Raw genomic sequence first — 209500 nt, forward strand, 5'->3', positions numbered from 1 at the left:
CGTTTGTTGGTAACAAATACGAAGGCGGACGGAAACAATATTTCCATCCCGTAGTGTCGATGTAATTGAAATGCGGGCGAAATGTTTCTTCCACCGAAGTCGCCCAGTGTTGCTGTGAACAGCATATAAAAGCATGCGGATTTGAATTATTCCCTAATCTTTCCATTCCATCCCTGTTCCCGTCACCGAAACTACCATTCATAGAAACTCAATTTCCAATTGTTGGAACCTTTCCAATTCGGGAATTTTTATTTCTTCCCGGGAAGCCGGTCTCGGGGCACAGGGAATCGCTCCCCCTGTGCCCTTCTCTCCGAAGCTGTTCGTGTTTTTCTTATTTTTAGCCGCTCCACTCTAAACGCACTGTGTCTCCCCCAATTAGAAGACATTACACCATGAGGCAGCCGTTCACGAGACAATAAAATCCACCACAGTGGAGGGATCCCGAAACCCGACGGTAGGGGGTGTTATTCTTGCTTGCAATCAACGAAATGGCGGCTGCGGCTTCTCCTATCGGGGCCCTCACCGGCTACTGTTCCAAGAGGGAAATTTAGAATAAACGCTTTTCCTGTGGGGAAGCGAGTCACGGGAAGGGTCCTGAAAAGGGTCCAGGCAGCACAGTACGAAGAATAATTGACGGACGACGATGAGACTTCTCCAAATATTTAACGGCTCTCCACGCTCAAACCGCCCGGCCGCCTGTCCTTTTGTTTGCTCAAAGACTTGGTCCTCATGTGAATGACTACAGCTTTGACATTTCAGTCACCAAATTGCAAACTATTGGAGGACTCTTGTTGTTAGCATGCTGTAATTCTATTTCTCAGGTCAGGCTTTCTTTCCAACCTGCACAGCCTTGCTTGCTTGTGAAGACTCAGAAATGTAAGTAATTCGTATGTTCAGCCCACGCGCTTGAAACTTTCCCTTACTCGATTAGATTTGAGAATCATCCCAGATCGGAATCCGCCTGTCTATTATGAAAAACGCCGACCTAAAATAGATATTATCTGCTGAAAAGCTTCATGTATACGGATTCGTGACCCCTACCAGGTGTCTGGCCTACATACAATAGACTATTGGACCCTGATATGATAAAACGCGTCCTCCGAATAAAGTTACAGGTCATCCTGCCAGAAATATTTTTTGTGGGGGAAGATACTCAGGGACCAAATGCAAGAAAACAGCTGGTCGGTTTTCGTGAGCATATTCGCATTGACAACTCATCGTTTGGGTGCTCAAATCACTTGATTGTTGCTGAACAGCTGACCTTACGTGAACTGCTTTCCCTACGCCCCAAGAACAAAAAAAAGAATCCCCATAGATATCTCGCCATCGAACAGGCGAGCGCGGTATACTTGGCAGATTCAGAAGCTTAAAATCATTTGAATATATTGTCTCACATTGTTTGAATTCGCAGTCACCTGTCAGGATATTTCATCGAATAGGACCGCCTGCCAAAGCTACTATGTGCGTCTGCGTATGCAGAACATCATGAACCAACGGCGAATTGCCGCCCCATACTCATGCCACGTTGCGTAGATTGTCCAAAGATAACTTCGGTCAAACTGGTAATCTAGTACAGTGGATGCAAGATTAAAAATAAGATCCGTGGCAGATCAGTTTCTAGCGTCTTGAGTATCATATGGTAGCGTAACAAGACAGTATCGGTATCTTCGTATGCTACATGATTGGAGACTCGAATTAACAAATAATTTCTATCAATTGTGTGCCCCCACGTCCTCGAAGCTCATCTTCAGCTCGATCTGGTCCTTCTCCGCTTCATACTCACTATTTGTGTAAAGCTGGTATCCGTCTCAACCCGCTTCATATATCCCGAGATATAACATTCACGGCAATGCAATGCTCCCCGCCGAGCCACGGCGGGACATTGTTGAACTCATCGATTCCGAATCCCGTTTCGACGTGTAACAAGCGGGGATGAGGGGTAACAATGAATCCTAGAAGGCAAAAGAAGTGGGAGGGGCAATACGCCGTTGAAGCCTTTGAACCCCTCGTGTGTGGATGCACATTTTGATTGGACACCGAATTGCAACATCGCGGTCCCTTCCCGTAACTCTTTAGCTATCCTCCTATTGTGTATAGTTGTGAACCCTTTGGGAGGTTTGAAACACCTCTAATAATTTTGCAGATGTAACCCCCATTGAAAACCGATCTTGAAGCAACGGTGCCACAGAAAAAAAGATGGACACGCGAATATCGGGATCTGGTATCTGCTACGATCCAACTTTTCTGTGCCTGTGAAACCAAGATCGCAAATCTTCCAGAGGCACTGAACAACAAGTTGTCAATACACATGACCAAGAGTGTTCAATTGGTGAGCTCAAAACATTCCCCCCGCAGTTTCAGAAGTTCCTGATGACTCAATTGAATGGTCCAATTACGGACCTCGTGGGGCTTCGGCTTTCTTCCACAACGTGCGCACGCGTGCACATAAAAAATTTCTTCCCCCGCGGCTCGTTTTATCCAGCTCCGGTTACAACAGTTCCGCATCGGCTGTGCTTTCACGCAATTTGGTAATGAGGATTTCGGACACTCTCCATTATTCGACCTTCCATAAGACTTTGCTTGTCGCAACAACGCGGTAAGTAAGCCCAGGTTTTGGGATTGAAAATTTTTTTCGTTACCAGGTGACTTGTCGAAATTTAGGGAAGGAGTAAAAAAACGTGACGGCTATAGGGCTTTAAGCATCGAGCTCACCCAATTCTGCGGGTTTAGAAGGAGTTCGTCTTTCCTAATTCTCTCCTGCTCCTTTGTGGAAGTCACGATGCTGGTCTTCCGAGACCTTTAGCAGGTCGTTGTTTGTCAAGCACCCGGAAGAGCTTGCGTTGAGGCGGGGCCGGAGTGGGGGCAAATCTGGACCAACCCCACAAGTCTCGATCTAGAAACTAGTCGAGAACAGTCCTATTGCCTCTAAATTGTGTTACGCCCTGAGGCTTGACTGGGAATATTATTTTTTTGACACCGTCGACGTGCCAGGTCGATCGAATGAATGCTGTTAAGCTTTTGAAACATAGAGCCTTTCGTCCGTAAGTACCGTATGTAAATACGTGCGTGTACAAAGGGCGATTGATTTTTTCATTTCTGAATGACCGGCTTTTCGCCAGCTTGCATTCAGGTGACCCTATTCTTGTGCCTTGGTCTTAGAGAAACATTATGCTGACACCAAGTTTCCAATTCCGATCCGTAAATGTTAAATCCAAGGCGGCAAGGAGCCTAGATCCTGATGTTAGCTTACGTACAGAACGTTTCCGTTGGTTCAAGAGTAAGGGGTTTACATATCCGGCAATTGATATGTTTGGTTATAGTTTCGTCAAACCGAAGTCGATATCGCATTATATTAGGCTTTGAGCTCGGAATTCTCCAGGTACGTACTGCAGGTTCGAATTCCCAAGGCCCCTCTACTCCAATGGCGACTCTATCATTCGATCTAGTTGATAGCATACCTTCCAGGTCGATCAATCCTCCGCTTGGCTAGCCGTCGCAGCACCAGCTACATTGAGGCTACCTCAAACAATCTAACGAAGCTTGACTCCAAAATGACTTGCTGCATTGGATTCAACGCAGCAGTATCTTGGCGATATCAAAACTGAAGTCCCGTGGGGTCATCCGTCTGCACGGAGCAGCCTCGATGGTTTAGGCTAAATAGCATCAAGGTCCAAGACCAGCTCAGCTCAGCCCTGCCAACTTTGGGCAGCTCCCAGGGTCCACGGCTAGTTAGAGCAGTGTCTCTAAAAATAAGAGCACATGATGATGGAAAAGGACGCAGAAAAGAGACATAGAAACCAGACCAGAGGTTTTTCGGAAAACAAGATGTCAGCCTGCGTTGGAAATCCGTCAACCACAACTTCCGGTTTCCGGTTGAAAGTCAGTCAGGATATTGTCGTACGTCGGCAGCTCGTGATTGGATAAATGTCGTGGTCTGAAAGAATTTTCCGTGGTCGCTTGCCCACTCTCCAGGGCATTAGCCGAACGAAGTCACAATGACATCTGACCTGCGAATAAAACACCGCAGCCGACACCCCGTGAGCAGAGCAGGCACTTTGGACGGTTGTCCTCGGTACGCCTCAGTCCGTGTCTTGTATTTCACAAGCTAAAACACTTATAAGATTCTAGGGGACCTAAACTAAGGTACTGGTGGATGGACCCTTAACCATTAAAGTTAGTAGATCTCTCACCAGGTATGATCATGAAGTAACTGTGTCTTTTCAGTGGATGGAAAAAATGTCTTAAGCCCGATTTAATGTTAAACTCATGATCGATTAGAATTTCCTTAGCTTTATTGTGGGGATCCGATGGGGAAATTCCTTGAAATTTGTAGTATCTTCCCCGGACCGAAGGCAAAGTAATTTCAGATGGGGAAAACTTTTTGGTATTGATATTGATATTGTGAAAATCCAGAGATGGCATCATGAGACGCTCCACATAGCCATCTGGGCGGCGGACAAATTTAGTATCTATTTGTATTCCAATTTGCTCCAGACTCGACGATGTGATTGCACTATCTACAAACAGGGCTATCTCCGTGCTACTGGATAAACTTCGGAGAGAACTTGGGTCCTCAGCCGGCCAGGGTCAAAACCGCGCAAGGCATATGGCCAAACAAACGTGTCGTAAATAACGGTTCTTCGGGTCGTAAGGCGTGACCTTCCAGAAGACATCGGAGAAATTTTCGTTTGCAATTTAGCCTCTGCATAGAATCACACGAAGAACGTTTTGTGGAAGTTTGCCACCGCCATTAACCGTTATAGCATCATGAGCGGAAAGACTGTGATTTAGGTCGTGGGGTCCAAGCTTCCTGATACGATACATGTAAGTGTAAGGCAAAAAACGAACTTAAAAATCCGACGTAGAGTTATAGAGGCATGATAACTGCATGGACACGCATGCTCCGCTTTTATCTATACGAGGACCTCGCAGCAGAATGCAGAAGGGGTGCAGCGCAGTGGATCAAGCGACCTTTCGAACCGAAGATGTTCCCTGCAATAGTATTACTGCGCAGTATGTTCTGTTGACTTTTTGCAACACAGAAAACTCAGAACTTCGAAATTTACATTTACCCTGGTTCGGATATCTACTTATATGCCTTGAGATTTTACCGAAATCGTGAGATTATTTTGGATATTAACCGAACAGCAAAAGGCGTGGCAGTGGGACCCGGAAGACCTGCCTCCATCACCATCTGGCTCTTTCACGCTGCCGTTATTGCCGTCCCATTTCCATTACACAGCAGGAATATCAGGACCTGGTTAATATCACACAACAGTTTTCGAGACGAATCAAAGGATTATATCTCACCTGAGGTATTATGCATAAACTTTCGACATAGACATGCTTCTCAGACTTTAGATTCTGATTATAAGTGTTTCATGGTGGCTTTCTCTAACACACCCTTCGATGGACACATCAACATACAGAGGGTCATGAGATAGATGTATGTATGGCGAGTCTGCAATCTGACGGTAGCACAACAGGTACGTATAATATAATAAGACTGCCTAACATTGCAGACTTTTCCTGCAGCTGGCTCTCTCGACAAGCATACAAGCAAGGTTCGCTGATGCAAGCTGAGCCTGCAGCAACATGGAAATACCAGATTCTCGGGTCCTTCTATCCCGTCTCTGTCTACAAACTCTCGTTTACCTAAACGACACCATGTGTATCAAATTTGCATCGAGTCAAATTACCGTCATCAAAGCAAAGCCTCTTATTTCTAAAACAATATTCCGGCATATCATGATGAATCTTCTATTATCCGAGGTTATGGCCCGGCGGATGAAAATACTCCAGGTCAAAGCTCCGGGCCAAAGGGAAAGCAATCAATTCGGTGTTGACCTCCCCTGGGCTGATACGACACGGCCGCAATAATGAACTGGATATCCATATTGAAACGAGGCACACCACTTCGGGTTTCCCCATGGGCCGAATTTTTACCGGGCGAACCAGAGATCACAACTGCTTCACGATCATGATGCCGGCTAAATCCCAGCGGAACCATTCCGGTATCAATTTTGCCTAGAACCATACTTGATGAAGCACTAGCGGGTCCCAAAAACGAGAAACGAGACTGTCTTATAGTGTTTGTGCAATAACCATGGGGAAAGAGGATTGCGATAGTATCCAATTTCTTTGCGGGTTGCTGACGATGAAGGGGCCGGCAGCCAGCGACCTGGGATTTTGTCAGAGCGCACATGTGTGGGTCCATTCTCGACGAATGAACTTTAAAGCCGGGAAATGGTAACCTTGGATTGGACCGGAGGGCTTCACTAGCTTCCCCGAAATGCCGTGGCGTTCAGGAGGGACCCGAAACCTCGGAACCGGATACACTTTTAGATCTTGGCATTTACTCAAGATTGCACTCTATATGCATGACCGCAACCAACCAAAGAACAAGCACCGGAAGCATGACACTAGCAGACGCTAGCCATGGGGGACCCTGAACCCTGGTCCGCCCCCACGACCCCAAAGTGCATGCGCCAAGCATAAGCAACCCTGTTGAACGTGACCAGTCAAGCGCCACAGACGAGATCTCACTGCGACTTCTCGACACAGAATGGCTCGATGTCAACCGTGTGTCAAGGAAGCGATCCGATAACCTGTTTTCTTTCGACGGCAAATGTCCACTAGTTTCTTGGCCCCTTATTGATGCAATTTCGAAAGATGCTATCTCGTTGACTAATATTACTTAATTTGGGAATTTCTGACGAGTTTAAGTGACAGTGGAGGCCTGATTTAATGTCTTGGCACATTAGTCGTCACATGAGGTATCGATAGACCCGACAAATTGGATTCTCAAATTACTGGTCAAAAGTGATGTGATTTCTCACCCCCGTCGCGGAACCGGGGACGAACACCGCTTCACCTTTTTCGACGGTCAGATCCACTTCAAGGTCCCACTCAATGTCTCATTCATGGTCTCCATGTCTCAATCTTCTAGACCTCATCGCAATCGTCAGGGACGGGACACCAACGGCGGGCCATCTCCAACTTTAGTATTTGGAACCAAACCCAGCGCAGTGGAGCGGGGCTCATTAGCTAAATCGATTCCGCTTTTCGCCACAAATTGAGACGCTATTCGCTTAAGCCAAGCCATATTATTATCGATATCGAAACCCGATATCAAAAGCTGCGACTGCTTGTAAATGAATCCAATATGAAGCACAAGCTGATCTGCAGGGTCAGGTGCGAAACCCCATTTTTGGGAGAGGCCTGCCTAGCAATCATGTGCTTAGTAACGAGCCCCGCGGTGGCTCGTTGGCATTCGCTTCAACTGGAACTATCTCAAGCGAATCTCCAAAATTGTCAAAGCCTCGTCTGCTTAACGATTCAGCCACGTGCATGGCCACAAATATGGAGGTTGTATCGCGAAATGAGATTGAAGATGGCCGCTGACGTAGGAGATGCATTGTTGTAGGTAATCCATCTCATCTGCAGCATCCAGCAGAAATTGGAATGGTACTCAAAGCCAAGCGGCAACAATGCTCGCCTCTAGCCGTGGCCTCTCGCCCCTTTGCGCGACATCAATTGTGTGATCAATCTTCCCCACGAAATTGTGCGGGTTTGGGAACTAATATTCCCACGCATGCAAACCCCCCCCCACGATATACAAAACGAGCAATCAAATGCTCTTATTTGGCGAAGGCATCTACTCATTACGGCTTCCTCAAAAACCAATTGGGGCCTTTAAAATGTGTGGGGGGTGTCTGTACCCCTCGCACATGACCAGTCTCCCCCCATGCATAAACCATCCTTTTTGTAGGTTTTAAAACTCCAATTTTAGGTCGCCGAATGAGGGTTCGGGTCCCTCCAAATAGGTAGCAGGTTCTGACGCCAAACATGAGAAACTATCAGTAACCCTTTTCATTTCTTGGTTTTTGGAAATTTGAAAACGATGGTGGAATCCTACCGGTATGCCTCGCACAAAGGGCTTCGTTATCAAAAATAGCGTCGACCTTCCCGTTGATAGGCGTTAAGCGAAACGTGGGAATTGGTTATTTCTCCAAAGATCAGGGTCCAAAGGGTAAACAAACGACCTGGACCCCCAATTTGTCAAATTTGGCCCTGAAAGCTTCCCAACCAACCAATTTCAAATCTCGAGCACGCCATCGATATAAAGCAAAAAGTAACCAGTTGCTTTGGTTTCCCTCCAACGCCGTTAACGTTTTTACCGTCAAAGTTACCAAATCTTGCACATGTGGGCATGTTCGTGATTTGAAACGTGACCCATGGGATCCATTACATTTGCAACTTCGGAGAGAATAGACAGAGCATTAGGAGCTTCCTATTTACTAATTGATTCATGACGATCCTGGGGCACAGGCGCTTTCCCCAGTATACGTACTCGGGCATGACCTATAGCTAGGGCATGTATTTTAAAGTATATCCAAGAGAGATATGCTCATTGGGCGTAGATAGACCTTTAAGCGCAAGCCCCAAAATATACTTTTTATATATGTTTATGCTTTAAGCAATTCGACACTACTGCACTTACGGAGACATATTCCGCAAACCAGCTTACTCGCTTTACCCAGTATCATATCCTATTTCGTCCAATGTTAAACCAATATAATGCGATCTTCATGGCACACATGGACACCAGACCGACCCGCGGAAACCCACCAGCTACACGGTTCGCATATCTGATCCCATCTCGAAAACATTACGAAAGTAACAGATCATCTGGCAAAAAGCCTCAATTCCAGGCGCCCCGCACCTCGTGCGATATGTAGGCAAACCCTAACAGAAAAATTCAATTTGTCAATGCAGCCGGAAAATTCTTTTCCCCCTCGACTAGGAGGGTACTCGAACGCCCCGCCTTCGATCCCGACGCCGTTCTACGACATCGGATTAAAGACGTGTCTGTAATAAGTGACTTGCCCCATAAATTGGTCTCGGAACGAGGCAAGGCAAACCTACTGTGTTATTATTTGGCGGTCCTCGTGATGCATATGAGGGGTTTACCAAAATGTGCTTTTTGCGGTTCTAGTTGCGTACCGCTTTCATGTGGTGAGATGCAAGATGACAAAAATTTTCATCTCATTAGGTCTCAGCTCTAAAGCTTATACTATACTGGCGACGGCGATATGTTCGGGGACAGTTTGGTCATTTCCAAGGTATCGGGTATGCTAGGTTAAGCATACCTGAAAATTTTTTTCTTTCTTTCCAAAATGCACTGACTCTACATGCTACACGCAGCACGCGCATGGAGCATGGTATTTACAGGCACGAGGTCTCGTACATAGACACCTTCTCTTTTCAGAAACCGTACAATATCACTAGCATCAAGATAAAAATCACAATGCCTGGTAAAAAAATTGCGAGGAACCTTCAAAAGGACATGGCCAAGTGCCACCTCGGCTCCCGGGGGAGATTGTAAATATCTAGTATGCTTCCTAGTATACCTTGTAAAATTTTCACCTTTCTCCACCCCGGCGGCCCCAAGTTCTGCCCACATGCTCTGTTTCCCCACGAACTACGTATGAATACTTATGTAGATGCCTAATGTAGCAAACTTCTAGATGGGTCTCACGTTCACCTACATGTTTAACGAGACAAAAAACACGCGGGCTAACTAGGCAACCAAAACGTGCTTGGTATACCGTTTGGCCACAGCCACGAGAAAGCGAGGGGAAAAAATACATAATATATTCTAGACAAGCTTCTAGTCCCAGGGACCAGGTTGGAAAACATAAAACAAGGTTTACCAAGGACTTAACATCTTTGGACCCAGATTCTAGGTACCCGATGGAACCTCCCGCCTTAGATCCACGCGCAAGAGATTTGATAAAATCTTAAGATGCAAGGTAACTATGCAGCTGCTACAACCCGGGGGAAAGAGGAAACGACTTTATTTTGGAAAAAACGGTTACACAATGTATTCGCCAGGTAGTATATACGTGACCGATAATTATCATAGTACTCGACCCCGTCTATAGCTTATACTTTGAAATACGAGGTCTTCGACAAATATTCGTAAGCTACCGGCACATGTATATATCTACCTGCTATCTACGAATTCAGAAATAAGAAATAGCAGACTCGTGAGCATAATGTGTAGTAGAATGTACAACGTAGCTTCGAAAATGCTTTCTTGTAATCGAAACTCCTAGATATCGATATTTCGGCCTGATATCCTTATCTTTGACATCACCCACGCAATTTCCACACACCCACTGACATGTAACGTATGCAAAGAGCCATCCGGCCGGATAGCCGCGCCCCGCTCTTCTCGCTATATTATATATCGATATCCCACCCGCCGCCCTCTTGAAAATTCTTTCATAACCGACATCCCGCCCCTCCACTACAAGAAAAAAAAAAATTAAAAAAATAAAGTTGCTGGTGGTAGTTAGCGAAAGCGGTCTTCGTGACCTTATGTTGCTCGCCGTCCTACAGGGTCTTACGGTCGGAATCTGTGGCAAGTTCCGATTCCGGCCTTCTACGAAACAGACATTCCGATGTTTACCGTCTGAAGAACTAGCTTGGTAAATCCACGAGAATTAAAGTATACAATTTTGCTTTTTTCTCTCATCAACTTTTTTTCTCTCGATCATTCAGGATTCTAACAAATAAGAAAATTATATCTATGAACGCCCCGAAGTTGGTGGTATGATGATCATGATAAATGCTGAATTTTCGAATGGGTAAAGGAAAAATCCGCATCCGCAGCTGATTGAGCATGGAGGATGGCGAAAAATAATAGGAGAACAGTGCACTGCATGCGCCCGGAAAAACCCACCCTAGCGCAAAAAAACGACAGGCCGGCGGCCTATCCGCACGTGAAACAGTCGTATCTGCATGCACTTCTATCACCAACGAACCCCCGCACTCTTTGTTGTTTAGAAATCGTCTTCGCCACTGCCCGACACGATGACATTGTTTATCTGATCGAGAATAGGGCACGTGTTAGCATCGCATTCGCATCGAACATCAAATGGTTATCCCGGGGTGAAACACTCGCTCGAGCCCATCTGCAGGGCCGCTTATTTTTCCCATCCAATACAAACTTTTCGACGGTGGAGCGAAACCGTTAGGCAAAGGTGGAGGTGGTGTATAGCATACCTTCAAGACCATACGACAGAGCTGGGTGGCAAGCATGAGCTGCTCCCGCTTGCCTATCAAAGGATCAATAACGAAGTGTTCTCTCATATCTGTACAGCCCGGAGGAAAAAGTCAGCAGAGTTCCCTGTTCGTATTTGTAAAATTCGTAATTCGAGGGTGGTGTGATGAATTTGCAAATATAAATTCGTTTAAAAACAGCCACTGGGCACCGAGAGGATTGAGTTGGCATCATGAAGCTGCAATAAGATGTCGAGCAGTATGGACAGCGGCTCGGATAAATTGGCGACCACGGTGGAAAAACCAACAGGCGAACAGCGAATGATGCATGCCAGCAGGGGACCCAGCAAGTTTGGAAATCAGGCACAAGGGAAATAGAAGGAGTTTGAAGCTCCAAGCTTTTGAGGCTTACCGTTACTGCCTGTTTGCATGCAATCAACACCAAGTCGGAAGCTCTTCTCCCGAACTTGTCGAGATTTGATATGGGCTAGGGTCTCGATGGGCGATAGACCAGAGTTCTCAGCAAGGGCCATCGGAATTGCATCAAGTGCATTGGCGAATGCTCGCATGGCATATTGCTCCAAACCGGGTCGCTAGAAAAGACGAGAGGTCATTTGATCAGCCATTCCAGATCTTTGGTATTCCCAGCATCAGAAACTGCAGGGTGAGGATGGTGAATGTGGCAATTCGTAATCCCTCTTGCAAATCCTACTTGGAAATGCAATCTATCAATATCTTACTTTGTCAGCTTCCTCAGCAACTCGAAGAGAGCATGCAATCTCAGCCGCTCCTCCACCATAGACGATGCGGTTATCCTTGACGAGATTCCGTACTACGCATAATGCGTCATGTAATGCTCGTTTAGCTTCGTCGATGATCTGTGTATCCAAATGGGAAATTAGTCAGTAACATAGACCAGTTTTTCGCTTCCAAGTGCTTCGGGGTAGTGTAACAAGGAATTAAGGTTGCACTGATATTGTCAAGTGACAGGTTTCCGTGCAAGGTACCAAAACGAAAATGCCACAAAGCATGGATATTCTCGCTCTAGAAGGCACACTTCTCTGTACTCGACTCTAGTTTCGTTATGCGATTCCCTGTGGGATGGAAGCGTGCTTACCATCTTGTTACCCCCTCGCACGAAAACAGTGACGGCCCGGGTATTGGCACACTCCTCGATGACTAGCATTCGGTCTCTGGTGGTTCCAAATGCAAGTTCTCTTACGATCCCGGCTCTCCCAAGCTTCTCAGCCGACAGGTCTTCGAACCTGGGTACGATCCTTCCGTTCGTGGCGATCGCAATGAGCTCGATCTCAGGTCCTCCTACCCACCTGACCGCGGGAAGTTCGTTCTGTAACAGAAGATGGTTGGCTTCGTCGTCGAACCCCCACTGGCAAATGACCAAGTTGGCACCGGTGTCCTTAATTTGTTTAACCATCTCCTCGAATTTGTTTTTCTCGTAGGCCTGGAGCTTCTTAAACTCGTCCACGCTAGTAATATCTAACTTATGTTTTGTCTTTGGCTTTGGAGGCTCGAATGCACATGTCAAGATGGCGAGCTTAGCGTCCTTCACCACTCGCGGCATCTGAGGATGCGACATGTCTTTGTCTATGATGACGCCCTTGACTAACACGGAATCTTCCAGGGCGCCCCCGACCTTGCCGTCGACCTTGATGAGTTCGAAGTCGACATCTTTTCGCTCCAAGTCTGCTACCGCTAGCACTGCATCGACGGCAATCTTGGTGAACTTATCGTGAGCTATCGATACGCTATAATATCGATTTTTGTTAGCTAATCCCCTCTAAACGGTCACCTGCCGGTTAGGCAACCACCTCCGAGCCCTCGAAACAGAAGTTACAGGCCCTTAAGTTACAGCCATTCGGTCGCACGAGATTCCAGGGCACATACATCTTACTCCCTAAGCTTGTCTTGGCTGATCTCAGCAAGTTTTCCGTGTTCTCGCGTGTGAAATCTACCACGTCTGAGATATTATCCAGATGTGCAACGGCAATTTCGCAGGCTTCGTCATAGCCGTCCGCGATACGTATCGGATGAATGCCTTTGTCTATCAGATCCGCAGCTTGTTCCAACAGTGCTCCGGCTAGTACGACGACACCTGTAGTACCATCGCCGATCTCGTCGTCTTGAGATTTTGATAGTTCGACGAGGAGCTTTGCGATATGATTTGTTATTTCCATCTGTAGGGTGGGATGGTGATGTTAGAATAATATTTTAGCAGAAGATTGCAACACTAGACTGCAATCCGATAGGAAACCCAAGAGGACGCCATGTTCGAACCTGGCTTAGGATGGTAGCTCCATCGTTTGTGACAGTGATATCTCCGTCTGGGGATATTAAAATCTTATCCAACCCTCTTGGTCCCTAATTCGCGTCCAAATTCAACCAGTCAACCCCGGTATATGCATGGTAATACGTGTGATCGTGGTATATGTACTGACTAGGGAAGTCTTGACGATATTGGCAACAGTCCGGGCAGCTAGAATGTGGGATTTGACAGCTTCGGTCCCGTGCTGTCTCTGTTTCCTTCCCTGACTGGATTTTGTATATTCGAATTAGTGCTTGTTCGACACCCACAAAAGCTTGTAGAAGTAGGGGTAGAGCTGATAGAAACAAGGGAGAGAACATACTCTCTAACAACGATGAAGGGTCTCCCCATTTCATCTTGCACAAAGGCAGCATTCGATAGATCGAGCTGATTCATCGTGGGCAGCTTCTCCAACGACCTTCGCGACGTGCTTTCGACGAAAAACGGTTTATAGTGGTATCAACGGAGCCGGATGCTGTAGCAGCTTCTGAAATGTGAGAATCTTACGTGTGAAGGGTATTCGCAAAGCGTCGGGTATTCGTTTCTGCCTGGTATGAGCTTTCGTGGTGGGGCCTAGTGCGAGGTTTTGAATGTGCAACGACAAATTTATCGTTGGGTAACCAATCAGTGGCGGTGCAGCTTTTATCGATATGGCATGCATGCGCCACGAGGAATGCAGGTGGGTTGGTGGTGGTGTGGCTGAGTCAGGCGCCACACTGCGTTGTTGGGTGAACGGGCTGCCGCCAATATCTTGCTTGCGCTTTGTTGTGCTGTGGATTGTGCGACAAGCTCCAATCACAACCCGGCTACCCCCATCGCATACCATCGGTTCTTAGCTTCATCCTCATCATCAATCGCACACGACTTCCCACGGAGCCTCATCGTAGGTCGCACTATCCTAGATTAGTGGAATCAGCCGCCTAGCTGCCTTGATATTGACGGCTCTATCTACAAACGCGTTTTCGACACCACAAGCTCCCAACGAACATCGCGATCGTCAACCATGCCGCTAATGGCAGGCGGCCGACGTTCTGCTTCCAATCAGGATGATTCCTCTGATGAAGAAATGAAGCAAGTCGAAGAAAGACCTGGTGATGAAGAGGAGGAAGAGGAGGAGGAAGAGGAGTTCGTTGTCGAAAAGATCTTGGATCACAAGTATGAAGATGGGGTGCGTATAAAAGGAATTGGCTATATTACTTTACGTGAAAGACCTATTTGCTAATTGGCATCCTTGCTGTAGGTCCTAAAGTATAAGGTCAAATGGAAAGACTACGAGAAGAAGTCTGACCAAACTTGGGAACCTGAAGATACTTTGGAGTGAGTTTACCCAAGACGCTCCTTTAGTATGAAATCTTGCTGACAATTTTCATAAAGAGAGGTTGTTGCTTTGGAAGAGTATCTCCAAAAGATTGGCGGCAGACCTTCGCAGACACCTGGAAAACGAAGTCGAAAATCTACCGGTGGTGCCTCTACACCAGCACCAAAGAAGAGCCGCGTCAAGCAGGAGGGCAAAGAAGATGATTGGGATCCCCCAGCTGGCAGCTGGGAAGACGACGTCAGAATGATTGAGACTTTGGACCGCAATGGTGGAGATCACATTTGCTACATCCAATGGGCCAATGGCCGACGAAGCCAGCATCCTTTGCACGTTGTTTACCAACGCTGCCCGCAAAAGATGCTCAAATTCTACGAATCTCACTTGTAAGTTTCGAATCCTTCGGATGAGATTATGTTGAAACGTGAACTAATGGTTATTCGTTTAGAGTTTTCCGGGATTCTGCTGGGACGATGTAAGATGAATCTTGCGATTGTATATTAAATCACAATACATTTACACGACGCTAATTGTGGTGATAGCAAAACAGCTCCGCAGTAGCTTGAAATCACACGACCAAGCCTGCCTCGCTCGCATAGCTCGTCTCCGTAAACTGAAGTATCCTTGCAAGCAGATGCTGAGACTGCCTCGAAAGGTTCTCATGACATACGTCCTTATCACACATTCCTCGTTTTCAACCCCTACATTGGTTCGATCCCGTCCATGGTCATGCAGTGCGTTGGTTTCTTGAAAGCTACGCCGTAATTATTGAACCAGTCCTAATTACTCCTCTAGTAACCATATACATTTCCTCCTTATCATTATCGAAGGCACCCATATGGCGAAATTTTCTTCTCGTTTGTCTATCTCTTTTTCAGAGTTCCGTATTTGCTATTTCTTGGACTTCCCCCCCCAGGTGTTCTTCCGTTACAGCGAGTTTGTTCCCTATATTATTTTTCAATCGAGACATACTTTAATTACCCGCACGGTCATCCTTAGAGGACGATACACCAGAGAATGCAATGATATCTTGATGTCTGTGTGACATCGTATTACGAATGTGTTTTTTAAGAGGGACACCGTTCGTGAAGAAAAATAAAGAAGTGAACCTTCGTAAATCTCATATATTAAAAAGGATGTCGGTGCATAACGGCTCTATTCTAGGTTCTAGAGTAAGATGCATCGATACCACGTATGCATTACAGGATCCCGAAACCAAGGGCGTGCAAAAAGAGCTCTAGAGAAACCCCCAATTAAGCACTTGCTTGCTGCTGTTGTAGTTGCAGATAATAATATCCACCGGCGGCGACGGCGGCAACAAGGACGGCGTAAACGATACCGGGGCTAAAAGAAGTTAGCGCTTTTGGACACAAGGATTCCGGAACACCGATAGCTAAATTGCGAAGTGTGATCTCGCTACTATTTGTGTTTCGTGGATTGGAATTGGGGAGAGGAATTGGGAGTAATTGACGTACAGGCCACCGGATGACGAATCGCCAGACGATGAAGCAGCGGCACGGGATATCGTGACTGGTTTCGGGTCGCTCTCCTATAAAGAAAGACAGACGTTAGACAACCCCAATGACAATAGCTTCACAGACCCGCAATGCGATCGCATACGCTTCTTTTTAGGTTTCCAATAAGATATTTGCTAAGGATTTCTCGAGCTTCGTCCGAATGTCCAACATCCTATAGTTGAGCAAGACAAAAGTAAAAAAGCCCGTCAGCAACTCCACTCCACTAATTCGTTCCCAGCAGCTCCGAAGAGCGAAATGCCCAAACGGTGGCGTGATAATCGTGTACCTCGAAAGCCTCTGTTCCGTCTTGACCAGCAACATCCAGCATAACCTCTTCACCTCCCCTGTCATGTGATTCAAACATACATTAGCTTCAGGGTCCAGTAATATAGCTCGGAAAGCGGCTTACGAGGCGTCAAAAGGATAGTACATACGGATGCTCATCAACGAATGCTGATACGTCGTAGACTTTCTCGTCAATGACGACGTAAATGCTCTCCTTGGTGTCATGCGCAGCTACATCAGCGTAGGTGTATTCCTTCGTTTCAGTCGCCATTGTTGCTTCGAGTTTGAATTCAATCTGATCTTGAAATTATAAAATGTAGTGTATTGAATCGCTCGGAAAGGTAATAAAGTGGTTCGCGTTTACGTAGTGGCTATTTGTCCTTTCGAGCGCAAGAAGAGAGTGCGGAGGTTGAAGGAGTATGGTCTTTTTGTGACTTGGTTTTGGGATGGTTGGAAAAGAACAGCAAATAATTCGTTGAGAAGGTTCCACAGGGCGCCAAGCAATCAAGCTATCAACCTTTCGTGTTCGGGAAACTGACAACCGATTCGCCGGGGAGCTTGGAAGCATGTGCAGAAGCTGCCCATCTTATATACCGTGTTATATACCTACTTCCTACTTACTGTAGCAGCTTTCTAGCAGCTGCCTACGGCTTATAAGAACGGAATACACTTTCCACGGCTTAAATTAATTTACGGAAGGGTGCACGATTTACGACGAATACGATTGGTCGTACAGGGAATACATGTATATGTAAGTACAGTACATGCAAGGTACGATGAATCGAAGTCGGACTCAACCAAATCTTCTCTGCGATCGAGGCTGGTCGACGGAGGCCATGTAATAAAAATAGTATATCTTGAGATAGCAGCTATGGTTTTAAAACCAGGTATCAATGCGAAGTTATCGAAAAACAAAAAGGAAAAAGAAAGCCGAATTAGCGGATAGCAGAGTCTACTAAGCAACATGCTCGCAAAAAATACAAGACAAGAAAGGTTTAAACCAGTACCGACCGGAGAGTATTGGAGTCGTAGAATGCCATGAAGCACCCGTAAAACAAAACAAAAAAAGTGAAAATGATATCCCAGAGTTTCTAGGATAATATCAATAAGAGAGGAGGACTGGGATTTAATTAAAAGGGAGCCCGGGAAGACAGGACCCGGGGTGGATCGAGGGTATAAAATGTAGGAGGTGTTCGGAGCCCGGAGTTTAATTGAAGTTCGTGTATGTCCTCTTGGTTTTCGATCAGTCGACCGAAAGGTATGGTGAAGTTTGGGCAGGCGATAGTAGATGGCGTAGAAAGACCAATAGTGTTATTGGATCTAAGGTCAGAGGTCTTCTGGCGGTTCAAAGTCTTTCAGTTCCTTCTGGAGATAGTCGACAAGAGTTTGTGCTGTCACTTTCAGAACTCCCATTGCTCCTCCACCACTGAGGCCTCCACTGCCAGCCGCCGACGTTGGCCCTCCGGCTCCGGGTCCCGGCCGAAGTGACGGTCCGACACCTCTGGATGGTCCAATCCCGGGGTCATGATCCGAACCTTCGTTCGAGTGCTGACTTGAACTCGACGACGGATGCCCGGTCCCCTGTCTTCCAATCATCCCTAGAAGCATCCTCGGCGAGACAAGCTGTATATGAAAATTGTATTCTGTTAATTCCACCGTGAGAGTCTTGACATGGTCCTGGCCTCCAGCAGACCCTGGCTTAGAATTAGAGCTTGAACCCGAACTCGTCGTCACGTTTGTTGGTACTGGTTCGGACGGTGTCGAAGGAGTCGGTACGCCATCTTGGGGTATGGAAGGTATCGCCTTTTTTAGAAGACCATCGGTGGCTACGCGTTCGTACGTGGACCATATATTCGCAGCCAGAGCAGCGTGTACTCTCGCCTTCTTGGCATCTGTAGAGTTCGGTGGGGCAGATGATGCTAATAGGTTGCCTGACGGTGTGAACAAGCTAGGTTATAGGGACAAATCTGTTAGTAATAGAAACCTGATAGGCCGACAGAACCATCCTGCTGGATTGTAGAAGGTGGAGAGGGGGGGGGGGGGGGGACGATCGAGGAAAGAGGATGGTGGAGTGGTGTTTGTGCAGATTGTCCCTGCCCACATCTTTTTGTATTTTTTTATTTTTCTTCTCAACTTACATTACCGAAGACACGTGCTCTGATAGCGACTGTGAGAGCAGCGCATTTAGCGGCTTTGTCTTGAGCATTTGGAGAAGTCCGATGAAAGGGAGATTATTAAATAGAAGTCGCTATTGGTAATGTAATGGGAGTAGTGTTTTTTTGAGTAAATGCAATGTCGTAAGAATTTAAGGAAGAATTAGAATTATTCAACCGAAAAGGTTTTTGGGCAGGCCGGCCTGGCCTGGGGGTTGGTGACAAGTTCGAGTCGAGTCAACTTAAGTTCCATAAAACAGCTGGCTGGATAACTAAGTAGTTAACTAGCTGGAATCGAATCGATGGATGATGTTTCTTCTATCGATTAGAAATTAATACTCCAGTACGTAAGTACTTCTTAATTAATTGGCAAGCAAAGGCCAAAAAAAAAAGAAGAAGAAGAAGAAGATAGGATCCCTGTTTAGCCGCAATGAAGCCTTGCAAGAGATGTTGGATTTCGACGCCTGCTAACTTATCGACTCGTCCCAGAGATTCGTTCGCAACTTATATTAGCATGAGCTATACATACAAGCGGATACTTTTCTGGCCCTCGCCTCTGGTGATGCCCTGGGTCCAAGTCCGTCGACCCTGAGTCCATGCAATCTTGCTACCTAGCCCCCAGAAAGCGAACTAGCTGGTCGTACACCCTTGAAAGATCGGATTTCCAACCAGAAAATGCAAGGAAGTGGGGACCTCGTGGGAAAAAAGAAAGAAAGAAGCAATGGCTTACTGCACTAGGTGGTGCTACAGAACACTCACAAGAGTGCTTTCCTAAGCAGTATATAATATCAGGTAATGAATTGGTGAAATTTGAAGTCGTTTGAAGTTTTGGAACCCCACGATACTTGGTCATATGCACAAATGCCCACGCTGATGAGTCTCACGATTCTTTTTATAGACTATTGCTAACGTCGTGCGATCTTTTTCTACCTAACTCGTTAACCCCATCTATGATCCCCCTTCGTAAGAAGGAATTCCTCGACAAGCCGGCAAGATGCAAAGCAGATACGCTGCCCTGCAGTCCACTGGGCTCCGGTGCACCGAACGAGAGAGCTCGAATCTATGGTTTGTTCATTAAAAGGCCGCGAGGCCTGAATACCGCTCCAGATGGAAATCTTGAATTTTTTACGAAAAAGAGCTGCGTGGGAGTACCACTAAAGAAAAACGGAAAAAGAAATATCCGGTTGCCTTGGTCTCGAAATATTAATATTCGGTTCTATTCAAACTGTATCATAATCATCAGATCGAGCTTGGGTGGATATAAGCAAGCCTATTTTCTCTTAATATCGCAGAACTTGATTCGTTGGGGTACTTCTCCGATTGGAAAACAACCCACGCCATTGGGTCTGGACCCATAAGCTTTCCCGCTAGCTCAAGGTGGTTTAGATGATTAATGGAGTATCAGAAACGGAGAGCAGGCTTCCTCCTTGTTGAGCCTCAAATTGACTGGGTTTGGATATGACCCGAATCGATTCTTTTCGAACTTCAGACAGAAAATGGTCTAGTGATATGACGCTGTATTTTCGTCACTCATGGAATGGAAAATGTATTTTAACAATGAGCGACCGGACCGGACCCTTGGGAAGTTAAGTTGAGCGATTTTTTATTTGCTTTTAATTAATATCGCGAAACATCGGTGAACTGGCATCGAGACCTTAGAGATTTCCAACATTTTCGCCGATGGATGTGAATTTAGACCCCTAACGAACTTACGTGCGCCTGAAGAACTCTTTTAACATGTTTCAAAACTCGTCAGCCCATTGAAGGGGTAATTTGGGTTATTTCGTGTACGGATTGCACACGATATGTCTCCATAAGCCCCAGTGGAACACTGCACCGCTAGCTGTGTGATTGCCGACGGTTCGCCCGGATCAAAGAAACGTGTTTGCTGGTTTCTGGATATATTGATATTAGAGAGGAGAAAAACTTCAGTCTAAAATTTTCGGTGTGAATGAACTTGCAGCCTTTTAATTTGGAATATGGGGCGTGTGCCTTAATATATCGATGTCTCATACCTCAGGTTTACCATAGTTCTTGGTAGCCTAACGGTATCTTCAACATTTAGTTCAGAAATACAGCGTCGACCTTCTGATCTGGGATTTTGGTTCCGAATTATCGGCATTGCTGAATTTACGAACGGGAAAATCCGTTCTTTACCAAAGAACTAGCTGTCAAAGTCATTCCAGTCATGCTGGTATTCCTAGCTTTAGTTCAGACAGGCCGATGAACAACTGACAATGAGTGCTTAAGTTCTATGCATTGCCTCTGACTACACTGGCCCGGCATTGAAAGACCCAGATATTCAGCAAATCAAAGACATAACTCGCCAACTTGTCGCCTAATTTTAAGTAGCTAGGCGAAAATTGAAAAATCCTAGTCCCGGAACCCTTCCCTCGTATAGCTAGCTGCCGGGTCGAATCCGCTACCCTAGCTTATCAAGCTCCGAACAGGAGAATTAGAAAAAAAAAGTTTTTGCATATGCATGCCCATAGTTCTCAGGTGTTCTAGAAGTCTTTGAAAGATTTTCTTCTTCTTTTCTACATAGCTCTAGATGAGGTGTATCCTTGCCCTATATGATGAGAGTTATATATGTGAAGCCTATAATTAGTTAGGTGGTAACCGAATGGCATGGATTTTATATAGATTTTGCAGTTTGAAAATTCGAAAATTCCGTCTGATATTTAGGACCTAACAGAAGTATAGCCACAAAACTAGGGAAAATTAGGACCAAATTAGTGTTATTAACTTTGCGGAGTCAATTAATGTCAGAGATTTTCATGAGGGCACACGCCTGACTAGGCGAGATCCGATTCCGGGGAAATTATTTCTTAGTACACTGCACTAAGTTACCCTATCACGGTGTTCATGTGCATTCTTAAGGGCGAATTGAGTAAAATTATATTAATTAACAAATTTGTATTCTAGTTCTAACAGTTCATGTGACGGTATCAACTTTGGAAGAAATTTGAATGATCGAAAGAAAGATTAGGGTCGAATTAAATATGAAGGCCCAACGGCCGATCGTTTAAATTCCAAAATCACATACAACTGAAGAAGCCCCTCAATATTCTAATTAGAGGCCATTCGTATATACAATCGAAACCATTGGTCATAAAGTCGTAGCTTTGCTTGAGAATTATGCCGAAGAAGTCCGTTTCTTTTTCTTGACTTTGGTATCGCTAGATGCAGTAGCTTTTGTAGTGGAACTCCTAGTAACCCGAACCGTACTGTCGGTATTGCCACTATCGATGACCTTCTTTGTATCCTTGGTTGACTTCTTGGTGACTCTCTCAAATTCCTCATTTTTAGATACATGTGGTCTGGTGCCATGTTTAGAGTTAATCCTTGATAGTCTTGCCCTGGCTCTGCCATCGTTGGCGTATTTAGCGGCCTTTGCGACAGCGGCGTAGTTTATTCCACCCTATATAAATTAAAGGATTTAGCACTAAGGTGTATGTGAAGGAGATTTTATATATTACTTACGTTAGAAATAGAATTAATACAACATGGTAAGAACTCTGGATCGCTGAGTGGTTGTTTAGGAGGAGATCTGGAGTTCACCATTGGGAGATTTCTAGGGAATTGGCTTGAATCGAGGTTTGAGAGGGCTTATGAAGCTGTATCTAAGGTATTTGGTGTATTGGTAAGTGTTGGAATCGCTGAGTTTCTTGGGTAAGTGGATGGATAGACCTAGGATGACGAGATGGGGTATTTAAATGCCAGTATTTTTCGAAGCTAAGGTATATAATAGATGTAGTATTTGGTTCTTTCCATGACTGTCATATGTATGTACGATACATGTACATGGAAAAACTGAAATTTAAATTTGACGAATGGTGACTTCGACTGGATTATGAAGCTTCATCTAACATTATAGCGTTAAATACTTCGACAAAAGAATATATCGATCCCCTCCATGTACCTCATAACCACTACCATGTGTTAATTCAGGATTTGAGAATCAAAATATCTGGAACCAAAAAACAAATTAAAGAAAAAAACAGTATGTTTTCGACTTCAAAGTCCCCTTCCTATCTGTCAACGTTCCAACTTTCTCTCGAAATTGCCTTATTAGAGCCAAACATATATGCCCAATAACCGCTGCATTCTTTGCCAATAATCATTCCCCATTTTCAATACCCCTCTCTTCTTCATTCTCAGTTTTTGAAGCAGTGTCTTCGATCTTTCTTTTCTTCCCACGTTTAGCCTTTGGCTTCTCATTTGTTTCTTTCGCTTTCTTGACTTCAGGCCCGGTGCCATCCTTGGCTTCCCCTTTGGCCTCTCGTTTTTCGTGAAGTTTCTTTCGTAAGTTGCGCATGCGGTTTTGAGCGACAGCGGGAGAGGCGTAGCCAAGGTCCTTTGCGACTTCGGCGAAGTTAATCTTGAGCTGTTGGTAGAATAGTGGGTGTTAATTTTGAGAAGCCTTTCATATATATGCATATCTTCTATTCGGATACATGTATGAGCTGATGGAATTTAATTAGAAGGACTTACCCCTCCATTCACGTGTTCGATACAACGGAGAAGGAACTCCTCGTCACTAACTGAACTGGAGTTTGCAACCATTTTGTAGGTATTATGGTATATCGGAGTGCTTAAGAAGAAGTTTGAAGATATTATATCACTTTGCACTTGGAGTGTGCGTGCGTGTCAATATGATCGATATCGTAGTTGACTATGTTGGAAGTTATATTAATGGAAATGGATGTTTATTAAGATGATTTCGATGTGCAAGAAAACACCAGGCTTCTATAATAAATAAAGATCTAAATCTATAAGAGAAATATGTGGTAGATTCTTTTGGGATACATGTAGAATGTTCAAGATTCGGGCATCTAACGGCGAACGGTCCTCGTCCATGAGTTTCTATAATACGGCCTGGTCAAAACGAGCCGCCAATTTTCACCCGACTCTAGTACCCGGGATCCTTGTAGGACGTCCGAATCGAAAGTGGAAGATATTTCGGTGTCACTCGAAGCAACTTGATATAAAAATTCGTCTATCCGATAATATAATTTTATATGCCAGGCCTTCCAGGAAGTCGCATTCCAGCACTCTAAAATACAACCTCCAACAACAAAACCAAGTCGTATTCATTTTCCAAGTTCGGCCGGCGTGCCCTATTAAGCCAGGGTCTCGAGAACCTGTTTGCTCATTGCTACAGTCATATAGCTGCAGCGCTGCTTAGCTAAGAATAAGAAAAGTTTAACAAAGATGTCACGCGCTCACCCAGCCCCTGACTCCGATACTATGAGAGAGCTGATCTTAATGCAGGCAATAATTAACGCATACAATGTAAGCCCATATCTCCCCGGTGCCGCGTTCCAAGCAACTTGCACATCTACATCTATCTATGTAACGTTTATAAATTTATTTACGATGGCAAATATGCATCATGCATATGCGCAGATATACGGCTCGGCCCCACATTCCGCTATTCTGATCATGTGTGGTCGACATGCATAAAGCAAGGGGGTGTCTAAACTGACCTTGCTATTCGAATAGGCACCTCCAAAATTTGATATCGCTGCGAAAGCCCTGGGGATTACTGTAAAGGCAGTTTCAGGACGCTACAACCGCCTCAAAAAGAAAGTTGAACAAGCCGGCGTTCTTCACTTTACGATGTTGGGGAAAATGGCCAACCTATCAAACGGGGAGGGGAAGACCTCCTAAGAGACTTAAGATGCCTGTCTTTGAAAAAGTGGTACCTACGGTATTGGTACCGGATTACGAGGGAGATGAAGACGACCGGGAAACCCCGGAGACGAGAGTGGTCAACCCCACGACTGGGACTTCTAAGGACGTCAAAAATGAGCTTAAGATTGTGAAGGTTGAGTATCCATCTTCAGATGACGAGGGTTCTTTGGATACCTAAATACTCTTAAACCTGTCAATGTTGGAAGCCCATGCGAAGAGATGAGGAAATCTGTATTTGGATTCCTTTCAATCGAACGAAACAAATGTCAAATGTTAATTTGGAAGGGGGACTAGTTAGTTAATGATCGATGTGCAATTGGGATTGTTTAGGATCTAGATATGAAGGAAATACGGATAGCATCTATCGTTTATTGACACTGGCGCTTTCGACGTGTCGACTCTGAATTCAATATCACGAGCGGGAATTTGGAAATTTCATATTTGTTTCAATGGTATGTGGGTAGTAATTATACACTCAAAAAACTGCATTCTGACTTACATGGCGAAGTTGCGAATTGAAAAGAATGATAACCTAAGTTATTTCCTCTGAAGGTGGATATCAAGATCGAGAAATATAAATCGTAGTGAATGTGTTGAGCTGTTGTGGATGGATTTGGTGATCTACAAACAGGGTTGCTGCTGTTCGGCAAGACCACCTCTCCCAAACTCCGCCGTACCTGGAGCACCCTCACTGAATAAGCCTCACCAACGAGCTGTCGACAGCTTCATCCCGTTCCAATTTCTCGAACACTGAATCCACAAGCCAGGCAAACCGGGCCATCGCCATATCCGGGAGTATCACTATCGTAAGCTCGGGTCTACTACCGTTATCGCCACCGAAGGGCATCCCCTACACCACACCGTACACATACACAAGATGTCCGCTCGTCGCGGGAACCCGTCAGCCGACAAAGCTGCGAAAAACCAAGCCGTCATAAAGGAACTGCTCAAATTACCGAAGAACAAGCATTGCGCCGATTGCAAGAGAAATGCGCATCCGAGATGGGCTAGCTGGAATCTGGGGATCTTTATCTGTATTAGGTCAGCTCAGGGACTTCGTATACCCCTAGACGGAATATCGACTGACGACTCGGGATTCTACAGATGCTCCGGTGTACACCGAGGAATGGGAACTCATATCAGTAGAGGTATGGGAGTTTAGGTCCGGGTTGCTTAAAGAGCTCATTCGCTGACGGTCGCAGTAAAATCGGTGGATCTCGACTCGTGGACAGACGAACAGCTCCAAAGTGTTCTACGATGGGGAAATTCGAGGGCTAATAAGTATGGGGAATCTCAACTATTGATATTAAGTACTAATTACTGACATTTTGTAGGTACTGGGAAGCCAAGCTTGCGCCTGGGCACGTGCCATCTGAATCGTAAGCTACAAGCTATTCTTCGAGATCTATGCTCGCATACTGACGAACAGATAGAAAGATAGAGAATTTCATTCGGACGAAGTATGAATCTAAGCGATGGGTCATGGACGGTGGGATGCCGGATCCATCTTCGCTAGATGACTCGGATGCTGAGGATACTGTAAGTGTCAAGGTCTGACACCGAACGAGATATTAAGCTGATTGGACAGCCACTGGGTGTCGTAAAGAAGAAGCAGGAGGCCCAGGCTGCATCTTCACCGCCACCAGCTAGGAGGCCACCACCAAATCTATTCGATGCAGACCCAATTGCGCCACCTACAACAACAACAAAATCTCCACCACCTATTGCACCTATTGCACCTATTGCACCAGCCCAGCAAGCTCAGAAGCCTGCGCCCAAACCAGCCGACTCACTCCTTGGCCTCGACTTTTTTGGACCAGCGCCAACTGGGTCTCCCCGTTCAGCATCTGCAGGATCGAACCCTGCTAGTGCATCCGGCGGTGGATCCACTAGACCAGATCTGAATCGATCAATCCTCTCACTGTACTCATCGGCACCCAAGCAAACGCAACGGACACACCAGCACACCAACTCTGGAAGCTTTGGAGGACTCGGATCGACAATGCAATCACCAACAAATAATACCGGTGTAAATGATTTGGCTGGTGCGTTCGGTGATCTGACTTTTGCAGCAGCCCCTGCTCCCCAGCCAGCTGCGGCCCCAGCTCCTCTTAAGCCTTCGCCATTTGCCAACCTCACAGCCGGAATGATGAAATCGACACCGACAACTTCATATAATGGAGGTAACAATGCTTTCTCAAACTTTGGCTCAGCAACTGTGACAAAACCTGCAGCTACTTCATCATCCATGGGAGATCTGTTTGATCTCGGTTCTACCCCATCCTATCAACAGAAGCCAGCCCAGCCTCAACCTTCAAGTAACCTTGGTTTAGGAAATGCATGGGCCTCATCCCCACCTTCTAACAATAACGGCGGATCCGCTGGTTTTAATTGGAGTACTCACTCAACTACAACTGCCTCCAGACCGCCACCAAAGCCTGCTGTTGCTGATGATGATGACTTTGGGGCCTTTTCATCTGGTGGATTTTCTAGCAACCCGCCGGCTAGCAAGCCAGCGGTTAAGTATGACGATGATATTTTCAAGAACGTCTGGGGTTAGATATTTGAGATTCGCATGGAAGCTTGGTATTCGAGACTGTGCTGTGTAGTCAGAGTTCATAGGCGAATGTGTACTGCATTGATTTTTCTATTTCTCATGTATTTGTTGCTCGGGGATCTTAGATATTAATTCATATCGTACGTTGATATTTCATCCTGGAGAAAGCCGGGCAGGCATGCACAATGCTTCGTGCCGTCTATTCGCTCGAAGAGATCTGTATTTCATATGCTAAAAATACAACATAGCAACAACGCGGACGTTTATATTCTGATACAGGAATAATAGCGAAGTTTACTCGGTCTCGTTGGTACCGGTTAATTATAGATCAAGCTCTCTAAATCTATCTAAATTCCGTTCGGATTCGACGGTGGATGAGCAGGGTCAATATAATATGGCGGCGTCAGCCCATTCGCCGCAGGGCTATACTGCATCTCCCATCCCGGACGAGCACTGGCACCATTCGTTAATCTCCAAGCCGTCGCATGGTTTCCCCATTGGAAAGCCCATGAGCCATCCGTATCAACAATTCCAGGACGATAACTGAATACCCCGCGTCTCGCTAACCCAGCCGTAATCTGTGTTAAATCGTAATCAAATTGTGTGTCTGCGATAACATCAGTGGCGAGCCACGACTCATTATCGGGACATGCAAATATTTGGGCACGAGCGTATCTTTCTTGCTCTGTTTCTGGACGACTGCGAGCTCCGAAGGTGTTTGGTCCGCCGTGGGTTTCTAGAGTATTAGTGTGGAAGACGTGGACGTAGTCTATGTAAGCGTCGGCGCCGAAGACGGCTCGGCTACCGCCTACGAAGCCGCGGATATGGTAATGGAATACCGCATATCTGTCTGTGAGATGCTCTTGAAGCTCAGAGATCATGCGGTCCGGTTCTCGTCCAAGGAGGTAGACAACTATATATATTATCAGTAACCTCTCGCCTTTTAAATTTTAGTTCTTGGGAAGATGTTCCGGGAAATACCTTCAACTATGGTCCCTGTGCCCTGACGATATCCAAAGAAACGGAATAACTCTTGTCTTAGCTGACCTTCGACAATCAGACGCAGGAGTCTTCCAACGGTTGGAGGATCTCCCCAATTAGCTATAACTCGATTTTCGTCGAAATATGTAGCATCAAGTTCGCCAACAAATGTTCTCTTCTTCACGGGCATCGGGGCGAGGGAAAGCCCAGACAAAATAATGCCTCCTTCCATACCAGAAACATCTCTTCGTAATTTCCTTGGCCCACCATGAACCTGGCATAGCTGAGTGGCAGTTCCTAACACACGGTTGATATATGAAAATGGACTTGTTAGGCAGAATAGTCTCTTGAGTTCTCGTACACGGTCACGACCAGGATAGGCTCTTAACCACCGCCCAAGAACATCGGTTGTGAGACCAGTTCGGAAAACTGCAAGGTCGTTCCATTGATCTCGAATTTGGCGTTGTAAGACGTCAAGTGCTCCAGATGCAGCCACAAACGCCAAAAGATATAAATATTCTTCATCCTTGCCACTAGAGGACAGTCGTTTGGAAAGGGATATAGGCGTAGAGTTATGAGTAGCACGAGTTTTCTTGAGAGATGCGAACTCAGGTATGTGGCTGATCTCTCGAGGATTTAGGATGGCATGTGGTGCCGGGCATTGATTCAGTCGTGAGTTTAAGAAGTCGTCTGCCCAGTCGCCGAATGCTATCGCTCGACGGTCGATTTGGCTTACACTTCTTCCTGGTGGATCACAGCAGAATGCCTTGCAGCCACTAGTTCCGAAGCAGTCCTTTTCCATATAACTGGCCGTAACGAGATACTTCCCCAATTCGCATGGTTGATTGCACTCGGGCTGCCAGGCACAGTTGGTAAAAGGTGGAGGCTGGTCACAGCAGAAGCTCTTCTCGCCGGATTGGCAGATCTGTTCTCCACCATCTCCGTCTCTAGAAGAGACAAGCTCTGTTCTGCCGGAGGATCCGCAGCCTCTCTTACAGAACGGCGAGGTGCTATCCCAATGGCATTTGCCGATAGCTTCGACGCTCTTCCTGGGTTCGCAACATAGTGCGCGGTGACCTATACTACAACCTGTGCCGTATATCAGACAATATTCCCCATAAAGTAATAGAGATCAGATAGTTAACCAACCTTCCGTACTTGTCCCGACTTCAACCCAACCTTTGCTACATCCACCACCACAGAGTCCAGTGTTTTCCGCGGCCCAGTTCCAACTACCCCAGTTCCATTCACAACGGGGAACATCATTACTGGGACAGCAGAATAATCTAGTCTGGCCAGGACACCGTCTGTCTCCATCAACTTGATTTCCCTTTGAATTTTGTGCCGGTGACATTCCATCAGGGCAGCTATATAACCAGTATAGATTAGCTTCCCAGGACACCTAAACCAAAGAAAATTCAGGTAAAACTTACCTCGCACCACACGCAGCCCACCTACAAGTACTGAGAGAATCAGTAACAGTAACCGATAAAGCAACATTATTATTAATCTCAATCCGTCCAGAACCGTTTGGTCCGGACAAAGCCTGCGCAGCTTCGCCATCTTTTGTATCAAGGGAAGTACTCCACACCATAGTACCACCAAGACAGTTACTATTCGCATAATCAACTTTAACCTTAATGGTTTGTGCATCATCCCACGATACCCATTGCTTCGCTCCATTTTGATTCCATGTCACCCATTTTACACCAGCGACGGGATCATAAGTGACAGGATTTCCGGCGGCAACCAAGCGAGTGATTTCACTGTAAGAAAGATATCCCGCGGCTGCAGTACAAGCTCCAGGAGGTGATGCGGCAGAGAACCGACAACCTGGAGTTGTACAAGCGGGATTTTCAAGCTGGAAGGCTCGGCCGTAAAATCCAATACCAAGGACAACATTGTCCGGGTTGATATTGTTCCGCCATAGAAGCTTCAGCATTTGGTCAATCTCCGTAAGATTGGTGTGTGCACCGATATATGGACCGGTCCAAACTAATTTAAGTTAGACCTGTAGATATGGTTTGAAAGTTCTCCTGAGGAAATATTTACCGTTCTCTTTGTCCCATTCACCTCTAAGATCATAACTCATAACATTAATCCAATCGACAACCTTCTCGATATTTACGATATCGAAGTGCTGCAGGTACCAGAATGATGCCGGGATTGTTATAGTAATACCATAATTTCTGCCCGCACGTTGGAATGCGGTTCTCATATTCCGAAGCATAGTCACAAAGTTTTCCTTATCGGCAGGCCTACCACTTCGTTCCGGGGCCACTGGATATTCCCAATCGATATCCACACCATCGAATCCATAAGTCGCCATAAACGAAATCAAGGAGTTAAAGAACTTGTTTTGATTCGTAACCGATCTCGCAACATCAGAGAACGTAGTAGCAGTCGGTTGATCAGGATCATTCATCGACCATCCTCCTATCGCAATATAGACCTTGAGTGCGGGATTCGCTTTTTTAAGACTGGTAAGTCTTTTGTAAAGACTTGGGTCATGGCCCATGGGTGATACTGCGAATGTGACGGGGTCAATAAATGCAAATGCGAAGTTTAGATGTGTATATGCCTTCGCATTGACATCTTCTGGCCAGATGGCGTCGCAGCCTCTGCCTACACCCCAACTCTCCCAGTAACCAATTGTGCGTTTGGCAGAGGTCTTTTTAGAAAGAGGGCATGAAGGGCTTGCGATTACGTTGCTACCGCAAAATTCAGGAGTGGTACCTGTGTTTCCAAGTTAATAGTTTGTCTTGTCTATTACGAAATATCAGGGCACTTACCACAGAACCCGAATGGACTGCAGCAGACATTCAGGGGACAGTTTTGACTTGCGGACCACTGCATTCCCCAGCCAGGGTCACAAGCGGATTTACGATCACAATCACTGATACAGTTCTCAGCGGAACAAGAGGTCGGACCGAAGCCGCACCAACCATCTTTGCTACAGCATCCCTCCTTGCACCGTTTTGTAGGCGAGCAAGTGAAGTCTTGTGCAAATGTGGCTGCGATCAGAAAAAAAAGAGCAAAAGTAATGATATTAAAATTTAAGAGTGGAGGATGCCACCGGGTAGGAAGGGTTGCCATTGTAGAAGCCATTTTGAAGATAGCTAACTTTATGTCGCTGACTTCTTGGTGCAGGAATTTGGGGAAGAAAATTGAACATCTTCAAGGGGGCATGGAGTTTATACGCCTATCCCGACGGGATTATATTCGACAAGCAGTTGGTCATACCTGCGATGTCGGCAGCAATTAATGACTTGCTATCATAAGCCAATTCACTAATGTTTCTGAATATTATCCGTAGAAATCAAACTTCATTACTTTTCGACAGAGCTCATCGTGAGCGACTTGCATGGCTCTATGTTCTGAGAATTTTGGGCTCATGAAGCTAAGACTTGTAAGATGATGACAGTGCATTTGTATATGAAAGATCATATTGCTCCGATGCCGAGATCTCTAGACGCCAACGGGAAGTGCGAACTACCAATTGTCAGAAAATGATCACTAAAATCCACACTTCATATGGACCCACTGTCTATCGACCGAGGATCTCCGAGTAGGTCGACATTTACCGTCTTGTCGGAAATGATCTTCAATGTCCCTGTATAGCCCTAAAATCATCCGACCCTTGCACCGCGAATGCTGACAAGCTGATATACACGTGTTTGAAGCTCGAAGGTGTAAGTGATTACTTCAGACTGTATTTCCATGGTTTGTTGTAATTTCCATAGGGCCTTCTGCGCGAATCTTGTACAATAAAACCTATGTTGCAGGGTGGTACGATGGCTGACAAGGGTTCGGACGATATCGACGGTAAAATAGATCGATCAATAGCCTGAAGGATTCGTCGTATCACAGGGAATTTCTCAGGTAAAGCTTCATATATACAGGTACCTACCAAGGCAATATGGCGCTGATACCAAGACCGATTTGCGACGCAGATGTTGCTTATTTTCTTGGCCCTGATGCTTGTTGTGGCATGAGCAAACGATAAAATGCTCGAGCGTCGACGAAATATGATAAGCTTGAAATGGAAACAGGGACGTTGCTCGCTTAGATGATTCAACCGGAGTGCCGCAAGCAGGGGGCGGGAGACGAACGCCTTCTAGATCAATATACGGGCCTGGCGTGCGGCCCACACCGCCATATGGCTCGTGCATAGTTTGAAGATCACTAATCTGGGTGTTGATATTGAATGCAGGGAAACGTTTTTAATGAAGAAGGTAGTCAATTTATCCAATAGGATGTTGTAGATGATACCGGTGCTGATGGACTAGAATTCAAAGAGCTCCCTTGGTTTTTAGGACTTCGATTCGCGCTGTTCGGAATACCTGCATGTAAGCTGCCAAGGCAAGTTTGCGACAGGGTATCTTTCGAATCCGCAGGTACCTGCAAGTTAGCACTCCAACCCAGGCGCCGACGAAATACAACAAGGACACTTGATATTCTGTCTCACGTAAATTAGATTATCGATACGCACCTTGAATTGACTGGGGAGCTCTGAACCGTGGAATGGCCGATTACCAGGGAATTTTCTGGGGCCGGTTTCGCAAAAAGAAGACATCAAATAGTGTAATCATTTATGAGTAGACTTACAATACAATCTTAAACGTCGAATCACAAGCTTAAGCAAGTGACGGCCATTTTAAAAGGATATATTGTCGAAGCATTCCATCTTTTGCTCCCAGAGGCTGAATCGGGGTTCGCAATTGCAAGTGTCTTTCGCTGTGATCTTTTGTCCTGCAGCCATGGCTATAATGGCTTCCTACAAACATAGCCTCTCTTCAGTGTCCCAATTATTATTTTCCACATGGCTCTATGCCGTTACTGTCTCCGCATCTTTCAAGTTTTTTGACGGACCGGCTGGCTTTGGCAGAACCTTCCATACACCATCTTCGGCGTGCGCAGCTGCATTGAATACCACTATCAACTGTGAAGAGTTTCTAGTCCTGAAGGCTCACAAGAATGATTACAACTGGGGTAATGAAACACTTCAAGACCAACTTTGTAATCCCAATTGTGGGGCTTCTTTGGCCTCCTACTCCACTGGTGTAGCTTCACAGTGTGGGACGACAAATCTCACTTGGGAAGGGCTACCGAATACATATTATGGGGATCGGCTAAAGGCATACTATGACTTGATCTGTCTGAAAGATGATGATGGAGACTACTGCGTCCGTAAGTTGAAGTCTCATATATACATATATATATATGTCACCAAAATTGCGAAAAAAAAAAAAAAACCTAATGTTACTGACTCGATTGAATTCTTAGAGCTTCTTAACGACGCTATTGTAGATTTGATGAGCGACGAAACAAACCTCGGGAAGAAACTTGTGGACTTACCCAATAGTTTCCTGTGTTCGGAATGCCATATAAAATATTTCCGCCAAATTCAATCTTCGATGTATTCGAACTACGATGAAAGGTTAGCGGCTAGTTGGAGAACTATTCAGACGAGTGAGTATTTTCCCTTTTCAGAAGCACCGATCAATGTTTAGAGCCATAGGAAAACTAAGTTGAACTCTCATAGAATGCAGTGTTACATATCCAAGCGATGTTCAAGAATGGACTCTCGACCCCCCGATCCCACCAGACCAGCAACTCCCTCCCGGATCTATCGCAAACCAAACCTGCGTCTCCGGGAATTTCCACACCGTTATTTCCTCAGATACCTGCATTTCGATTTCTAGCCAATATGATGTCAACACTTATGCTCTCCAAATCCTCAATGGTCTTTTCCTTGATTGTAGTAACTTAAAAGTTGGGGATCATCTTTGCCTCCCAGAGCCGTGTACAGTTGCCTATCAAGTTCAGGAAGATGACTACTGTGCCGACATCGAAGTATCTCATGGCCTGTCCTTAGGAGACTTGGTCAGCTATAATCCTGGACTCAACGTCGACTGTACTAATCTTTGGGAGGATTTTACTATCTGCCTCAATTCCAATGGTGGCGACTTTACCCCAACTACCATCGGCGGGACCGTCCCAACTCGTGTAGGAGAATATGCTACCGAGACTATTGCTCCTCCCGGCCCTACTCCAGACGGTAGTACACCTTATTGCGGCAAGTGGTATACTGTCAAAGAAGGAGACTTCTGCGAGCTTATTAGTATCGCCGAAGGAGTCACACTAGATTTATTTTACAGAATGAACCCTTTCCTCAACAACCAGACTTGTGAAAATCTCTGGGTTGACACGAGCTACTGTGTTTGGCCAATCGAGGGTTGGGATATTGTGGATAATGCGGAACCATTGCCCGAGATAACGTATACGGAAACAACCGTTACAGCTCCAGCCGCAACAATCTCCGGAACGACAACCCACTGTTACCAGTGGAATGAACGAGAGGAAGACCAGACCTGTGACGAGCTGCAAGCAACGTGGGGAGTTACCCTTGAAGAATTGCGCCTTTGGAACCCTAGTATCAACTCGGATTGCTCAAATCTACAGACTGGAAAGGCATACTGTGTTAGAGGACCGCTGGATGACCCTGTTCCTTCGATCACCGGTACCAGCGGGCCAACAGGAACTCGTTCCACGACTACAACAAGGACATCATCCCAGACTTCAACAACTACGTCTAGAACCACGACCGCTACAACAACGGCCACCACTAGTAGCGGGTTTCCAGCACCTCCGGCGCCTACCGGACCAGGTACAACAAACCAGTGTAAACTTTGGCACGAAACACAAGCTGGAGATTCTTGCTGGTCCATTTACACCGAATATGATATCACTTTTGCAAACCTTCGAACTTGGAATCCAGTCCTTGATGAGGATTGTACAAACTTGGAGCTTGGAATGGCGTACTGTGTTGATGGACCTGGTGGAAGATGTACGGAGAAATATACTGTTGGACCTGGAGATTATTGCTGGAAGATATGTGACGATCATGGTATTACGGAGGCTCAATTCAGGGCTTGGAATCCTGATATCAATGAGAGCTGTGATGTTTGGGAAGGGTTGGTGGTTTGTGTGGCGCATTCGTAGATATATTGAGAGTGTGATATTTGAGAATCAAAGATTGTTTCTGTATTGGTAAAATTCCCGATTCCATATGTGTGAAAGACATCTTGAATTAAAATCTGAGTAGTTTTCTTCTGGTCTCGAGACTATGTTCCCGATATGGCAATGTAATTAAAGCTAAATTGAAGCTTAGGTTTTGGGCTATCTTTGCACCATGTGGGTCGTGTGTTGGGATGCTAGGATGCAACAAATCTTCCAAAAAGGGCAAAGTGAACTGAAATGGAATGGAACGCGCCTTAGCAACGCGACTTCCATCCCGACCTTTGCATGCACATGCTCGCCCTCACATCATCGGGACCCTCGAGATGCGCTCTAACATCAGCGAGGCACCAGCGCAATAGAAACATCTCCGATTCTAAAAACACACTCCGCATCCACGATGTTATAACAATACCCTAAAATCGACCGGTTTCATCTTATCCTTTTTCCACTCTCAGCATGCCGAACCGTACAGAGGATCGTCAGACTTTCTTAGCAGACCCCCACCGATCGTTCAAAACCACCCGCTATGGAGATAAGCCGATTACATACAGGAGGTCTCCTAGCGCCTACGATCAAAGTACTCTGAGTCAGTTCGGATTTACACCCCGTCCTTCGTCTGCGAATTCCAAAAAACATAAGTGGACGTCAGTAGCGTCTAAGAATAGCGGAGCGAAAAGGAGGAATTTAAATTTCGACAATTTAAAACATGATAGTTCTGAGGGAGAGGAGGAGGAGGAGGAAGATGGAGTTCCGGTTGGGAAGAAGAGAAGGGTGGGACAAGGTCATCTTTCAAGCGACGACGAAGACAAGGAGGGAAATATCGAATTAAACGAGGAGGAGATGGGAGACGACAGCTTCGTGGTTAATGACCACTTCGGCGAAGATGACGAAGCAAGTTGGAGGCCTATCCGTGCACCGAAAAGACGAAGGTCGCTTCCAAAGCGAAGGCGATTTCTCGTTTCAAAAACTAGGGATTTGACATTGACGCAGATGTACCCTTTGACACGCATCCCGGTTGAGAGCGACTACGAGGAGGAAGAGGAGGAGAGCCAGGAGGAATATATTGAAGGGGAGGAATCTCAAGAAGAGGATATTCAGGTCAAGGACGAACCTGTCTCCCAAGCCGCATACGAATCTGAGGCCTGGGTCAAGAATGAACCTCAGTCTCAAGCTGAGATGCCTGAAGATCTAATGCCAAGTCAACGTTTCAAACAAGAGGATGAGGATACGGAACCATCAGGCCGGGTCGGAGAGGTTAAGCAAGAGAACATGAAGGACGAATTTATGGAGGAGCCTACCACAACAGTAGGCTCTGAAATATTGGGCTTGCCAAATAACCCAAAGACACCCAAACGTCCTATACCGTCCGTCGTTCCATCGTCGTACACACCACCAGTTACACCGCTGTCTCCTCTCCGACATCAACAGCTCTCGGCCATCCTTGCAAGCCCATCTATTCAGCGTCAATGGCGCATGAGCGGTAGAAAACTGCCAGGGTTTACTACGCCTAATTTAGGTCCTGTCACCGAACACCAAAAAAGGGTAGACGATAGCTCAACAGAGGAGAATACTCCTATTGAACCCGATGCCCTGGCGCAACCATTGAAGCGGCCCGATTTTACCAAAGACAGCGTTGGCGCTGATGCATTGACTGGGACATCCTCGGGAAGCGGTGTAAAGGAAACCGAGCCTGGGAAGCCCAAAGTCGTGCAAAGTACTCAGTGGTGGGAAAGGGAGGAGACTTTTACGTCAAATTCCGCTACTACCCTGGAACCTATCCAAGAAGTTGATAGCCAACCTGAAGTTCAAGTGACGAGTAATGGCGATGTCCAGAATAACGAAGCAGTGTCGACTACCCCTGCTGCTCCGCGGGTAGTGCAGCCAGGCGAAATTGATGTTGCCCGTGAGAGTCCAGTGCGAAGGAACCGCTCGAAGAATTGGTCGTTCAAACCATCCCTTTCCACTTCCATGTCACGAGAACCTTTGCTCCGTGACTCTAGTGGACTGCATACCATCAATACCTCGTTCTTTCGAAAGGAGAGCTCTACAATTGAGCCCCCTCCACAGGCCGCTGAAAATGAGTCTCAAAAATCCCAAGTTTCGATCGAATCGGTCGATAGACGGCTGATGAATGAATCCGACGGCAACGATAAAACGTCGGCGGATAGGGTCGAAGAAACACAGGTTGATGAATCGGACCCCGATGCAACAATTTCACAATCCCAGCCTGAAGAACTAGAAACGACTCCACGGGCGCCCGTCAGGAAACCCACACTCCCATCCCGTAAGGGTAGCAATCTTCTACTGCACCCCCCATCGTCCCCTCCTCAGACCTACAGATTTGTTGGCAATATCAATTCGACCCCGCCTAGCTCGAAGGATATCTTCTACAGCCCTTCAAGCAAAGGTTCATCTTCGCCTATTATGGAGTTCAAGAATATGCTTGAAACTTTCGAACCCCAAGAGCGGGATAGAGAAGACTTAAATGAAGGGACAGAAACCTCTGCATCATACCCCGGGAAAGGGTCAGTAGAAACCTTGACACAATGGAAAATGAGAATGTTCGGACCAAGCCAAGCGGTTCCAACTATCAGCCAGATTCTTGGCGCTAATTCTTTGGCTAATGACGCTGAAGACGATGACGAGGAAGAAGACGAGGAGTTATAAGCAACCAAATTGCTTTTCATACCGATACTTTTTTTTTTTTTAAGAATTTACCTATATAGGTGTTCTGGCGTTCCCGGATAGTGACTGATAACCACCACTTGTATTCTACAACGACCGTTATTTGCAAGATACCAATGCCCTCTTTTTAAAATTTGTACACTATCCCATCTTATGCATTTTCACAGGCGCAGACTAGGTGTATTTCTGTATTATCATCAATCAGCCAATCAATCCTTTTCACATCCTCCCTTTCATACCAAGCAATACAATGTCAGCCCAGACGTGTTGTGTTTGCCAGGTCCCGCTATCAAGAGGAGCGAGCTGGCAGCTCTCAGAAACCCCACCATCCTCCCTCTCGAGCTCTCCACGTCCTCCCCGAACCACCCATATCCTTCTATAATGAGCGCTAACGAGACGGCCGCGTCGTTCATCGAGAACGCTCCTCCGGGCGAGGTAAGAATAAAGCATCGTCATTATCATTACCTGCATTCCCAGTGTTCCAATCACGCAGCTAACACTACGGATATCACTGTAGCTAGCCGAAGTCATAAACGGTACACCTATATCACCCCGTCCCATTCCTTCGATGTCGATAAAAACCGTTCACTGCTCCTGTTTTCTCCAAAACAAACCGACCGCGAAAACCGACTAACGCATTACAATTTATCGTGGGAGGAAATTTAGACATCGGATCGTTATTGGACCTTGACAAACTTTCGATTCAACAGAAAGTTGCCCCCGCGGTTGAGAAGTACAATAAAGAGCAGTTCGTGACGACTAAATTGCCTGGTGGGAGTGATTTGGTGTGTTCCCTCCCTTTTTTCCTTTCTTTTGCCTGGTGCCTAGGCTTGGTTCGCTACCCGTTACAAACAAGAAGAAGAGGGAAAGGAAGCTGACCGGTTTCATTGGTGGGTGTGGGGGTTTTATAGGTTATTGTTAGCAGTTACAACGACCTCGGCGGCGGACGGTTCTTTGATAGCGAGAGCTCTAGTAGCTTTGCTTATGATCATTCGACGCAGGTACGAGGCGGACATAGTTATCATATACAAAAAAACACGGAATTCCGGAAGCTTACGAATGACCACAGAAAGCTTCGGAAGTACAATCGCACCCGATTGAAGGCGAACATGCTAGCACAATGTGTGTGACTTCTTTCACGTCCTCCCGAAAATATCAATTAGAATCTAACGTGCTTCGTCAAAATTTATTAGAAAATCCCTCCTCCGCGATGTCGGAAACCACGTTAAAGAACACTTCCCATCCCTGCCCGCTTATGGCGTTTATCCAACCGACGAGGGTATCGCAATCCTAATAGTTGGAAATAAATACAGCCCGTCGAATTACTGGTACGGTAAACCCAAATACCATATATTCAATATTTTTACCTAACCGCATAACCCCCCAAATCCATAGGAACGGCCGCTGGCGCTCAACTTACATCTACTCCCCCACCGCCTCAACCCTAACCGGCACGATAGCCGTCGATGTACACTACTACGAAGACGGAAACGTCAGACTCGTGACTGAGAAACACGTGAACGAAAACCTTCGCTCCAGTACTGCATCCGGAATCGCGACTGCTATTGGAAATGTAGAGAAGAAGTACCAGGAGGAGTTGAATAGAGCGTTCGGGGCGTTGAGCGAAGGTGCCTTCAAGAGTTTGAGAAGACAGTTGCCGGTGACGAGGCAGAAGATGGATTGGCAGAAGGCAAGTGCTTATAAGGTATGTTTCCTCTTTTCTAAGATACTCGTCTTTTTGTAAGGGCGGAATGCTGACTCGGGTGTATAGATCGGACAGGATATCGGTGGCGGTAGTAGGAGGTGATCGTGCGAATATATGTTTAGCTTAGCTGTAGGTAGTCTCTTCTTCGTTTTCTCTTTCAAACAGCGAGATGCAAGCGTTCGGTGGTAGCATAAACCAGATATATTCGGTGAAAATAAATACCAAAGTATTTTTTATCTACTCCCCCAAACAGAAAGCGCTAGTATGGTAAAGGAGCAGATGCTGTCGTGACGAAAAAAAAAAAGACTCTAGTATACAGTCTTATCAAAACCCAGAAGATACAAGTAACTAAACAGAACAATATACTACCGGCTTTGTAGGATTACGAATCGTATATCCATGCCCGACCAATTCGAATGATCCCATAAAAAAAAGAGAGAAAGCGAGAGACAAATGAAGAAAGAGGAAACGGAGATAACACGCCTGTAACTCCCCGAGCTGTACTCTGCTTATCACAGCGAACGCACCAACCTTTGTCCGGTCCATCCGAACGAACCCCATAACCCCCATCTTCCTCTAAACCCCAATAGCCCTTATACAAATCCCCATCGTCCTGCGTGCCATAAAACTCCCACAAGCTTTTCCACACCCCTGTGCCACCAAATCCCCTCCCCTTACCACCCATCAAGGATCAAAACAACCACCCCCAAATCATCCAAAGCACCACCACAACCCCGATAATAATCCCCGCTAATCGAAAAATTTGAATGTTCGATGTATTTTTCGCCATACGGGTTAACCTATTTGCGGTGTTTTTCACAGAGTTGGTCATGTTTGAGAAGGTGTCGTTCTATTTATACTATATTAATTTCCTAGGAATTTTCGGATTTGCGTGAAGGTAAAGAGGAGGAGGATGGGCGTACGTTATCGTCAATTAACCGCTGGTCGGACGCTTGGTTGTAGATGTTAACTGTGAAGTCTCGGATGGAGGAGACCTGGGTATTATGGTGTTAGCCACTTTCTCCCCCGCGAGAGGACTTGGGGTGACCGCAGACCTTGCCGGCAAGATCATCGAGACGGGCATTATTTTGCCTACGTGGGGAGTTCAACCGTCAGAGGTCTTTATCGTTTAAAACTTTGTGGAGTCCTGAAGGGTGTTTTGTAATCGTACCTCTCACGTTCCCAAGCTTCTGACATTGTCGCGGTGGTATTAGAGAGGTGTGTATTATACTGGCGGTTGGAAGAATATAGAAACGGTGGGTAACGGAAGAACTCGTGAACGTTAACGTGATCGTTGGAAGTTTTGTAGATTGTCGGAAGGATGAAGATATTGTAAAGCTTCAGGGGAAGAAAGTAAGGGCAAAGTGCGATAGGTTTTGAAGGTTGAGGGAAAGCCAAGCACGGGGTTTCGGGGTTTCGAGGTCAGGAGATGGCCGGCCATAGTTCGACCTGCGTCATGGAAACCAACACACCGAAGAATGCAAGTTATAACGTTACCATGGATCGGGTTTACACACTTCTTAATATATTTTCCGTGTAGTCTCGAAGGACGATTGTATATATTTGCATTGCATGGCGCAAAGCAGGTAATAGTATAGTATACAAAAACGGTAATATTCAAATGTTATAAAGCTAGTGAGCAAGCGTCAAAAAAAGAGAAACAACATTCCAAGCTTGTCTAAACCCTCGTCCCAACCAAATGGATCGGGCGCAGTAACAATGATATAAAAAAAAAAAGAACACCACCATGCGTGCAATTAGCAATTACAAGTCATAAACCCTTCTCGCTCCAACGTAACAGTATATTCGAACAATCGCTTCGCCGGTTATTGTATCCTTCTTTAATGCATGCACGCCCTCTTGTGAACTCCGTGGTAAGCATCCAACCCATCGACGGTAACCTCTCCGGTCTTTCCACCAACGCCCATAGACTTCTCCTTCTCCTCCAAGATCTCACTGAGTTCCTTACCCATCCATTTAGCATGGGTACCTTCCTTTCTCAACTTCTTAGTGATAGCGTCAACATCGACGTCCAAGTAGTTTCTCAAAAACTCTCCGATTTCGGTGTTCTCGTGGTTTCCCCGTAGCTTCTTTGCGGCCTCGGGTGGGTAGGCATAGATATTGACGTCGACAGCGCTGTGGCCGTGAGTAGACCATCCGATTTGAGCCCTTCGAGAGATCATATCGGCCCATACGTAGGCAGATGACAGACCGTCTGTCTTGGCCTTGACGAGTCTGGCAATTTCTTCATCGTCGGCATCGGTGATTTTTTGGAGGGGCAGGAGTTCATCTTTGATGTACTCGGCGATCTTCATCTTGCCGGGTTCGGGGAAGTCGGCGAGGAGTTTAGCCATATACTCAGAGGAGTGCGAAGCATTGGCAAGGACGCTTGGGTACCAGAGGTAGTCCGGGTAGGTTTCGTGGAGCTCTAGTCATTCTTGTTAGATATAGTTTTTACGGAGACTTAGGAGGGGGCGATAAACTCACGTCGGGCGGTGGAGAGACCACCGGTTTCGTGGTCACTGGTACTGATGACGATAGTCTCGGTTTCCATCTCATCAATCTTCTTTTTTACAACCTCGAAAGCCTTATCGTACGCACGAACTTCCCTAACCTGAGCAGCAGGATCATTACCATGACCGGCATGATCGATTCTGCTACCTTCGATCATCAAAAAGAAACCCTTATCGCTCCTCCTAGTTTCAATTTCAAGTGCAGTAATGGCAGTCTCAGCCATAGCAGCCAAGCTGGGATACTCAGTGTCCTTTCGGTCAATGTCATATGGAATATCCGCAGGCGCCCAGAGTCCCATGATGGGGAATTTGACGAATTTTCCCATCCTAAGATACTTGAAACCGTTCATGGTATAAGCGAACTGCCAACCAGCCTTCCTGGCTTCCTTGATAAGATCGCGGTCATCACCACGGCAAGATCCGATGCTGGTGTTTGGCGTAAAATGACAAAGACCGCCGCCGAACATAAGATCGGTGACACGGCCGAGTGGGTGGTCTCCAATTTGCTGTTCGGCGATACGGTCCTGCTCCCATCTCATATTGACGTGAGAGTTGAAACAAGCGGGAGTAGCACTATTTCATGCTGTTAGCACGTAGCTTACTAAAATGTTCACATTACAAAGGTCTTACTCAGTAATCGAGGTTGTAACCACAAGACCAGTCATATAACCGGCGGCCTTAGCAGCTTCCAAAACAGTACCACAGGGGTTGCCGTCCGGAAGGATCGAAATAGCACCATTGTAACTCTTCAATCCGCAGGAGAAAGCAGTGGCACCGGCAGCAGAGTCAGTGACAAGCGAGTTGGACGATCTAGTTCTTGAAGATCCGATGAAGTGTTTATCGAGAGTGAGGATATCGTCTATCGGGAGATTTTCGGTGAACTGACGGAAGCTCCTGGTCAAAGATAGAGAAGCAGGACCCATGCCTATATACCATTAATTAATCACTAGCCTTCAAATCAAGTCGCCCCTGTACAACGGTAACATACCATCGGAAACCATAAAGATAAGATTCCTCTTCTTGTGGTTTTTCGGCGCTTTTGGAGTATTCGGAGCACCTGGCGTCGGCTTATCGTCTTCCGGATGACTGCGGACGTATAGGACACCGAAAACCAAGATAACTATTTCAGAACATGTCAGAGGCTATCCACGGATCAAAGACGATATGGAAGGATCCCATACTGATGGTTGCGATCGCGGCCCAGGTAACTATAATGGGGTTCTTCCACCTTGCGAAGAAGCCTCGACCTCGACCGGTTTGCCCCTTACGGTCAACATGCTGTCCGGTGAGTAAGGCTTCTTCTTGTTCGTCTCCGATTTCACCGCTATGCCGTGCTGGCGATAACACGCGGTCCGTAGGCATGATGGCTGATTTTGTCGACCAGAGCCGACGAAAGGGGTACTTTCACGTCGCGAACAGCTTTAAAGCGTGGATTTCGAAAGCACCGTCTCAACCTTTCGACTTATAAAGAAAAGAAGAAAGAAAGAAGAAGAAAACCACAGTAAATGAAGGCCGGCCGACGACAACGATGATAGGTTAAGGATTCGGATCCGGCAGGGCGAGAATTAAACACAGTCTGCCAGCACAATTTACAGGACAGGAATGTGACGCAGGTCATCTGGATTGGGTGTAATTTCGGCTGTTGGTAGCGTGGTGAGCCAAGGCTAATCTTGGGGTTGGCTGGTCGCTGACTAAACCTGCAACAGTCGACCAGGATTCTTACTGGTCCTCAAATTTTTGTTCACTTCGTGTCGACTTTTCATTTTCTGCTCAGGCGACATCACCAGATTCCGGATCCGTAGCGGAGAGTTTTCGCAGGGATAGTAGATTCGACCGCACTCGAGTGTGTATGCTTACCCGATCAGCATACCGTGGGGGCCGATGCTTCACCCCGAATGCAATAACCTGCACTAGTAGAGCCTGGTCATCAGGCCTTGTTCAAGCCCGACCGATATCTTCGAGAGATGCGATAGCGTCTGTGCTCTCGCGGAATGTCACGAGTCACGCTGTTCACCCGGAAGGGACAAGAGCTGCCTCTGCTCTACCTCAGCTACTAAATTCGAAACGGTACCTTTCGACTTCACTCGTTCGAGCGAAACGTCAAGATAAAGAGGATGAAGTACCTTTCTTTGGCGAAGATGGCGACAAACAGATGGCAGAATTGTTCGGGCGTATGGGAGGAAATTCTCGACACATGCGAAAGATTCTAAGCGAAGTTGACCAGGAACTTGCAAAGAAGCAGGATGAGAACACTGTCGGTCCTTACGATGATGTTGACGAAGAGATCGATCCGTTCGAACAGGACCCAGACGAGGAGCCGGCGTACAAGACGGTGTACCTTCCGAATGACAAACTGGACGACATGATGAGGACAGGGTTCTTAAAACCTCTACATGAAATCGACCCGTTGGAACATCACGAGTTAGACGCTGAAGTAGCAGCCCTTCCACAAACCGAGAAAGACCTCCTCAAGAAGTTCTTCATGAGATTACAGATGGCAAAGGCACACCCTTGCGCTTTCACATACAAGCAATGCTGGAGATTATTCCGCATCATGTATATGAAGCCACATCTCGCAAAGTTGTTCAACGAACATGCATGGGCTAGGTTATGGGCGCTGGAGAAAGATCCTATTCCTTCGCCGAAGAAAATTTGGTTGGGAGACCTTATGTGCTACGTTGGTGCGGACTTGGCGGAGGAACAGTGGATCGCTTATATCGAAGCTCTATTCTGGCACGGACAGCGCGACAAGGCGTTCCAGATCTGGCAACTGGGCCTTGAGAACAAACCGTCGATGATATGGTATACCGTCGGAACCAGACTCCATGCGACAGAAAACCAACCGGAGGCATCGAAACGGATTATAGACCAAGTAATCTCCCGTTACGGGAAAGCGGTCCCTAAACTTTTCATTCCGACAATCGTCTGCTACCATACCCTCGCAGAGGCATCCGGGGCGCAAAATCTTAAAGGAAAGGAGAACCAATACAACCAAGAAGCCCTCAAGCTCTACAATTTGATGGTCAAATACTGTCCAAATATCCAACCGAAGGAGTACCTACGTGTGGCACTATCCTTCCTTGAAGCGGGATACTTTAGAGATGCTATGACTGTGTACGAGCACGCATTGACCGTTCATCCGAATCTCATCGATGACCAAGCAACTGCCATGTACTGGGATTATAAGTTCAAGGTCGCCGCCATAAACGCCCAGAACGATCCGACCGTCGACGAGGCAGAACTCAGATATCTCACGGTAACAGCTTTGAAGCTTATGCCGGAGAAGGAGAAAGCAAGGATTATCATGGGTAACTGGATGCGCAATCTCATTCGGAGAAACAGGATCGAACCTGCTCTCAGAGTCGCAAGAACAATGCAGACTTTGGGGCTACGTATGGATACGACGACCTACAACTTGTTCATTATGCTTCTCGACGAACATGGAAAAGTCGGTATGCTGGAGGTTCTAGCGGCTAGGATGATAAGACGACTTCTAGAGCCCATGTATCAACAGAATGCGACCTTCGAGCAGGTTCTCCACGAGCCTGAGTTTCAACCCAAGGAGCCCAAGGAGCTCGACCTTCGGGATGGGATCGGTGCGAGAATGAGACGGGTTATACCTCAAATGTCCGTCAAATTGCCCGACGGGATAGAAGAGATGCTGGCGAGATTCGAACAGCGTCCGAATACTCAGCTTCCAGTTGTGAATGAAATGCGGCCGAAACCACTTACCGAGCTTTCCGAGGCGATATTTGCAGACTTGATCAACGACTACGACTTAGTCCCACCAGCAGATCCGGCAACATTCGGTCTCCTATTAAGACGGAGCACAAAGAGCGGCAATGTTCTCAAGGCAACCTCGGCCCTTGACCTGTTCCACAAAGCTAAAATGATTCCCAACGCCGCACTTTCAAACCCCATGCTCATCATGCTTTCGAACCAAAAGGCCTACGAAAAGCTATTTAAAACACAGGCCTTGTTCGCAGATCCGGAAGGGTTCAACATGACACCAAACGCCGCGCAGTACAGGATCCTCTGGGTTTCCCTTCTCCGAGCATTAAAACACGAAGAAGACGTTTCAAAACTTCCAACCCCTCGAAAACTATTCCATGACATGGTCATGATTAGCAATTCTGTGGCACCGACTCAAGAGACTTATAACTACATCCTTCGATGTTTCTGGCAAGCCAATGATCCCGTCGGGGCGTACACGGCAATGCATGGAATGGCCATGGTTTGGGAAATGTACCCCCAAAAGTTAGCTATCGAAATTACGATTGCAGGGGTTGCCAGGGTGTCATCCCGTGGACAGTCTCGAGTGGCCAGACGGCATGCGTATTGGTATATGAAACAACTTGCGTCGATACATTACCCACAGTGGTCTTTGAGTACGGCTATCCGACGGACAAGGAGTTTGATGCATAAATGGTGGCGGAGGAACTTAAGGAAGCGGAATAAGATGAAGAGGGAGTTGACGGAGCAGATGTTGGAGGGCCATGATGTTACGGACAAGCTTGAAGTTTATGCTGAATTGAACAAAAAGCTTAGAATGCAGATGAAGGAGGTGAGGCGTCTTGAGGAGCAAATTAAGAAGTATTGGGAACAACCGCCCATTGGATTCAACTTGCCGAGGACGGATGAGGGGAGAGCCGCGGTCTCCGGAGCTATACCCATTGCTCTTGATAAGGGTGGTGATCAGAAGATGCCGCAGGAAGTTATAAACCAGTTGTCGGATTACATACGACAAAGATTCTACGATGGCCCGTGGCCGCAAGAATGGCTTGATGAGGTGACCTGGGCGAGAGTGGAGATGGGTATAGCGGACGAAGAAGCGATCCAGCAAAGGAAGCTGAGCGTCTTCGATGTTGATTAAGTCAGCATCCCCTGAAGCATTCGTATTCTTTGTATTCTATTTTATTTTCTGTAAATATTCTCCGGGGCGTCATTTGGAGTCTGTATATACAACCACTGCCTATTATAGTGTACATATGGTATCCCACTGCACTAAATACTCAAGACTTAAGGCAATCGGTGGCGGTACAATTGCACCTGTAGATACAATGTGCAACGTACAGCCTTCGGGCCAGCTGCATAAAAGTCCCCTTGGCGTATCCTAAACGGCGTCGTAGCACAGAAAACACCGACCGGGCCAAAGTCCATGCCCATTTGTTATTGGAGCAGCCGTCAGCTGATGTTCCTGCCGCAGCGCAGGCGATTACGCGTAGGCAGAGACACATCGAAACATCCAAACGGAAGCACCGGGGCGAATCGAATGCCAATTACATGGTTGGCCCGAAGGTTAAAACCATAACTGTGGCTGAGCCTATGTTAACTTACAGAAGTTAAATAAAAAGGCTCCGATTATATATCATACATTGTGGATATCAATGCAATGCTCCGGACCTTTTTAACTGTCCATATGGAATATTAAATCGCTCTCGGTCGTAACGTTGAAGTGGGACATACCCAGCTATTTTGGTTATCGCCAAAACCCAGCCTTGGTTAAGTCACTTGGGTGCATTGCAATTGGATCTGATTCTTTTACTCTCTTAAACCACCCACGAATAGCTTCAAAAACCAGCCTACCTAGTTAATTCCACCATCGCCGCTCCCCCCTCCGTCCCGTTCTACCAGAATACCGTCTACTCCGCCGTATCCGACGTCCAAGTACCTCTTATCCATCGTAAGCCGGACTCATGGGCATCAACAACCCACTCCCAGCTAGCTTGAACAGTACGTCACATGAAACCCCCTTCTGCCGCCGGAATTCGAAGGGTCCAGCGCCATAAAACCCCGCATTATCCTAGATGTCAAAGAACACAAAGGAAAATCTAACATGATATATCTTCACACTTCTAGGCGAATGTCGCAAAGCCAGTCGCGTTCTTGCAAGCTTTATCGATCCGCGACAGGCGTTCGGACCGGATAAGATTATCCCTCCGTCGGTGTTGCAGAGTGCAAAGGTGCGAAGAGCTTGGGTACTATCTTTACCCTCGGATGCCGGACAAGAGTGCTAAATGGATTTTTTCATGGGATTGATAGGGTCTTGCCGTTATCACGGTTCTAAAAGCCGGCTTCTTATTCTCCGGTAGAGTTGGTTCCGGTCTTGTTGTCGCTCGTTTGGCAGATGGGTCATGGTCTGCTCCTAGCGCCATCGCCACAGCTGGGTACGTTACATATCGAATTTCCGGATGGAATGGGATGGAATAACAAGTTTTTGAAGAAACGTCGCTAACGTGAGATTGTGACACTACCCTCCAGCGCCGGCTTTGGTGGCCAAATCGGTGCCGAATTGACCGACTTTGTAATGATCCTAAACGACAACGCCGCGATCAAGACCTTCTCCTCAGCCGGTAGCCTAACCCTCGGCGGCAACGTCTCGATAGCTGCCGGCCCGGTTGGAAGAAACGCCGAAGCAAGCGGAGCCGCCAGCCTTAAGGGCGTCGCCGGCATATTCTCTTACAGTAAGACGAAGGGTCTATTCGCCGGAGTATCCCTCGAAGGATCCGTCATCATCGAACGTCGGGATGCGAACAAGAAGTTCTACGGTGCAAATTGTAAAGCTTCGTCGCTGTTGACAGGGTCGGTACCTGCGCCTGCGGAAGCAGATGCGCTATACCGAGTTCTCAATTCCCGGGTGTTCCGCGGTGGGAGTGGGTCGGATGAGATGTATAACGACATCCCCGTTTACGATGATCACCACGATGATGCCGTCTGGGAGGGAAATCGCGGCCATGCGTATGGAGAGGAGCGTAACAGCCCCACGAACCGTCGTCCATCGCGGGCATCGACCTGGCAAGATGAAGTCTATGATCGTGGGATGTATAATGAGAATCCGAATAGAAGGGGGAGCGGTGCGAGGGATAGCGATTTGGATGAATTCAATTTGACGAGGGAACAGGCTTTCCAGAGACAGCATTTTAATTCGACGTATTCGGATACGCCGTCGACGCCGAGTTCGCAGACTGCACCGGGGAGACCGACGGCGCCTAAGCCGGATTTCAAGGGACCGTCGAGGGCGTCGACGTTGGGGGCTAACCAGGCGGTTGCACTTTATACTTTTGATGCTGGTATGTTTTTTCTTTACAATTGTTTCATTGGTCTGGATGGCGGCAGCGTGGGCTAACGATTGATAGATCAACCTGGGGACCTTGGTTTCAAGAAAGGTGAAATCATCACGATCATTAAGAGAACCGATTCCAAGAATGTAAGAAATTTCTTTAGTGTACTAAGTTTTTTTTCTAACAAGATGCTAACTTGAGGAAATTAGGACTGGTGGACCGGCAAGATTGGCAATCGAACAGGCATCTTCCCGAGCAATTACGTCGAGGCGGTCTAAGCCTTCCTTTCAAACGTATACACTCATTCGCTTCGATACCGAGTCCTCTAGGGACGAGACTACCAAGTTTTTTAAGAAAGAAAGAAAAGAAACCCCTCTCTAGAAGTCATGGGATAATCACCACCCTCTTGATTCAAACATCCTGTTCTCTCTCATTGTCTTATGATATCCTTTGCCCAACTTCCAATCCGTCTTTTGTTCATCTAGGGTGTTCCGCTAGTATAGGTTTTTTTTTTCTTCTCTCTCTCTTCTGAAGTAACTAGCGACCAGGGAGAGTTTCTTTTGTAGCATTCATGTTGTTTTTTCTATACGTGGTTTTTACATAGCTTGTGTTCGTCTTTTTCCTTTTCTTTTCTTGTGTACAATTCTATGGCTATGCCTGGGTGTAGCAGCCGTTTTTTTGTTTTTCGATACCGGTTTACACAAGGTGAATCTCTCAACATCGGGTATACACTGCCGGGGGCACGCCTACCCAGGTGCTTGCTCAAGTAGCCATCCAGACCCGCCTCTTACGAGCGCAAGGCGATTGAATTAAAATCATGACTTTCATTTCATTAAAGTGTGTTTCTTTTGTTATAAAGGAATGCAAAAGCAAACAAAAAGGTTAGAAAAGAACATAAAACCAGAGTCCAGAATACAACATTTCGTAACGGTAACAGTAGAAAACAACAGTAATAGTAGGTAGTAAACAGTAGTAAACATCCTTTTGTAATTCCGCCGATTTCAGAAAAACGCCTCGTCTCCATCTTTTCCCTCCCAGGTATAAAAGAAAAAAAGAAAAAAGAAATTAGGTAGTAATAGTAGTAGTAGTAGTAGTAGTAGTAGTAGTAGTAGTAGTAGTAGTAGTAGTAGTAGTAGTAGTAGAAGGAAGTCATCCAGAGGTATTGATCGATTATTTTTGGGTGAACCCCTTATAGCAAGAAAGAAAGAAGAGAAACTCCAACCGCAAATGCTTTAATAGCTTTTTAAAGAGACTTGTCCGTAGTGATAGGGACAGTAATAAAGGCCAGGTCAGGTCAGGCTAGAGCGTGCTAGGCTGTAGCAGGGACGGGCACACGAAACTTCCCTCCTTTCCGTTCCAAAATAAACAGAGAGGGGGGGAGAATGAAAAGAAATCTTTCCAAAATATCTACGGTCTCGTTCCACATCTACCAACAACAATATCCACCATCGATGAGCAAGTCCGACCCGGTCATGAACGAACTCGCCTCGCTGGCCAAGAAGACGGCTGTGTTATTCAGTTCGTCGACATTTCCAAGTCTCTCCTGTGGAGTCCTGCTCTTCCAGATCGTCTTCTGGGCATCTAAGGCTGGGACACGGTTTAACGCGGTGTCCATGTATCCTGGCGAGATACTGTTGCATCTGATGCCGTATTGGGCCCATTCCGCGGCCAAACTCTTCATCAGTTGGATGACAGCGGCCTTCGAGGCGTTGTAACAGGCCTGCTGTTGTGGGTAGTTGACAATGTGGCCGGACATGGAAGCAATAAAGATGATGCTTCCACCGTTACCCTTGCTGATCATGGCACGGGCAGCTGCCTGGGCGCAGATGAAAGAGCCGGTGAGGTTGATGTCAATCAAGCGTCGGAATTTATCGAGCGGGTATTCCTCAGCCCTTATGTTCGAGTCTGCAATACCGGCCGAGCAGAGCATGATATCAACAGATCCGAGGTGGATCTGAACGGAAGCGATGACGTCACGGACGGCTTCTTCGTCACGGACATCGATTTTATAAAATGCAGCTGCGACACCGTACTTCTGATGAAGAAGAGCGATGGCATCGTCGCCGTGTTCTTGGAGAATATCGAGGATCGCGATGCCCCTTACACCGCATTCGCAGAGAGCTGATGCCATGTTGAACCCTAATCCTCGAGCGCCACCGGTGACGACAGCGACTTTACCGTCTAGACGGAATTTTTGGAGAGTTGGGGTTAGACCTGTTGCTGCATCGAGGATATGTGGAACCGGCCCACAGACGACGCCGTGAGTGTTCTTGCGAGATGGTGCGACGATTTGAGGTCTCGCTGAGACCTCGGCGAGGTTAGCGGGCCGGTCTTGTTGAAGTTGTGGCTCGGCCGCGACAGAGGAAGTCGGCTGGATGATTTCGTCGGCCATTGGCATCTTGGATGAGGAGGATATCGTAAAGGGATAAACGGTGGTGGGTAGGTGGCTGGTGATGGGGAAGGTGATATTTGGGGTGGTAGGAGGTTATAAAAGTGGTCGAGGGAGAAAGAGTGGGAATTGGCCGACAAGCAGAGGTCAAGTGGAAACAACGGAGCCGGACGATCCGGCGAGTGTGCGATCAGAGAGAAGCAGTGAAGCCGATGATGGAGGAGAATTAGAAAAAGATGGTGATATCAATCAACTGGAGAGATGTCGAACACAGGTTTTGTTTTTTTATATGCTCTGAAAGCTATGATGGAGGAGATGTCCTGTGCCTGGATGTGTATTATAGTAAGAAGGGTGCCCGCCATCTTATATACTTTACTTTTCCCCCAACTTTGCCCGCCCTTCACACGCTCCCCTCCCGAAAAATAAAAATAAAATATTCACAGATGCATATGGCGGAGAGAGAGAGAGGAAGCGAGAGGAGGTAAGACAACTTTGCTTTGCTTCCTTCGAGCTCGCTAGATTTCTCGCAGTAGTGGCCGAACACCGAACAAACCCAAATCGAGAAAAAGGAATGCCACCCCGGTATTTGCCATGCATACCCTGGTTTCCGTCTGGTCCAGACTATTAACGAACGATCCCCCGTGGACATTTCGATCGAAATCCCACGCAGTGCTACCGACTCTTCTTGAGGGAGTGCAGCGAGGGAGACGAAGCCCAAAAGCGAACGGCTTGCCGATATGCACCTCGAGTATCATTTGCATATTCATGCTTCTCGCACAGACAATTGCCAATGGAAGCCTGGCGATGGCGAAACACTTTTCGCACGGTACTTCTGTCAAAGTACTCACCATATTGTCAATTGAAAACTCATCTACGATCCACGGCTCGAGGGCTCGGGTCCGCAAATGCTGGGTGGTGGTGAGAGCTACGTTAGGCTCTCGAGGGATAATCGTCGACGCCTCGGCCCTTTTCTGTTTTTTGCCAACCAGACTGATATCATATCACCGATGATATGACTCCGTATCACCCACAAGGCATCATTCGACGACAATTTATGCGATCGAATCGCGATCGCAGGCAGTTAAGTTAGATACTCGAATACAAGCCGAGAGGAGGGTTATGTGATGGAGGTGTCCCAATCGGGAAGAGGCTCAACAGGAACATCGTGAACCCAAAGCGACGGTCTGAACAAACCAATAAGGAAGCCGGGGTCGGGTAGCTTAAACGCACGACGATGTGTGTCAATTTTAACGTTATCTGTCACCCACCGCATCGTTATATTTTTCTTATTACATCGTGTGTGAGATTATGGCTCGGTCGATGCTACAATAATTGTGTTCGAGGCAACCGACGGAATACTTGACACTTTTCTATGCTTTGTTATTTCCTACTATTTTCTTTCTAAGCTTCAAGTTTTCTTTCCATTGGCAATTGGAATTATAATTTTTCTTTGAATCATAACATATTGTTCTTCACTTTCCCCCCACGGTACTATAAAATTGCGCCCAGTCCGGTTAAGCAATACCGATTTCTGTGACAATTCGAAAGTTCTCCAATCACCTGGAAGCCTTCAAATTAGATCTTCTCCCCGAGTTTCCCATCGGCTGGTCAGCGAAAGGAAGGTCATCTGACAGTCTTCCTGAGCCTAAATTCTCTCTCCAATCTACACCTCAAAAAACCATACTCCCCACTTCGAAAAGGAAAGAGAGTGAAGGAGAAGAAAAAGAAAAAACATCTTAAAAGTGGAGCCTATCGAATTCGCCGAATTCCTCTGTTTCGAGGTCCTTCTCTGTCAACTTTACTTTTTGAAGTCTTTTTTTTTGTTTCCTGTCTAATTGCAAGGTGGGTCCAGAAATAGATAAGCTTCTAGAGCTTCAATGGTTCCTTTTCGGGAGGAAGACGAGGGGCTGTCCATTCAGAGTCGATCAATTGATCTGAGACCGACCCCATTACTCGGTAGCAATTGCTTGTCTATAGAACATGAAGAAGCTTCTCTTGCATATTGCATATGCAGTCTAGCTAAGTACCTAGCTAGACAAGGGGGGCTGACGAGTTCGAGACTCGAGCTCTCCCAACTCTATGGGTCCGAGGTACCCATTCAGTTGAATTCCCCGGGGGTGAATTTACCAAACTCCATTATCAAGAAAAGAGCTGCTGACGGCCGTTGTAGATCTATTTCCCGATATCCCAGGCGCAAGAGCGCTCACGAGGACACGGGGCGGAAACGAGCGAGAGTTCCGGCCGACGGGCGTGCAAAATTGGCTGGCAGTACCAGCGAATAGCTGTGTATAGTCCGCCACGCCGAAAAGTTTTTCTCTCAAAGCAGCTAGGGGTTTTCGCTCTCCGTTGCATTCCCGCCCTTTGAATTGGAGCACAAGAGAGAAAAAGGGGGAGTAGTAGGGAACTCGCCGTCGCTTTCCAACCGCCTTATTCTTTTTTTTTTTCTTACCGCCTCGCTTTGCTTAATCCGTGGTGGGCGGTGGTGGTGGATAATGTCGGAAGAAAAGTCGGGATGCAACATCTCCGGACGAAAAGAATGGTCAGGCCATGGTGTTGAGGTTTCCGATTTCCCTATTTGACCAACCTGCAGAGACATCCTGCAAAAAAAAAAAAGTTAACGTTCTAGAATAAAATAAGTTCACGATGCTCTCCCGCTGGGCTTGCCCGCTTAAGCCGGTTAACTTAACCCTGTCCTGTCGTGCAGCTTAAGAAAAGACATGGGAAGCACACCCGGAATCCATGATCCGCCACACGCCACCACACTTGGACCCTTCCGTCGGCCGGAACGTAAAAGTTAAAAAAAAGGCTGTGAACTTAGCTTATAGAAAAGGTTTTTTTTTTTTTGTAAAATGTTTTACTCTTATTTTGTGTTCTTTGGTTGAAAATTTAATTTATTCTTAGGTGGTATGAGAATCAGAATGATTGCGCATGCGGGAGTTTGCCTCAAAGGCCTTTTTTCTGCCCGCCTCTCGCTATAGCTCATTGTTCTCGGGATTATAACCCGAAATCTAGCGCTATCTTGAAGAATAGCCATTTTTGGCCGGGACATAGCTGCACATGATTTGTCTACGTGGATGTTTCCAGATAACCCCGGAAGGTGGTATTTGGGGATTCTAGAATCTATATTTTTTTTTTTGTTCGTTCGGTTATGAGTTACGTAAGATATAAGAGGCTGGCACTTGATGCGCTGTACACACTAGAGCTGGGGTCGCTATTATCTCGTGACTACGGCCATACTTATTTTTTTTTCTTCGGGAATTCTTTAATGGCTATATTGGTCAATCGGTTAGTGGAAACCGGGGTACCGGGTTTTGTTTTGGGTCTGTCCGGACTCAGCTTCGAAAGCTGGATCTATAGCTACAGAGGAGCATTTGTCTCGGTCTTGCGCAATTGCAAGCTTATAATTATTGCACCGGGGTACTGGGAGCCATGAACTCGAATGCACGGCTAAGTTCTGGTTCCAATTTGGATATTTTACTCGAGCTAGGAAGTAACTTGGCTTCCTCTCAATTAGTTCCTTACCTTGCATGGCATTGCTAGAATTTCTTCGAGAGGATCATGATACGGAGCCTCGGTTGCCAATTCCTGTAGTTTATAACCAGACCACAACACACAATATCCAACAGCTAACGTCCCGAAACTGCTCCTCGACGCATTCTCATAATTAGACTTTTCTCGACGCCTCTTAACAAGACGACTAGCCTCGAGGCTACAAGGCCACCGTGATCCACTTCTTTCTCCCCACATCCCCTTTCTTTTTAAGAAAAAAAGAAAAGAAAAAAAGATTGGCAAAAGGCATGTGCGTTCTGAAATTGTAATGGAAGCCTTCTCCTTATGCAGCTTTATCGGTGAGAGCTTTATCAAAACCGTTTAAAATCCATCCCAGATCCGATTTTCCCTTAAACCGCCGACGCCAGCCTTGTGATTGTGGTTCCTCAAAACCGGCTGCAAGAAGGCGAATACGGCCGGAAACCTGCGAAGTGATGGCCAAGATGGCGACGGCACTCGTAAATATCTTGAAATTTAATCACGGTAATACAGAGAGCGAAATTAATGAAAATGCAATTGTATGGCCTCCCCGGGCGGAGTAGGTTTTGAAGTTAGATTAAAGATAATAAAATGCTTCCAGGAAGCGCGAATGTCGCGATCGAATGATGACTAATTCGAACTAATGAGTATATCCGCGACTCCGAGCGTAATCCACCGCACCATGATCGAAGGATTTGTCAATTTCTCGTTCATTCGAAAGTGATAATAAGCATTTTGCTATCCGTATGCATACCGTGTTCGTTCGTTTTCCTGGTACCCATGTGTGGATACGCGCATGGATGATTTCTCCTTTTGCGAATTAATTTCACAAGTTTAAAGAGTATTAGTTTCGCGGCAGGGATCCTAGGAAGATCGAGGGAACGGAAGACGGTACGAACTTCTGGGCACCGGTGAGATGGAAACTGAGCGGGGTGACCACGAATTGCCGAATTTTTTGTCTTCACCCGAAATAACGGATTTTTTGATTCGTTTTTGTTAATCCCTTAAGGCCGTGGATTGCAATTGGTGTGCGAGCAAAGTTTGAAGGCATGCTGTATATATAAATGATGAAAGTTGGATTTCTCCAATGTTGTAAGTGTTGCTTGTGGTTTTTTGGAGCGGAGCTTTCGATTTTGAAGAGGCTAGAGAATCGAAGGAATGCAGAAATATTGCGCACCGTGGCTTACTGCTATTTTATAATTTAGATATACCAGCTCGCCTAATATATAATAAAATCGTTTTGGGTATTATTGTGGAGTTGTTATCATATGTCGGACTCGGGGCGTTTTCTGTCAAATTTTATTGGTCCGGGGATCCGAATATGGAAATCGATTTCGATACCCGCGTGCGCAGCCGCACCCATCGACGGTAGATGCGATGACATTCCGATGGGCCAGCTGGGAAATGTTCGAGAATGCGACACCGAGGATCCTGTGATCGAGGCTACCATGTTGTGCGAGCGGTCATGTTGAAAATGCAAGGATTTAGATGCAGTTATGCAGTTCCGAAGGACAGCCCTGTCGGCCCTGCGAAGTCGAGTGTCAAACAAAGGTAATCTATCTTCGTGCTTTGGTTTGATTGCGATATCGATTGCCTTGATCAAGGGATTGAGAACATCGTAAACGGACATGTTTGCCATTTAATTGTAAGTACCGGCCTATTGTCATGATTCTATCCATAAACGTTGAATTAACTGTCGTAGCTGGCTTGATATCAGCGCTACGAGAAACACAAACCGTCGGAGGTTATTTGTGAGCACGGTAGCAGTTAATGCATGTAGGCAAATCGAGATATATATTAGTAATGCTGATATTCCGTCATAACCTCAATGACGACTTGGTAATAACGATTTATATCGGAACAAACAACCTCTTCAGACTGAACCGTCGCCTTTTTTATGTTATCGTCTGCGCTTTATCGATCTCAATCTGGCGATATCGCGATATCGACTTGATAGGTACGTTCCTATTCGAGTAGATATTCTTTATTCTTCGAAGCTTCGTGATCGAAATCCATCTATGACTTAAATATCTCGGTCGGTCGGATTGACTTGTTGGTTACGAATTACGTTGGTTAGTTCCGTATTATATTTCTATGACTTGCATGAACCCCACCATTGACTGCCCTTCCCTGCACTGGCCACTTTCTTTTATCACAATTCTCCATATCCCCAATCTCTCAACCTCAATCCCGACATCGACACCTCCTTCCACCCCATTCCCGAACAGTAACGAAGCCCTGATCAGGTTCCGTTGCCTGGAGATTGCTTAATTAATATTCCCAGCCTCCGTTTGACTTCTCACTCTCGTCTCGTCCCGTCCTGTCTTGTCCGTCCTAACTCTTTGGTTCCTTTTTTTTATTTTTAATTCTGTCCGGTGCCAGCTGGTTTGCATATTTTCTTGCCTTGTTTTCTTTGCCTTCTTTCCAACCCAACCGTTTAGGCCTCACCTCATCCTGACTCGGCTTCAATCCTCATCCTCCTCCTCCTCCTCCTGCCACTCCACCACTCTCCTAGATCCCAGACTGGTTCGCCCGAATCACCATCACCCCCAATCTATTTCTTACTTTGCTTTTTCTACTTTAATCTGTTAACCATATAGCCATCATATCACACACTCCACTTGTACCGGAAAAACAAACCACCCAAAAAAAAAGTGCTCTGTCGGTTCTGCTAGAGCAATACTGTCAGAGAGGGATCTTTAATTCTCATGCAGGGTCGCAGACAGACTAGGTCTACAGCTGGCAGACACTCGGCAGATTCCTCTCAGCCTCCAACCGTCTCCCCCGAAGACGCTCCCTCGACGTCCGCGGCTTCTCCCGGCCAACCATCGTCGCAGGCCAGTCCTAGAGCACGCCGGCACTCGAAACGCAAGTTGGTCTCGATCTCCCAGGACATAGACGTCATCCCCCAACCACCTCTCGACGAATCTACTCCCACCAAACGTCCACGAACCAGAGGACTGCCAGACCAGCCATCTCCAGCCGAATCATCTACATCGACACCCTCGAAGCCAGTCACGCGTTCCGCTAGGAAGCGATCTCGCCTGTCTGACGACTTCGAGATGGATGCTAGCAGGTATGTACTTATATAGTCCTCCCCCATATTTAAGGAAATTTTCACTCACACAAATTGTCGATTTATCAGCAAGGGCGAGGTACCAAGCACATCTTCACCGGTCGAAACTCCTGAGACACCTACGACTCGAAAATCAACTCGTTCTAAGAAGCAGGCGACCGGCACTCCCTCCAGTGCTGGACGTTCCCAGAGCTTGAAGCGCCAGGCAAGCGAGAAGAAACCCGAACCGCAAGTCCCCACCACCCCCACACCGCCCACGAGAAAATCGAAAAGGAAGGAAAATAATGAGAGCAAAGCTGCTGCCGTTGCTGCCGAAGTGAAGACGACTGATAACAAGGACGATAAGGATAATCATCCGGAAGAGGATGAAGACGAAGACATGGGCGACGAACTTCCGCCTGCAGAACCGCCTGCAGAGGAGGAAGAAGACGAGGGACGAAACAACGAGGACTACGATCGGGAAGTAGATGAAGACGACATGTACGAAGGATTCTCCCATAGGTCTCTCTCGCAGTCGATGAGGGCTCTGAGCGGCATGCTATCCGGAATTCCTTCCCGCCTTCGGGATATCTTGAACAACCTTAAGAACAAGGAAGACATCACGATTCAGATGTTAGCCCTGCAAGAACTATCAGAGATCCTGTTAATGGCGAACGAGGATAGCTTATCTGGAAACATCCCCACAGACCAATTTGTTAAGGAGCTTGTGTCCATCATGAGCGAGCCGGACATGTTCGGCGTAGAGAATCCGGAGCTGATGCTCTTGGCTTGTCGCTGCCTTGCTAATCTTATGGAAGCACTCCCATCCGCGACCTCTAATGTCGTCTACGGAGGAGCTGTGCCCGTCCTGTGCCAAAAACTTCTTGAGATTCAATATATCGACCTTGCTGAGCAAGCCCTAAGTGTTCGTTCTGAGCGCCTGACGCCTTTTTTTTCTGATTTCATTGAACTTAAACTGAACCAAGGACCCTATGATGCTAACCCGGTATATTTTTCTAACCTATAGACTTTGGAAAAGATATCCCATGAGTACCCAACGTCTATCATACGTGAAGGCGGCTTAGTCGCATGTTTAAACTTCCTGGACTTCTTTTCCACCAATGTTCAGAGAACCGCTGTGACCACTGCGGCAAACTGCTGCCGAAACATCCCCGAAGACTCCTTCCCCACGGTGCGAGATGTAATGCCTATTCTGCTTGGTGTTCTCAATAGTAGCGACCAAAAGGTTGTGGAGCAAGGATGCTTGTGTATCTCTAGGATTGTGGAGAGCTTCAAACATTTGCCAGAGAAACTAGAGGAGCTCGTGTCCGAAGACCTCCTTCGGGCTATTCTTCAGTTGCTCCTACCCGGGATTACGAATTTGGTCGGACCGCACATTTATACCCAGTTCCTACGTGTTCTTAGCATCCTCGCTAGAACGAGTCCTAGCTTGTCAGTGGCCATGTTTAAAATGAATGTTACGGAGACCCTCTACCAGATTATGACTGGTGTCTCCCCTCCTGCTGCAACCGTCGATTTTGCCCTCAAGGTCGACCGAGTGATGACCATGCAGGCTCTTATCCATCGACCGAAGGAGCAGGTCACCGAAACCCTCAACGTTATCAGCGAGCTACTCCCATGCCTTCCTCAGGGTAAGCCTCTTTCCGCGGCCGTTTTTGGGTACCATGCTGACAAAATAGATGAAATCTTCGGTGTTCCCGGTGTCCCCGAGTTCCAAAGCCATCGGCCTTCGCCAGATGATCCCCAGCTTAACGAAAAGCGAATTGCCCTTCTTAAGTCGTGTCAGGGAGAGCTACGATCCTTCGCTATTGTGCTCCTTCCGACTCTCACCGACACGTACCTCAGCACCGTTAATCTACAAGTCCGACAGAAGGTTCTGAGCTGTCAGCTAAAGATGATTGTCAATCTGGAAGTCGACTTGCTCAAAGATGCGCTTTCTAACGTCCAATACGCATCTTTCCTGGCTTCGATACTTTCCCAAAAGGATCACCCATCGGTTGTCGCTGGCGCCCTCCAGGTCTCAGAGCTCCTTCTTCGTCGTTTACCCGACATTTATCGATACCATTTCCACCGCGAGGGTGTTGTTTCCGAGATTAGAAAGTTGGCAGAACAGCCCTTTGAGATTCCAGAAAATAGCGATGAGGAGGAAGACGATGAAGAGGACGAGGATGCGATGAGGGATGATAAGGATTCTTCTGAACTTGCTCCTGAATCTGTTCCTGAACAGACTATGAAGGATGTCGATACCAATACGGATACCTCGAATAAGAGCGAGGGCGAGGATGAAAATGAGAACGAAGAAACTCGTGAGGATGAAGAATCCTCCGAAGCCTCCGAATCATCCTCCCTTCGCCGCCTCGCAGCTCCTGCCAGCTTGACCATCGACCAATGGATAATCGTCAGAGCACGAACCTTTATCGAAGAACATGACAAGGATATCGATGGCGCCGCTAAGAAAGAGGCCGAGAGGGTCTTGAAGACTATCCGTGACCTAGTCGGAGCATTGGAAGGGTCGAACAAGCCGAAGGATGTTTTCAAGGAGCTTGCGGGATACTTCCAGAATACAAACTCGCTTACATCAATTTCTAGCTTTGAGCTGTCACACTCGATGTTGGTAGAGGGTTTGTTGAATGTGTTGACTGGTGAGCCCGCAGGACGCAAGAGCGCGCTCCGCCGCGAATTCCTCGAGGTTTTTATGGGCCAAACCGATCCTAAAGATGGCAATTCTCCCTTCTCTGTTCTCGTTGCGAAGCTCCAGGAACTGCTCAGTCGAAGCGAACATTTCGAGGTCAACACCGTTCATCACAATGCATATGACGGTAACCGTAGTCCGGCATCGATGCTCGCTAAACAGCTACGTTTGAAGCTTGTCGCAGACGAGAACTCGGAGATACCAAAAGCGTATCGGAACATTATGGTCTCTATTCACGCCATCGCTACCTTTAAAGCACTGGATGACTATCTTCGCCCGAGAATTGCCCTTTCAGAACAGCCTAGGATATCGAGAGCCGAACGTGGCGGTCATCTCGCGAACGCTTTGGCTGCCTTTGCCGCCGCTGCCTCCAGTTCTGCAGCTGGCCCGAGTAACCCCGATGGATTATCTGCCTCAACTAGAACCAAGAAGTCAAGTCGATCCACACGAACGAAGAAGACCGAGGAAACCCCACAGGCCGAGAGCTCCGGAGACGCCCTCAAGACACCTACGAAGAAGGACAAGCTCCCCAAGGCTGTCCGAGAGGCACTGGCAGCCGAGGAACAACTTGAATGCCAAGACGAGCGCCAGATGAGCGAGCAGGAGGACATGGATGATATGAACGCTTTGTTGGAAGATCTCGACGAGGAAATGGCGGATTCACCGGGCTCGGAACCTGGTGCTGTTAATATGGAGCTCGCTGGCGGCAAGGTGACGGCACGCAAGGAGGATGGTACTAAGGTTGCCACCCCTGTGGGCACTCCCAGCCGCGATAGAGGCTCTGGCACTCCCGTCGGCGGTCTTTCTTCACATACAGCTCTTGCTAACGCTCGACCGATTTCGTACGCTGCCGCTGCTGGAACTCCAACAGATTGGCATATCGAATTCAGCATCGGTGATCGTGTTCTTTCTAACGATACCACTATCTACGGAGCTGTCCATCTGCCCAACAGACCGGAGGAAGGTGAGAGCCATCGCTCGGTTTGGTCATCTACATACACCATCAAATTCCGCCGCGCGAGTGGCCCAGCACCAGCTGAATCCTCACTCTCGCCTGTCGCCGAGTCTTCCCAGGCTGCATCCGGTATTCCCCTCTCCGTCGAGAAGAATAAAACCACTGCTTCGATTCTTCACCTCCTCAGCATCCTTCACTCGCTCAATTCCAACCTCGACGATGTCTTTTCCGGAGAACATGAAAGCTCCAGACCCCGTCACCTTCCTGCGCTCAGTCAATTCGTCAACACCAAGCTAACGGCCAAATTGAATCGTCAGTTGGAAGAACCTTTGATCGTGGCCAGCTCCTGCCTCCCATCCTGGAGTGAGGATCTTGCTCGTTACTATCCATTCCTCTTCCCATTCGAGACGAGGTTCTTGTTCCTGCAATCAACTTCGTTTGGATATTCTAGATCTATGAATAGATGGCAAAGCGCGACTGCAAATGAAGGAGGCCGTGATCGACGAGATGAGAATCGACCGTTCCTCGGCCGTCTCCAACGACAGAAGGTCAGAATCTCGAGAAACAGGATATTCGATTCTGCAGTTAAGGTTATGGAGCTCTATGGTGCCTCACCCAGCGTTCTTGAAGTTGAGTATTTCGAGGAAGTTGGTACCGGATTGGGACCTACCCTCGAGTTCTACTCCAGCGTTTCCCGTGAGTTCGCCAGGAAGACCCAGAACATGTGGCGTGAAGGAGACTCTTTCGCCGATACCGACAAAGAGTATACTTTTGGAGCCCAGGGCTTGTTTCCAGCTCCAATGGATGCCAAATATGCTGAGTCGGAGGCCGGAAAGAGGGTCCTCCAACGCTTTAAGATACTCGGGAAGTTTGTCGCCCGTGCCATGCTCGACTCCAGACTCATCGATATTTCTTTCAACTCCAACTTTTTCCGAGGTGGCGATGATGCCGAGGCCGTTGCTCCATCCTTTGGAGCTGTGAAGACAGTTGACAAGGGACTTGCGCAGTCTTTGAATCTCTTGAGGAAGTTTGCTGTTGCTAAGAGTGTCGTTGATGAGATGAAGGAACTTCCAGCCGCCGACAGAAATGTTCTTTTGTCTGAGATTCGTGTCGAAGGCGTCACTGTTGATGATTTGGCCTTAGACTTTACCCTCCCTGGATATCCAAATATCGAACTTATCAAGGGTGGGGCAGAAAAGGCGGTCACTATCAACAATGTTGGTGATTATGTTGACAAAGTAATTGATTTGACCTTGGGAACCGGTGTCCAGCGACAGGTCGATGCGTTTAGATCTGGGTTCTCGCAAGTCTTCCCCTACGCAGCCCTGAAGGCGTTTACACCAGACGAGTTGGTTATGATGTTCGGTCGTGTAGAGGAGGATTGGTCGCTTGAGAGTAAGTCACCTCAATCATTCATTGCAGGATCGGAAACTAATCGATTGGTACCCGTAGCATTGATGGATTCGATCAAAGCGGATCACGGGTTCAACATGGACAGCAAGTCTGTTCGCAATCTCTTGCAGGTTATGAGTGAATTCAACTTGCAGCAACGACGAGAATTCCTTCAATTTGTCACTGGTAGCCCGAAGCTCCCGATTGGAGGTACGTACAGTTCACATCTCATAGGGTTAGATTATAGGCTAACAGATCATGTACAGGCTTCAAAAACCTTACCCCCATGTTCACAGTTGTCTGCAAACCTAGCGAGCCCCCATTGGTGTCGGATGACTACCTGCCCAGTGTCATGACTTGCGTCAACTATCTCAAACTCCCTGACTACACTTGCATTGAAGTTCTCAGGCAGCGCCTCCACACCGCTGTCCATGAAGGATCCGGTGCTTTCCACCTTTCTTAAATCCTCCCCACTTGCCATGACTTTCTTTACGCTCCCGTCTCTCTTTCCCCCGGATTTGCTCTCTTTTGTTCTACGGTTTTCTGACGAATAGTGACTGTTAACTCCTCATGTCGGTTCCATTGCTCAGGCGTTTATTCTTTCTTTCCCCGCGGAACTGCTTCTCTGTCCCCAATGCTAAATACTTTCTCCCCCAAATACACATTACTTTATCCCCTACTAGCACAAGGGAGGGTCTTCCACTCAGATTCTTCTCTCTTCTTCTCTCGGTATATCTTCTCATTCGCTGGATGCACGGGTGGGTAGTGGTGTCTAACGGTTGCAATGGTGTTCTTTCCCCCCTTTCTTACGATCTATCAGATAACTGTAACTTCTTTTCCTTTTTATAATTTGCTTTACGGTTGTCCATGGTAGATAGATTTCCGTGTTCTTCACAAGAATGATAAGCTTAACTTTTAAGAAAGTTCGTCCGTAGACCGAGTGTATAGAAACCCTCCGTAGAGCCGCATTGATTGGCCAAGGCTTGGCGTAGACCCTCGTCGATTGCCGCTTTTCCTGCGACCTAAATTTTTTTTAGTTTCTGCGACGAACAAAAAAATTTCCTTTACTCAAACTACCACCACTGCAAAACTTCAACATCTCCATATTCTAGTTCAGTACGATATTTTATTGTTTCTTTTGGATTATCATAGGATTTAAAGATTATATCAGTACTTCTGGCTCCCATGCTTCGAACTCGCTGCCCACAATGCCTCAATCGAGCATACAACGCAGTCCTCTCCTCCCACGGTTACCCTAGCCCCACCATCACAATCTCCCAACTGATCGCCCGCCGTCAATACCACCATCCAGGGCGGGGTAGAGTCACCCGTCGCCCTACTACATCCTTTACAGCTCCTCCATCCACAGCGGTCGATAAACGTGGAAAACCACTTACCCGCGGTGGCCAAAAAACGCTTTCCGAACGACGTTTCGATGCCGGTCCTCGTTCCCGCGATGCAGTCGAAACCCGTCCTTCGTTTGGCGAAGGCGAAAAAGTAGGCGGCGGTCTCTTCGATGCCAAAGAGCTCAAGATAACCCGGGTCAAAGACAAAAAAATAGATGCCTCGAAGATCGCACAGACGGTGCTAAAAGCACTTAACGGCACAAACCAAGAACACGAAGAATCAATCGATATGCTTCGAGAACTTACCAGTCGGTATGGGCGTACCGATTTGGTAGTCGCATGGAACCACGTTATCGAATGGAAGTTAAAACGGGGGAACATCCAAGCTGCTATGAAGCATTATAACGAAATGAAGAAGAGAGGGGTAAAACCTGATTCGTATACTTATCTACGATTACTCAATGGGTTGGCGGATAACGCTGCTACTATGCCTAGTGCGTTGGGAAGGGCTTTGACGGTTTATTATTCACTTACTGCGCCTTCGAGTACGGTTAAAGCATCAACCATGCATACCAATGCTGCGTTGAAGGTTTGTGCGCAGGCGAAGGATGTTGATGCTATGTGGGATATTGCTGAGAGGATACCGGATAAAGGGAGGGGGCAGGCGGATACGTTGACGTACACGACGTTGTTGAATGGGATTAGGAATAGCATTGAACCCGGGTTGCTGGATAGGAGTATTATGGAGGGGAGGGAGTTATGGGAGAATATACTTTTGAAATGGCAGAATGGAGCATTGGAGATGGATGAAGGGCTTGGGTGTGCTATGGCGAGGTTGTTGTTGAAGAGTGTGAAGCCGGAGGATTGGGATGAGGTGCTTAGTTTGTGTCAGGATGTTTTTGGGGTGCCCAGGTTGATTCCGAAGATTGGGACGAAGGCGAGAAAGTTGTTGCCGATTAGGGATAAGGGGAAGAAAGAGGTGGAAGAGGACCTAGAGGAGGTTGAACAAGGGAGGAAGGCTATGACGGCGGATTTGAAGGGGAGGATTGGAGATGCTATTAAGGCTGTTGGGGCGAAGGGGCGTAGAGATGAAGTCGAGGAAGGGTTCGCAGAGGAGGTTGAAGTCGAGGAAGGGTTCGCGGAGGAAGTTGAAGTCGAAGAAGGGGAAAGGGATACGGATGAACCGATCTTGGGTATCAATACGGCTGGGGTGGATGGTACGGCTTCACTGATTACTTCTCAAATTCCGGCTGAGAAACCACCAATTCGGAACAACGGACTTTCGGTCATTCTCGAAGCTTGTCTATCACTAAGGGCGTACGACACTGCGGCGAACTACTGGGATCTTATTACGGAAAGCTACAATGTCCTCCCGGATCGCGATAACTACCATGGCCGCATGAGATGTTTATCCATGCAGGGTGACTCCGCGGGTTGTCTTGCTGTTGTGCAGGAAATGATCAAGAAGGGGGTCGAGCTGAACCAGAATCTATTCTTCATTGCGATGAATGGGTGTAGAAGGAATAAGAAAATTGCGGGCTTCAACGATGCGTTCAGAATACTGGATCTCATGCAACGGGAGGCTATCGATGTGACATCTAAGGTTCTGATAGCGTTCATTCGAACGGCTACAGTGACCGAAGATGTTAGAGCTATGAGACAAGCTTGGATGAAGATTGGACCGGGGCTGTTCAATATTCACAAGCTTATCGAACCTACGAATAAATCGATCGAGAAGATTGCAAAGGATTTGGAATGTTGTCAAGAGATGGTTTCGCTTTCGGATGCCATCCTGAGTAGGATGTATAAGCATAAACTCGGCAAGGCGGATAAGGAATTTGCGGATTGGGTTGAAGGTTCGCGGCAGAAGATTCACAAGTACATCAACGAGTACTTCAACAGCCGAAAGGGAGATCCAAAACAAGCGACATTGATCGAAAAGATTAGGGGGCTTGAAATGAAGACTAAAGTCGAGAAGGAGAAGCCGCAGGAGAAGAAGTTGACATTGGGCGGTGGGAGGATTGGACGGTGGGAGAAGTTTGGAACCGAGGAGATGCAGAGACGGCCAAGGAAGCTCGATAGGGAACATCTAGGGGAAGGGGAGGTTAGTCTCGAAGGAATGAGCTTTAGGCCGAAGAGGAATACGTTGACGAATATAGTCGGAGTGAGGGGGGAGGCACCCAGGGCGAAGAATTTCATGAGGAATAAGGATACGGATTATACGGCGCATTATAGGCCGAATAAAGAGAGGAAGAAGATGGAGAGGGCGAGTCGGTTCGAGTGAATCCTCTCCTTCTATTTGACTTGCGATCACCAGTATCTTTACAAGTCGGTCTCGAGAACAGGCCAGGGGTGTGTATATAATAATATATGAGGGGAACTGTATATATGTGGGGATATCAACATCATATTAGAGGCATCATGTGTACGATAGTTGAAATGCATGATTACGAACACTTGCCATAAATCTAATTATATCCTAATACAGTCTTTGCTATTATCATGGCTTCTGTATTATATAACTGAGGTCGAATATTAATGGGGTTAGAAGCAGTTGACAGGAATGTAATAACTTGCAAAGTGGCGTGGCTGCGTTTGCGGGCATTTGGCGACCCCGCCAATCGCCTGTCCAACTTAACCCGCACGCTAGCCAGCCAACCACCCAAACCTCGTCCTTCCCTTCTTCCTCTCTTTCTTTCTTCCCATCTGCACACTCATAATCCATCGACTACCTCATCCACGTTCTTCGAATGGAAGCACGCATATCCATACCATAGCCTTCGTACCATAGCGGATAGACTTCAGCTTCATCGGTTCTTTTTCATCTCGAGCTCCTTGGTTCTACGCTGTTGTTTGCTATCACCGGAAGAAGCAGCCAAGCTTGCCTATAGATCCAGCTAGCCAGCCCGTTAGGAACTACTCGGCCTTTCTCCTTTATTCCAAAGGCTTCCGGGAATAAAATCATGGATTTCGCATACGATCATATCACGGAGGAAAACCTCCCGCGACACCAAAGCACGCCCAACAACGACGACGACCGTGCCCAGACACCAACTCAATCCTCAACTGCCCATCGCCGCCAACAATCCCTCTCCTCTGAATTCGACGAGGCTTACAAAACCATCCAAAGTACCGCCTGGGGCGCTCGCTTCGGTGCTATCTTCGAAACCGTCAAGAAGCAAGGGGAGGTTTACTACGATGCTACGAAGACCGAATATGCTAGTCGAAGCGAACAGGCTCAAAAGGGATGGACGGGTTTACGTGAAGCCGTGGTTACCAGATCCAGAGCTTTGAGTACGAGTAACAAAGCACCCGAGGCCATCCCGGAAGCTAGCAACGAGGAAGAAGTCGGGGAGTCATCTGCCGCTGGTGCCAAGGCTGGGGAAGCACCGCAGGCTACGGCGAATCTGATTGCAAGACTGAGGGCAGAGGCTATCAAGGGTATTACGGAAGTACAGAAGGCGGAGGATGCTGCCGATGCTTATTTGGCAAAGGTGGGGGCGAATCTTGGGAATTTCCTGAGAGATGCTGTGACGATTGCGCCACCGACGGAGGAAGAGAAGGCGGCTGCTGAGAAGGCCGAGAAGCAGGATGTTTTGTTCGAGACGAAGGGGTCAGAGGATAATAAGAGGCCGATACAGTGAGTCTTTGCCTATAAACTTGGTAAAAGAGAGGAAGTTTTTTTTTTTAAATAGCGTGCTAATTCGGTGTTGATAGTACTACCCGTCTGGATGCTCAGCTACATCTACTTCACACGAATCTCGATAATTTCAAGTCGGATCCTAGGTCGCCAAAGTATGCGGCCGAGTGGGCCGCTAGCTTTTCGGCGGAAAAGAAGACAGAACAAATCGCCAAGGATCTTGAGACGTATCCCGAATTGAGAAGTTCTATGGAGAAGCTGGTTCCAGGGGAAGTCCCTTATGAGGAATTCTGGAAGAGGTATTACTTTTTGAGGGGAGAGCTTGATGCTGAGGAGCAGAAGAGGAAGGAGTTGCTGAAGGGTATGCAAAATCACTTTTTTCCTTTGATCGCCCCATGCTAATCAGTTTTTGTAGTTGCTGCCAATGAGGAAGAGGAAGTCGGGTGGGAAGAGGATAGCGATGAGGAAGATGACGACGACGACGACGAGGAAGATGACGATGAAGAGGACGATGATGAAGAGGACGAAAGCGAGGAAGAGGAAACCAAACCAGCCGCAACAGCTGCCGCTGGAAAGGCAATCCCAAAGCCGACCCAAAAGCCATCATCGGACACCTTACGCGCAAAATCGAAGCCAGCCGATATAATGTCGCAGCCGGACAGCGAAGCTAGCTACGATGTTGTTTCCGGTGCCCCATCCAACGCCTCGGGATCGCCGCCAAAGAAACAGGCCAAGGTATGTCTACGTTCCGAATTGGAGACCGTACGAACTAAATAACTAACCGTCCAACAGCAGGAAGAAAGCGATGAAGAAGATTGGGAGTAGTTTTATATTCTATTACCCTTCACCGATATAACTCTCTTGGCTAGGAGAAAAATGTACAACATTGGCGAACTGATTCACACAATGGTCGGATTTTTGGAGTTTTTCGCTTTCCATTTCTATCGTTCTTTCCCCCTCCCCTCTAGCTATCGGCGTTGGTCATGTATTCTCACCGGGGTTTTTGTCGATGTAGGCTGAGTGCGTCTCTTTTTATCGAGTCTTAGCTCTTTTTTTTTTTAAGCTTTTACGCTTTTTGTTTTTTTGTTCGGCGGAGCTAGAATTCCAAGCAGGTCATTATGCGGTCTCGTTTTTTATTTGCGTAGCCGTTAATGTTCGCACCGTCCCATGATCATGTGAATGAAGATATACCGAGTTATTGATCTCTCACCGATGGTTGTGCCGTCGCGCCTGGGGTTGATTGTGATGTTCTCGCAAAGTCCGGCCTGTGACCTTACGAAGACTATCCCCTTTGGAGCATACGGAATACAGAGATATATACCTTATTTCCTCGTCTCCAGTTTTCAACACAAAATCCCCGTTGGAAGTTTAAAACCGCTGGATTCCGTGCGGTGCATAATACCTCAGCTTCGCGGAAGGTGCATAAAGAAGATTTAAAGCGGATGTGATATTATATTTCTCTGTTATTGGGGCAAAATAGCCTCGGGCAAAAGAAAAGGTTGGATTTCTTTCCATTGTCAATCTTTCCTCTATCTGAATTGACAAATACTTCAAGATTGTGAACATCCACACGAACGAAATTTCTCCATCACAAATTCAAATGACGATTGGCAGCGGCTGCAGGCAAAGGATACGTATACGGCCACGAGGGAGATGCTGATGAAGAGGCTGCGGTTGGGTTGGGGTTTATAGGAAGGGGTGTTTGAATATTTGTCGGTGGGCTACATGTTCTCCGGGTAGGTAGTTTGGAAGCCTGTTTCGGAAAGTTTACCGAAAGATGCGGTGCCACAAAGACAACGCCTGAACAGGGGTGAGATCGCAGGATCCGGTCCACAAAGCTCGTCTTTCCTCCAGTTTAAGCTTAATTGCATGAATTCACACGAAAGTCTCATTCAAACCGTCAATTCCTACATAATACTAGGGATCATCCCCCCCAAAATCGAAGAAATATAAATACCACGATGGCCTCCGAAGACCACAAGCCTCTAGAAGTCGATATCGAGGACGACGACGACCTCTGCCCGATATGTCGCCAACTCCTTCACCGACCCGTCATCACAGAATGTTCTCACACGCTCTGCGAACTCTGCATGACCGAATGGGCCGATGTTTCGGTAACTTCACAGATGACCGTTGTCCCGTTGAACGAACGGCCCGAAGACTTTGTAGCGGCGGGTATACAAGCAAAATGTCCCATGTGTCGAACTATGACATCGGCGAAAAGGTCGCTGGAGATGGAAGATAGGTTGAAAACGAAGTATCCGGAGATGTACGAGAAAAGGGAGGAGGAGTCCGTGGCGGAAGAAGAGGCGAAGGAAGTTCGCATTGAGACTTTGACGGTCTATATTGGGAATACGGTTGTTCCGCCAGAGGATGAGAGAGCGTTGTTTGATTGGGAGTTTTTTGTGAAGATTTCGGATACGAGTGTGGTTAACGAGGTCGAGATATTGTTGGTATGTTCTTCTCTTTTAAAAAGTTTATTTGGAAACGATGATGCTGAATACTATAGCATGAAACATTCAAGAAACCAAGACTTGTTAAATGGAAGGCACCATATTCGGTCCGAAGGCTCGGGTGGGGGACGTTTATCGTTCGAGCGAATGTCATCTTGAAGCATGGTTACTCTTGGATTAGTAGTGACGCAGAGGATACGAAGTACGCAAAACGGGCATCATTGCCGTTGGAATGGGAGCTATGCTTTGACGGGGGTGGGAGCCAGGCTCGGTGTCAATTGAAGATCAAGAACGAGAGGCGATTGGTTCGGAGGGGTATCGGTGGGTAAATGCTCGCCTTGGGCCATAATGCTAGCGTCGGGTTTATACGTCCAGACCTTGGTTAAGATATTCATCTCCGGCCCACATTAATATCGCCATCGGAATGCACGATACGGGGTTTGTGATATCATATTCAATAGTACAACATACGATCCTAGTTTCAGGCATGAGTCGAGTCGACCTTGGCAAATGAACAATAGAGTCAGATGTGAACAAAGCCTGGAGGCTACTATTGTCAAACACATCCTTGTCGAGTATCTGCTTGCAGCTGGATAGCATGGATGGATAATAGGTACGGGGCTAGAACATGAGGTCTGTGTTGGCTGCTGTTGGATGTTGGATCCAAAGCGGTCTACCAACACCAGAATTATAGTCTCTCGAAACAAATGAAAGAAACAGAATTTACAAAATAACATGGATGCTGGACGGATGCATGCAATTCCAGCTGCTGCTTTCGGTGTCATACAGCAGGTTCTTTGTTCGGCAGGATGCGAGCCAGATGGGAGCCAAACTGGGACTTGGAACTCGGTCGTGTGTGTGTGGCACCGGCAATCCCATGCCCCCCCATCCGGTGTACCGCTGCACTGCACTGCGCTGCAACTGCGCTGGACTTCTTGTCTTCCTCCTCTCCCTCATCTTTCTGCTCCCAACCTCAACCTCATCGCATCAACATCACTCCACCGACCTAAAACCTCGAACCCCGACAAAGCAGTGCCGGAACCGCATTCTAGAACCTCAAGACCTTCTGAGGAAGCGAAGAAAACAAGATTTCATAAATAAAAAAAGAGCGAAGAAAAATTTAGATTACCATATCCGACGCCTGGCGACCGAAATCAGGATTTTTTAGGCCTGCTGCGGTCCATTCATTCCCAGCTTCAAAGGACAAACGGGATAGAACAAACGCAACTAGCGTTGCTGATTGACAGGACGGACGGACAGCTTCGATTAGTCAGGACTCACCCGGCCAGCTCTGATTGACCTACCGAACCATGGCCGATGAAACATCGTCGGCTGCCCGATCCATTCAGAGCACTCGCCCTCCTTCCCTCAACACCATCTCCACCACCGCCACATCGACTCCAAGAAATGGCATTAATGAGCATTCCCGGAAATTGAGCGAAGGGGGGAAGTTGGCCGTCGCAAACAATAGAGGCTCTCCATCTGTGAATATGATATCGAATCATTCCAGAAGCCTGTCGCATCCTGTCAACAAGACGACAGCGTTGGCATCGGCCTTTCCAGACCCCTCTTCGACATCATTCCCTCCTCCGATCAAACCTTTCACGCTATCGACCCAATCTGCTACCTCTCCGACATTTACCAACACTGCTTCTGATACGACTTCGACTTCGACTTCGGCTTTCGGTCCTCTTGATCAACCGCCACCCGTTGCTCCCTTCACTCCGACCCGTCCCTCCTTACCTCGTGGCCTATCGCTTCAACTACCATCGCAAACTCAACCTCTGCCTCCCTATCTCGATCCTGCACTCGGCTTCTCTACCGTTCGACGGCCTCGCCTCGATTTCACACGTTCCTGTACCTCTCTCCACCACTCCTTCGTCGCCGACTCTCCTGATTCGTCGCCTTTGACACCCAGCATGCCAATCCCTCGTCGTGGTCTCGACTCTCCGATCGCCATGTATACCGGTGGAGGAGGAGCAGGTGGTATGCTTTCGTCAATGCTGGCCGACTCACGTGTTCAATCCGACTCCAGCTCCGACTCTTCATCATCAGGTGACGATGAAATGGAATTGGGTAGTGCGCATTCCCAGTTTGGACCTTCGCTACCTAGTTCCAGCGGTACGAATGATATATTCAACAGCTCGGCTCTACTAAACCGACGACATATGACAAGACTGAGAGGGAAGGGTAGATCGAGGCAGAGTTCGAGCTCGGCGTCGGCATCCAGTACTTCGTTAGCTTCTCCATCCCCGACCACCCCACCGAACGGAGAGATCAAGAAACCTGCTTCGGGTGGCTATTTCGGGAGCCAGTTGAGTGATATGCTAGCACAGCGGCGACAGTCGATATCCCAAGCAATGAAAAAGATAGGACTCATGAGTGGTAATGGGGCGAGCGAGGATACGAAAGCGGAGGGAGCGACCGGGAAGCAATTGGATGCGGTACGCAGGCCGGTTGTCAGGAGAGGGAATCTACTGGTAGGCATTCCGAAAACACCCTCTTGGCTTGATTGTCAATTGCTGACCTGTTGCAGCCTAAGCCCAAGCATTTCCAACGTGTCAAGGCTGCGCTCATAGAAGAAGCCGCACCTGTTGATGCCGAAATGAGAATTGAGGCTGCGATTCAAAGGCAGTTGCGAGAAGATGATGACGAGGAAGACACCAGGACTGTCCCCCAAACACCGGTGTTGAATGCGCAGGCAGAGGATGACAATCCATTGGTATTCGAAGATACGGAAGACGAAGCCGGTGGCCCTTCATTCAAGTCGGCGGCTCAGAGAAACTCAGGTTACTGGGGAACTCTAGAGTCGTCAAGTCCGGGTGGCTTTATGGGGTTTAGGATGAATCCAGATGGTGATATAATTGTATGTTCCGCTGCATATATCCCCTTGATCCAAATCGAGAGTTTAAGCTAACTTTCTTTCTGCAGATGGGAACGGATTCCATGGTGAATTCTCCAATCAGTCGTAGCCCCGAGGTTAGGAAACTCAAGCGGCGACGAGATGATGATGAAATTCAATTTGAACCCCCATCCATCATTAAACGACGAGCTGTCTCTCCGGGCTTCTCTCAGAGTCCGACAGTATTGTCGTCACCGGTCGCGATCCCGGCCAATACCAATCAGAATGGTACAACAAGCGGAACAAGGTCGAAAAGATCGAGTTATATACTCGAAGCACACGAAGGGCTGGGCAAGATGAGCATAAGCCCGTTTGGTTGAGCGAACTGTGATTTTTGAATGGCGTTTTGACTTCATCCTGTTTTTTGTTTCTTCCCGTTTTCTCTTTTCCCGTTCATGATCATAAGTGGTGTTTTTTTTTTTTTGGTGAAGCATGAAGTTGCACTTGAACATTTGCATCTGTTGCCTTTGATGGATTCGAGGCCAGCCTTTGATACCCGTTCTCCCCCCTGCCTTGGTTTTTTGCTGACGAAAAATGCAATAACGAAACCGCGACGAATTTGAATTCGAAGTTGCGTGCGCGGACCACGCGTTTTATCCGCCTTTTTATATCTGTTCCTACCTATACTTGCTTATCTACCTTGGAGATCCACGACCGAAATTGGGTTTCTTGATTACCATCCGCATATGCTACAGCCTCTAAATATACGATCGTAAACGGAGGCACAAGGACAAGAAACTAGGACTCGGTGGCGCCCGACTGCCCGCCCAGCTGGTCTGTACTGGTCTGCACATGATAAAACCCCAAAGAGGCTGGTTGTTTTTGTGACCCCTGGAAAGTACATGCGTGCCCAGATGTAGCTCCAGCTGGCCCCGGTCAGACCAGGGATACCAAGCTGTTACCTCATCGGTCGGGCAAACAGTCATGCGAGCGGAGGTACCTGGGTCGTATCGGGTGCCGAAACCTGCGGTGTAGCAAGACCGGGCTAGCTGCATCAGCGTTAGTGCCGGCTGCTCTCCTACGCTAAGCTACGTGTGTGAGAGAGCATGAGAGGGTGAGAGATAACAGCGAAGGATTGCTGCGGATCGCCTTGCTCACGCATCGGAGGAATCCAACGGTGGTACGTCGCCAGCCATTTATATTTAAAAAGGCGCGCCCGTCCTACGTTTCCAAAACTTCCTTCCTTTCCTTTCCCTCCCCATCTCGCCTCTGCCGTTTCTTCGGGAGAGCAGTCACAGTCACCATTTTAAATACTCCGTTCACGTAAACCAGATAAACCACCACCGTCTCTCCCCCAAACAAAGAGTGTCGTCATCACCATGAAGTACGCTCTTGCAGCCGCCGCGCTGCTGCCAGCCTTGACGCTCGCTCATCCGGGCGTCGGCAACCAGATTCCTCTCGGTGCTGATGTCGGCCGGGAACGTCATGGCCATCACCACACTACTCCCGAGAGCCCAATCGCCGCTGTCGTCGACAGCGTCGCGGATGCCATCAAGGCTCTACCGCAGGCCACCCGTGATCTCTGGGCTGAGGTTGAGGATATGCTCCCTCGTAAGCTAGACCAGATCTCCATCAAGTCTTCGCCGAAGAAGCACACCAAGAGACCACGAAGCCACTGGGATTTCCACGTCTCCGGTGATGAAGTCAGCATCATGGATGATGGCAAGCTTGATGACGACCTGGCACACTACAAACTCCGAGGCAAGAAGGTCGATCCATCCAAGCTCGGAGTTGACCCCGGTGTCAAGCAATACAGCGGATACTTGGATGACGAGGAGAACGACAAGCATTTGTTCTACTGTAAGTGAAACCAAGAACCGAGTCTCGGATTCCTCCGGATTCGTCTAACGGATATGAAAAATGACGCGCTTGGAATGTAACCGGGTAACTAACAAAGCCTCACCGCATAGGGTTCTTCGAATCCCGTTCCAATCCCAAGGATGACCCTGTCGTCCTTTGGCTCAATGGTGGCCCGGGGTGCTCCTCCCTCACCGGTCTCTTCATGGAGCTCGGACCATCCTCCATCACCAAGAACGGCGAGCTCAAGTTCAACCCATCCTCATGGAACAACAATGCTTCCGTCATCTTCCTCGACCAACCCGTCAACGTCGGCTACTCCTACTCCGGATCCCAGGTTTCCAACACCGTCGCCGCCGGCAAGGATGTTTATGCCCTCCTCTCCCTGTTCTTCAAGCAATTCCCCGAATACGCCGAGCAAGACTTCCACATTTCTGGTGAATCCTACGCCGGTCACTACATCCCCGTCTTCGCCCACGAGATCCTCTCCCACAAGGATCGCAACATCAACTTGAAGTCCATCCTCATCGGAAACGGTCTCACCGATGGGCTCACCCAATACGAATACTACGAACCCATGGCCTGCGGAAAGGGTGGCTACCCAGCCGTTCTTGACGAGTCTCAGTGCGAGGGTATGAAGAACGCCTACCCGCGTTGCGCTAGCATGATCTCCGGCTGCTACGAATCCGAGAGCGTCTGGTCCTGCGTTCCAGCTTCCATCTACTGCAACAACGTCATGATGGGACCGTACCAACGCACCGGCACCAACGTCTACGATATCCGTGGACCTTGCAAGGATAGCTCCAACCTCTGCTACCCCGACCTCGGCTGGATTTCCGAATTCTTGAATAAAAAGAGTGTTATCGATGCCGTCGGTGCCGAAATCGATAGCTATGATTCCTGCAACTTCGATATCAACAGGAACTTCTTGTTCGCCGGTGACTGGATGAAGCCGTACCATAGACTTGTTCCGGATCTTCTCAAGGAAATCCCCGTTCTTATCTATGCCGGTGATGCTGATTTCATTTGCAACTGGCTTGGAAACCACGCTTGGACCGAGGCTTTGGAGTGGCCTGGAAAGGCTGCTTTCAATCAGGTTGAGCTCCAGGATTTCAAGATGGCCGATAGCGGAAAGAGCGTCGGTCAGATCAAGAGTTCCGGACATCTTACTTTCTTGAGGATCTACCAGGCCGGTCATATGACTCCTATGGATCAGCCGGAGAGCAGTTTGGAATTCTTCAACAGGTGGTTGAGGAATAAATTGTAAATTTAGAGGGTTATACTACAGTAGTATAGTATGGACATATATGCATATGTAGGGATAGGTGCTAGGTGATTGCATTTTTTTTGTTTTCCAAACGGTAAATTAGGATCTCTTTGGATGACGGAACTCTTTGTATGATTAATGGATTTTATATATCACGGTTTCATTTTGATACCTTTGGGATCTTTCGAAGAAAATTTGTAAACTCCCCGCTCGTAAGCCGGCGTATCTATGGCATGGTACCGAAGCGTATAGCATATTCGATGATTCGTGGGGGTATCCAAACGACCAGATGTTAGGCCGAAATATTTCAAGAATGTTGATCGTTTTTAACGATCTAGTTTGTAAATTTGTATCGGGTGTCTATCGGTCATCACAGTGTCGCAGCTTCGTGGGAGGCCGGTTCGCGAGGCCACTATCAGTCAATTGAGCAAGATTCTGAAAACTCGATCAAGATCTTGTTTGTCAAGATTTTGAAAATAATGGGCAAAAGGTCTACATGGTAGTCGTTAGGTGGTTTAGCGTACGACATCTATTTAAATTCTCATCCGGTCGTTAGAATATAATTTAAAATTAATTACGGAAGGATTTCCCTTCTGGCTCTTATCGTTCGACGCAATGTGCGTGTTACTATTTCACAATCTGGGTTTGGACGAGAGATAGTCATCGCAGTGGTAGTCGTGCCTAAGTAGGTTACCAACCCGTAAAATTCTCCGTTTGGTGCGCCGGTGGTCTTAGAAGCCGCGGGGTATATCCGCCATTCCGCTGTACATTTCTTTCCTTCGGTGCTTTGGACTTGAGACCGCTGAGTGGCGGAGACAATGCTGAGAAACTTCGTTAGCTGCTTTGTTGAAGAAATATATCCTTGTAGTGGCGCTTACTATGCCAGTGCCAGAAGAGTGTAACTGCACGTTAGGAGTGCTGTTTTAACTTGAACGTCGATTTGCAAGTAATTGATATATACTGAAGTGTATACGTCCCAAGGTAATTCAATTAGCAAATATTGGTTTCGTAGCGGTCTCGTAGCTAAAATACAGTTGATAGGATTACTATATATGAAGATACCAACCGGTGTAAATTGCCCTTCCCTGGCTCCCCTTAGCTCCGTATATATATATTCTGGTTATTTTACCCATCTATGTGGCGAGACCTTTCCATCTTTTCTATAATCGTAGGCACGGTTATCGGATATATTAAGTCTAATAGTTGGGGGCCGAAGCGAAGTACTTCGCACCATCGGGTTTGATTCTCTGACCTCAATCTAGATCTACATCTACATCTAGGCCGTTCACGAATTCCGGTAAGATATGTACGCTTTGGTAGTGCATTTCGCTTCAGTTTTGCACTCTAAACCCGGTCTCGAAACCAACTCCGGATTTCAACATGCAATTCATTTTCTTACCTATCTGATACAATATGGAATATGGGGTTATGAGGCTCGCGTAGCTGCATATGAGCATGCGGGTCGCTGGCATATATATCAAAATGCCCTCGACTGGTCGAATTCTGATATCAATTCCTCGATTATGAGGGAGAGAGAAAACCGGTATATCGTTCTCTCAAACAAGTTCGAATCTGTAGTATTTCATTGGCTAGGAAACTAGGTAGCTGCTGATAACTTCGAACTTCTCGATCTCTAAATCTATGATAGTATTCCACCCAATACATCCCAAATGGATTTTAATCCCAAAGCCCCAGGGTCCACCACCCCTCCATCCTTCTCCACCTGCTCGGCACTAACATAACTTGCCCTTCCCAGTTTAGCCTCCATCTTCTTGGTCTCTTCGCACCCTCTCCCGCCTTCCTCCACCGCCTTATTCAGATCCCCTGTCTGTTCAAAAGTTTCAATGAATGGAATAAGTGTATCCATCAAAGTCCTATGACCTTTCCTTGCTAGCGTAAACGTACAAAGCTCCTGTAACGCACCGGAAAGTGATTTCTGAAGAATAGTTTTAAGGCTCCCCTCTTCTTTCGAGTTTCTAAGATTGTTTACAAAGGCGTTAAGGAAGATGCCGTAGATGGCACCGGATGTACCGCCCATGCTGGATTCTACTATTTCAGCAATTGATTCGAAGGTGGTTGATAGGTCCGTCGTATCTACCTTTCCGCTCTTGAAAGCATCGTTGATGGCGGTTACGCCCTTTAGGAGAGTGGTGCCACAGTCACCGTCTCCAACTAGTGTGTCGTATTTTGTAATCGTTGGCTCTTCTTCTTCTATTTTGGTTAAGAGAGCAGAAGAGACTTTGGTGAGTAATTCTGGGGCGACGATGAGATGGCTCTTTGCATTGTATGTAGCCTTCTTTGGTGGCGAGTATTGAGTAATTCGAGATTGAGCGGGTGTATCTTCCTTGCCCGTAAACCGCTTCGGCCAGGCCTGGACCTCCGTAGGGTCGTCCAATAATTCCAAAATTTCCTGATCCGCTTTGAGAAGGGTGACAGAGAACCCTGGGCCGTCGAGACTGGTCATGAAAGTTCCGACAAATTTTCTGGCGATCTTGAATTGTTGGGGTGCATTAGAAAGCCACTTTAGAACTTCTTCTGCAATTACGTTGAGCTCTAGGACGCTCAATCCGCCAAGATTGTTGACCAAGACGGCGACGCTGTCGTTTTTGTCAAAAGCCACCGGCGAGGAACCTGATAGAAGGTACGAAAGGACCTTTGAGACAACAGAGGATAGATCTGTGAGACTGGCACGAAGAACACCAGGCTCATTATGGATACCTGCCCTTGAAAATTAGCCATGCCGTTCCTCTATCATCCCCCGCATCACGATACATACCCATCCCATACTCCAATTCACCAGCCCCAAGTCCCTCTTGTCCACTTCTCCCAGGGACACTACATTTATCCAAACTAACACCCACAGTGGTAACATTATCCGCCACCTTTTGTGCAATTCTAGTAACCTCGGAGAGTTCAAGTCCTCGGGAGGCGGCTGCTCCGGCGATCTTATGCACAAATACCGTACCGGCAAGACCTCTTCTACCAACAAGAGATTTGGCGTCAAGTGAAGCATCCTCGTTAACGAAGACGACAGAAATTTCTTGGCCTTCTGAGCGAGCCTTTTGGGCTGCTAGGCCAAAGTTGAGTTTGTCGCCGGTGTAGTTTTTCACGATCATAAGCGTTCTGGTTATAGGGTTTTATTAGTCATCGAAAGGTATAGGTATAGTGGCGATGGTAAATCAGGTAGCGTACCCCTTGGAACCCTCGATTGCCTTCAAGCCTACTAATATCTGGGCTGCTGACGGAGAAGCAAAGATATCTCCAGCAACTGCGACATCGAGCATGCCGTCACCGACGAAACCCGCGTGCGCAGGTTCATGACCACTCCCACCTTTAAAAATAAACCATTAGCATACCTAGCCGGTGTGATCGATCGACCAATGGTAATCTAAGATTTGATAATACCAACTTACCTCCCGATATCAAAAGAACCTTGTCGGTCTTCCCAGAACGGTTGTAAATGACTATCCGATAAAATCGACACGTTGTCAGTTCAAATTCCAAACTTTACACCTTATTTTATATCTTACCTTTATGCGATTCGATAAGCCCCAATGTAGGGTTTACTTCGAGAAGGCATTTTAAAGCCTTTTCGACAGGCGATTTGATATCACCGATGAAATGCTTCCCTGTAAGCGTCAACACAACGCAATTTCTTAGACTGACGTTGTTGTATAGATATCGAATGCCGCTTAATGAGCGGCTGTGCACTGTGGGGAAGGTACGAACCAAGGACCATTGTGTCAAAATAATTGCTGTCTCTCTTTCTCAATCCGGCAGAGTCTACGGCTATTTATCGAAAGACTTTATAATTCTGAGCGACGGTGGCTTAAAGACGGATTACTGGAGCTTAGAAGTGGTTTGTTGCGGGGAATTCGCAAAAGTGATGTCATCTGTGTTTTAAGTTGTGGGTATTCCGCCTGTGCGAGACAATAGACATATATCGGTCCGAACTGGCGGATAAGTACCCGACCAGTGCCGATGTTAACGGTGAAAATAGAGCGAAGTTCAAAAAATCCCGGAAATAGAAAGTTTCATTGCTTGAGCCTTCATAACGCCCGATACATGCTACCCCCTATTAATTGTGTTTCCAGATCCCCTAGTTAATCCGTTAGTTACGTTCGATAGGAGAGTTTGAGATAGCGAGGAAACATACTTTGGATTTGCTTCTTTGAATTCATCCCATTGCCTTGCTTTATATGTTTCTTGGTCCGCAAGTTCTAGGTTATCTTCATCTGGCTCCGGTTGCCTGCCAGATGCTTCACTATATTCCCATTCCCATATTAGTATCACTTTTTTTTTTTTGATTCGTGAGAATTGTATCTTACCCGCCACCCTCAATAATTCCTCCCCGTCTTTTCTCTTCCTCTAGATAATCTTCAATCGTCATCGTCGGTAGCCTATGACCCGGTCCAAAAACACCCCCCTTCACAATCTCCCGATTCGAAAGTAATGTAAACGGTCTCAATGGTTTCCCATCAGAACTTAGCAAAGGCCTTCCGTTCGCCTTCGTAAATATTTCAGAAGGATCAACTCGGTCGGAATAGTTGTCATCTGCTTTCCGCCGTCTAGATCGTTCGTCTTCTTCCTGTCGTCCCCGACGTTGTTCAAGAAGCTGTTCTTCTGAAGGCGCTTTTCCAAGGATATCGATTTCGAGGTAGATTCCTTCGAGCTGTTGGAGAGATTGCATTACTGCTAATTCGATTTGGGAGAGGTATAGCGAACGGATGTCTTCATCGTCGACGTTGGGGGATGGTGTGAGGTTTGAAAGGTGCTATGGCAGGAAATAAGATTAGCCCTCCGTATAAATCATCTCCACGGAAGCCACAAGCTGTCTCTAACCTCCAATTTGGCTTTTAGCTCTTTCTCTTGTTTGTACCGTTCAATTTTCGCGTTCCGTCTTGCAGCAGCATCTGTGTGAATCTCGGAGAACACCATTGGCGAGATCTTATCGGATAGCTGGTATGCTTTCTTTTCATAGGGCCCTAGGAGGGCATACGAGTCGCAGAGAGATAAAAATGATCTGTAGGAGGTTCTAGCGTCGTGTAAGGTAGACAAACGAGTCGAGCGATCATGCTGCTTTAGAAGGAGGTCTCCTCTGTAGGCGTCTACGAGCATATATCTACCAGGATGTAGCATTAGCACATTCTATTCCAAAATACCACCTTTCACACTCATAGCCACCGTACTTCAGCTCGTTTGTAGAAACATCCTCTAGTATCTCGTTGTTGCTGAAAAGAGAGAGGCTATTTATGGCATCCCTGCAAGCGGATATTGTCGTTAAAGCCTCCGCTACAGCAGCTTTATAGGCGACAGAGTTGTAATCAGTGAAAGTTGCAAGCTCTTTTCGCTGGCGCTCTACTTTTTCCCAGACCGACTTCAGGCTTGTCGAGGCAGGGTCGGCTTCAGACATCTTGTGCGGCGTGCTCAAGTCTTCGTTTGGCGGGGCAGCTCTTATCAGTTGAGCTTCGAATCGTCGGCCACTTGCGAATCGAATTTGATGCTATTATGTATCGAGATCGGTGGACTATTGGAATTCGAGGCCCTCGAATAGATATGAAGACTAGATGTCAAAGTTGATGGTGTAGAAAGAGTGCGCGCTGCTCACAAATCAAGTGTCCCTGATGCTTGTCGTGCTTAATAAGAAAGCTGCTCGTTTCGACATCAGCGCTTTTGAAGCTAACGGACCAACACAAAATTTACAACAAGGGTAGCTCCGGCTTCAGAACCACTGAATCACTTTGTAATAACATTAATTCCCTATCCCCTTCCCAAATTCGGCTGTTTTATTAGCGTACAAAACGAGTTTCCATAAGAAACAGGAAATGCATGTTTGAATGCGGTATGCAAGTTTGATGAATAATGAAAACACTGTACCAACTGAGAATAGAAAAGCCGGTGCTCAATGCGAGACTACTTCCAAGAGTGCAACCAATTATTCTTTAGCTTCTTTGAGAAGAGTGTCAGCAAGAGCATGCTTTAGATGCTCCGTTTTGTCCGCAATGCTCTATTTATCGCGGTTAGCTAGTCCAGTTACCCTAATTAAAACACCCAACGAACCGAATTTCTACCTGCAGTTGAGCAGCAGTGCTACCTTTAGCTACAGTTCCGCCGTGAGTAACAGCTTCATCGTGCATAGCCTTGGCAGCATCTTCCTTCGTGACGAAAGCATCAGCTTCCTTATCATCAGTATTAAATTCCGCTAGGTTGTTGTCGGCAATCGACTGGAGAGTCTTTAATAAACGATTGTTAATTGACGTCATCTTGTAGTAATAGATTTCAATAAACATACTGATGAGAGAGAGCCTTTAGTGGGACGTTGGCCACCGAGAGCTTTTGTCTAAACACGAAAGGAGTCAGCTTTTTAGTTATTCATATACGCAAACCCATCTGCCATACCTCTAGTGACATGATGTGTGAGGCTTGTTCCTTGGAGATAGCAGCGGCTGGTTTATCGACCAACTTTGTAGCTTCCTCAAGGAAGTTTTGTTGCTTGTCATAGAAACTTTGGGCAGTAGCGGCAGGCCCGCCGGCCGCAATGCCTGGACCATTGGCCTCTAGTTCCTCCTTGGCAATATTTTGAACCTTCCGACATTGCTATAACGTCAGGGCCTAGTGATGCTAGAGTTTTTCAATATAAACTTGGGAGGGATTTGACCTACCTGTTCTGGGGTGAACAAGATCCCTTTGGTGGCCTGCTTGACGATCTCGTCGTTGGTAGGAAGACGTTCAGACATTTTGATTGTCACTTAAATCTGATATGTTTATTAAGACTAGGGATAAATATCAGTCGTCCCGTGTCCGTATTGTTTTGAATTTCAAATCATAGATACTCACAATAGAAATTGTGATATTTTGTGAGGATAAAAGGTACTAGCTTGTATGAATCCCGAACAAAAAAATCAGCTTGTTCTTTCAACGGCCGTTTTATGGCCTGCATCTATGATGCAATCGACTAGTAAATCGATATCAAGCGGGAATATTGATGTGGACCAAGTAATTATACAGTAAAGTTTTTTTTAGAAACAAAGAAAAAACAAGAATCGTGAGGAACAATAAACAAAGCCAAAATATCTGCCTTTGGATAGTAAACTTGCTGTTCGGTTCGTCGATTGCTTTAGTGTGAGATTTTATGAGGTTGGCAATGGATAAGTGTTAGAGGTAGACAGTTTTGCGGCTCGTATTGTGCGGCTATGATGTCACAAGTCCCGGGCCGCACAAAGGATTCGCGGGCCTCGTGCTGTCACGTGGTCTCCGGCAGGCGACGCGTTTTAACGAGCCCGACTCGACTTGTTCAAGCTACTATATAAATACGACGTGCAGCTGAGGACATGTGAGGCAGGACCGCCTTCATCAAGAGCCTCATTAGTAACTTCTTGCCTTAAGTTCTTCCCTTGTATTCTCGTATTTTAATGATTGTCTAGCACTTTTTAGTTCATGACCTTTGTTCCTCAATTTTGTCAAAGGCTTTCGTTTTATAGCATATCCGCAAGTAGAAGCTCAAGCATCGGCCAAAGCTCAAAAATGGAAGATACTAATCCACACCCTCCCAAACGACGGCGCTTCTTCGCTGCATCATCACCTTCACCGCCTCCTGAGGCATCGGATCCTATTCTTCCGTCGACCCCACAGCGAGAACTCCATGATTACGCCGCCAACGATGATCCGAATTCCGATACCACCCCTTTTGCGGAACGGGATGAGGATATTACAATCGAGGAGCCGCCTGAGGACGAGATTGACAGGGATGTAGAGGCTGCTGAAATCAAAGATTTGAGTCTCAGGTTCGATGCTACTATGCTTGAGTCAGTGGTTGGAGAACTCTCCTCGGATATCTTGAAGCGACTGGATGATATCTCTGGCGGGAACATTGAGAGAGGTGATACTATATCAAAATCACCACATCAACTTTTCCAGGCTAACAAACTCGTATTCAGCCATTAATATGTATCTCGATGGATCCTGGAAAGATGTCAGACCAAGTGAACCCAAGAAATCGGGCAAGCAATCATCGTTTGATTCTATGTTCAGTCAGAACGGGAAACGAAAATCTCCTGCTGGTATCGGTCAGAGTTCTATAGCTCCAACACCTTCAGATGAAGAAACAGCTCAGCGGCTTGATCGGATGCCTTACGAACGGTACATAGGCTCATTCGGTGCCGAGGGTTATGCGGTACGGAGCGGGTCAAATCTCCTATCTCATGGGGAGGAAGTCATCATTGGACGACAACAACCCCAACAAGTACAAAAGACCGTTAGGAGGGGTAAGGGAAGGCCCGTAACAGTGGTTTCCCAGGCAGCATCCAAACGAAAGGATATCGTTGTACGATTTTCAAACTCGAGGGGCGAAGAGATCGGTCGACTACCGCACGAAACGGCGCAGTTTGTTTCTACTCTCCTGGATCAGAAAATATGTAGCTTCAAGGCTGTCTGTGTATATGCTCCTGAGCCGCTGCGGTCGAACGAAACTATATTTCTACAGCTAAAATGCTACATGTTACGACAGACTTTCGCGCCTCGTGCTCTTCGCCTTACAGAAACTAATCGCTCCACGGGCTTGTTTGAGACCAAGGAGACAGAAGAAGAGAAGGCCTTAAGGCTGCGTCAAACATCTCTGGTTAAGTTGTTTAACGAGATCAGACTATTCCCGACGACTGCTGGCCAGGACTCGAAAGCGAAGCGCGAGGGTTTGCTCCAAGTGGCCGAGATGGCCGAAGAAAAGGAAAAGGAAGAGGCTGCTAGCGGAAATAGCACTCCGATCAAAGACGAAGATGAACCACAGGAAGGGAAAGAACTTGAGCAGGATCAATTAGATCAGCTCTACAAAAAAGCCCAGACCTTTGATTTCAACTCGCCAGAAGCTGAGCCTGCTGAGACATTCACAATGAATTTGCGAAGATATCAGAAGCAAGCATTACACTGGATGTTGAATAAGGAGCGTGATAAGAAGAATGAGGGTCAAGAAGAGTCTATGCATCCGCTATGGGAAGAGTATACTTGGCCAGTGAAGGATGAGAATGATAAAGAGCTTCCAATCGTCGAGAATCAAGAAAAATTCTACGTCAATCCTTATTCCGGGGACCTTTCCCTCAAGTTCCCGGTGCAAGAACAGAATTGTCTGGGTGGTATTCTGGCTGACGGTAAGATAAACTATATGCAACTATTAGTATCGTTCATTTAACTAACAATTTTACAGAGATGGGTCTCGGGAAGACTATCGAGATGTTGTCTTTGATACACAGCAACCGTAACGAGCCTGAGGCGGTATCGGGTACGGACTCTAAACCATTTAATTTACCACGACTACCCAAGAGCTCTGATGTTATAGAGCCGGCACCATATACAACTCTTGTAGTAGCCCCCATGAGTTTACTATCCCAGTGGGCTTCAGAAGCGGAAGCGGCATCAAAACCTGGCACTCTAAAAACTATCATCTACTATGGTTCCGACAAGAGTCTAGACCTAAGAGCCCAATGCTCCGCTGCCAATGCTCACAATGCGCCCAATGTCATCATCACAAGTTACGGGGTAGTCCTCTCCGAATTCACACAAATCGCAAATACCGCGAGCGGATCTAGAGCAAACTCAGGTGGTCTCTTCTCCGTTCAATTCTTTAGGGTCATCTTAGACGAGGCCCATAACATAAAAAATCGGCAAAGCAAGACTGCAAAAGCTTGCTATGAGCTAGATGCCCTCCACCGATGGGTATTAACTGGCACACCAATCGTGAATCGACTTGAAGATTTGTTTTCACTCATCAGATTCTTAAGAGTAGAGCCTTGGAGCAATTTCGCCTATTGGAGGACTTTTATCACTGTTCCCTTTGAATCTAAGGATTTCTTGCGTGCCCTTGATGTGGTGCAAACTGTCCTAGAGCCGTTGGTTATGCGACGCACAAAGGATATGAAACAACCGGATGGGACGCCGTTAGTTCCCTTACCTCCAAAGACAATTGTGATCGAGGAGATCGAGTTATCAAAGGCCGAGCGAGCTGTGTATGATTTCGTATATAATTTTGTCAAACGCTCATTTGCCGAGAACGTAGAAGTAAGTCATATATACCACTCCTTTGCTTTGCCGACGAACCGTATTCTAATATTTCATAGGCTGGTTCTGTGATGAAATCTTACACTACAATATTTGCCCAAATTCTTCGTCTGAGACAGTCCTGTTGCCACCCAACCTTGGTCCGGAAGAAAGATGTTGTAGCGGACGAAGTCGAAGCTGAAGCTGCTGAAGCGGAAGCCAGAGGCTTAACGGACAATATGGATCTCCAAGCGCTAATTGACAAGTTTACTTCTCAAGAGAACGACGGTGGCGAGGTCAATAACTACGGTGCTCACGTGCTTCAGCAAATTAAGGAAGAAGCAGAGAATGAGTGTCCTATCTGCGCTAACGAGCCTATCGAAGAGATGACTGTCACGGCATGTTATCATATGGCGTGTAAGAAATGTCTGTTAAGTGTGATTGAGTACGCAAAGGCAAAGGGCGATCAACCAAGATGCTTTAATTGCCGAGAACCGATTAATGAGAAGGAACTTTACGAGGTTGTGAAGCATGATCCTGAGGAGGCTATTGGTGGGTTAAGTGGGTTTAGAGAGAATGTGCCAGAGTTTTCGTTACGACGGATAGCTGCGAATAAGTCGTCGGCGAAGATTGATGCATTGATTACAAACTTAAAGAGGTTGAGGAGGGAACATCCTGGTATGAAGAGTGTGGTATTCTCGCAGTTTACAAGTTTCATAAACTTGATCGAGCCGGCTCTAGCAAGGGAGAGAATACAGTTTGTTAGATTTGACGGGGCGATGTCACAACAGCAGAGGTCCGTGGTTTTGAATAAATTCAAGGCTCATAATGGAGGGTTGGTTCTGTTGATATCGTTAAAGGCTGGAGGAGTTGGATTGAATTTAACGGAGGCTAAGAGGGTGTTTATGATGGATCCTTGGTGGTCGTTTGCGGTCGAGGCTCAGGCGATTGATCGGATTCATCGGATGGGGCAGACGGATGAGGTTATTGTGCACCGGTTTATTGTTAAGGGGTCGGTAGAGGAGAGGATGGTGCATAAGATCCAAGAGAGGAAGAAGTTTATGTGAGTATAGATGAAGAAATTTTTGTGTTTGATGGGGTGATTTGGCTAACTGGTGGGATTTTAGTGCATCTTCACTTGGTATGATGAGTGCTGAAGAGAAACGGGCGCAGCGGATTGAGGACATTAAGGATCTTCTGAGCTAGAGCTAGTTGATTTTACGACCTATATACGTACATACTACATTCGTACAGGGCGGGCTATCGTGCTTCACACCTGTAAACATCTTATTCTATATGCAAGTCCTTGAGGCTTGTGTAGAAATTTCACACACTGAAAAGGCAATCCCCATACAATGAAGGCTGCCAGATAAAGAATCAAAATCTAGAAACAACCCCATGCTGGGAATTTTTATTATGAAAAGGCTGAGAAGTCATACCAACACTAAAAAGAACTATTTTGAAGTAACAAAATTAAGCTATCATGAGAAATAAAAGTCGACTCTTTAGCCGCTGGTACTCCAGACCGAATGATACGCATCCCAATAACCGTATATCCGTGAAACAAAAATTTTTAGAAAAGAAAAAAAACCCGTATCCAACTCTACCAGGGAGAGCATAACGCTAGAATGATGTATTCTTTAAAGGGGGTGGCTTAATTACTGCTCTTTTCATCGTCTAGAATCGCGGTCATCCCTTCCACCATTATCCTTTCTCCTGCTTTTAGAGTGTGTACGCTCCCGTCTATCACGGTCGTCCCTCGCGTGATGGTCGTCTCTACGGCCATCTCGACGGTCATCTCTATGGTAGTCTCTGCGGTCATCTCTGTGTTCGTCTCTGCGGTCATCCCTGCGATCAGAACGACGTGGGCCACGACCGTCAGATCTAGATTCGTCGTGACGGTTTCGGTGATCGCGATCTCTTTCTCTTTCTCGCTCCCGTTCCCTATCCCGACCATTGTTTCCACCGTGTCGGGAAGAAGATGCCTGGGCTTCAAGATCTATATCGTCTCCCGAGTCCTCGCCAGTTGGTAGCGAATCATCGGGAGCATTGGTGATTCCCTGTGCTCTCAACCGCTCCTGTCCGACTTTCCGAAGGTGTTTTTCAAGCAGGACGGCATTCCGAGTATTGCATTTGTAACCAGCATCGATAAGATCGCCAACGAATGGGACCAAACCAATAACGAAATCCAGAGCGACGTTAAACAGCATATGGAGAATCAACCCAGTGGGTAAGCCGACCCTCATAGCTGTCTTTACCACCATCAACGACAGCAATGCATCCAGAGCGTCGCCAATGGCTGGAACGATCCCAATAACACTGCCCCATCCAAATCTAACGCCAAGAAAAGAACCAAAAGACATGTCGAGACGGTAAGCGCGTCGTTTGACTTTTGTAAGAATCTCGCCTTCTTCATCTGTAAGACCTGGAGGGAGCGCCTTCTTTCTACGTTTCGACTTTCGTTTGCCGGCTTTGTTGAGTTCTGCGGCGGGGTATTCGTAGTATGGGTCTTCGCGACCCTCCTTGTTGGAAGATGATTCTTGGAAGATCTAAAGAAACGGTGATAAAACATTGTTAGTTTGTTTTTTTCTAGGCTTATATTATTATTCGAAGTTTCGATATTAAACGTTGTAGGGCGCAAAATATGTTTTTCTGAGTCTGGAACTAGAAGAGGTTTATACGGGTACCAGGGAGTGCTGGTTAGCGAAGCTTACCTTGCCGAGGACGAACTTCGTGAGGTAGGACGTCATGTTGGAAAAGGACGGCCGGCGAGCATCAGCCCCTGCCCAGCCCTTGTTAAGTGCAGCTAGATTGCTTGAATTCGCGTCGGAAGATTATGCGCAAAGTCGGATGGTTTGAAAAGTCGGGACGAGAAAACCAACGATGTTGTTAAAGGGGCGCTTCCTAAGGTCGTATTGTTATGAAGTAACGAAAGCCTGAGCTGAGGCTATAAGGAATGCGACGCCGAAGCAAGGAGTTGGTTATGTTATCGTTATATACTTAAGTAATTCCAACCCTCAAAGAACCCGAAAACTGGGGAAAGCGAAAGCCAGAGCAGCAAGCTACCACCCGAGATGTTTTATAGTTGGCGCCTTGGGGCCAACAGAACTACCCAAAACGCAAGCAAAAGAAAGTGACAGCTGAGAAGTTCCGTCGACACGCGCAATCAGTTCTTAGAGTGGGTGGTGGTTGGAACCATGGCATGCATGCATGCATATGGACACCAGCCAAGCTAAGATACCAGACCATGTTCGCTCTCATTGACGTAGGTACCACTTTGCTTGGAGGCAAAAATACCGGCCTGCTTTTTTTGTTTTTGAATGTTGATATCCCTTAGCCTCGACTTGGTCCAACCTGACGGAACGCCTGATCAGGGGTCAAGTCTTGATTTGGATCTACTGCGCCACTCGAAAAGTGTCTAACGTCATTGTGTGGCTGTGCAGCCGCCCTAAAGAAACTCCGCTAGTCTGGTTCGGGGATTTATATCAAAAATACAACATACAACAAGCATGCCTCTCACGCATGTACAATTTAACTCTACAAATTTGTAAAACATGAAAGCCCCTTGTAAATCAAGTCACAGGGTCGTCAGCTGATCGATATTGACCTCTTTTTAGCCGGTAGGATGGGAAATTGAATGAACCCCAAAACTGCACAGTAGCCAACCGGAGTTCTAGATCTGTCCCGACTAAATTTTGAAAATCAACACCCTTCAACCTAGCAAGTAAGGAGTAAACACCGATACCAAGGTCGAGAAGCTACTGGGCCCAAAATATCATTCATATCAGTCTTAACTTACGAGCAAATATGAATAGATCTCGTTATATATATAATTTTATACATAAAAACATTTAACCAACCCGCGGGGAAGAGCTACACAAGACTACAAATAGCTTAGCTAGCTATAGCCTCGAAGTCTAGGCGCAGATGGAGACAGGGGCAAAGAACTATGCATATGCAATACTTGTTGTGAGTTACGACTTACCGGTTTACGTGACCATATGAGCTTCTTGAGCTAGCATAGCCGTACAGACGTGGCCCTATAGAGCTACGATATTTAAAAACGTTAGCACATATTCGATCGCGCGATCGGAAACCAGTATCATACAACTAACCATGCATGGTACCAATAAAGCTACAAACCTACGACTTGACTGGCCAGCCTCATCCCGTAGGCCTAGGTACAGCTACAAGTCGCCCAACGCGGCCAACATTCCAAGTAATTGGATTTTCCCCCTCGCGCATGAACGCATCGTGACACCGTTATTGAATGGCGAAATGGCCCTCGTGCCGCTAACATAATCGTTTCGAAAATTTGATCGTATTCTGGATCGATCTAATCGAATTTTAAAAATGAAACCGACTTCACAGACAAATATCCAGATTGAAGATGCCGCTTTGTTCAAGTAGGGCGCGCGCACAGCCGGATTTTAAATTTACGGGGTAATTAGCTAGATCATGGCCCGAAAGTTATATCTTTTTCTTGGGCCTCTATAGATAGATCTACAGTTATAGGTGTCTATAGATCTAATTATATATTGGTGGCAGTGGTCTGATTAGCACCGGGAGGTGTGTCGTAAGCTAAATGCCTACTACAGAGACCCAAGCTTGATCTCGGGTACATGAATTGATCATCTCATACTCATCCAGAGATTCTCCAGATTTCCCACCAATTGTCCTGGTACATGTGCCTTCCTTCAAGCCACCGCCCCAGTTAATTCCAAAGCTAAGTGTATTCTTCGGCAGATTTCCCTTTCAAGCTTCACATATCAGCATACCTATGTTATGATTGTTCTCTCGAAACAGCGACGAGCATGGTCGTTGCTATATCTCCTCTTAATATCCAAGCACCCGCATTCGAACCCAATCCCAGAGTTGAAAATAAATATAACCTAAGTACCACCAAATGCCACAAATATCTCCTCCACTAGCACCGGTAAGATGTTTTCTAAATTGCAATTCTCCAATTCACCCTCCAACATCGCAAATCTTACTGCAACGGCGAATAGTTCTACTCCATCGGATGTGGATACACAACCACGAGCTGTCGATGTACCGCCTAAATTTTTTTATACCACCGACTTCCCGCGGATTCAATGCAAGAACTTTGAAATGTATAGAAGCGGACAATGGACAATGATGGCGGTCGAAGGAATAGATAAAAGTGAGGTTATCGATTTTGTCAATGGCGGATTGAGTGCAGAAAAGATCGAGGTAGAACTCAGAAAAATTAGACGGAAACAGAATACAGGCAAAAGTTATTGCAAATGCAGCGATCAGGGCGCCATCATCGAGAGTCCCTACCAGGGCGGCCTGGGGATAGGCTTTGTAAACCTTCCACAAAAATGCCCATCAATTGTTTTGTTCTTTGAGGTAAGTAATATTTATAGAAGTTTTTGTGTTAATGTTAGTATAGGCGATGAATATTAACACCTTATCTTATAAATAGGGTGTACGTGTGTGGGTACTCTCAGGTAACCGTCACCGCAGGATTACCCAAGTGCAACCGTCGAAGACTATCAGAGAGCGCATGATGCGATACCCGGCACCATACAAATGGAAATCCAAATTATGAGTGGGAGGGGTCTGGGAGGCGCCAGGTTAAGATTCACGGATCCCATGGGGTTATCAAACGATTTTGAACCCCGTTCGGCGATGAAGAAGACGGTGAATACGAGGAAGGCATAGCCCTCTTATCCAGGAAAAATCCAGCCGAACTCTTTTGGGAGGCTATGCTGAATAGCCGACGTAATCTATTTGGTGATGATTATGATTGTGATGATTATGGTGATGTTGGGCAAGGTTTTTTTCACGTATGGTGGTTATGGTTACAGTGGTTACGGCTCAGGTGGTTCTGGCTCAGCCTATGTACGCTGATGTTTTAGTCGCTATCTTTTTTCCTTTTTAATATAATACTTACGACGTTCTGTTTTCCTGGTGGACTCGTGTTCATATTCACCGCTAGTTCCGCGATGCGATGTCTTGTCTATGGATCCATGTTAGTTTAGTCAACGTTCCACCGAATTAAATCTACAGGCTGACCTAGGTAATTAATGATCAATTGCCATTAAGACGAATCATTTCTAAATTTGAATAGATGGATTCACATGACTAGCTTTTGCCTCGCCGCCAGACTCTTTTGCCTCGCCGATATTGTATACGCTTGCATATTGGTAACCTCGAGACCAGGCGCAGTGATAGTCTTGGAGAGTGCATGTTGGCTGGAACGAAGCCTAGTGTGGTATTTTGCAGCCCTCTGTGTTGCGTGTCATTTTGACGGTTCTTGTGTTGTGTGGCTAAATCTATTGTGGCTGAGATGCCACGGAAAAGACAACTTCAGCCGGATTCCAATCACCACCTTCATCACCACCTTATCACCAATTCCACCTCCATCCCACCTCCATCCTTCTATCATCCTTTTGCACCCTGCAAACTCAGACACAAGATAATTACATTTCGCTTGCGATTATCAGTAAAGCCCTCCCTTCAACAGCTATTATTCCCGACATATCCTTCGCTATCAACCGAATCACCAAAACCCACTCCAGCTGTCCAGCTGCGTTACAAATACACCAGCTTTGCAAGCATTGCTTCCTGTTATTCAATTGACGCGTACTTGACACACCAAAAAAATTCTGGTTGGGCGTTCCGGCGCCCTTAGTAATCTCAATATGGAACTTCCATCTGTACGTCGCTGTTCCAATCACCTAGACCATTGAAAGCTCTGGCTAACCAACCCGTAATAGACGTATGGAACATCGACACTCGACGAGGTCCTGAGCGATCTCAGCGTTAGATTCATTATCAACCTTCCCCAAGAAGAACTCGTCTCGAGAGAGGTAGGATAGCTACTATTCTACAGGAGCCCCCTATTTACGATGATACTAACCAAACAATTCCAGCGAGTATGTTTTCAAATAGAAGAAGCGCATTGGTATTACGAAGATTTCGTCCGCGAACAACGCCCAGAGTTCCCGGCCCTTAGCCTCCCCGTCTTCCTTGGCAAGATTTTCGCACACAACCCCATGTTAAGTAAATGGGGAATGCACCAGGATGCGTACAGGGAATTTATGGAATACAAACATCGAGTCCCGGTTCGTGGCGGAATCTTAATCAACAAGAAAATGGATAAAGTGATTCTCGTGAAGGGCTGGAAAGCAGGAGCTAGCTGGGCCTTCCCCCGCGGAAAGATAAACAAGGACGAAGCAGATCATGTATGCGCTGTTCGTGAAGTTTTGGAGGAAACAGGATTTGATTCTTCTGAGCTTGTGGACCCTACAGCATTCCTCGTTGACTCGTCGGAGGATAATGCGGACCGGCACCTTCAACTATATCTTATCAAGGATGTACCCGAGGACTTCAACTTTCACCCATTGGCGAGAAAGGAGATTAGTGTATGTGAACGCGGTCAAGTACTTGGGGAATCTAGCTTTATTGAATCATCTTACTGATATAACTTGGCTGTTTAGGAAGTTGCTTGGTTCCCGATCACTGAGCTTCAAGCCCAATCCAGTGCTCAACGTCGAAGAAGGGAGTTAGCAAAGAATAATCCCAAGAGCGGGGCGGAAGACTCAGAAAAAGGCTCCCCAAGTAAGCTGCGCGTTTACAAAGTCTATAGTTTCCTTCCAGGGTTGTCACGCTGGATCAAGGATCAAAAACGACAAGCACGTCACGCACAGAATAAGAAGCATGGTGGAGTTTACGAAACCGAACCCGAATCTTCTGCCGTTGAAACTAGCCCTCCAAGGCACCAAAAGACACGCGAGGATCGCAAGGCTCCAACATCACAAGCTCCCCCACGTTCAGCACCCCATCAGCCTCAGCCACCACAAGTACCTACTACGAATGTAGGTGTGGAAGTTGATGAAGATGCTCTCTCGCTCGCATCCGCAAAACTGCGCCACATGATTGGTATCGGAGCCCCTGCTCTAGAACAACCACCAGCTGGACAATTTGATAAAATCAATGCTGGGCAATCACTTCTGGCCCAACTTCAAGGTTCAAACTCGACTACCACCAAGGAGCCAGTCCAAGGGCATGCCGCCACAGGAATCTCTATTTCCGTCTCCGCTCTGTTCAATGCCTCGAAACAAGAGTCGCAACAAGTGCCACAGACCCCAGTCGAGGCAAACAATGGCCCTCAACCATCAACCTCTTCACCGGGTAATAATTTCAACCCTTCGGTACGAAAGAACCATCATGGTCGAAACGGAAGCGGGAAATACGCAAACAATAATGGCCAGCACCAAACTCCGAAGCCAACAGTTACAATCTTGCAAAAAGGGCAGCCTCTTATAACCAACGGCCGTCAACCCAATCAATCACACCAGCCAGCCCAACCTACGGCTACCCAGTCACCACCACCAGCGGCCATCTCACCACAAGCCCCCCAAATTCTCAAAAACGATCCTTCCTCACAAGGCACATTTAACCGGTCCACCCCTCCTTCACAACCCCCTCCACTACAAACTCGCTCATCACAGTCCCCACAAGGATCTCAGAACGATAATTCCGCTGCAGCAAAAATGTCAAGACGCACGATGTTGACCATGGACACTTTCAGCCCACCCCAGCCCGCACAACCACCTTCGCAAGAACACAAAGGGAACCTGTTAGATATCCTACGAGGCGCCAAACCGCCACCACCACCTCGGCCTGCAATGCAGCTCCAACCAGACGAAAGTGCTGCACCTAAAACTGCACCCAGATTTATTGGCGATATTCTAGCCGAACAAGGTGTTAAATTGCCGCAAACAAGAGTTCCGGCACCGGTGCCAGGGCCTAGTACCGCAGAAAACAGATTGCCTGTCAAGAGAATTTCCCAAAGCCCGGTTGAGCCGAATCAGCTCGATGATCTAACGAGAGCTCTTAACAACTACCCCCCAAATAAGTTGACACCAGGCGGGAGCATCAGCATCAAGATTCCCTCTCCCCAGCAGAAATCCGTTGATCCCAACCATCTGGCCACTCTGATGAACTCCCTCAATAGCTACACGCCAAAGAAACCAACCCCCCCAGGGACCCTAAAGGAAGCCAACACCTCCCCGTCAGCTTCCCGAAAACCAGCCGATCCAAACCAAATGGCAATCTTGATGAAATCCCTCGGGACATACCACCCCAAGAAGCCCACGCCCCCGGGAACAGTCAAAGGCACGAACGCCCAATCCCCGATCGAGAGAATCGAGACTGCGCCTGTTCTGCCTCCGAGGTCAATGCCTGATATTTTCTCGTCCTCATCCCCTGTCCAAAGCGGGTTTATTAGCTCTCCAACCACCTCTACAAACACGAGTGGGCCCAAACTTACCGGAGGATCAGATTCCGTTGGAAAGATGGCTTCCTTTGATCGTCGTTCCACGATCAAGCCGGAACAGCAACAAACCTTACTTGGGCTTTTCAAATCACCAGCCATCGAGAACCCTGGCATTTCGGTTACTTCACCGATGACAATTCCGCCCAACAACCTCGCCCCCAAAAATACAGTTCAAACTCAAAGAGCTGAGAAACCTGTCGCTGCTGAGATGCACAGGACCGGTTCCTTGAGTATGGAACAAACTGCATTCCTCATGAGCTTCCTAGACAATCTTGCAACTCAGCACGGTGTTTAGAGGTTCTATTCAGATTCCCTTCAGCCTCCTCACTTTATCACGGTTTGGTATGTTTTAATTTTTATAGTTATATGCGGCATGGAGATGTGGCCGTCAAGCAGCACATTTGTCATGGCCGGCGTTCTTTCTGGAAATCCATCTTATTCCGTTGTTGCTTTTTGTTGTTTTTCTGTTTTTTCCTTCTATACCTTTCTACTTTTTTATCGGCGTCGAATTTCACCTTTCATGGGACTTGTCCATTCACGTTCATCGGTTCCCTTTCCTCTCCTTCTTTCGCTATCCGTTCTTTTTTATTTTCTTCTTATTTCTTTTTAAGGTCCTTTTCACGGAATGGCTTCATAGTTTAGGAACGGTCAATTCGGGTAGTATGAATCAAGGTTATTGGTCTCAAATTTTCACATGCAACTTTGCAGTCTTAGCTTTTGGGAGTTGGGCAAGCATTTGTTCGTGTTTTTTCATTGGCGGTCCCTGCTTTGTTCCAATTCCGTTTCGATTTCTGACCTGCGATTGTTTTTCTTTTCTCTCCTTTACTTTACTGGAAGAATGAGATGTTATTTCGATGCAGAAATAACACAGGAAACGACGATTCGATTCATCACGGTAGGATGAAAACCCCTCGTTTAGTAAACTAGGACTGAGCTCTAATGAAGTTAACATTCATGAAGGCCTTTTCCCATATGCACAATGGGCGATATCTCTTCTTGCACGTCCTTGCCCGATTACCTTATATATTCGTTCAACGTTAAACCGCCCAAAAAAACAACATTGTCATCGTATCGACAAAGGCTTTTATTCCTGTATCTAGCTATGTGTTCTAGCGGGGCCGTTTTAAACGCCTGCTTTTCCCTATATCTGGATGGGTGTCGATATCATGCTACAGAATCCCCCCAAAATGATAACAATGGTATTCTGGTATCTATTACATAAGTACTTCTTATATACAGTATATTACACTCTGTGCACATCTTCGCCCTTGGCGTGGTAAGGACTCCAAATGCCTCTGACACTGTCGTTCAAACTCTGCACTGGCTTGTTGATCTTCTTGATCTTGTCGCCTGATGCGTCTCGTAGTAATTCGGCCTTTTGTAGAACTTGTAGAACTTCCAGATTCCGTACGCACACGACCTTTTCTCGTTTGTTTACTATAGCAATGTTATCATCATCGTTAGTGGTCTAGTTCGACAAAATTCGGCCATGACAGCGTGCAAAGCGTACTATAGCTCCCTCTGATGATTGGATGTTTCTTCGGCCGCGGGGAGACCACGATTTCGACTCCGGGATTCTCTTTTGCAAATGTCGCAAGACGAGTTTTTAGAAACGCTCTATAGATGATGTGTCAGCATCCAAGGCTCGGTGAATATGTCGTAGGGATTCCAATTACTTCATTCCACGAGAGCTCCCGCTCATCTCACAGTAGTTGAACTCTAGTCGTTTGCATTGCAGGATGAAGGCTCCGACACCATTCTGGGCCTTCGAGACGGCCTGAAGGCCTCTAACGACCATGATGAAATCGTTTCAGGCCCGGTTGGTTCGTGCTGGTGGGCTGGTGGGTGGGTCGTTTGTTCGAGAGTGGGGAGTTCTGGTGGACTTCGAGGAGGTCAATTGAAGTTGAAGCGAAGAGTCCAAAATTTGCAGGGGTTCCCGATTGGGAGTGGTGGCGGACACAACGCAGAGCGTTCTTGGTTCTTGGGCCACAAGCAAAAAATACTTGGGCATCTTTCATCACCCATCTCCATCCTCCATCCTCCATCCTCCATCCATCGACATCAACCACCGACATCTCCATCACCGATCTTCTCCCATCACCCCCACCACCTCCATCCTAGGCTTCTCCCCATCCAGAGTCGCCGAAGATACACCGTCAAAAGCTACCGGGCAGCAGCCGGATCGCAACACGTCGCTCTCTCCCAAGGTTGCTGTCGCCTCCTGACCACAAACGCGCGAGATCCACACACCCCGACAAATGCCAAATTAGCGACCACATCAACTCATAAAAACCAGGCTGCTCCGATAATACACCACTCCTTTAAAATACGGCATTCTTCTCACCTCATATTATATAACCCCTCTCGGCCACAATGACCGACAAACTCCCAGGCAACTTGTTGGCCCTCTTCCAACCCCGACCTCCACTACGTTACCTTCAACCTGCCGATTATGCCCCCGAGCATCGCAAAACCGCGCCGATCTCCGGTGTCGCACAGTTTCTGCAGGAGCTGAGAAAACCCGACCCAGATTATGTGCCAACAGAAAGCTGGCTGCTAGCGAGGGACCGTAAGAAGAGGGAAAAACTGGAGAAACAAGAGCGGACGATAAATCAAGGAATAGAAAACTGTGTGTCACCTGTCATAAAGGCTGTTGAGTCTTCCCTCAGGCTCCTCTAGGCTGCTGCTAACCTTTCCTCACGATTAGACGCCCCAGAAAATGACTCACACATCCGCGGGGATCCATACAAGACACTTTTCGTGTCGCGCTTAAGTTATGACGTTAAAGAACAGGATCTAGAACGAGAATTTGGACGATTCGGTCCCATTGATAGGGTACGACCACGGACCCTCTCACATTTCCGAGATTCATACATGCTAATAATCCTTTAGATCCGACTCGTCCGAGATAAAGAATCGAAGAAACCACGAGGATACGCATTTATACTATTTGAGAGAGAGAAAGACATGAAGGGTACAGAGACCATAATCCCCCCAGTGCTTTACCAAATATTCCCCTAGTGCTTTCTGTGATACGTGAAGATGTCCCATGGCAAGATTGGTTTATCCCTACCCCTTGGTATCCTGTATCAAAGGTGAGAAGGTATAGCGTTTTTTACCAAATGGCGCGATGCTTTCGGTGAATGCGAGTTCGCCGAACCCACCAGTATCATCTTGGGCCAGGAAAGACAAACTTCTTGTTTTTTCCAATCATGTTTCCATTCGATTGCACGGCAAGGCAGGACAAGGATTTTTCCCCAGACCAAACATACCTGGAGAAATTACGAATGTTGTCGAATCACAACCGAAGTCAAGAAAGGTATAAAGTATAGTTAACTAACACAGGGAAATGCAACTTCGCTTTGCATTACTTATCTTCTCTATATAGCTGCTTTTAAAGAAACCGATGGTATGCGAATCAAGGACCGACGAATAAGCGTAGATGTCGAACGCGGCCGAACTACTAAGGGATGGAAACCACGACGGCTCGGCGGAGGGCTCGGTGGACGTGGGTATACCAAGATTCCAGCGGCACGACCCACTGGACCTTCCGGGTACGGTGGCAGCGGATTCGGAGGCTTCCGAGGTGGACATGGTGGATTCAGAGGCGGCGGCGGCGGGTTTGGAGGTAGGAATTTCGATCGTGGTCCCCCTCGTGGTGGGCAGTTCGGACACCGGGGTGTTGGCTTCCAAGGTGGCAACGCACCATCCAATGCACCGTCCGGTCCGTCCGGTCGAAACTTTGGGAATGCGCCTACCGGTCCCGGTGGGTATGACCGCGGCCCACCACGTGGGGGTCACGATGACCGTGGACACCGTGATCGTATGAATGGTGACTCGAGAGGCGGCGGCGGTGGCGGTGGAAGGGATAGGTTTGACGACCGACGAGACCGGGATGGTGGCGGCGGTGGCGGTGGGTATAGCGGCAGATATGACGATTCGCGAAAGAGAGGATACGAAGGAGGAGAATCCGGAGGAGACCCTCGACGCCGACGCTATTAGTAAAAGCAAGTATCCGACATTGATTGAAGGTTTTCTCTTTTTCAATAACTTCGCCAAACTGCCCGACATCATCTTTTTCGGTTCTCGTTAAAACCCCCCTTACTTCTCACACCCGTTTCTCTTATCTTCATTTCAACAAGGGTATGATGGTGCTAGCACTCCAGCCATCTTTAACATCCTCTTCATAGGAACTTCTTCCTTCATCGCCGGAAACCCTTACAACTCCACAGTCGAGAATCTTTCATACCGAGATACTCTAAGTGAAGCTATTATACCTCGCCCTTTTCACCCTTTCATCGCGATTGTGTCTGGAACAGTCCTTTGTTCTTTCGCTTCGATTCTTTGACCATTGTGCAAGGAACGATCCGAACCTCTTCATTTCCGTATCCTTTTATTCTGTTGTTCTTGCAGGTTGCCGCGTGTTCTATGCTCCACGAGAGATTTCGAAGACAATGGTTTGTATACTTCATCAGCTTGCCTTAGTAGTAACCGAATAATATTCTATTGTCAGTGTTTGATATCGAGGCATTGTGCCATATGTGCCTGGAACACTTGGTCATTCCCGTTTGACCTTGATATTGCAACTTGAAAGCAGTGCCCCGAAGTAGATATCATGAACCACACTCACCATGAAGGCCACTAATATGACTTGGTCTAGAGAGAAAATGGCTACGAAGTCAAGATAATGATTCCTTTCATTTACTTAATTAACTAAAGTCAATGAAGCATTCAGTGAAGCATTACTAATAATACACATGTGCGAAGGAAAGAGATTAACCATTCATTAGCAGATACATTTTCCCGAAACATATTATCATGAAGTCTTAAGAGGAAAAAAGACCAAATTACCCAAATCAAAGAACCCGAGCTCAAGGAATCCCATATTTTTTCCATCCAACCATACGCCTCAACGCCAAACCCACTCGAAGATTAAATATAGAAAATAGTCAACGACCACCATTCCTTCGGTCACTTACGATGTGGCCACGGCGTCGGCGTCCTCGTATCCCCACGGTTGATGCTCATACCATGCGTCATCATCCTCTGATCATGCATCTCATCTTCGGATCCCGAGTCATCATCTCTATAGCCTTTGTTCATACTAATCATCCCCCCATGGTTTGGCATCATACCACCGTCCGTATCAGAAAACAACACTGAGCTCCGACAACTACGGTCCCCAGCTCTTAAATCCACAACTCCTCCTCGGTTCAAACTCCTCGGCCTACTATTTTGACGGCCTAAATTGTAGATAGAGCCATCACGACAGTTCCCACGGCCACTGCGATATTCTTCGTCACTTCCACCGGAAGATGAAGAACCATCATGTTGCCAAGAGCCAACGATGCGTCTTGTTTGCGGAGCGGGGCGAGAACGGTTGCGGGGTCTCTGGTTGTTTGGGTGGTTGGATATCATTGGTAGACCGCGGGGCTGCATGTCTTGGTCATGCATGTTACCGCCACGGCCACCTTCATATTGCCTTTGGGACATCATTTCGTCCTGGCCATCCATGAATTGGGAGTTTGGAGATGAAACGCTACTACGACGAGAGCCTGCGCCCCCGCGTGGGTAGTTTTGGGGTTCGACGGAGTTTAGATGGGAGTTGAAGGAGTATCCTCCATTGCCGTCAAAGGTCTGGCGAGTTCGGCTGGAGTTATCATGGTGTAGGCCGGGTGGGAGCATGCCCTGTTGCATACTTTGCTGTATGTTTGATTGCATGTTCGGTTGGATGCTCGGTTGAATGCTCGGTTGCATGTTTGGTTGCATGTTTGGTTGCATATTCGGGTTCATCCGTTGGAGTTGTGAGTCCTCGGGTAGGAATTGGTTGTATGGCGGTTGGGGAAGTGAGAGGCGTGAGTAAGTTGGCAGCTTTGGATCTGGGAATGGGAGGACTAGCATTTGCTGATATTGATTGGGCATGGCAATTGGCATAGACGGTTGGTAGTCCTGCTTTTGGAGCAGCTTGGTGAGCACGAACATGACTTGCTGCAGCTGAGCTTGGATATCTGGGAGGTTGTCCTTAGTGTTCAAACGGGTGACTGCATCTAGAAGCTCTCGGATGAGCGGGTTCGAATCCGACTCTTTCGGACTAGATGATGATTTCTTTTCATCCTTAAGGACGCCCTTTAGAGCATTACTGCTTTCACTGCTGCTTTTGCCGCTGCTGCCTCCACTACTACTACCACTGTTTTTGCCGCTGCCGCCCGATGTCTTTGGAGGCTCTGGCACCTTCTTTTGCCTCTTAATAATCACCCAAAACAACTTCGGTGACCGAATCTTCTCTCCGGTCTTCTTATTTACCACCGTCTCACCGGGGTACAAATACTCAGGCTCCCACATCCCAAGCATATCCGGGCTCTTATCAGTATCGTTAAGCATCTTTAGATGATTATTTAAAATCTCCCGACGGAGTTTACCCATGCTCATGAAAGCCTTGATATACCCGGACCCGCCACTTACAGGCCATTCCTTGACTTCACGCTCAACCATGGCTTTATCCATCCACTGTTCTGTTGGCTGATGTTTCTGCCATGATTGAAACGTTTGCGGTTGACTGCTCGCGTTTCTTTGTCTCTGAGCGAGTGTAGGGAATTCAGTCAGGTCTTCAAACATTATTAGTTTGTAAACCGGCTTACAGGTTAGGCCTGATATGGTACCCGAGCTATTCGAACCAGATGTGGGGTTTGTGGAAGACATGTTTGGGAGTGATCTTCACGAGGTAAGTGAGGCGGGCGCAAAAGTCAAAAGCGAAAGAATATAGAAATGAAAGAAGAAAATGGCGGAAGGTTAGAGGGTACAAAGCGTCTAGGATAGTGAGCAAGTGGGGCTTTGGATCGCTGCACTTAATAGTCAAAGGAAATAAAAAAGATCGTCGAGAATGGAAGGGCGATATCGACGACTACTTATCACCATAGACCCGTGACCACAGACAATGCTATTAACTATCAGAAAGAGGCTCTGATACCCTCTCGTCCCCGATGCGTCTGCCGAAAAAGGAAACTGGTCACCCAATCTATGCATCTACATACCAGATCCTGTCGTCGAAACCAAAGGAAAGAAATTTTCGAAAAGACAGCATATACAATCTAGGTACCTAGAATACCGGCTTACCAACCTAGTCGTATTTACAGCGAGCCCCGGCAGCATAAAATGTCTAGCTACACCGCCATTATCGGAGCATCGCATCGCCAGCTTAATGACAATTCTACACGGCACCTAGGCATGCACGCACGCATATGCTAGACAAGGAATTTGCGGAAGTACTGTATCCTGCAGTTGTGGGGACCCGTTACATATGCATTGGATAGCCTCGAAAACAATCCTTGCAATGGACCAATGGCCGCGTTCTCGGGGCAGATTTGCAATTTTTTTCCAGACGGGATGCTGGGGGCGGCTGGCGGCGTCGAAGGCCTCTGTCGCAAAATGCAACAGCCGGGGGCGTTGGCCTTATGACCACCCATTTTACTTATGGGGACACAGCTTTTGGACCAATATAGGTACTAGCCTCGAGTCCTGTAGGTACTAACAAATGGGTATTGCTGTATATATCATATCAGGTTAGCCTGGAATTGATAACAACTTAGAAGGCATAGTCTCACCCAATAAATCGAAGCTCAGTACGATATAAAATTTGAAACCCCCATTCGTCTTTTTTAGGGGAAAAATATTAGATAATCTAGGATGATACGCTAGGAGTGATATCAATAACAGCCCTCCTTTAACTCGTCCTAATCTACCCAGTGCTTTGTATTGTCTCTTAAACCAGCTGCGGCCTGCCAACAAAATAGAGAGCCCGTCCCGCTCGCGTTCCCTCCGGAAACAATAATAAACTGGACGGTAGAAAGTGGTAATCTAATCGATAGCCTTGAAGCCTTCTTTTTGTTTCCTCTTTTGCTATCCGATAGACAGAAGTACGTATATACAATATAAAGTGACGAGTACACAGCTCGTGTACAACCCCGAAAAGCCGCGTAAGATATCAACCGTCCTAGACCGTCCAAATTAGTACTGCACCTCCGTTCTTTGCATGCATAATGTAGCACCTGATCAACTTTCCTCGATGTGGTAATGCCTTAATCTAGATATCTAGGCTAGCTAGATAATCTCGCGGAGGCCTCCGTAATCTACATATACAATTTTGGTACATATATTCGATTCTGCACTACAACATCAATAGCTATAAATACGTCCCTTGCTTTTTTACATTATCACCTGAAAATAAAGTACCAACTCGGTACCAACAGAAAAAAGATTACGAATCAATAACGCAATAAAATTCCCCTTCGCCTTGTTTTCTCCACAACCTTGCGTTTTCTGCGTTGGATAATTTCAAGGTAACACAAGAAGGTTTCCTCAAATAAAAAGTGTTGGCATCGCAGAGCCTCAACTCTCCCTCTTTCTTTGGTAATCTTGCGTGTGCGAGTGGGTGCCTTCTTTTTCACGAAACGGCTCAACCCCCCCTTCAAAAAGTCTTTGTATGAAACTCTTCATTCTTTAAATAAAAATAAAATAAAAGTAAAAGTAAAAATAGAAATAAAGACGAGTGAATCCTATGACGACAAGTGGGGGAATAAAAATCATTCTGTTCCTCTTCTCTACCGAGTATACCGCCCATATCACAAGAGCAAAAAAAGGAACCCTTCGAGAAACGCTTTGTGACATAAACCCTCTAGGTCTCAAAGGGCGAATCAAAAAAAAAAAAAAAAATTTTATTTTTATTTTTTTTTTATATTCGTTTCTCCCGATTCAGTATCATACAGAGACTAGCTCTCTGCTTATGTGGCGTGACCAACCAATCCAAGTGGCCTTGTGCCGGTTTAAGGAGAGGTAAATGTGGCTTGAACATTTTTTCCCCGTTTTCCATGTTTTCACGGTGAGATTTTACCTATCTGTTTCTATCGGGTTCGAGGAAAGAGAAACAGGTGTGTGTGATAGTGTTTGCATATGTGGGGTTCGCTACTAATAAGGGCCAAAAAGGGCGGTTCAATAGCGGTATCTTCAAACTTCGAGAGAGAAGAAAGAAAAAAAAAAGAAAGAGTTTATTTTGAGTCAACGATAAAGATGTATTCAAAGAATCAATGTATAGTGCCCATTTTTTGGTGCAAAACCAGCCCAAAAAGGGATCAAGCTTTGTAATAGTGGTTACGAAAGACAAGTGGAAACAATGAACGAGAGTGAGAGTGTGAGAGAGAATAAACGGTTCAAAGAATGCTGCTCGTCATCATCTTTTTGAGGATCATTACAATTAGGAAGCAAAATCCAAAGAAAACTCCCGCCAGTGTTGGATGAAAAGCAAAGCGTATTCAGATAGAAAAGCAAAATTATCCCAATGAAAAGGTACAGCAAAAATGAAAAACGCCGGAACCGCCGATGATAACAATAAAGCAAAAAAACAGGAAAACGAAAAGCAAAGAATAATCGACGCAATTTACAGGTCCCTGTATCCTTCGTCAAGCTGGATGGGGTATAATATAGTAAAGAAAAATGTACAAAGGAAATGAAAGGGGCTGCCGTGAGGACAGTAGATGGGTCAGAAGACTTCGATGAAGGATTGATCATTTAGTCTTCGTCCCAGTTGTAGAGAGAGGTGCGCGAGCCGGCTGCGGAGGCGGAAGCAGAAGAGCTTGTGATAGTGTTATCTCTATTGCTGCCAGTCAAAGCATTGTGTCTTTGTAACATGTTAGCAACCCGCTTCTAAGATGTGTGCGTAATTAGAATTGGTAACTCACTTTCTCAGGACGGTCTCTAAGCTCTCGGAGCTCAATGGGCGTCCGGCTGGGATCTCGTCGACGATACGAGGAAGGTTGGCGATCAGTTCACCACCCTTGTATGCGAGGAGAGCAGGAACAACTTTTCGATCCATCTCAGCCTCGGTATAGTGAAGCTTGACGAAACCAGTGGAAACGTGTCGTCTAGCTAGGGTACCAATGCAGTCTTCAACGAACTGAGACTCAGATGACTAAAAATAAAGTTAAAATGGGCCTCACAAAGGAAGGTAGAAGGAGATAGAGACATACTCTATCGTCATAGATGAGAACAACTACAACGGTATCCGCTGTGACCTTCTCAATGGCATCGAGGTATCCGTTGGCATCGACGGTCTCCAGCTTTCCATATCGGCGTCCAGTGGCAACCTTCTTACGGTTGAAGTTGGACCCGGACTTAAGTTCCTGCAGCCTTCTCTGTCTCCAGGCCTGCATCAACTCATCATCGTCATCAGAGTTATCCGACTGTCGCATTCTGTCGTCTAATAGACGAGACTGGGCACCTGGGACTCCAGGAATATCAATCGAAGTCTTGTATCCACCATGTGGGCTAGCTTGTCTGGCTTGCATCTCCCTTCTCTTCGCGATTTCGAAACTCCTCGCGTCTGCTAGGACGCCCTTCGGACCGGTGTTGGCAGCACCATATGAAGCTAATCTGTACTGAGGCATTGTGTCTATGATCGACGCTGGTCGGATGGAAGGGGCAATAGAGCCTGTCTTCTTATGGATATAGGTCGTTTTTTTCTTGGATGAAGATGCTTTTCTATGAGAGTCGTCTGAGGAATTGCCAATGTCGTCGATCTCGTCTAAATCACTATTGGTTCCGGCACTGCCGTTGCTGCTTTCTTTGTCTGAGTGTGAATAGTCTATATGTTTTCCTTTTGATGCTTCGAGAATGTCCTCGGGATGAGGGAGGGAACCCTCTCCTTTTGAACCCGAAGTCATGCGAGCGAACTCATCGGCCGCAGTTGAGGCGCTCATCTTGTTATGTTACCAGGGGTACGGAGAAAAAAAAAATAAAAAGTCTTGTATGGATGCAGGTGTATAGTGTATGCAGGAACTCTAATGAGGAATGAGAGACACGAAGAGGAAAGGTAGCGTCAGGGACAGGTGAGAAGAAGGCTTATGCCAGAAATAATTCAAAGCAGCCGCTTGGAACACTAGCGGCGGATTCGTAAGGCGGGGGTTAAGGGGTTTGGTGTGGGTCAGAGGCTTCCTCGTGGGATTTTTGCCGAGTGTATAATTGGTTTTTTCTTGTCTCGGAGATGAAGAAGTTAGAAAAAATCGAAGGTAAGAAGTGTGATTAGAAACATGCAGTCGATGAGGCTGCCTACCTGTAATAGCAAGCAGTTGGTTATGATATCCTCCCAAATTTGGAGTTGATGGCAAAGTTGGTTATGCAGTAAGCCCTGTTCCCTCGGTTAGGAGTATATTGAAGGAAACTTCCCTCGTGCTAATGGAGTTCCCTGCCACCACAGGAAAGCCAGCCCAATCCTGTTCTGTCCGGCCCTATAGTTCTAGAAAGTACCTGGGTATTGATTACCAGGAATAGCTAGTTAATGCAGTGACAGGATGAATATGTCAAAGTTGATATGATTGACGATATGATATGATGTTGTTGAAGCTAGGTTTGGGGGATTGTGGAGATGCTATTTTTGGAATGAAGCTTCTTCAAGCGAGAGCCACCGATGCAGGCCAAACAATGCAATGATCGGAATTGAAGGGGTGCCTGGGAAATTTTCTGAGTTTTCTTTGACCCTTCGATAGATTAATCCTTGCACTTCAATCCAATATTACCTATGATATGAAGTATCGTATATATCTGCTACACGATGATCATGAACAAGGGCCAACCTCGCGCGTGGCTAGTAGGCGAACTAAAGAGTTTTGCCTCGAAGGCTCGTTCGATGCAGGGTTCTGGTGATCTCACACCAGCGTTTCAGACTATAAAGAGAGGGGAGGAGGGTAGCCTAGAAATTCGGACGACTGGGCACTGTTCGAACACTCTCAAACCTCGTCGGTCCGTGAGCTTTTTTCCTTTACTCCGTTAAGGGATTGAAAGCCGGGGTGACCTCGTTCGGTCGGGTGATTGATGATATGTGATTTGATGGTTGATTGATTGATTGATTGTGTCTGTTTGCTATAATGTTCGGGAGATGACTTCGGGTTAGCTAGTTAGTTAATTGGCTTAAAATTTAATTCCGAATGAAAACCGAATGAAGCCAGGGGAATAAAAGACAATGCTGCATAAGTACTATACTAAGTACCTAGGTGTACAAGTGATCATGAACATTCATTCATTCAGCCATTCAGCCGTAAGCCCATTCAAAGCATTACAGATTTAGAATATCCAGAGGGAAGGGGGAGCAATAGTTGCAGTCTACACTCTCCACAGAAAAACTCTTAATATCCCGAGCTCTTTATTATTCAGCCCAGATGTTCGAATTCAGTTCGAATTCAGTCGGTTAACTGTGGATTCTGACTGAAGAAAGAAGGGGTAAGCGATGAGGGAAGTTATAAGCCCCGTGCAGTTCGGCGCTAGCTTTTTCGTGTACAGACCTGTCAAACTGATAAAGTCGGAATGTTCCTTGTACCCCCAGGCGAGGAGTATTATCAAACTGAATCGTTCTGGTGATATATGATATGTAATGTAGGGCTGGAAATGTTCTAGGTCCTGGAACAATACGGAGCAATATGGTATAAGACCAATCTGGCTCGGGAAATACCACCGGCTGCGCAATTGCAATATAATATAATTGCAATCCGTCTAGATAATTGATTATAATATGGTAGTGTCGAGGTGGTGTTACAGCTGCTGCAGGCAAGATCCCTTATTCTGTTCTAGAAATCCCACAGGGAAGATCCAGTCTGGGCTCAAGTAATATAATTAATTGTAACCGCTGGCGTACAGAAGGTCATAAAATAGTAGTCAAGAGGAAGATAGGTCTCTTTTTTAAGTGTGCGACTTCAGCTCACTCAGCCGATTATGTTATGAGGTGCGACATGTGGTTAGGAAAGAAATCAAATCTCGATAGAACCGAAGGTCCAGCTTCTTTAAATCCCTTTCAAGGTTTCGTTTAATCCGCACACGCTCGTCTGTTTGGAGCTCAGGAGGCCCAAAGCAGCGGATGAGTGTGATTGTGGACGACCGGGTTTCTTCCCGTCCCTTTTGTTCGTTCGTCCCTGAATTGGGTGGGCTTTTACCCGTGCCTCTTCTTCCATTGTACTGGCCAGATTTGATCCAGCCCATAGATGAGTATCCAACATCTTGTGATGCATCAAAGACACCATTTCACAAATGCACAAAGGCGAACCCGAATCGTCAACGTCGCATTCACCAACATTTCCTCTCAGAGTTCATTCACTCAAAAGATCTGCAGAGCTCGCTCTCTAAGGCCTCATTCAGGTCGAATGCGAATGTGGGTTTTATCGGATCACTAGTAAAATTCCGGCGTGGCGCATGTGGTCATGCTTCTCGAAGGGGTGCGCTGACACAAGAAAAGGGACGAGCAAAATTCAAGCTCAAAAAGTTCGGGACGGGATCCATCACGTTGTAGCGCGTACCTTGCATATCAGCACCCCGACCTCACAGCTGCAACAGCCCTGTCAGGGGTACAGATGAGAAACAAAACCAACGTCTTGGTCTATGCAACCGTGCCGTACCGGGTTCTTTTCCCATCGAGGGTGCATACGTTTTAGGGAAAAGAAAAGAATATGCACTCAACTCGATCAACGACTTAGCTATTAGTTTTTCCCTTTGGCCTTGTTCCGAAGTTTATCATCTCATCGCCAAAAACCTCAGCCTGTGTGACAAAAAAAATACATCTCAACCTAGTGGGAAAACTTTTTCCGAAACGTCACCTCGACGATTACGAATACAAACTGCTAGCCTAACATGCTAACAACGGTTCAAAACACCCGAGCAAGCTACACACTTCAGCTCTAGCGGTAATCACTAATAATTGCGCGTTTTCGTCCAATTAATCGCTATGTAACTGGCGAGAAGTGAACGAAGCAATCAAGGGATCTTCGGAAACTACCGCCGGTTTCAGCTCGCGTTCGACAATTGGCAATGTCGACATTTGTATGTGGTGTTCAGGGAATTTCTGCACCCCCTCCTTGCTCTCCATGGATCCATGAAACGTTCAAACAAGCCCAGTCAATAAATGGAATTCACGTTCGCTAGGAGAAAATCGAATAACGAGGTCGGGTAATATCATACCAAACTGCGGGCAGACCCCTTGTATACTCTAACGAAAAAACGTGGTTGAAGTGGGCTCGATGCACTGTACCGCTGCTGCTCACGGGATTGGGAATGGAACCTGTACCTTGAGGCTATATAACGAATATTAACGGTCCATATCAATTGTCTCAAAAAACGGGGTCCGAGTATCGATAACCCGAGCTAGCTCTAGACACGACAGTATGCAAGCCCCAACAGCCAACGTTTCAGGTTCTCGGAGAGTTCATAGGTCCATAGACTTAGTTTAGCGCACACGACTCTAGTTTACGGGACTGGTTCCAATCCTACTCAACTTTGTAGCGTGCTCTGATTCCAGTTATAAGCTGTGAAGTAAGGATGCTGTCATCGAAAGTCAGCGGAGTGAGGGCGAAACATCTTAGGACACGATTCCGGCAGATGACCGCAATGGTCACAAGCAATAGTTATCAAGTATTGTTGTTCAGAGAAGTGGATTGATCTCACAGCTGGGTCGGATCCCCTGACCGGCTTTCGGCCGCCCCACTCTGGCTGTTATGGGTAATTTGGTCGCTTGAATCTTATAAAGCTTTGACGGATTACAAGATAGGCATTCGTGATAGGGCCCTCTCAGCACACCGCCCCACATTGCCCTTCCAGCTGGCTGGGAATCATGATTCCAGAAAAACTTTTCTTGATCAAATCCCTAGATCTAGCATTTGTGGTTACAATTTGACTTCCTAAACGGTCGTCGTGACATAGTCTCGTACCCAGTCGTGACACTGCAAACCTACGCTATTTTAGCCTCTATTATAAATCAATCCTAGTTCCGAATACCCGCAGAGTTTGAACTTATGGGTTCTGGATAGTGATGGTTAGCAATCATGTGAATCCAATAGTAGACATTTCACATATAAACAAATTCTCGCAATCCTTCGGTCATACTAAACAGTTCTCAAACTGCTTTTAATTTCGAACTTTTTAAACAGGTATATGTCAGATATTGGTCGATTAGTCTCCGGCTAACACCGTTCTCTAAGTTATGTCGACGTACAAATAATGTGTTTAAATTCGTTCTGCAACCTATACCTCAGTCAATTGCCATGTCCCAGGTCCTAAACAGATCCTCGAAACATATATATTCGGTACACATTGTTAGGTGTTAGTCGACGTTCCTCGGTATACCTTTATAAAACAGTCCTCCACTACTTACGAGCCATTTCGGGATAAAATTAGGACACCATAGCCCGAAAAGTTGTAATAAGCAACTCGGAACATTGATTCTATTGCTTCGAAGAGACGAGTCTAGTTCCCGTTCAAATATCGTGAAGAAGTTATATACGTTCGAGTTTTGATACTAGGTCGAGGACGAAGGCGACTCTGATGATATAGTGGATACCAATGAGTTCGTTAAAGCAAGGCCGGCGCAAAATTAGGAAGTTTACATACGACAATGCATATATACCAATACCCGAACCCATAATAACTAAATTCCAATAGTTGTTCTATCTTCTTTAGGATTATTGTTAGTGGAGAATGGTATTGGATAGCATGAAGCTGTCTGGGGAGGCTGGGACTTCACAAAATACAACAATGTGACGATATCACACTTCTCGCACATCATCTTCAAAAATGCAAACTCATACACCCCCTGTAGTATTCTCATTCAATTGCCTTCATGCAAAAATAAAGCGAAGGGTTTTGCCAATCCAATAAACCAAACCTTGTGCCCAATCCCTCACAGACCAGGTCCCAAAAATATAAATATGAACCCCAACATCACCACCTCATCCCTCGTCCTCGACACTAACGAACTCCTCGAAGCAATCTTAAAACACATTCCATCCCAAGAACTCTTAAATCCACGCGTTTCGTTTCCAAACCTTGGCAAGAATTAATAAAAACTCCAATGGAAAACCTGGCAGTGGAAGGGAACTACCATCCCCCCTTCAGTTCTCGAAGACCAAGCCTTGAAGGATACATATTATGCTCGAATTGAATTGGACTATCCATGGTATCCGTTTAGCAATTGAGACACTAGGAGACACTGAAACTGGTCTAGTCGATGGAGAAGCCGAGATAGATGTGGTGAATGACGAGTTTACCCTCAAGGACTTCGCTCGTATGATCTACAAAAAGGCATTATCATCACGGGTATGGGGCTATTCCAATATGCATGGGAAAGGACCGGAAACGGTCGATGAGTCAGGAAAGTTCAAAGAAAATTTGAACTTTTCGTCAGTGTCTCCACTCGAATACCGAAGAAGCTAGATAATGCAGGGGAAACTACAGGTCTAGTCAAACATTCAATCACTGCGGCCTTTGTTTTCGATTTGCAGAACCTGGAGCTAAGCTCTGACCGTGGTTTGAGTGTGAGAATTGAATATTTGTTGCCTGGGAATGGATCGATACACCCAGAAGCCCGTGGGGAATCTCTTGTTTTCCGAGAGATTGTTGACGATGTTATCGTATACAGCGACGACGACGAGATTGATACCGTGGTTAATGAGAACGATTGGTATTGAATCAGGACAGCAGACACATACACATCGAATGTATATTAATCTAGAGTAACTAGACAAGAACACTATACTCTTCTTACTCATACTACGAGTACATGACTCCATAGTTCGATAAGATCTTTGAAAGTTTTCCAGGCTCTGGTCCTAAAAATCAATTATTCCTTGCTATTAGATCATAGGACGCTTACCTATATCGTAACATAATTCTAACTTAGCCATCATTGCTTATATACGAAAACATTAATGTCGATATTGGAAGTGAGGATGAGAATGTCGAAAGCACTGTGCCAAGTAGTGATGAGTGGACAAAGCTACTGATACAATGAACAAAGTGGATGATCATATGAAGGGACAAAGGACAAAATCAAACCTGGAAGGAGCCCAATGGTATATATTGTGAGAACGACTCATGATTGAACAGGATTGACCGATTGCAGCTAGGCTATACGCCCCAATCATATCCACGGTTTCAACGAAATATGTATGATCAACAGGTATCTAGGTAATTCAACTGCAACTGCGAATCTATCGATCTGGACACACATATACAATTGTATTATATTATAAACCCCAATCACGAGAGTGACCCCAATCCACCAAAAAAGTAAATATCTTGGCCGTTGGAAGTCTCGCTCTTTCTCAAATGTTAACATTCTATGAGATGCAATGGATGAAATCAATATTCATTTGTCTCCATACTAGCCTAATAAACCCACCAGTATACGCCTGAAATCGAAGTGTATAAGATGTAGCCATGAAACGAGAGCTAGACGTCCCCTGCCCGTGGCTAGTTTCAAATTACCAAGTATCTGCACCCAGTTATTTGATATCCAATCCATATTATGAACCCTATTACAAGCAAAGTCTATGTAACATAAAACCATACCCATCATCAGTCTCCCCGGGCCCTGTCGACAATCAACCGTGCTCTGCATATGCATTAGCCACGGCGGGTCTCACCCTCGTAAAAGACCCATGTAAAGGCTAAATCGATCAGGCCATATACCTCAAAAGAACCATCTGCAGCTAGCACCGACGCACGACCGACGACGATACAATTGTTACGGGGGGGAATCGGATAACAAAGAACCGTTAACCCCTGAGACTTCTAGAAGGGATCGCCGCACACATAAATTAGCCCCCCTTTAAAGCTTTCCGGATGCCCTCTTCTCGAAAGAGTACCTAGGTATATAAACGGGTAGAATTCTCCTGAGCAGAAGTATCTTTCCCCCCATCACTAGTTAACATCTACATCCGCCTGCAGCTCTCACATCCATCCCAAAGGAAAAAAAGAGAACATAATATTCCATGTATTTGGTTCGTACATTAACACCGACTACTAAAAAGGAGCTAGAGAAAGAGAATAAAAAGACGGGGAAAAGAGAAACAAGCTACAGGAACGGTAGGGTAGACAGGCAAGGTCAGGGAAATAGGAGGGAAAACTAGAATATCCGCAGCAAAACAACATCGCTTTTTCTCCTGGGGTCGCAAAAGATTAACAATAGAAAAAAAAAAAAAAAAAAGGCCAAAAAGAAAAACCTGGTTTGATTGGAACCATATTTTTGACAGATATTCGGTAAGGCCCCGGGAAGGGAAACCTATAGAAACAGGCTGAAGGAGACGAGGTGGAAAGGTGGGCTATAGTAACACATATTACAGTCGAAGGGAAGGGAAAGAAGAAACTATATATAGTAAAAGTTCGACAGGAAGAAGAGGTATAAGGATGTCGAAGAGGGAAAGGAAAAGAGCTTTCATCGCCAAATCGTAAGCGAAACAAATGCTCAAGGAAGCAGAAAGCCCCAGGGGAGGGAATTACAGGCTAACAGACGTGTACCGTTCCTTTGCTTGATGAAAAAAGCGACACAGCAGATGATTAAGATGCATTATTCGAAAAAAAAAAAAAAAAAAAGCATAACGAAATTGAAAGACTAGGAAAATAAACATCTAAACAAGGACGGAAACACCCGACAAGAGAGTCGCTGGCAGTTAATGGCGGTTGAGTCGTCGCCTATTTTTCTGAGTATAGATGGATTGTGACTGAAAGGGCAGTTGAAACAGCCGACGCTACCCATCTGCTCTTGACAATTGAGTTTTGGGGAAAATAAATGTGCAATCTCGACTCCGGCGGACCGTCACGTAGGGGTTTCTGTGTGCTTGACTGTTTCGAATTTGGTGGGTATTGGCTGGCGTCAAAGCGGGCTCATGAGGATAAAAAAAGAAAGAAATAAAAAGCGAATCGTCATCATGGATCTTATCGTCGAGATAATAGTATATGAAATCACTTTTAGTGAGCTGGGCGAGAGGTGATTACCATGCCCAAATTCGTAGCTGTTGTTATACATGTTAGCAGGTCAGAATAGAGAAAATAAGTGGCCGATGGAAACATACAAAACTATCCCAAGATCCCGTGCAAAGACTGATGCCATCATTACTGACACCCAAGCAGCTGACGCGGTTCTCATGGCCAACCAGGGCACCAACTTTTTCTCCTCGAAGAACATCCCAAACCTATTCAACAAAATTAGTAAACCAATATCAGGCCGTGGAGTGTCATCTGAGCTAAATACCTTGCACTCGAAATCGTCGTATCCGGCAAACAAGAGACGTCCGGAAACAGAGAATGCGACGGAAGTAATGCCGCATAATATTTGTTCCGACTAAATAAGATTGTTAGTTGATAAAACCCCCCCTTTTTTTTTTAAGATGCAGTCCAATCTTACCGAATAGATGTTGAGTTCTCTGTCAGCACGGATATCGAACAGCCGGCAAGTAGCATCGTCGGATCCAGTACCAAATGCATTACCGTCAGGGAAGAATTGCACAGCGTTGATATCTGACTCGTGACCGGCAAAAGTCTGGACCGCCTTTCCGGTACGAATATCCCACAACTTGGCGAAGGCGTCGCAAGCACCAGAGACGAAGATGTTGGAATTTGTTGGGTTAACGCTAAGGCTCATAACGTCACCGAGATGGTCTGCAAAATCGGTGATTCTTGCACCGGTATCGATGTCCCAAAGCATACAGGTCATATCGCCTATCGTTCCCCAATTAATAACCGAGGCAATATACGATTAAAGAGTTCGGGATATTTACCAGACGAGGTAATAATACGTCTGTCATTCAAAAAACGACAGCATGACAGGTATCCAGAATGTCCAGACAATTCTCGGGCAACACGAGTGGGTCCGTCGCGTGCAGAAAGATTGTAGACACTGCAGATATTATCAAGGCCACCGCATGCAACGTAGTTACCCGAAGGTGCATATGCACAAGTCATCACCCATGACGATCGAAGAGGAATGGCGTGAACCTTGTTTGTTGTGTAGGCATCCCAGATGATGAGTTTCCCGTCTTGAGAAGCGGAGACGAGATGTCGACGGTCAGTGCTCCTTTATGGTTGTTAGCGATGGCCGACGGAAGCGATCTTCTACAATGACATGCGTCTTACCAATGCATACTATATATCTTGGCCAAGTGACCTTTCAGGGTGCGACGATTCTTCATCAAGGTTCGTGGCAATGCTTCGACTTGTTCCTTAGCAAGCTGTCGCACTAATCATTGGAAAAACAGTGAGGTTAGTTCGAGTTTCCGGGTCGGCATCTTGTTCGGATAACCAAGTATTTGGTAGGAGAACTCACAATCAGCATCGGCAAGCTCATCCTTCTTTCTTTTTATCTTCTCCTTTAGCCCTTCAGCCTCGCGCCTCGCGGCCGTAATTCGATCTTGAAGGTCGGAAGACATCGTTTGTTACACAGTTGATATAATCGGGAGGTTAGAGTACGATCAAATAGACCGAGTGAAGGGTAATTTTTTTATTGTGATCCACGAATTATCGTCAGGAGTAAGCCGGCTGTTGGATATCCGTCCGGTTGTCGATTAAACTAGTTCACGCTGCAGACCAATTTCCAGGAATCGCGAGAGTTCTTATGCGGAAAAGCCGGGTCGATCGCCTCGAGTGCCTTGCTCTTGCTCCTGAAGCCGATTGGTTATTGATATGAAATCAAGACTCGATAAAGTCGAGTTCTAGACGCGACGACGGGAAATCGGGACCAAAAAAAAAAAAAAAAAAAAAAAAAACACACGTAAAGGATGTGCAGCGGAGGTGGAGTTTCTTATAAATGGGTGTGAAGGAAACGAATCAAAAGGGAGAAATAGGGATCTTCTCGCGAAAGCCGTTTTCCAAGCCAGCGAGCTGGGATTACTTTAGTGACAGATCGGGGGTTTTGATGAGAAGCCCAGACAAGGACGAAGCAAAAGCAAAGAAGGGGAAATTTACAGTGAAGTTTTTAATTGGTAAAGACCCGGCCGGTGTATTGAAAAGGGAACGGTGCTTCGGTTGATTGGTCAGATGGGGCGGTGCGGTGGAGAAAGTGTGCTGGGGGAGAACGAAATGATATGAGGGCATAAGCAACTGGGGATGGTGAGGCTGGTACCAGCGACAGAAAGGAGTCAGAGAAGCTATCGCTAGGAATCGCAGTCGGCCGTGAAGAAGCGACTTGAAGGCGACGAAGCCGAGAGGTATGCGATATCGAGCTGGGTAGTGAAGTGTCGATGGCGATGGTGGAGATGAAGAAGACGATGTGATGGGGGAGGTGATGAGGGAAGGGAGAAGGAAAGGAGAAGGAGAAATGGAAATGTGTTGAGCAGCGGAAAAGTAAAGGGGTTATTTCGCAGAGCAAGGGAAAGACGCGATGCTTTAGAGACAAGGCTGTCCGGACACCCTAGCAAGTCCCGCTCTGCACCAAATGAGCTATACTACAGATTATATACAATGCACCACCACAACCACAGTAAGTCTGGCCAATATTATCCCGACTAACAAGATATATATCCGTCGTAGATATTAGTTTAGGCGACGTCGATGCCGCTGTACCGTACATTGGCATCTCGGAAGGTGCAAGGATTTCGACGGACGACTCGAAACTTTCTTGCTTGCACATGCGCGTCTTCACAAAGCAAGGATAGGTAAGTACACAATTGATTGGCTTCTCTGCTACCCGAGCCAGGTCAAAGACCATTCGGTTCCGGCATTTCGAGGAGACAAGTTCAGCAATTCATTGGAGATTCCGGTTACAAGACAGAGATACTCTAATAATACGCCATGATGCTATTCACAAATGGCCAATATCCGAGTAACGAACAAAGACATAAGTTCATTTGGAGTTTACCAGGTCCTCCCTGACGTGATGCTAAAGAAATTCCCAAATCGTATTCGCCTCGTCCCAAGAAAAAGGATTTCCCATCCTGTCGGTATAAAATCCAGAGTGTATCAGTTATGCGAAATGCAAGTTAGCCAAAGCGAAAAAAGTGACGGTGGCTGAAAAGAAAGAAAAAAAAAGGGCAGAGACGGCAGAGGCGAACAGCATCGATGTTACTGCAGCATTTGCTCTACATATAAACCGAAATGTGGACCCGATCTCTGACCTGCTTCCGGCCCATGGATCCTATGCCGGAAAGACTAATAACTATGCGACGTCTCGGGATAGACAGGTATGCTCGGATGGTACTTACAGTACATCCATCCATACCCACAAGTCACGATATCCATTCAAGACTCTCGAAAGGATCGTTACAATTGGTCCCGGTGCGCACAATCTTTGGCGGTACCGATAACAGTCCCAAATCAAGCGCAGACAAGGTGCTCCCAGTCAATTCCGCGCAGGGGCCGACCGAACCCGTTCGATAGTGCCTCAACTCTTGCCGAAAAGAGTTGAGACGAAAGTGCCATGCCAAAAAACTTTCACACAAGGTCTCCCCGCGACCGACAAAACCAATCAGATAGGAAGTTTTTTAACAGAAGATCGATACGGATTGCCAACATTGGCAGTTGAGGAAACGGATTTTAATCGATAAAACATGCCACCACAGACATGACATTATACAAGCTGTACAAGCATCGCACTTGCAGTCACAAAGTTTCAATCGGTTTTGTGTCACTTGTCTCTTGAAATACGGTATCGAGGTAGACTTGGAGGTCTGTATCAATTGAAGACTTGTACAGTTTTGGGCCCTAGAAAGACGATACCCATTTCTTTTCTACAGGTTTCAACGAAAGTGGTGCGATATATGCAAAATTACCAAAAGGATTTCGCTCGCGGGACTTTTTTACAATCTGAAATTCGTTCGTTTAAAGGGGCTCCACTGCTGGCCATGGTCCTCTAACTAGCGTCTCCGAGAGTTGCCGCTAGGGACCAAGAGAAACATCTTGTCGACGACAATGTTGGTTCCTTCCTGCCTTGTTTGCACACGATACCCTTGGCCAATGTCAAAGAAAGGCCCACACACCTTCTGTTTCCTCCGTCACCCAGAGGGAAGGGGACTCACTGGTCGAGGGCTTGCATGCGTGTCCAACAACGACATCCACCGCCCAGCCCAGCGGCAAAAGGCACTTTTCCCAAGCAAGCAAGGGCCAAAAGCCGCTCAGAACCTCCAAAGACAGAAAGTATCCTGACGTCTTACAAATTCATATGTATGCAAGTAAGTTCTGCAGCATACATCTGTATCCCGGCACAGAGCCCACTGATCTACCCAGTAACTCTTCTCGGATTATATGCACACTGATGCGCCCCAAAGCACAAACCCCGTTGATTGTCGACAAGGATCCTAAAAGAACCCCTTCGACGGAAAATCCATAAGCATCAATTAGCATAAATTTTAATTCATGCGACAAGGACGTTATCTGGACTCACTTATACATCGCAGGACCCGTATCGATTGTAATATTTCTATACGAGCTGTGGAGATATCTCATTTCCAATTGCGTATTACAACAATCCAATATAATAACGTAAAACTGTTACCTTGATTGCTCCTTAACAAAATTTATCAGAATCCGGTGACACCATTAACACACTCGAACTAATATCAATAGCCCACCTTTTGCGGATACACCAAACTATCGTAATAGCCGCTTAAATTCCCAACTAATATCTGTCTATATATGCTTTAGGGATAATTGCTACAATCTTCTCGAGGGGTTAGTTATAGCTCGCGTGGGACATAGACAGCTTTCGAATCTGCTTGCTGAAAAGCTCAAGTAAACCACGCACGGACGACGCTCATTCCGATACACCGAACCGTTGGTCATCTGCCAAAATTCCAATATCGAAATTAATATATCAAAAACGGAACGTTACCGTTCTATCCACGGGAACTAGAACGTTCGAACCTTCCTCTAGTAAAACCCCCAGCCTGGCGATCTCCGCACGCTCAAGCCGTTCGACCATCCCGAATCCCGAGAGCGGGATTCTGACTATGTAATAGAGACTTCTAATAACTTACTAATACAACCAAATATAATACTTCGTCTCGATGATTGTTTCGAGAAGAAGAAAGGATGATATAAAAAAGCCACCCAAATGAAAATCGATCACGAAAAGGGACCGAAATCGAGTCCGAATGACCTTCTCGTGCCCCTGCATCATAACCTGCATGACAGTCCCCACCGGGCAAACATTTCAATATATGTTACCAATATCAAAGTGCTCAATCGATTAATCGATCAACAGCGAACCTAGATTACGAAGAATAGTCCACCACTAACAGGTACGAAGTAAGGAAAGGAATCCAGCAACTGACCAGATCCCTTTCGATAGCCTAAAAGCTATCGATACCCCGGACATGCCATGCCCCTCTTAAATTCTCGGAGGCAAAAAACAGCCTTGCTAGGAACCCAGATAGTCCTCTCGTTCGGAAAGTTGTTCGATAACGTTTCAGAATGTCGCTGGACTTGCATCCCTCTCCCCTCTCCAGGCCCTTAAGCCTTTTCGCCGGGAAACTTGAAATCGAATCGCCAACTCGCAATCTTCACGAACATGAGCCCAGGACCCCTGCATATACATATTTGCGTCGTGGGAAAGAACCCATGCCCTTTTCTACCCCCCCAAGACTTAACTTCTGCATGCCGCAGGAAAGGGAAAGGAGGAGCTTTTGCAAGGGCCAAAAAAAAAAAAAAAGATGAAAAGAAAAAAGTCCGTATAAAAAGTAAAAAAGCTGGCGAACAAAATCCGCACAGAAGGTAGTACCTACACTAGCACTGGCACTGGTACAGGAAAGAAACTCGAAGGAAAGGCCAGCTCCGATCCGAGCTCTCATGACACTTCCTCTTAATTTCTCCTTTTCCCCAATCCTCGTCACCGCCGCCGTAAAAGGAACCACCCTGAAGGGAAACAGGCTGGCGTCATTTCATACTTATAAATTGGATCTAGAAACATTTCCCTTCATTCTTGTTAACGTTCTCGAAACGATCGAAAAGTGTGGAATCTCTTCGTATGTAGTACGGGTCCTTCGATTTCCCTCTTATAACCCGATCTCTCTTTTAGCGTTAGTTTAGCAGCTGCTATAAAGCCTGGTTAATTAATATAATCAGCCCAAAGCCTCCCGCCCCCGCTTGAAATTGCAATTGATATCTGCCCGCTCCTTGTTCTCTCTCCAGCATTCTTACGCTTTCAATCCCTTCGTGCGAAGCCGGATTTTGACCGAGGGATAAATTCTCCGGCCTACTTGCTTACATATCGACAATATCCGTTCTATACAATTGCAAAACCATTCACATTGTTGCTTTCCACTATTCCGACCCCGAAAATTATACAGCTCCACCCATAGACAGTCGTAGTCACATCCTAGCTCGCTTTCAACATGTCGACTGCGCACCACCACCCGCGACCCGAAAGCACCACATTGGCCGACCTGATAGGTTCGTCGAGAGAATCGGAGACACCGGATTGGCCAGACGAAGACTTCTGCAAACGTTTACCTAAGATTGTAAGCCATGTTTTTTCCTGCTCTTCTTTTTTTGCTTTCACTCCCAAGATCTGATCTGGTCTGGAATTCAAGCTCGGCCCGCACTATAAAGGCCCTGTCCATGTCGTGTGAGGCGCCGGTACTGTGATAAGCTTTTACATAAAGTTTTCTCGCTATCACATACCGCGATATAGCTGGTTCACATGCATGGCTTCCCAACTTGATTTCTCGCCATTTATATGGAATTTATATTAGCCTATCCCTCGGGCTACTATAAAAAATAAATTACCCCCAAATACCCATTCTACGCACTTATTTCCTTGAAACTGATATCGAACTCTACTCTTCTCTTTCAAAAGGAACTACATGCTCATCTCACTGGGTCGATCAGGAGAGAGACCTTGGGCGAAATATGGCGCAGACGGAAGGAACAAGAACCAGACTTCGACCTCGAGGACCCCCTCGTGGCCATTCCTTCGGGTAAAGTTGATTTCGACTTGACAACGTAAGAAATAATCCGTACAGTCATCCCCAAACTTCAATTGCCAGTCCCCTCATACGTCTAAATAAACACCTCCAGCTTCTTCCCTCTCTTCTCCAAATACACATATAATCTCGTCAACAGCGAATGGAGCGTCGAATATGCCACCCGCCAGGTCCTCCGCGACTTCGAATCCGACGGTGTAGTTTACCTCGAACTCCGTACCATCCCACGTGCATTCGACGAAACAGGCCTCACGAAAGAGAAATATATCACCGCAATCCTCTCTACCATCCGCTCCTTTCAATCCGAAACTATGCACACAAAATTGATCCTCGCCATTGATCGACAAAATACCAAAGAGGAGGCATTGGACACCGTAGAATTGGCGATAAAGTATAAATCCGAAGGTCTGGTAGTCGGGGTGGATCTCTGCGGCAACCCCGCTGCCGGCGACGTACGAATATTCCGGGAAGCTTTTAAGAAGGCTAAACAAAACGACCTCGGCATCACCCTACATTTCGCAGAAATTGAGCGTCAACCGATCAAAGACGAACTCGACATTCTCCTATCCTTCGAACCGCAGAGACTGGGACATGCAATCCATATCGAGCGAATAATGTCGAGCCAATCGCACCGCGCGGGGAACCATATGGACGACAGGATCTTGCGTGAGATCCGCCAACGGAAATTATGTATCGAACTTTGCCTTTCGTGTAATGTGTACGCAAAGATGCTACCTGATAGGCATGGAAACGGAAACGGCAGCTTCCAAGATCACCACTTCAAGTATTGGTGGAAAACGGACTGTCCGGTTGCTTTAGGTGTAAGTTCTACGCTTTGCCGGTTCCACAGACCGGGATATACCCTGACTAACAAGGTTATTAGACCGACGACGTTGGCGTCTTCCTTAGTGATCTTTCAAACGAATACTATCTCGCATCAACCCATTTCCGCGTCAACAAGTACGAACTCTGGCACTTGGTATTCTACTCCATTGACGCCATATTCGCCGACCAATCCGAAAAGGACCGACTAAAGAGCTCGCTGTTAGCATGGGGTAAAGAGAACAATCTCGACGTAGGGGATGACGACGAAAGTGTTAACGAGATTATCGATCACGAAGATGAAGAGGGAGAAAACTAGACCGAGCAAGCTTATAACGGATATTTTTCGTTTAATTGCGCCAAAAATTCTGGGATCTTTAATTTTCTTCGGGGTGGCACACACAAAATATGGGGAAAACTTACATCTCTATTAATAATATTGAAATTGTTTTAATTGAATAGGGCCATAGCATGGGCAGGCGTTACAAATTTTGTCGGTATAAGGATGAATGAGCGGTGGTGGTTGTGTAAAACAAAAAAAAAAATGCTGAGTTGGCTGGCGAATTCGAGATCGATATATCGATATTAATTGACTTTGATGAGTAGAGGCGGAAGGAACATAGGAATATAATCCTACATGGTTCAAGAATTATATTGAATTTCGATCCCCACTGTTCTAAAGGGTTGGTCTCGTCGTTTGAGATCGATATTCGACCCTATAATAATGTCATTAACATCCCATGCCCAATCTCAGAGCTCCGATTCTTAGGGCACTCACCTATACTGAACAGCAACTGCTTAAATCTCCCTTCCCAAAGTAACCCAATGTTAAAGTTCTGAGTAATCCTCGCCTTCAGCACACCGGTAACATCGTCCTCCCTCTCTCCACCAGTCGTAAACCCGTTCGGCTGCCAAACCTCCTCAGTTCCCGTTTCGTTCTTCGTAACCTGCTGCTGCTTCCTCCTCCATATTTCACACCCTAGCACCAAATCGCTCTCGTAGGAGTAGATATTAAAATCATACCGACTACAAAACACCGCGCCTTTCCCCGCTTTGATAGCATACGCTGCCTGAAAGTGCCCAATAATCGGATTAACAGTCAAAGTCATCGTAAGCGGCGAGCCGGTATTCGGTGGTAAAGTGGTATATCGAAATCCAGTGGACACACCACCACTTTTATTCAATAAACCCCAATAGACTTCCGCACCGGCGCTAAACCTCCCCGCTATCTTTCGAGAATCGACTGCCCCGTTTCCAGAGTTGTGCGGCAGAGCCTTTCGAGGATCAAACCCGAAGTTGTAGAGACCACGGATACCGATTAACGCGACGTCCGTGGAGTACAGATACTCCGAAGAATATTTCCCGTTATCCTGTTGGAGGAGCGCGAGTATGGTGCCACCATTCGGAAGACGTGAGTTGCTGACAGCTGATATCTTTAGCTGCCGGGTTGGTGCCAGCCGACGGAGGTATAGAGCTTCGAGGGTGGATGCCGGAAGGTACATTCGGCCGTAAAGGAGAGTGTCTGGGCTGCCGTCAGCACTTCCACCTTGTTTTTATAGATCCAAGGAGCTAGAAGCCTGACCTCTTCTATCGACTCTAACTCCTCCCTGCCATATCTCCCAATCTCTTGGGGCATCCGGCTTCGTTATTTCCTTCAAATCCCGATATCCGAATATGGCGTCCTTGAGTTCCACGTCTCCACTGTTCCGTACATTATCCAGTGCCCGTGACGAATATAAATACGAAACCGACCCATCGACGACACCCAAACTGGCCAAGCTATATGATGTAGCAAAGTTCGGGGATGACAAAGAAGAGATATTGAGTTTTAATCCCTTCGGCGTTTGGAAGTCCAGTAGTGCTATCCCATAGAAGTATTAGCCACGTCGACTTGAAATGTAGACAGATATCATAAGAAAGAGATAATAGATCCGTACCTCTCGCCGTAGCATTCAGATTCGCATACGAATTATCCTCATCCCACTTCGTCGCGCGGTAGAACGACTTTTGGACATAATCCGTAAACCCCAGCATCCTGTCGAACCGATGCCCGCTTCGGCGGAGCGGAGAATAGTAAGACTCGTCAATCGTGAAAGCGTGATGTTGATAAAGTCGACTGAGGCATAATAGGTATCGTTAAGTGGGCTATTTTCTGCGACAAAGCTCACCAATGCAAATCAGAACCGGCCGGACCCCTGTCAAAAATTTCGAAGCTTTGCCTATCCCCAGAAATTTTTCTTCTCTTCTAAAAAAAAAAACCAACCACCAAACCCATCACATATAACAAACGATACCAAAATGCCGAAATCAAAGCGAAACAAGCTAATCAGCTTGACAAAAACCCAGAAGAAGGGTCGCGAGAACAATGTTAGAATATTCGACGCTATAAGAGAGGCTCTGGACGAGTACTCGTTCGTCTGGGTCTTCTCTGTCGCATCTATGCGCAATGCACAGCTCAAGGAAGTCAGAGCTGAATTCCAAGATAGCAGGTACCTAACCTCCCAAAATTCAATCGCACATACTATCTTCTAGCCATCGAACACCCTCTGATCCACATTGCTACAAAAAATGAATAGAATATTCTTCGGCAAAACCAAAGTCATGACCAAAGCCCTCGGCACCACCCGTGAAGACGAGTACAGAGATAACCTCTCCAAGCTCTCCAAGCACATGAACGGCGAAGTCGGCCTACTACTCACAAATAGAACCCCAGAGGCTGTCACCGAGTTCTTTGAAAACTTCTCTGCAATGGACTTCGCCCGCGCTGGCGCGGTATCACCGGTTACATTCACAATCCCAGCAGGGACGGTTTACTCGAGAGGCGGCGAGATCGCTGAAGAGGATGATGTACCTCTGGCACATTCTTTGGAGACGACTGTTAGACGGTTGGGTATGCCGACTAGGTTGGTAAACGGAAAGGTTACGTTGAACGAGGAGTATACAGTTTGCGAGGAGGGAGATGTGCTTAATAGCCAGCAGACAAGGCTATTGAAGTTGTTCGGGGTCGTCACAGCGGAGTTTAAGGTCAAATTGACTGCGTATGTGATATCCCATCGGAATCTATAGATTGTCTAGACGGATTGCTAACAATATACTACAGGTACTGGAGTTCTGCGGATAGCGAGGTCAAAGAGATGGACGCCATGGAAGAGGACGATGATTAGACGGCGCAGAAGGGCTTTTTTGTATTTGGGTTCATTTCTCTTCTGCTTTATTTATTGGGGCCTTGGGTATGGGAAGTGAAAAGTCATAGAGCGTTTTTTTCACGCTGTTCAATCTTGTGGTCTACGATTTTACCCATCATATATATACGCGGTTTGTACGATACGATAACGATGGCTTATTCCAATCACAGGGCGACTCTGCGCGCTGTGAGAATTATCATTTCACGAAAACGTGCTATGTACAACTGGGCCGAGGCTAAAAGCCTTCCGAAAAGAAACAAAGCCCTCAGAAGAGCCTTTAAAGCATCTAAGCCGATTTGGCATTGATGATGTCGACGACTATGAAACGAAATAAGTAAGTGGCACGGGTGATTCTGGGCGAAGGGGATCTCACAGGCTGGCTTGAGGGAAGCACCACCGACGAGGAAACCGTCAATGTCGGGTTGCTTGGCGAGTTCGCCGCTGTTCTTCTCGTTGACGGAGCCACCGTAGAGGATTCTGGTAGCCTCGGCGACCTCGGGGGAAACAGTCTTAGCGAGCCATGCACGGATACCGGCGTGGGCCTCCTGAGCTTGCTCAGTGGTGGCGACCTTGCCGGTACCGATAGCCCTGAATATCCAAATATTAGAAAGGGGAAATCATATATTATATATGTGGAGGCGTTTCTGGGGACGTACCAAACTGGTTCGTAGGCGATAACAATCTTGGACCAATCTTGGATAGTGTTGGCAACAGCCTGCAGTTGACCGCAGCAGACGTCGAGGGTCTTTCCGGCTTCTCTCTCCTCAAGAGTCTCGCCGATGCAAAGGATGACGCTCAATCCGGCGTCGAGAGATGCCTTGGTCTTTTCGGCGATGAACTGTGCGATAAAGTCTATTAGATTCAAACCAATCGAAGATACAAAGTGGGATATAATACACACCTCAGAGGATTCCTTGAAGATAGTTCGTCGCTCGCTGTGGCCAAGAATAACCCACTCGATACCGTGCTCAGTCAACATCTTGTTGGTCAGTTCACCAGTCCAGGCACCGTCTGGTTTGTCAAAGACATTCTGAGCGGAGACCTTGATGCCGTTTCCGATCTTCTCGGCGGTCGAGAGGAGGAAGATGCTTGGTGGGGAAATGACGACCTCTGCACCCGAGTACGTCAGCTGCAGCTCGTGGAATGATTACAAGTGAACACGGATTCATAAAGCATACCGACATCGGGGTCGAGCTTAGCAGCATTGAGGTTGTCGACGATGGTCTGGATGGACTTGATGGAGCCATTGGCCTTGAAGTTGCCTCCGACGAAGAACTTGCGAGCCATGTTGCCGGTAATTGATATTACTTGGTTATTTCCGAGTGAATGAACGTGATGGTTTTCTGTAGTGAGGTAATTCGATTGAGCTTAATTCGAATGATCTCGAGTGAAGCCGATGCGATGTTATCGATGGAGATGAAATACCTTGGAGGTTAAACTGTTATAATCTCTGTCGGCGGTGGAGAGGCCTATTTATGATATAATTGGCGTGGGATGGAATGGAATTGCACGTCGGTCTGGCGGGGCTCTCAAATTCGCCCCTCATCCGATTCCATCCCGCTGCATTGCACCGCCGATAAACCGACCCATGCAAAAAAAAACAAGGTCGCCGACAGCCAAGCATGTGAGCCAATTCGAATTCGTTGAATACGATGCCAACGGAAAAGTCTCGCTCATTATGATCCCACACGGCTGTTTACTTTACGTATGTACTCTGTACATATGGACATGTACGCGGTATCCTAGCTAAATTGTGTCGGGCATGTTCGGCGAGAGACCAGAGGAAGAGGGCGTACCTCGTCTAAACCGAATCCCGAATCCCGACCCGATGCAACGATGCCAATGTTGGCAGGCACGAACCGTTCGCCCTGGTTTGAGCTTGCAAAGCTCTCAGACGCTGCCGGAGCGTGAGGGACTTATCCTGCCAAAGATTCAAGATGCTCATGTATCGATATTGATAATTCATATGTCAATATCGTTGTATCGCATCCGATATTTGATATCACTTGATCTTCGGTGCGCTTCCACAGAAATCGATCGGACCTGTCTAGACGATGGAGTTTCTCTATAACTATAATTACGAGGCTGACAAATATATTAAAGGGAGAGTTGACGAGTTATGGGTGGGATGTCCATCCCTAAGTATGATTCTAGAGACTCTCCTCAGCTTAGAATCTATACATGCATACATACATACATACATACATACATACATATATATATAAAGCTGAAATTAGTCCATATATTTGTGCTTGCATCCATGGTTGCTTGATCCTGCATCCAGGTCACTAGCTCCCAGCTGAGTCGACACCGCTAGTGGCCCCTCTTGGGTTAGATACCGTTCTTTGCCTTATAAAGGCTCAGGTCGACCCTGTGTGCAACCACCATGAAGAATTAAAGATCTATATCGAAATGATATTGGAGCTCTTGGCTCTAGACCAACCCAAGGGTTTTCTTACCATCCTTCGTTCGAGCGAGCCGAACCTGGACACCAGCCACCGACATATACGGTTGCAGGCCTATCACGGACCAACGTGATCCATCTCCAGTTTGCGCAGGAGCGCTTTTTCATCTGCACCTCGCACAGGGATCCATCCCAACTAGTCTGGACACAGGACAGGTGATAGACCACATCCTAACGTAAAATATTGCGAGTATTAACAATAAATTGCTTCGATTTGAAGCGAAGTTGGCTGGCCCCACAGGCTAGTTTCAAGATGGGGGCAGCGGCGGGGCGGCTGTCAAGCAAGGGCTTACCCCCTCTCCTCAGCTCCTCTCCTTCTCAAAGCTTTTGATTCCTTGGAAAATCTTCGAATCAGCCTCCAGATTTCACAGATATCGAATCTCGACCCCATATGCAAAATGCCTGCCCATCGCGTCCAGTCTTTTCCGTGGTATCATAGCAGTCGCCAAAAGCCGCGAAGGTGGGTGGTACAAGGAATAGGAGCAAACATCAGACGAGGAACTAACCGGTGTGTAACATGAACCAGATGGCCTCTCGCACTGCGCTTTATCAAAGGATCTGTCCACGCTAGTAAGCAAAAAACGACTCGATCTCGAAATTAAAGTATTACAACGTAGGCACTGTTTCTAAACCATGTATCCCACTGTCCAGATATCATCGCCCCGATCGTCTTCTACACCCTTTTCACCACTCTTGTCGTTTTCATCGACCAACACCTGAACATCAACCTCGGTGTTCCAAGCACTGTAACCCCCAGTCTTTCAATAGTCGTCGGTCTCCTACTCGTCTTCCGTAACTCCTCGTCTTACGAACGCTTTTGGGGCGGCCGCCAAGATGTCAGCCATATCGTCTCCAACGTCCGGAACCTATCAAGGTATTTCATGCTCTGCGGCCCGAATGAGTCAGACGAAGACCGACAGGACACGGAAAAGGCCGTGAAAACCCTTGTGGCAATGTTATTCGCCATGCGATCTTCTCTAAGAGAGGACTGGGGTATTCCGGACAAAGAAGAGGAACCTGAATATACGGACCTGCTACCCCGGGGAATGCAAGGACATGAAAATTGGGGGGTTGCGTTACCACTTGAACTTGCTTTCTTTGTGGAGAAGTATATTAGGAAGGGACACAAACGGGGTAATTTCCAGGCTCCGCAGGCGTCGATGTTGACGTCGCAGTTGAATGCGATTATCGATGGATACGGGCACATGGAAACTATTAGGTTGACCCCTATTCCCGTTTGTTATCAGGTGAGTGACATATTGTTATCTTCGTAAACCTCTGTGCGGATCGAATTCTAATCAGGGTGTGATATAGATCCATATGAAGCAAGTCCTGTCACTGTACTGCCTCTTCCTTCCGTTCTCCATTGTGGATGACTGGAACTGGGTGGCTGTTCCCATGGTTGCTTTGATCGCCTTCACACTCTATGGTATTGAAGGTATCGGCCAGGAAATCGAGAACCCCTTCGGTTTGGATAGGAATGATATCAAGATGGATAACATCGTCCGAGATGCGCGACAAGAGATCACTACCTTGCTAGAGTGCTGGAAGCAAGGGAAGGAAGAGCATTTTCTCTAATCATGCCATCCTATGCTAGAAACATATACCTAGGTATCTAGCAAGTTTGAGGGGTGCCGGGGGAAGGTTATAGCAGGAAGAAGAGACAGCAAACTGTACAAATAATCCGGATAGACACAACAACCTACGAGACTGCAGTACTGTCGACAAAGATACCTGGTGATATTAGCGGGCCTATGAAGCCAAATGTTTTATTGATTTTTTCCCTTTTTTATATCTAGCGGAGCGATTCTGTTTGATCGAAATGTCAGCCAACACCAACACATATATATATCCAGCTTCTTTGAAGTTGTTAACGGGTTTTATTCTCAGCATCGTTTTCTACGTACCACCAAAATGTAATTGGATGTCCTGAAGTCGGATATAAGAAGCATCGTAGTGTTAAATAACGATGGCTATTTAAATGTCGAACCTATCCCCTTGATTCTACTTCCCAAAAGTTACATCCTAACATTACATCGATATCATATCTTTTCGTTCTCAATCAAAAATCTCCAACATTTTGTTATATACACCCCGAACTATTAGCATCACCGATGGCTTCAACAAAAACAGAACCCTCGGAACCCTCCTTCGATCTCTTCTCCTCCCTCCAATTCTCTCAGACCCTTCGCTCCTCTCCAGAAAACGCCGATATCTGCGGGGGACCATGTTCGTTTTATATGTTGAATTACCACCGAGACCGGATCCTCCATGCCGCCCATAACTTCGGTTGGCAAAAGGCTGTGGCCGCTCTCGAGGCACCGGATTCACTGGAGTTGATCAAAGAGAAGTGCATGGATACCGTCCATAGTACCCTAACTGAAGCCAAGGAGGGTATAAAGTCTGCAATTACCATACGGGTGTGTGTTATATCTTTTTCTTCCAAAATATTATGCATTCCGTCCGCGTCATGTTATAACTTCAAATCGATATATCTTCAAGATATCCTAAGAACGTAATTCACTAACCGGAGAAAAAAATCAAAACCCATAAAGCTCCGTATCGTAATATCCCCATCAGGTTCTATAACCGCCGAAGGAAACCCCATGCCTCCGGTGCCCCTCGCATCTCTCTTCCCCAATTCCCTCGCCCCTCCGGAATACCCCGACCCCTGGTCCGTCTACCTCGACAGCCAACCAACCCCTCCTACGGACCTAACAAGATACAAAACCACCTCTCGGACTCACTACAACGACGCCCGTGTGCGTGCCTCCATCGACAGCTTCTTAGCCACCGAAGAGGTCATCCTATGGAATCCCGAAGAGTGGATTATGGAAGGGAGTATTACTAATGTTTACTTCTATCGAGAGGATAAAGGTGGGTGGATTACGCCCAGTACACCGATGGATGATCTTACTGGCCAGAAGGAGGGGAAAGGTGGGACGGCGGGGACGGTTAGGAGGTGGTTGCTCGAGAAGGGATTGGTCAAGGTGGGAGATTTGAAGAAAAGCGAGGTGAAGGTTGGGGAACTTGTTTGGTTGAGTAATGGGGTTAGAGGGTTAGTTTTGGGGAAGATTGTGAGGGTTTGAAGGGATTTAGTTGATTATGGATTAAACGGAAAGATGGTTTTTGTAGATTTGGGGACTTGAGACCCTCTACCGGGATTTTTACTCGCTAATATTGCAGGATATGCATATGAATGCAGCATGGTCTCTAGATGCATGTTCTACTCGATGTATTATTATATCCCCTGTCTGGGAATCTAGTGGGTAGCTGACCAGTTGCGGTACCAGTCCAGGCATCCTGGATTGCTCACTATTTTATCATGTAGTATTAGCGTATGCATGAATCAAAGAAGAGATTGTTGCCGAATGAAATCTACAAAACTCACCGCTAGCTGACGTCTTAACATCCATACCGCAGAGAATCTGCTTAACTGCAACCTCGATCCTGTAATAATCCGTTAGAATCAACCTGCCATTGCGTGTAGACAGTGAGGTGAACGTACTTCTTCCCATTGGTCGTAACGGGTATCTCTGGTGTTTCGTCAACGATTGCTGGGACATGCCTCCCACTGCAATCCGTTCTTATCGTATCTTTAACTCTCTTCACCAACTCCTCGGAGAACTCGTAGCTAGACGCCATCTTGACGAATAACACGACCGTTTCGTCGAGGTCGTTAGGTCTCCGTCGGCCGATGCACAGTGCATCTTCGAATTCAAGTGGGAACTTGGACAGTAAGACGTTATAAATCTCGCTGGACCCGAAGCGTACGCCGGCTGTCAATCCCTCATTAGTTCCATCTGTTTTATCAGGAGGACATTATATCTTTGGCTTACCAGGCTTCAAAATCCCATCACTTCTCCCAAGCTATCAACAATTATTAAACTTGCCGAAGGATACCAGTGTATTTCTGAGCGAAGACTTACCATCAACAACCCTCTCGTCTTTGAATTGATCTTAATGAAATCCCCATGATGCCATACACCCCCAAAATGTTCAAAGTAACTTCTCTGGTAAGCCTTCTCTCCTTCCACGCCCCAAAATTTCACAGGCATACAAGGAAACGGCTTTGTGCACACCAAATCAGCTGGCTCATCTTCAACTGGTTTTCCATCCACATCCCATGCCTGGACCGCCATGCCGAGGCCGATACATTGGATTTCTCCGGAGTACACGGGGACTAATGGGGATGGGGCGCCGAAAAGAGAGATAATGTCCGTGCCACCGGTTATAGAACCCAAGTTAATGTTGGGGCCGAAGGCTCTGTAGACATAGTCAAACGTTGAAGGGGCGAGAACGCTGCCGGTGCTGTATATTGCTCGGAGCTTTTTCATTGGGAATTTTTCGTCTGATCCATCATGTAAATGTTAGTTGACATGGCCATGCTGGGTTTGAAGTCGAATATCGAACTCACGAGGCATAGCATTATTCTGCTCCAATATCGATAGATACTTTGCGCTTGTACCGAAACACGTCACTCCGATTTCATCTATTAACTTTGGCATTGCGAGATCTCCGTTTCCGCCCACTAGAGGGCGGAACGGCGAGCCATCGTACAGGAGAATTGTAGCACCGCTTGCGAGTGCGCTGACGTTGTAGTGCCACATCATCCATGCTACTGTTGTGAATTGGAAAAATATATCACCGGGGCCCTGGGAAGATCGGTTAGACGCATTTTCAACAGTGGGTGGGAATGATATAGCTTACCATATCAGAACATAGCTGATGTTCCTTCTTATGCTGTATCAGCGTCCCGACCGCTCCGTGGACAATACACTTTGGTTCTGCAACTTCTTGTTAGCCGCCATCTATGCTCTGGTCTAATTACCGCAGACTACGTACTCCCCGTTGTTCCCGATGAATATAGAATATAAAGCGGATGATCCGGCTCCAACTGCGCAAACTTCAAATCCGCCGTCGCAGGTCCCAACGTCAAGAAAGCTGGATACAACAAAGTTTCTTGTCCAGCTCTGAGTTCTCTAGGGTGTATGGAAGTCTCGTGTCCTGGCACGCTCGGGAACACCACAATCGTTCGAACCGATGGCAACTGCTTGACGATTTCCTTGACCTTACTCATGTTATCGTGCGTTTTGCCGTTGTAGATTACGGCATTGTCGACGAAGAGCACAGTAGGTTCGATTTGGGCGAAGCGGTCTAGAACTGCTGTTGCACCAACGTCTGGGCTCGTAGCCGTCCATATCGCTCCAATTGCAGATGTCGAGAGGGCGGCTACCAAGGTATTGGCATGATTTCCAACGTAGGCTGTCTAAAATTTTAGCATTGTCTCGGACTTCTGCCAGAATCTTGATATTATCTTACCGGCCACTCTATCGCCCTCCTTCAATCCACATTTTCGAAGCGCAGCGGAGCACCTTCTAACCCTTTCCCTCAATTGTTTCCAGGTAATGGTCTCCCTGGACACTTCAGTCGCAGCAATCACCGCAATTCCACTGTCATCTTTGATTGATGCCGGGTACAGTAGGTTTTCTGCGAAATTCAACCTGGCGCCTTCGAACCACGCTGGCCTGGGGAATATCGGTGCGGTTTCATCAATCACCTGTAAGATTAAAAATTATTAACATCCAAGCTACTACAATACTAAAATAATACGCCACAGGGAATATGTATTCTTTTTGAAAAAAAAAAATTAAAATTGTGAAGTTCACCTCCAACCGACCTTGGAATAAAGCTTCGAAGTCCTGACGCCGGTAAACTCCCAAACCTCGGCCCAAAATAGAGAAGGATGATCAATTGACCATTGATAAAGTGAATCCGAAGCAGTTTCCGGCCCAAATTCAACCTGGTACTTTCCCTTGATATGTTCCTTGAACCTGTATAGATGGGTATTTTCTGGCGATGGATGCGTCCATAGGAGTTTCGGTTGGCTGGCTGGGATGGTCATCGTGGCGAGAATCCGTCGAAGTTAATAACCTGGGGTAGCTCGGGATATCCGATTTCGAGTCTGGATTCGCAATTGATATCGAGAAAGAAAAAAAAAAACTTCTATGCAAAACCGCAAATGTAACTTTTCAAAAATCGATATCGATACCACGGAACGTTTCGGCAGACGGGTATGGACTGTGCAGTCGCGGCGTGACTCTTTTTTTTCTTTCTTTGCAATGCAAGTGAAATGAAAAGCAGAGGAAGCAGCCAGAAGGCGTGCAGATGCAAAGGGGAAAAAACGTGGAAGCTTAATTCGATTGGGGGAAAGACTGGAGGGAAAGTCTGGGCGTTGGATTGGATGGCAAAGCTCGTGCGACTTTGGGGTAACGTAATAGCCTTTGGTCAGGTCAATGCAATGGTGTTTTTCACTGGTTTCATTGAGCTTAAGAATTTTGTTGAATTGATATCGTAATCGATCACAGGCCGCTGGTAAGCGCGATGAAGAAGCAATTATTACAGATGGAGTGGGAGTCTTTGTCGTCGATTTAAATTAATAACTTGGGATGTGAGTATATTTGTGCATCCGTGGTACCGTGGGTAGGGAACTCTTCAAACTGCATGGGGAATGGTGAAGCGGACAGAGAGGATTTGTGGCACTTTTTGGAGAGCAACGCAGAATCCAGCGGCGAGTTATTGGCTTCAATCTGGACGATATCACCTGGTTATTTTAAGATATGGGGTCTGTGAGGTCTGACCAATACTCTTATAACGGTACGGTGGACTTGTTCTTGTCGTGGTGACGTACGTGTAGCCTGTAACCTTTTGGAATTCAGCCTGGGAATATTAATAGGCTTGATTTACTGTGCCAGAATATCGAAATATAGCGCTTCCACACGATTAGATAGTGGTGCCGCTATACGGAAAACAGTAATCTATAAGGGTCACTAGTATTCCCTAATTTACAGATAGATAACTTTTATTCCAATTGGCGAAATTGTGAAGATTTTCCAAATCTAAGGGAGTACTCGAGGATACATCATGATATCGCTTTGACAAGCAGATTATATTATATACGACCCGCAAATAAAAATAACAAACACCATAGATTACCAGAAGATTGGGGACACTGAAAGTTTAGCTATTGCTCCAAATCCATATAGAGGGGTTCTTTGTGCTCACTTGTCACATGTATCCAGTCTGAAAGGTCACCATGGATCTACCCCTACGCCCACATGGCTTCACAAACCATCGTGTTGGGCTGAGTGTCCATTCTTATCTTTGGAATGGTCACATGGTCTCTCCTAGAATGTTGCTTCTGTCTAGCAGGCTTGATTTACTGTTCAAGGTTGCATGCTTTGTGGTTGTCGATGCTACGCCGAGGCTACGCTAATATAGGGCTGTTGGTTTGCAATTGGGCGCTGGTATATATGATTTTAGCATCTTTAACTTTAAGCATCCTGGGTTTCAGTCCTGCTCATGAGTTTATATACTAGCAATGGCTGTTGTTAGGAATAGGCGGTCGTAGTTTAGATTCGTCGTTACTCAGTAGGTCTAGAAGAAAATTTGCTTTTAAATTTTAAAGCTTTGCTGCTAGCATATTGAGCGGCCGAGCGGCCTCGTATGTCGGTTTTGAGATTTATCTAACATTGGGTATCGCGGTAATAGCCATTAAATGATTGGGCCAGGCTTAAGCCTCCGACCGGAAGAAAGGCCCTGAGTAATCAAGTTGGATGAGCCTTAGAATCCCTAGACTTGGCCCTGTACTTGTAAATACATATATTTCTAGAGGCTTTGTCGCATATATATGGTGGCAGGGGTGGTCCTGTTGGATTTAGGATCAATGCGTGCTGGATTTGAAATCGACTCTGCACTACTATGTACTTTTGCACATTTGGTATTGATTTGGGAAAGGCTTTATTTGTAAGAAAGATAATATGATTATGCTATCTATCCAGCTGCTCGCTCAATTGTGTGATTTTAGATTCCGGATATACCGATAGTATTCTTTATCGATCACGAATTTAGTTTTATGTAATATCGCATACTACAGCCGCTATTTCCATCGATAAGCTTTGATGCTCACCCGAATAGTGTTGGTGCATCGATGGAAGCGGTAGGTTTGTAGACAACAAGTTCGAACCCTGGGCACCCAGAAGAATTGGTATCATGAACCAAGCGGGAAAAAAAAAAGTTGGTAGGTGCCCAAAGGATGACCCCAGCATGGATTAACCAGCATCGGGGAAGGCAAAGACATTTAGCTGGAACCGAAGGCCATTTGACTTAGCTTAGCTCCTAGTTATCGCCGTATCTTAGCTTAGATTGGGAGCCTTGGTGGAGCTACTAGTATATATACTTGTCGCACGTGGGCATCGATCTCGTTAGCCACCCTTGACGAATTCCAACGAGGGAAAAAATTCAGGGAAAAAGATACATATCAGGCCTCATGATGTATCGAACGATTGCATGAACATCTCGTGTTTTGATACTTAATACTCTTTAATAAATGAAGCCAATTGTTACGGGTTTTTACCTGCGTGAAAAAAGAACGTTGACGTCTGGAATCCCGCAACTGTGAGTACTTTTTGTTCGGTGTCCTGCAATTTCTCGAGGCTTTGGCTGTTTTGGAGCTCCGGAAACCTCGATCACGCGGTGAGCTTTTCCAAGTTGGAATTTTTCAGCTTGCCTGCTTGCTGCTGTGCGGTCTCGAAGTGAGTCGGCTGCGATTGCTTTTTGACAGGATCCTACGGAATCCTTCCTTGCTGCAGGGCCCTTAGTACCTGATACATTCTGGATTCGATGGCCACCTGCCCTGGATTGCTGATGTCAGGTCATGTCGGGAAGTAGTACTTCTGGGCGCTTTGAATAAGTACTTAGCAGAGCCTGGCGCACAGATCTGAGAGCTTGGGCCCCGAATTCCGATATTCATCTACCTCCTCATCTTCGACTTCATCCTCTTAAGAATCAACTTGCAAATTCGATATTGGAGGATTTGAAATATTTCGCGGCCGGTTTTGTTTGGAAAGAGTCGATTTGAGAAGCCAGCTGCAAGCCCAGCCTTCGTATTAATTTGAGCTTTGGGCCTAATCTTGGTCCAGGCAGGGCCGCAGGATACCAAGTCCGAAAGCTAAAATCCCAAATCAAAAGGCCTCTTGGACGCGAAGGCGGGCCCACAAATCGTTCTCCTCATCTATCCACTATTCTCTTCTTTTTTTTTTCTCCGAATATCGACAGCCTGCAGCCTTGGTCTGGAGAAGAAGGGAATTCGAATCTGTTCAACATCTCAATCAAACAAAACATTAGTGGATCCCGTCGTTTTTCCCTTGGAGGAACTAGGACTTTAGGAGCCAGTCAGGCAAGGGTCAGCTTGTACTGCAAACAGAGAGAGAGCGAAAAAGAGAGAGTGTGTGTGTGAGAGTGAGAACTCGAGAGAGAAGAGGTAGGGCGATATAACATACATTGATGACGGATAGGAGTAGTACTGTGGCATTCCCCGACAGATATGACCGCAGCTGGGCATTCTTTGATGCCGTGAAAATAACAAGAGCAAGAGCAAGAGCAAGAACATGTCCATACCCATACCCATGCCTGTGCCCATGTTATGTTCACGCTCATGTTTATGTTCATGTCCATGTTCATGTTCATGTTCATATCATGTATGTGATATGTGAGTGTGTAACGATACAATGCTGATGTTTCTTTCTTTGAGCAGAATCTTGCAGTTGGCCGTCTTTGTCCAGCGGAAGCACATTGATTAACGTTAACGCCGGTTAACAAGGATCTTAAATCGAAATGATGGCTCCAACTTCAGTCGTGCCTCCCCCCCAGCTAGCCACTTCCACATCTCCACCTCTCTCGCCGCAGACAACATCCCCGGCTTCCACTCGCTCCCGAATACGAGCTTTCAACTATCTTCGTGGCCATCACCATTCAAATACTCCAACCCCCGTCCCTCCTCCTCCTCCTCCGCCAGCTGCTGCTGCTCAAGGTACCTCTGCTATGACGACGACATCGACATCGACTATTCGGCAAGTCTCGACAAACTCCGGATCCACAGAAGACCAACACAACAGCGGCTCTGCGACTTCATGGCTCCCTTCAGTTAGCAGTATTCCTGGTCTTTCTCGAAGGCCGTCTGCTCCGGTGGTTGCTGCTGAACCTGTCATTGCACACGACACTACAAGTCCTCTCTCCCAGATCCGTACTGCTCCTCCTGCTACTGCAACATCTCCTATTACTACGACAGTTACTGCTCAAGCGAATAGCAACGGCGGAATCTCGTTAGGCCTTAACGGGGCCTCCGAGCACACCAGCGCTTCTCCAACGAATGGAATGGCGAGCTTACAAGGGCAAGGTACTAATCCGGGTACCCTGATAAGTGGGCTACTTGATGGAAAAGCCCCATCGATCCGATTTGTGCCTCATGTGGATCCTAGATCCCACCGTCGGCCTCATATCTTTGCTCCTATGGAGAGATCGATCAAGGTTGTCGGAGAGGTAGTTAAAGTTGGCAGGTTCAGCGATCGCGATAACGGCAATCCTGTCGGTTTCAAGTCCAAAGTGGTGTCCCGACGGCATTGTGAATTTTGGTGGAGCGATGGATCCTGGTTTGTGAAGGACGTGGGAAGCAGCAGTGGTACTTTCCTTAACCATGTCAGACTCAGTCATCCAAATACAGAAAGCAAACCCTACGTTGTTCACGATGGAGATGTGGTTCAACTTGGGATCGACTTTAAGGGAGGCGAAGAGCTCATCTTTAGATGTGTGAAAATGAAGCTCGAGTTGAACAGAGATGCAAAGTCCATCAACCAGTTCAAGTAAGAAACCTCGGGTGCTCTTTTTTTTTTTTTTTTCACGAGAGGACGATTGCTAACAGTTATAATTTACAGTGTCGCTGCGCATCGGAGGATTCAGAATCTGGGTAAACCTTCCGTGAATAAGGGAACGGGAAGTGAGTCCCATGCAGGAGAATGTGCTATATGTCTTTTGAACATTGCGGTACGTTTTATACATCGAATCGTTATTACAGATATTCAGACCACATGCTAATTTTACACAGCCATGCCAACCGCTCTTTGTCGCTCCGTGCTCACATGTCTGGCACTACAAATGCATCCGACCAATTATCGAAACAACCTATCCAATTCTTTCTTGCCCGAATTGCCGTGAAATCGCAGATCTTGAAGCTGACATCGAAGAAGCGACGGACGAGAATTGGGAAGATCTAGATAAAGCAAAAGACGACTCGGCAAACGAGTCACCTGGGAAAGCTGATGATGCAGCACAACTTGCTGCGGGAGACCAACATGTAGAGGATCGAGCAAAGACACCACAGCTGGAGGAGCCGGTAGCTACTGCTACGGAAACCGCACCAATGCATATCCCACTCGCTGTGAATACACTTGCGACAAACGGCGGGGATGCAGCCACCGACCCAGCGAATCAAACCCCAAGAAACAACACTGGCCCCTTCGTTTTGAACGGTACAACCGGCAGAATTTGACGGAACGGCCAGTTTTATGTCGTATCATTGTGTCTTGCGAAGGAAGCCATATCCTTTGTCGCGCGAAATATTTGGCCTTCCCCTGCCCCCAAACCAGAGTGCTCGCTATTTAACGACACCCACGGCGTTCTCTGTTCTTGTTTTCCTTAATCTAGATTACTTCCTTCCGTATACCACCTTCTCTAGCGCGGCGGACTTTGAGCATATACTCCTTCTCCTTCTTTCGTTTCGCAATTCCTCTGGGTTTCATTCTTCCTCCGTTTTCCTCTCGGCGTCATGGGAATGTGCATTTGGGCCCGAGTGTTCACGTTCTATCAGTTTTGTTCACGCCTTCTCCTACCTAACTCTCACGGATCTCGTCCTTTTACGCTCTCTGTCGGCCTCTTTATTGTCCTCTGTTTATTACTATTCCCATCTGAGCGCTTGGGCTGTGTTTATATTCTGTACATATATTTCTTTATAGCTAGGTATCATTGTTAGCTTTTCTTTTTCGTCGTCGAGCCCTATCGCTGCGGATTCCGAAATACTCGGTGGCTTCGCAATGCCACTGCCTGCCCTACATGCAAGCAGACAGCCGAGAGAGACTCCCCTCCTGGTACATCACCAATGTCCTCGAAAGCCATCGAACACGACTGGTATCTGTTACCAAATAACACTTCTAAGCAAGGCTTTCTAACTTTTTATGATAATTTCATTCCATTGTAATTATCTTTTCCAAATGTCGTATCTGCTCAAACGAGCTAATTCGTGACAAAGAAGTAGTAAAGGACTCTGCTCCGCTCTTAAATGTGCATCTTAGCCATAATCCGATCGCTAATAGACCTTGACTTCGCCCGGGCGCCTAGGAGTACCTTCCTCCACAACAGGGGAGATGCTACTCTCGCTAGCACCCCGGAGTCCACTCAATGTCAATTGCTCGTTCTCCTTCTTGACACCATCTCCATCTTCCATCTTCACATCACCATCCTTGTCTTCCCCTTCTCCGGTCTTTCCGCCTTTCTCTTTGTCCTTAAGCTCATACGGCTTCCTTCCGTTGATATCTTCAAACATCTCACTCCAGATGTTGAAGACGGTCATGCCCATCTCGTTTTTGTGCTCCGCTAGAAATTTGTCGACAGCATTTTCAATGGTACGATAGACGTCGCTTCGCTCAACCGCTCCTTCGAGCAATGATGCGGTCTTCGCGGTACTGTCTTTGTCGTAAAATTCAGGGTCTCGTTCCAGTTCTTTTTGCATGAAGTCTTTTAGCTCCGTGAGGAATTTCTGTGCCTCCTCCTGTTCGTGGGATGTTTCATCAGCTCTTATGAACCTCCTTTTTATGCACTAAATTGTTTGAGGAGAAAGAAGATGGAGCGTGACATACCGATTTCTCGAACTCGGAAAAAAATTGTTTCCGATAGTTATCAAAGTGTCCTCGTTTCTTGAAGGTGGTTGTGATAGCTGCCTCAGAGGGCTGCTTGTCGGTTGGATCGACTTCGGGGACGAGGCTCTCATCGTAGACACCATTCTCAGTAAAGGCTTTGTAGGTGGCTTCCATTGCAGCTTCTTTCGATTCGGGCGATTCTTCGGGGTTTTGTGCGCTGGTAGGTGGCTGCTGAGAAGAAGAGGACGAAGATTGTGGTGGCGGTTTCGATGCTTCGTCTTTCTGCTTGGTTGGTGAGACTTCACGTTTTTTCTCTGGAGTGCGCTCAGAATGTCGGTCGGTGTCTCTGACTCTGTCCTTTTCCTTATCTCTTGCCTTTTCCTTGTCCTTTTCTCGCTCTCGTTCTCGTTCACGATCCACTCTTTCTCTATCTCTCTCGCGCTCGCGCTCTGCTAGTCGACGCTCTCGTTCCCTCTCCCTTCCCCGGTCGGCCTCTCGTTCTCGACGCTCTCGTTCTCGCTCACGCTCACGCTCCTTCTCCCTAGATCGGTCTCTTTCTCTTTCTCTCTCCCTATCGCGGTCGCGGGATCGTGACCTTTCTCTTGAGAGATTTCTTCCCCAGTCTCTATCCCGTGAGCGTCGTCGTGAGCGGTCTCTTCGACGGTAAGCGTCTCTGGAGCGGTCTCTAGATCTATTCCTCGAGGCATCTCGAAGACGGTCTCTATCCCTATCTCTGTCCATATCCCTCGACCTGGATCGGGTTCGTGATCGAGCTCTTCCGCCATCTCGATAATAGCTGCCTCTGGAGCGATCTCTGGAACGGTCTCTGGAACGGTTTCTGCGACGTTCTCTCTCACGTCTCTCGATTTCTCGGTCTCTTTCTCTTTCCCTTTCTCTGTCTCGTTCGCGTTCGCGCTCACGTTCTCTCTCACGCCTTTCACGTTCTCTTTCCCTCTCGCGTTCTCTAGATCTGTCTCTTGATAAGTCTCTGTCTCGATCTCTGTCACGGTCTCTGTCTCGACCTGGAAGATATCTGTCTCCTCTTTCTCTCGATCGCTCCCTCGAGTCCCTTCTACCACGGTATCGATCGGCTCCTCCACGGTAGGTGTCGCGATCGCTGTCGTATGCTCTGTCTCGATCTCGTTCTCTATCCCGGTCCCTTTCCCTTTCTCGGTCTCTTTCCCTTTCTCTCTCTCGATCGCGCGAACGGCTCCTCTCTCGTTCTCGGAGACGTCTCTCACGTTCTCTTTCCCGTTCTCTTTCCTTCTCTCGTGCTGCTCGATCAGCTTCCCGGTCTCGATCATATCGGGTAGTGGACGAAGTACGGGACGGACGGTCGCCATCATCGAACGGATTGGCACGCTTAGTGCCCCGAGGAGGAGTCGGAGCGTGCGACGACATGCTGGATAGATTTTCGGAATTTTCGCGATCGTGATGCAGTTGCTTTGAGGCTAGCTAGCGATGCAGCTTGATGGTTGGGTGGGTGGAGCAGGTGGCAGGGGTTGTCCGGTTTGGTTTTGGTTTGGCTTCGGCCGTTCGGTCTTGGCTTCAATTTGGTAATTTTTTTCTCCCTCGTGGTTCCGTTCACCCCACTCACCATCCGACGGCTATCGACCTCGACTTCATTCAACGACAGCAAATAGTGGGAAGAGGAGGAAGGCAGGAAGGAGGAAGGCAATTGGAGCAGGATTGGTCTAAGAAGGCTTCTTAGGGGCAGCCGATGGATATACGATACACTGGCATAAAGCATTGGGTCTCTCGACAAGTTCAACCATGATAGCGAGCTCTTCACCGGCCCTCAACCTCACCCGGCGAAGCCTCTGCCCCCGGGGTACCAGAGGAGGCCTGGTCTGGCGAAGATGGAATCGATTCCAATCCTCAATGGCATATGGTGGGGCTGTTCCGACGTTCGAGTCTTTCCAGCCGGCAGCTGCCTCAATTAACCTCGATGTTATCGAACACTTCGAACTTCCCGAACAATACCAAACCCCCACTGCCACCGATGACCTCACAGCATTACCGTCCAAATACTCCCTTGCGGTTCCGGCGATTAGCACCAATATCCCTACGGCCGTACGTTCCTTTGCTACCAATGTACGGTCGCAATCTTTCAAGCATGTCGTAGAATCCTTCAAAGACCTTCACCATCATGGGTTTATAAAATACCTCACCGGCGCGGATTTCAGCAACATCCTCATCGCTGCCAATCCGAAGCACATCTCCCCGGTCGAAAAGATGGCTCGGAAGATCGTTCCAGGGACGGTTCCGGACGCCAATCCCTATCAAGGGGTTTACAAACGCTTCTGGTCGGATTTGAATTTCATACTCGAAAATATGATTCTTTCCGGCCATCAACCCACCGTGTTAGACTATACCGGCCTTATGGGAAAGGCTATGTGGACACAGAGCAAAGGGATACAAGACTCTTTCTGGACCAGAATGTTAAAACAGGGACTAAAACCCAATACATGGACATACAACACCCGTCTAGCAATGGTAGCCGGTGTACGCCCAGCCAACAACCTCGAAAAGTTCCCACTCGTTCATACTGAAAAGTATGTAAACTACTGGATGGGACAAGAAAATAACGCGGTCACAGAGGCGATGGCTATCTACGCCGAACTCTTAAAGAATGGATTATACCCCAACTCCATGACCGTGGAACTTCTGATAATGGCACATGCACGAGTTGGAGACATCCCTGGTATTTCGAAGATTCTACAAAACGTCTATGGCGTCAAAATCGACGGAAACAACGATTCTGCAAAACCGATCATTCCAAAGGGGTCGCCGGTATACCCGACGCCGAGGACGTTAAAGGCACTTGCTGTAGCATACTGTCGAAACTCGCAGTTTAGCGCGGCATTACAAGCCGTGGAGTTTTTATCCCGGATTTATGGTTTGAAGATTGATGAGAAGACTTGGGATGTGCTGTTAACTTACAGCTACGCATTTTCACGACCAAAGTACGGGCTCCTACCCATGGATGTGACGTCAAAGTTATCGGCCATGATGCAGGAGAGGACACAAAACGCCGAACCAAGTTTACAAGCCAGAGATATCGTGATCAGATCTTTAACGAGGTCCGACGATCCCGAGGAGTTGGAGTTGGCGGAGAAGGAGATTAGAAAGGGAGTCATGTATTTCCGTACCAAAGTACAACAGAAGTACATGACCTCCCGAGAACGATGGGTCAACATGCCGGCTGAGAGCAGCACCCACGAAGGATCCGAACTCTGGAGGCTGGAGAAGATCATGGATGAACAATTGTACAATGTGTGCATGTGGAAGGATGCGATGGGGTATTGGTTATACGCGCTCGTTAGGGCGCATTGGAACCGTATGCGACAGCATAACCTGCCTATTGCGGAGTTCGAGACCATACAGATTAATCTGTTGGAAGAGTTCGGAGCCTATTGGCATGATTATAGGCCGATATTCGAGAAGCCGAAGACGATCGATGAGAAGAAGGTTGTGCCGGAGAGGGTGATGTTTAGGTATAAGTATCCGATTTCGATGGCGGGGTTGAAGGGGTTTCCTGCTATGTGAAGCTGCGAGGGAGCTGGGAATTGTGCATATTATCATGAGAGTTTTTGATATTTGTTTTTTATATATATAGCGTTATACTGTACAGTTTATATTAGATCTAGATACCGTTTACAAAAGTTTCACCCAACCGATGGGTTTTCAACCATACACTTCTATCTATATATCCTAAATACCAAAGGTTTTAAGACCGATCCGTGTCCAGCACTAGATCATTAAACACCATATACCGACTCAAAGTAATCCACCCCCATCTAAACCACACCATCTGACTCTTATGCCCCTCCGTCATTGCCTTCTGTGCAGTCCTGTATCCCTGCCAATTGCTCAAATACATCACAGACTTCGGCGCCCCGGTATCGATATATCCCTCTCCTTCCTCCCGTGCCCCATTCTTAATTCTATCCAACAAAGTCGTAACAAAAGCGTCGAGTATGCTAATATACTTCCTATACACCGGGACTGTATTTAGAGTATATAGTAAAATATCATTCTTCTTCGGATAATGTCGTAAATAGTATTTCGCCCCCTTGAGCAACGAAACATGGTTCGGATGAGCAGAAACGCCGCTTTCGTCGAACGTAATAAACGTATCAACCCTTTTCCCGCCATTATCCTCTCTAAACTCCTTTAAAGAGTTAGAAATCAACGAAGCTATTAAATCCTCCGGCCAAGATTGTGTCATCGAATCCTGTAAATTTGGATCATCGTGGATTATTACGCTGTTATTGACGTTCGGAACGCCCAGGAGGGACGCGGAAGCTAATAGCTCAGTTTCGCGGATTTGACCAATGCCTTCGGCGTTACCGATTGAGAAACAGATTATTTGGACTGTGTTTTGGAGGGATGGGGAGACGAGGGATCGGATTGTTGGGGAGAAGAACATGGCTTCATCGTCGGGATGGGCTATTAGAAGCGCAATGTTGCGGTTGTGGATTGGTGAGTGGGTGGAGAGGTGAGAGAGGGTGTAGTAGCTGCTTTTTAGAGAGATGTTAGTTTGATATACTCGTATAGACTATAGAAGGAGGAGATAGTTAACGGACCAGAACGCTGCCATGAGGATTGGTAGAAGTAGGAATATAGCGAGACCGCGAGGGCTTCGAAGCCGGTTTACTATTGCTGGCATTGCGATAGAATACCTCTTAATCCAATGGCTTAATCTATGCGACTGCAGAGTATGAAGAAGAATAAGAGGTAAAGAGGCCACGCATTAGGTTATAAAGAAATTTAAAGACCTCAAAGCTAAATAAGTTAAGAGGAACGTGCACTGGCACCGTCGATATCGATATTCAGGCTCAATGACGCTCGGATCATGAGGCTTGTTAAGTGTCTTGGTGGTGCTGAATTCGTGAAGTTCCGAAATGAACGTAGTCCGGGGTAGCTCCATACCGAACATCCACGCGTTCGTTCGGCTATAAACCTCGCCACCAACCTTCAAACTCCAAACGTCAACTTCAACAGTTAACCATCACCAAAATGCCCCGACAGAGGAAAAACCAAAAGTCCAAAGCAGCAAGGGCCGACTCAGGTTCCGAGGTCGAAGATATACCACGAAAAACCCTGATGGATCAAATCGGTGCCAACCTTCCACACCTTGAAAACGGAGTGCCGTTCGACCTAAAACAGCTTCAAGCTCCATTGGCAGAAGCTTTGTCAAAAGACCAGAAGAAAGGCGGAAAGATCACTTACGAATCGTTTAATATTCCATCCGCATTACCCGATAGGAGTGGACCGAAGAACGAATTCTTGAAGGAAACGGGACGGAAGAAGGGGGATGATAAAGAAGAAGAGGATGATGAAGATGTGGAAATCGGAGACCTCGGACAGACGTTCTTCTTCGCGGTCCCTTTGACGATGTTACTCTTTGCATTCTACATCCTCGTACAGAAGCAGTATCTAGAGGAGATGGAATACCGGGAGGCTATCGGACGGACTGTAAAATCCTTCCCAGGTAAGCTTGCTTCATTTTAATCCGCTAGATGACCATATATCAAGAGTACTAACAGTGTCGCGTGCTAAAAGTAATCTGGTTCATTCTCTACCTCACCCACCCACGCAAAGCCCTAAAAGCAATGCAAGTGGGTTTTGTAATTACCGCCGTAGTCTCCGGCTCCTGGATGATCTACAATGTTAACAATAACGGCTATTACGCAATCATGAAAATGGTCCCTCCGCTCGGAACTCTGCTCATCTACTCGATGATTGAGATGGACATCATACCCGCCGTCTCAGCTCTCGCAATCATCGGTGTCTACACTTGGTACAACGATCTCGTCTTATTTTCAGTGTAGTATTCGTTCTATATATATAAAAAACAGACTCCATACCCGTTTTCTTCCCGCCAATTACGAAGAACAAAAATTCGACCAATTACACACCAAACAATGCCAAAAAGGCCCCCCAAAGTTTAATATAGACTATTGGGAAGAATATCCGTTATATATACATATTAAAGTTAAAGAATGGAAGAAAAGGACGCCAAATCGCAAATCGAGAAGGGAAATCAATCAACCACCAAAAAGAAGCAAACACCTCTACAGCCCCTCTAACTAGTACTCATACTCCGTGCGCCTGGTGTCCATCCCGCTATTAATACTATATCTGTTATACAATGTTGCCTCACTCTGAGCGTACCGCGGGCTATCAACCTCCTCGATCGTCGGGTACCGTTCTCTAATCTCAACTTCATGGTTCACCCAGCTCTTAACACCACGATGGCGAGCTGGTCCCTCCGAATTAACGCTAAGCCCACTCTCGCGGTTGTTCCAAGGGAACCGCGGAGGTTGTTCACGATTAACCCTCAACGGTAGAGGAATAGCGTGGCCACTAGTCCTCATCATTCCCTTCTTTCTGGGCGGCGAAGGTGGTAGAGATGGAACAGAATCTTCCCGTGAACGATTTGTGATTACAAGTCTTCCACCGGGGCTTAAGATGCGAGGGTCAGTTAGTTCGAGGGATTCGTCACTGGCGTTGTATTTGTGCATTGCCCTGATACGGCCTGTCTGGATTGGTGCGGTTGGTTTGACGGGGAAGCGGAGTGGTGGGGGAGCTGGTGGCAAAGATGATGTGGTTGGGGAGTAAGGGTCTGCGAAGGGGTCTCTGAAAGTATGATCTTGATGTTCGTCGATGTTTTCAAGGAAGGAATCATCGAAGCCCGAGCTAGAGATTTGAGGAAGATGGCCGGCGACAGTCATGGTTACATAGCTGCTGGTGCTGCCCATTCGTCCTCTGGGGGCTGGTGGGACCGGTTTATCTACTGGGATGTCGATGGATCGGGAGATGGTGTATTTACGTCTCAAGGAAGTAAAGCGCTCGATGTCGGACATGCATTCGGAGAGACGTTTTACGTCGTTATTGCTTAAGATTGCGGCGTCCGGAACTGCTGGCCATTCATCTCGGTCTCCCATGGCACGGGATTCGTATGTATGGGACATATTGGGCTCGATTGGACCACGGCCTTCATTCCTTCTGCGACGACCTATGCTCTTAACGGTACCCCACATGGAACCGTTACCCCTTCTTCGACGCTTCAGCCAGAGGAAGATTGCAACGGAGAGGATGAGAAAAAAACCTGAGTGGAGTCCGTTAGTATATGTTGGTTGTTTCGTTTTTTGGAGGCAGAAATGTCGCAAACATACCAAGGACACCAAGACCGATACCGATTTCCATACGAATATGGCCAGCCGATTCGCCGACTTGAGGTGTAGGCGAAGCATTGTCTCCATCAGCCGCACCGGGCAGTGCGGTGCTAATACCAGAAGAAGTACTTGAAGGCTCTGTTCTTTCAGCTTCTACCGATTTCGTTGTGGCGGTTGAAGTCGTTTTACGTCCCGACGAACTAGTCGTCTCCCTTTCATCTTCACCGGGTACGGCACCAAATTGCGGACTAGTGGTTGGTTTAGCAGAAGGCGGGGAGGTAGCAGTACTTCCGGGCAATGGTTCTACGGATCCAAACTGTGGGCCTTCATCTACGGATCGAGTCTGTCGTGGTGGTGGTGCAGATGTGGGTTCGATTGGTGTGGGTACTTCGACTGTTGTAAAACTGAAGCCTAGGTCGATTGATGTGAATTTATCTCCGTCCTTCCTATCCTTCTTGTCGTCGTCATCGTCGTCGTCGTCGTCCTTGTCGTCCTTATCATCGTCATCGTTATCGTCATCGTCGTCATCGTCGTCGTCGTCTCGCCTGCGGATAGCAGTCGCTGCAGGCGCAGCGTTTACAATTACAGGAACCATTGCCAGAACCACACCTGCCCTCCTTTGGTTGGTTGACAAAGTTCGCATCTTTTTTAGAGGGAATTGTCGGTTTGGGATTTAAAGATATCGGATATATATAAATAAGTATTTTCCAACCTTTAATTTGATATCTTTACGTCGTCGTTGAAGGATATTGATCACGAGCCCGCCGTGAAGCAAAACCCTCAAAAAAAAATATGCAACAAAGTCGTCCACGAGAAGGGAAAGGGAAAGAAATAAAGAAAAAATTTGGATATCTATATAAAAGAAAAAGATGAAAGAAAGAAAGTATAGTAAGCGTTATGAAGAAAAAATGTGGTTTATTGTCCGTCAAGGAACTTAATACGAAGTGAATGACGATACCAGCTGCGCTGCAGAGTCGATAGAGAGTGTAATCGAAGTGAACAAGCCGACATACCAAACCTAACAAGATACAAACCTAGGTCAAGATGTCTTGATTGTGCCAGCACATCGAGAAAGGAGAGCTAAAGTAGAAAAGAGAAAGAAGAGAAAGAAGAAGAAGAGAGAAGACAAAATGTACCCGGTGGGATGTCAAGTATATCTATCTGGGCTGTGTTTTGGACCTTTTCTTTTGCCGTAAACCTCTCCCGCCGCTTTTACAGGCTAGTTAGCTTGGTGAAGCAAGACATTTGGAACGAGCGAGGTGCTGCAACCTCCTTCCTCGTGTGCCTTGCATAAACGCCCTTTCGTTCGACCAAAATGTAAACGGTCTTCCGCTCTCGCTACATGCAAAAAGGATTTCTTTCGTCCTCTGTTTTTTCTTCACTTGGATAACAATGCATTTAGACCTTCTTGTTCGAGGAAGAATCTTCGTTATTCATGATAATGTTCTACTTCGTCCATTGTTCGAGGCGGGTTCAACATGGTTGCCTTAATTTACCCATCAAAACCCCCGCGTTCAAGGAGGTCAAAGTTTCCATCATGAAAAAAAACAAGATACAAACAATGTGACCCAGAAAAAGCTCAGGTTCCCCAAGAAGTTCTTCCGCTTCAGGCAATTACCCCAGTGACATCTGGTCTCGTATCATATCAGTTCACAAGAAAAATGCGACAGGTACCAAAAGAGCGACCTAGCGTCATCGGAACGTTGCAGGTTTGAGGCCTGTCGCAGACTCGGTCGCTTATGAGGGATAGCCAGGGGTATGAATGGTTTCACTGCAGCTCTTTTTTGGTACGCCGGGGTGGTCTAGGGCAGGGCTGTGCTTTTCGTTGGAAACTGAGCTCCATTGGCCAGGGGAAGAACGAGCCAAGCTTGCGATTGAATCAAGCACTCTTGTTTTCTCTTGGGATGAAAGAATTGACGGGAGGGTTGAGCGATTGAAATATTTTTGAGAATCCGGCAGTAGGTTTACCCGTCTTGTTAATATATTTAGTAAAGAAAGGAAGAGAAGCCGATGCTTATATGGTATACATCGTCCCTGGAGCGGGAAAAGTATGATATCCACAGTTTCAAACGATGCCGTTTCGGAGGGTCTCTGCGATCGATCGATTTTCCCGACGGTAGGGAATTTATGATAGAGTCTATGGGTAAAATACCTAGATATATGGAAATATCAAATTCTGCCATGGTGTTTATTTTCAAAGACCGGGTGATCGTAATTGCGAAGATGTGACTTATTGATTGAATTGAATAGGTCTAGTCTCAGGAAGAGTCTATCGAAATCTAAAATGTAGGAAAGCATATCAATGCACGGATCCTTAACCCAACCCTCCCCCTCCGTCGAATCAGCCAAGGATCCTCGAGAAAATGTCTCTGGCTGAAGATTTCTATCAGCAACCATCTGATTACCGCCCATCCACGGAGAACCTCTTAGAAGAAGGAGCCTTGGTGGTTTTAGCTCTTCCTCCTCCCTAAAAAAAGTATCCGTGTAAAATAGCCCTTTTAAACGCCGACACAGGACGGTCCACCGGTCTTGGTCTTGTGACGTCTCAAGTTCTAGATCGATCAACGTTGACGCTAGGCCATAATTGTATAACCGCAGTATACCGGGCGTGGAAAATCCATAGATCGATTCTGTATCGATATAAGGTTCTTGCGTGACTTGAGTCTTTAGTAATAGAACGGGGATTATTTAGCAATTAGATTTTAATATGAAGGGCTCGAGTTCGAGGGAATTTAAAAGAATTCTAGCTGTGTATTACGTAGTGAGTGAGACAAAGCAAATTCTCGGCCTGTTGGAAGGCAATGTTGATAGCAGTATCGAATCGATTCGGTACTTATATCAAAGGTGTCGACATCGGCTACGTCAACACACGCAATTATCAGACGACGTCGCAGCTACGCAGTCTCACTATTACTACACTTCATGAATACGCGATAAACTAAAAAAGCACGATCGTAACTTATTGATGGAAATTTCTGAAAAGTTCTCAAACCGAATAGGTATACGACACCGCAGTACTAGTATTTCCTGGATATCATAGAAGGAAAGGCACGAGACTAGAAAGAAACTATATACACACCCCGGTCATAGAAAACCAGAGTTCGAAAAAAAAAAAATAAGAAAAATAAAAAATAAAAAATAAAAAAATTTATAATACACAATAGGAGTACATCCCAAATTTGGTAGCCTTAATCACTATAAAATCGAAATCGACACAAAGCAAAGGAACATTTCGTGCACCGATCAAGAAAGCAAACGTCTCACCATGCTCATGGGGAATCCAAAGCAGAGAGTATAAACAGGCATGCAGGATAACATAAAGTGTACGTTAATGAAAAGGAGGGGGAGAAAGAAAAGTAATAATCATTTTGGAAACTAAAAAGGGTTTGAAGGACGGAAGTAAACACTACCATTGCATTGATTGATTCATGAGAACGATAATAGTAAAATAATCACAGACGCCGGTAAACGTTTAACAGACAAAAAAATAGTAAACAACAAACTCATTGCAAGCCATGTCCGGATAAAAAATGAATCTCTAACACCAGGGAAATCTTTTTAGGGGAAACCAAGAGCGCTGGAAGGAAAAAAAAAAAAAAAGGGCGACCCAAATTGTAAAATCCTAGAGCAAAAACAGATAAACACCGATATATATATATATATATATATATATATATATATATTCCCAAGCGATGAGGAAAGAATAAACAAAATGAGATGGTATGTATAACGAGAGGCCATTGTTGTGATATGATCATCATTGCGAATATTGATGACCATCACATTTGAAAAATGGTGGGTAATTTTAGAGTTATGCAGCCGGCACCCAGGTCCTACGCTCGTCTAAGCTTCGAGCAAGACGAGTGGGCGACGTAACTGCAAGATTCTCGCCGGGGCTGTCGTCCTCCTCCGTGTCGTCATCATCTGCAGTCTGGTCAGCGAGACGAGCGAAGTAGTCAGCTAGCCCACTTCCCACAGTATCGTACTGTGGAGGCGGTGTAGCCAATGGTGGTGGTGCGATATCATCATCGAATGCGGGTGGATTAAAAGATGGTGCGCGTAGAAGATGCATCGGCCGAGCTGTACCATCCGGTGCAGTATCGGGGAGAGCAGTTTCAACGTTTCCGAATAGCAAAGGAGTATTTCGTCCTAAACTAGAGCCAGGACAATTGCAAGAAGTGGCGGGTTGTTGGTTGTTATCACGGTCCGAGTATGCTGGCAGCGAGATGTTGGCGTGCGAGCACTTGCATGATAGGATGTGGAAGGGAGAGTCAATTGAGATCTCAAAGTGACGTCTCTTGCTAGGGTCGTTAGGATCAACCTTGCTCAGTCTCATCACGATCTAAAGCGACCCATTAGTTTCTGTAACATGGTGTGATTAATGCAGGCGAGAAAAGTCTTACCTTGATCCAGTGATGGACTTGAATATTCTTATAAGTTGTGTCAAAGTGGATCTTGCCCTCCTTCGCGCCACACCCTGGAAGTCGAACATTGAATTCCATTTCAGTAGGCCCAATGGTATCTCCCTCCAAGTCACCAAGCAAATTGTCTCCGAGTCTTTGGTCGGGTCCCAATTCGGAATCCGGGTTATCCGGATCCCCATGGCGGCCACCGGCTGTCACGCGGACCGACGAACCAGGGTAGGAACCGTAGGCAGCTCCGTCAGCCCTCTTCTCGTAAATTTGTATTTTCCTCGTCGGTTCAATACGATGAACCTTCTTGTTTCGACAGAAATATTCAACGTTCTCAGTGACATATATTTTGATCCTGTGACAGCGAACTTTGGCCAGTGGTGTTAACTTGAAGGCAATTGGGATTTGCGACCCCATCGGGAACGATTTCCCAGAAATCACGATATCGTAGTGCAGCTGGTCCTCCCAGTTACGACTGATAGCGATTGGTTCAATCTGCTCCAAGCTCGTATCGGCGGGGCATCGAATTAATATGACGTCCTTCTTTCCCACTAAATTGGGCCTGAAGGCACCGGCTCGTTCGATTGTGGCTTCAAGTTCATACTTGACGCTTCCCAGCTCGCATTGGATTGTCTCTGGAAGAATATTTTCGATCGGTAGCTCAAAATTGTAAGTGTATTCACCAGGCTGGAACAGCTTGTAACCCTTAGAAGCAACAGAACGACCCGGAGATTCGCTTCTGCCAAAACTACTCCGCTGATTTAGTTGTAAGGAAAGTCTCTTGTCATTCGCGAGGGTGGCGTTTGCAAGAGTGGCAGATGCGGCTGAGATACCGATCGGGGAAGATGTCCTAGCCAAAGACCCGATAGCACTGGTTCCAGGCGTTCCACTGAGGGAACGAGACGGTCTATGATCTGGCTCAGGAGCAAGTAGTCTGGTAGCATCGGCTCCATATGTGGTTTCGGCAGCAGCGAATTGGGCGTTAAAGAAAGGCCAGTGATGTGTCATGATATCTTTCTCTTCGTAGAAAGTCGTCTTTGACGGTGGAATACCTGGATTTCCATGTTAGCTCTCGATTTCGTAAAATATGAAATTTAAATAGAAAAAAAATTTACCCTCAGGCCAATCCGTCCTAGCACGACCTTTAAAGGTCAAAGTTATAGACTTAAATTTTGCAGCCTTTGCAACCTTCACAACCAATGTTCCTCTAAGCAACGCCGGCCCACCGACGGTATGTTGATGATGCGAATCATAACCTTGTAAAAACAAATAGGGCTCTGCAAGCCGGATATCGAGAGTCACCTGACCACCGCTCGTGCTAGCAAGCGGTTTCTCGCTGGGGCACGATATCGTAGAAACCACGCTTCCCGATCTGCCATGACGGGTAGCTAGCGATGTGCCACTACTTCTAGGTGATTGTCCCAGTAAAGCATGTTGGTGAGATGGGATTCCTGTGTTCCCACCACCAATCGCAACTACTCGGCCAGTGCTTCCGCCGCCTAAAGCTACCATTGTTGAAGGGGACATCCTTCCGGTATTCACTGCCGAAGCAGGTGGGTTACTATTACGAGTGGCGGTGGAAGTAGTAGTGGGTCTTTGTGTTGTGGAGGGAGCGGCAACAGTAGGAAAATACTGAGGAGGGGAAATTATTTCAGTAGCCGCTGGAGGAGATGGTGGCGATGGTCTGATGTCTACGGGTTGAGAGGTCGAAAAGGGAGTAGAAGATACGATCTGTTGAAATAGACGTTTTGCAGTGGCCCTGGGAGCGAACCGGGGGAATTTAAGGACGACGTTGTTCGGGTTGGACTTCCTTCGTCCGGATGGTCTTTGGGAGTTTGGGGACGACGTGTTGTCGGGCGTGTTGTCCGCACTGGCACCTTGGCCCTGGAAGATGTGAATGGTTCTCCGTCTGGACGATGATGTCGAAGTCGAAGTCGACTGTTGCTGAGTATTAACGTTATTGGAAGCAGGGAGAGATGGTAAGGACGATAATGCTGAGGTAGACGTCCTGTCAGTAAGAAGGCCTCCACTGTTCCTCTGCGGATTCACCATTTTGGCATCCTTTCGTCCCTTCTATATAATAATATAACTCTTTTTGGGTATAAAATTAAAGCAATGCAGAGCTGACCAAAAATACGACCTCGATGCTCTAAACAGGGAAACTCAGGCGGGCCCAGTTAATATACTTATTAACTAGTCTGAAGGGTAAGCGAGAAGATCCGAGCTTAAGCAGAGCATCCACAGCGGGCAACTGCGCAGCCGACTAGACCTTAAACCAACAAACAAAAGCGAAGCTGCGGAAAGGGAGGATTGGGAAGATGTGCAGCGGATACACATATACCAGCAGGTATATTTAAATAAAAGATCCAACTGAACAGAGAAAGTCCCGTGAGGGAGAAACAACCTGGCTTATGAAGTCAAGTCGTCAGATAAAAATGGAAATGGCCGGGGAACTTAGGCCTGTTTGCAGCTGAAAATGGTGAACATGAAAATCCAAAGCAAAAGGCATAGGATGGTGCTATTGGATTTCTGCTTGTGTGTCTTAGCGCAGCAAACAGTGCAGGATGAGGCCAGGAAGGTCTGGGTCTCGCTTGACTTGCTGGTCCGAAAGTTCCTTGCCCTTTCGGAGATGAGATGGATGTCTGAAGTCTTTTATCCACACACGTCGACCAAACCTCGGATACGCCTGGTAAGTTTGTATGTTTTGGATGTGCTCCCTGGTTCAATATTTTGGGGCTGACATGGGAAGCGAGAGGGAAAGGCTTTCAGGCAGCGGGAATCCAAAACGCCAAACACGAGATGCTGTTATTTTTTCTCCAACTGATTGTCGTTTCCAGTAATATATCAATGCGAACCAAGCAGCGGATCGAATCGAGAGGGGAGATGGAAATAAAATAAATTTAAATGTGAAAGAAGAGGGGGAGAGGAAATGGATTTTGTGAAACAAGAAGAAAGCCAACTAGCCAAGTCGTAATTATATTGCCATACGACACTCTCAAGGAACTATTTAAAAAAATAGAGAGAGAGAGAGGGAGAGATAAGTGTCGGTATAATAGTATACCTATCGACGCCTGAGGGGCAGTCTGCATGCTTGCTTAGGATGCTGCCCTAGTTCTCTTTTTTTTGATCACTAGCTGACACGAGCGTGACTTTTGTTTCCTCTCTCTTCTTGGTTCTCTTGATGATACGATATCCACCATCGACGATATACTCAACATCAGAGTTGAAAGAACCGAGGAGTTAGCTAATCAACGAGTCAAGCAGCAGCGAACATGAATAATGGACAGTCTGTATGTATGCAGGTATGGATGGTGGGCCAGGCTCCTGGACCAGGTGCAGCTCAGCTGGCCAATAGGTCTGGGCAGGGTGGGGTGGCTAGGATGGAACTGTGATCTGAAGTCTCATGCGTCGTCGACCGGCGGCATTTCCATTCGCTCGAGCTCTCTGGCTCTCACCATCGACGCCTTTCTCTTCGCACGGCACGTCCAAGCACCAATTAAGTTGTCTCGAGGCAAGATTTTCGCCATAATGACAACACTCGCATGGCAAAACAGGGACACGGTTCGGCAGGCAGCGCCAGTACCAGTTCATGTCATGCCGCCAATGCTCAAGCCTTCATCAGAAGAAACGAGCCAAGATCTGACTGTCTGGGGAGGAGTAAACGAAAAATTAAAGTGTGTGGGGACTCGGCGCAAAAACCACAGTTGCGATAAATGGGCTGGCTCCTCTCAAGCTCGATTTCACGTACCAAATTCTTCAAAAACTTATGTAACTGTTTCCAATGGGAACGAGGCGGGCCAAGTACTCGATACCTCCTCCCTTACTAGCTGCCACGTCGGTAAAGGTGGAAAAAAAATTTCTTCAGGTTTCTTCAACAAGGAAAAGGAATGGACCGGAGCTCGCGCGAATATAATAGGTAAGCTTTTACGATTTTGTTTGTCGTTAGAAAAAAAAACGTCCGATTGTCCCGATCCCGAATGATGTGGGGCCTAAACTCACCTCGAAGGATGTGTATTCGCGTCCAAAGAAATGACCAGAAGACTTTCCCTCGAAAAGTTGGATCGCCGTACAATCGCGTAGTAATTATGTGCTACGAACAGAATCTCAAGCTTCGAATCGAGCTTAACAAGTAGAAAATCTGACAGCTATAAAGTGCACAGGTTTAGCAGGAAACATGCGGTGAGAGTCTAGCGTTGACAGGTGTAGATGATACGAAAGGCCATACGAAATAGCAAGGTTTCATAGTGTACTAGTGTCAATCGGCCAATGGGATCGAAACGGCCCCGCGAGATACCGGATATCTGGATGTTTCTGACCTACGTGATCAAAAGGCTTAAAGAACTAATGAGCTTGCCCTGAGCAAAGAGCGCATGTGCCATCAACGACAGTCAATGCCGCAGGATCAGTCCACTGCCAGAAGGATATCGATGCCTGATCCGCGGAATTATTGTCCGGAAGTTGGAGAATTGGTCTTTGTAGAGGCAAAATTTATTTTCTTAAAGATTTAATATCGTCGCTCCTTGTAGGGAATCAAAGGATGTAAAGTTATAGTATGTCGATTGGAGCTAATTAGTGCATTGGGATGCTCAGGTATAAGAAACCGGCTCGTTCGGTAAATGATAACTATTCCAAGGTATCTTTCTTAGCGTTCCAGAGACAAAGTGAGAAATAGGCTACCTGTCGAAGTACTATAATGTCTATTTCATCATAGCGACTTAGCCAACATGCAATATCAGAAAGAAAAAACCTGTCACAGGAACTCCGACGAAGTACGGCCTAAAAACCCAGTCTTGGCTCTCTAAAAAACCTTGAGTCTCAAATCGATCCTTTAAATCAATATCCTCGACAATTCTACAGAGATCCAGTATCCCATGTCAATGGGATTCGTAACACAGCCCTAGGCATTTTCTTGGTGGACGACTCGGCATCCGACATCATCGCCCCACTGTGGCCCCTTCCTTCGCTTTTGTTGTCAATATGCAAGCCTCATCCAGATGTGGTCACGTCATGCTGCAGCCGGTTCCCTACAAACAGGGTCGTGACCATATTTTTGGCAATTTTTTTTTTTAAATGCTTCGAAGCGAAACCGCTCTTGATAAAAGGTGAAGCGAGAAACATGTAAAGTGGATACCTTCAACAGCCCAGGCCCCATGCTCCTTTGTGATACCCTGAGGGCAAAGGCAATGTTTGTTTCCTTCAGTTGAATTCAGTTGCATCTTAGTGGTCGTGTATGCAGCCTAGGTCATCGGCCAAAACTTGAACACAAAAATTAAAAAAGCCAAGATCTAGGCCGACCTGGCGGCGGGCTGCAGCGCCGCATTCTCGTATAACGCGAACGACCCGCCAGCGCAGCCGCCGTAAAGACTGGAATATGATAACCCAAATCAAGCAGATAAAATAAGCCTTGCAAATTTGTTAAGATCCCCGCGTTCTTAGCAAGCACCGACCAACCAGTTTCATGAAACGTTGTGCCTTGGAGGTATTCTGGCAGTACCTGGTATCCGTAGACGAATACTTTATAACATGCATGTCAGCCATAGCCAGCTGCGCAAGTCTCGGAACTAGTGATCATCCGGTGACCCGGGCGCCACCGCTTCGACGGCGATCTTGTGCTCCGACGATGCCATCGACAAGATATATCGCGGAAACGCAACGGCTGTGCAACATATAGCTACTTAAGTAGCTAGCGAGATATAAAGATGCGGCCATGATGACTCGGACAACGGGGCGAGAAGCGGGATGAAAGGTCATGAGACAAGATAAAGGGTCCTGTTGAAACGATCTGCTGAAGCTTTGGAAACGAAGTGAAGAATGGGGGTCTCTGGCCACATGATGGATCTTCGATTTTCGGGATGTGGTACCGAGGTGTGATGGTTGGTTCTTGGAGTTTCAACACAAATATCGTTTCTTATCGGAACAAGAGCACGAAGCTGCATCAGCTGAATGTTGAACTGATAACAGTTCTGCTTTATCTATGTGAAAACATTTCGCTGGTTTTTTGTCAAAATCAAAAAACTATTGATGCCATAATGTTGAATTATTTTTAATAGAACGTGATCATTTTGTGGATCCTGAGCGGCTTACAAGGCCAGTGCAGCCCGTCCAAAATCTTTTGGGACGATCGCGATCGAGAGTGTATCTATGACTACAGGCTAACTTGTTTTTCGATTGTATTCAACTAAGTCTACTGCGAAGAGCTGATACGCATGGTGCAAGTGTTTTGTTGATATATTCGGACCGTTTTGTTAATTTCCATGCTAAGTTGTGGTGCAACTAGAACATGCCCCTGAGCTATAGATATCAAATTGGCGCCGTTTATAACGTCTAACTCGAGACTAACATTTAATTATATATAACCTTAGCCTTGTGTTATATAACCTGTGGCGTAACCGGTACCATGAACTCGAAGCTTTTTAAGGCAGACAGAATCTCCTTCTTTTCGTGGACCTATAATTATATTTAGGGGAATGTGTCAGTTAATGGAGGCTAATATACGAGACCATACCTGACTCAATCACATATTACATATCCAATGCCACTGGTAACCGAAGAAGAGTCGTAATTACCACTGTAATCAGTAACGACTCGCATTTCTCAAATGTAGTTGGTTTTGGAATTATAAATTACAAATATAGAGCCTGGAAGGTTGCCACTAGGCTACGCTAGGGAACGAAAATGTATTATCTAAAATCGTAAAACGATGGTAAATTATTGAAGACATTTGGTTGTTTGTAGTTCGCGAGCTTTATAGAGGCTAGAATTTTACATGATTAATAAATTTGGGTATGGATGCGGTCGAAATATCTTTCGAAGGACAACTAGAACAATAAGCTTGAGTTTTCGATGCAGATATAATATGATATTCTGCTAACACTATAGATTAACAAACCAATCATGGGTAAAGGCGCTCAAATTCATCCATGTACCCAGAGAAGCCAACACTGGGTCCCAGTCGATCTATCGTAACTTGAGACTTGAATCACATGTTGTTGCTGTTGCATTTCGAGCTCCAGCCGATTCAGGCAACCTTTCCTATCCACGTGACCATGTTTATGGCGACCACGCGATTCGATGTGCGACCAGAACGTGCCTTGTTTCTCGACATCGACATCTCGACTTTGACAGCCTCGAGAATTTTGGCTTCTATCCATCGCTTTCCCACCTTCCCTCTAAAACTACCTCGAGTTCAGCTCTGCTGCATCTCCCTCGTATTCGCTATCTTTTTGCTATCTTACTAATATAATTGTAACCTACGATTACATTTACAATACGCTTGGTTAAAGCTCCCTTTACAAACCATTCTCTTTCAGACCTGGCCTGCATGCGATACGACAACAATGGGTGCCGGCGATGAAGGCACAACAGCGGCCGACTACCCATTTAAAGGCCTAATCCTCTGCTGTACCTCCATCTCTGCCGATATCCGCGTACGATCCTTCCAAATAACCCCCTTCAATTCTCTAATTTAACCCAAAACCATCGAAAAAGAATAGTTCACTAACTCTCTACCTCGGCCTTCTAGAGCGAAATAACCTCCAAAGCCACCGACCTCGGCGCCGTTTGGAAACAAGACCTAACCTCAGATGCTACGCATCTAATCGTCGGCGACGTTAATACCCCAAAATACCGCTATGTCGCAAAACAACGACCCGATGTTAAGCCCATGCGAATCAGTTTTATCGAAAAGGCACATGAAGCTTGGGTTGCCACGAAGAGTATTCCGGTTCATGACTTGGAAGTTGAACATGCGTTTCCACCGTTTTGTGGTTTGAGGATATGCCTTACGAACATTAATGACGGTAAACCTCCAAACTTTACCACCTACGAGAGGGATTAGATGGTATCTAACAAATACTTTACAGAAAAGGAACGGCATAAGATCCAAAAAATCACTGAAGAAAACGGTGGAACCTACAGCGGCGATCTGACCAAACAAGTCACTCACCTCGTTGCTTCCAATCCGGAAGGGAAAAAATACCAATTTGCAAAGCAATGGGGTATTAGCATCGTCAGCGTCGAATGGCTTCACCAAAGCGTGGAAAGAGGGATGTCTCTAGATGAAGCATACTTTTCGTTCGATCTTCCGGCTTCGGAACGTGGTCAGGGAGCATGGATTCGATCTGCGACAGGGAAAAGAAAGCTGTCGGAGAGAGAAGGATCAGGGGGCAGCGACGGAAGAGTTAAATCCGATCCAGCTAAAAGGAAGATCAAACGAGCGGCTTCAGATCGATTAAGCAGTGGGAGTCAGACTCTATGGGGCGATATCATGGGCACCAAAGCTGTCAAGGTCGATAAACCGAATGAATGGGGCTCCGATGCACCACAGCGAACTAGCAGCAAAGCTGGGAGCTCGACTACAGGTCCTGTCGATGCGCCGTACGTCAACGTTCGTGCGAGCATGTCAATGTCAGATCTGCAGCCCGAGGTACCCAAAAAGATGTTTCACAACAAGGGCTTTCACGTTTATGGGTTCGATGCTGATAAAGAGAGTCGAATACGAGATATCATTAGAGGGTTTGATGGGAATACATACCCGGCTTTGCAGGATCTATTCGAGGCCCCGGCTAGTCGGTATGTGATCGTTGTACCTGATACCTACATCCAAGCCGACTGTCCAAAAATCTCGGATGCTTCAAAGGCGGTACAGATTGTTACAGCTTGGTGGCTAGAAAGGTGTTTGCATGAGGAAAGATTTATCGAACCGGACGAATACCTACTCGGACGACCTATGAAACGACACAACATCTCAGGATTCGAGAAGTTGACGGTCTCGGTTACGAAGTTCGACGGAGTTGATTACCTACACTATACGAAAGCGATTGGCAAACTTGGAGCAGAGTTCTGCGAAAAGGTCTACAAGGCTAGAAGCCTATTGATCGTTAATTCGGCAGATAAATCTGGACACAAAGATAAAGTGAAAGCTGCTGAAGCTTGGGGGATCCCGATCGTTTCGCAGGAATGGTTACTAGAGTGTATTTCCGAGGGCGAACTCATCCCGTTCAAGAAGTACCTTTTAAACACCAAACCAATCATCGAAAAGAAGGATGGCGGGGTAGAAGTCAAGAAGGAAGGATCTACCGCCTTGGAAGATGTTACCGTCAAATTCGATTCTGCTGTCAAAGTGAGTTAGTCTTAATTCATTGTTAAGAAGGCTGAGGGGATAAAGCCACTGTTATAGCACATCCTATATATAAAGAAGTTAAAAGCTGATTATAGAACCTTTTGGCGGCAAGGAAGACCGAGACAAATTAGAACAGGCGGTATTCTACCTCGGCGGATATGTAACTTCGTCCTTCGATAGCGAAATTCCAATTACGCATTTTGTCACAACGACCGAAACGGCATCACAGGCGGCAGCGAGTGGTCCTAAACACCTCTCTAGCGAAATACGACGCGCATGGCGGACGAGCGGAGTCTTCGTGGTAACCGACACTTGGCTCAAGATGAGTATGAAAAGGAAAGAAAGATGGCTAGAAGGGAAATATATCGTCAAGAAGCCAGAGATGAAGGAACTCGACGCCACTGCTATCCCGAAGAAACCAAAGGTTCCATTATTCGTACAATCACGAACTGTCAAGCCGGCGCAGGAATCTCACTCTCTTCCACAGCGAGATAGTAATAACCCCTTCATCATCGAGGACATCGACATCCCCCGAGACGTCGAAGAAACCACCGCCCGTATGCGCCCACTCTCAATCTCCCCAATCGCGGAGGAAAAGAGAAAACCTTCAACATCAAAATCACAACCAGCAAGTTTATCCACCACCCCTTCAAAATCCAAATTCATGACCCTGAAATCACCAGCAAAGAAGTCACCTTCACAACTTCTCCCTACTGTTCCACCATTACTATTCGATAAAGATGGACCACGTAACAACGGAAGTCTATTACAAAACAACCTCACAGAAATCCTACGATGCGTAAAACAACAGGAGAACAAACCACCTTTACGTCGACCTCCTAGAAAACTACAGGGCCGTGCGAACTCTACAAGTGAAGAAAGTGCTTTACAACTAGCCGGAGACAGCTTGTCCAGAGATAACTCTTTACAATCAAACCCACCAGAAGGACATGATAGCATTGATACCACTGCTACCACCACTGCTTCAAAATACAAATACGGCTTAACCTCCCTCTCTCGGGCGAATTCCGTAACAGGTAACAACCTCGACTTCGGCGAAAGCATGATCTACGATTCAAACCCAGAATCGGGACCCAGGAATCTACAACTAGATCCCGATTCGGAACAACAACCGCTATCACAACTAGTGCACTACGTTGATGCGGAAGCCGAAGCAGAGAGGAAGAAATTGTTTGAAAAGTTGAAAATGGTGGATGATGGTGGAGCATTGAAGGGACGGGTGGTGGTTAAGAGCACGGTTGCAGCGCAGGAGGTGGGTGGGCCGGTTACGAGGGTCGGGCGAGCGAGGAAGGTTTGAGAGATTCTTATATGCTTCCTTTTGGCATTGTTTTGTTGACTCTGGCTTCGGGGTTTGGTTGTTTCGGCGTCTCCTGTTGTTTAGCGTGCTTAACGATGCTTAACGTCCTCACATACGTTCCTAACGTTGCGACCTTCACCAATGGCTATTGTAGCTAATTCATAAAACGTTTCAATTTCTATCCATCAATCCCTCATCTATAACCCATGCTCTGATTGCATATAGTCGTCTAGTCGAATAAATACTATGAAAGGAAAAAATAAATAAAAATAATTGCCTACAGAAAAAAGGAATGGAACCCACACACGAAGCAAACGCGTCTAACCATTCTCTCTGTGGGTATTGCTAAGAACGAAACCGTCAAAGAAAGTGAATGCTGACGCCAATTCCAAAAATAAAGATATAAACAAAAAAAGAACTATATGGATTAATATTTCGAGATGATAATAACAATTCGCTTTGAAGAAAGGGAAAGGAAACAAAGCCGACGCTCCATCCGACGGTTATCTCAGAAGACTCGGTCCTAGATGCTCCATGGTCGGCATTAAGGGCTTAATCTACATTTCAAGCACAGTAAGCGTAGGTATTGTCCTCCGTGCGTTCCATGTAGTCTTTATCAATGAGCCTGTATTCGAAAATCTATTAGAAAACCCCTCCTACTTAAAACGTAACTGCATCTGGAAACATACTTCTCAATATTCTTCTTGATATCGGCCATATCCAAGACACCCCTTTTCTTTGTCTGATTGATAACCTCGGTAATCAGGTCGTTATGCCCTATTGTCTTCCTACTCTTCATGATGCGGATGATAGCTGCTTGAGTTTCATACTGTCGGTCTTGGGCTATCTGTTCGTGGGTTTGGGTGTTTTCCTCTTTAGTTTCTTTTAGTTGGATTTGATTAATCTTGATACGGATTTTGGGGTCGTTGAAGCCAAGGTTCACAGTGAAAGTGTCGGTTGGGTTGATGTCTTTGCCCTTTGGATGTTTGGTGAGAGGTCGGACGCGGGCACAGGCGAGGGATTGAAGGGTGCGGATTAGTTCGGCATCGGCTGGAGACGACTGGTTAGTATGTATACTTATTTCAAGACTGTGGGAATTGGGACATACGGAGTGAAGTCGCGGACTTGATATCTTCGTAGGACAGCGGTTTCTTATCGTTATCGAATAACAATAGAACCACCGCCTGGAAGGCACTCATCGAAAGTTCTTTCCTGCCCTACGAGTTTTGCACGATATTTAGCGTATTTCGCAAGATAAATATGAGGGCGATGATGTGATTAATACCTTCGGAAAGTTCGCCTTAAGAACGCAGTGGGCAAGAGCATTTCTCCATGCTAGCTTCCGTCCCTTATGTTTAGATGTATAGTATGAATGATATGCGTTCATATACTCCGCCACGCTCTCCGGCACAGTTATCGTAGTTTCCGGATACGTTGGCCATGCAGCTTGCGAAAGCACTGTCACCTGGAGATCTATGCTATCGGTCCTCTCCATAGCTGCCTTAGTAAGCTTAAACGACGCCATGTTCTCCCTCGAAATATCAATGTCCTTGAACATGATCTCCAAGTTCATTGTAAATCCAGAACCACACTCCGTTTTCAATTTCGATAACATCGCCTTCTCGGCATCGGCACTGGCGCTTCTCTGCATAAGCAACCTTCGTGCCAAATCCTTCTTGTAAAAGGCCTCAAACACATCTTTGCCGTGAATGAATCTGAACAAATCAAGTGCTTGATCCAATTGGTTCCCCAGCAGGGCATCCTCGTCTCCCATACCCATCATCTGTTCGTCTTCCTCCGGAGCAGCTGAGTTCCGCGAGATAGCCTTGATACCCTCTCGTAGTAACAGGTCCATATACTTGGCAATCATTTCCGATGGCCTTGCGTTCTGTTTATAACCTGCTCCCTTCCTCTGCTCGTTGATAAAAGTTTCAAACGATTCTCTCAGCGAGTGTCCAAGATCCACGTTCTTAGCAAATGAGTTCTTCAGAATACCCTCCAAGCTGTTCTTCAGCGAGAGCAGAGCCGGAACCATATCTGTGCTTTCAGAATCCGTCACAATCGCCGCTCCTTTCTCTTTGATGTATTTGGACCAAATGGGCCTTATTTTCGACCCAGCGTCTTCTACCCTATCGATCACAGAGTAGATGACCGCAAGCGATTCGACATCATTGCCCGCAATCAACGACCTAATCCCCGATGGGTCCGTTAGATCGGGCAGATGGTATAGAATCATTTCCTTCTCAATGATCGTGATCAAATCTCTCTTCGTAGTCGTCTCCAAGTTGAATACCTCAACTCTTTGGATCTCCTTTTGTATCTGCGATGCACATTGACGAGCATATCGTGCTACATCATCCGCATCGGCCTCTTCTTCGGCAAGCAGTCGGTAGTATCCCTCCGATACATCGATGAAACGAGGTTCAAATAGCGAAGAATAGAGGCCTAGGTTCGAGAGTATTCGAATGCTAGCCATGAGTAGATTGCTATTATCGAGATCAGTCTCTCCTTTTCGGTCGTTTTCGTATAGCTTGAACACTCCACCCAGGAACCGTCCTCTAAACTTCGTATCTGTGATGATGTGCGTGCTGAATAGCTGCAGTCCCATGTCCCATATCTGCTCTCTATCCGGTGCGGGGTACAGGTAAGATTGATTTAAGTAGAAAAACAATATTTGAATAGCTCTCTATCAAGTCCCAGAAACAATCAGCATAATAATTCCTAGACTCTGGCCAGATACCGCTAAGAAAACTCACCAATCTTTCCTGCCATTTCTTCCACGCCCCCTCTATAACCCTAACCAATTCTTCATCCGTTCCCACCGCCCGACTACTGATCCCATCCCTCAACGGGCCGGCCACATGGTCTCTACACCTCGCCACAAGCCTTTCATGAATCAACGGCGCCTTCCCGGCCCGACAAAGACTTTGACAACCCTGATAAATCTCCTCACTGCTGGTACCCCGGGTCGTATCATCTTTATCTTCAAACACAGCCGTCAACGCGCCATCTAGCAGATCAAGAGTTTTATTCACCCATTCGTCCGGTACGCCTGCAGGCCGTTGTTTGAAGTTCTTTACTAAGATCTTCTTGGTTCCGTTCTTTGGAGGTAAGGCGGATGGTTGAGCGTACATTGATTTGGGATTGGAAGGTGGTGAGGCTGTCAAGTCGATTGCATTCTTGGTGGTGGTAGTGGTCGCGGTGACGTTGTTAGTGGCATGGGACGGTTGAGGCGGCGAACTCGCCCACATGTCGGTGATTGGTGGCACGCCAGAAGGCGGCGGGGAAATTGGGTGGGAGTCTCCGGATTTCAGGCGTTTGGCAGGATTTTGGAAGTGTTTTTCGGAAGAAACGTGGTTACCGTTACTAGTACCTGCACCTGAGGATGTGGACTTGTGGTGTCTACTGGTGGGGCCGGACGGGCTGCCGGTGGATGGCTTTCGTTTCTTGTGGGATGAATTCGAAGATGTAGCGCCCGAACTCGAAAGCGGCCTGTGGGATGTGGAGGCTTGCGCTTGAGCTTGATGAGCGGCGGTATGGTTGGTATCCGTCATCAAGTAGGGACACCGGGACCCGGATGGTTCGGGGTACGTTCGGTAGCTAAAGTGAGACGTCGGGCTTGTTTTGGTGGATGAAGGAAAGTTGTGATTATTCTGCAGCCAATAGAGTGAGCGGCCTATGGATAGGAATTTTGGTCATTTGAATCTGAATCAATATTAATCGAAGTCGGTGAAGCCTGAAGTTTACAAGGGAAAGAGAATAAATAGATTATCGCCAGCAACTGTACTGGAAGGTTGGGAGAGGTAGAAATTAATACACGGCGCCCCGCGTTCGCTGCTTTGTGCTCTACTGAAGGTTGTGTATGTAATCACTATTATATGGGATTGACCCCAACAAGCCGGCCATCATATGGCTAAAGTTACTGTGAATGATCCCTATCATTCGGCATTAGACAGCGGAGATAGGCAACTCCATCGATCCATTTATCATCAATGGCATTTCTATTGAATTTAAGCCGATACGAAGTCGTCTTCCAACAGTAACAACACACTCAAGCACTTGACGAGGAAGTCACTTGTCGTTGGATCCATGGAAGAGGGCTTTCCAGATTACAGGTCTATACCTATATCTAGCCTTTGAAGTTGTTCTTCATGTCCCGCAGTTTTTGCATAACCTTCAGTGGGTCTGTCTCTCCTGTCGCCTTTCGAACATCAGGGTCCTATAGACCATGTTATCAGCTATCAACTCAACTATTCAGGGAAAAAGAGTGCTAGGATAAGTAGATATAGTCCATACCTCAACCCTCATAAAAACATTATACTTCAGCTCATCTCCGATCGTAAATTTCCCCTGTGTTTGCTCATTCTCCTCGCAGAACTGAACGAGGTCGCGGACGGCTGGTGTGTCAAGAACTGACTTCCCAAACTTGATATTGGATTTGGTGTATTCATGGCCAGGCTACAGCCACAACATCAGTAACGATATTCTAATAGTTTATACCGTGTGATATAGAATACCCACATAAACTCGTGTCTCCTCTGGCAACTTCGCCAGCCTATTATTCAAAGCCTCATGCATCTCCTCTGCCGTACCCTCAAAGAACCTTCCGCATCCTATACCGACATATATTATTAGCCATTGCTTATCTAACAACATTAATTGATTATTCCATAAGGCTTTACCGGCAATAAACAGCGTGTCACCCGTAAACACAACCTTATCCTCTCCATCCTCCATGAAGTAACAAATACTATCTTGAGTATGACAAGGCGTATGAATCGCCCTAACATTGATGCCTTCGCCAATTTTGAAGGTCTCATTGTGCTTCGGGATTACGTCGACTTCGGCACAGTCCTTGCCGCCGATGACGGGGATAGGCTTGTATTGTTTTAACTGATATAGTTAGCAATATATACTTATTTAATATAAGAATATTTAGATTATAATCGCTACTTACTATTTCCGCATTGCCACCAGCGTGGTCACGGTGACTTGGAAATATAGTTAGATACCTTTTTTTTTCATATTCCTGGTGAATGGTGGACGTACTGATGGGTATTGATGATGCCCTTGAAATTGATCTCACCGCTGTCAATCAGCTTCTTAAGAACCGGTAGGACTCTTTGTTGAAAAATCAAAATGTATCAGTATCAAGCGGTAGTTCACGCATGGGGTTAACGTTGACGGAGTAGAAGGGATTCACTCACTCGGGCGGATTAGCCGGATCAACGACATAAGCGTCCTTAGTCTTATCATCGATAACTACATAAGCGTAGTTATCATGACTTCCCGTCCCTATAAATTCACAGATTAGTCTATATATCCTTCATCATAGTATACATGCTTCGAAGGACAACCAACACATGGGAATTGATTGAATATGCATTGTTCGTCGTTGGATGTTCTAGACGTTCGAACAAGGATTAGTTACGAAGCTGTCAGAGTGGTCACGGTGAGATATTACACCGCTCGCCTTGGATTCCGTCGGATAGCTGTCAAATCGTACTATCGCGACCTCAAAGGCGATAATAAGTAAACTTACGGTAGTTGTAAACCTTCGGAGTGGAGAGGCGGCTGTAGCTCGTATTGCTCTGAGTGAGAAATTCATATGGTGGAGAATTCAAATGGAAATGGAAGTCAAGTGGGCGAGTGTCTTTGTAATCGACAATTGGTGGTTTACGAGCTATATCACGTACGGGCTTCGGGTGGATACAAATGACCGGGTAACGAGACGGCTGCGCCGAAAAGTTGGGGTAATTTGCGAATTGTGGGTTTGCAATTGGAGCGTTTACTGTATCCCGCACTAAACTGTCTACGTCGATAGACGTCATGTTGAATTTACATGACAACACAGTTTCGGGATCATAAATTGAAGATGTTAAAATGTCGGTGGTATGCTATGGGGCTGTTTCTGAAGCTATTATTTCGATGAAATAGTCTTATAGTAGTAGCCTCTAGCTAGTTGTTTCTTTATTATTGTTATGGCATATCTGTGAACTTCGACGACGGTAATTGTTCGCCTGGACTTCCACTTGTAAAAGCTGTTTCACAAGTTGGAGTCAAGGGGAGGATTAAATAAGGTGACTGTCTTAATTAACTTAATTCCCTTGCTGGGCACCATCGGTATCAAAGGCCTTTTGCCTGGCAGTTCGCGAGTTCCACTGTATTATAGAAATAAGCTTTTTAGACGTGACCTCGTTGAAATGATAGAGGAGCAACTTACTTGAAGAGTCCTACTCAAACTATCAAACCAATCGCCCTGATGGGGCTTCGACTGGATAAATGCAAATGGGAACCTCGATGCTGCAATTGTAACATAATCGCCTTCTACACCCATTGTTAGCCGTAAATCCGCCATAATCAACGAACATATGAACAGGCACATACGATGCAATTCAACCCTCTCCTTCCCGTCAAAACTCGCCCACGCTGTCGTCCTCGCATCATAAGGTACGGCAACCCTAATAACCATCGAATCCGGCAAAATAATCGGTCTAAAACTCAGCGAATGCGCACAAATCGGACTGACCAGCATCACTGGATTATCCGGGTGACTTAAACTTCCACCAGCGGCTAATGAATAAGCCGTAGATCCAGTCGGTGTGGCGATGCATATACCATCTGCCTGTACTGATGTTAAATGTTCATCGTCACCGAATAATTCGGTTGACGAAAGAGTAGCGTTAGGACCACGGTCGACTACTAGTTCGTTTAGAACGGTGAAAGACTTTTCGGGCTTGTGTGTTGGTTCTTCATCTTCACGCTCGCAGATTTCGTGGCAAATGTCACGGTTGCGGTCTTTGTGGTTTGCGCGCATGACTGTACATTCGAATCTCTGTTTCTTCTATTAATTTTCCTTGTAATATATGTAATGTGTATGGTGGGCGGCAGACCATTCTCAAGCTTATGGTTATTCCAACGTGGTAGGCGTCTCGTAGTATGCTCTTGAATTTCCCAAAATCGAACTTCGTGAGGAACCCGAGTGATCCAAGAGAGAATGATATGACGGGTGGGACGATTTTCTGGAATAGCCAGCTAGTGTATAAAACTGTGCCATCTCCTCCAAGCTAGATGTACCATTCAATTAGTTGAGATAATATCACCAGCATCGGAGACCCACCTCAAATACGTACAGAAATAACGAGGTCAAAAAGATGAGGGTGTTTGGTACAGAACTCCGGTGTCCAGTAGCGTATTCGGTCACCAAAGCTCGCCGATTTTGCAACTAGACCTTTAATGTCCATCGTTGGGTTTTCTTCTAGTATGTCTTCGATATATCTGATATCCCACTGATTAGTAAACCCTTTAGACTTTCGTAGTCGTGACAATGCCCCTTACATTATAAAATCGTTGAACTCTGTTAACAGCCACTCCAAGAGTTCTTTATGATGCACAATATTCTCCTTATTCTGTGTCTTCGCCACTACTACAATCCTCAGATTCTTCTTTGGAAGCTTCATCTTCAAACTCCCTATACCAAAAAATTAGCCAATAGCCCTTCCACCTTAAAGAAGCAGAGGGCGTAACCCATTACCAAGATGTTTACTCAATTCCCTAACCCCAAACGCCATATCCGACAACTGCTTTTTTGTCAGGATCCTCGATGCTCCTTCCTCCACAGCCCGTTCGCCCACAAACCCATCCACACAATGAGCCGCAATGGGATCCGCCAACTTCTGCGCATAGGCGATATTACCCAACTTCTGCGCCTCTAGCATTTCGTGCACGAAGCACGAACTGGTGGTAACATGGTGCGAATCGACCATACTGGACTTTCGCCGTTTGTTGACTTGGATCGCTGGGTCGAAGAGGACTTCGAGGGAATGAGAGCGGGCGTTTGCCTGGATTGATTGCATTGTTAGTTTGGTCGTTGGAAATTAGTTTTGTATGACATGATGTATGATGTCACTTACGTCGAGCGTGCCGACATCGTCGCTATCGTCGTCGCTGGACTTAGCCATTGTGAGTATTTTCGATATCGCTGCTTATAGTGCTAGGTGCCGTCGTTTGGAGTAACCGAAGGGTTCAATTGTGAATTATTACGGGAGAAGATGGTAGTGAATTCGAATTCAAGAATTGGTATGTGCTTGTCCCACATACATCCGAATTATTGCAGGACCGCCGCAACGGGCCGAGAGATGCCTTGATAACAGCGTACGGGATCCAGATACGACTTCGGGCTCATGCGCCAGAGAGCTCGAGCAGTCGCGATTACTCGGCCGTATTATCCCGTCTAGGGGAGTAAGTCCAGTACCAGTGTAATTTACATGTAATATAATCGTGACGTCTCTCATCCACTCCCGTGTTGGTGTTGCATCCTCCCGGTATCGGCTTGGCTCCCGGGATATCCATGTAAGCACCACCGGGACCCACATATAGGGAATTGCCATGATCCCGGGCGCCGTCTTCAGAAAATGCCAAATTTCTGTCGCCCGAAGAATTCAATCGTTCTTGTGATTCCTTCTATTATGCAATCCATCCTGCGATAAATGCTGCAACCACCTCGCCTGACCGTCTGGTCGTCCATCGATGACCTTAAACATCTAAAATCACTGCTTTACGACCAAAATACCGACTATGATGGCCGACCGCAGGCTCTCGAAATTGTATGTTCACATTCCAATCGATGCAATCCGACATTAATATCGGTATATACTAACATTGGGAATATAATAGATTAGGGCCTGGTCATCCCGTGGCCGTCTCCCTCACGCCATAGAATCTACCTCCCACCTGACAGAATGCCTACTGAACGATACTCCGAACCAGTCAGAACTTCTGATCCGAATGTCCTACTCGACCGCCATCTGTCGCTTCGTTAATGGTCTATTAGACCCGGCGCAAAAGTCGCATTTTGCGGTATCCATGTTCAGTCTGGCTCAGGAATTAGGATTACCAGCGTCATTTGTGGATGTTAGGCATGCGGCAACACATGAGGCGCTTCCACCGTTAGGCGTGTTGAGGACGACGTGCGCAAGAGGTTTGGATTGGCTGTGGGTGAATTATTGGGAAAAGGTGGAGGTTGGGGGTGCCGTCGATACCGAGGCCGTGGGAAGGGGGAGGGAGGTTGTCGATCAAGAGAGGGTATCTAGGGTACAAAGTTTACTCGAAAGGTGGGAAAACTTGAAGAAAAGCGGACAGGGGAGATATCGGGAGGCTGTGAAAAGAAAAGAAGAGAGGAACGAGGCGAACATATGCGCGGAACTTGAGGTCATATTCAAGAAATCGGCGGGTATGGATATCTTGTTGGAAATACTTGTTCATGAACATCTGCTGGTCATGGACGATACTGGGTAGGTTATGCTCGCCCCTGGCATTCTGGATCCTGATCTGACGGCGAGACTAGGTCTATGATGTCAATTTATAAGACGACAGAAAATTGGAGGCCATTGATACAGGATCTTGATCTTCGGGTCGAAGAATTCACATCTGGTCTCTTCAATACCTTCCTCGAAGCCATGCAGGAAGTAGAAGATACAAAAGACGAGAATAAGGACGAGTTTGCAGAGTCCGAGAGCGAATACACATATCAATGGCTGGAGTTCCTGGTCGGCCTTGTCCTTAAAGGAAAACTAGCTGCCGACAGTGCTAGTCTGCTCGATGATGTTGTTTCTCGATGCATATTATCACGGAACCTTTGGTAAGTTTTATGCCATTCCCTTTCAGGTTAAGGACTATGCTCATTCATATTCTTAGGTGTCTGCGGCTGTCAGAGTACGCAATCGGGCAATCTACTCTGCTCGAGGCCAAATACTCGCAAGCATGCACAATGGCAAAGAAGCAATTGATAGCGGCTCCTAAACTAGCGTCTAATCCGATCAGCAAACATCCGACTTCTAATCTATTAGCCGCTTTAGCTACCGATAAGGATATTAGTATGGATTTGGATCGGGAACTCGAAGATTTTGAGGCGAAGCTCCGAAGTATGCAAGCACAACGTGAGCAATGGGGCTTAAACAAGAAACTTGAGGCTACGGAGAACACTAAAGCAAACGTCAATAACTCCACTCTTATAACGAACGGTAAAAGAGCGGCAAAATTCCGTAGAGTGGAAGCAGATTGGACACCGAGACCAATGGGAGTCGCGTGAGGACGGGACATCTGTGGGGTTTAGATATCATGATTGCCTTGGCACGGCGTAGCCTCGTATTTATATAGACCGGATCATCTATACAGATGTTGTACCTGGAGCACCGGGTTCGGACCTTGCAGCTCGGGTCGCACAGCATGCATAGGGGATTGTTAGCCTGGATGTCTGCAGCCGTGCTTACCAAATGGCTGTTTCAAACATCTTACATCCAATCGACGTTGGGAATTCGAACAACAGCACGACAACTGCCGTCAACCCGCCAATCAATTGAAACTTCACATTTTTCTGATGTTGATACAGCAATTGCTCAATATATTGATATCCACCGAATCCTTCAAGCCGAGAATATACGCGAATTTCTTACTATCTATCCGTCCATTCACGGTTCACAGCATGATGGATGACGAGTACAATTCGCACAGCCCAAACTTCAAACATCCATCCACAAATGCGACCAGGGTTCGGGGTCCCTGCAAAAACCTGCTTCCATTGGCTATGCAGGCGCTAATCCATGTTTGTGCCTCCCCAAACAAACCTGAAACTTGACGAAAGCAGGGTAGTAGCAGCAGAAAAGCTCGGGTAGCCATGCTGCTCTTCGATCTAACGAACAGTTAAGACCCACCGACGCTTTTGGGGCCCAATGCATCTTTTTCTCCTGAACAGTCCCCCCAAATGTAGATAGACTACTTAAGAAGACAAGTACAGTCGATCTCTCTTCATCATTCTTCTTTTGACCATAGTCTCCTTTCTCCATCGGAACATTCCTTTTCCTCAATCCCTTGTGACCACGGGTTCTCCAGTGTTGAATTGACGCCATCCCCGTTTACCTTCTTTAGCTTCAGTACCATTTAACCTTAGCGCATTCGCACAGCAGTACCTTATATAATACCACCCAACTGCGTCTCAAGCTTCGAAGGGAACCCGAGTTCTCCATAACCTCGAAGCTACTATACTACAACCCCCCTAACCTCCAGAACCAGATCAACTCCCCTCATAGACAATAGTAAAAATGGCAACCGCCTCCGTCCCCGCCCTTCAGGTCACCGCGGGCTCCAAATCCACCTCACCAGCCCCACCATCACCCGAAAACTCGTCTCCAACATCCACATCCCCCACCAATGACGCCCCTGTCATCGAACGTATGGGCAACCGTGCTGAACTTAAGCACACTATGCTGAAGAAGCTACGACCGCTGCCGTTACGACACGAGTGGACCTTTTGGCATGATAAATATCAAGCTGAGACGGGGTCGGGGACTGCTGGTGGGGATCAGTATGCTTCGCAGTTGAAGGAGTTGGCGAATATCAGCACAATTCAGGTATGCGGTAAAATTCTTGATTTTTTAGTATCGTAGGCTTCAAGTTTGAGAGTATAAGATGTTAATTGACGGTGGTGTACAGGACTTTTGGCAAGTCTATAACAACACTGACTGGGAATCCCTCAAACTGCGCGATTCATTCTTGTTGTTCAAGAAGAACGTCAAACCGATCTGGGAAGACCCGAGAAACAACAAGGGCGGTGCGTGGACGTTTAGGATATCGAAAACTAGCAACACGTCCTTGGAGTTTTGGAAGTCTATCTTGTTGGTGGCTATTGGCGAGCAGTTACAGGAGGTCGTCGAGAAAGGTATTTTTCCAGTTCCCTAGTTAATCAGTGATAATATTTAGCCCTTTCTTTTGTTGGAATAATAAACTAATGGCTGGGTTTAAAGGCGACGACATCTGCGGTGTTTCTATGTCCGTTCGTTTCAATTCGCATTTGATCTTGATCTGGAACCGTGATGGGTCGAATCAAAAATCCATTGACGCCATCCTCGCGAAGGTCTTGGAGAGCCTGCCGGCAGAAATGAGACCTGCTCAACAAAATTACTATTATAAGAAGCATAGCGAGCATAAGGGCTACAAGGCCTTGGATAGCAAGTAGGTTTTTCTCTAGAGAAAGGTTGATAAGAGAAAAAAGAGCGTTAGTAGTGCATAGCTCCGAGCGTTTCGGTCTACCGTCGAGTCTCTTTTTTTTTTACTTTTTGTTACCCGGCTTTTTTTTTTTTTTTACTTTTTCATGGATGGGTGTAAATGCTTTTTACTCTGCGGTTCGATTCGAAGCTGGTATCGTGGGAGCCTATCTATTATATGAGGCTGGGTATCGGGATTGAAACTGTTGTTCCCTTTCGGCGCTTTAAATTGCATTTACGGTCGACCAGTCTAGCTACCAGCTTTTCATCAAAAAGCGACTTTCAACGTTGACTCCTACATTCCCATTTTTGTCATTATACCTTCCGTTTACCTGTACATTGTTATCACGATAGCTTCTTTTGGCTTTAAAGGCAGCGGTTTGAGTTGCCGGTGGAGGGGAATATACGAATATACCCTTTAGCCCTGGATTTTCGTGACACATCGAGAGTAGATATCATTTAGCTAGCTTGGTGTCGACGTGTCACAAAGGGTTTTACAGTCTGCGAAGAACGTTAACTCGAACCCAGAGACCACTAAAAATCTTCTAATGCAATACTCCCTCCAATCCCAGGAATAATCCCACCATCAAAGAATCTATCCTATTACAAAAATATTTTACATACGAAGGATCTCTGATCAACGTCTTTTCAAAAGACACCCACCCAAAAGCAAAGCAAGTTATAAGAAATATATATGTCATCATTCACCAAAAAAGACGGTATGAGAAAAAACAGGCATTACATAGTATATTTAATATAACTCCATATTGTCTAGATTTAATGCTGACCGACTTCGCGAATTTTGCATTTCCATCCGGAGTTCTTCTCCAAAAGTGGCAGACTACAATCACCAAGTTAGTATGAGGCTCAAATATAAAATGAATGGCTCGAAGGAATTGTCTTACCTAGCTCCTAGACACCACCCTAGCTCATTACCCTTAATCTTCTTCGCAATCTTTACCTCTCTATGTAATGGCATCTCATAACCAGTGTGCAATAACGCCAACTGGAAGTTCAAATCAAGACAATGCTCCGGCCTATCCCTCAACTCCTCAAGTGCACCCTTAACAGCCGAAAACATCGTCCATCCGCTCTCGCCTTCGCAAACCTTGGCAGCTAGGTCTCTCAGCTCTTCGAGTGTAAAGCTGCTAGGCATACCAAGTGGCTGTGTTCGATCATAAAAGTACGAAAAGATATAAACATCCTCCCGGGCAAATGTCTTCGCCAAAGAAGGCTGGTGGATACCATTGAAGGAGCAAGGGGCGAGTTTGCAATCTTCATCTTTGTGGAGGATGGATTCTGCAAAGCTACGGCAGAGTGGAGCGGCGGAATGTGGTGGTCCCGTCATGTTGACTTTGATACCATCGACTTCGACTTCTCGCCACATTCCCGGAGCGATACAGGGGTTGAGAATGGGACGGGAGTTATCGATTGGACTTTCGCCGAATTTGGCTGAGAGAATGGCTTTGTGGACTGCCTTGCGAGCTTCGTTAAGACCGTACCCGAGGTGGGAGTGTTGGTACAGGTCGAAGGAGCGGCCGCCGAAGTCGAGATCGTAGTGATGGTCACCGGGGGCGAGGATTTCAGGCATACCACCTCCCTTGATTGGGAAAGTGGGTTCGAAGACGATCTGGGTGGAAGCACCGCCAAGATCGAAAACGGCGGCCGTGGGAGACCTATCGGGTCCACCGATCTTGCCGAGGAGGTAATTTGTAGTAATCCATGCGTAGACACCTTCGTCGCTACCATCCATGACTGCAACTCCATTGCCTTCAACGACGGGGAAGGGGTATTTGGTCTCTAATCTATTCCTGACGGCGGCCAAGATGGCATCACTCTTTTCTGCTCCGAGTAATCGCAGTCCTGCCGTTGCTTTGACAGCTACCGGTGTGCAAGCCTTGTATTTCTCCGGAACTGTAGTAACGGCGAGGTCCATGAGTTCATCCAAGCTTCGTGCTGCGGCCTCGGGGTCGCTGCTGTAACTCGAAAGGCCACCCTTGATCATCTTGAAACCCTCGTTCTCCAACTCAGGTGTAGATGTGCAAGTATTGAATCTGTATACGTGTATCCTCGACCCACTGCTCCCCGCATCAATCATCAACACATATCTCGTGCATGATGGATCATTCTTCTTAGCACTCGACCCACCAGCAGTCGACGGAGCACCGGGTATCACGCTGCTAACACGAGACTTCGAGCCTCCAGACAGGAAGTAAAGTGCCAGCAGCACAAAACTTAGCACTGCTGCAAATTTTATGTATCTCGACCTCGCCGATTGATTCATGGTCGTTGGATGCATGGAGGAGCTCAAGACTGAGTTCCGATACGAGGCGCGTTCGAAGGGGTCGTCAGTTGCGACGGAACGGGTGCGGTTGTGTGTTCTGCCAAAGATGCTCCAGTCGTTGCTGTTACCGTTGTTCTGGCTGATACTGGTGGATCGTCGTCGGGCGGACATGTATATGTGTGGAAGGTCGACACAAAGGACACGCGAGCGAGAAACAAAGCTACACTCGGTGGCTGTAGCTTGGACGGCGAGGGATGGAGAAGAACGAAGGGACGAGGCTCCACAGGACCCCGATCGAGATGTGTACGTCGGTACTAGCAAAAAAAGAATTTCAGGTCAGGAATGCTGCTTTGCTTTGATATTCTTGTGAAAGGGGGTTCTCCAGAGCATTGAGGCTGGCAATTTCACATGAGCACAGTACATACAGGCTAAACTTCGACACGTAGAGGTGGTATACAATGGCGATGAGGACAGTTATGAGAACTGACCAGACCACCGGGAGTTCGAAATAGACCAGCAGGGACAGTGGCAGCGCGACGAAGAGAATGAGGAAGAAGAGAGGTTTATTGGAGACTTTTCTTCTCGGGGCATTTCTGCTAACTTGGGTGCAATCTCCTTCTCAAAGCGCTCTCGCTTGCTTCAGGGGATTTCTGAGCTCAAATAGAGCTAACCGTCCCGGGCGGTGGTCCCCGGTATGTCTCAGGGCTCAGGGGCAGCTCTATAACATGTCCCCGTGGTAGTTTACAAAATATATTCAAAAAGTCGGATTCGAAGCTGAAGTTAAGTGTCTCGCTTGGTGCCATAGCAGATACCATTGAAAATGCAAATACATTTATCTACTTAATCTAAGTACTTAAGTAAGTACTTAATATTCCAGGTACCAAAAATATCTACTACTCACTTAAATAAGTGGGTAGTCTCGGCAAGTAGGTCAGCAAATACTAGCTTTCGAGGACAGGCTTAGAATCCTTTGTATAAAATTCATTCGTCGTTTTCCTCGGGATCAACCCCGGCCTGATCTTCAACTTCTTCTCCTTCTCCTTCTCCTTCTCCATCTCCATCTTCCTTCTTCTCTCCTTCTTCTTTCTTTTCGCCCTCTTCCTTCTTTTCCTCAGGCAAATTTGATGGCTTTACCACCGAGATCGACGTAATTTCTGGTCCCGTTGTCATTGTACCGGTGCCCGAGCATGAGCCATCAGGCACCAGTAAATGGTATTTGGGAGGGATGTATCCTCCACAGCACTCATCCGGACAGGCGGTCGTGATTGTGGTAGTCCTAGGTGGGGCCTTGAGGCAATCGCAATTGTAGGCGATTAAAGGTTGGTCCACCTGGCATTTCTTCTCTCTCGGGCACTCAGGCTTGCTTGCGTCGCACTTCTTCATAGCGGTAACAGTCGCTACGGGTGGACATGTAGAGTATGGGTCTTCTCCCTTGTCGCTTGGGATTGGTTCTTTGGTTGTGAGTGAAGCTTTTGTGGCTTCGCACGACGATACTGTCTTCATAACAGTGACCGTTTCAACGGGTCCTTCGAGAACTTGTGTCATTGTGGTGGTGGATATTACTGTTGTTCTTCTAGTTTCCGAGACGGTCCATGGTCTAGTGCTCGTTATGGTACTCGTTGTTGAGTATGTGGTCCTCTCGGTGATTGTTTTAAATTGTGTTATAGTTCTGGTGATAGTCGTACTCCTTTCCCTACCCCTTTGAGCTGCGACCGATGGAATGGCACTATATTCAATATAACTTAGTCTTATTGAACCTATTAAATTTAGGGAAGTTTGTGTAGTGGTATCATACCTAGACGCCAATAGAAGGACGGACAGTAATCCAGTTGTGAGCTGCATCGTGATATATAAATGAATGTGATATAATATCCAAACGAATGTATTGTCGAACGTTAATGAATGACGTCGACCCTGCAAGCAATCCTAAACTCAGAAACAAAGAAGGAATGACCGTGAAATTGAGAAATACCGTCGGTGGCGTTTACGAACGTCCCTCCCCTCCCTCTCCTCTTTATACTTATCCCCAGTCCCCATGTGGAGCCAGCATCCACTGTATTCAAAAGCGAACGATTTACGAGACAATGACAGGTGCAACAGCCGCCTTCGGCATATATCATGCGAGAGAAGCAATTCTACTTCGCCCTTTTTGCATATATTGTATTTGAGTTATTATCATCAATTTGTGTTGACAACGTAGTTGGATCAAAGGTCGCCTCTGGGCACGCCCTAAATGCGGCTACTCGAGGCTAGATAGATGGCATTTTAGCAACCACTGTTAGCGAAGGTGTCCCTTGGCCACAGCTTATTTTCTGTGATGGTAACCCTGTGTTCTCGTTAAAGCATCATGCAACCTTGTAGAGTGTCTGGCTTGTTTCCTTGGCCGGTGATTCCTGGGGTATCGATGCGGATTGTCGTTACCGCTTGCTATTTCTTTGTAGGGCTTCCCGAATGGGGTCTGCTTCTCGACAATTGGAAGTGCCACTTGTTGCGATTTTGTTTCTTGAGCATGGCGGACATGTGCAAGTTTTCATTTGGTTATCGGGGATATCTGGGGTCCAGATGTTTCCAGGTTTCGTTTTGATTGAGATTTTTTAATGGTGATTGGTTTAATTCCTTTTGAACTGTCTAACTGCTTCTTTTTTAAATACTCTAACTAGCAATATTATAGAGCAACACCAAAAAGGAGTAGTACTTAGGGTCGAAACTTGGCGCTTGTGATACTTGAGTTAATATGTCATGGGACGAGTTCAAATTCGAGGTCCAGACGGACCATGGAATTCTCCATTTCCTATGATTCGACCAACTTCTCGATTATCAAAACCGAAAACATCACAGCTTAACCCGCAGACTACTGCTCCTGACCAGAGTTAGTATGCTAATTTTCTTGTCCAACCAAACATGCATTCTATGCCCATCTTTTTACAATCCGCCCTCCTACAAGCGAGGGTCTGGACATTTCGGTCCAAATTCGCCAATTGATTGGTGAAGCGGGATCGATATCGGTTGGGTGTCGAACACTGCATGCAGTTTGCAGGTGATTTACATTCCAACCTCCTGCAAGTTTCAAAATTTAGTAAAGATTTCAGGCTCTGGCCTATTGAAAAAAAAGTCGCTTCCGCATTTATTGCCATTGTACGTAGTACAAAGTCTTTGGGATTCGGTATATATATCTTGTGTCTGGCGTCACTGAAGGTCTAAATTCCGTCAGGCCTTTGTAACGAATCGCATCTAGTGCCTGATAATACACTTACGTAACCAGCGCGCGGTATAATATATATATAATATACCTCCATCTTACACTATGAAATTTCCATCCGTCGTCATTGGAGCCTCATTCTTGGTAGGGGCACTAGCTTTGTCCCGTTCCGGTGACACCCTCGAGATCCAGAATTCCAACTCCCCACAGCGTGGAGAGATCTCTCAAGACATTAAGTCGAGGAAACTAAAGAATGCGAAACCTAAGAACCGAATCGACGTATTTACCAAGCCAAGGTCATGCTCCAACCAGGAATGGTGTAAGCCTTTATTCCTGTTGCTCCACAATCCCCTGTTACTCTGTTATATTTGATGGTCTCTAATTCACGGAGGTTTAGTCTGCGAGGATAGCGATCGATGCAGATACTGTAACGGAATGTGCAAGATTGAAGATGGAAAGGATTATGGGAAATGCGTCGATGTTCCCCGGCCGCCTTCCTGCTCCAAGCAAGTTCAGTGTATGATTGTCCACTACTACCCTAGTGTTAAGAATATAATCAACTAACGAACTATTTTTGAATAGACTGCGATAGTTTTATCCATTGCGCGGACTGTGATGGTATCTGTCAAATAGAGGACGGCGAAGAAACCGGCATCTGTGTTGATAAGCCGAAGAAATGTACCGATCACTATACAGGTAAGATTAGATTTTTAAATATTTTAGATAAGCAAAAGAAATTAATTGGAATGTCATTTATAGACTGTAAAACGTCTGAGGACTGCGGATTCTGTGGAGGAATTTGCGATATCCTTGAGGGAGAGCGGTACGGTCTCTGTGTCGGTAAGGAAGAGATGTTGGAGGATCTGGATACGACCCAGAGTTCAACAAGCAAGATTGTGATCGTGATAACGGAATAGCTGGCTCTTCCGAACCCATTTTTTCACCCTACTTGCAAAGTTTTGTTTCTTTTGACACTACTTATGCAAAGCTATCATGTAGATTTATATCAGTGTTGTTTTTGTTGTACTTTGATGACATTGAATTTCAAGATGTATGAGAAGCAGTTTTCTTTGTCCTCTATTTCTGGGGATTCGACATTGTTAAAAAGGAATCTAGACATCCGCGATATGTCTATGTGAAGTGTATTTATAGTCCGGATGTCTTATTCATATATCATGATTGGAGCACACGGCATCCCGGGGGACTCTGGGCCGGGCGGACCTCGGGGCGTTTGCTGACCCGAAAGGCAAATAGCGCAGAAGCCAACTGAAGTTCATCGAACGAACCTTATAACTCTCCAACAGACCGGCTTCCAAGTTCGCAAGCGCGCGGCCATCCAAGTCGTCGTACGCCATCCTGTGCGATAACTCCTTAAATAGGCCACGTAACCAGCTTTCCAGAGACTCGTTTCCCCCCATATATCACCGTCGGCAATACTCCAAACTCAAAGTCCAAACTTCCAGCTCTAGCTTCCGTAGTTCGCATACAACAACCGTCGCTACAGCTTAACTCGGGCGCTACGGCTTCGAAATGGGAAGCACCGGCGAAAGACTCGTACAGTTGTACGTATACGACCTTAGCCAAGGTATGTTTCTTCACTGCTGTTATAATTTGATTTTAGTCCTTTCGTAACTAACATGGCGATATCATAGGTCTTGCTCGATCGGTACATATACCCTCTCTTCGTATTAAGCTTCGATATTACATATTGCGGGCGGAAACTGATATTTACCGGAAGCTAGCTTTCGCCCATGCTGCTGGGTCGCCCTATTGATGCAGTTTACCACACCAGGTAGCATTACTCGAGCGATTGCTTGTTCTTATGCAATAAGTTAACACCGAAATATACAGTATTGTTATCGACGGGGTAGAAATATATTTTGGAGCTGGTATCCAACGTTCATATCCGGGACAAACACACCATGGTGCCCCGATGGAAGTCATTAACCTTGGACACACGGCTCTTCCTAGCGATGTCATTACCGAATTTCTTGAGTCCATGAAAGAAATATACAAGCAGGAGGTAAGCCGTGGAGCCGTCGATTCGTCAAGAAGATATTTAAACTAATGCTATACCGTAGACATATGACCTATTCATGCATAACTGCAATAACTTCACCGACGATTTCGCCAAATTCCTCGTCGGTCGTGGAATCCCTTCACACATAACTTCTCTCCCTGCCGATGTCCTTTCCACCCCCTTTGGCCAACAGATTAGGGCACAGCTCGAGGGTGTGATGAATCCAATAACCCAAGCACCCTCTGTTGATGAGCCACCTCTTCGTTCCAGCGATCCTCCAACTCTAGTGTCTAGCAGCGCTTCCCAGCCGTACGCTGGTGTCCGTGTAGCGTCGACTTTATCTGATTTCGACCGTATCATGTCCTCTGCTGCTTCCAAAGCCGCAATCGTCTTCTTTACTAGCGCTACCTGTCCGCCTTGCCGAGTCGTCTACCCCCACTTCGAACAAATAGCCGAAGAATCCGCCGGAAAAATCGTGTTCGTCAAAGTTGACGTTTCCAAATCCTACGACATTGGTTCAAAGTACCAGATTCAGGCTACGCCTACATTCATGAGTTTTATTCGTGGCGAAAAGTTTGAAGAATGGAGTGGAGGACATCCGGGGACATTGAGGGCAAACGTCAATATGCTTATGAGTGCGACTTATCCGGCACACCCACATGAGAGCTTGAGGTTACCGGTGTTTACGTCCGCGGCCCTGCAGATGCCTGTTAAGTACACGCGCCAGTTGCCGATGGACAAAGTACTGGTTAAGCTTGGGACGGTGGGTACGGACGAGAATATTGTAGCAATGAAGGATTTCATTACTACGAAGCAGAAGCAGGGAGCTATCGAAGCTAGGGTCCCGGATTTGCAGAAGTGGTCCAAGTTTCTGCAGTCGAGTTTCCAGGAATTGCTGCCAGAGACGCTCTTCCCTGTCATTGATATATTCAGGTTGTCATTGACAGATCCCAGAGTATCTGCTTTCTACGCCGAGGAAGCGAAGCATGCTACGATTGAGGCGCTGCTAGATACAGCTCTATCCGCAAAGGGCATTTACCAAGTAAAACTGGTAACACTTCATGCTATTTGTAACCTCTTTTCGACAAAGCTATTCCCACCATCTCTTACGAAAGCGCCTTTAGTCACTCTTATCCTTGGATTGGTTACGAGTTGTTTATTGGATGAATCGCATCCGCAACTGAGAGTTGCTGCCGCGGGATTGATATTCAACCTCGCATCCTTCAACCAGAAGTTCAGAACCGAATCTGCTTCAACTGTGGTAGACAGGGAGGATTCGATATCCGAAGATGATCAAATACAGCTACTAGCGGCCATTGTAGAGTCCATAGATCAGGAAAAGGAGAGCACGGAAGCTCTAAGAGGACTGTTATTGAGTCTGGGGTTAATTGTGTATGGAGCAAAGATTGATGGGGAAGTTTTGGAATTGGCGGGAGTTTTGGAGGCGGCAAGAATCGTGGGAGAGAAAGGAAAGAAGTCAGAGAAGATGTTATTGGGAGATGATGGGGCAAGGTTGTGTTTGGAGATTGGGGAAGAGCTGTTGACGAAGGGGCTACGGAAGCCGTAGCTATTTTAGGGCATAGTTACGAGTTAGAAGTTTTGAAATCTGGTGATTTCGTAGCAGGCATTGGTTTTTGGGTTTTACTAGGAATTCATATCATTAGCTCCAGTTGAATCATTTTATCTGTTTCCATAGTTGGATCTATAGAGGATATATCTTGTCTATGAAACCAATTCGGTATCTATTATTGAATACCACCGTTCTGTCGAACGTATTCATACAGCACCACCGCAGCTGCCGTTTGGACATTCATAGATCTCGTTTCACCAAACTATTCACATCTCGTCAGCATGGCTCATAAACACAAATACTCAAGAAATTGTCGAGAAAACCTACTTGCTTAACCTCCACACAAATATCCATCTCCACCAGTAACTCAGGAGGAATTCCCGTTTTCTCAGCACCAATAACCAGCACTATCTTCAACGGGAACACAAAATCCTTGGTACCGAGTATGATACTCCGATCCGTCTGTTCAATCCCCACAATCGTATATCCATCCTGTCTTCTTTTCGCCAATAAATCTCTGACTTCCTGCTTCTTTACCTCTTCAATAGGCAACCAATGCTCTGAGGATACCGAGACAGATGTAAATTCCTTCGCCTTCAACGCGGTAGCTTTGTTACCCATATACATTTTCTGAACGCCGGAGAGTTCACAGACACGGCAGATTCCGCCGAGGTTGTAATGGTTGTCGACTAGACTTGCTACGACGTCGATTTGGTGGGCTTGTCGTCGGGTGGAGTGACGGGATTGAAATGCATCTTGACGGGAAAGAAGACTTTTGATGTCCCAGTCGCCGCCTTTGGTTTGTATTGGACCGGTTGTTGAGGATTGGGGTTTATCAGTCGTTTCTTTGGGGTTGGTCGAAGAGGCAAGCTCGGCGAAGGGAGGAGGGTTAGCTCCAATTGGTAGGTAATGTGTTTTCGTATCCGCAGCGAAGGATGCGAAGTCTTCAGCAAAGAAGAGTGGGACGATATCTCCGCCTCCGTCACAGCATATGTAGCTCCCCGCTAAAACTCCTACAAGTGAAAAGTCTTGAATGGGATTAAATGAATCCGTAGGCGACGGTACCATAACCTTTCGGTACGGAGTGTCCATTATATAGTCGTATATACTCTTGAACATTGGGTTTTCGATGAGAGCAGTATATCCAAGTTTCGTAGCTTCTTCGTATAGCTTTGGGATTAGTTCTGCACCTTCGTGGCGGATTGTGACTTTGTTGGAGGTTGCGCAGGGGAGAGCGCGAGTCACTAGCTCTGTGAAGAATTGTTCTTGTTCGGAGTCTTGGATGTAGACGCTGGTTAGGTAGGCTAGGCGGAGGAGGGAGACTTTGTAACTTGGAATATCGTCTTCTGTGGTTTCGAAGCGTCTGTGGTATTTCTGTTTAGTAGACTTTATGGCTTGAAGGGGGGGGGGGTTTTAATGAAAGGCTTACTCCCAAACTACGCTTCTAAGATTCGGGAATCTGAGAATACATCTGAATGCCATCCATTCCAGAAGAAATTTATATCTAGGATTAGCCTCTCTTGATAATGCCACGAATATAGCTTCAAGATGGTCATCAGCGTCGTCGTCAGTTACAAACCGTTCGAGTAGGAGAACTGCTTGAAGTTGCTGGGTCTAGAAAAGGTAAAACGATTAATTCCGAGCTTCTTCAATTTGAATGGTGATTGGGACAATAACAACCTTCTTCCACTTCTGTACAATCCTTAGGGACGTTGGGTCTTTCGGGTCGATTTCGGTCCATAGCTCAAATATCTCATCGAGGAGTGTCTTGGCCCATAGCTCTTCGATTGCATCGTCATAGTCGAATCGGGCGAGAAGGTCGAATATTCTAGCCTGCGCTATCTTTTCCTTTTCGCCATGGTATTTTTCATACGATCTAGCTAAACGTTAGCTTCGTAATCCTCTGCCATTATAGAAGCTCAAACAAAAGAAAGATATTTTTACCCCGTGGTCCCAGATATATCGTCGAAAATTACAGCCAAAGCATCCTCAACATCAAAGTTGTTATCATCCTTCTTTGGTACGCTCGGAACTAAGAATTCGTGCAGAACTTCTGTAAAACCATGTTCTCTACAGAATGTCGAAGAAGTAACGTCAAAGGCATGACATAACGCTTTCGCAAGAGCGGGGCCAAGCCCACGTCGTTTTGCCATGTGCTTTTGAATTTCCTTGCATATCTATTTATCGTCAGTTTCTCCTTGATTAGAAGGTGAGAGAGGGGGCAGTATGTACTTTTATTAATGTTGGTCCTGTGGCGACAGACGCATCGAGGATAGCTGGGTGTAGAATTATGGCTATAGCTTTGACTTGGTTTGGTTTTTGATCCCGACCTAATCGGTCTTCGTCCGCCTTTATGGCCCATTGTTGGAGGAGTTCATTGAGGTCGTCCACCATCTGCAGAGCTTCTGGGCAGGTTATTAAGATATGTTCTATGCAATCAAGGATGATCGAGAAGCCAATTCCTTCCACGTATGGTAAGACGTTAACGTGGAGAGTGATTAACACGTAGTAGCCTAGATCAGTTGGCATCTATCGACTTCGTTAACCCCTAGAATGAAAAGGGGGATAGCGTTGGAGAGGATACCTTATTTCGAGTTTTAACCATAATCTCGATTAATTCCAAGAAGCACCCAAGTACTTCGTGTAATTCCCTATAAGATATTTCATGAGTGCGGAAGTACAAGAAAACTGATGTCGATATTACTTACTTCTTCTTTTTAACCTTCTCATACACATCCTCACAAAACGACGCAGTCCGAGCCACAGTCGCATTTATAACACTAGCCGGAATCTCTCCGCATTCATGGCCCCGCATGGAACCAATGCAAAGTCGAAGATAAAGCCTTAGAGTACTCAGCAAATCGCTAATATCACCGAATCCTGCTGTCCAATTTTCGCTAATGTCTTGAAGAACTGCCATGGCGGATTGCTGGATACCAGTTCGCTCTTGTGGATCCAGGAACGGGATTAGCAGTGGGGCGTCGGGGTGCGAGGAGTGCGTCCCCTTATCGAAAATTTCCTGAAAAGTGGAAGTGACGAATTTCCGGACTTCGGGGAGATCTCGAAGAGCTATGTAATGGATATGCGTTAATGTAACCGGGTCAATCTCAAATAGTCGTCTTAAAATACGTACCTTCCACTATGTCATCGCCATACTGGAGGAGCCGTAACAGTATAAGATTGACAACTGGCCCATTTCTAAAATCGAAAATGTACAGTCAATAGTCCAATACCAATGTAGAGAATAAAGGGGAGACGGCGTAAGTTTAATGTTACCTCGAAACTTCCTCCTGATTTCCGGGAACTCTAAGAAGCGAGACTGGTTTCGGCAGTCTTAGACCTATTGCTACTACTAAGCTGTATAGGCCGACATCCGTATCATCCACGGTCTCAAGGTAGAGACGGTCTATAATCACGGTAAGTTGGGCGACGTCCAGCTATATATTATTAGAGCTATAATTCATCTCTAAAAATGGTCGTTCAACTGTTAACGGCTTACACTGAGAGTTTCAATGATGTCTCTCGTCCGCGACTCATCTAGAAGGAGTGGATGATTCCGGAGAATTTGAGATACAAGGCTATTAGAGAATGAAGCATATCAGCCAAAGCTCCAGCTCTTGTATAAATTACAGCCTAACATACCTTAATTGAACGTAGTTGGATACTACTTCAGACTTTAAACCAAGCTTCAGACATAGTAATAGGCAGATCAGTGATTTCATATCACCGCGGAGGATGTTGCTAGTTTGATCAGTACATGACAATCAACGTAGTGTTAAATAAACCAAGGGTTCATACTCAAGAGGTATATTTGCTATCTTTGCGAGCAAGGTGCCATGACGAAGGGAAAGACAGTTCCTCTGGCTCCTTGTAGTGTCAAAAATACCCTTCAAGGCGTAAAACTGTCCTGCATTTGCTTGACCCAATTGATCAAATACTGTTTCAAGAAGAGACCCTACAAGGTTTTGGAAATTCTCGTCCTACATTAAATTTTAGTTTTACCCACCAAGAATATTCGTCGATGGTAACATACTTTATCTTGGCCTATAGTGAGGATCTTTTGAACGAAAGATGCGATGGCATTTCCGGGTTCACAAACATTCGGCGCTAGAACGCTAACGTTGAAATTCGGAGTTTTAAAAACCTGTGGGAAAAGTGTTTCTGTGCAAGCCATCAGCATGTTAACAACTATCGTAAGAAAGTAGGTATTATATTGATGGGACACATACTTCGAAAGAAATCTAATGGTGATCTATCAGACGTAGCACATTCAGATTTCGTCCACCATAGAGCATCCGTATCTAATCTCAGAACGAATTCCGATAGCCGAAGAGACATATCTCCAGCGCTTGAGTTTTGGAAGCCTTGCGAAAGGAGGATGAGAATCCATATATTCGGAATGCCCATGGTATTGGCCTGTTGAATCAACCTCTCGAGTTCGGATGATGCTAGACGGAGTTGATTGACTGAATTATCCAAGGCAAGCATTTCCGTGAAAGTTATGTATGTTTTCCAGAATTCCAACTGGGAAGTTCTGTTTTTGAAATCCCATTTGAAGTTCCTAAGATACAAGTATTAGTAAATATATTCCGAATACTGGTAAAATAGGAAAGGTTGTGGTTACCGTAAGTTCAGATCGCTTGGCAGTTGTTGCAGAGTCGACCAAAGGATGTGAAGACATATTTTCTTGATTTCTCCCGATGTTTCATCCAATCCATTCAAAATGTAGTCCCAATAGCTTTCACTCTGGATGATAGAGTTTAAGTCGAAACGCTCGTTATGGCTGTCTAGAAGGCCAACCCATAGATGATACCCGGCATTCACTTGAATTTTGTGCCCTGAACGAAGGAGGGCTTCAAGATGCTTGAATATCTCCGCATCAAGTGGTGACTGGTTCCCCAACAAATTTCTATTCAGAAAGTGATTATGAATAGAATTGATTCTGCGCAATAGTCGTACTGATAGTAAAATTATGCTCTGGTCGTAGATGTATGTGGCGGATACGCACATCCTCATTAGAAGAGTGGTCAGTGTTTTTTGCTCCTGGAGAAGTAACCCGAGGTTGTCATTCGATTCCGATAATATGTCCTCTAGGAAAAGTAATCGATCTTTGGTGGCCTGAAAAATTGATACCCGTCCCTCAACGAGAAATGCATTGAGTCGAGTCTCGACCTGTGACTCCGTATTCTGGGTTTCGGCATCAACATCAAGTGGAATGATGTTTTTCTGGACACCAGAACTGTATGGATCTTCCCATAATGCGGAATAACTAGGTGCAGATGCATATATGGTTGATAGTGCCGGCCCGTATTCGTCCTTGCAGTTCAGAAGAGATAGTCTGATCAAAATCAGAGTTTCTGGGATTAGTCTCGACAAGATGCATCCCCTCAGGCGAAGCTTCTCATGGCGCTGCAAGAGCGTAACGGTATCAGACAACCTTTGTCTGAGGTCCTGAGTTTGATCCTTGGGATAGAAGGTCAAGCTATATAGCCGGTTTGCCAAGTTATCTATCTGTGGGTTATTGACACCCGTTTCGGGCTTTCCTCAAAATCTGTATTAGTTCCTCGCAGCTGATATGCGCATATGCGTTGACAACGTTGGAGGTTTTTACCTTATTTTCCGCTTGCAATTCCAGCAGATAAGCGAGAATGTCCAGTCCCTTAGAATCATCCTGCAGATTTTCGAGTAGAGCGGTGGTGCTGGGGAAGTCTGCCATTCCGTCTCGTATTGGGGGTAAGAGTCCCCGAGGCTTACAGTAATCGATTGTTAAGTCTCAGGACCCTCAGCTGGTTCATGTATCAAGGATTTAAAGGTATCTTCACTGCTATTCAAAGGTCTCGAGCGGACCTTGACGCCAGACAATGAGGTTGGAGGGTGAACTAAGCTCCAAGCTGTTGTCAAAGGCGACATTTAACAAGCAACACGGTTTGGGACCAAAATTAAATTTAACGACAACTTAGGCTTAAAATTTCGAACTTGATTTAAAATACGAAGCCTAACAGAAGATTAAGAACACAACTGTGGCTGAAATATCGATATGGGGCCACTAATTCTACTTGGATTTCGTAGATCCCTAGAATTCTTTTCGCGAGCCAAATCGTCTATGTCGACAGATCAAATGTTAGGAATAATATCTTGTGACAGTGGTGTATGAACCCCTCTATCTTACAGCTCATAAAGATACATATAAAATTATACTAGTAAGTGAACTGAAGCCGGCTAGCTACTCACTACTCAGCCTTGGTAGAACTTGTTGAAGCGGAAGCCTCTCCAGCCTCTCCAGCGGCGCTAGCCACAGGCTCCTCAACAACCTCATCGGTCTTTTCCTTAGCTGCAGACTCCTCTAATCTCTCAGCCCTCCTCTTATTAATCCAGCTTCCAAGATTTTTCCATAGCTGAAGCTTGTAATCCATGCTGTATCCCGCCGCAAGCCCACTTGTCGACACAACCACATAGACTCGAGCACCCGGATACCCATTCTTTTTGTCAATTCCCATGTTCTCCTTTTCATTCTGCCACCCAAATTTGAATTCAGTCTTCGTCATCTTCCTGCCATGTTTTGCGCGGAAGACACTTTCCCAGATCGCTTTCCCAATTAAGCAAACGGACTCTGGCCTATATTGCATACATTTCCGTTCAAGATCTGCAACCCCTTCGTCCATTTCCTCTAGGGATAGCTCGGCTTGACTGGCAGTTGGGCGGCCGACTATATTTGTTGTTCCCAGATTGAACTCAGCGGGGAGAATTTCGTCTTCTTGTGGCTTACATTGCCTTGTTGTAAGACCCCCTTTGTGTAACATTCTCCAGAACAAGTTGGACGGGTTTGCATAGCTGCCCTCCCAAAACATTGATTAACCATTCTGTCTTCCGGGTGGTATTATGAAAATTATGATATGACATACCAGTGGCCAGCTTGGGAGGTTGCAATACCAGGATTTAGCCCAATGAGCATGCATAACATGTTGTCACCTAATTGGTCCGGTACGCCTTTCAGATGGGCGTATTTCGATGGCGGGGCATATGAGCTATTCTTTTTCTTTGGGCCGCCGGGAGTCGCTCCAGGTTTATACGAAAGTGCATCCGTATACTTTCTTTTAGTTGATGCTCTTGTGGTTTCTTTCGTTTTCTCCACCGTACTCGAAGCTACTGACTCTGAAGTTGACATTGAGAATTTATCAATAGTTCCTTTAAAACTCGTGGACTTTTCCTCAACTACTGCATTGTCGGTTGTTGATATCTCCGAGCGAGATGCGGCGCTACGAAGAACTCGATTGGACGCCATTGATTAAAATATATTTTTATGCGGTGATGGAAGAAGGTATTTTGAAAACGAAGCCGTCGGCCAGTACAAGATGCATCCAAGTCCTTTATAAGGGGTTTCAAATTAAAAAGTACAGATACAAAATGAAGGGCTGAGTCAGCGGATGCGCGGACACGTGAAGGATCAATAACGAAACTTAATCAAGAATGAATCGTCGCGACTTCCCAGCAGTAACGTTATCACGCAGCATTAAGTCGAATCGGGTCCCTTCGAGGCTTTCCGGGTCCCATGCGCTTTTGGCAAACTGAGGAACTGAGCTGCAGGTTATGACTAAGCCGTGGAACCCTGTTTCTAGGCTATTCCTCTTTGGGAACTTTGTTTACGGCCGACCACAACACATCCTAAAACACCATCGCTGCTTCAGTCGACGGCGAAGCGACAGCTGCTCGACATCACTAACTTCAAGGGTGCTTGGGTATTCGCCGCCGATGATAGATACTCTTTCACCGACACCATATTGATCGATATATCCGACTCCCATACCATCATCACTGTCTCAAATATCGCACAATAAAATGGCTACGGAAGCCCGAATGCGGAGCTCTGCTTCGACCCCCTCACTCCGATCCAGCACGCCAGCGCAATTCAGAGGATACCGAGAAGTACAAGCAGCACAACAGAAATATGCGAAGACAGCAGAGCAACAGGCGGGAGGTAATGTTAAAGTTGTCGTCAGAGCCAGAGCTCTTCTTCCAAGAGGTATGAAGCTCTAAGTAACAGCTGTTACCGAACCTAATCGGACAATAAACTAACTGGTGTTTCCAGAGCTCGAAAAAGAGGCGCCATGCATAGTCGAAATGAACCCTAATACGCAATCTACAATCCTCTATGCTCCCGCCGGTGTTGACCAAAATATGAAACGCAAGTTGGAAAAGAAAGTCTTTACTTTCGACAATTCATTCTGGTCTGTCAATCCTAAGGATCCACACTATGCGGACCAAGATGATATCTACAATTGTCTTGGAGAGGAATTTCTGGATCACAATTTTGAAGGGTACCATACTTGTATATTTGCCTACGGGCAGACAGGTTCCGGAAAGAGTTACTCCATGATGGGAACAGCCGAGAAACCAGGCTTGATACCAAGGACCTGCGAAGATCTCTTCCAGAGAATAGAAAGCAGCGATGTTCCAAATATCAGCTATAGCGTCAGGGTTTCATACTTCGAAGTTTACAACGAGCATGTCAGAGATCTACTGGTTCCCCGGAAAGATACACCTTATTACCTCAAAGTTCGAGAATCGCCAACAGATGGGCCTTATATTAAAGACCTTACGGAAGTGCCGGTCAAGAGTTTACAAGAGGTTCTGAAGTATATGAAGCAGGGAGATACCGTAAGATGACCTTTTATTACATCATCTGTAAAGATCAACACTAACAAAAAAGCCATAGAGTCGTTCTGTTGCCTCAACGAAAATGAACGATGTTTCCAGTCGTTCGCATGCCGTTTTTACCTTGATCTTAAAGCAAATCTACCACGACATGGAGCGAGACGAAACTACGGAAAGGCTCGCCAGAATCAGACTTGTCGATCTTGCTGGTTCCGAAAGGGCAAAGTCCACAGAGGCTACAGGTCAACGCCTTCGTGAGGGTTCAAACATCAATAAATCTCTTACCACTCTAGGGAGAGTCATTGCCGCTCTAGCAGAATCAGGAAGCAACCCCCGCCGCAAAGAGGTTGTTCCATATCGAGATTCGGTCTTAACATACCTCTTAAAAGACTCCTTGGGAGGAAACAGCAAGACAGCCATGATTGCCTGCATCTCTCCAACCGACTATGACGAAACTCTATCCACACTAAGGTATGCCGACCAGGCAAAGAACATCAAACTACAGGCTATTATCAATCAGGACCAACGTTCCAGTGCCGCCCGCGATGCCCAGATCGAGGAAATGTCAGAGACGATCAGAAACCTGCAACTCAGCTTATCTCAGGCCACAGCTACAAAGAAACAGACAGAGACACAAAGCGCTCAGTTGGAGGAATATCAAAATAAAGTAGAACGTATGCAACAATTGATGGAGGAAAATCGCCAAGTCGCGGAATGCAAGATCAGAAGCTTGCAAACCCAGAACGATGCTTTGAAGCTACACCTGAAGCTTGCTCTAGACAGCTTGAAGAACCCAATCCCGCCAGTTCCTGATCCGGAAGACAAAGAAAATAGTATGATCTATGACGAAGAGGAAGAACAGGAAGAGGTCGATGTAGACTTGTCTTCACACCTCGAGGATCTAATGAAGGATTTGGGTAATTTTAAGAAGAAATTAGCAGATGATACTGGTAGGTTCGTAGGGAAGGTTAGATACCTTCAAGAACTACCGGTTAATTGTTAATCATATGATGGAAACTGTGTTTCCTCTTTTTTTCTTTTCGTTCCATGTATTTACGTTGGTGCATTTTCGGGACGGTTCGGAAAGGCACTCTGGAGGAGTAGGGACTTGGGTTTTTGTAATTGTCCTTGGAGTTTTGAAGGAAAGTATACATGCATGCAGGTCAGGTTTTTCGGTTTTATTGTTCATGTAGGCTCTCGTGCGTTTATGTTCAATACGGGTTTTTTGTACGTTTCATTGAGGTAAACATATTACAGCTGGAAAACAATATGGTATCTAGCTTGATGCTGAACGTAGATATATGATCGCTAGTTATTCAAAAGAAGAGAGACCAATAAAAAAATATATGTTTCCTGATTGCGCACATCGGACGGTTGATTACCTTCCTGGGCGGAGTTTCTGCATCATTTTCTGGATCTCTGGCACTGCTGCACCTGTAGCCTTTGGTAAAAGGCCCTCAAGGGAATTGTAATCCTTAGCCAATAACGCCTCTTCTCCCGCTTTAACAATCATCCCGCACTGAACCCACATATTAATTCTCTCAGCGTGTCCCAGATTCCTGCATTTTGGGATAAATATCGATGCAACCTTCGTATTCCCTGCCGACAGGCACTCGTTGAAGAACGGCTCCCACCCAATTGGGGATGTCTTTAGTTTACTCCACTCTTCTATTTCCGCCCATTCTCTCTTTGCTACCAGGCCGCGAAGTTTGATCCACCAGAAGCGTTTGTCAGGCATTTTGAATTCGCTTCTGATTTTATTAGCTCGGGGGTGGAAGCCGAGCCGAGTGAGCTTAAAGATTGTGTCGTTAAGAGACAGGCCGACGAATGTTTCCTCGAAGACATCACGCTCGAGGGACTCTTGGATCGTGAGGAGTTTGATGCTTTCCTCGAGTGCCTGTGTGGTTTAATTAAAATGTAGTCTTCGAGAAGATCGTTGGACCGGAAACTTACAGAGGCATCTAGTGCGTGTTCCTTCGAGTCCTTCAGCAATTTGCTTGCCAATTTTAACTTGTCGATTCGTGTCGTGAAATTCTATACCCCGTTAGCAGTATTCTAATCCGTGCGGGACAAAATACTCACCTCTTGCATCAAGGACTCCCTTAGGATCACATTGGCTCCATCAGACTTTCGGTCATCTTGATAATACAGATCTTTCAAGAGCTCAGTATCAATGTTTCTAGCAGAAGTTTCAATCAGGCTATACGCCAAAGGACGATCGTTGATGATCCTGAAGAATGTTGCGATAGGAAGTTTCTTCTTCAAATGAAGTAAAACATAAAATACCAAGTCCGAATCCGTGCTCTCGATAGCTTTGTCTAAAGCGATTTCGTCCTCTTCCATACTCATCAAAAGTGGCACTTGTCGTCCAGCTCGCGGTTCATAGTTAAGAAGCTATCTAGATGTTAGCTATCATTCCGATGTCACAGAAGAAGTTCGGCGGAACTAGAGCTTACTTGGGTAGCAAGTCTTCCCCTCCCTTCTTCAAACGCAGACTTTGCAATTTCATCGAACGCAATACCTCGCTTGCCAGAGAGCTTCGTGACGATAGTCCTGCATATAGTATCCTCGTCATCCACAGAAAGTTTGACTTTCATGCAGGCCCAGTGAATATATATCTTATCCGTCGGAAGGCTGAGATAGTCGGAAATCCTCAATGCCAACAGATGCTCCTGCCGTGCCACAAGGCGTTCTATTAACTTGTCCGGTGTTAACCTTTCGAGCTGGTCTCCTGTGATACCGAATCCAACCTCGTAAAACCTGACGGCATTCAAGACCCTGAGGGTTTTACACATCTCGACAAAGTCGTCGCTATTGTATAGTTCAAGGACAGACTTCCCAAAAGATGCTGCCTTGAGCAGTTGCTTCTGCCAGTCGACATCAAACTCGTGTCCCGCGGCTTGGACGCAGGCAGCAACAGCCTCCGGCAAACTAGGCCGTATAAGCTGTATCGCGTCGTCCGCCTTCGGTGACTTGCGCTCGAGATGACCAACTGCCTCCAACAACCCAGCTGGTGGCGACGAAGAACCGAATTCAAATATAGACCTTGTCACATCTGTCAATTTGTTAGTCCAAATCTAAGCCCAAAGAAACCATGAAGCACACTTCTTACCTGGAACACGCTGTAGGAACTCGCACTTCTCCGTTGTTATCATTCTGATACCATCCATCTCAGGAACTAAATTTACTCGACTATCATAATACCATCTTAACGCTGCCCCGGCTGGTCCAACCATGTGTACTTCGTCTTCCCAGACTAGCACCACACTATCTATCCCGCACCATTGAACATCCAACGGAATCTCATCTGTCTTGCCAGAGTCATATTCACTAAGCTTTTGTTGAAACTTCACATCGATAACCCAAACCTTCCCATCCCCCGTGTAGAGCGCAACGTAACTACCGTTCGGGCTAACACTGATGTGATGGAATGGGCCATTCTGCAAAATTTGGTCTTGAGATTCAGTTGCATCCACTATTAAGATGGTCTGGTCCGTAGCCATGATAACCTCCACGTGACGAGAGTCGGAATAGTTCGGTGGTATCAGAGCCCAAGAATGTATCTTCGACTCAGGAGATGGCAGCTTCGGAAGGGCAAGGGGGCGCGGTCGAGGTTCGTCGTATCGATTAACTGCGACGAAGACATTGTTCGAGAGCAGCGCCACGAATCCAGTACCCCAGAACCGACATGATACCACTCCATGCTCTTCGGCATCCTATTCAGAAATTCTCAGTCTCGTATCCCCCACATGATAGATCCGGGGTTATACCATACCGCTCCCAGTGAGAAATGAGTAAAGTTCCCCTGTAGGTCATAGTAGCATCGAACGGATCCATCCGTCGTTACAACCAGTAGATGCTCGTCGTCTGACCACCCTATAGCTCGTATCGCTCCTCTATCCCACTATGTTCGATGTCAACCGTTATCCTTCAACAAGCTCGCCTGATGCTGAGAGACAGACATCATACCGTTATTCGACGTAATAAGCCACCAGCAAGGTTGCAGATTATAATATGAGGCTTTGCAGCCTGGCCTCCCTGGTAGGCATGGAACTTTCGGGGGTCCTTCCATAATGCTATAAGACAAATTTACATTAGTACAGATTCAGACTCCATACTCAGGCATATAGCAGCGGCCATACCAAGCGCGCCACCAAAAGGCGCCCCAGCTACGAGATAGTCATCCAGATTGAAGTCCTCATCCTGTGTCCACGACGGTGTAAAAACTGTGAACTTCCGATAATACTGTCCGGAAACGAGTTCCCATGTCGAAGTTGGGTTCTGTAATCCAGACGCCATATTCAGCGACAGAGATTGAAGATGTGATGTCAAGTATAGTCTGGCGCTACGACATGATGCATCAGGGTTAGGAAATGCTGGGGTCAACGGGGAGGCGACGCGACAGCTCCCGCAACTGCGCTTCTAGGCGAGGACCTTTGTGTTGCATGGCAACGTCACAACGTCAACCTCAAGATCCTACAATCTGATAGCTTCAAGAACACAGCGTCGCCATCATCTAATATCTCCAATGCTTCATCGATGGGTTCTCCAGGCCAGGTACTACTTGCGAACTCAACTACGAGCATCCCAGTCGCCGAATAGCTAACTTGTCAAACTCCTTCGGAGAATGCATGCAATGTACCAGTACAATTATTAATATGCAGCTTACTCACCAGCTGCAACTACGGCTACAGCTTCTCACGCAAGACAACCCAAAGACCTATCAAATTCAACATTCTAAGTTCTCTATTATGTTATAGCCAAGACAATTGATTCCTGTACTCTCTTTCAATTCTGCCGGAACCTCCCGGCCCGGGAATTCATGAACGGCATTTCCTTCAGCTTCGTACGGGAGTCTATAAGCTAATCACAAATGGCCTTACCATCATTTGATCCCAAAGGGTCATCTGCCAGAATGTGGGGCAAACAAAGCTAGCTCCTTTATGTGATTGCTGTGCATAGACCACTCATGCAGAAGCTATTCACACTATCGCAAGCCACCCTCGAGTCGATGCGCCCAAATACAGTAACGCAGCCGGATCCGCGGAAGCGCCAATGTTCGTTATCACAGAGTAGTATTGCATGCCTACAGATACGAGATTATGGGGTCGACGGCTCGACTCCGGAATTCGTCTGGGGATCAACCGCTCCAGAATCGATAGCCCTGGAGGGGGTGCTGGCATGCAACAAAAACAACACACCAGGAAGTCCGGAAGGGATGGGAATCGCAAGTAGCATCTACAGACTTCAACGACGATGTTGAAAAGCGGGGCGCGGTGGCCTGTAGTATCCCTAAAACCACCCCCCCCCCAGGTAGATATTTGATACTAGGAAGGGCTACTCGCGAAAAAAGGCATCAAGCATCGTTCGTGGGATATTGGAGCTTCTATCGTATATGACGACGTAAAGGACCTTTATGAGGTCCTCTTAACTACCCCATCACCTATCCTGCTGGCCTATCCGAATACTAGCCAGGTGTGTGGTCTTCTAGGCTACTTATGTCTCTACTTTCTTCGCTAGTCTACGTAGTGAAATGTGACGGGCCATAGTCTTCGTTTCTTAGCTGCCGTTCACCACCAGCACTTCAGAAGATAAACCATTGTCAACTGATGGTTTTCACCGACCATTGTCGCTGTGTATTAGTCAAAACTTTAGCCAAAACTTTAGGGCGCTTGAATCGCCTGGTTAATCGCCGCTAGTTTATATTCCAGGCGTCGCGGTTTAACAAGAAGTGCCAGGTTCAGGTATGGATCTAGGTTAATTGGAGTCAAGTATAGTGTGTTAGATACCTTAAGCGCCTCCGAGCAGACGCCAATATCTTAATCGGCAACGCATAGAAGTATCCATAAATATAATCATTTCTAGCTTAACATACACGCTTCTGACTCTTCCCCGTAACATAAAAATCTTCTTCGTTACATGGGCTTTTCGGAACCAATCGTTATGTAAGACAAGCCGGTGGTTAAGATATAGATATCCCGACGGAAACATATAACTCTCTCTTAATACAGATGCCTAAGACCAAGGATTAAACCCAGTCCATGTAGACACCAGAGTCCCAAATGCGCCTAAAGCGGATGTGTGTTGCCGATCCAACATGGTTACATCATATTCAACTCCAGCAGGCTCGACGACTTCGAACAAAGCTCATTCTGACGTCTGTCTTTTTTTCTGACAACGTAGCGAATGATCGGGCACAGGTAGTCTCGTACCCAGTAGGATGGAAAATATCGCAAAATTTAGGCCATTGTCCCCCTTTCTGATATCTTCTTCGCGATCTGACAGTTAGATTTCGGTCAAATCTGCGAAGAACCAGGTTCAAGAGGTCAGGGCGAATTAATTTCATGCATGAAACAAGCTTCAAAATGCGTCCCTTACGTTTACCTATAGATTAGAAACCCTCAGCTCGGGATTCTTGACTCGCATTTTTTTGCGGGTTTTAATTGACGTGGTCCCGAATCGCAATCAAGATAGAAAAAATTTGTGGAACGGATCGAGATCCCATTATCGATATATCCTCTCCTAATTTCAAGACCAAGATAAAATCCTGACGAAGTGTTTTACCGACCAAAAAGAAGATTCTTGTGCGACTGAAACATGGGGAGGGAGTGCTGGAACTCCAGGCACGAAATTTGCTAGAGCTCAAGAGCTCAAGTTGCAGCTTGTTCAAAACAAGACTTCAAGGAGGGTCCGGGAATCGAATTTCAGACACGCTGATAGATTGACTACCAGCAGATTGCGGTGATATCGGTAAGCGGAGCGGCGCTCAATCCGTCTTGTGCAACGTTACTACTACATAACCCAACTCTTTTTTGCGAAATTTCTTCTAAGTGGGTCATTCGGAGCTAATTCGCTATAATGTTTTTCCCTTCCCATGGTTGGTGTAAAGATGCAGACAATGCATAAAATGCTCCTTTGGATTGGAGGGGAGGAACCTCGACCTTCCGAATTCTCCCTTTTTTTTTTCTCACCGGGGATCTCAGGATCCAAAAAAAAAAAAAAGGGTACCCCCAAGACCTCGAAAGTTTGCGAGGAGGCTACCCAATAGCTCCTCCCGACGAAAAAGATACTTTTGATTTTTTTATCTCATTGTGGATCTATCTGTGCAGCATCTTCATGTTTGCACAACTGTTTTGGGGGTGTTTCCGGTTAGAAATACATATCCGCAGGCTGGGACCCACTTTGCCTCATTAAAGTCGAGAAGCTATTCGAAAAGACAAAGAAAAAAAAACTTCAATCTCAGAGCTGCAAGCTGCACCTCCGCGAGCTCAAAAATCGCAGATTGAATAAGACCTACATAACGTACACGTCTGAGGGGCACTGTAGCTCCTTGCTTGCATCGACAGCAGGGCGTGCCCTCCACGTTCCAGCTCCGTGGGAACGTTTCCCTCATTTGATCTCCCCACCATCCGTACACAGTAGATGCATCGAAAGAAACACGAACGTGGGGAAACCTTGAGCAGAGCTAGGTCCCGCAGCGTGGGTCTGCCACAAAACATAAAACCACCACATCGACGAATCGAGAAGCTGGATTTTGAATTACAAAATTTTGAAGAAGTTTTTGAGCGTCTAAAAACAGCTACCCCCACTCTACTCTGTGTTTTTTTTTTTCTCTTTCGTCACTAGGATCATGATGTTTCCCACTTCGTGTGGGCATTCTGCATTGCTTCTGGTCACCAACAGCCTAACTCCTGACAGACTGCAGATGTTTGACCTCAAACATGTTTAAGCTGTATAGGTCAAAGAGTATTCGATGGTAGTTCGGCCCTATACCGTGTTTGTTCTTCTTTGTATACGGGTACCTAGAAAGGAATATTCTGTTTGTTCCATTTTTCTCCCTTACCTCGATGCAGGTTTATAAATCGAAATCGTGGGAGAATACAAACGATGAAAGCCACTGTCTTACTTGACGCCGTTCGCGTTCGGAGATGCCCCGACATTTATCTTTGGATCTCAAGCTGTTGGCCCATATCCCTTAGTTATGGTAAGTCCATGAGAACTAGGGTCACCAGGGAGCTTTTGGGACAAAGTCTCAAAACCAATCAAACCATAACTTCCAAGTTTCTTAAGGTTACGCAGTGAAGCCCTTCGAGTTTCCAAGTTGCGTCTGCATAGGCATAAAGAGCGCTTCCCAAAACTTCCAAGCTTGATTTGTCTAGCGATTTCTTTGAGGTCTGAAAAAGCTAAGGTCATCTTTAAAACGGAAGCACTATGAACATAAACGGCAAGCCAGATTGGAGAAGTTATAGCTCAATAGCGTCATTTCTCTGTAATACCGGACCGACGACACAGGGCTCAGTATCCGTAGGTGGGTGTGACGGCCTTAGAAATCCTGTAACAATATAGCCCGCTCAGGCAATGTTAGCAGAACCAATGGAAACAGATAGTGCAGGTTCGACAAGAAAAATCGAAGTTTAATGCTTGACCGTTTTCGTATCGACATCATGTGGACCTATCTTTTTTTTTGTTTTTACATAGGAGTTGTTTCGTTCGAATAGGCAGAAATCTGGAGCGGTACTTCGGTAGAGGGATTCTGGGGTGGTCGGAGAACCAGTCTAGAATAGAACCTTGGAAAATTCCCTCATAGACCTGGAGAGTTATCGATGTGAGGACCGGATGCCATTCCATATGCAGATATATATGGCATCAAAATAGCCAATCGCAGGGTCTAGTTGCGTAATATCCTCATGTATTCCGTAATCTTGTTGAGATGCATTAATTAGTAAATATTATGTCTAGACTCTCCAGGTCAATGGGATTGTCTATAGAAAGATCAAGATGATGTAAAGTGGAATTTCATTGAATACTAGTAGCTAGAGTAGGCGGCGTTTTAGCCACTGCGTGGACGCATTTTCAAAGTCTATAAACATGCAGTAGCAAATAAGTAATTTTGGAGCAAGATGCTGCCACTGTGACGGCAAGCGGATGTAAAAGAGCGTAAAGCAAGCAAATTCGAATCAGGCGGGAAATTCAAAACTAGAGATGTCCAAAAGCAATCCTTTTTTTATTTTTTTTTTATCTTTTTTTTCTGGGAAAAATTTCCATTGGGATCAGAAATTTGAAAGAAAGACGTGAAGCAGTTAGTTGCAAGCAAAACCAAATAAAATAAAATAATAAAATAAAAAATAAAAAACAATCGTGTACCACCGAATACCTCACCCTCCGAGCAATAAAATCAAACCGATGACTAAATTATTAGTATGTACGCCGCCTAGTAACAACATAGCATAAAGACATTCAAATAACCAGAAAAATGAACGAGAATGCAACTAGAAAAAGAATAAACAAGAAATAGAATTGCTTCGAGCGAACTTTGTAACCAAAAGAATTGCTTCGGACTCAAAAACCGGGACGAATCAAAAAAGGTGCAAAACTAAACAGTGCTCTGCTCATAGTGCAGTGTTGGAGCAAAGAAAAGCAAGAAGAGAATAGACAAAAGATGTATTAAAAAATTAAGGTATAGATCATTAGAGAGGTATCGGTGTCGCCGCGAGGCTAAAAGAAATCTTTTTGAACGCAAAAGGGAAAAGTCGTAACTGCGTAACGCATAGAAAGCAAATGGTCGTAACGTCGTCACCTTTTTTGGAACCCACCCGGACGATAAAGCAATCGAGCAAAAATATTTTAAAGAGAAACAAAAGGAGAATTTTGTTTGAACCCAAAATTAAAAAAGATATAAGGTATTATAAAACCAAAGGGAGGAAGATAAGATCGAATTGAAGGTTTTAGTGTTCGACGGCGACGTCCATATCGTCGTAGTCTGCAGCCGGGGAGCAAACTTCGGGAGTAGTAGATGTGGTGCTGGTAGATGTCATCGAACCAGTCTCATCGTCGTCATAAAGAGTCTGGGAGAGGAGGTCAAAGGCCTCACCGATAACACGAGTGATGCCCCAAACGACAACCTCGGCAAGCATACCTCCCCAAATGCGAGAAACGGCAACACTGAGTCTGGACCCACATTCAACAGAATCCTCATCAAAGAGATCCCGGATCTTCTCCAGCATTGCGGCCTCCTCTCTGGAGGGTGGGCATGTTGCACTTTCCTGTTCCAGGCGGTTAAGCCACAGAGTGAGGATAAGCATCAAATCGAAGCCGAACAGAATATGTTCAGGGCTCCAGTTCAGCGCCGATGATTTAGCAAAGAGCCTAATACCCATGAGAGCAGGTATCTGGAAACACTCGAAGCAAAGCTGAATGACCTTCGTCATAGCTGGTGAACGAGGAATCAAGTTACGAGCGGGTTTCATGGTAGTAGCCACCTCCTCTGGTACATGGTACCGGAGGGCCTCTTGAATGCTCATGAAGTCGACTTCGAGTCTAGCACAAGTAGCTCGATACATCGCCATAGCATTGAACAACAGAGGAGGCCCCCTTTGCGGAGCGTTCAGGGATACGATCATCGTCTCCGATGTACAATAATCCACTGACTTTTGCCACGTTTCGAGTGCTGAATGAAGCTTATCCTTGTACTCAGCGACAAGATTGCTGAGGCCTTCAGGAGTTCTCTTGACTTGCCAGACTTCCAGGAAGAGAGCATTGATCATGATTCTAGCACCAAATGCGCTGTATCGTGGGATCTCTCCCTTGAACAGGCAGTTATGGGCTTCCTTCAAGGATGGAGTTGGGCTGGTAGCATATTGCTCTCTCCAGGCATGTTCGTCCGTGTAGTCAAGGTTCCAGAGAGACTCGGAACAAGGAAGAGAAAGAGACTCAAGTTCATTGTTGCAAATCACAGGAGTGTGATTAAATGTCATAGTCAAGAGTCCGAAGAAATTATAAACAGAGAAGAAGGTTCGTTTGGCACCTTCTTCCTCAATCCAGTCTTCGACAGAAGGGATCTCAGAACCACGCTGATCTCTCTTAAGTTGAAGTTCATAACGGCCTCCGGCAACCATGTTGACAAGAAGACCCTTGACAGAGCAAGCCCACTCCAAGCCAGAAGCATCTCCACTCCAGCTAGCAAAGATCATGTTCAACAAAGTAGTTTGAGTGTTCCACAGAGGACAATTTCTTGAGCTGAAGCGTTGATCGCGGCTAAGGCAGTTTGTGGCAAGGATCTTGGAAGCAACGTGGAGCATACACCCCTGTTCCCTTTCAAAGGTATACAGAGCGCCAATAGAAAGCACGGCAAGAAGTAGCGGCGAAGAAACTCTGCTTGGCCTAAAAGTGGCAGGATGCAAGAACGGGAAATGATGATGAAACAGATTAAAGTACGCAGAGAGATATCGGTTCAAGGCACTTTTACTTGGAAGCTTGAAGCTGTTTGAAACAGTACCTTCAATATCAATGTCTCTGACATTAGCGAGTATCTGAGTCCTTTCCTCGTCCGATGAAACTTGAGGTGGTGCGAGGGGAGAACAGGCCGAAGCACTGGCAGATGACTGTACGGATTCCGGATATGGGCCGGCTGGATATGGATATGGAGATACAGATCTGCGAGCTGGGGCAGAGCCATTATACGCCTTTGAAGAAAGGTTCCTTGGAGAAAGATGAGCGCTAGTGACCGATTCTTGTTGATTCTCGGATTCCCAGTTGGAGTAAGAAGTCTGGCTAGCAGATCTCATGATGGGTTCACAATCGCTTGGAGTGGCTGGGCTCTCCCAAGGTACGTGGGCGAGAGATGGATATGGAGCACGGTCGAATACTGGGAGTTCTTGATGGGTAACCATGGCTAATTTTTCTTCCATCATGGATTCTTCCTGTCGGACGAGAATGGCATTGCATGCAGCGTGATGTAACTCAGTGATGAGGGCTGCGGCCTGTTCAAGATCATCGTTGTTTTCCAAGTGTTCCAATGTGGCTGGCTCAAGGGCAATTCGGGTCTTTTTGGCTGGAGGGGCTGGGGCAGTTGCTGTTGTTTTGGCCTGTGACTTTCTCTTTCCTTCACTAGTGAGGGGGATGCCTCCATCCTTTGCGTGAACAGTCCTATCATGTCGTAGCAATAGATCTCTTCGTACAAAGGTGCTTCTACACTTAAGACATTTGAAAGGTCGCTCTTTGGTATCTGTTGTAAGGAAAACACAATCAGTAAACACAACCAAGAAAGAAAAAAAGAGAAAAGAAAAAAAGGGAGGGGGGGAATGAACATACGGGATCGCTCGTGTCTACTTCTGTGCTCCGACCTGCTGAAGGCGCGGGCACAGTATGCACACTTATATTTACGTTCCTGAACCAAGTTGGTTCGGCGGGATTGTGTCTGCGCTCCAGTCATCTTGGAATATAATATATGACGCTTCTACTACTTATCCTGCGAAAGGATGTAGAAAAGAGAGAAGACTAATGTTGAAATCGTCGATGGGGGATGTTAAGTTTATTGGGAGAAAGTGGTGAATTAAGAGTATCGCAATAGCATTCCTTTTCCTTCACGTCCTTGTTTTTGAAAATATCTCTCGAGTATGCGACGGATAGATGGGATGAGACACCAAAAACTAATGGCGACAAGCGAATATGCGGTCGTCCGTGTAGGTGTTCTTTTCGGATCTTGTTTGTTTTTGAGGATTTGAACGTGAACGATGTCGGACTTTTGATATAATATAAGACCGACACGAGAGAGATGTAATGTAAATATTATCGAGTAGTAGAGAATAGTATAGTAGAGTATATATGAGTGTATGTAAACGTGGGGCAGAGGACGAAAAGGGGGAGGGGATTAAAAATGAACAAGAAGAAAGAGGGCAGCCAGAAACGAATGGAGGGGACAAGGCGGGATATGAAGCTTTTCCACTGGGCTAGAAAAGAATATAAACAAAAAGAGAAGGGAAAGAAGGAGGGATGGAGGGGTGATTTGGGGGGGTTAATGAAAGATGAAGGGGAGTAGGGAGGAGAAGAGGAAGGGGCAAAGGAGAATGGCGAGGAAGGAAGAAAGGGGTATCGCTCTCTTTTCTGGGGATTGGGCGGTGTATGTACCCGTAATGGTGTGGGATGGATTGGCTATTATGGGGAATCGCAATACATCCATCCAGAACATACATACTTCTTACCCACTTTTTTTTTTTTTTTTTTTTTTCGAGGCCCTCCGCTCCACTACTAACTACATACGCTGCGCTGTATGTATGTACTGTGTGTCCATGTATGTTTGCAAGTATGTATGTACTATGTAGTGTCTTGTCCCCATGTCCCAGAGTATGCAGATAATGGTTGCCAGAATCACAACCAGCCCAAGCCAGCGAATGCACCCTGGAAGTCAAAATGCACCGCACTGGAGGGGTCTTGGGCTTGGATATTTTGTTATCTTGTGAGGATGGATACCAGCCGCCGCTTCTGCACCAGGCACATGTACTTACATTATTCCATGAACAGTACATAGAGAGGAGTCGACCGTTGTCAGGAAATCAAAATACATCACAAGCATGCGGAGTGTTTTCGAACTCGCCGGAAATTGTCCTTGCCCCTCGCTCCCCCTCCGCTGCATTGCACTGTATTCCAATTATATGTATGTACATTACATCCATATGATACATACACACATACATTGTACATACACATACACATACACATACACTGCTTGCCATGGACATGCCGGCCGTCAACCTTCGATCGATTCGGGTTGCGCCTCACGAGACTCGATGCATTCGAGGGTATACGTAAAGACCCATCTTAATTCGTCCAGTCCTTTCGTGTCTGTTGGACCGACACGCTAACCAATCTGTGGAGGATGCGCGACGACCCAGCCGAGGGAAGGAGATGCACGGTACTCCGAAAAAGTCCCTCCATGCCAACATCCATCTCCACACCACCCACACCTCTAACCCTAGTTCATCCCAATCACACTCCTTGCGCTGGAACTTCGAGAAACCAACAAGGCTGGTCTGTAGACGGCCCACTTTTTTTTTTTTTTTTTTTCTGGCTGCGGGGCTGGGGGACGAGAAGCCGGGCCCAGGATTGACCATTCATGTGCAGGTGAACCTAGGTTTCATCTGGGAATAGTGTCGAGAAGAACTGAAGAGGGTCGCTGCCACCGTCTATAATCGGTCTAGTGGCTTTTTCAACCACACCAGCCAGCCATAGAAATCTGACATCCAGACCCAAAAGGAAATTCGGTAGCAAGGGCCAAACAAAAAAAAAAGAATTCCTTCCAGAGAATCTTGGGCTAAAATCCGGCTCCCCATATCACAGCTCGCCCGGAATCGACGCTCGGAACTGTTGAAACTTGTAACGGTACCGCGTTGAGTCGGTTGCCAAATTGTTGGTGCGATATATATTGCAACCATCTAGTATACCTCATACCGAGTATGAGACGTCTGCATATTGCAATAATACAATCAACATATCGATACCTCTTCCAAGATCACGGCTTGAGGCCCGGGACATCTTCGAAACGTTCGAATTCGCCTGAAGTGTGCGCAAATTTAACCAGCCAGCTGGCAGATGTTCGTGAAAAGCCTCTTTCGGGCATGATTCCGGTATGTGTGTCTCTCTTTCTGTAGCCATCTCACGGTCCCACATCGACTCCCACTCTCTCACTCTCTCGCTCTCTCTACATCTCGCTTTGAATATCCAAATTGTGGATAATAAGGAGCTACCCATCGATGAGCTGTACATGTTAATGTATGAACTGCTGCTTCAGCACGTTTGAACCTGGGCGTGCAGCACAATTCATGCAAGTGAACAGACCCGCTCCCTTACTGCTTTAGTCCAAATCTTGTAAAACGCAAGACCAGGTTTGGAGCATGAGTATCGATCACGCCGTCGTCGCAAGCAAAAACGAAGAATGGAAAATCTTTCTCATCGCTTCAGCAAGGTACAAATTTTTCAACCTGTGCTATGCCACACTAACCCCCAACAGGGCAAGTCCGGCCCTGTCCAAGCTAGCTCCAGGTAGCTCAAGCTTATGCTGGCCCTGGAAAATTACCGTCTCTCCTTCGTTCGAAAGAAAAAAAGTACCTCCATTTTTGGTTTGAGAATTTCATCTAACTAGTATCTGGGCGGATATTGAAATTTCGATTTACGGCTGCGGAAGCGGAACAGCGGCGGTGGGCCGTCGACCTAGTTCATCATTGTGATGTGCCATTTGCAGGCCTCCTTGGCACCTCGAGGCTCTCTGATTGTACGTACAGGTACCTCGAGATGCTATCGGTGATATACGAGAAAACCCCAGTAGCTCCCACTTATCTAAGGCGCCCAGACCCAGACACCCTCTTTTCATTTTGCCTATATCTGGTGTTTCGGCCAACAAGAAAACTGAGAGCGATTTGATAAGAACACGTCGTTCAATTGCTTATATCCTCAAAATTGTAGAAAATCCGCGGATGACATTATCTACAACCCGAGTGACACTAGAATATACTCCATTATCTGCCCCTCTGCCATCTCAAAGCCTCAGAGCTGTATCTAGCCAAGGCTCGGTTGAAAGCCCACCCTGTCACGAGCCAGAGCAGAGCAACTATCTTGAGAGCTGCATGAAGTGGGCTAGATTCTCGATATCACGACAAGCAAGTATCGTGACAGCTGTTACCAAACTTTTAAGCCATATGACTAGCATTCCTCTCAAGTAGTTTTTAGGCATTCCTCTCTGCATATGTAAACTAATGAGTATGTTTTTCCGTGATATTGCCATCAAAACGTTTAAAGCCACTTTCGAACTTTCGCAAGCAATTTCCTAATTAGGCGGGGAAAAAAAATCAACACACAACAAAAACCGCACCAGGGACTATAAATATATACAGTAAAGTAAAAGATTGACATACTTGTCTACATGTCTACATCGAAGGTTCTCCAAATATGACGTGAAATCATCTACATGAACTCAAAGATATCTCGGTCAAATTTTCAATGTTTAATCAATGCGCGTACACGTTTACGACGCATTGATTGCAGCTGCGAATTGGCAAGTGATCGATGCAAAGGACCTGGGTCCCCTCTTGCTGCTTGAAATGCCTGCTCTCGTCACATCGATTTGCAGCTAGACCGTCTTGGGAAAAGTGATTATATCGACACTTGGACACCGTTGACAGGATCGAGTATATCGTCTTTCAATTGCAAATCAAAAACTGTCAACATCGTGGCTTATGTAAACGGCCTCCCCGTTTGCTTCGTGCACTGGCACGGGAAGTTTAACTCTAATGAGCTGTAGAATATGGGGTTTTTGAGACAATACTTAGGCCTACCGGCTAGACTAAGATCTGCCGAGCGGGAGGCAAGAGGCAGTTGTCAGCCTTTCGTGAAACACGTGACTTTGTGATCACACATGGCGTGTGCTCGACGGACTTGTTCCGACATTTAGTGATAGAATCAGATTGTCAACTATGCTTTTTTGTGCCCCGCAGATTGGTCTGCGTCTAGAGCTCGTGGGAGAGGGATCTGCACGCCAGAGTAGACCGCATGCCGCAACGCTTGACACGTTTCAATGGCGATAGGTTTGGGATCGAAACTCAAATGATGGAACAATTCTTCAAAATGTGCTGGATTGTTAGCAGGCCGCCACACAATCTATTATAGTCTTCATAACCACGTGGTACTAGCCTCTGATTCTGCGAGTTCGAATGTGCATCAACAAGATCTTAAGAGCTCCCCTGCTGACGTGAAGACTGGGTATCGGTCTTCACATACAAAAGGGGGTTTGATTGTTTATATTCCTGTCCGCTGATCACGTTTGTGATATCGATATCTAGTCACGGCTGACGAAAAGCAGCATAGTCTCGGGCATAGTGATAATTATGGAGACTGTAATATTCCCGTAATTGGTTCCAAGTGGTGAACAGTTCACCAGGTCAGCCACCGATTGCTTTTCATACCCAGATGGCCAGAACGTCTTCATTTTCAACCAATTGGATCGGACCCTAGACCACGGTTTCAGCTCTTAGATTGCATATTGACTAGTAACTTGATCGATAACATGCAACCACGCTTCGAACTTTCAACACCTTGGCGGTGAAGTTTAGGAGATCATGTCACATACGTACCCAGCGTTGGGTTCAGGCGAAGCGGGCGGGTACATAGCGCTCGGTTACATGCATGAAGGCACAACTGTTTTTGACGGTTTCCAGATCGTGAACGCGTTCACCCGGCATTGCGTCCGCCCGAGAGCCAGACCTAAGCTAAGACTACACTTAACACATACTTTTTTTGTGAGTTGCCATCACAGTTTTACAACAAATTCCTACAAAG

General features: G+C 46.5%; 63 protein-coding genes across 66 annotated transcripts; 30 read left to right on the forward strand and 33 right to left on the reverse strand.

Moving 5' to 3' along the window:
- Positions 1 to 10850: 10850 nt before the first annotated feature.
- DFL_004723 (uncharacterized protein) lies at positions 10851 to 13789 on the reverse strand (the record flags this gene model as incomplete). Its single annotated transcript, XM_067633866.1, has 9 exons — positions 10851 to 10895; positions 11074 to 11162; positions 11483 to 11663; positions 11811 to 11948; positions 12188 to 12836; positions 12976 to 13265; positions 13366 to 13449; positions 13527 to 13620; positions 13716 to 13789. 9 exons carry the CDS (start codon positions 13787 to 13789, stop codon positions 10851 to 10853), a joined length of 1644 nt encoding a protein of 547 aa, XP_067491992.1.
- Positions 13790 to 14396: 607 nt separating this feature from the next.
- DFL_004724 (uncharacterized protein) lies at positions 14397 to 15274 on the forward strand (the record flags this gene model as incomplete). Of its 2 annotated transcripts, none has more annotated exons than XM_067633868.1 (5): positions 14397 to 14561; positions 14634 to 14710; positions 14768 to 15094; positions 15157 to 15183; positions 15259 to 15274. In XM_067633868.1, the coding sequence occupies 5 exons, from the start codon at positions 14397 to 14399 to the stop codon at positions 15272 to 15274; spliced, it is 612 nt and encodes a 203-aa protein (XP_067491994.1). The 2 variants fall into 2 exon arrangements, with proteins under 2 accessions (XP_067491994.1, XP_067491993.1); XM_067633867.1 differs by having other exon boundaries at positions 15251 to 15269.
- Positions 15275 to 15961: 687 nt separating this feature from the next.
- On the reverse strand, positions 15962 to 16781 carry DFL_004725 (uncharacterized protein; the record flags this gene model as incomplete). The annotated part of the gene is made up of 5 exons (XM_067633869.1): positions 15962 to 16052; positions 16184 to 16257; positions 16329 to 16397; positions 16512 to 16569; positions 16660 to 16781. 5 exons carry the CDS (start codon positions 16779 to 16781, stop codon positions 15962 to 15964), a joined length of 414 nt encoding a protein of 137 aa, XP_067491995.1.
- A 1055-nt stretch (positions 16782 to 17836) lies between these two features.
- Positions 17837 to 18716, reverse strand: DFL_004726 (uncharacterized protein; the record flags this gene model as incomplete). The annotated part of the gene is made up of 2 exons (XM_067633870.1): positions 17837 to 18458; positions 18649 to 18716. 2 exons carry the CDS (start codon positions 18714 to 18716, stop codon positions 17837 to 17839), a joined length of 690 nt encoding a protein of 229 aa, XP_067491996.1.
- A 3083-nt stretch (positions 18717 to 21799) lies between these two features.
- DFL_004727 (uncharacterized protein) lies at positions 21800 to 22227 on the reverse strand (the record flags this gene model as incomplete). Its single annotated transcript, XM_067633871.1, has 2 exons — positions 21800 to 22084; positions 22147 to 22227. 2 exons carry the CDS (start codon positions 22225 to 22227, stop codon positions 21800 to 21802), a joined length of 366 nt encoding a protein of 121 aa, XP_067491997.1.
- Positions 22228 to 22783: 556 nt separating this feature from the next.
- On the reverse strand, positions 22784 to 23229 carry DFL_004728 (uncharacterized protein; the record flags this gene model as incomplete). The annotated part of the gene is made up of 2 exons (XM_067633872.1): positions 22784 to 23050; positions 23158 to 23229. The coding sequence occupies 2 exons, from the start codon at positions 23227 to 23229 to the stop codon at positions 22784 to 22786; spliced, it is 339 nt and encodes a 112-aa protein (XP_067491998.1).
- A 648-nt stretch (positions 23230 to 23877) lies between these two features.
- Positions 23878 to 24336, forward strand: DFL_004729 (uncharacterized protein; the record flags this gene model as incomplete). Its single annotated transcript, XM_067633873.1, has 2 exons — positions 23878 to 23958; positions 24169 to 24336. The coding sequence occupies 2 exons, from the start codon at positions 23878 to 23880 to the stop codon at positions 24334 to 24336; spliced, it is 249 nt and encodes an 82-aa protein (XP_067491999.1).
- A 901-nt stretch (positions 24337 to 25237) lies between these two features.
- Positions 25238 to 26920, forward strand: DFL_004730 (uncharacterized protein; the record flags this gene model as incomplete). The annotated part of the gene is made up of 6 exons (XM_067633875.1): positions 25238 to 25401; positions 25465 to 25508; positions 25563 to 25641; positions 25695 to 25739; positions 25794 to 25899; positions 25949 to 26920. The coding sequence occupies 6 exons, from the start codon at positions 25238 to 25240 to the stop codon at positions 26918 to 26920; spliced, it is 1410 nt and encodes a 469-aa protein (XP_067492000.1).
- A 344-nt stretch (positions 26921 to 27264) lies between these two features.
- Positions 27265 to 30754, reverse strand: DFL_004731 (uncharacterized protein; the record flags this gene model as incomplete). The annotated part of the gene is made up of 6 exons (XM_067633876.1): positions 27265 to 27830; positions 27899 to 28987; positions 29048 to 29265; positions 29332 to 29893; positions 29951 to 30634; positions 30691 to 30754. 6 exons carry the CDS (start codon positions 30752 to 30754, stop codon positions 27265 to 27267), a joined length of 3183 nt encoding a protein of 1060 aa, XP_067492001.1.
- A 1913-nt stretch (positions 30755 to 32667) lies between these two features.
- DFL_004732 (uncharacterized protein) lies at positions 32668 to 34903 on the forward strand (the record flags this gene model as incomplete). The annotated part of the gene is made up of 3 exons (XM_067633877.1): positions 32668 to 33088; positions 33185 to 33370; positions 33444 to 34903. The coding sequence occupies 3 exons, from the start codon at positions 32668 to 32670 to the stop codon at positions 34901 to 34903; spliced, it is 2067 nt and encodes a 688-aa protein (XP_067492002.1).
- A 474-nt stretch (positions 34904 to 35377) lies between these two features.
- Positions 35378 to 37588, forward strand: DFL_004733 (uncharacterized protein; the record flags this gene model as incomplete). The annotated part of the gene is made up of 1 exon (XM_067633878.1): positions 35378 to 37588. The coding sequence occupies one exon, from the start codon at positions 35378 to 35380 to the stop codon at positions 37586 to 37588; it is 2211 nt and encodes a 736-aa protein (XP_067492003.1).
- Positions 37589 to 37987: 399 nt separating this feature from the next.
- DFL_004734 (uncharacterized protein) lies at positions 37988 to 39413 on the forward strand (the record flags this gene model as incomplete). The annotated part of the gene is made up of 8 exons (XM_067633879.1): positions 37988 to 38041; positions 38124 to 38142; positions 38273 to 38391; positions 38518 to 38607; positions 38676 to 38728; positions 38800 to 38934; positions 39002 to 39311; positions 39378 to 39413. The coding sequence occupies 8 exons, from the start codon at positions 37988 to 37990 to the stop codon at positions 39411 to 39413; spliced, it is 816 nt and encodes a 271-aa protein (XP_067492004.1).
- Positions 39414 to 40002: 589 nt separating this feature from the next.
- DFL_004735 (uncharacterized protein) lies at positions 40003 to 40508 on the reverse strand (the record flags this gene model as incomplete). Its single annotated transcript, XM_067633880.1, has 4 exons — positions 40003 to 40161; positions 40235 to 40306; positions 40367 to 40403; positions 40483 to 40508. The coding sequence occupies 4 exons, from the start codon at positions 40506 to 40508 to the stop codon at positions 40003 to 40005; spliced, it is 294 nt and encodes a 97-aa protein (XP_067492005.1).
- A 644-nt stretch (positions 40509 to 41152) lies between these two features.
- Positions 41153 to 43186, reverse strand: DFL_004736 (uncharacterized protein; the record flags this gene model as incomplete). Its single annotated transcript, XM_067633881.1, has 5 exons — positions 41153 to 41739; positions 41799 to 42397; positions 42455 to 42749; positions 42813 to 42944; positions 43006 to 43186. 5 exons carry the CDS (start codon positions 43184 to 43186, stop codon positions 41153 to 41155), a joined length of 1794 nt encoding a protein of 597 aa, XP_067492006.1.
- A 487-nt stretch (positions 43187 to 43673) lies between these two features.
- Positions 43674 to 46697, forward strand: DFL_004737 (uncharacterized protein; the record flags this gene model as incomplete). The annotated part of the gene is made up of 1 exon (XM_067633882.1): positions 43674 to 46697. One exon carries the CDS (start codon positions 43674 to 43676, stop codon positions 46695 to 46697), a length of 3024 nt encoding a protein of 1007 aa, XP_067492007.1.
- An 823-nt stretch (positions 46698 to 47520) lies between these two features.
- On the forward strand, positions 47521 to 49163 carry DFL_004738 (uncharacterized protein; the record flags this gene model as incomplete). The annotated part of the gene is made up of 6 exons (XM_067633883.1): positions 47521 to 47557; positions 47684 to 47787; positions 47867 to 47991; positions 48086 to 48894; positions 48961 to 49031; positions 49095 to 49163. 6 exons carry the CDS (start codon positions 47521 to 47523, stop codon positions 49161 to 49163), a joined length of 1215 nt encoding a protein of 404 aa, XP_067492008.1.
- A 1148-nt stretch (positions 49164 to 50311) lies between these two features.
- On the reverse strand, positions 50312 to 51283 carry DFL_004739 (uncharacterized protein; the record flags this gene model as incomplete). The annotated part of the gene is made up of 1 exon (XM_067633884.1): positions 50312 to 51283. One exon carries the CDS (start codon positions 51281 to 51283, stop codon positions 50312 to 50314), a length of 972 nt encoding a protein of 323 aa, XP_067492009.1.
- Positions 51284 to 57510: 6227 nt separating this feature from the next.
- DFL_004740 (uncharacterized protein) lies at positions 57511 to 63380 on the forward strand (the record flags this gene model as incomplete). The annotated part of the gene is made up of 6 exons (XM_067633886.1): positions 57511 to 57878; positions 57948 to 58782; positions 58885 to 59509; positions 59558 to 62920; positions 62978 to 63127; positions 63184 to 63380. 6 exons carry the CDS (start codon positions 57511 to 57513, stop codon positions 63378 to 63380), a joined length of 5538 nt encoding a protein of 1845 aa, XP_067492010.1.
- A 722-nt stretch (positions 63381 to 64102) lies between these two features.
- DFL_004741 (uncharacterized protein) lies at positions 64103 to 66547 on the forward strand (the record flags this gene model as incomplete). Its single annotated transcript, XM_067633887.1, has 1 exon — positions 64103 to 66547. One exon carries the CDS (start codon positions 64103 to 64105, stop codon positions 66545 to 66547), a length of 2445 nt encoding a protein of 814 aa, XP_067492011.1.
- A 679-nt stretch (positions 66548 to 67226) lies between these two features.
- DFL_004742 (uncharacterized protein) lies at positions 67227 to 68728 on the forward strand (the record flags this gene model as incomplete). Its single annotated transcript, XM_067633888.1, has 4 exons — positions 67227 to 67903; positions 67981 to 68264; positions 68319 to 68638; positions 68696 to 68728. 4 exons carry the CDS (start codon positions 67227 to 67229, stop codon positions 68726 to 68728), a joined length of 1314 nt encoding a protein of 437 aa, XP_067492012.1.
- Positions 68729 to 69864: 1136 nt separating this feature from the next.
- On the forward strand, positions 69865 to 70685 carry DFL_004743 (uncharacterized protein; the record flags this gene model as incomplete). Its single annotated transcript, XM_067633889.1, has 2 exons — positions 69865 to 70356; positions 70413 to 70685. 2 exons carry the CDS (start codon positions 69865 to 69867, stop codon positions 70683 to 70685), a joined length of 765 nt encoding a protein of 254 aa, XP_067492013.1.
- Positions 70686 to 71666: 981 nt separating this feature from the next.
- Positions 71667 to 73578, forward strand: DFL_004744 (uncharacterized protein; the record flags this gene model as incomplete). The annotated part of the gene is made up of 3 exons (XM_067633890.1): positions 71667 to 72836; positions 72893 to 73222; positions 73288 to 73578. 3 exons carry the CDS (start codon positions 71667 to 71669, stop codon positions 73576 to 73578), a joined length of 1791 nt encoding a protein of 596 aa, XP_067492014.1.
- Positions 73579 to 74577: 999 nt separating this feature from the next.
- DFL_004745 (uncharacterized protein) lies at positions 74578 to 76322 on the forward strand (the record flags this gene model as incomplete). Its single annotated transcript, XM_067633891.1, has 2 exons — positions 74578 to 75058; positions 75169 to 76322. The coding sequence occupies 2 exons, from the start codon at positions 74578 to 74580 to the stop codon at positions 76320 to 76322; spliced, it is 1635 nt and encodes a 544-aa protein (XP_067492015.1).
- Positions 76323 to 77961: 1639 nt separating this feature from the next.
- On the reverse strand, positions 77962 to 80061 carry DFL_004746 (uncharacterized protein; the record flags this gene model as incomplete). The annotated part of the gene is made up of 8 exons (XM_067633892.1): positions 77962 to 78298; positions 78354 to 78361; positions 78421 to 79040; positions 79099 to 79445; positions 79515 to 79653; positions 79736 to 79786; positions 79853 to 79951; positions 80052 to 80061. The coding sequence occupies 8 exons, from the start codon at positions 80059 to 80061 to the stop codon at positions 77962 to 77964; spliced, it is 1611 nt and encodes a 536-aa protein (XP_067492016.1).
- Positions 80062 to 80390: 329 nt separating this feature from the next.
- Positions 80391 to 81735, reverse strand: DFL_004747 (uncharacterized protein; the record flags this gene model as incomplete). Its single annotated transcript, XM_067633893.1, has 5 exons — positions 80391 to 80421; positions 80479 to 80586; positions 80651 to 81096; positions 81165 to 81444; positions 81512 to 81735. The coding sequence occupies 5 exons, from the start codon at positions 81733 to 81735 to the stop codon at positions 80391 to 80393; spliced, it is 1089 nt and encodes a 362-aa protein (XP_067492017.1).
- A 522-nt stretch (positions 81736 to 82257) lies between these two features.
- Positions 82258 to 83059, reverse strand: DFL_004748 (uncharacterized protein; the record flags this gene model as incomplete). The annotated part of the gene is made up of 5 exons (XM_067633894.1): positions 82258 to 82329; positions 82394 to 82555; positions 82615 to 82662; positions 82722 to 82907; positions 82985 to 83059. The coding sequence occupies 5 exons, from the start codon at positions 83057 to 83059 to the stop codon at positions 82258 to 82260; spliced, it is 543 nt and encodes a 180-aa protein (XP_067492018.1).
- A 787-nt stretch (positions 83060 to 83846) lies between these two features.
- DFL_004749 (uncharacterized protein) lies at positions 83847 to 87554 on the forward strand (the record flags this gene model as incomplete). The annotated part of the gene is made up of 5 exons (XM_067633895.1): positions 83847 to 84201; positions 84260 to 85462; positions 85519 to 86369; positions 86429 to 87411; positions 87476 to 87554. 5 exons carry the CDS (start codon positions 83847 to 83849, stop codon positions 87552 to 87554), a joined length of 3471 nt encoding a protein of 1156 aa, XP_067492019.1.
- A 464-nt stretch (positions 87555 to 88018) lies between these two features.
- DFL_004750 (uncharacterized protein) lies at positions 88019 to 89098 on the reverse strand (the record flags this gene model as incomplete). The annotated part of the gene is made up of 2 exons (XM_067633897.1): positions 88019 to 88897; positions 89063 to 89098. 2 exons carry the CDS (start codon positions 89096 to 89098, stop codon positions 88019 to 88021), a joined length of 915 nt encoding a protein of 304 aa, XP_067492020.1.
- A 3921-nt stretch (positions 89099 to 93019) lies between these two features.
- Positions 93020 to 95953, forward strand: DFL_004751 (uncharacterized protein; the record flags this gene model as incomplete). Its single annotated transcript, XM_067633898.1, has 4 exons — positions 93020 to 93034; positions 93095 to 93187; positions 93251 to 93742; positions 93818 to 95953. The coding sequence occupies 4 exons, from the start codon at positions 93020 to 93022 to the stop codon at positions 95951 to 95953; spliced, it is 2736 nt and encodes a 911-aa protein (XP_067492021.1).
- Positions 95954 to 96901: 948 nt separating this feature from the next.
- On the reverse strand, positions 96902 to 97456 carry DFL_004752 (mitochondrial 54S ribosomal protein mL43; the record flags this gene model as incomplete). Its single annotated transcript, XM_067633899.1, has 3 exons — positions 96902 to 97095; positions 97169 to 97275; positions 97335 to 97456. The coding sequence occupies 3 exons, from the start codon at positions 97454 to 97456 to the stop codon at positions 96902 to 96904; spliced, it is 423 nt and encodes a 140-aa protein (XP_067492022.1).
- Positions 97457 to 98031: 575 nt separating this feature from the next.
- DFL_004753 (uncharacterized protein) lies at positions 98032 to 99660 on the forward strand (the record flags this gene model as incomplete). The annotated part of the gene is made up of 4 exons (XM_067633900.1): positions 98032 to 98287; positions 98366 to 98493; positions 98551 to 98632; positions 99047 to 99660. The coding sequence occupies 4 exons, from the start codon at positions 98032 to 98034 to the stop codon at positions 99658 to 99660; spliced, it is 1080 nt and encodes a 359-aa protein (XP_067492023.1).
- A 969-nt stretch (positions 99661 to 100629) lies between these two features.
- Positions 100630 to 102357, reverse strand: DFL_004754 (uncharacterized protein; the record flags this gene model as incomplete). Its single annotated transcript, XM_067633901.1, has 1 exon — positions 100630 to 102357. One exon carries the CDS (start codon positions 102355 to 102357, stop codon positions 100630 to 100632), a length of 1728 nt encoding a protein of 575 aa, XP_067492024.1.
- Positions 102358 to 105219: 2862 nt separating this feature from the next.
- DFL_004755 (uncharacterized protein) lies at positions 105220 to 106406 on the reverse strand (the record flags this gene model as incomplete). Its single annotated transcript, XM_067633902.1, has 3 exons — positions 105220 to 105328; positions 105390 to 105619; positions 105678 to 106406. The coding sequence occupies 3 exons, from the start codon at positions 106404 to 106406 to the stop codon at positions 105220 to 105222; spliced, it is 1068 nt and encodes a 355-aa protein (XP_067492025.1).
- An 8046-nt stretch (positions 106407 to 114452) lies between these two features.
- DFL_004756 (uncharacterized protein) lies at positions 114453 to 115886 on the reverse strand (the record flags this gene model as incomplete). Its single annotated transcript, XM_067633903.1, has 7 exons — positions 114453 to 114473; positions 114534 to 114653; positions 114713 to 114802; positions 114866 to 115179; positions 115239 to 115534; positions 115594 to 115696; positions 115784 to 115886. 7 exons carry the CDS (start codon positions 115884 to 115886, stop codon positions 114453 to 114455), a joined length of 1047 nt encoding a protein of 348 aa, XP_067492026.1.
- A 4896-nt stretch (positions 115887 to 120782) lies between these two features.
- Positions 120783 to 122514, forward strand: DFL_004757 (uncharacterized protein; the record flags this gene model as incomplete). Its single annotated transcript, XM_067633904.1, has 4 exons — positions 120783 to 120908; positions 121247 to 121392; positions 121468 to 122194; positions 122257 to 122514. 4 exons carry the CDS (start codon positions 120783 to 120785, stop codon positions 122512 to 122514), a joined length of 1257 nt encoding a protein of 418 aa, XP_067492027.1.
- Positions 122515 to 122837: 323 nt separating this feature from the next.
- DFL_004758 (uncharacterized protein) lies at positions 122838 to 124229 on the reverse strand (the record flags this gene model as incomplete). Its single annotated transcript, XM_067633905.1, has 4 exons — positions 122838 to 122911; positions 122974 to 123717; positions 123778 to 124056; positions 124133 to 124229. The coding sequence occupies 4 exons, from the start codon at positions 124227 to 124229 to the stop codon at positions 122838 to 122840; spliced, it is 1194 nt and encodes a 397-aa protein (XP_067492028.1).
- A 264-nt stretch (positions 124230 to 124493) lies between these two features.
- DFL_004759 (uncharacterized protein) lies at positions 124494 to 125359 on the forward strand (the record flags this gene model as incomplete). Its single annotated transcript, XM_067633906.1, has 3 exons — positions 124494 to 124684; positions 124772 to 125233; positions 125296 to 125359. The coding sequence occupies 3 exons, from the start codon at positions 124494 to 124496 to the stop codon at positions 125357 to 125359; spliced, it is 717 nt and encodes a 238-aa protein (XP_067492029.1).
- A 307-nt stretch (positions 125360 to 125666) lies between these two features.
- On the reverse strand, positions 125667 to 126667 carry DFL_004760 (uncharacterized protein; the record flags this gene model as incomplete). The annotated part of the gene is made up of 5 exons (XM_067633908.1): positions 125667 to 125698; positions 125754 to 125968; positions 126037 to 126218; positions 126282 to 126490; positions 126559 to 126667. The coding sequence occupies 5 exons, from the start codon at positions 126665 to 126667 to the stop codon at positions 125667 to 125669; spliced, it is 747 nt and encodes a 248-aa protein (XP_067492030.1).
- A 1575-nt stretch (positions 126668 to 128242) lies between these two features.
- On the forward strand, positions 128243 to 129422 carry DFL_004761 (uncharacterized protein; the record flags this gene model as incomplete). Its single annotated transcript, XM_067633909.1, has 4 exons — positions 128243 to 128304; positions 128371 to 128414; positions 128496 to 129091; positions 129159 to 129422. 4 exons carry the CDS (start codon positions 128243 to 128245, stop codon positions 129420 to 129422), a joined length of 966 nt encoding a protein of 321 aa, XP_067492031.1.
- Positions 129423 to 129958: 536 nt separating this feature from the next.
- DFL_004762 (uncharacterized protein) lies at positions 129959 to 130933 on the forward strand (the record flags this gene model as incomplete). Its single annotated transcript, XM_067633910.1, has 2 exons — positions 129959 to 130264; positions 130400 to 130933. The coding sequence occupies 2 exons, from the start codon at positions 129959 to 129961 to the stop codon at positions 130931 to 130933; spliced, it is 840 nt and encodes a 279-aa protein (XP_067492032.1).
- Positions 130934 to 131106: 173 nt separating this feature from the next.
- Positions 131107 to 133749, reverse strand: DFL_004763 (uncharacterized protein; the record flags this gene model as incomplete). Its single annotated transcript, XM_067633911.1, has 10 exons — positions 131107 to 131159; positions 131236 to 131294; positions 131353 to 131623; positions 131684 to 131714; positions 131774 to 132195; positions 132262 to 132499; positions 132555 to 132631; positions 132690 to 133109; positions 133167 to 133404; positions 133525 to 133749. 10 exons carry the CDS (start codon positions 133747 to 133749, stop codon positions 131107 to 131109), a joined length of 2034 nt encoding a protein of 677 aa, XP_067492033.1.
- A 3770-nt stretch (positions 133750 to 137519) lies between these two features.
- Positions 137520 to 139230, forward strand: DFL_004764 (uncharacterized protein; the record flags this gene model as incomplete). The annotated part of the gene is made up of 3 exons (XM_067633912.1): positions 137520 to 138544; positions 138617 to 138725; positions 138787 to 139230. 3 exons carry the CDS (start codon positions 137520 to 137522, stop codon positions 139228 to 139230), a joined length of 1578 nt encoding a protein of 525 aa, XP_067492034.1.
- Positions 139231 to 140043: 813 nt separating this feature from the next.
- DFL_004765 (uncharacterized protein) lies at positions 140044 to 141936 on the reverse strand (the record flags this gene model as incomplete). Its single annotated transcript, XM_067633913.1, has 3 exons — positions 140044 to 140505; positions 140594 to 140980; positions 141118 to 141936. 3 exons carry the CDS (start codon positions 141934 to 141936, stop codon positions 140044 to 140046), a joined length of 1668 nt encoding a protein of 555 aa, XP_067492035.1.
- Positions 141937 to 142366: 430 nt separating this feature from the next.
- Positions 142367 to 144142, forward strand: DFL_004766 (uncharacterized protein; the record flags this gene model as incomplete). The annotated part of the gene is made up of 1 exon (XM_067633914.1): positions 142367 to 144142. One exon carries the CDS (start codon positions 142367 to 142369, stop codon positions 144140 to 144142), a length of 1776 nt encoding a protein of 591 aa, XP_067492036.1.
- Positions 144143 to 144323: 181 nt separating this feature from the next.
- DFL_004767 (uncharacterized protein) lies at positions 144324 to 145265 on the reverse strand (the record flags this gene model as incomplete). 2 transcript variants are annotated; one of them, XM_067633916.1, is made up of 2 exons in its annotated part: positions 144324 to 145113; positions 145183 to 145265. In XM_067633916.1, 2 exons carry the CDS (start codon positions 145263 to 145265, stop codon positions 144324 to 144326), a joined length of 873 nt encoding a protein of 290 aa, XP_067492038.1. The 2 variants fall into 2 exon arrangements, with proteins under 2 accessions (XP_067492038.1, XP_067492037.1); XM_067633915.1 differs by having other exon boundaries at positions 144324 to 145116.
- A 350-nt stretch (positions 145266 to 145615) lies between these two features.
- DFL_004768 (uncharacterized protein) lies at positions 145616 to 146430 on the forward strand (the record flags this gene model as incomplete). Its single annotated transcript, XM_067633917.1, has 2 exons — positions 145616 to 146090; positions 146162 to 146430. The coding sequence occupies 2 exons, from the start codon at positions 145616 to 145618 to the stop codon at positions 146428 to 146430; spliced, it is 744 nt and encodes a 247-aa protein (XP_067492039.1).
- A 258-nt stretch (positions 146431 to 146688) lies between these two features.
- DFL_004769 (uncharacterized protein) lies at positions 146689 to 148420 on the reverse strand (the record flags this gene model as incomplete). 2 transcript variants are annotated; one of them, XM_067633918.1, is made up of 2 exons in its annotated part: positions 146689 to 147710; positions 147778 to 148420. In XM_067633918.1, the coding sequence occupies 2 exons, from the start codon at positions 148418 to 148420 to the stop codon at positions 146689 to 146691; spliced, it is 1665 nt and encodes a 554-aa protein (XP_067492040.1). The 2 variants fall into 2 exon arrangements, with proteins under 2 accessions (XP_067492040.1, XP_067492041.1); XM_067633919.1 differs by lacking the exon at positions 146689 to 147710 and having other exon boundaries at positions 147999 to 148025; positions 148085 to 148420.
- Positions 148421 to 151588: 3168 nt separating this feature from the next.
- DFL_004770 (uncharacterized protein) lies at positions 151589 to 154241 on the reverse strand (the record flags this gene model as incomplete). Its single annotated transcript, XM_067633921.1, has 3 exons — positions 151589 to 152119; positions 152181 to 153241; positions 153305 to 154241. The coding sequence occupies 3 exons, from the start codon at positions 154239 to 154241 to the stop codon at positions 151589 to 151591; spliced, it is 2529 nt and encodes an 842-aa protein (XP_067492042.1).
- Positions 154242 to 159526: 5285 nt separating this feature from the next.
- On the forward strand, positions 159527 to 162721 carry DFL_004771 (uncharacterized protein; the record flags this gene model as incomplete). The annotated part of the gene is made up of 5 exons (XM_067633922.1): positions 159527 to 159616; positions 159712 to 159988; positions 160052 to 161314; positions 161406 to 162622; positions 162713 to 162721. The coding sequence occupies 5 exons, from the start codon at positions 159527 to 159529 to the stop codon at positions 162719 to 162721; spliced, it is 2856 nt and encodes a 951-aa protein (XP_067492043.1).
- Positions 162722 to 163192: 471 nt separating this feature from the next.
- DFL_004772 (uncharacterized protein) lies at positions 163193 to 166182 on the reverse strand (the record flags this gene model as incomplete). The annotated part of the gene is made up of 5 exons (XM_067633923.1): positions 163193 to 163253; positions 163318 to 163678; positions 163737 to 163845; positions 163914 to 165314; positions 165385 to 166182. 5 exons carry the CDS (start codon positions 166180 to 166182, stop codon positions 163193 to 163195), a joined length of 2730 nt encoding a protein of 909 aa, XP_067492044.1.
- Positions 166183 to 166757: 575 nt separating this feature from the next.
- DFL_004773 (uncharacterized protein) lies at positions 166758 to 168236 on the reverse strand (the record flags this gene model as incomplete). Its single annotated transcript, XM_067633924.1, has 9 exons — positions 166758 to 166847; positions 166925 to 167086; positions 167150 to 167241; positions 167311 to 167521; positions 167586 to 167619; positions 167678 to 167749; positions 167836 to 167923; positions 167990 to 168032; positions 168171 to 168236. The coding sequence occupies 9 exons, from the start codon at positions 168234 to 168236 to the stop codon at positions 166758 to 166760; spliced, it is 858 nt and encodes a 285-aa protein (XP_067492045.1).
- A 490-nt stretch (positions 168237 to 168726) lies between these two features.
- On the reverse strand, positions 168727 to 170589 carry DFL_004774 (uncharacterized protein; the record flags this gene model as incomplete). Its single annotated transcript, XM_067633925.1, has 8 exons — positions 168727 to 168789; positions 168852 to 168955; positions 169016 to 169463; positions 169522 to 169695; positions 169762 to 169906; positions 169967 to 170099; positions 170163 to 170469; positions 170542 to 170589. The coding sequence occupies 8 exons, from the start codon at positions 170587 to 170589 to the stop codon at positions 168727 to 168729; spliced, it is 1422 nt and encodes a 473-aa protein (XP_067492046.1).
- A 528-nt stretch (positions 170590 to 171117) lies between these two features.
- Positions 171118 to 172718, forward strand: DFL_004775 (uncharacterized protein; the record flags this gene model as incomplete). Its single annotated transcript, XM_067633926.1, has 4 exons — positions 171118 to 171234; positions 171305 to 171921; positions 171975 to 172268; positions 172325 to 172718. The coding sequence occupies 4 exons, from the start codon at positions 171118 to 171120 to the stop codon at positions 172716 to 172718; spliced, it is 1422 nt and encodes a 473-aa protein (XP_067492047.1).
- A 1009-nt stretch (positions 172719 to 173727) lies between these two features.
- Positions 173728 to 174641, forward strand: DFL_004776 (uncharacterized protein; the record flags this gene model as incomplete). Its single annotated transcript, XM_067633927.1, has 3 exons — positions 173728 to 174036; positions 174119 to 174344; positions 174430 to 174641. 3 exons carry the CDS (start codon positions 173728 to 173730, stop codon positions 174639 to 174641), a joined length of 747 nt encoding a protein of 248 aa, XP_067492048.1.
- Positions 174642 to 175446: 805 nt separating this feature from the next.
- Positions 175447 to 177124, reverse strand: DFL_004777 (uncharacterized protein; the record flags this gene model as incomplete). Its single annotated transcript, XM_067633928.1, has 2 exons — positions 175447 to 175510; positions 175575 to 177124. The coding sequence occupies 2 exons, from the start codon at positions 177122 to 177124 to the stop codon at positions 175447 to 175449; spliced, it is 1614 nt and encodes a 537-aa protein (XP_067492049.1).
- Positions 177125 to 177934: 810 nt separating this feature from the next.
- DFL_004778 (uncharacterized protein) lies at positions 177935 to 178795 on the reverse strand (the record flags this gene model as incomplete). Its single annotated transcript, XM_067633929.1, has 2 exons — positions 177935 to 178679; positions 178749 to 178795. 2 exons carry the CDS (start codon positions 178793 to 178795, stop codon positions 177935 to 177937), a joined length of 792 nt encoding a protein of 263 aa, XP_067492050.1.
- A 1462-nt stretch (positions 178796 to 180257) lies between these two features.
- DFL_004779 (uncharacterized protein) lies at positions 180258 to 181069 on the forward strand (the record flags this gene model as incomplete). Its single annotated transcript, XM_067633930.1, has 4 exons — positions 180258 to 180471; positions 180550 to 180669; positions 180735 to 180848; positions 180912 to 181069. 4 exons carry the CDS (start codon positions 180258 to 180260, stop codon positions 181067 to 181069), a joined length of 606 nt encoding a protein of 201 aa, XP_067492051.1.
- Positions 181070 to 181682: 613 nt separating this feature from the next.
- Positions 181683 to 183739, forward strand: DFL_004780 (uncharacterized protein; the record flags this gene model as incomplete). Its single annotated transcript, XM_067633932.1, has 5 exons — positions 181683 to 181737; positions 181805 to 181818; positions 181895 to 181944; positions 182004 to 182175; positions 182234 to 183739. The coding sequence occupies 5 exons, from the start codon at positions 181683 to 181685 to the stop codon at positions 183737 to 183739; spliced, it is 1797 nt and encodes a 598-aa protein (XP_067492052.1).
- A 178-nt stretch (positions 183740 to 183917) lies between these two features.
- Positions 183918 to 189458, reverse strand: DFL_004781 (uncharacterized protein; the record flags this gene model as incomplete). Its single annotated transcript, XM_067633933.1, has 18 exons — positions 183918 to 184004; positions 184070 to 185105; positions 185172 to 185356; positions 185423 to 185618; positions 185687 to 185919; positions 185975 to 186271; positions 186327 to 186393; positions 186451 to 186811; positions 186876 to 186940; positions 187019 to 187179; positions 187242 to 187320; positions 187385 to 187483; positions 187541 to 187722; positions 187776 to 187903; positions 187972 to 188303; positions 188367 to 188632; positions 188702 to 189280; positions 189354 to 189458. 18 exons carry the CDS (start codon positions 189456 to 189458, stop codon positions 183918 to 183920), a joined length of 4458 nt encoding a protein of 1485 aa, XP_067492053.1.
- Positions 189459 to 189972: 514 nt separating this feature from the next.
- Positions 189973 to 191024, reverse strand: DFL_004782 (uncharacterized protein; the record flags this gene model as incomplete). The annotated part of the gene is made up of 2 exons (XM_067633934.1): positions 189973 to 190573; positions 190645 to 191024. 2 exons carry the CDS (start codon positions 191022 to 191024, stop codon positions 189973 to 189975), a joined length of 981 nt encoding a protein of 326 aa, XP_067492054.1.
- A 554-nt stretch (positions 191025 to 191578) lies between these two features.
- DFL_004783 (uncharacterized protein) lies at positions 191579 to 193397 on the forward strand (the record flags this gene model as incomplete). Its single annotated transcript, XM_067633935.1, has 3 exons — positions 191579 to 191762; positions 191829 to 192397; positions 192456 to 193397. The coding sequence occupies 3 exons, from the start codon at positions 191579 to 191581 to the stop codon at positions 193395 to 193397; spliced, it is 1695 nt and encodes a 564-aa protein (XP_067492055.1).
- Positions 193398 to 193772: 375 nt separating this feature from the next.
- Positions 193773 to 196693, reverse strand: DFL_004784 (uncharacterized protein; the record flags this gene model as incomplete). Its single annotated transcript, XM_067633936.1, has 8 exons — positions 193773 to 194291; positions 194348 to 194428; positions 194477 to 194788; positions 194851 to 195449; positions 195507 to 196110; positions 196170 to 196298; positions 196364 to 196470; positions 196537 to 196693. The coding sequence occupies 8 exons, from the start codon at positions 196691 to 196693 to the stop codon at positions 193773 to 193775; spliced, it is 2508 nt and encodes an 835-aa protein (XP_067492056.1).
- A 5426-nt stretch (positions 196694 to 202119) lies between these two features.
- Positions 202120 to 204605, reverse strand: DFL_004785 (uncharacterized protein; the record flags this gene model as incomplete). The annotated part of the gene is made up of 2 exons (XM_067633937.1): positions 202120 to 204398; positions 204485 to 204605. 2 exons carry the CDS (start codon positions 204603 to 204605, stop codon positions 202120 to 202122), a joined length of 2400 nt encoding a protein of 799 aa, XP_067492057.1.
- Between the last annotated feature and the right edge of the window lie 4895 nt (positions 204606 to 209500).

This window comes from Arthrobotrys flagrans, assembly GCF_004000055.1.
Source record: "Arthrobotrys flagrans strain CBS H-5679 chromosome Unknown unitig_0, whole genome shotgun sequence".
Classification (NCBI taxonomy): domain Eukaryota; kingdom Fungi; phylum Ascomycota; class Orbiliomycetes; order Orbiliales; family Orbiliaceae; genus Arthrobotrys; species Arthrobotrys flagrans.